The sequence below is a fragment of the Colossoma macropomum genome, unplaced genomic scaffold (genome assembly GCF_904425465.1).
Source record: "Colossoma macropomum unplaced genomic scaffold, Colossoma_macropomum, whole genome shotgun sequence".
Classification (NCBI taxonomy): Eukaryota; Metazoa; Chordata; class Actinopteri; order Characiformes; family Serrasalmidae; genus Colossoma; species Colossoma macropomum.
The window spans coordinates 8,882,721-9,171,078 of NW_023494790.1; the positions used below are offsets into that span (position 1 = coordinate 8,882,721).

At 37.7% G+C, this 288,358-nt stretch overlaps 1 protein-coding gene across 1 annotated transcript; it reads left to right on the forward strand.

Moving 5' to 3' along the window:
- The first annotated feature begins 90,370 nt into the window (after positions 1-90,370).
- On the forward strand, positions 90,371-219,232 carry LOC118809092 (transcription elongation regulator 1-like protein). Its single transcript, XM_036572052.1, has 13 exons — positions 90,371-90,628; positions 95,276-95,422; positions 96,714-96,894; positions 127,987-128,163; positions 196,995-197,120; positions 205,550-205,632; positions 207,931-208,019; positions 211,197-211,348; positions 212,155-212,242; positions 214,846-214,978; positions 215,329-215,418; positions 215,621-215,739; positions 218,775-219,232. Exons 1-13 carry the CDS (start codon positions 90,371-90,373, stop codon positions 218,929-218,931), a joined length of 1,800 nt encoding a protein of 599 aa, XP_036427945.1. The 3' UTR covers positions 218,932-219,232.
- The last annotated feature ends 69,126 nt before the right edge of the window (positions 219,233-288,358 follow it).

Below are 288,358 nucleotides of genomic sequence, written 5' to 3' on the forward strand. Positions count from 1 at the left end.
CAAGACAATGCTAGGCCTCATTCTGCTATAACAGCTTGGCTTCGTAGACACAGAGTGTTTGTGCTTGACTGGCCTGCCTGCAGTCCAGATCCGTTTCCTATTGGAAATGTATGGCGCATAATGAAAAGGAGAATCAGACAATGACGACCACAGACTGTTGAGCAGCTGAAGTCTTTCATGAAGCAAGAATGGGCAAAAATTCCACTTGCTGCAACAATTAGTATTCTCAGTTCCCAAATGATTAAAAGCTGTGATTAAAAAGAAAGGTGATGCAACACAGTGGTAAACATGCCTCTGTCCCAACTTTTTTGAATTTGTTACGAGCATCAAATTAATCAAAAGGTTTGTATATATTCGCAAAATACAACGAAGTTGGTTAGTGAAAACAGGAAATATATTCTTTGTATTTTTGTCAGTAAAATAATGGTTCGAGAGAATTAACAAATCACAGATTCTTGTTTTTATAGCATTTTACAAAATGTCCCAACTTGAATTCACTTAAATGTGAATGAGTTTTCAGTTCTGTTCTAAGTACAGATAATACATTGTTCAGTGTGATATTCATAAGCCAACATTAGTTTCCTGTGAAGATATTTTGGTAGCACTTTACTTGAAGGGTGTCTACATAACACATTCATAACATCTTACATGAATGCTTCATAACATGTTCATGAATGTTTAAATCAACATTCATAAAGCATACAGGTTTTACATTAAATCAACTTGGACTACTATGTCATTTTACCAAGAGACATTTTTCAAAATGAAAGTTCTCTTTTTTTATTGTGAAAAGACTAAATTATTTTCAGTAAAACACCTCATTTCAGAATGGCCAAAATAAAATGACCTCGCTTTAGCACTTTAGTCATTAAGTACTTTGGCACACCACCATACTAAGATTCAGTCAAATGATTGTTCCTAAGCATATTTATGACTAATTTACTGTCCATGTAGCAAAATGAAATACAAAGCAACAAATGCTTAAGAAAAATTAGATAATTAAAAAAAATCGACAGTATAGGTGAAACATGCAATGTCATTTTTATTTCGTCTGTCCAGAAATGAGGCGTTTTACTGAAAGTAACATACTTTTTCAAAATAAAAACAGGATTTTTATTTTGAAAAATGTATCTCAATAAAATGACATAGTAATCCATATTAATATTACATAAAATATTGTTATGAATGTGTTATGTAGACACCCTTCAAGTAAAGTGTTACTGATGTTTTTCTGATAGCTCAGCAAAACTGTCAAAAAATAAGGATACAGTGGTTTGCCTTTCTGTATTCCTAACCCATACAGGCTAGGGCAAGGTTAATAATTATTGTAAGTGGCCTAATAATTGTTACTTTAATAACAATTTAATATATCAGTCAGTATTTCTTCCCTACTGTCATACACTTGAAACTGAAAATGTTTTTATTCATTTTATCTACTAGAAAAAGATGAAACTACCGGATATAATCAGAATGACCATATAAAACAGGTGACCACTGTATGTCACTAGAGAGATGGTTTCATGGATGGATGATTGTTTCACAAAGCTTCATTTTGACCATCAAAAAATGAACCGAAGGGCTTGTTTGAGTTCCAAACTAAAAATGTGTTGACATGAAATAAACAAGTTATGTGGTCTTTAAGTAACTGGTTTAGGTAAAATGGACCAAAAAAATAATAAAAGTATATTCTAATTAATGAAGCTGTTTATTTTGATCCAAAGGTAATTCAATTTCAATGAAACTTGCAATTTTATTCCATCAACAATTGAAATTTATGTGGAGGTATGTATACCGACTATGTATATACCGACTCTATTTGATTTAATGGAAATGTGTGGCATAAATTAATTAAGTTCACTTAAAAATGTATACTTTTTTCATAAATGTGTGCTTGAGCAACTACAGTGACTCTCTAAAAAGCATAATCTGCAGCTTTTATAAATATGCCATCAATCTATTTACATTTCATACATACAGCACATTTGAGTCAAAGCATACATTACTCCGTCTCCAGAGATTCGTAGAACATGTCACACTCTGCGAATCCCATTAGCATAGTCCTTCCTGCTAAAACAATGTGGCCCTAAAAATACCCTTGCACTGGCTGTCTAAAACGCCTGCAGGCAGAGTGACTGATGACACAATCAGGCCTTACATTTACTCTCAGGCAGATTCATCAGCTACCTATGGTGCTGGTCCCAGAAAAGGGCCAATTAGATGAGGGATGGCTCTCTTGCTGTGGGCCTGCTGGTTTTGCCCAGTAGCTAAAGGACTCCAGCACTTCTCCAGCACATGGGAACTAGTAATTGACCACCCAGTAAAGGACAGTATACATTCATTCTGGGGCTGAACAGTTTGCCAAAAGTATGTGGACACCTATTTAATGAGTTCAGGTGTTATAGCCAAATTTACTGGTAATATTGGTAAAATCAAACATATAGCCATGCGATCTCCAAAACACTGGCAGTAGAATGAGTCATACTGAAGAGCCCAGTGATTGTTATAACATGCCACTTTTGCCACAAGTCAGGTTGTGCCCTGCTAGATCTGCCCCAGTCAACTGTAAGTTCTATTATTGTGAAATAGAAGAGGTTAGGAGCAACAACAGCTGACAATGCTCTTGCGCAAAAAGCGTGATCCATAAAGACATGGTTTGAGGAATTTAGTGTGGAGGAACTCCAGTCGCCTGCACAACCCCAGTGAACAGCTTGTAACGTTGAATGCAAGCCAGGATATCATGTCCAACATCACTACCTGACCTCACAAATGCCCTTTTCACTGAATTCACTGAGGCACAAATCCCTGCAGACACACTCCATAATCTTGTGGAAAACCTTGGCAGAAAAGTGGAGGCTGTTACAGCCACAAAGAGCAAAGAGGGACTGCGATTTAAATGGGAATTATTTTCTATAAATTAAGGTCCAGGTTTGTTAAGTTTAGTTTATTTTTGCCAAAAAGACCAGCATTTACACTTTTTTGGCTTAAGACTTAATTCGTGAACATAGTGTGGAAGACTGCAAGATAATTGAGTTTGTGTTGACAGAGCGCGTGGTTGCTTTTGATTGGTCAAACTACATCTACAAGCCGGTCCCATATTAGGTTAAATTTGCCCTCTTAAGACAATGTTGTTGATAATATAAGCTATGATAAAATTGCAGATCTACATCTCATTCAAATGATGATTTTTTAGCCCTACTTTACAGCTTATTAGTTTAAATGATGGTGTTTTTTCATCACGATGTTATAACACATTCTTACATATATGATCCATTGCAAAAAGCTTTTTAAAGTTTCCACATCTTAGTAGATGAAACTACTAATGAACATGTTCTTCTTATTAGTGATGATGTCAATAATTCACTTTTGGTGCTGAACCCTATATAGCTCAATGTTTTTGATTTAACAAAACAGGAATATGACATTAACCTAATTTGCATTCTCTCATCACCCCATGAGCTTTGGAAAGATCTTACATTTGAGCTTAAGATATACTTGAAAGAGCATTTTGAAATGGAAAAAAAAGGCAGCGATGCTTTAAAATGTGTGCAATGCAAATGTCATATTCTCTTTTTCCCATAAGGAGAAGAGGCCCAGTCACCCTTGGGTTACTTTGAATGTAGAATTTATGCAGGATGGTGTACGCTGCTGGTTTTGAAACTTAGATGTGCAGCCTAACTTCATATGCATTTTAAAACCATGCCAGTGGGTCACTGTCATCCTTGAAAGAAATGTATTCAGCCAGACGTATTTTTGTTCTTTAAAGACTCTTGTGAACCAGGGATTGAACTATACAGTAAAAGCATCGCAAATCCAAGCCAGCACTTTTCCATTCAAACATTCCCTTAAGACAAGCTCCAATCCTGTTTTTAATTACACTAATTAAAGCGGGTCAGGAGATTCACTTATGCCATTAGATCCTGAAATGTTATTTGTATAGAGCCTGAAAAAGCCAGTATAAAGCTATACTGCTGATTGTAATACATGCTGTGGGCCCTGCGTGCCTCTGTGGACGGCTATGGGATTTGGCTGTATGTATTTCACTGTAGATCTGACAAATGGAATGAAACTCTATAACATTTTTCACAAGAGGATCAAAATGAACTACATTATTTGAACAGATAGTCTGCTGAAAGCATTCAGAATGGGTCGAAGTGATGTGCTCAGATCAGTCCCACTGCAGATTAGACTGGATATACAGTACAATGCAAAAGTCAGAGACCACCTCTCGTTTTTAAACATTTCTAATCAAACAGCCATTAGGCACAGGTTATCCATTTTTCAGGAGATATTTCTGAGGAGATTAGCTATAAGATAATCCACTTGCATAAAGCAGGGGAAATCAAAGGAAAATGAGTGAAAAAACAGTAATTTTCCCAAAACATGATTAACCCCTTAAAATCCCAGGCCTATTAAATACTGAGGCTTCAGGGACTTCAGTGCAAACGGGTTGAGCTATTCTTAGGTTATAGAATTATGTAATAAAAATTTGGGTCTGCCATGGCCATGTAAGGGGTTAAAAGATACAGAGAAATTGGGACTCCTAGCAAACATGCAAGACCTGGTAGACCATCAAAACTGTCCCCATCAGATAAGCATCACTTAAAGCTTTTATCTTTGAGAGAAAGGAAAAAATCAAGCTCCATTCTTTCTTCAGATCTGAAAGGATGTGTAGTTGTCAAGAAACCCTCACTGAGAAAAAGGAAGAGAAAAAAGCTACTGGTGTTCTCAGAACATGGACTGACAACCCCAGTGTCCAGACCTCAACATCACTGAATGTGTTTGGGATTACTTGGATTTTGAGAAGCAGAGAATATATCTGCAGATTTCTTTGAAAAACTGAAATCAAGCCTTCTAAAAAGATGGAAGCAAAAGAAAGGCATTTGTCTGATTTTCTATTAAATAGATTAAATGGATGCTTTCTTATTAACTGTTACTTAATGGCTGTTGTAACTATTAAAATTAAATAGATGAAAAGGCAGGTTTACATAGTACTTTGATTGAACTTGAACCAACATCTGTGTGAAAGAGACTGAATTAAGCATCCCCTGAAGATAATAAACCAAAATGACTCTGTAAGGCACAATAATGTGTGACACTACTGTAAGGGAGCTCTTTGCGATCATTTTGGGATGGCCAAAAATGTATTTTTTAAATATCCATTTCTGGTGGAAAGGCCCTTGAAAGCAAAATAATGAGAAGTACTTGTAAGCAAAATAGATTTAGCACTATTTTACCATGATAAGAATTACATATAAAAACTTGTGTAGATTCACTGGCTGTTTTGAATAGCACATAAAATATCTATATTTGTTGTTGTAGACATGGTGACCCCTGGTTCCTATCACCACCACTGTAAAGAAATCTCGGTGGTTTATTGTTCACTGCTGTCAAAACAAAACCCTGTACGTTTTTCAGTTTTTGACATAATTTTAAAATGTCTGTTGCCCTTTACATTGGGTATTAATTTCATACTGAATGGACTAACAGAAATGGCCAAAAATGACTTGGTAAAAATTCTGGTAAGTTCCACCGACTTACATTAAAAGTAATGTATGTTTTTTCCTTTCTCCTGTAAAATTACCATTTTGGAGGTAGGAGGTTTTGTTCCAACAGCAGCGTGTTATTTATCAACAATATACCATTTCACATCAGACCACTCCAAATGACTTTGTTTATGTCTCAATGACTAAATTATGTAGAAATTTTGAAAAAAATGTGGAATTCTCCTTTAACACATTTCATTCATATAACCTATTGACATTGTAGTTGTGGGTAACTGTCTATTTATATCTGGCTGTCAAATTCAAAAATATATCAGACAATGTAAAAACACACACACACACACACACACACACACACACACGCACATATATATATATATATATATATATATATATATATATATATACACATATTCACACACACACATAACAAAACAGTCTAAATCATTCCACAAATAAAGAAGAATCTTTGGAACTGTCTCTTTTGAACTGTCTTTAACTGGTAGCTGATGTTTTTAATGACTGAATGCATAAATGGATAAGAAGTCAAAGGTACAGTGGTGGTGGTGAAATTAAGGTTTTTCAGTCTGTGTAAACATCTTTTGCTATCAATAGCATTTTCAGCTGCTACGAAAAATGGTTTAATTTCTGAAATCAAACTCTAAGCTTGTGTGAAATTAGCAGAATGAAATGAGGTCATGAGTGGTGGATTCATGAATTTAGTCATGCTGGTGTGGCCTGCGGCTATGTCAGTATGTGAATGTGGCTCAAATCGCAACTGAAAAGACCTGGATGGTAAAAATTTGTTTGGCTTTCTGTCTAAATAGTATATTCATTTTAAAGGGGCCATGTTTTTTGTACATTTTTCCACTTATCCAATCCACTTATCCACTTATAATCTATGTCATTCATTCTTAGACCTAAAAGGGCTGTGCATTAAAGACTGATATATGTAAATGTAAATGACCTCTGTTCTGATCAGATGTCCTAAATTGTGTCTCATTTGAAAAGCATGCAGGGCTGAAACACTCCTTATAAAAACATTAATGGGTGAGGCTAAACTGCTGAAGGCTGAATATGTAAATAGTAACATGTAATTTGTTTCATATGTAATGTGTTTAATATGTAATGTGTTTCAATATAAGGACTATATGGATAGTTTAAAACTTTGAAATGTTTACATATAACACTAGCCATTTTAAAAAGAAAACAAGGTTTTCATTGATATGGAGCCCATAAATACTGACTCACAAGTCAGCAATGTTTATCAGTTTCATAATAAACCCTCAATACATCCACATGCAAATGTAAAACAGAAGGATTGGTAAAAATAACAGCATACAGTCAGTCAGATAGTCAGTCATGGAGCTGTTGAGATCATAGAATTAAAAAAGGCTCCATAAATAATAATAGGCTTGGACTGCTGCATTGATGATTAGAAGGGGAATAAAAGGTCGGCTGCCTGAAGGGCACTTTCAGATGAGCAGGGTAAACGGGCAAGGGCTTGCTGAAGAGTGTTATCTGTGTGTGAGGCTGATTAGCAGTGTAAAAGCATGATTAATGGCAACAGTTCTTCATTTACAGAATGAAACCCTGTTTGCTTGGAGATTTAATTAACCTTTAAGTCTTTTTATAAAGCCTTAATGTGGAAGCCTTATTTATAGCCTTATTATGGAAGAATAACAGTAGCTGTCCTATAGAAATAAGCTCTCTCGCGCTCTCTCTCTCTCTACTAGCATTTGCAGTACAGTCATGCTGCTCTCCTGCTGCGAACATCATTGGCTTCTCTAATCATTGTTAATTATGCATTTCATGACTAAATATGTGCTAACGAATGATGTATATGTTTACCCTTCAGGGAAAAACCACTTAGATCTTAGGTTTACATTATGTTGATTCAACACTATTTGTTTTTGTGTTTTTTTTCCTTCATATTTAATTCGGTGTTTGTCTCAATGTTAAAATGGATCATTATACAGACTTAAGTAAGTGTGATCTGCAAAAATGTGCTCAATGAGCTTAGGTCTGTGTCAAGGTGTGAATTTAAAGGTAATTAGATGATGACCTGGTTTACAATGTATCATAGTGCTGGAGCAACTATCGACCTTAACATATGGCTGCCTGCTTGATCCATGAACACGAACAGCTGCTGCACGTCCACACGCTGTGAAGTACTTATGCGTTCAGACAGGAGAAACAAATGTTCAGGTGGGTGTGCACACATTTTATCTCCCTTTATGCAAGCCTTGTTATGAGTGGGTTTTGCTTTAGAATGAACGGGAGTTATAAAACTGTGCTGACACTAGACAGAAAGAAAGAAAGAAAGAAAGAAAGAAAGAATGTGAGAAAGAAAGTAAGGATGAAAGAAAGAAAGAAAGAAAAAGAAAGAAACAGAAAAAAGTGAGAGAGAAAGTAAGTGAGAAAGAAAGCGAGAGAGAAAGAAAGAAAGAAAGAAAAAGAAAGAAAGAAAGAAAGAAACCTGGCAAAAAGAAAGTGAGAAAAAAGAAAGCAAAAAAAAAGTGATAAAGAAAGAAAGAAAGAAAGAAAGAAAGAAAGAAAGAAAGAAAGAAAGAAAGAAACCTGGCAAAAAAGAAAGTGAGAAAAAAAAGCAAGAAAAAAGTGATAAAGAAAGAAAGCTAGAAAGAACAAAAGTGAGAAAGAAAGAAAGAAAGAAAGAAAGAAAAGAAAAGAAAAGAAAAGAAAAGAAAGTGAGAATGAAAGAAGGTGAGAAATAAATAAAGAAAGAACGAACCATGAAGATGTTATATGCTGCCATGAGTCATCATGACAGGTTATGCCCAGTGATGTAACACTGAGTGTGTTTACATGCACTTAACAATACAATATCTGCAGAAAATCTGATTTTGTCAATAATCTGATCAACGCGTTTACATGCACTTGAGTAATCAGATAATGTGAACTCCGGGTCTATATGAGTCGGCAGTAATCAGATTTCTGCTTTGCAACCAGCCAATAAACTCACAGAAGAAAGCGTGATGTAAACGTAACATAAACGTTTTCTTTACATGAAAATATGAACTTACATCATCTAGAAGATGCAGAATATTTAAATCCTTTATTTTGTGTTTGGTTTCAGCGCTGCTCCCAAAGTGTTTTGCTGCCATCTCGCAACAATGCTGCTGGTACTGCTGTCTGTTTTCGTACATGTGCAGACTGAGAAATACAAAAGAAATCATAGGAAGAGTTTACATGCACTGAGAAATCTGATTACTGAGCTAAAATCCAGCTCTCTTTATCGAATTTCTTTATCTGATTTCTAAATCACAGTATGGCGTTTACATGACCATTTGAATAATCGGATAACTGCAGAAATCCGACTATGATCAGATTATTGAGTGCATGTAAACGCACTCACTGTTATGTTACCATTACCATTAACTGTCATTACAGATGATATTAAGTCTCAGCAGCGGTTGAATGAAGCTTTTTGTGCCTCGAGAAATCCACATAACAAACTTATAAAGGGTTCTATTTTATGCACTGGTGTGAGTTTGTGATGTCCAGGAGTGAAATTAATCACATTTTGTCAGTTTACACCGCATATATCAACATTCCTGATACCACTACTCCACGTGACATCAGGTCACATGTCACACCCGGGTTTCGAGATTAGAACAATTGATTCATTTTACTAAATGCTTGTGTGGTGTTGATGTGTTTGTTACTCTGTGGTCTGGTGGATCCACCACATTATTGTTTTTTAAATCAGTACAGCCATAACAATTTATGTAAAAATACCAGATGTTTAAAATATCACAAGTGGTCAGCGTAGGGTTCTCCTTTATCAGCTGTAGCCAGTCAGCAGCCTGTCCATGTTGTTCACCCTCAAACACACACACACATACACACACACACACACACACATACAAACACATACACACACAGACACACACACACTAACAACAGGCCATGTAGGAGGAGAACAGAGTGAAGGACACAGCACCTCCACACTTTTACTCCCCACGGGTTCACCCAACACCACGTGTTCTATAAATGTGTAAGGGTGAACAGTGTGAATTGGTTATTTTATATGTCAGATATATGTTATCAGAAAATGAGCAAAGGCCAAGAAATCATTACAGAATTTTTTCTTTTGGTAAACATTGAAAATGGGTCCCACAAATTTGAACACCGCACAAGGGTTAAACATTTTAAATGATTCAGAATGATCGTCACTACTACAAGCAAAAAAACAAACGAACAAACAAACAAACAAAAAAAGCAAAGAAACATTTCAAACAGCCTGTCCTAAAATCCCAAAGTGCCTGTAGGTTTTTAAAAGTTTCTCCCGCACTGCAAAAAAATATATTTAAACAAGTAAAGCATATTAAACCTAGCCAAAATATCTAACACTTCTCATCATGGGATTGATGTAAGAGTATAAGATTATTTTACCTATTTCTATACATGTTACATGTTTTAAGCAATTTTATCAAATGATCATCTCTTATTCCATGGACAGATCGTTTTGCTTGCGTAACGAAACAGAATTGGTCAGACACGTGTGGGCAAAATAAACAAAAGAGGCTTTACTGGTTTGTAAGAGATCCAAAGTCATGGTAAAAACACAGGCAAAGGTCAGATCCAAAATAAGCCACATACAACAATAAACATAAACAACAAATGACAGTTCCAGGCAAACAATATCCAAAAGATAACAGGCAAAAAGGCAGAGTCGAAAAAATACAGCAGGTAAGTCAAATAAACAGAAAGTCAACCAGATCATGGGAAAGAAGGCTCAGTAGTTCTGTGAAAGAAGCAACGCCTCATACAGGTGAGGCACAAGAACGGTCAGGTAAGGCTGATCTCTGATAGGTAGCGTGTTGTGAAGTCAGAGTCATGTGTTCATCCAGACGGCTCTGGGAACTTGAGTCCAGATAGTCAAGGCTGGAGGGATGCATGACAGCTTGTTTCAAGAAATAATATTTGAAAAAGGTCAAATTATCTTCCATTGAAACAAGACACTTTAGAAATAGGTTAAATGATTTTATAATATTCTTACCACAATCTCATTATGAAAAATTAGCCATAGTGACTTGATTTAAGATGAATCCACTTGATCAGATTTCATTTTTTGCAGTGCACCTTTAAGATAAAGTTGCAAAAGTCTGGTTGCCCCATTCAAATTAAGTTGCTTAGTAGATTTTCTAAGTGAGAATAAGTTAACACATCCTGTACAGAGGACATTTCTGCACATTTAAAGGTGCAATTACTGTTTATTTACTAAATTTAACATATTTGGGGAAAACAACAACATTACATTTGCACAGACCACCTTTTATGTTTATCACACATTTTACATTGTATGTTTTTTATTTGTTCCTCTATATGTTAAAGTCAGCAAATAAGTAGAAACTGAAAGTTTGCAGAAAATGACACATTAAATTCCCTGTAGAATATGTGTATTTATTTTTACTTAGAAAATCAACATGTAATTTGACCAGGGATGTTCAATTTTTTGCATATGACTGTACATCATCAGAAGGGAGTTTTCCTCATACTTAAATTGGAAACACTCACTCTGGAGGCTACTGCAGCACCACTGTAGGAGGCGAGTAGGCATGTTTACAAAAGCTGTAGCAATGGTTACATTTTTCATTTTGACTGGAATGTCACATTAAGGCTTTTACCCAGAAGGAGAGAGAGAGAGAGAGAGAGAGAGAGAGAGAGAGAGAGAGAGAGAGAGAGAGAGAGAGAGAGAGAGAGATGTAGAAGAAGGATAAATAATTGCAAACATATATAGTCCATACCAGTTGTAAGAACTCATTGTGTAAGCTGCAGAAACACACTGGTGCCAATGGTACATTACCAAGTATATAAGCCTTTAAATCTGAATGTCTTGAAACTTTCATATCTCATAGCTATATTTATCACATTCACACCAGCATCACTGCAATACATCTTTTACTCAAAGCATAAAATATATAAACCTGCATTATTTATAAGGCTTGTGATGTAACATTATGGATGGCCATAGTGCACAATACAGGTTTTTCTTTATACATATTTATGAAGCTTCTATAAAGTTGAATTATGGTGTGCGAGCTAAGATTTTCCTGATCTTTCTTGTGAGCACCTCATGAAAAGGCCTTTTTGACAGGTTCCATTTTGTATCCTCATTCTGTACCTGGCGAAAATGAGTTTTAAATCGATGCTGATTTTATTTCTCCTTCTGCCTACAGGTTTTGAAGTCTTGATAGCTGTGATCTTCTCCTTGCTCTTAATATTAGATTGGGTTTAGGTAGAAGGCAAGCGGCGATGGCTTTCATTTCATGTTGCACAGAGATATTTCCCTCAGGTCTCCTGGTGGCTGCATTAAGAGTGCCTCTCTATATTGAGCTGCAAAATAACTTTCGTCCTTGTAAATTGTAAATTGCAACACTCCTTTTACGCCATAAATTAAGTTTCTTATAAATCCTATTAAGCCTTTTGTGTCTGGGAGGATTTCCGGAGTGGTCCGTCTCACTTTGAATGAATTCTAAACAGGTTTGCTTAACCTCAGGCTGCGTACCATCGGAGACAATGGCCCTTAATGTTCCTTTCACTCTTTGGCCTTGCTGATGTGGGCTTATGAGCTTTGTGAAAGTGTTGCTATGGCAGTGCAGACTGAAAAAAAGTGAAGCAGAAACAGTGGAAATTGCAGCATAACTGCACATGCCTCCTGAAAAATGAACTGTCTGTAACTATGTCGCGGATCCTGCTGTTGCATTTTGCAAGTCAATGTGTCTGTGAAAGTCTTCAGTGCTGCAAACACCCATTTTTTCTAGCGCTTACTGAGTCCGTTTCATTTCCATATGTGAACAGATTCTGAGGCGTCTCTTCTGACAGCACATTCGCTCGATAGCGCGCCTTTCTCAGCACTAACACTGACTCACTTTAGTGTTATTAGGGGAATCATTAGCCCTTATACAAAAAGGGGTTCTATATAGATAACAATATAGTAACATTTTATTTTAAGGAACAGATTTTGAGGGGGGTTTGTCAAGACTTTGTTCTTTATTCAGTAGTGTTCAAAACAGACACTTCTAAATGGTTTATCCAAAGTACATTAAGCTTTATGTATTATGACCTGTATTAATGCAAAACTGGTGGCCTGTTACATTGCAATGCAAATTATTTAGCATGAATTATGATCTAAATTCCCAAGGTGTAAGTGTGTAAGTGTATAATTGGTAGCACTTGATTTCTTAATGTCAAACAACTTCAGAAGCTCAATACTTTAGAGCTAATAAGAGCTTAATAAATCACTAATACTTCAAGACATGCTCCATATTCTAAAGTGTAGATTTAGTCATCACTAATTAGAAGTTAGAAAGTGTTAAACAGGTTTCCATCAGTTTGCTTCACAAATTCAATACCTATTCATGGTATTTTTGATGGAGAAAGCAATATGGAGTGAATTATTAAACTGTTATTAGCTCTGAAGTAATAAACGTAAAAGAAGCAATACACTTGACACTACAACCTATTAGAATCAAATGCTGGCAAATATATACAAGTAAGAGGTGAATTTAAATGATAATTCATGTTCATGCTTTGCATAACAAATATCTTAACTGTTCCAAGGTAATAATACGTTATGAACATGACTTATAGTGCATTATGTTAATTCACAATGCATAATAAACACAGCCATCCATTTTAGTAAACATTTATAGCTACGTTTATAACATCTTATGGAAGTATTATAATACGGTGCTCCTCAAATGTTTGTGAACACTATCATTTTGTGAATTTCTATATAAATGTGGACTAAATCGTGATAAGATCTTCATTTAACTCATAACAATAAACAGAACCTAATTAAACAATTAGCAAAAAGTATATATTTTTTCATTCATTTATTGAGTAATCTAACATTAAATGTTTTTGCTGGCAAAAGTGTGTGAGCCTCTGCTTTAAGGAACTTGTGTGACCCCTTTGAGCAGCACTGACTTCAGCCAAACGGTTCCTGTAACTGCTGATCAGACCTGCACATAGACTTGGAGGAATCTTGCCCCATTCCTCCTTACATAACTGCTTCAACTGTGTTATGCTGGTGGCCTTTCTTGCGTGAACTCTACACCTTAGATTCTGCCTCAACTTTTCTCTTGGATTAAAGTCTGCATGTTCCATTCCAAAATGCAACATTTCTTCTGCTTTAACCATTCTATGTAGACTAACTGCTGTTTTTGAGGTTATTGTCTTTCTGCAGGACCCACCTTCTGTTGAGGTTCAGTTCATAGACGTATTCCCTAAAATTCTCCTGTAGAATTTCTGGATAAAATCCAGAATTCGTAGCTCCATCAAATGAGGGCAAGCTGTTCTGGTCCTATAGCAGCAAGACAGTGCCAACCCGTGATACTGCCACCACTGTGTTTCAAAGTTGGGATGAGGTTCTTATGCTGGAATGCATTGTTTGGTTTTGCCAAACATAACATCTCTTATTTAAGTCGTAAAGATACATTTTCAGCTTATCTGTCCATATACTATTATTTCAGTAGTATTCTGGCTCATCCAGGTGGTCTTTAGGAAACTTTAAACAGGCAGAAATGTTGTTCCTGGAGAGTAGTGGAGTTCTTCATACTATCATTCCATCCATACTATTCGTTATTCGTGTTTGCTTGATTCTGGACTGAAAACTGACATTAACCAGTGTACAAGAGGCCTGCACATCCTTAGATGTTATCCTTAGATCTCACTGTAATCTCCCAGAACATGCTACCCCTTAGTCTTGGAGTCATTTCTGTTGGATGACCACTCCTGGAAAGTGCAGCAGTGGTGTTGAATTTCTTTCAGCCTAATGAGCATTGGCCAATAATTTTCTGATATCTTCAGAAATCTCATTAGACTGAGAAATAGCATGCACTGACAAATGTGCATGGTAAAGGCAAGGCCTTGTTGGTGAAGACTCCAGTTGATGTTTTTGAATAGGGTTGGGTCAGCCACACTCACAAATGATTGTCATCCAGTTGATTGACCCTCCTGACCCTAATTATCACCTGAACCACACTGATAACTCTAGAGGTTCACAAATACATTTCATTTAATGTTGGATCACTTTGTTCAAAAATGCAATAAATGGATGTAAAACTATATAATTGCTTGTGTTATTTGTTTAATTGGGCTCTCTTTATCTGTTGTTATGACTTAAATGAAGATCTGATCACATGTTAGGCCACATTTATGTAGAAATGCACAAAATGACGAAGGGTTCACAAACTGACGAGCAGCACTGTGTTAGAATTGTGTCCATAGATCATTAAAAACATTATTCATAGAAAATGTTACCCAACCTTTTTGCTAGGAGTGGAGCTTATTGAACTTCTCAGTTATTGAGTTGGCCTTTGTTACTCAATCATGGCCAAGAAATTTAAACTGGGTTCCTGGCATTGAGGATTTCTCAGAATAGTGACAGAATTGCTCGCAGAGAGAGATAGAGACACAAAGAGAGACAGAGGGAACGAGAGAGCGAGAGGTACAACAGTACATACACAAAGACTCCTCATAGTGTCACAGCACCAGAGTCTCTCAGACACACTTGTGCAGGCTCTCGCCTGACTGCATTACAGTTATTCAGAAGTCAACAGCTCCATTCACTCCATTCACTGCATTAACTGTATTAATGTTTTTTGAGTGTGTGAAGATTTCTAAAAGATCTCTTTTTACAAAGGGCCGCTTCAATATTCCAATATTCAACTCTCTCTACCACATCAATATAAGCACCAAAAACCAAACCAGAGAAAACAGATGCTTTACGTAGAGCTGAGCACACACACTGATGTATGCACACATACACATGGTTCGAGAGCACTTGGCCATTGCCATTATGTGCTAATTAAAGGCCAGTTTGTAGAGCGCTGAGGTGTCCTTGAGTGGAGAAGTGTGGAATAATAGGCCAGGAGGTGAGCAGGTGCTGGTGGGCGGAGTTTCAGCAGCTCATTACGGCCCCTCTCCAACTCTCCACAGGCTGATTAACACCCATTAATCCACAGCGCTCTGAGGGAAAACTCCTCTACACCACACACTGCAGAAGAGCTCTATCAACATGGCACTTTATTTTCACAGACTGTGGCTGGAGACGGGAGAGATGGTTGCTCTTTATTTGAGCACGACCCTTCAGTAAAGTGTGTCCATACAGTGAAAAACAGACGTATTCAAAGATAACATGGAAAGTATTTGCATTAAGTCCGTACACCTCAATATTTTATCTCACCTTGTCTTTGTAAGCTTGCTGGATTACTCTTAAGTTAACACTGTAAATTTAACATTATACACCATAAAACTGATTTTCATAACAACTTTTAGCACATTTTCCATTTCTTCCCTTTGAAATTCAACACTCTTATTCAGAATACCACTATTTGATCCCCTTCATTCAACTTCAGAAGTAACTTCCTGTGCTATAAACTTTGCACGGACAGCTGTTTGTGAAAACTTGTTGCTGTATCACTCGTATAGTGCAATATCAAGCAATTTTGTAACCAGGGAAATAATCTCTGACCGAAAAAGCAAAGCCTACTCATAAAAGCTTCAAAAGAGTGGCATGACAAATCACCGTGATATTTAAGCATAATGACTTTAACTGCTTGGGGCCACCAGGGAGGAAGCAGCTTAATTCCAAAAAGCTTTCTAAAGTGCGTATGAATTGGATGCCGATGTATTTTTGTGTCATTTGTTTTTCCTCAAAGTGCAGTAGAGGATAATGGTGGCCATTTTCTCCTCAGACACAACAGTGCTGTCATCCAGCGATAGCCACAATTTTTAGCTCACGTAATGGAGAGTGTACATCAGGCCAGGCAGGTTTTGTATAACTGTTCTGTAGAGAGATTGCAGAGGTCACTATACTGATGGTAAGGAGATGAGGAGAGTGTGGCGGAGGATAAAACTGAGGCATAGAAGACATTCCAGAAAAGTGTGAAGGTTTTAGTGCAAAATAAAATACTTGTTGATGATGCTTTAACTTTTTAATTAAACCTCTGTGCTGTGTGTGAGTTTAGGTCAGCTTGTCAAGGATGACACAGTAAAGTCCAAGACTTATTTTCAATGTGATCTTTGTCTAGTAACCATGTTATTATTTTCTAACTGAAACTAAGAGGGTTAGTTGTACCCCTGGCTTCGACAAGTTGACTCTTCCATTCAACACTCCTGAATCTTGCAAGGACGTCTTACCAATTATCATATTAAACTAACTAAAATAAGATCATTATTGCTGTGTTTTGTATTGTGAATGTGTCTTTCATTGATATGAGAAAAATAATGTTTCAGGACTTATGAGCTCTATTGTTAACTATTCTATGTACCATATTTAGCTTGAAGTCTAGGCAACAGCTAATATAAAAGTGTCAAACACATCAACAAAGTAAAGATGAGTTTCTAACTTATGATTATCAATAGTTTTTAAAAACAATAACTCAATACAATCAAATAAAAGATTGCTATAGACTTCTATATTTGTCATACAGTATGTGTCATATATGTGATGTACAGGACGTCAGGGGCTTCAGCAGGCTGCATATTGGCTCTTCATCTCAAAATCATAAAAATAATAACAGATATATGTGGCATCAGTGATATAATCCTTTAATAAATTAGACCCACATAGCATTCAATCATTTATATTACTCTAAATGATCCTGTTTTGCTGTAATTACAAATAAACAGATACTCTTTTGCTAATGCTGCTAGAGCTCTTATTTTGAAGCATGGCTGAGACAAAGTCGTCTATAACAGTGGTCGAAAAAACCAACGCAAATCTGACAGAAATATTTTGTAAATCTGACAAACTTTAGACAAATAAAAGACAACCATAAATACAAAAATGAGATGCCACCCTAAAAAGATATGCAAATAGCCAGACTGAAGTTTGAGCCTTCCTTATCTTTACTAGCGAGCGATAGCATAGAAATTTTAGGTCTATTTTAGTTATTATTTTACACATATTATTCTTTTTATTTATTTAACAACTTTTACTTTTTAGTTACTGCAGTTATTGTTTAATATTTTGTCCTGTTATTTATTTTATTAACTATGTTTATTATTTTTATCCCTGTTTGATCTGTTATTTAACAGTTTATTTTATTTTTGCAATTTAAATGGTTTATTTTGAACTTATATGATTGATTTTTTACTATTAAATTTACTACTGTGATAAAGATGATTATATATAATATATAAATCTAAGTTTTTCAATCCTGGATTTCTGTATTGGCTTGGCTACATTGTAAATGAGGGTCACTTTCAATATACTCTGAGTTTAAATAAAGATTGATTGATTGATTGATTGATAGATTAAACAACTTCACTTCTGTACTGTGCTTTAGGCTATAGCTAACAGGAGCAAACTTGAGGGATTTCATGACATATTTGCTAACTCAAGAATGAAATTCATGAGCCTAATACTGTTACACATTTAGCTAGCTGTTTGAGCAGGATTAAAGGGTTATTTGGTCTTATATAGATTAAGGTCTTCATAGATTAAACTGAGGTCTTTACAGATTAAACTGAGAATGTATCTGTCTGTCGCATTGAGGCAAAAGTTAGTTCTGAAAATCTTAATGGTACAAAAAGTTTTACAACTGTCTTGCATCAGTTCATCAACCAGCTCTCTCTTCTGATGAAGTTAAAGTAAATACTCACTGATCTCTTCCCACTCAGTGAGATGTTTTTGCCACGAAATTTCATTAAAAATTTACTTACACATCCCTTAACAAACTGAAGCTCTAGGTTGTCAGCTTTTAAAGGCAGCTTTCAGTGATCACTTGGCTGATGTATATAATGTTTAGGTCATAGAAATTACTACCAATTTCTATGGGGTGAGGTTGTTCCACATGGTTCTTGACTTGAGAATATGAGGAATAGGCAAATTTTGAGATACAAATCATAGTAATGTTAGTAGAATTAATAAAAAAAGGGAACAGAGGAGGCTGGCAGGATTTCTGCTTATCTAGACAGCAGTGATGATACAGAAGTATATTTAAGGCATGACTTCTTTGGGTAATGCTATATTTTCATATCATGGTTATTAGCTGTAAGAGTTTTAGGATAAATGTGGAGCCTTTAGCTAGATGAGTGTCACATAGTTTATCATAATCAACACTAGAAAAATATACTGAACATCATTAGTTGTAGTCAGTTTTTTCCCTTTTCTTTGTTTATTGGAATTCTTATTTTTGTTATGTATTTTCAACATTATAATTATTACAATTTGAAAGCTGTTTATAAATTAATCATATGAAGGTTGTATGTTATTAAAATTATTTCTTCGTGCTGACGAGAACAAGATTCAGACTTGGTCTGTCATTGGGACACTTTTGGATAAACAAGATATGTATTAATATCCTTAATTTCATTTGGTCTGGTCTGAACTGAACTCCTCTACAGTTCTCTGTCAATATGTCTGTTTTTTCATATCTGTGGACAACCTTGGGTTGTTTCTTTTCATTTTCTGTAGACTGCATTTATTGAGGCACATTTTCCAGACATCTACATTCATCTCTATGTCCATGAATGTCTCATTCACCCTGAAGAGGTTGGCTGATCCTGATTATAGCATAAAAAATACATATTTTGAAAATATTTTGGTAGGTATGTCTCATATAGTCACATGCATCTAAGCACATGTACAGATACCCTAAGTGCCCTCAGACTGTAGAACTGCCCTCTTGGTCAGTGTATGTTTTGTATTGCCTCTGCTATTATTTAAGGTCTCAGCCTTTACCCAGGAATAGAGCTAATAGGTAGACTTAGGCCCAATCCCATTTCTTCTTTTTACCTCTACCCCTTGTTTTCGAGTGTCACCCTAACCTCTTGGAACTGAGTTACAAGGGGTAGTGGTTGAAATCTTGGCCTACGAAATGGGACAACCCTCAAATTAAAAAAACAAAAAACAAAACATTGCTTCATTAACAACCTACTAGCGGTGCTCTGCAGGCGACCCAGCGCGTCTTCAGTGATAGCAGAGAAGGGAAAAGTTCAGCTCCTCGCTGCTGGGCTTTAGTTACATTTAGCGCATCAAATGCTATCAAAGAGGGGAGATAAGACAATTATTTATTATCACCCACTCCAATTATTTGGTGATACGAAGCTGAAGTCATCTATTCGCTAGCTTTTTGTTCTAATTTTCCAGTTCCACCTTAAATGGTGCAGCAGTTACATTCTGGCGCTTCTGACTGCCGGACTATTTAAGGTGGAACGGAAAAGTTAGCTAGCTTTTTTTGTGCTTGTTATGAAGAAAATGACCATAATACATTGAAACAACATTAAACTAAGATAATACAATAGTTATCGTATCGTATTGTATAAAATTCTCACATTTGTGGGTTTCTTTGGTCGCTTGTGCAGCCATCTTGCCGGTTATTCTTTTTTTTCATAACGCTCCGTTTGGAGTGTGCCTCTGAAAAATCTCTGTTTGGAGGGCCATGTAGCCCTAACACTTCGCCCCACCGCTCTATCTCAACTACAATTGGGACACCCTTACCCTAGATGTGAACATGCAAAAGAGAGGGCTAAGGGCTAAGTGGTAGGGGCAAGGGGTGAAATGGGATTGGGCCTTAGGCTCCACTAGCTTCATCGCTCTCGTGAACTCCCTGTAGACTTTGCCTTAGTGAACTCTGGCCTATCATGCATGCACAGATCACCACAGCATTGGAAATTCTCCTGATAAATCCCTAATAATGTCCCTTTATGAAAGTATTATATCCATATTTTATTTATTTCAAACAGCATCCAGGGGCACTAATAACTTGCTAATCCAACTGAAGTAAATGTTTGACTAAGCCTTTTGAGACAACATGGACCTTTTAAAGATAACCCAGGTAATATCTTAGGTATTTCTCTTTCAGGTATTTCTATAAACTTGGTTAGATAGTATATAACCTTGTTAGATAGTAGCCCTGTATGTTGCAGTCTGGGATTCAGTTTCTTACACTAGAAGTGCCAGTTGTGGGAAAACTCCCAACACTTCATTTACTTTCCAATCAGTTTAAAATTCAATTTCATTCTTGTTCATTTAGGCCTTTTTCCCTTTTCACACTCTGCCCCCAAAGGCCTGCCTGGCACTGTTCATTTACTTTGCATGAGTTTGTCATTCTGTTTTTCCTTTTTCCTCAAGAAACTTCTTCAGCCCCCGGAAGGAGAATTTTCAGTGTTATGAGGCTGCTGGGGGAGAAATGGAGGCTTTCTCTCATCACTGGTTCTGTAGCGAAACAGTGTGACTTTTAATTTTGTCCTTGAATCCTACTTTTTCTTTCCCTCTGTAACTTGATAATTCTTCCTTCTGAGCGTAACATTCAGATTCTATCAAGTTACAAAGTTTCTTATCTGTAATTTGAAACCTTTTGCTCTAAATAGGGAATTTCTTTTCAAAGAACAGATCTAGAATAGATCTAGCATATAGATCTAGCATATAGAGACAGGTTGTAGATAAAAACTGCTTGAAAAGTTTGATTATTTTAGCAAAAGAATCCAAAACGTGGTCCAGGGATGTGGTCATGAAACCCTGCAGACGAGGAGAAATGCCCAGAAGGACTTACATAATGGTGAATGACTGGCGGAGGTGCACTGTGGTATTATAGTCTGAAATAATTATGATGATTGGAATCAGGTGTTGAGTGTGTGGGGAGGTGTGTCGGAGAGAAGGTGAGGGGGGGCGGTTTGTAGATGAGTCAGGTGTGGTTGTGTGACACTATTACCCAATCCAAATCTCTCCGGTCTCACAGACTTTGGATCTACACTATGTATGTTCACTGCTGCTTAATGACAACATGTCGAATCTATGAGTCAGCAATGTGGAAAGCATATGAGAAGCGCTCAGTTTATGAACATTAGGTTGCATTAGGCATCATCAAATTTGAGCAAATAATTAATTTCAATTAACTACACAAAATAATGTGAATAATTTTGATGAATTATTTAGTTTGACAGCTTATTATATATAGCTGAATATATAATATATCAAACCTGCTAAATTGTGTATATATAAATAAATAAACACCACAATTAAACAAATAAACACCACATGCTCAGGCAACAGTTTGTACAGTTAATACTTCATCTTGACTCATTTCCATGATTGATATTGACACTCAAATTACCAAAAAATACCAGAAATCAAATATAGCACATTAGCACATTTTGTACAACTCACACTGGAAGACCTCCTTCATAAGTTTGTCTTAATTTTTTATTTTTTTTTTATTTATTAACTTTTTTGGAACTCTTCCCATTTACATCTTCCCATGTCATTACATGTGTTTTGCTAATTAAGGGTAACTTTCACAAGCACAGTCTGCAGAAGGCTGCATCCCAGGAGGCCTCTCTGGAAGTTAGGAAAAGTCTGCATTATCCCCCCTGCGCACCAGAAAGATGGCAGAATAAGACGGCCCTCTGGCCCTGTGGACTTTCTCGCTAGTGTGTACATGTCTGCAAATTCTTATAATTAAGAGAATGTAATTGCTGCCACGCTGCTCAAAAATGTGAATCCCAGCAGCACTTTTAGCCTGAAAAACATCTTGCTTAACTGAAAGCATCAAATATAAATGACAATCATATTATTTACTTGCTAGGCAACAGAATCCAATATCCAGTTTTACACATGAACAGAAATAATCACTGTGTTTACTGTACTGCCTTTAGCCTGACAGTCAGTGGAGTCATACTGTCCAGCTTAAACTGCCACAGAGAAACAGAAGGCAGAGACTGCAGCGATAGAGAGAGAGAGAGAGAGAGAGAGAGAGAGAGAGAGAGAGAGAGAGAGAGAGAGAGAGAGAGAAAGAAAGAGAGGGAGTAAGTACAGATGTGCAGATGGCAACTGCTGCATTTCTATTTGTTTTACTTTTTTACTTTTACTACTCTGTTTCTCTCTCTCTCTCTTTTTCCTCTATCATTTTCTAAAGTACTCCTGAAGTCTGCAGGCAGGACCTTTCAGTGTTACGAGGCTGTTGTCACTCTGCAGTATTGTAGTAAAACAGTATAACTATTACATTTGTCCTTGAATCTTATTTTTTTTTGTTTTCATCCTGTGTTACTTGAGGACTCGTCCTCCTGGGCACGACGCTATAACTTGCCTAAATGAACAAATTTGAAAATTATAATTTAATCTGCTTTATGATCTGAAGGTTGATATAGCCACTTCAATCTCTGCACACCTATGGAACACAATGAATGGAATCAGGTATGTTCAGTTCCTTCCTTCATCCATTTACAAGTGCATTTGGACCATTTTTGTCAACCTGTAAATCAGGAAATTGTAATAAAGACCACATCATTCACATTGAGATGGCTATCAGGTGGGAAATGTACTTATATCCTCTGGGATGGACGAATAGCATAACTGAAAAAAACACAAAAAACAAAAGCAACATCACCACCATTGCTCGGTCGTGAGCGGCACAGACATTTGAAGGCTAAGCAAAAGCTAGTGAACCTCCCTGAAGATTACTTAACCTTTTTGAAGAGATGTGAATGTGAGGTAAGCTGAAAAACACATTTGTTTGGTCTTAAAATTGACTAATTATATATCATTATATCTTAGTCGACCAATCATTGATTTTAAATATGAAAGCTGCATTGTGAAGCTGACAACCAACAGCTACAGTTTGATATGACTGGATGGTGTGCAGGAGGAATTTATTCAATCTTAATGAAATATCGGAGAAAATGTCTCACTGGCCTCACTGTATTATGAGAAATGGGTGGGAAGATTTTATGTTTATTCACTTTATCCTCATCAAACGTGAAACCTGGTCAATGAACTGAGGTAAGACTGGTTTAAAAGTTTGGTGACACTTTGTTTCATCTAAAAGCACTATTCAAAATAAACACTCAACAGACTCTCAGTAACATGTCAAAAACATACGTGGGATGGGGTTAGTTTCTGAGGCAAGGTTAGGATTAGGATTAGGGCCAGGGTTAGGTTTCAGTTAAGGTTGGGTAAGGTTAGGTTTTGCGTAATGGAAGTAACATATTAACAATACATCTACTTAATGTGAGTAATGTATCAACAGAACATCTGCATAATATTTACTTCAGTGTATTCAGATGCTTCACTACTGCTACTTCACTGATATGTTGTTGATGTGTTACTGATAATCTGTTTTAAGTTTATTAATTATCTACAAAGGACCACTCAAAATAAAGTGTTACCAACATTTTTACTATGAGTAGTTCATATTTATACCTGGATTATCAGTTATGAATGATAAAAGTTGAATGCTAACTTTCTCAAAACTTTCAAATTCCAAAGTTTGTAACAGTGGGCAGAGCAAGACAGCTCTGTTAAGCCTCCCTTCTTTTTTACTAATAATACTTGATAAGTTTGGGAACTGATCCTTTTTTCTATTGATGTGTTTGACACTTTCACGTAAGCTGTTGCTTAGCATCTAAGCACTGAGTTTACAGCCGTCTGTACCCTGAAATCTAAGACAGCATTACTGGCCTTGCTCTCTCTGGGTGGGTAGAGGCCCTCCCTCTCCCTCCATCACTCACCGTGATGCTACCCAACATGGGCATATGTTAGCTGATGTAATTGGTGTGCTCCAGGCAAGTTCAGCTGTCCAATGACATTGCATTACTAGCAGTTTGAAAAGATGTGATGGTGCTTCTCATGTCTTGGGGGAAGCACATGCTAATCCTCATCATTTTAATGGTAGCATTGTGTGATAGGGTGAGACCTAACTAACAACTAAGCTAGCGCCATGACTAAGTTGGGGAGAAAAATGCTACAAAACATTGTAGTCTGTTGTTGATTTCGGAATCATTGATGTATTTACCATTAGCATAGATGACCAATGTAGTCTACTCTGTTCAGGTGGTGTAAGGAAAGGTACGGCCTAGTGATACTTCACAACTCATAAACTCAGGTCAAATGGAACTGTATTCATGAGTTGTTCAAGGCTAAAATCCTTGTTGTAAACTCAGAAATTCATGTTTATAAGTTAATAAAGCCCATCTGAATGCACCATTATCTTACCAACACTTTTCAAACTGAAATAAATGTTGCCTTCAGATTCTTGTCAGATCCTTATGCAAGTGTATAATTATGAAGTCTTTGTGTTCAAGCGCTTGTCAGTCAGAAACAAGGTGAGCTAGTTAGCTAGTTTGATCTAATTTGGTATCTTCATAACACGTTCCCTTACACTTTCCCCCATTGTAAAAATGTACAAAATGTCAGCAACAGTTTAAGGTGTATGGAAATATCAGTAACACTTTAGGGCAGTGTCCATAAGGCTACATGACATCTACATAGGCCCTTCATGACAACTGACATAAACCTAAAACACATAAAAAAGGCCTGTATCCACCTTCAATATGGTGAATTTGTGCTGTCCCATCTCACTGACATTGAACATCTCCATGAAATATATTCATTAAAATCCTCCAGTAGCACCATACTTACACTACTATTTGGTAAATTTAAAAGAATAGATTTTCCCTACTAATTTATTTAGTTTGAGAGTAAAATGAATTTTATACACTACATTTTATACACTACCCTGTTACTCAAATCTGTCCCCCCTTCATGACATTTAATATGATACAGGAATTAATATTATCTTGTTGTTTTCTGCAGGATGACCATGAAACAAGCAAGAATTCTCTTTTTTTTTCTCAATTTACAGACAAAAATCCATTTGGCTTCATGGGAATAGCTTGCTCAACCCTGTTACCACAATTATTGTTAGAAAACAGAAAATAAAGAACACACACACTGTATTCCTATATGTATCATATTATCATATTAAATGTCATGAAGGGGGAACAGATTTGGGTGTATCTATCTATCTATCTATCTATCTATCTATCTATCTATATATATATATATATATATATATATATATATATATATAGATAGATAGATAGATAGATAGATAGATAGATAGACAGACAGACAGATAGATAGATAGATAGATAGATAGATAGATAGATAGATAGATAGATATGAAATGAAAATGACTTAAAGCAAAGATTTCCAACCCTAAGGGCTTTATCTTGGTTTTCACAGATCTTCTTACATTTTTCTTTAAAGGCATTTGCATTTAACATGATACCCATAGATTTCATATCAAAATGCTCAGTTATCCTTGACTCTACTTTCCAAAACCACTGCAGCAACTTCAGCCGCTGTACACTCTTTCCATGCTATTTCACATATGTCTCTGATGTGGGCTGAATAAAGAATGAAGGGTTTCTAACATGATGGCTCAGTCCTTAGTGATTTCCTCAGTGTCCATTGGTCAGTTTCATACAAAATTTAGATGGACACACAAATCCAAAAGAATTTTGGATTTCAACAGTGAGAGGCAGGTGACGTGTATCTCAGCCCCTGTTCATAGCCTCATAATTCTGGATGTGAGACTCTATGATTTTGCAATGAGACGGAATGGAAAGGAAATGTTTAAACCCTATTTCTATGCTGAATTATGACAAAGATAGTGAAACATCAAGTCAGGAACTAGAATTTTGTCTGACAGCACAAAACAAATCTTTTTATACCCTACTGCTATTCTTCCTTTCTCGTTCCACTTTCCCTCCCTGTCGCTCTGTTTTTATTCCCTTCCTCACACGCTTCTCCTGCCAGAATGGAGAACAGGTCATGTTCTTGAAGCAGAGACACAGAACAGCGTTAGGTCATGAGCTTCCTGAGATAAAAGAAGGGTGACATTTTTCGAGCGAGTCGGTGAGATGCCCGGGGAAGGAGGTGAGAGACTTTCCATCAGCGTATGCTGAAGTGTTAACACACATGTCACGACAATATTGCAGCGCTCCTGCTTACACCCCAGGCGCAAATGCTGTGTGAGCTGGAAGTGAGACTATCAGCTTATATACATCACCCCGGTACTGACCACAGAGCTCCACTCTCACTGTTACAGTTACTGAGCGGAAGCTGTTTAATACAGTTGCCTGATCATTAATTGAAAACCAAACATTATTAATTTTATTTCAGTATAATAAATTATACAAGACCTTTGCTTGACACTACAGGTCAAATAAAATGACTTTTCAAGGCATAATGGGCAACAATGTGTTTCACAAAAGGCTTTGGCTCAATGCATGCAGTAGCTGTGTTCTACTAAATTAATCTTAACTAGTTTAGCTCCTGCTGATTCTCCTGCAGAGGTTTATTGCAGCTCTAATCAGATCCACTTGATTCTTCCATTCAGATGCTCCTGAAGGCTTGATGAACTCAACCAGGTGTGTTCAATTAGAAGTTTGTAAAGAAAAACTGCTCAGCATAAGTTGCAGTTTTCAGCATATACTATGAAATTTTTATGACAACAATGAGCAGTAGGAGACCCTCAGGGCCGTCTGGGACTTCAGAGAAGGCCGAATGATTTTAATGAACTAAAAACTGTGTCTGTAATTGTTATGTTTTGGTTGGAAACAAAAGGGCAAAAATCACAAAAACAGCCAAAGCATCAGGTTTCAATTAGGATTTTTCCCTTTTTTTAATAGATTTTTCTAGATAGATTGAGCCAAACGATCTCTTCCCATTGGTTAGGCCTTCAGAAGCTGAAATAAAGGCTTTAAATGGACCAACTGATAAAGCTCCACTATAGACCTTCTGGAAGTCCTAGATTTGTCACTAACCATGAATATGAGTGAAATCTGGTTTCAGTAGTATCTATCAGAAAAGGAAACAGTGGCGGCAGCTCTATGCCAGGGCACTTTACTGAGTCACTGTAAAACTGAGATACAAAGTAAACTGTTACAAGCTTCAAATGAAACATAAATATTTTTCACAAGCTTTGTATTTTATGTTTTTTCATGGAGTTCTTGTATTTTTGTGTTTTATCTAGAACAGCCAAAAAACATCCATGCGTTCTAGCTCTAGCTTAGCGCCAACTTTCTCTTAGAAAACCCATAGGGATTCACTAGCAGAAATTAGCATTGGAAATTGAGTGTTTTTACTGCTAATTGAATATTTTGGAAAAAAATCTGATTAAACTAGATATCAGTAAACATTTGTATTAAGTTGGTTTTGCTAAATTGACTTGACTTGTAATGATGTACTTTATTGCATGTTGGTGGATTTATTTAGAGTTAACCTATATCAGAGGTTCTCTGTTCTCTTCTGATGACCCCATCCAATTCACATGTTGCAGTTTTTTCCCCCTCAGTGAACTCACTTCCAACCCTCTGTGCTGTATTGACCCACATCAGCTCTGCCTTTGCCATAGCACCATAAATTTGTTATCACCCACACCTACTACCCGTTCCTGTTAAGGCTTGCATAAACATTCACCCATTTCCCTCGACACCTGTAAGAATAAGTCTAGCAGCTGAGTAGAAACTTGTTGAAAGAAAGAAAGAAAAAAAAAACAGCACATCTCTTCAAACACAATTACTGTGAAAATGTTAATGCTAATAAATAGGACAAATCAGCGTTATGTCACAACAGCAAAGTAATTACTTCTATGTGGATAATGCCAGAAGCTCTGCATTGGTACAACAGAATTTGGTACTAATTCTAAAGGTTATTTAACTAAGATGCTGTAAAAACAGAGAGATTGTGATTTTGTGATCTTCATCTTCTTAAACTACTTGATCCAGTTAGGGTCGCGGTAGCAGTAGGGAAAACAGAGAATCCCAGACAACCTTGTCCCCTGCAACTTCCTCCAGCTCAGCACCCTGAGCTGCTCTCAGGCCAACTTGAAGATATAATCCCTCCAGCAGGTCCTAGGATAACTTCAGGGGCTGTGCCTGGTAAACCTCCATCGGGAAGCGGCCAGGGGGCAACCTAATAAGATGCCTGAACCACCTCAACTGGCTCCTCTTAGTCATCTTGTGACTAAATAACCATTGCTCAGATATTGTGATCTTCTAAATATTTACAGTTTGACAAAGTCTTAATATTGTTGTTGCTATTGATATAAATAAGCCTGTACTCTGCTAAAGATGTTGTGAACCATTGGTCATTAATTAACTGAACTTACCGGGTTATTTTTTTGTCTTCTGAAAACACATTTGCCGCACATGTCATAGCTCTGTTTAAAGAAGAAACACAGTGCACATCCAAAAACAAGAGGACAGCAGAAATAAGAGTGATTATTGATTTCATTTCATTTGTGGCCATTTTTATGCCACTCTAAAGTGACTAATTTGGCTAATTGGCTACCTTGTGTGCTAGTTAATGTAACTTGTTGGCTGATATGAATAATATAATAAATAATATAATGTACAACCCTGTTTCCAAAAAACTGTGCAAAATGTAAACAAAAACAGAATGCAATGATGTGCAAATCATTTAAACCATATATTTAATTGAAAATAGTACAAAGTTAATATATCTAATTTTGAAACGGAGAAATTAGTTTTTTAAAAACATATGCCCACATTTAATTTGATGCCATCAATGCATTTTTAAAAAGTTGGGACGGGGACAACGAAAGACCGTCAAAGTTGTAAAATTCTGGTGGAACACCTCACAACTAATTAGGTTAATTGGCAACAGGTCAGTTATATGATTGGGTAACATGATTTCAGAAGGGTGGGGTTCAGCACTCTGTGAAAGACTGCGCAGGCAAATAGTATAACAGTTCAAGAATAGTCATTTTCAGCATAAAATAGCAAAATACTTGGGGATTTGATCAGCTAAAGTATATTATATCATTACAAGATTCAGAGAATCTGAAGGAATCTCTGTATGCAAGGGACAAGGCTGAAAACCAATATTTGATGGCTGCAATCTTTGTGCCTTTAGGCAGCACTGCATTAATTATGGACATGATTCTGTAGTGGTAATTACTGCATGAGCTCAGGAACACTTCCGAAAACCATTGTCTGTGAACACAGTTCATCACTGAATTCACAAAAACAACTCTACCATGTACAGTAGAAACCATATACAAACATGATTCAGAAATGCCACTGCCTTCTCTGGGCCTGAGCTCATTTAAGATGGACTTAAATGAAGTAAAAAGTGTCTTGTGGTCTGATGCATCAAAATTTAAAATTCTTTTTGGAAATCATGGATGCTGCATCCTTTGGGCTAAAAACGAGAGGGACCATCTGGGTTGTTACCAGCACACAGTTCAAAAACCAGCATCCATGATGGTATGGAGGTGCATTAGTGCACATGGCATGAGTGATTCGAACATCTGTGAAGGCACCATAAATGCTCAACGATATTCAGGATTTGGAGTGATGTGCTGCCATCCAGATGACGTCTTTTTCAGGGAAGGCATTGCTTATTTTAGCAAGACAATAATAAACCACATTCTGCACGTATTTCAACAGCATGGCTTAGAAGTAAAACAGTCCGGGTGCTAAACTGGCCTGCCTACCATCCAGATCGGTCACCCACTGAAAGCATTTGGCACATTATGTAGCGAAGATTTTGACAAAGGAGACCCCAAAATGTAGAGCAGCTGAAATCCTACATCAAGTAAGAATGGGAAAACAAATCACTCAAAAACTACAGCAGTTGGTCTCCTCAGTTCCCCAGTGCTTACAGAGTGTTGTTAAAAGATGAGGTGATGCAACACAGTGGTAAACAAGCCCCCGTCCCACATTTGTGAAACGTGGTGCTGTCATCAAATTCAAAATGGGCATATATTTTTCAAAAAAACAATAAAAGTACTCAGTTTCAACATTTGATATGTTACCTTTTACCACACTCTTAACATAAAGGTTTTATAATAAAGGTAAATAAAGTGGTTTCAAGCATCAGTCAAATATTGCGTTCATTGCCTTCTGTTCTTATTTACACATTTACATTTTGCACAACATCCTTTTTTGGAAATTGGGTTGTACTGCACTGCTCTGCGCACACACAGACACACACACACACACACACACACACACACACACACACACACACACACACACACACACACACTCAAGCACATTCTACATCTGTAGAATCAAACACAACTTACAAAAAGTCAACTCTTTACAAAGTATTAATTCTATAGATAGCATTAGATACCGTTCTAGTTTATATTCTAGTGCTCCGGTGACTTAGTGTTCACCTGAAAAAGTAAAAGATTCATTGAAGTGAGTGTCCTTGTTTTCAGCTCTGTTTGTATGTAACCATCTGTGACTTCTATTTGTTGCAGCACATATGTGTGTTTTGCCTGCTATAACACATTTTACAGTTCATGAAGAGATAATTTAGTTAGCAAAGAAAACTCAAAAGTCTGCAGATCGCAGGGTCCACAGGACTTGGGCTGAGAATCACTGAACGAGACAGTTAATAAATCAGATTTTAAAATAATTTAATGTTCTAATTCATGAGATGCATCTCTTCCAGACTTCCTCTGAGATACAAATTAAATACTCAGTGAGTGCTTTTCTGAGTCTGACTTGGATTATATAACGGATTTGGTATTAAGTGACTCAGCTCTCTAATGAACGTCCCAGAAGAGGCCTCCTCTCCTGGAGCCCAAGGTAAAGCTCATCTTAAGTGTCTTAAAAAGCTCCAGTTTGGAAGCTTCTCCCTCAGTGTAACACTTAAACATGCTGTTACGACTATAAGAGGTCAGATACAGTATAAATGCATTCTAATCCCTTTGAAGTGACAGAAAGTCCAGCAAGAGGGCACTTGTTTGTGGTACGAAAGTAACTCTGACTACACTCTTAAAAATGAAGGGATCAAAAAGGCTTTTTTGGAGTGATCAAGAACCATTCAATGGATGAGTCAATAAGGGACCGCTTTTGTAAAGGAGATGTGTGAAGAACCTTTTTAAAGCTTAAAGAACCCTCACGTAATGATAAGGTTCTGCATGTATTAAAGTTTTTTTATAGAACCATTTGTTCAAGAACTACTCAAGAACCTTTATTTTTGAGAGTGGAGTTGAAATGTGTGTTTCACTTCAGTAAAACAGATTGCCCAGATATGTTATATAATTTCAAAGGATCACAAAAAAATTTCATTCACAAGAAATAAAGCATCTGTTCTCTTTGCAGGAGTCTAATATATCATGTGAATCTGCTCCTTTAGTGAAACATACAGCCTTTATGGGTGATAATATCTTGTTTAATTGACTGGAACATCCTGCAGATCTCAGGCTGATGACAACACAGGCAACTTTATTTGCAGGCATCTGATGGAGGGCTCAAAGAAGCTAAACTCATGGACCTTGACACAGCATTTTCAAGGGCAGCATTGTGCACTACTGATTAACTCCATTAAGCCTGGCCATTGATAAGTTCTACACAATGTTAATCATACAAGGTTAGGTTTAGCCTGTGTGTGCTTATCGGCAGTTATCGACCAGTATTTTGTCACAATCAGATCAAAACTGCATATCCTTTTCGGTTTGTTTTTAATTTGTATTTTACATGATTGGTAAACACGAGCTCCCCTATACATTTTGTGAGCTTTTAAATGGAAAATTACAAAAATAACTCAGAACTGATTAAATGAATTCTGCCACTTAATGTAGCCACTTTCTGCAGTCCCTCTGTTAGCCATTCCACCAGCAGACTGACAGTTCACTTAGCTACTAAATTAATATAATTAAATAAAATAATTTTCTCCATAACTCTAAGATTAGCCAGCACACTGTTGGCTATCTGTGTGTGAAATGTTGTGGCTGTGTTGAGCTGCTAGTGAGCAATGAGGGGTGAAGTCGGGGTGAGAACCCCATGCTCTGAAAACAGTTCACACCTGTCCACAAAGACGGACCCACCAAGATAAAATGGGCAGCACAGTTGCAGCTTTCTTTATATAAAAATGTGTCCAAATTTCACACAAAAGCTAGTGCAATAATTCATTTAGCTGAAGTAATTTAACTGTCAACCAATCTAGCTGAAATTTTAGCAAGTTACAGATCACATTTCTTTAAAGGTGCTAAAGAATGGAAAACATTTACATTAGAAGAGTTAAATAAGGAGAGTTTGGTTCATGGAACTGACATATCGTGAACCTCAAAACACTGTTGTCGTCTCTTTCACATATAAATCCCGCATTTGTGAAAGATTGTGGTAAAATGAGCCAATTCTACATAACAGTCTTTACACCCATGAAAATTTAGCCCATGTTGTAGCCCAACAGGAAACAATGACAACAGGACAACAGCAATGAAAATGGAAGCTATGTGCAGAAATGTAAGGTTACTGGCTGCAGGCTGAGAAATGGATGTAGGCAAAGAACCAAACTGTCAACAGGCATGGTTAATATTCTAATCTTTAATAATCTTTAAATAGGGCTGAAGTTGGGTTCCTATTCGCCAATTTCTTGACTGAATATTTCATTCCACCTTAAATGCTGCAGCTTGTACAGATGCCAGAATGTAGCTGCTGCACCATTTACAGTGGAAAGGTAAATTCTCCAAACAATTAACTAAAAGTTGTTAGTTTTTTCTGCACATTCCACTTCAGATAGTTTCTCAAACCTTGGAGAATATCGAGCAGGCTTTGCTTAGCATTTGACACTGAAGAGAGGGGCAGTTCCAATTTAATTAGCATCACTACCCCAGCAGCAACCTGTTAGTAGCAGCAATGCTACTATTTTATTCACTTTTTGATGGTTGGAGCCAGATCGTCTTAAACTGAAAGTTTTATAGTTAGCTAACAACTTTCATTACTTTGTGTTGTTGAGATCAAAGGCAAGTATCTAGTATAGGTAACATTAGCTACTAGCAAGCTCCAAGTAACTAGCATAGCTAACTAAATAGTATGATGACCTAGCTTACTTATTTACATGGAGCTTCATTTTATTTTCTTGCCTGTGTCTATTTTGACTTGTTGTTTCTGTGTGAGCCATCGCAGTGCCTCACTGTAAACCAGCAAATCAGAGCAGAGCTCATCAAATTATTTATGAGATCACCGAAAAAGGAAAAATATCTTAATTCTAGGGCCAAATCATAGTTTGGAAATGGGTGTTAAACCACGTCTGAGCATTTTTCACACCAACCAAAGCCAATTTTCCTAAGATTCAGCTGGATTAGCTGTTACACCGGCTAGTAGACTTGCTGTACAAACTACAGACTGACCAATTGTTCCATGTAGCAGTTCTTTCTTTCCTTCAAACACTCACACATATTTACTGTGTACCACTTCAGTTCTGTCCTTCAGACTGAAGGTCTTCTGTAATAAAGGCTTGTTATTTGAAGCTGTGTTGAACAGAATTGTAGTTCTTGTTTATTTTTCTAAAATGCAATGTGCCTGCAGCTAATAATGAGACCACACTGAAATTCTAAAAACTTGACTCAGCCTAACATGAAGATAAGTGTGAATATCTTTAAGAAAAGTTGCAGCAATTCATTCAGACCTAATCTGAAGCAACTTCTGAAATCTTTCAGACCATTTTCTGTTTTTCCCATTGTTTGTGAACCTAGAACATATGCCGTGTACATAAAAATGACTTTTTGTGCCATTTAAGGAACTTTTCTACACTCTACAGTTTTATTGTATAATTTGAATGTTCTGATAGGCCCATGTAGTTTTAAAATAAGCTTTGGAATCAGGCCCACAATGTCATAGAATTCCATAATAACGACATAACTATAAAGATAATAAAGTCAACATGCATTACCTCCCTTTACAATACTAAATTAATTAGGAAAACTACTCATCCGAGTACACAAGAAAATACTATGCACAGCTTTGATATTGTTTTCAAATACGTCAAAACGTTAAAATAGGGGAAATTATTAGGGTTCATCCATTGAATATCCTCAGATGTATATACCTGTGAAAGACATCACTGACAGATTTTTCCATTAAATAATTTGGGCAGGCCATTATTGATATCTATAAGTACAATGTACAATAGAAAGTCCATTACAAGCTGAGTACATGAGAAACAGTACATGAGATGTTTCAATATTGATCTAAAACACATGAATAAGATACAAAGACCAGAACCTGAGTCAAACACAAGAGAGAACAGCAGACATCACGTATACAAACTGTGATCTCTGAACTCCCCGTATCTGATATTACTCTCATTCAACCGTCGTTTAGCGCCTGTTTCTTTTATTTACCTATTTCCTTCACCCATAATGATTTCATTCAGCCCATTCTGAGGTGTCACCCCAGGGAGCCCTGTTTCATATCAGCCTCTTTATACAAATGCTTTAATATCTGTGCGACCTCACAGTTCAATTCTAATAACAAAGATTTACTATTCTCTTATAAAAAGGCATTATGGTTGCTAATGCACAAAGTTTTGGTTCAGCAGCTTTTCAATAATGGCTGAAAAATCTTCCTTCGACTGATGATACACAATGCATTGGAATAATGAGTGTGTCTGTGTGTGTGTGAGTGTGGGAGAGAGACTATAAAAGCATTGGAAAACATTGGGCAGGTTCCGTTGCGGGTGAGAAAGCATTGAGAGAAAACATTCAGGCATGTCGGAGTTTCCATTTGGAACAAACAAGCTCTGGATGGATCTCTGGGCTTCTAAACATCTGACTGTGTAATTAGAATGCAAACACACACACTCTCTCTCTCTCTCTCTCTCACACACACACACTAACTAACTCTTGATTCTTACTTGTGAAAAAAACCTGCAAGAACTAATGGGTTCATTTCCAGTAATGTGATTAGCTGTCCTACATGTAGCACACTGCACCCCAGTTTATATAAAAACAGATGTAAAGAACAGATATAAAAACAGGCCACTTATTTCAAAGAAGCCCTGGCCTTGCAGCACACATAGAACCATGATTACACAGAAATAAGATGAAATCAAACATTACATTTATTTATTTGTTAACACACACTGTAATTAAAACAGAATATAATATCAGAGTCATATTTACTGTTCATGAAAGTCTGTGGTATGTGTTAAAGGGCCTATATCCTAAATTTTTCTTGTATTTAAGACATTTCTGTGGTGTATAGTACCAAAAGCAGTCGGGTAACAATGTACATAAAACCTACAAACCCAATTAAACAAAAACAGACAGCAATGATTTACACTAATCTTGTCACATTTGGTCACTGCAGAGGCCTCATTCAAACGCATGGTGAGTTTCATTGACAACAAAAATAAACTACAACAAACACTGAAAATAATACAAAAGAACATGACTTTTAAGCAAGAATCATGATGAGGAGACCAAACGAAGGGCAAATGCTAGACTAAATAAGGAAAAACTGAAACAAAGGGCTAGATATGCACTAGACACAATGGAGAACACCTGCGAGAAGGAGGAGAGCCGAATTAAACACAGGTGGGAATACTAATGGGAAGGTGGGGAACAGGGCGGAGACAAGGACCAAAAAAAAACAGAAGCACATGGTGGGAAAGCACACGGCTATGACACAGGGGCAGAAACAGACTCAAAGACAGGAACATTGGGGAATCTCAGACAAATCTATTTTCAACTGTTAGTTAATGTTAGTTATGTTAGTTAATGTTTGTTTGCTGAATTTTACTTTCTGGGAAAAATATAAAATAAAATAGGACCTGTGCAAAAGTTATGGCACATTTTATATTTTTAACCTCTTACTCTCCAGGGTGTGTATATATATATATATATATATATATATATATATATATATACACACACATTAAATATATATATATATATAGGGTTTTTCCATCTGAATTTACATGCTCAAATCCTGAGGCAAATCATTCAGTAACTGCATGAAATAAATGTAAAGTGTTGTTATTTTTGTAAAAGCTCACCTGAAATTAACAGAAAATGTGTTTTATGGTCATAAACATAACGCCATGTGCTTACAATTTACAGCTGAAAGGCAGAAATCTTAGACGCTCTTTGTATTTTTTTTACAAAATATTTTTTTACAGAGCAGATCACTGAAGAGACACCATCTGAGATCTAGTTTATAGCTCAGATTTGTGGTAAAATGGGTCGACTTTTTAGTAGAAAAAAAAAAGTGAGTTCAGCTTCTTTTATTATAAAGTTTTAAAGTTACATTACCCATCTATTTGACTGGAAAGAAGACAGTTACAGCTCTCATATGACACCCACCTTTTAAATGTAGCTTACGAAATATGAAGGTTATGAAGTAAAGAATATGAAGTGCGCTTTGGAACCACCAGTGGTTCCACCAAGTTAAAAAGGTTGAAATAGAAACAGTGCAAGAAAATTTGTAGAAAAATGGCATATTTAAGTTTGTTCCTTGTAGAGGATGTGGAACTTATTTTTACTAAGAAAATCAACAAAATGTGTCATTTGACCAGAGGTCTTCAAAATTTTGCATACAAGGTCTATTATTTCAGTAGAAATTCAGTTGTCCATGATATAGGCCCCATTAACAATATCAGCAATTTAAGGCTTAAAGAATTCCCCAAAGCACACATTTTTCAAAATGTCTACATAAGTCAACATATGCGATGTTATAATTCAATCATTTAGATTGGTTTGATGTGAAATGATGCACTGCAGCATTAGAAGGAAACATACCTTTTGTAGAGATTTACAGTACTGATGATACAAATGTCAACACAAATCTAGCCATTTCATTTATTATTGAAAACTGACCAGTGAACCTATACATTGTGTGAGTTTTTACAATGTTAGGAAATAGTATGTATATGTAGAAATATAAATATTTCAGGCAAAAGCCTCATCTCAAATTTATCATAAAATAATGTCACAGGCATCATGCAATGTTTTTGTTACTATTTCATGTAAAAGATTTCTGTGAGGAAGTATTAAATGCTTAGGATGTCTGGTTCCCATCATCACCACTGAGGCCAATTCTGACTCTGTAAGTTTCCCAAGAACAGGACGTTTCACATCAAACCGCACTGAATGACTATGTTTACATATTAATGATTTAATTCTGCAAAGTTTTTGTTTTTATGTCCTCTTTAAAAAAGTCCTCTTTAATATAAAATCTGTGTATAATCTAACTGGACATCAAAACTGTACTAGCGTTGTTTGCTATAAAGTAACATATACTGCAAAATGTTAGATACAATGCATAGTGTTCTGTAATAGAGTGAGTATTGGAGAAGATGTTGAGCAAAAAGTCCAATTTGTTGGAGTTGACTGAAGAGGTCAAAAAGAAAAATAAATAAATAAACAAAACAGTCCACCCATCCTCCCTATGTCTGCTTCTCTCTCAAACTGTTCTTTTTGCCCAACTTCCTCTATCACTCCTGCCCTGCAGCAATGCTCTGAGAAACTTATCTCAGAAAGCCTAACACCATGATTAAACATGAATGAGTTTGGACTGGAAAAGCAGAAGGATGTTTGCGAGAAACATGAAGCGAGCGTCTTACAGATACCCATCTGCCATGAGTAATCAGTCACCCTGGATTTGATCCTCATACATTTATACTAATTAACACAAAATCAAAATGAAGGCAGAAAAAGTATACACACAGACACACATGCATCCTCACTGCCAGGCTGTTGGACCTCGCCTTGCCTTGTGTGCGCGCATATGTTTCCATGCGCTTGTGTGAAAGCGTGATGCCATTTACTTTTCCTGGAAAGATTCCTATCTGTAGCCTATATGCCGTCCAGAGAGTGTCTGTAACTGCACTTGCATTTGAAGCTAATCAAACATCTTCAGGCGAAAGAGGCTGTGTGTGAAAATGAGATGAATGTGCCAAGTGCCTCCTTGAATATGCATACAAATCCACTGTGGTCGGGGTCAATTAACGTCCAGCAGTTCACAGTCGGACCAGACTTTAGCTGAAGAGCAGAAAATCAGCAGCGGATTGAGAGAGAAGATGACTGTGCTTGATAAATGTTGAGAGAGTCACAGAGAGACAGAGATAGAGAGAGAGAGAGAGAGAGAGAGAGAGAGAGAGAGAGAGAGAGAGATGGATGAAGATAGTAAAAAGAAAGAGAGAGAGTGAAAGAGAGATGGAGACAAATGCAGAGGCCTAGATTTAGTGTTTTAATGTTTGGAGGGGGATGAATTGTATCCCTAATAATTCGCTCTTAACACATCCAGGCTTTGCTTTTCACAGTGTGTTGTGATGGATTTTGGTTGTTAATATCATATGATCTAAAAATATGTATCATTGCTGTCAAAAATGAATAAATAACACTCCATTTTTCTTTCTACATCATTTGAACACAACAGCCACCCTTTAAAGGACTGGATAAATATAAAGATTTTGCCTCACCATTTAGATTTTTATATATATTTATTTTTTTTATTCTTTTCATTTCAATCATTTTTCAGCAACTATGGCTTAAACAGAGAGAATATTTGGTTTAACCCTTGTATGGTGTTTTTCAATGTTTACCAATAGACAAAATGATGCGATTTATTATTATTTCAACATCAGATTCTGTGCCCTTTGCTCATTTTCCATCAAGAACATGTAAAGTAGCTTCACACTGTTAAACCCCCAACACATTTACATAACATGTGGTGTTGGGTGAACCTGTGGGGAATAAGTGTGGAGGTGCTGTGTCCTTCACTCTGTTCTCCTCCTACATGGCCTGCTGTTACTGTGTGTGTGTCTGTGTGTGTATGTGTTGGTATATGTGTGTGGGTGTGTGTGTGTGTGTGAGGGTGCTACAGGCGCTAAAGGAGAACCCTACTCTGACCACTTGTTATATTTTAAACATCTGGTATTTTTACATGCATTGTTATGGCTGTATTGATTTAAAAAAGGTAATAATAATGTGGTGGGTCCACCAGACCACTGAGTAACAAAACCATCAACACCACACAAGGCTTAATTTAATCTTTTCTGTCATATCTTTATGTCCCTGTAAACAGATTCATGGGAAATGCCGTCCGTTTGTGTTTTATGTTGCTTTTCTGCAGCAGACTGAGCCAGCACATCTTCTAATGTTCAAGATTGTTGAGAATGTTTAAAGGTGAAGTAAACTAAGCAGCTACCAATAAAAAAGTTAGACTCTGACAGCTTGTTATCTACTGCAGGCTGTGGCTCTCCTAGACGCTGTAGCTTAGCTTGTTAGTGATAGGTAGACAGCTAGTTTAGTATGTCTAGCACATGTATTTTGAAAATAGAAGAAAACAGCTTCTACATCTAAAGGTGTGTTTTTGTGTGACACCCACGTGTGTCTGACTAGGGTCACCAGGTTTTGAACTGTTCACAGGTGTTGAAAGTTCATTTTTGGGTGTCGCTGTCCGGTGCCTGGTTGGTACTGCCATCCAGATGTTAAATGTCTGGTTGAATGTCATCATAAAGGCATACAATTTGTTTAAATAGATAAAGTGCTGTTCTTGGCCCGCTGTTTAACAGCTACACTGATCTGCATTAGAGAACTCAGAGATCTGTACGTGTAAGTGAGAATGAAGAAAACGAAGTGTGATATTCAAACTCCTTTCAGCATCAAAAAGCAAAGTGTGAGTGTAAGTATGATGAGTCAGGTGGTATGAGCAGCACATACCCCAAAAAGCTAAAACCTGTACCACTGGACAGACACAGAAAAAGAAAGGGAAGAGAGAAGAAGAAACACAAGGAGAGAGAGAGAATAATTGAGAGAGAGAGAGAGATCTTGATGTATCTTGATATTTAGAGAGAAAGAATGAGAGAGAGAGAAAAAGAGACAAACAGAAAGGGAGGGGAGGGGAGGGGAGTGAGAGAAGGAGACAGTAGAACAGAACAAGAGCAACAGAGAGAGAGAAAGAGAGAGAGAGAGTCAGAGAGAGAAAGGTAAAAAGAGTGAAAGAAAATTATAAACAGGGTAATTCACATTACGAAAGAGTCGTATAGAAAGAGAAAGAGGGCAAGAGAGAATGACAGAGAGAAAAGAAAGAAGGAGAAGTAGAAGAGAGATAAGTAAAGAGAAAGAAGGAAAAAGAATGACGGAGAAGTAAAAAGGAAAGGGAAAGAAGGATAGACAGAAGGAAAAACCACAGAGTGAGAGACGTAGACATAGAGAAGGAAAGAATAAGAGACAGACAGACAGACAGAGAGAAATAGACATATATAATAATAGTGAGTGAGAGAGAGAGAGACAGAAAGAGAGCAGTCAGATGGACAGATGCCTTATCAAACATATGGACATGGACAGGTTTAGACACTGGATTACATCAAGAGATTTTATTATCTCAGTCGGAGCTCACCTGCTGTACATTAAGGGTCGTTTCCATGCTGGATTCCCTGCAGGTAAAGTGAGTAAGAGTGCGGCTCTGAGAGAGTTTCTCTCAGCCTGAAGCTGACCTCCCGCAGGCTGGGCAGATGAAGGCCGAGCTCGTTTCTCCGGAAAGCTTTCGGAGCAGACGGAAGCTGCGGTGGGCTTGCCTGAGCTTCCCCCTGCCACTGCCTGCCTGTTTCCCTCATTTCACAGCAGGTTAAGTCCATCCCAGTGACAGGCGTGAAAAAGAACAATTTATCCTCTCCTTTCTCTCCAGGCATTCGCACAGATATGATGGACATGGAGTATATGGGAGCAATAATATTGGATTTTAGAGTTATTTACATTGATTGTCACTTTATTTGTTATTTGTATGTTTGTTTCTTTGTTTGTTTGTGCTCTTTTTTTTTAAATATGCCTTAAATAAAAAGTACAACTGCTGCTAAAATGATTATTATATTCCTGTTACATTTATTAGTATCTAACTATATGTTTACTGTACACTCATTATATATCATAATTATGCAATTATTATTGGATTTTTTCCTTTCCCCCCCTCCCCCATCTGCTCAGATAAGCAAGATTTTTAAAAAATAATGGCTTTGTAAGATACATTTTTGTATCCGGACCTTGAAAGTTTGTAGAAGCCAGCTCATCCAACAGTTCTTCTGAAATCAAGGGTGTTAATAGGGAGTTCCCTTTTGCTGCAGGAACAGCCTCTACTCTTCTGGGAAGGCTTTGGATTTGATTGCATTCAACCACAAGAGTGTTAGTTAGGTCAGGTACTGATGATGAATGAGTAGTTCTGGACTGCGAAATCCACTCTAATTCATCCCAACGGTATTGGATGGTACTCTATCACTCCAAAGAACATGGTTCCACTGCTCCTCAGCCCAATGCTGGGGCTTTATACCCATCTAGCTGCCATTTAGCATTAAGACATGGTGACCTTATTCTCATGTGCGGCTGCTCCAGAACATCCAATTCTACTTGTCAAAGCTTTTCTATGGAGATTATACAACTGAACTCACCTTAAAGTGGCAAAATTCACTGGTTAGAAGGAACGTCTGGATACTTTCAGACATATAGTTTACTTCAGTCCTTGTTTTTCTCAAATGGTTCCTGAATATACATCTTTAATTGTGGCTTGAAACAGAATCATGATGAAACAGAGAAGGTACGTTGGACCGGAGACATTTTTGAGAAAAGCTTTTCAATTATGCATAAAATTTCAACTAAAGCAAACTCTTTCTGCAACTTATAAATGTAAACACAAGGGAAAGATGGAGATGGATTTCCATCCAGAAAATCTCAGGTGAACATGAGAAAGGCAAGGTTCGCCATTTTTATATTAATTTCCACCCCCTATAAAAATGCTACGCTAAGCACTGTCTCGCCTGCCAAGAGAAAAAAAAAAAACCTGCCAGTGTCAATTAAATTTCACTATTTGTTATATGAAACCCTTCCTGAAAATTGACCTTGCTGATTTGCCGGTATCACCGCTACAAGGCATCCCGCAAATCCTTTTGATGTGTATCTCATCTCAAGCATCAGTTCTCAAAGTTAATTTAAATCTTCGAAGGTGGCAGGCAACTTCAAAGAAGCAGAAGTGAAGCAGAAAGCACTGGAAAAGCATGTTCTTAGAAGGAAAATGAAGGAAAAAAGTGTCACTTGCGCTCTCTACCATGCTAAATGGCTTTCACAAATAAGGATTAATAAAAGTAAACCTTCATTTGCTTCACAGAATACAGATTTGAGGCAGCTGCTGTTTCCTAGTAATGTTAAGTAGCCTAAAACTAACTAAATATGCTTAACTGACACTGGCCAGGAAAGCTTCTTTTGTGGTCTGTGTCCTGGCTTTGATTGATGGTTTGATGTCCTGCTCTAAGTGCATTGCTTTTAGAAATCTTAAAATCTATAGGCCTCAGCCATTTATCAATGGTTGAATGTAATTTAGAGCAAAAGAACATACATTTGGAGCATTCGGTCTCCACAGGAAAAAAGGAAAACAATTTCATGTAGTCCTATATATACACTATTTACTGAAGAACCCTCGAAGGAACATCTTTTTCAAGAGTGTATATACACTTACCGAGCACTTTTTTACGTACACCTGCTTGTATCTACACTCATCTTCCATTTTATCAGTTCCACTTATGATACAGGAGCACTTTGTGGTTTTGCAGTTACAGACTGTAGTCCATCTGTTTCTCTGCACTCCAGCAGCACTTTGGAGACTGATCCAGTCATACCAGCACAACACATGCCACCACCACATCAGTATCACTGCAGTGGTGAGAATGATCTAACACCCAAATAGTACCTGCTCTGTGGTGGTCCTGTGGGGGTCCTGATCATTGAAGAACAGAGTGAAAAGGGCTAACAAAGTATGCAGATTTGGAAAGAAAAATAAATTATATTTAATAGTTTTGGGAACAACTGAAAGCAATGAAAACCAATCACTGTTGCAGACTACTAACAGTCAGTAGCACATCTAAAAGCTTCTCTTTGTAAACAGGTTCCTAATATACATATTAAATGTTGAAACTGAGAATTTTTTTTGTTTTTTGAAAAATATATGCCCACAACACATTCCAACAACACATTCCAACAACACGTTCCAAAAAAGTTGGGACAGGCCAACAAAAGGCTGATAAAGTTGTGTAATGCTAAAAAAAAATACCTGGTGGTTAATTGGCAACAGCTCAGTAACATGATTGGGTATAAAAAGAGCATCACAGAGAGGCTGAATCTTTCAGAAGTAAAGAGGGAAGGGGTTCACCATTCTGTGAAAAAACTGTGCAAGTAAATAGTAATTCAAGAATAAGGTTTAACAACATAAAATAGCAAAGAACTTTTGCTTTGCATCATCTACAGTACATAATATCATTAAAAGATTCAGAGAATCTGGAGAAATCTCTGTATGCAAGTGACATGGCCAAAAAACAGTATTTGCTGGCCGTGATCTTTGGGCCCTCAGGCTGCACTCCACTAAAAACAGACATGATTCTGTAGTGTAAATCACTGCATGGGCTCAGGAAACACTTCTGAAAACCACTGTCTGTGAAAAAAAGTTCATCGCTGCATCCATAAATGCAAGTTAGAACTCTGAAACACAAAGAAGAAACCATATATCAATATATATGCAATCTCTGGGCCCGAGCACATTAAAAATGGACTGTGGTGAAGTAGAAAAGTATCCTGTGGTCCGACGAATCAACATTTGAAATTATTTTTGGAAATCATGGCCACTGTGTCCTCTGGGCTAAAGACCACTCGACTTGTTATCAGCGTACAGTTCAAAAGCCAGTATTCATGATGGGTGCATTATATAGGGGTGCATTAGTGCACATGGCATGGGTGATGTGCACATCTGTGAAGGCGCCATTAATGCTGAACGATATATACATGTTTTGGCAACATCCAGACGACGTCTTTTTCAGGGAAGGCCTTGCGTATTTCAGCAAGACAATGCCAAACCACATTCTGCATGTATTACAGAAGAATTGTTCCGTATTAAAAGAGTCTGGGTGCTAAACTGGCCTGCCTCCAGTCCAGAGCTGTCACCACTAAAAACATTTGCCGCATTATGAAATGAAAAATATCACAATGGAGACCCTGAACTGTTGAACAGCTGAAATCCTGTATCAAACAAGAATGGGAAAACATTTCACTTTCAAAACTACAGCAGGTGGTCTCCCCAGTTCCCAAACGCTTACAGAGGTTGTTAGAAGAAGAGATGATGAAACGCAGTGGTAAACATGCCCCGGTCCAAACCTTTTGGAATGTGTTGTTGGCATCAAATTCGAAATGGGCATGTATTTTTCAAAAAACAATAACATTTTTCAGTTTCAACATTTGGTATGTTGTCTTTGTAGTACTTTCCTTTAAAAATATGGTTTACATGATTTGCATATTGTTGCATTCTATTTTTATTTACATTCTACACAGTGTCCCACTTTTTTTGGAAATGGTGTTTTGTGTATATATATATATATATATACACACACACAAACATTATAAAATATTTGAAACATGTAAATGTGCACATTTGTAAATGTATGTACAATCAAGTTGGTTTTATATCATTGGAAACTTTTGAGAAGCACTATACATGGACTATATGTTCTTTTCAGGGTTTTCACACTTTAGTCCTGAGGCACTGCGGAACTGCCTGCTCCAGTGTTTTTCCTTTCTCAGCACACATGATTTAACTCAGGATTTGAGTTGGAGAACTCTGTCCTCAAAATGGATTACTCTCTTTGATCGTGTCCTCTGTGGATTACATGGTCTGATCATGTCCTGCATGTAAACCGAGGTTCTGAACCTGATCCAAGCTGTTTTGGGTAAGCTGAAGAAAGGCGAGGTGTAATATGAGAACACTCATATAGAGAGTATACTGGGAGGTTGTGGATGTGGACATTCCTGCAGCTGAGGGTGAGTTTTATTGTTTTGAACTGAAGGAATCTATAGGCTAATCGTATAGCATATATTTATACAAGCGTGTATGTGGTTACATCTGGTTGTCAAGCGTTATATAAATAATCCAAACAAATGCAGGAAAGAGGTCAAGTACAACATAGATAGATAGATAAAGAGAGAGAGAGAGAGAGAGAGAGAGAGAGAGTGAGAGAGAGTGAGAGAGATGCATTTGCAGCTTGTGAGGCATTAGTAACTGAGATTATTGCTGGCTGGGTTTGAAGCTGGTTGGGGTCAAGAGGACTACCACGAGGACTTCCTCATGGAATTTTAAAGAGCTGCCTGCTACACAGTTCAGTTTCAGAAAGATAAGAAGAGAAGATACAGTGCAGTCCATGCGTCGCTGGACAAATTATTATTATTAATTTTATTATTATTATTATTATTATTATTATTATTATTATTATTATTATCATTATTATTATTATTATTAGTAGTAGTAGTAGTAGTAGTATTTAGGCTCTTTGCCCCAGCACATTGCATTCGAAACAATTACTATGAGATTAAAGGAGAACTCCACCAATCTTTCAAAATTTCACATATCATTTAATCATTTAGATGTAAATAAAGTAGAAATTGTAGAAAACAACTTAGTGGTGGTGAAAGGAATCAAGGCACACAATGTCTACAAATATAGCAAAAGTACACACATTTATTTTATTGGTTGTCCATATTGACCGGTAAATGTACATGCCTTCACACAGTTTTTATGTGTAATGTTAATAATGGTAAAATAGTGGCAAATGTGGAAAAAAATGTGTTTTCTTTGGATACTATTTTGCCTTATAACATCCTGTACCTCTCTGCCATGAATGATTTTTTATGCATTTTAGGCTGAAATCTTAGATTAAAGCGATCATAAAACAATGTCTGAGGCATCATACACAACATATTCGTACACATTTCATGTAAGGTCACGTAATAGCTTTCAGTGTCTGGTTCCTATCATCTCCAAGTAAACAATTCTTACTAATTAAGTTTCAATAGAAAATAACATTTCACATCACACCATGTTGACTGTTTACTTCTTAATCATGTAATTGTGCTGAAATATTGAACATTTTGTGAAAGTTTTCCACTCTAAAGTGCAGAACGTCAGCTTTATTTCAGATGCATTCTTTTTGTGCATGAGGTTTTGTTCAAGCACTCTTTAAAATAACAAAGGTTCTGTAATGGTTCCTGGCTTTGATATACAATACAGCTTTAATTAGTATTTAACTTTTCCATAATGTGGAGGTTCTTTAATGTTAAATTAAATAGGTCATACTCTACATCTCATTTGCAACAATGGATTTTTAACAGAACCATCCCCTGAACGGTTCTTTAACATACCAATAGTGGTTCTTCTATTTCATCGTTCTGAAGAAGCCTTGTTAGTTTTATGAATATGGACCATTTCAAGTGATGATGCATAATTTGAAACAGTTTGTCTGCTCTGTTGTGTCTCACCAGCTGTGTGTTGATGCATCATCTGTTCATGCACAAGAGAGCTACTAAAATGTCTAGAGATGATTTTAGGTGTGGCGTTTACATCTGGAGGCTGTTGCAGTTGTTTCTCAACATGGGAACCAAACAAATGTCAATGGCAGTAAAGCAGGCCATCATAACCCTGAGAAATCTGAGTTAGTCAGAGACAAAGTCAAAATAATCAAATCAACTACAAACTGCTGTAAGCAAGACAAACAAGCAAATAATCTTCCTGACAAGAGTAATCAAACTATCCACTATTCAAAATCATGTTTACTTCAAATATATTTCGAAAAAAACAAAAAACAAAACAAAACAAAAAAACAAAACAAAGCTGAGAAGCTGTTCTATTGGTATAAAACCGTGCTTTCCTTCTTTTAAGATACAAACTCAATAACTTGAGTATTAACTTTTTATTTGGAACATAAAATAATATATAATATAATGTTGATAGCTAAAAATTAAATGAGGAAGTAGTGATAGTTCAACTTTGTATTGTGTTACCCACTCATACTAGCAACTGGCATGAGAAAGTTCACTGTTAACTAGTATACAGATGGGGCAGTATCATGTACTGTAATTCAGAAATTACATGCAGGTGAATTTGGTTGTGTATCTGTGAGAACAGAGGAGGAAGAAAGCAAAAGAGACTGAGAGAGAGAGTTAAATGAATCAAATCAAAGTAACTATCAACTAATTTAATATAGTATATAGTACTTTAGTATAGAATATTCTTCAAGGGACCTTTTGCATGATGAAATGTTTCTTCAGATTGATGGAGAATGAGTTGTATATGGTTCTATATAGCACCAAAGAGGGTTCTTCTATTGTTAAAATGTCAAGCATATATGTTCTCCATCAAGAACCATTTCACCACACAAAGAATCCTTTAAGTATACCAATGGTTCTTTGAGTGTTCATGGTTCTACAGAGAACTATTTTCTTTGCTAAAAAACATTAGAGACATGTCTTTTTTAAGAGTGTAGGTTTCAGCTGAAAATAAATAAGTAAACAAATAGTTAACTTAGAAACTTAGAAACAAATAGAAACAAATAGAAACTTGTGTAACAGTAACAGCAGTTCATGCAAGACTGGAGTGATGGGAAAGAAAGACATAAAAGGAAAAGATGCATAACGGTTGTGGAACGGGTAAGAAAGGAACAATGATTTGGTAAAAAAAAACAAAAAACAAAAAAAACTGATTTTCTGATGTGAGTTGCTTTTCTGCATAATGGACCTCAGTAAAATGTTGATCCTAGTTACGACCCTGCCAGTCTCCTAGATGTTTCAATACACAGACTGAGTCATGTTCACCCTGCATTGTGTGTTTTTTTGCCTGGGTCTTTTTTGGACTTCTGCATTGCATGCCATTTTATAAAGCAGTGTTAAAACATTAATTCACCCCTGGTATGCAGGGCAATAAGAACACCTTATTCTTATTGAATTTTACATATTCTTGATGTATTGTTGTGGCATCATTAAGTTCTCTCTAATACTTTCTAGCACTTTGACTGTTATTCATCTTTTAAGACTGCAGCACCTACAACCTTGAGTCTGACCAATTTTTTAGATTTTAATTTTTTAAAGACTATTATAAATGGTGTTTTCTTTCTTTGACAGGAATTCTACTAAAAGAGGATCTGCTGGCGTCTGTGAAGAGTGGCTTTACTCAGGTGGAAATCTATCTATCTATTTTCTAATTTAAACAATTTAATGGTGTCTAGTTACTGCTGATATCTGCCTGTATAGCACCAACTACAGAATGACCACAGTGGAAACTATATGTGTTAATAGATGTGTTGTTATATATCTTTATTAAGTTATCATTAACTTGTGTTTATCCTTTATCCTTTTGTAAAAAAAAAAGGAACCTGGTTGCCTTATTTTCATTGAACTTCTAATAGAAAGTTAACAGAGCAATAATCTGTGTTTTAGATTCTGTAAACCTCCAATAACATTGGCTTTTATTCATTGTTAGCTGTGAAAGCTAACAATGAATAAAAGCCAATGTGGACTGGTTAGTATCCTATTCCATTGATGCTGTTGGCCTCGTCTGGCTTTCATAGGCAAGGTTATCATTATAAGAAGAGTGTTCTTTTAAACTAAACAGGGAACGCTGTGCTTGTTATGGTGGCCGTGGATTTTCTCCATGACTAGGCAGCTGGAGCAGGCCTTGTTTGTTCCTCTGGGAATGCTGGGGGAGGGGGGGGGGTAAGTGGGTTTGTTTTTCACAGGAAACAGGCCGCATATTTTATATTTTTGGCTTGACACTCTGTGGACACAAAGAGCTTTCCTGACATGCCAACCTAACAGCGCACAAGAGGGACACAGCTTTTTTTTTACTGATGTGAGATGTGACAAGAAATGATGGAGTCACACAAGGAGAAAATCTCAAACAGGAAATAAATTGGTCCACACTCCCCCAGTCCTGCGGTGTCCAGTTCCTTCACAGATTTTTTTGCCCATAAGAGAAGATGACACCCAAGAGGCAACCACCCAAATCCACTCAAATCAGCCAATCTGTTCTCAGGTCCACCTGCCAGCCTGTCCATCTGTCCACCCGAAGGCCAGCTATCTGCCGAGCTATCTGTCCATCACCCCCTACAAGTGTGAAGACAAAACATACCACACTTATAGTCACTGTTGGAAGAAAACAACAACTTTGTATCTCTGAAATAGTTTCTTTGTGAGAGTAGGAAGCAGCATTCTGAACCCTAGTGTACATTAATGTAGCAAAATTTTGGACTATTTCTGTTGGTCTGTTCATCATGAAATCACACAATGACAGCCTTGTTATACAGTAGGGAGGATATCGGAATCATATTGGTTTTGACAGATTAAGAATAAGAATATTGTACAGATGTATAGATTTGATCAATATGTCAAAACAATATTTGATGACGTTTATTGTACTCTTGAAGAGCAGAAAGTATAGACAATTGTAACAATGGGTTAACGAACCAGACACTGTCAGATGTAAAATAAACCACAAGGTTTATTAAAAGGAGAACGATATGAAACAGTAGGGTTAACACCAGACCAGGTCAAATACAAGCGAATACAAGAACAGCCAAAGGGGTAAATCCAAGTATCAACAACAGTGGTACGTACTGGCAAACAGAGGCAATATTCACAGTGAAAGAGCCAAACAGACAGGAATATATACAAGAGCAAACAGGTAAAAAACAAACAAACAAAAAAAAACAATTAGAATTCAGGTGACTGGGATCTGCTGGCTGACTGATGATTGGATGGCTGGGTCATGTGACTGGCTGATACATCTTGTGAATTGGAGTCTGTAAGATAGTGATAGTCCATTTGAAAACTAGGAAGCATGGCAACAATGCCAGGTTACTACACTAAAATGTCTGCATTTTATTGATTTTACTGGATTTGTAACCTTATAGAAGTAAATGAAAAGTTTATCAGTAATAATAATCCAGACAGATCCAGTCCCACATTCTGCATTTTAAATGTTGATATTTTATTTCAGAATCAGCAGATATGCACAACAAATATGAGCCCACAATTCCTATATCGGTGCATCCCTATTACGTAACTATATTACTAATTTCCCAGCAGAACTGACATTGTCTGTGTGAGCAGGTCTGTTTTTACCATCAAATAATATGCACTGTAAAAAAAATCCAGTAATTTTATAATACTTCACGTTAACTTTCTTTTATGAAATTATAGTATTATATGTTATTGTATTATGCTATGAGTTTGGAGAGTTGATGTCCATTCTAAACAGTATATGAAATAATTTACAGTATGTTTCTGTAAAACTTATACACTATTAAAGACAATGTTCTGGACCGCATTCAAGGCCTGGTGCGTCTAATGAAGGCCTGGAATGTGAGTCGTGTTTTTAACTTAATAAAGTCATCCTGTTTCTATGGTATAGAGTGAGTTTTACATCATTTTTCTTCACTAGTCCTATTTGATTTTTGCTTGCACCTCACCCGTAGTTGGTAGGAGCACCTTCTTTCATTTGCCTTGAAACTCGAGTATGCAAAGTTTCATTGCATTACAAATGAAACCACTATCAATAAAGTATGGCAGAGTCAGTGAATCAGTAGATTGTTGTTGTTTAGCAACTGCAGTCATACGTTGCTGTTGTTCTTTGAAAGCTTCTGTTGTTGCAGCACCTCAACTTAGCTTTTCTATTTGCGATGATTCCTCATTGAAGCTTTAAACACAGCTGAGTACATTGCTCTCAACTCTACAGTGACCACTGCGATGAACAAAACAAACAGGAGCTTTACATCCCATTACTTTCTGTCACATTTGAGTTACATCCACTCTTAATGGAGACACATTTCACATAATATTCGCTTTGCACACATCTCCCTATTAATCTTCTCTCATACGTAGATTATGTGCTCCATTATGTCCCAGTTACCTGAAAAATAGGGCAGCCTTCATTTGCTTTTGGGATGCTTTCCATCAAAGGGCTTTAAAACGCGGCTGCTGAATTCTTTATCACATCCTCGCAAATCATTGTGACTGATGGAGTTTAGAATTGGAGGTGAGAGGAGCTAATAATGTGTACGCCAGCGGAGGAGCGCTTAAAATCCCCCTGGCTGGCAAGGAAAGGCAAGATGGAGAAAATCTGCCTGAGAATCTGGAGAAAAATTGAGAGCTGTACAATGAGGAGCGCAGTTATAATTGTAGTTCTTTGAGCAGAAATGTTTTTGACAGATAATAATTCAATTAAATTGGAATTTGTTTAAGCATTTTAACAGCATTGTGTATAAATGACATTAAAATAAGCCACAAAATACCGAAAAAAATAATGCAAACAAGAACTGAAAGAAAAAAAAATGACAGGATCTAAAAATGGCACTATAGAAATAATGTGACAGGGTATGAAATGGAACAGCACATCTTAGAGAAGCTACAGCTATGGGGTAAGTAGTAGGATGGTAAATATTAAATGTATATACCCTCTGCTCCTCTATGTCCATCGGTGCCAGCGAGAAGAAAAAATTTTGGGACAATGAGGTGAAATGGAACTTCATACCTGGGCAATGTGTTCCATTCAAAATAATTCCTCTGATTTCAGCTGAGCGTAAGTATTGGGGCAAAATATAAAGCAAACATATAAAACAATATAAACCATCCTTCAAAAAATGACCTACAGTTTTAGAACAAATTAGCATCAGTCTAAGCAATCCTGTCCTTAATTTCACAGAAAAAAGAATATATATCTGTATCTTACTGAAGACGTAATCAGTATGACTATTCCAGGATAGTGTTGCATCTATATGTACATCTAGGTATTTATAAGACATCATCTGCTTAATTTTCTTGATTATGAATTTTTAATGGAGGTGGATATGAATCAGGGGAGAGACCAAAAATAATCTCATCCATCTTTTTTTGTATTGATAGTAAGAACATTCTAGGTGCACCAATCTACCAACCTATTAACACCCTGTTGAAAAAGATTAATGTCATCATTATCTGTCAACAAAAAAACAGAATCATCAGAATATTTAAAAGGCATAAAATGATTCAGTTCCTGAGCTTTACAGTCATTTGTGTACAAAGTAAACAGAAGTGGAGAACTGACACATCCTCATGGTGCTCCAACATTAGTAATAATGCGCAATGATAGTGTTTTATTTATCTTTACTTGCTGTACTCTATGAATAAGGAAATCCTTATACCAGTGAATAATATAAGGATTAATAACATAATCATAAACTATTTTTGACAGTAGAATGTCAGGTGTTAAATGCAGATGAAAAATCCAGAAAAAGTGCTTTAGCATAGGTATGAAATTTGTTCAAATGTTTTGACACAAAGTGGGCCAGTGTGACTAATGTATCTTCAGTGCTACAGACACGTTTATATGCAAACTGATATGAATCTAATTTATTATTTATTGTCTTGTCTGTCAAAGCTGGTTGGTGTAATAGCCCTGAGGATATAAGTACATTTATCATCAATGTGCACCATTTCAAGCCTAGTTATACTAAGCATTCAATGAGTTTGAAAGTTCAAGGTAATTTTCCACTGGAACTGGCTTCTTGGGGTCCTTAGCATAAAAGCATCCACCGTATTTGCTGCTCTCAACTTCCTTCTGATATTTTTTCCACCAGTTTTGCAGCACCCCAGTCCTGATCTCTAAAAGCATTCCTCCTCTGATTGATCATATGTTTAATGCCCTTTAAAGTCAGTATTTCACCCCCAACCCTGCACATGCAATGACTGCCTCAAGTTGGTAACCCATTATCATCATGAGACCTTTAGTTGGACTCCTCTGCCAAGCCTTATGGCAGCCTCTTTTGGTTACTGCTTGTTTGGGTGTTCTGACTTCAGTTTCCTCTTCAGCAGGTGAAATGTATGCTCAGTTGGGTTTAAATCAGGAGACTGACTTGACCTGTCTATAATTTTACACCCTTTCTTTCTGATGAACTGCTTGGTGAAGTGTGCAGTGTCCTTCAGGTCATTGTCTTGTTACTCCCACCCACTGGGTTTGGAGGCATTTGCTTGAACATAGGAAGACAAGATGTTTATGTACACAGAATTTATTCTGCTGCTACCATCACCAGTAACATCACCAATGGAAACAAGTTAGTCAATTCTGGAAATAGTCATGTGTGCCTCATGACACTACCTCCACCATGCTTCACAGATAAAATTGTGTGCTAAGGATCACTTGCACTCCATCTCTTTTTCTGCACTTCTCTCCTCCTGCAGTTTTGACAAAGATTAGTATTTACCTGATCTGCCCATAAAACTTTGCTCCAGAGCTCCTCTGGCTTATCAATACTCTTCTTTGTGAATTCCAGGCTGGCTCTTCTGTTCTTGGTGCTGATGAAAGTTTTGCGTCTCGTAGCATAGCTTCTGTTGTCACTCCCTTGAAGTCTTCTGTGAATGATGACTACTGACACTTTCACTCCTGAACTCTGCAGACTGTCTTTTATTTCTTTGGACGTTATTTTTGGATTCTCCTTCACAGCTTTAACAATATTCCTGCCATCAGCTGTTGAGGTTGTCCTGGGATGGCCTGATTATCATATATGCATTCACCTCCAGTTTCTTCCTTTGTTAAAATATTCCATGCTGTTGATTTTTTGGAATGTCCAATTGTTCTCAGATGGTTCTGATTAGTATTTGCTTTAATCTCATGTTCAGAGCTGCTTGCTTTTCCATCATAGTGAATTCTCTAGCTTCCATCATGTTTTGTACCTTTTACTTCAAATCAAGATGCCTAATTGCACTCTCCAATAGCTACAACCAAGCCTACACATTCAGAGTTCTTTTATGTGATTACAGGATCAGGAGTAAACATGTAACACCTGAGCAATCAGAATCATCCGTCATTCCTTTCTGCTTATGCTCAGCTGAAACTGGAGGAGTAAATACAACAAATTACATTTTCCTCCATCGATGAAACCTCCTCCATTATGAGTACTTTTTTTTTTCTACTCCAACTCTAACTGAGCACTAAACTCTGAAAATACATTATCACCCAGACACTGAGACACGTCTGCACTGAGAAAAACTACCAACACCAGACTTTTTTTCAAAGCTCAATAAAAGTTTTCTCTTTGAAACACAAGAAATAGGAAGCACATCTGCACAGCCCCCAAAAATGTCCTTTCCATGAGCTGTTCAACAAATGTAAATGGATCTGCAGTTCATTCTTAAAGGTTCTCTGCCACTGAAGCTGCACCTTTTTAACGCCAAAGCCAGGCTTTAGATCAAAGTCCAGTTTTATCAGTGGCAGCCAGGAGGCTGAGCTGGGGAGCTGGATATGAGGCCACCTGACAGGACAAACCCTCAGATTTCTCCACTCAGAGATATGGGCAAAAGTTTCCCTACTCTTGTCACTTTGACTGGAGCTGCGCTGTGGAGGGCTATGGATATTAGCTCAATCTACAGCCTGGCTGCCGTAACCTCACCTTTGCTAGCTATTTAAAGCACCTAGCTATGGTCCTGACATAGCTGTTAGGCATGTGCCAATTTCCTGAATGGCATGGCACATCTTTTGTGCACACTTCATCTGCATAGAGAGTGTTTTTTTTTCTTCCAGAAAGGAAAGAAATACCATCCAGACAATTATCCCTCCATGAAGGGTATTTTGATGACATGTAAGAACCGCACCACTAATTAGACAATTATTTTTCCTGGAATTAGCATTTTGATCGAAGTAGCTTTCTGATGAATCTAAAGTGCTCTATCTTTTTCTTGCTAATTATAAGTGATGAGTGTCTGCCATCCTTAAAAGTATTCCACATGCTCAGTACAGTCCTTTATAATCAGACTCCCTATCTGTTCATTCACAGCAAAGGATGCTTTAAATTTCACCAAACAGTTAGAAGATGGAAAAATGCTAATGCTCTATTCGCTAAAGTTTTAAATTCAGCCAAACAATTAGAAGATGAGAAAACGCCAATGGTAAAGTTTTTAATAAAGCTTTTGCTAATCCTGCTAACCTTGGCGGTGGACTGAGCAGCTTGCTGACCTGCTGACCTGGCTAAATACACACTGGCTTTGCCAGCACTAACGCAAGTAGTGTGAAAGCACAGAGGCACACTGTTTTGTATGGCATTCTCAACACATAATCATGAAGCATTGAGCCCTCAATGCTTTTAGAATATTTATTGCTCTAAATTTAACTGTCAAACTGTCAGCGGTGAAAACACGATATGCCTTTTAACATCCAGGATATACCACATACAGAAGTTATCATAAGAGCACATTTAATGCATTCAAAGAGCAAGCTTGGAGCCAGGGAGGAAAATATGAACTCAACCACAATTAACCATGTATTATGTTATGCAATAACAAAATATTCTCACAGCTCAATGTACCATTACTGTGTAGTGAGTATGTGAATGCATAATTTGTGCACCTTATGTCTGAATCTCTCTTTAGAAGCAGGCTGAGTGTGATGGCACTACTAGGAGTGGAGGACTGAATGAGTGAATTATTGAACGCAGCTGTGGAACATCAATTGTAGGAAGAGGAAGCCTGAAAATAAACCGTGGCTGAAAGGTAACAGAGTGAAATATACAGTTTAGGGGGCGAGTTTCCCAAAAGCGTTGCCCTACAACAATGTTAGATGATCCAGTGATCATTGTTTTGAATATTCTTTTTAAAGACATAGTTCAGCCAAAAATCAAGTTTACACAGTTTTCTCCTTACCCCAAATGTGGTTGATCAGCTAAGACATCTTTGGTGTCTGCACTTTGTTAATGTAGGCTAATGAAGCTAAGAAGTAATGGAATCGTCATGCAACCCTAAATTGCCAAACATGCTTCAAACCGTATTGAAATAAATGAGCTCAAATAGTCTTAATTTGAATATATAAGAGCAGTGGGGGAGCCTCAGGGCCTTCTTCAGAGTAGGCCTAATGGTTTCTATAAATTAAAAAAACACGTTCACAGTTATTAGTCCATTTTTATTGGACTTGTATTCACACTCTGCAAGGACTGTAGCAATATGCTCATTTCATTTTTAAGTTTTCAGTGGAAACAAAATGATTAAGATCTTGAAACACACAACAGAAAGTTGTCCAGTCAGGTATGTCTCTGTGGTATCTAGGTAAGCAGGATCTTCCAGTGCTTAGAACTTCACAAGTTGGACTGAAGCCCTAATGCTTCAGATTAACTATTAGCATAATTAGGAATCAATCAATCAAGTTGTGTTAAAAAATGTATGAGTCCAATATTAAAAGTAATAATACTTCACTCTAGGCCTTCTAACATATCACTGACAGTGGTAGTTTAACCAGGTTACAGTCAGCTGTTAGAAATGGAAAACAGCAGCAGCAGCTCTGTGCCAGAACTCTTTACTGCTGCAAGGTAACACATGTGCTAAGGTCTGTTTTAAGCCTAAAATAAAACATGGAATGTCTTTTACAAGCTACATATGCCTGTGTTATATCTAGAACAGCTGCAGATGTTCATGTGCCATTAGCTTAGCACTGACATAGTACTAGCATTTTTGTAGGGTCACAGACAGAAATTAGAATTAATGTTTTTCACCATATTTTGAAATTTACCACTCAAACTGAAGGTCTGGCTCTAATGATCATGGTCTGAAACTGGACAGTAGTGAGTAATATAGTGTTACTATTATTTAAGACAACAACTCAACATTGATTAAGGCTAGAGAGTAATAATTTAGGCATGTAGTTCACATGATGCTAAGCTGCTAGCTATAAGTCATCCATGGCTTTTAGCTGCATTAATCCAATGAAATAATAAATAATCCAATAAATAAATAAATAAACAAACAGACTAAATGAGCAAACTTTGGACACCACACATGCCTACATTTGGGTTAAGGGCAAAACTATTTAATTTTTGGTCAATAAGTGACTTTAAAGAAAATGCTCAAAGTGGTGATGATCATGACACAATATCATGTTCAGGCCATAACAAAGTTGACTTGCTGTATATAAGCAAGTGGCTCTTGTGATCCACTGATGTAAAGACAGAATTTTTCAAATGATATGACAGAAAGCAGTCATGACTCGGCTGAGAAAGGCTGATGATTCATGAGATCCTTTTGCAGTGGGAGGCTGTGGTGCAATGCTCTGAACAGAATTTTAAATTGCATATGCATTTTTTTCTTTCATTTCTTTCCTCCGGAAAACATAAAAAATGGATCATAGAAGTTTTGAGGCTGGTGAAGGTCTGATAAAAAGAGCCAAACTCAGTTTAATTTATGGTCAGTTTAAGGGCTGTTGACAAAAGAAACTGTTATTGCTTGGATGGAATAAAACTAATACAATGTGTGCAGAATAAATGAAAACATAATGGGCTATGTAATTATGCACTTAAAGCTCTTCTGAATCAGGCAATAAATAGTTAATAAATGTTGGTATAATATAAAAATTCTATGCATCACTTTTCGTATACTTCCAATTAGCACTGATTTTTGTACACAACAAAACTGTAAGTGGTTTACAATACTAATGAGGATCAGACTGCAAATCTACCTCTCACTGGATGTTTCAGTGCATAACTCCTCCTTCTGCTAGGTTATTTACTGCTGAAACATTGGAAGCATTTGTTACATTAATCCAGAGTCTGGATATTAATGCTATTGCTACACCATCCTCAAAGCTACCCAGCTTACTTAGTCATTTTGGAAAGTTTGAAAAGACTTTCTATGAATTATTCGAAATCTATGAAGTTGTATAGAGCTAGCATCAGCACTTTTAGACTTTTAAAGTAGTATTTTTAGGCATCAGCAGCACTGCTCTCAGTTAGTTCTCATTTTTCATTGGATCCTGCCAGGTAGCCAGGGAATTGCTCTCTCTCAGCCCCTACAAACAAACCTCTGGAGTCCTTCAGGATTCACTTGTTGGTCCACTTCTGTTCTTCTTGTACACAAAATCACTGGGATCAGGGATAAGCTCACATCTTCTCTTAGCACTGCTGTGCTGATGACACCCAGCTGTACTTCTTGTGTCCTCCGTCCTCCTCCAAAATCCTGGAGAAGATATGTGACTGTTTTTCTGACATACCTTTGTGGAAGGAGACTCATCTCTTGAAACTGAATCTTGAATCTCATCTACATATTTGCAAAGCACTCCCTGGATCCTCACACTGGATCTGTTGTGCCACCATCTACGTCTTCACCATCCATCCATCTTTGATGATCAGCTTAATTTCTCCAGTCACCCTCCAATCAACCTCTACAACTAGATCCTGCAGATTTCTACTTCACAACACCAGATGAACACAAACCTTTCAGACTTGCTTATTCCAATTCCAGTGCCTGTTCTTCTCTACAGTGCATTCAGAATCTCTCCTGGTTTATAACTTCCTAAAATGGCTCCCTGTGGCATCAAGACTCAGAGAGAAAGCTCTGCTTCTCACACTCCTGGCTTAGAAGGGCTCAGCTCCTCACTCTCTCTGCACATTGGTTCAGAAATACACACCATCAACTTGCTGTTTTTGACTTTCAGGCTCTTGACATTCCTTCCCAGAGATCTAACCATGCTCGTAAGGCCAGGTCCTCCTGTTTCAGTGTCCTTGCCTCAGTGTAATGAAGTCCCCCACAAACTTCACACTGCACAGTCACTCTGTTCCTTCCTGTGGTCTGAAGACTCATCTCTTCAAACAATATGGTGACTCCTCTCTCCACTTTCTCACCACTTCTTACTCATTATTTGATATTTCTTTAGCAATCTCCCACACTTTTTATTCATTTACTTATTTCTGTCTTTTTACTTATTTACAAGATGATCTTTGCACTTAACATTTGTCTCTGTTTACTGAATTCTGAAAATAAACAAATACATTTGTGTAGACCTTTATCTGTCCTCAAGAGCCACAACTGTATTTATTTTACTCAAGCTACAGTGGAGTTCTAGTGGTTAATTATTTAGTGCTTTGTATCAGTTGTACCGGCCTTTACTGTTCACTCTGGATAATGAAACTGTAAGTATTAATAATAATATTAAAATCATTTTAAATATAATCATATGCAAAAGTGCCCCAATCAAATTACAATTTGATGATTTGTTCACTTATTTTCACTCAAAAATCAACCGACATGACCAGACTGACCATATGTTTTTACTCTTCTGCATGCAACTGCATGTTTCTGCAACAAAATTAGTTTCATGTTTTTGAAAACAGTGATTTCAAACTTTTAATAATTAGTGAGATGCCTCCTTGCATGTGAGTCTCTCTTTAAATTATATTTGCTATATTGTATTTTTTATATTATATTTTTATATTGTATTATTTTTCTCCCATTCTCTGTAAACAAATGTTTGCTATTCATCATACTCATGTCACATTCATTCATCACCATGGCTAGTAATTGAAGACAGCATTGTGATGAATAGAATGCTATATTGCATTATTAATAAATGTAATTGCTCAAAACACTCACTAAAAGAGCATTAAAATCTTCACCAGAGATGACTGAGAAATATGTTACCTTCAGTATTCATGATTTAATTTATTCCTGAGAACAGGATCAAAGAATATATTGTTTTTCTTTCTTTCCTATCACACTTCATCCATCACCAAAAGCAATTCTGTATCTCTGAATGAACATAAACTCCTTTTTAGATTGTGAAAGATTACCTCCTGTGCGAATCCCCCCCCTCTAGCCTCGAGCAACAGACAGGTTTCATGTTCTATTTTTCTGCTCCCAGTCTTGCTTTGTCTTCCTTTTCCCCACCACCCACCACTTACAAGCACGAGAAGCTTTGAAATATGCTTCAGACAATGGAGGATTTTGTGCAACACAACATGGCTCTAATGAAGCGTGCACTGTTCTGTATGGGCTCATGCATTGCACTCTCGACTTTCTAAGCATGTGCATGAAATCTTCAAAAACTTGCACAGCAGTGGTAAGTCACATTAGTCAGGAAAAGTTCAGGGACACTGCAAGGCATTATTCTAATTATGCTTCATTTTGGTTTCTTTCCCCCCCCCAGCATGCTGTGCTCTTGAGCAAGTTACTGGTAATACCACTAAAACTTTTTTCTCCACTTTTCTTTTCCGTGTACAGATCCTATTCTTACTGAAAGCACAGTATCATAAATTAGAGTTAGGTTTAAATTTATATTACATTATGCCCATACTAATTACATTATAATTATATTACATTATGTCCATACTTATACCTGTACAGTGCACTTATACCTATTCAATGTTCTTTCCATCATATGGTGTAAATAAAATTGCAGTTAGTAATAAAAACAACATTGTAAGATTTATATTATTTTTCACTTGCAGCTCATTAAATCAAGTGGAGAAATAGTTTCAATTCTAAATTCCCCTGATTTGCATTTTTTGGGAGACATTATTAGATTTGAATTTGATAAAAAGCTATTGTTGTACATACAGTCTTTTTGATTTTGGGAAAATGTTAGTCATGTAAGAAAAAATAGAAAAAAGTTGTAAGTGAAGACTAAGTCAATATAGAGAATAAATTTGATGTAAGTATAAATTATAGATTACTACTATGTAATTGTTATGTTTTTTTTACATAATTATGTTTTGAAGTACAGCAAAATGGCAGTCATAAGTCTAGATTTCTGAGATCTAAACTCTTAGGACCCATCAGAGGTTCTATACTTTCATCTCTCCATCTTACAACTACATACCTTAAAAAGTTTCATAGTATTTACCAAGTACTTTATAAAAGTTAGTGAGTAATTTACAGTAATTACTGAAGTTAAGTCTTAAGATTAATAACCAAAGAAAAAGCCTTTGAAAGAGCTTGAACGGTTAAGTGTTCCTGTACATGATGTAAATATAATTAATTGCAATACTTAATATGTAATTATCATGTACACAATGCTAACAACTACAAAAACAACAACAACAACAACAACAACAATAATAATAATAATAATAATAATAATAATAATACACACACACACACACACACACACACACACACACACGCACACACACACACACACACAGCCTTCAAGCCACCCATCCTTCTGGGTCATGGATAATAATAATAATAATAATAATAATAATAATAATAAGTGGTGGGTAACACCTCTGCCTTCTATGATGTAGACAGGGGCTCAATCCCCTGCCCTAGAAAGCACCCTATGCTATAACAATAAGAGTCGTTGGGCAAGACTCCTAACATGCCTGTGCCTACCTATGCAAAATGATCAATTGTAAGTCCCTCTTGATGAGAGCATCTGCCATAAATGTATATGTAATCATCGTTAAATAGTAAAATACAGTAAAATTACAGTAATAAATCTGGATTTCTGAGAGTTAAACTCTAAGGACACATCAGTGAGTATAGGATTCAATTCCACCCTCTTATAACTATAGACCTTGTACCGTGGTTTCATAGAATTTACCAAATAATTTATAAACATTACTGAGTAATTTATAGTAGTTGCTGAATATTAACTCTCACAATTAATAACTATTTAATACCTTAAATAGTAGTTTCATTGTATTTACTAAATATACTATAGAAATTACTGAGTAATATATTGTATTTACTGAATATTATGCCTTAAAATTAATAACTGAAGAAAAAGTGTAAGGGTTCAAGTAATCCCAAGTGTTCTAGTCTGAATTTCTGGTGCAACATATGTTCACTATTTCAGACTGGTCTGCACATTTGGGTCGTTGCCTGGAGGTCCAGCTGTAATGTTCCACCCGCTGGTGTCAGGCTTGACCTATGAGCCTTGTCCTGCTGCTCTGCTGATGGGCACTACATGAGCCTGGCCTCTCTGGGTCCCCAACCAGCCAGTCTGTGTCTCTCTTTCTTTCTCCCTCTCTGTCTCTGACTCAACAGGAGAGAGACCCAGGGCTAAAGGGGACACACACATTCACACTTTCCATTGACTGTACGCTGCTGGCTGATGTTGTGTGGGGTCTGCTACGCGTTCGGAATCAAAGATGCAATCAGAGCAGTGATGAAGGTTACAGAATCAGAAGAGGACTGATCAGAGCAGCAATTTACATTATGATGAACATCTACCACCCATTATGCTGCCTAATGCACTGGGGAGGTTTGCTGTGGGAATCTATGATTGCATATAGTGCAGTTACTATTATTACAGTATAATAGCTCATCTGATGTATAACCTGAGTTGGTCACATTACTGAACTTTGCAAAGTTCTGCAACCTGCTGCTCCAGTTTACCATCTGGCTTTCCTTAAGAGACAAAACAGTCACAGGAACAAAGGTGTTTCCTAGAAACCCAAAAGAAACCAAAAATATACTTTTCTGACACAGAAATGTTAATGTGAAATTTCTGTTACAGGTACTTAATTTACAAGAATTTTGTCACTATCCAAAAACATGTATCTCCAAAATCCTTATGTTTAATGTAAGTAAATTTAGAGATTTTATTTTATTGGCCCATCCATCTTAAAATGTATACATAATGCAACGGTCAGGAGAAATAAAAAGCATTGAAGATACATGGACTACAGTGATTTGCTTATTATTTACCCAAACATTGTCGGATTAACAGGATGTCTAGTGCGCTTTGATTCAGTGTATCATTTTACAAGATGTGCATCTCCTAAGCTGGCTATCAATGAGTGTGTTTACATGCACTTAATAATCCAATAACTGCAGAAAATCTATTTTTGTCAGTAATCCGATCAATGCCTTTACATGCACTTGGGTAATCAGATAATGTTAAACTCCAGGTCTTCAAGAGTTGGGCAGTAATCAAATTTCTGCTTTACAAACGGCCAATAAACTCACAGAATAAGACATGATGTAAACGTAACATAAGACTCAAACTTCATGCCACAGCTTTTTTTTTTAACATCACACCTCTTTAGCTGAAAATATGAACATACACCATCTAGAAGATGAAGAATATTTTTAAATCCTACATTTCGTCAAACATGTAGTTGGTTACAGAATCACTCTAGTAGTTGTTTTGCCATCTCAATGCTGCTTTTCTGGTACCACGGTCTGTTTTCACACATGCATAGACTGAGAAATCAGAGTATACATGCGCAAAGAATCTTATTACTGAGCTAAAATCTCTGAATTGTCTATCAGATTTCTTAATGAGATTTCTAGACCTTACTCCGATCTAAGAAATCAGAGTATGCTGTTTACATGATCATTTAAGTAATCAGACAACTGCAGAAATCCGATCATGATTGGATTGTTGAGTGTGTAAATGCAATCAATGACTGAAGGAGGTAGCTATAGCTATGTTAACATCTCCAGCTTTGGCCACTACACAATTCATGGATGAACCAAAGTAAAGAGTTTACTGTGAATGTTTTCCAAACATAACACTCATTATGGTAAAGTCTGCATTAGATGCATAGATAATAATGACAGTTTGTCACCGTTTGTCACCTGTTATTTTTGTGTACTCTAGTTAGCCATCATAATATCAAACATCTGTCATGACAATTACCATTATTGGTAACGACTGTTATATTATTGAACAAAATCTGTCATGACAAATTATAACAGCTTATTACCTAATGTCTTATACCTTTACTCATGAAAATAAAGAGTTTTGTTCCAAAATGCTATATATCCATTTGTTACAGTTGGATATAACAAGTTTTTGAAAATAGCTGTGCATAATGGAGAGCACAAATTTGTTTCTCTATAGCACTGATATTTCATATATCATGAAAAGAAATATTGAAAGTGGACTATAATGCATTTAGAAATAAAACTTTTTAAAGACATTTACTTTTGATAATTAACCACATTTAAAAGCAAGAACTTTATGCTTTACCTTTTTAACCTTCCCACAGTCTGAAGTCAATTTTCGTTGGTGCGGGTAGGTCCAGTTCTGAAATCTGATTGGCTGAGACATGCTTGAAGTTACCGTAAAATAATACAATGATTTTGCTTACACTGAGAGTCACATACAGTCAAATTATGTCATTACATGCCAATGTTTAATGCAGAAAAAGTTTTAATATGCTTCACAAAAAGCATGTATTTATCCAATTTACACTACTGCACTAATGCTAATTTTCAAAAGGCACCTTATGGGTTTGGCAGTATTATGTTAGTGCTATGCTAATTATAACACAAATATATCGCTGAAGCTTATAACACAAATATTTTAAGGTTACTGCTGTTTGTAACAGATATTCAGGTAATATATGCATTATAATTTGTCTATTGCTGTTTTAAAGAGTCCTTCAGTAATAATTTGAACTTAAACATCACCATTTTCTTATGTTTTAGTTGATAAAAAAGTGTAACGTTGAAATACATTATGATTGTTTTTGTTTTTTTTTGCTTCTTATAACAGCAAGTAAGAGTGTACATCAACAGCTAAACATTCAAGTGTGATCTGTAGTGAGCTAGCTTATTCAGTAATTCAATGTTGTAGCTGGGAGGGGGCTCTCCAATTTAATACCTTAGTGTGTGAACTATTGATAGGTGATTTTTCAGCCTTCCCATCCAATTTTATGGTCAACCATCACTGCATACAACCTATAAATTTGCCCTTTTTTAAAATTGTGTTCTAAGCTGTTAAGGAACATTATTTTGGGGTTGGAACCCAACAACTAAAATATTTAAAATACTGGTTCTGCTCTTTTTTCTATTTCTGAACCCTAATGAGAAAATGAGAACACAGTTGCGTGCTTGGCTGTATAAGAACAGATGAGTCTCTTCTCCTCCACTGTAAATCATTAATGTTTGTCCTTTAAAAGATAAAACTGGGAATAGGTGGCTTTGAGTTCAAGCTAACTTGACTTGACTGAAATGAATATTATACCATCTCATGTAAACCCACTTCAACAAGAGCTGAGTACGTTTTAGACACACTTTCTCACCGCTATATATTTTTCCTGACCGCGTTTAACATACTGGCTTCAGAAATCATGTACAATACAGTAGTCATGCCCCTGCAACACAGCAGTATCATATCATATTAATATCATATTCCCATAGTCCACAAGCTGCATGCTATCAGCTTGCATGGCTTAGGCAGGCCGTTAACCAGGTCCATGAATTTATCATCTGTAAGGTCACCTCTGTATTTAGCCCTTTGCTTGCATTTGTCAAAATGCAGTATTCTTATACTTTTTCTGTTGAGAAACTTGGATTGAGTCCCATTGGAACAGACTGATTTACAGATTGGGGCAACAAATGCCCCAGAAGCCTCCAGTATTCAAGGGACATCAGGAACATTAAGTTCTACAAGGCAATGGCTCTGCACACTGTACATTTTCCCTATTTAATCATGCTGGCAGTGGGATCACACACACATCCCACCTATGCTATGTTTCATCCTTTGCCCTGCTCTATTTCCTGCTCCATTTCTGAAAGTCAGAAGTAGGAGTAGAGGTTACATAAGTATTATTAATGCAACACAAAGGTAGAAAGGATTTAAACTATTTGCTACCTGGATTAATGTACACTGCATATGAAATGCAAAATACTAAAAAAGAAAGAATCAAAAATGACAGTGCAGGGAGACTGGGAGAATTAGTCACTTTATATAGGAGCAGAAAGGTCATAAAGAGTAGAACTGTGGGTAACACTTTACTTGAACCCTGCCAGATAGCACTGAAATAACCATGCCATAAACATGTCATAGCACATAACTATTATAACAGGAAACATTGTGACATATGTCATGAAAGTTATATTACACATGTCATACTGTTATAGTATTGGATGTAATCTCTTACAACAACTCATGACAGCATTTGGCATAACATGTTCATGGTTATGTCAATGTTACATAGCAGGTTCAAATAAAAATCTTACATTTTACATAGAAAAGAGCATTCCTTTCAAATATGCATCTTAACTATTAAGTATTAATTTCTTCCATGTTTATGCAAGGACAACAATACTAAGCCTTTTCTTTTAATAAGAATATATTATTAAACTTGAGAGACTCGTTTATTTTGTCTACTTCATTTTCAGCTTTTGAAAGCATATTGAAAGATTCTTCCAGAAACTGAAAAATTAATAACATCTGAATTGTTTGACACCTAGGCTCATTTACACAGTGAAACTTTCATGTAACCTTTGTTGCTTGAAACCTACATCAAACTTGAAACTCAGATGCAACAGTTACAGACATGTCAACTTCATAAAACTTTCATGAAAGGAAGTTTTATTAAACAGCTCAGCAAAACACCAATGGAGAAGAAAATCTAACACAAAATGGTTTATTGGACAGTTAAAAAAGGAGATCACCACCCAACAGGCTTAAGGTTGGTAGTTGTTCATTTTGTCAGTTTCCTTAGCAATGGCAACAAACGTGAGTTTCTCCAAACTGACGTTTTTGTAACCGGCTGTTTACTAGTCAGCTAAGGCTAACCAGTGTATAAACAGCTGCTTGTACGTCCATTTATTCTTCATTACCTTGTATTTAATATAATGTGAGTAGCTATATTTTTAACTTTCTCCTCTCTACACTTCCTAATTTTACTTTTAGCTTAGATTCATTTGATGCTGTTCCCTATGAACATCTTGTAGTTCTAGGATAGGATGAGCGAGACATCACATAGCCTATAACCATAATGGCTTCTTAAACATTACTTTTAAAATGGTTTACTTTTCAAATCTGTGTGTAGCAGATAAAAAAAAAAACTCAAATATGTAATACAGAACCTTAAACAGATAGATAAAAGACAGACACATACATACAGAAAGAACAGAAATGAAAACTGGAAAGAATGCACAAAAAAGATAAAAATGTTGCAATATGTCATTTTCACCTCAAGGATGAACTTATAGAGAGAACAATACGGTGTATCAAAAATATGAGAGGCTAATTTGGTTATCCAGTGTAGTAATCACTTATATTGCATGCAACTTTGTTTTTGAATTGCTTTGTGTATCTGTCAAGTTGCACAGAAATTATGCTGAGGGCAGCATACAACATGCAATTAGTTTCATAAAAGTTCAATTATGTAACCAAACCCTTGACTTATTCTTGTATTAACCCCCTCACAAACCATGGGCTTGCTGGTGGTCCCAAAGTTTTATTACACACGTCTTTAACCTAAGAATAGTTCCATTAATTTGCATTGAAATCCCTGTAGTTACTGAATAATAAGCCTTTATATTAAATAAACCTGGAATGTTAAGGAGTTAAGCATTAGATGTGTTGTACAGTAATTACTATGCTACTTACTACCTTGCATATAATATAATAATGAGAATTGAGAATTAAAATTTGGACCCACATGGAGATCCTTAGGGGTTAAGGGGTTAATGAAGTAATAAGGCCATTATCTAAATGAGTAAATCTTAATCCTGATCCTGGAGTATCTCTGCTCTGCATATCTTGGGATTATTCCTGCACCTGCAACAAGCTAATCAACTAATTAATAAGACCTCCCTGAATTGAAATGGCTGATCCACTGATCTAATGCATTAAGAAGAAGAAAAAGAAGAAGAAGCAGAAGAAAACAAACAAACAAAAACTCTAAAAGATAACAAACCAAAGCATCAACAGCTAGATTATGAGCTGCCACACTGAGCAATAGGCGTTGCTAAAAAAAAACTACACACTTGTGTGAAGCCCGTTGGTCTCTTGGTAAGAAAATGCGAGTGCATTTTGCAGAGGAAAGTCAACTGCTCTGGGTTTTTGTGGGAAGACTGAGCTGGAGGCTGAGGCGAAAGTGGGCCATGGGTGCTGAGAATCATCGTTATCGATCACTGGCACACCGCTTCTCCGGCAGCCCCTGTTCAACTGATGGAAATCACCTTGGGCGAATGCTAACTGGGTCTGCTGGCTCCCTGAACCTGGAGCCTAACACTGAGAAAAGAAAAGAAAAAACCCTGCAGCTTGGCTTCAGCTTCAGTGTGTTTGCCTTAAAGAGATGAGCTGGAATTGGATTGGATTATTGTAGAAGCTTTTATGTGGCACAGAAATTGAATTTGCCTTGCGTAAGTGCTCAGGAGACACAAGACGCAGGCAGCCATCAGATGAATATATTGCAGTTATTACTTGCTGGAAACGAGGTGGTATAATGGAAAACATACAGGCTCCAGCCTTGGTAAAGGAGAGGCGGTAAAGCATACATAGCCAGTTATCTCATTACGCTAGCCCGCTACTGCCTGCTTTATTGCAGAAACACTGTGGATGGTTTATGTGTTAGTGCTGCCACTGCTGAAGGGGATCATCAGGGTACTGTCCTAATCTTTGGCTCTTTCCCAAGCTTCTATTTCTTCCCGCCACTAAACACAGAAGGTAATTCAGTAAAGGTTGAATGTCCCACATACACTTTAAGCAAAAAGGGTTCTATATAATACTAAAATAAAAAGGGTTTATGGCTGGTAACAATAGCTGAATCCTTTGTGGTGCTATATATGTGGCACAAGGGTGTTGCTGATGTCGTACAACCACTTTTGCTTCCCTGTAAGACCATGTATAAGTGTAAAGAACCAATTTAAGGTTTAAAGAACCTTGGCATAATATAAAGATTCTGCACTAGTTTAAGATAATTTCTAAGAAACTTTACAGGTTCTTTAAACTTTACAAACGTCTTTCACTCTATATACATAAATATGTAGGTACACAGTACTTCGTAAGTCATTTACAGTAAATACGGCCAAATTTTGAGGAGATGTTTCTGAGGAGATTGGACAGAAGATAATCCACTTGCAAATAAGTAGAAAGTCAATGGGAAAAAATATCATTAAATTAGACAGAAGTGAAAACAAGAGTTTCTAAAACTGGAGTTTAAAAAGTTATTTAATGACAATGAGACCACCAAAACTTTCATCATCAGATAAACAGCACTTAAAGATTTCATCTTTAAGAGAGAGGAGAAAAGTAAGCTCCACACTAGCATCAGATTAGAAAAATAGGTGTTTCTGACCATCCTTCCACTGTGAGAAGACAACTCTGTGCTATGGGTCTGAAAGGACGAGTAGCTCTCAAGAAGCCATTGCGTAAAAAAAGGAAATAATTAAAAAAGAAGAAAATTTGCAAGTCAATCAAAGAAGCTGCTGGTGTTCTCAGAATAACGCACTGTCCAGACCTCAACATCACTGTGTTTGGGATTAGTTGGATTGTGAGAAGCTGAAAATGCAACCAACTTGTAAGAATGACCTTTGGAAGTATGGAAAAACGTCCCTGCAGATTTCTTCCATTACACAAAACCTAACCTTACCCAACATTACCCAAAACCTAACCCTAACCCTGACCCTAACCTCAACCCCAACCCAAAAACTAATCCTAACTCTCATATGTTTTTGACATATTGCAGAGAGTCTGTTTCATCTAAAAGGACCACTCAAAATAAAGTGTCACCCTGAAATCAAATCTCCTGTAACAAAAGCAAAGCTTGGACACACTAATTACAGAATACATTTGAAATGATATTCAGTTGTTGAAGCTTCTGTGTAACGTTCTGTTAAATATATGTTTTCCTTTGAGAATGTGTAATTTGTAATTAATTGCTGTTTTGACACGGTAATGGATTTAAACGATGGGTGGTCTCTGACTTTACCACAATGCTGTATAATCACTGCCTTTACTAAACAACCCTTAATGAACAACTGTTCTGATTAATACAAACACCATCTCATTAAAATACATGGACTAATGCACTGACAAATACACACAATCCCACACATACAGCACACTCACCTCAAGAGCACCTTGTTAACACCTTGCTTATATAATTCTACTCAGTCACAATTTCATAAATACATCTGAGAAAGTGTGACACAGGTGAGGCTGATAGAAGCTCTATTGTTAGACAATTCAGTTTAAAAAAAGAAAAAAAAAAGAAAAGAATGAAAGAGAAAGTTGTTCAAGTGTCCTCAAAAGCCTAAGCTCTCGCCAAGTATGACACGCACACAAAGGCTTTGGGTGAACTTTAAAACTTATACCTGCCTGCGGGGAAGTGCTTTGGCTCTTGGCGTGCGGGATATTAAGCAGATGCCTGTTTGGCGAGATGGAGTTTGACGGAGCCGGAGGAGTGGATAAAGACTGATTGGATCTGAGGCTTTGCGACATTCATGGGAGCTGAACCCTCTCTGCCAATCCAATCACAGCTCTCTCATGATCACCGTCTCTAATGTGACAGGGCCCACAGGGCAGCGTGGGTAATCGGAGGTGAAATGGACCGTGTTAGCTTCATGCTAGAGCACTCTAAGAGCTCACCCAGTGAAAAGAGAAAGACAGAACAACGGTTAAGACGTAAACAAGCGATCTTGTTTATTTCCTGACAGCAGATCAGGTTGTTCACAGCTGGGTAAGTAACATATGGCCATTCTTGTATCCTGTAAAAATCATGCCTGTGACATTGCACGGTATTAATAAGAACGTTTGTACATGTGATTATCAAACTGTGGTGAATTTCCATGTATAAAATTACATAGAAATACAAGTAACTTCCTCAAAATTGTATTTGCATACCCTGTTAAAAATAAGTGCTGTGCAGGTACATTTTTCGTTCATCAAGGTACGAACAATGTTAATGTGCTCTCAAAAGTACAACAGTGGTTTTAAGGTCTACTTGTGTTTCTTAAATAAGTGAAAAAGGTGAAAAATACATACGTGTACCTTTTCATAAACCTATGTTTTAAAACAGAACAATAAAATAAAAAGCCTGGAGACGAGACGGGGTGTGTGGAGTCAGTACAACTTAGAAAATAGAATTTCAATGGATTATGGTACAATTATGTTCCCTGACTAAAGGTACTGAGATGTACCCTTGAGGGTACCCATCCCCAGTGACAAGAGGGGAACTGCCCCAGTAACAGTTTCAAACCTTTTTCTGAGAGTGTAACATATGTAAACAGAGTTGCATTTGAAAGTTTGGGCACTCCTGACCAAGTGAATTATTTTGTTGATTGCTGTTTGTTTTGTTGAAGTAAAATGAATTAAACACAACCTCTGCAGCAAACTATTTAAAATGTTCAAATGTCAATGCACAGTTATGTTTATATTTGATTAACTTAAAAAAATAAATAAATAAAACTAAATGTTGCATGTGCAAAAGTTTAACCATCCTTCTAGTTGTAAAGTCTCAGAACTTTTTACCTTGTTGTTATTAGAAACTGCCAGCTGATGTAATTCCAGAGTGTAATAAACTCTCTTTTCCTTTGAACCTTGCGCCAACACTCAACAACTATGGGATCCTCTAAGCAGCTGGATAAGGATCTGAAAAGGAAGCTAACAGATGCCTAGAAAGCAAGGGAAGGCTATGAAAAAGATATCAAAGCACTTCCAGCTTGCAGTTTGCACTGTCTGAAATGTCATTAAAAATAGCAGTGCAAGGAAATGGTGGACGTCAAGACATGATCTGGAAAACCAAGAGGACTCTCTGCTAGAGCTGCTCATATGCTTGCCAGAGAGGCAAAGCCATGTAACAAATGTCCATGTGACAGCAAAGAACCTGCAGAAGGTATAGTTGACACAAGAGTGGTGGTGCTCCATTTTACTGTGCAAAGTTACTTAAACAAACATGATCCTCATGGATATGTCATCAGAAGGAAATCTTATATGGATCATCATTACAAAAGTCAATGTATAAACTATGCAAAACAACATGTAGATAAGCAAGAGGCATCTTGTTAGCATGTATTCTGGACTGATTTTAGTTATGGAGCTCTTTGGCCACAATCACCACAGGTATGCTTGTAGAAACAAAGGAGCAACGGTTTGTTGAAAAGAACGCATTGCCAACTGTTAGGTGGATCTATTATGCTTAGGGGTTGGATAGCAGCCAGTGGCACAGAGAACACTGATAGATGGAAGAATTTCATTAAATTTCAGCATATTCTAGAAGCAAGTTTGACACAGTCAATCAGGAGGCTGAATCTGGAAAGAGGCTGGCTTCTACAATAGGACAATGACCCCAAACATATATCAAAATCCACCATGGCCTACTTCAAGGAACTCAAGCTAAAGCTTTTGGAATGGCCCTCACAGTCCCCTGACTTGTACATCATTGGAAGTCTGTGGGATCTCAACATGCTGTGACCTAAGAAAATTACAGAACTGAAAGCATTGTGCAAGGAACAGCAGATAAAGTCATCAGAGATGAATAGAAAGGCTCCTAACTGGCTGTTAAAAGCATTTGCAAGCTATGATGTCTGCCATATAAGTATTGACTTACGTAGAATATCCAAACTTTTGTTCATGCCACAATTACTTTTGTTTTTTTTTCTTCAATTTTTAAGGTTAATGAAATGTAACGCAACTGCATTAACATTTGCAGAAAATTGTCACTTTTAAAGAAGTTTACTGTAGAGGTTTCATTCCATTCACTTGAAAAAACAATAAAATTAAAAATGTTATTTGGCCAGGGCTGCCCAAACTTTGGCATACAACTTTCTTTTGTGCTTTTAAATTGAATGTCACCTTATTAGGTCCCCTTTGAATCCCAACTTATCATTCTATAAACCTAATCTACTCTTTTAAACATGCAGCTACAAAGTAATAAAAATAATCAGCCTCACAGAAACCTAATAAGCCTAATTCTCGCAAATACATATGCAGGCTATTCAGTCAACCAAGCTATTAATGTGCTGTGGGCCCACATGAACTGAAAGCACAACAGCTGCCAATTATCTCTCTAAATAAGTGAAAATAACAGTCCTCTTGCAGGCCTGACACATTGCTCAGGAACAGTGTGGCCTGAAAGAGTTTTCGCTTCACTTGGATGCCTTTCAAGCCATGGTGTACTGGTGGGAATATGACCTCAAACCACTTTTATTTAGGTAAGTTAATGAGCAGTCAATGCTGTTCTAACAAAACCATCTGCATCTGTCTTTTTTTAGTTGTTTTATGTAGTTTGAACACACCCACCATTTATATTGTGTCAAAATGTCATGATGAATGGACCAATTGAGATCGGCCAAAATCACTTGGAATAAAATCGTCAGAGACTACCTTTCGGTTTTTTAAATTTCCAATCAAAATGGCTACTATATACAAGTTACTAATTTTTCAGTGTCAGAAAAAGCAGCAAACACATATTTAAGACAATTACACAAAAGCATCCAACACTCAATACAACATGAAATCTGGCTGTATCCTCCCAACAAAAGCTTCCCCAAGGCCAAAGCTGTTACTGATGTTGTATTACCCTTTAAAAACACACTAGGGCCTTTTTAAACATGTAACCACTTAGACGTTTGTCACACCAACATTACACAAGTGGTCACTCACAGCACAAAGGGAGGAGATCCTCAATAAGCTGAGGATTTTTCACTTGGCCTTCAGCTAGGTTAGCCTCAGTTAGCTAATTAGCTAACTACGTGAATTTTGTAATGCAGAATGTTTTCTAAAAAAAGTCTTAACATAACATACATAGATTTTGTGAATAATTGCTTTGTCTGCCTTTGCGCTTTGCTTTAGAACGGTGGAGCATTATTTTCTTTTTGTTTTCTGCTATTTGTGTAGCCTTTAGCTTGCTAACTAGCAAGCCTTCAGAGTAAAATATTGAAGTTGTATCAGCATGTATGTTTAACAGATGGAGTTTTTGGCTACATAAAGCTCAGTTTGAACTGTTATAGTTTTAAAATAGTCACCTTTCAAAAACTTTTTATTGCTTTGGCTTATGAATGATGAATGATGTATTATTGAGGTTTGAAAGGGGAAATGTGTCAGGTTGCAATGATGTCTTGGCAAGAGTTCACTCGTTCCCTCACCCTTCTGAGGATTCATCTAATAAACTTCACAGGCACTCATAAAGTAATGGAACAGCCCTTTATATGGTGATGGGAATTCCCCTGAGGGGAAACAGTGATGCCAAGATGATGAAAGCATGTTAAAAATGGGTAACACATTATAATAACTTTGTTTAATAAAGCATTAACTGCCCATTAATAGCTGTGAACAAATAAGTAGATAATCAGAATTTGAAAATATACAAATATTTATAAATGACAAGTCATGTAGATGTTGATGTGTATTTTCATATTTGTAAAGGCTGTATGTGGTGTACCCCATTTTCCAATAAAAACCTATATATTAACCATCCCACCCTTTTTTCTGTTGCACACCTTTTTACATTAAAAAGACAAATTATGCTTCATTTATATTTTAGTGACCCCTTTATTTTAAATACAGTGCATGAAATAATTTCATACCATGTTTACATGATTTTTTTCCAAAAATGTCACACATACTATGTATACGTGTACTCTTTTTCATTGCAAGGGCTCAATTAATGAGTTGTAAGACATTAGTACATACATACATATCATTGCAACAAATAATTAAAAATCCTAGAATGCTGAAATATGAGGAGTTGCTGACTTAACATACGTACACTGCCAAAGCAAAGAAAGACTCTTTGCATCATGTCTTGGATGATCAGTAAAGCATGGTGGAGGGTGCATAACAGCATCTGGAGTTTTGTGGTTTTGTGATGATTTGTTTTTTCATTGAAGGCATCATGAATAGACAAACAAATTTTAGTGCATCATGCAATACCCTCTGGAAAATGTTCAAATTGGGAAGAATTTTATAGCAAGATAATGAGCCCATTGACTCAATGGACCCCTTGGAAAGATCAATATGTACTAATCAAACAAAAAATAGCTGGGTTTTAGAACAATGGACTGGCTACTCCAGAGCCCAGACCTTCAACATTACTGAAAGCATTTGAGATTACTTGGATCATAAACTAAGGAAGTCTCCCAAAAAGAAGAGAGGCTATAAGAAGGGGCTTTGGACTATTGGAGTACTTGGAGTATTGCAATATATTCTATTAATATTTTGGAATTTATTATTTATTATTATTACAAAAAAATCTCTTTCATAATGGGTTATTTTTATCAGCATTATCATACACGTCTTGCATCTTTTCAACAGCAGGTTCTTGGTTAAATCCAATAAAATTGAAGACTAAATGGCAATGCAACATTGATAAATAAAGTTTAGTTCATTTGTTTAATTGACTTAACCGCTTAATTGTTAATCGCTTGAGAGCTAACTCAAGAATACCTAAAACATAAACCATAAAGAAAAATGCTGGATTTGTTCAACAGACTTTTTTCATAGAACCTAATGTGATTAAATGTTGTGTTGTGACCACAGCAGGAAGTGTTGTGTGTCTTCAGATGTTTCACGCCTGTCAGTTACTTACACACACACACACACACACACACACACACACACAAACAAACACAGACATGCATGCCAGAATGCACCAGCTGAACCTTTTACCCCCTGGCTTGTGCAATCATAATTATTTCCCCCCTTTTATCTCTGGATGATCCCAACAGCTGTTTTCTGCACCGCCTTAATGGCTGCATTTAACAAACGCAGCTTACCGCATGGTAAGGGCCTCTGTGTAGTCAAGGACCAATTTGAGATGGCTGGAGGACTAAAAAAGTGGATAATTCCACTCTGGCAAAAGCACACAGGCAGTGGTAGTCTACCCCCAGTGTGCTCCGCAAACAAAATTGTGCTGCGGTTTTTGCTCCAGACACCAGGGGGTCTGAGACACTACTGAAGCAGCTATCAGTCACAAACACACCTTAGCAGAACTATGCTCCATTTCTCTGTAATCGACTGTTTACGGCAGACGATACACAGGCGGGGGCGAATTTAACATAAGACACCTGCCAGGCTTGAAATCGCTTGAGTGTTAGAAGGGATACGGCCGGAAATAATGACCATAGAGAGCTGGGAATACATGACAATGCCTTCAAAGGCAGAGTTTAATGTTGTATGCAAGAGAACAAAGGCGTCCAATGGGACAGTAACAATGTAAGGTTATAGATTTGTATTCAGTGTTTAAAAAAAAAAAAGGAAAAAGTCATTGTGATTTAATAACAGTTCTGTATTTAGGTATGCTTTTTTTTCCCTCAGGTGCCAGACAGGTTGTCAGGAGCAGACAGAGTGAGAGAGAGGCAGGCGGCACCTTCCCGGAGGAAAAGCAACAGCATCACTCCTGTCTATGTGGCATGCTAAACTGCTGTTCTACCATCTGCACCATGCTCTGCAAAAAGCGCAGCAAAAAAGTCTGTTTCGCAAAAGATCCTTATATAGTTTCTGACGGATAGGAGTTGCCTAAAAATGACAGCTCAGTCTGAGGTGAAGGAGATGGCACAAAGGTTTGTGTAGGGACACGACTTTTGCTATGAATGAAATCGTGGAGTGGACAGAAATGATCTGTTATTGAGCCATTGAGGCTGATTCAGGCAGTGCTCAAATTACACTCTGGCTTTTGGGCATGTCTCGTCAAGACGTGTCCAGATTTAGTCTGTTATAGTGTACACATAGTGTAGGCATGTTATAATGTGATATTTTGTATTGTCGAGTGTATTTGATTGTTTATGGAAGTTATGGGTTATGAAGTGGCCCTTCTTTCACATTTTATCTTATATGACATTTGTAACAATGACGTACACAGGTCCAGAAATTTCTGCTACTGACAGTGATGGCTGGGCATAATATTTAATATGAGGGCTAAAAAAAAATCACCTGTCAATAACTCACACACTGTAGGTGGGAAGGGGCTCTTAGATGTGATGCGACAGTGTGTGAGCTATTGACAGGTGATTTTTTAGACCTCTTTTCACATTTTATCTCTGCATTTTGTAATGATGACATGGATATATACATACTATGGCTGGGCATAGTATTTGATGTGAAGGCTAAAAAAATTACCTATCAATAGCTCACATCTAAGAACCCTTTCCCAGCTATGGCAATAAATCACTGAAATAAGCTACATAGCTAACTATAGGTTGCACTTTATCTTTAGAGATGTTGCCTAATGTTGTAACAAGGTAAAAGAGCATAACATATTTCACAGTAGCATTGCAGTCTTTATAAACTATGACATGAGCAGAACATGACAAGGATTAACCCCTTACCAAGCCATGGGTCTACCAGCAGGCCCAAAGTTTTATTACACACTTCTGTAACCTAAGGAAAGCTTCACTAGTTTGCATTGAAGTGCCTGTAGTTACTGAATAATAAGTATGTAATAAGCCTGGAATGTTAAAGGGTTAAGTTCAAATCAATTTACACATAAAATGTATCTTACCTGAATGTCTGTTTCAAAGACTAAGAAAAGCCAGAATTGTATAACTGCTGAAAAGGCCAAAGAGGTGATTTTAATTAGATGATGAAGGCTATAAACAATTCAGATGATGTCTTTCTCTGAGAAAACATAATTTCAGGTGAATTAAGTTGACATGAGAACAAACAGAACAGTACAACATGAGAGCAAAGTAATGTTTACATCTTTCAGTATAGTTGAATATCATTTAGCATAATCAAAATGAAGTTCACAACAGATTGTTCTGCTGCAAACTGCGTGTTGTGTGGGCTGATGCACTGCTAGAGGCTAAAAACCCAAACACAGGGTACATTAAAAGCAGCTGCTGATCCAATAAAAATGTGATGTTTCTCATCTTCCTCAGCTGGGGCTCACACATCTTCAGCACCTCACTCTCTCCAAGTCGCTGCTTGAGTGTTTGTGTCTCATCGTTGTCCAGATACAGTGCCCAGATCACCATGTAATTGCAGCTAGTTGAAGCTTTACAGTGAATTTGATGGATCTGTATGCCATATATTCCATCATATTGCCACTGATTTATTATATTCTTGATCATACTTTACCAATTCTGTACAGATATTTAATGAGATAAATCAGACGAGGTGAGTAGGCTACCAAATAAGTGCTGCTAAAATAAAGCCTGACTTGCTGGAGCAAAAAGAAAAAGCTATTTCGAGGAGACGAAATGCATTCTAATGAATATGGTCAAAATGACCACCAGTGGCCTTATGAAGTAGAAGTATTGCTTTCATAGCAATGTCAGACTAAAATATGTACTACCTTAGTAAAAGTCAGATAACAATAGATATGGGAGTTATTTTGTCAAGATTATCATCTCAAAATTTCAAAACGATTAAAATGGCCGTCTTGGCTTTTCTAGTGTTAAATACTACCACATCACTATTAAAATGGCACTATCATAATACAGCAAATCCAATGAAGTGCCTTTTGAAATTAAGTGTTACTGCAGTAGTGTAAATTGGATAAATACAGGTTTCTTATGAAGGAAATGAAAATTTTTGTTTCATCTTGGACAGTTTTTCTGATAGAGAGGAGTTTAAATATGACAAGCTGAAGGAAGCTGAAGAAACTTTTAAGTAGAGACACAACCCTTGTAAGGAATATGTGAAATCCTGAGGTGGAAAGAAGTGCTGTGATAAAAAGCCCTATTTAAAAGCCATTGAGGTTGACCCACCACATAAGATGTTTCTGGTGTATATGAAGGACATGTCGTAGTTGTACTGTTGCAGTATATTTTGATTAGGTGTTATTGGTGTCCAGGCTTGTTACATCAATTTTACAAAGCAAAATGCCATAGAAGAACCACTTTTGGTTCACAAAAGAACCTTTCAACAGATGCTTCTTTGAAGAACTAAAGCTATTTTAAAGTCATCACATGAGATTGTCCAGGTCATAGAAACGGCTGTGTACAGCTCAAATGAAGTGTTATTTGCTATTGTGGTATTTTGTGTGAAGAAAGCCTCAGTTATTCAGTTTTTTTCTCATTTTTTAAAATGGTCTTTTTCTAGTCTTTTTATTTTAGTTTGCTTATGTCAGAAGCAGTAGGCACATCTTACTCCTGTACTTACTCCAATGCTGTATAGCTGAAACAGCCCATTTCAGTGGTATCATGCCACTTGTTTTCAAGCACCATCAGAATGTAACTTACACTTAATCATTTCCTGATAAAAAGGAAATGGAATTAAGGAACTCAGATGCACTGTGTGGTTAGCTAAAGGTACGTCTCATTAGCTATTGAGCTAAAAACTAATGAACACAATCTGTCTGAAAGTAGCCAACTACACAGTATCAACCATTACAATTTACCTGTATAAAATATGCTTTTGATGTAATTTTGGAGGTGTGTGATTGCATATGGCTGTGATTGGGGAACTAGTTGAAACGGGTTCCCTGTAACCTCTTATCATTAATTCTGTCATGCTGTCATTTGTTTTTCACCTTCAATTATTTTAAGACTCACTAGCCTAAAAAGTGATCAGACTGTGGGTAGTGAGGTTGGAGTGCATGCGTACTCATTAATATGAAATTCTTTTGTTATGCACTCTGACATTGCCTCACGTGATAAATGAGACAAAACCTCAGAGCGTCACTTGCAAGAATTCAAAAAGTGTTGAGCTGTGATTATCAGATCGTGGTTCAGTCTTACTGTAAAAAAAAAAAAATACTTTGAAGTTGCCGCGTCTGAAGTGGAACTTAAAAATGTAATAGCAAAGATAGATTTGCTCCTCAGTCTCACATTACTACTACATCATCATCTGACACTCCATCATCAGAGACTTTATTCTGTCAGATCATCCTAGAACACAACCTGACTCTGCTTTATCTCTCTGTCTCTGACTGCTTTTGATTGAGTTTGTATGTGTATTTAACTGTAAGAGACTGCTTAGCTGTTTAACTGTTAAATGAAGTAAAACTAAATTTCTTACTCTGTATGAAGTACTTAGGATGACTATCAGATGAATAGATCACAGTGAAGAAATGGGTTAAATTGCTGTTGTTGCTGATGTTTTTATAGGTGTAAAAAGTACTATAAGGGGATCTGTGAATTTTTTCAGTTTGGAGGCTGTGAAAAGGGTTTACTGGCTCTAGATGTTGACACTCAGTGCCTGTCTACAAAAGCATTCCTCTGAGAAAATAGAGAAAAATATTCTTTTTCCACAGAAATACTTATTAATGCAGATTAGCTCAGATATTCACTGTTATATATCACTGTGCACTCTCAGAATAAAAGGTACTAAAATGTCAGTGGGGTGGTAGCCGTCTTGTCATGGGGGTGGGGATTCAACCTCGAGGGTACGTCTTCAGTACCTTTAATTAGGGAACATAATTGTAGCATAATCCATTGTTGTACTGACTCTATGCAACAACTTGACACAATAAAATCATGAAGCATTTTTTCACTGTAGGTGGTCTGCAGAAAGAGAATAAAGAACTGTTTCTGTAAATGAGACATGCAAACATGGGTAAACATTAGAACATTTCCATGTTTGTTCTATATCTAAATAAATAGATCACTTTATTTATCCCAGAGGGAAGGTCGTCTATTACAGCAACACAAAGTACAGTAAAGAGCAAAACAAGAGCAAAAGTATTGTTGTGCGCTATTTACAGATGCATAAATAAAAGAAGTAAATATATATGTATATATAATAAAATATGCTAAAACAACCATGAAAATATAATGTGCAGGACAAAAATAACTAAATAAAATCACATAAATACTATGCAGGTGACAATGCAGTGGTGCATGTCCTCTCCAGTGAATGAACCAAGTGACTATGCACTGCAAACAATGACATATGTTTACATTTGTGCAATATGCATGGGTGTATAAACAAGTGGCAGTTCGAAATGCAATATTTATGGATATATAAACAAAGTTGCAGTGCGTAGTAATATGAGTAGAGAGATATAATGTAATGTCCAACTGGTGCCCAGGGAGCCTGTCCTGTCAGTGGCTTAGTATACAATAATGTCCCGGCACAGTGACGAGGTGTTGTACAGTGCGATCGCTGTTTGTACAAACGATCTCCTGTACTGTAGTAAAACCCTTCCCTAAAGCTCTATGTCCAAACCAAAAACCATTTCACAACCTTTATTTTTGTAAGAGTAATGTTAAGGCCAACTTAAAGATGTTCAAAGTGATGCATCTACTGTGACAAATCTTTTGAAACTATGCTACTATTTTCAAAAAGCATTGAAAAGCGCTGTAATTTGTATTGTTCTGTATATTTATTGTCTGATGTATTCGTTGTATATTCAGTACTTGTTTCACACTGTTGTGTATCTGTGATCTATGTAACTCTGTGTAATGGCTGCTGTTGTGTGTTGCACCACGGGGTCTGAAGAATGACATTTCGTTCCGGTGTACACAAATTATATTGAGGAATGACAATGAAGACCACTTGACTTGAATCACAAGCTAAAAGCTAAAGGGTTGTGCACCTGTTGAGCTTCCTTTTCTTCTGTGTAACACTAATTTATCATGACATCTTCAGCACGAACAGTTTTTGTGTTCAATTTGGAAAGCATTATCACGTTCTGTTGTTTTGATTCATATCTACTCACAATTAATTAATCTGCAAGTACCAAAATTGGATTGAGCCAAGTGACTGCTCGCATTCAGAATATTCTCTTTCTTTTCCCCTGCTTCATCCGACTCCTGTTTTTGGTGAAGTGGTCAGAAAGTTCCTCATGCTCATCCTGACCCCTGAGAGATGCTGATCTAAAACTCCAGACAAATGCAGAAAAACGGATTCAGTGTGTGGTTATGGAGTTGCAGGTGCTGACACCTTATGAATGCTAATCAGATATGATTTCCAACAAATAAATAAATAAATAAAAGCAAGCCCAAGTCTATTATTCCAGCATCTAAACCTGTTGTTTGGGAGACATTGCAGGGGGTTTGTTCCAAAAACACTCCCATGGTGGATTCAGTTCTGACTGAACACTTCCAATTACCACAGCTTGGACGGAGCAAATCATGGCGTGCTGGACAGCCTCAGGTGCTCCGTATCTCTCTCCGAACCATCCAGGCGGCTGATTGAGCAGCTCCGCGCTCCCTAATTACAACTGCAGATCCATTTTTAAAAGGACACGGAAGAGAACAGGGAGCCCACGTAAGGCGGCCAAACGCCGCTTGGAATTTGCTCTCACTTCAGCGGAGGAAATGAGGGAAGATTTGTGACTCGAGGGTGTTCTCAATTTTCAGCCACATCAGTTGTCGACTTGTCTCTAACTTTAGTAGGGCAGGGAAGAACTCCGGTGAACATAGCCTACTTAGATATTGATTTGGGATGCCGCCCAAAATCATAACTGATGAATTATTCACACAATTCCAATATCTGCAAGAGAGGCCTGTCAATCAGCTTAGAAGAGGCATGAAGGGAGAAACCACTCATAAACTGATTGTGATGAGATAGAAACAGGAATATCTGAATAAAAATTTCTTGGAAAGAAACAGCCAATCTGGAAAACCGATGAAACTAAAAAAAACATACAGCAAATGACAACAGTGAACAATGCTGAATTATCCTTAAGTGCTCACTTGACTCCACTGAAGCTCTGCATGGTGTAAATTGGACTTTATATGAATTTAATTCAGCACCAGTGATTTCTCCACAGTAATCTGCCACAATGTAATTTACATCAGACAAGCGTATTTGCTTAGTAGAATGAATCATCAAAGAAAACAATAGCGTGAGAAAGTGAAACCAAATACATTAATCTTCTCAATCCAACCTTTGTGTACATGTACATACGTCATATATATCTTTTTAATAGGGTTTTTTGTCGAAGTCTAGGCTGATTCTCTGTCTGAACAACCCTATACAGTATATAATGCATTGTTCAACAGTTAATGATCACAGCATAATCTATTTGGTTGAGAAGCATTCTACTTGTGCTGTTATTATTGATAACATGCCATTTTATCACAACAACTGTATAATTCCACTGAGCACCAGTCACAACCACCAGTAACAACTTGCTTTACACTGCAGCTAACAAGTACTAGTTACTAATAACCAGTTTCCATTGGACACACGAGATAATTTATGTGAGGTAATGTTTGTCCTGCAGCCTGTTTGTTTGGATTCTGTAGAAGAGTGTGACAGCAGGCCTACATCACATTCAAAACCTGTAGCTTTTCAGTCAGCAACTAAATAGAAAAAAGTGAGCCAGAAATGTACAGAATACAATGTAGCTAACAATATGATCTGTGAGATGTTTTACAGACTGACTGGAACAAAACAACATTCTGGTTAATCTGGCAAGTATAAAAGCTGAGCTGAACCTGATATTGTGATAGTATTCTGGCTTTATCCATAACACAAAAGGGTACCACTTTTTCAGTGTTAGGAATTGCCAATATTAAAGCACATTCAATGCAGTGTTTGATGCTTCTTTGCTTTACCCCTTTATTTTAATGAACTATTGTATAAAAGCAACAGAACACTCAAGGTTGTGTGTTGTAATGAATAACATCATGGCTGTCATGATCTACTGTCCTGATCTTCAGCTTGTGCCTGCTACAGAATGACAACCATGATGTTATTTGCAATAGCACATAATCTATTGCCTAATTAAATGTTGCATACTCAGCATTTTACATTGACTTTTGAAAATTAAGGTAACATGAGCAAATCAAATGCTCATGATTACATGATAAAACTTAGAAAACTCTTCTAAACTCTTCTTATGCTTGTTCCAAACTGTTCTACACTGCATTTATATATATATATATATATATATATATATATATATATATATATATATATATATATATATATATGCATGTTGCAAGTTGCAGTTATTTATTTGTTCAAAGACTACATTTTTAAGAATGTTTGCACTGTTGCTGAGTGTTAACATTGCTTGTGAGACCATGTTGAAGAAAAAGTCTGCAGGGAAAAATCTGTCACTTTGAATCAACAGCTTCACATGTCACTCGTCAAACTCATCAAGGTAGAGTGAGAAGTGTGTAATTGTACTTATTTAAAACTTTGTAGAAGTGACATTTGGAGGCTGAAAAGTTAGATCCTTAACAGAGACTGCTGAAAGAATGAAAGGATGAAAGAATCTCCCAGCCATCTTGAGTTCTAAGGAGGTGTTGGGATCAGATGTGGTTTTACCATAAGATCATATTAAGTAGTGGAGTCTGGATGTTTGCAACCACCCAAAAAGATGTGAACAATGTGAAGGAAGTAAAAACCTCCTATAACCAATTAGGTTTATTAATCAGGTACTAACTTTTTAATCAGCAGCTAATGAATTATTCAGTGACTACTGTAAAAAACAGTATTACAGACAAGCGAGGTAAATTGAAGTTTGGACGCAACAGCAAGGTTATCTTTGATTAGGGTTAAGCCCTGAATTAAATTAGTTAATCAGGAAGAAATTTTGTTCTGACAAAACTGAAACTTTACACTGTAAAGAATTTCTGCAATTTCTACAATGATGTGCTACTGTCACACCAGTATGATCTTTTAAATGTGTTTTTGTTTTTAAAGCATCATCGGTTGAATTTTAGGAAAATATTTTCAGTACAGTCAGATTTTACTGTATATGATATACCACTGTAACAGTATTGGGTCTCACTTTATTTGAATAGTCCACTATAGTCCCCTATAGATTGTCTACAGACGTTCAAATTGTTAACAAACTATCTGTTGAAACTAAAAAAGTTGATTCTAAACAGTGGTGGGGTTAGGGTTAGGATTTGGACCAGGGTTAGGGCTAGGACCAGGGTGAGGTTTGGTTTAAGGGTTTAGGTTGAGGTTAAGGTTAGGATTAGGATTAGTGCCAGGTCTAGTTATGGTGACTTTAGTAGATATTTAGTTGAATGTTGCTTGAAAGTAATTTGAGTATCTACAAAGCATCTCAAGTGGACTAAATTGTAATAATACTTGGAAACACACAGTTTAATCAGCTTTACTGTAAAACTAGCCACAAAAAGTTCTTTTTGAAGCAGAACCATTATATTCACCACAACTTAATTTTGTTTTACAGGTTTCTGTTATTTAAATATTAAAGAGCTGCTGGGCTGCATTAACATGTGTGAACAAGAGTTCAAAGATTTATACTGAACTAGTGATAAAGTTAGTTAATATTTGCTTAGTTAGGTAAAACTAGCCAGCTAGAGTCCCCACCACAATTATTGGCACCCCTGCTAAAGATGAGTAAACAGAGTTAAGAGTTCATTTTTTGGTGAATTAGTTTAATCTCACACTAAGAAAATGAGAAAAATTCATTCTGAGATAAAAAAAAAAATCCCTCATCAAGAATTAAAAAAAATTCATTTTTTGTCATATTTGTCATATTTGATATTTTGTTGCAGAATTTAGACTTTGTAAGTCTCCACTGTCTTTAAAAGTATCAGAATTTTACTGTTACAATAATGTTAATTTCAGGCAGCTATGAGATTTCGTCTCTTTGAGATTTATGGAGTCACATTAGCTCCAAGCTTATGGTGGTGTACATTCACTTCCACACAGAGGTCAATGCTATACAGTTCTAGCTTAAACATGAGCTTATAAGACATGCATGTACCTTTTTTTGTTTACAGTTAAAGCTTTACTGGGTGTTATCTTGTAGCAATGATTTAAACTGTTCCAGTACAAAACAACAACAACAACGACAACAACAACAACAACAACAACAACAACAAAACAAACTAAAAAACAAAACAAAAAATACTGCAGTGACCTCAAAATTCCAGTATGTCTGTATGTCTTTGTTTTTGTTTTGTTTTGTTTTTTTGTCCATACTGACATTCACACATTTAGATTTGCATAGTTGGCAAACATAGAAAGGATTTTAAAAAAGATTTTCTACATAAGTCCACAGGGTGGTCCAAAGTTTCCATAATTTATCCCTTTAAGATGTGGGGTAAATTTTTCCAGGAATAGCTGCTGCAGCTTGAGAAAGCCTCTGCTCAACAGATGGTACAGAGCGGCTGGCCCATTATGGTACACTTTTTGCAAGAAATGAAAGCATTAGAAACAAAAAATTAACCATCAGTAAAGAAAATACATTCTGGCCCCATTTCAAGCAGATAAAGGGCAGGGGACTTCTCAAATCATGTCTGAAAGATAATTTCTACTGTGATGTGTATTCTGTCCCAGAAAATGCCATTTTTTAACACGGCATGAGAAAAAATCCTTTTCTAGTTCTGCATTTTAAGCATAAATTGAATATGTCAGGAATCATCTTCTGCAAGCCAACAGATGTGGAGTATATCCTATTCATGAATTTAAAGTTAAGCTGGTGTACAACTTTTAGTAAACTGTCATTAATCAGAGAGATCAACCATCTTCAAGACACTTCAAGGTTGGTAACTTCCTTCTGAATCTCTCATCCTTAATGGTTGAGGTTGTAGATGTTGAACCTGAAGATAATTGAAGAAATATGTACTGGGTAACTCCTATTCTTCTTGCAATTGCACGAATGATTTAAACAAACTATCAGAAAACATACAAGAAATTATTGGTCCAAGCCAAGAGTCCAGTGTTGCTCAACTGAGAAGGTAAGTCCGAATTGTGGGCTGGGGTCAGAACATAGAAAAGCAATGGAGGAACTTAAGACATTTCTAAACATCAAGCCATAATAGTATTCTGTAAAACAAAACTCCCAGAAACACACCTTATCTTTGCAATATTGTTAATAAACAGCGGGCAATCAAGAGGAATAGGGAGACATTTTTCAGCTTCCATAGAGACCCAGCAAGAGTCCAACCTATTTGTATACTAGCTGATCATGTGCTTAATAATACAGCTGCACACAGACACTGCCCTCTCATTAATCTGGAAAATGTAAATCTTGGCCTTCTGTTATTCTATACAGGTTTTGACAGAATTCTGTCTAAATCCTTGAAGAAAATAGTGAGTAAATGGAAAGAGGCTGAGTGAAATGAGCAGAGTAAATTATGGGAGGATATTCATTCTTGTTACTTTTACCCAACCAAAAAGGGAAATATGGAGAAAATCCCATAATTTAAGAAAATACTATTAATTAAGGAAAGATTATTGTTGTCAAGACATTTATTAAGGTTGGAAATGATATGAATACCTAAGTGTCTAAAACTCTCTACAGCTAGTTAAACAAGCTAATGATTTGTAGCCAGAAAATGTACTGTATTGTAAAATACAGTTCACTGCAGTCGGAATAGATTTTTCTGGACAGGCCATGTACAGCAAGACATTGTCCATGCAGAATGAGATTCGATGATCCACCCCTCCTGCTCTAATGCCTGAGATGTCCTGGCAGCATCTAATTGTTTCTGTCAGCGATTCAATCACTATGGAAAAAAGCAATGGCAAGAGAGGGCAGCCTTGTCTTGTTCCCTGACCTATCTGGAACATTTTTACCATTTGTATTGGTAGTAGTATATGGATCTGCATGTAGAGGTTTAACTAAATGACTAAATGTTCAATTAAAAATTTAACTTTTTAAGAATGTGTTGAGAGAAAGAATAAAGGCAGGGTCCTTACCTTCTCTAAAGAAGTCAATAATATTTAACAGTCTACTTATATTATCAGAACCAAGTTGTGTCTTAATGAATCTGGGTTAATGAGATTAGGCAAAATAACCTCTGATAGTCATGCTGGAGTTTTGGCAAAGAGTTTACAATCTGTCAATCTGCGATAATAACCAACATCACTATAAATGAAAGTTCAGGACAAAGTGCTCTAAATTCAGCAGGGTAGTCATCGAGTCTGGATGCTTCCTGTAAGGGCTCTGACTGGATAGCATCAGTGTCTTAGTTTCAAAACTCTTACATCTAAATGGATGAACCTTACTCTGTTGACTGCTTTTGAACGTTTAAGCCTGTCCACTCACTTTGGCAGGCAGCATTTTAAGGCAACTGATTTGCTCCTTTGTTGAACTTCATGCCATATACAGAAGACATTTGTAAAACTGTAGTGCAGCGTGTTCAAAAGTACCCTCTGGTGGCAGCTATGACAGGAATGTGAATGTAGATGATGGTTTTGTCTTAAGACACATTTTTGTGCTTTAGCAAAGTCTTACTCACAGCAAAATTGGCAGTAGCATTTACAGTGTTCAGATCTATATTGATTCAGCATTGTAGGGAATTTGACATACAAGTTAATTAAATACGGTGCTGATTTCTCAGACATGGATTAAGCCTAGTCCTGGACTAAAGTGCAGTGCTAGTAGTGAATCACTACATAAAATTCAGTTTTTGAAGGCTTTGATTCAACTTATGTCAGAAAACTGACCCTAAAAGTTATTTCATACAGGTGTTAATTTAGCTCTGTAAGAGTTACAGAGGAATTTGTCAAAAGGTCTGTGTTATTTCAATACTGAGATGTACACAAAGTCACTGAGAGTGATTTGATGTGAAATGGATAACTGTAGAGAAACTTACTGGCTTGGATTTCTCTGTGGTGATGGTGATAGAAATGAGGGGTCATAATGTCTACAACACAAACACAGTCATTTTTGTTTACTATCCAAAACCACCACTGAAGTGAAACTACAAGCGTCTTTAGGTTTTTAGGTGTAATGTTGATGATGGTAAAATATGAATGAATGGATTTAAAAATATGTTTTAGACCAAAACTTTTTCTTAAAACTATCGTAAAACAATGTCTCAGGCATTAGAAAACATATTTATTACCATTTCACGTAATAATTGTCTCACAATAACTCTTCACACATCTGCAAACAATTCTGACTCAGTAGAAAGGAGTATAACAAATCAATACACCCTAATGACTTTGTCTATATTGTAATAGCTACATCATGCTGAAAACAAGAAACAGAGAAATAATCAATTTAATACAACAACAAACAGCTACAGCAGGATTCTTCATTTGTGTCCAGTGTCCAGCACAGGTTTGAGAATTTCAGCTCATCTGTTTATTGCCAGGGCTAGAGGGCATGTTTGAGCCAGGAAATCACCAAACTGTGCTGGACACCAGCCCTCCCAGAATTTCAGAACACTACTATAGGTGTTCATTCAATACTCTATATGTAAATTTCACATATGAGTTAATTAAATAATATGAGCTGGTAATCCTGGACAGGGATTAAGCCTAGTCCTGGACTCCACAGCATTCAGAATGAAGATTCTCAACTGGAAGGAAAATGTATACCATGAAAATGTAATTGAACACAGTAGGTGCTGTAGGTATACTGTGTGGTGACTGAACATGTAAACAGCTGAAAAAAATCCTACTGAACTAGATTCAGTATTGCCTGAGAAACCAACAGATTCCTTCCAATTGAGTATCTTCATTCTGAATGCTGCGAAGTCCAGGACTAGGCTTAATCCCTGTCCAGGATTATTTATTAAGTCATATATATGTGTGTGTGTGTGTGTGTGTGTGTATACATGCTTGTCTACATCAGAATCTCAGTCCTATCAGCTGCCTCCTCATGAAAGTGACCTGCAGTTTTGTAAACGCCTGTCCAAATCACGCGCGTCACGCAGTAACGCACCCACTCCGCCTCTCCCCGCGCAGAACACCAGCGAGCTCGCGTGCAACGCTCACGCACAAGCACAGACGCGCGAGCGTTATCATTCCTGCTCTATCTCTGTGGAGTCCGTGGTCGCTCGCAGGACGTCACACAGCCGCAGGCAGAGCGTGCAGCTGCAAACGGCAGGGAGCGTTTATGGGCTGTTAAAGGGAGGGGACTGCCCCCCCGGACCGGCGCGGTGACGGGGGCACTTCTACAGCCGAGGCTCGCGCCGAGCTCTTTTTCTCGCACACTGACCAGAGACGGACGCTCTTAATCGTGGAGAGAGTGCGCGCTTGCCGTGCGCGCGTGGACACAGACTTTCGCCGTCCCGGACACGGACACTTCAGCTGGACGCGTGAACTGGATAGCATCGAGAAAAACCTCTCTCTCTCTCTTTGGTTTCTGCACCAAATCTCTCTCGTGTTTTCCAGCCTCAGCTGCGCGAAAGCGGTGAGTGATGGAGTGATGGAGTGAAGGACTGAAGGACTGTCAAAGAGGGTTTAACCAACTCTACGGATCTTCTCACAGGTGAGTATGACAATCAAATACATCTCACATTTGTGCATGACCGTGACTTCCACTTGCAGCTCGTGGCGACCGACTTGAATGCACAATATGTTGCACTGTCCATGAAGCAGTGGAGCCGAAGCAACGCGCCGCTCACGACAGCGCAAAAACATGCGGTGCACAACACATGAATCAGTGCACTGCATATGAAATAGTGCACTGTATACGAAAGACTCCATCTGAACAGCCCCGCGAGCTCCACTCGCTCTCAGCTTGGCTCTCTCCCGCGTGCGCGTGCTGCAGAATCGGGGAGGGCAGTTTATTTATTAATATTTCAGCACATGTGGGCTGCATGATTACCCCACGGTTCCAAAAGCAACGCTCCTCTGAGCGGGGTTTATGGACTGTAATGGTAGCGCGGGCTGAAGGGGCACGCGCTCCACTCTGACGTTGGAGTTCTAGTACAGTTGATGTGCTCGAGCCAAAAACCTGCTCTTAGCGTGCAGCGTGGGGTGCATGAAACACATGGAAACAGTGCGCAACAGCGCGTGAGGAGTTCAACCCCTCACTTTCCAGCTCAGTTATTCACCTCATTATACAGTAACCACCACGCATTATCCAATAACAGCTGTGGGACTGACATGAAAATGATGTAATGTTGATAATAAAGAGGGCGGAATGGATTAACCATGCATGGAAACGTGAGCTCTCGTATTAAGACACATGGCTGTGCGTAATGTTGATTAACCTACTTTCCACGCTTATTATTCAAATCTTCACTTTATTATTCCGTAACTACTACAAACTAGCCATGTTACCCTAATTAACTGATATGGAAATGAAGCAGTGTTGTTGGTGAAGGGAGCTGAAGGGGTTAAACGCTCTCGCACCCATGCGTAAAAACGCATTAGCTCCGTTTGCTCTGTTTGCTGTTTGTCACATTGTTTTTCTGCTTTCTGCCTCTTTGCCAGCGCCCTCCACCGCCCCCCCCCCACCCCCCCTCCGGGAGCGCCCCCAGGTGTAGGATGTAGCGATGATCCCCGTGCAGCGCGTGCAGGCTCAGGCGCAGGTGTGGCCCGGTGAGCCCCCGCCGCTACTGTGGATGCTTCCGGGTCTCTGCCCTCTCGCCTCCGCCGCCCCGCCTCCTCCGATCCTCGTGGCCTCTCGCGCGCCCCCGCTGCTGCGCGCCGTCTCGCGCTGGCAGCTGTCCTCCAACTCCTGCGAGCCCTTCCTGCCGCTGGTGCGCGCGGCCGAGCCAGTGGTCACACCATTCCCGCTGGCCAGCGTTCAGGTAACTGTGCACGCTCTTGCAAAGCATGGCACTCGCATACACTCAGACTCTAGCACCACATTTGCATATGTTCAGTTTGTGTAACCGCAAAAAGTATCTGCATAATTGCAACAAAAGTATTTGCATATGTTCAGTTTGTATGATTGCAAAAGTATTTGCATAATTGCAAAAAGAAATTTGCATATGTTCAGTTGGTATAAATGCGAGAGGCATTTGCATAAGTGCAAAAATGCATTTACATATGTTCTGTTTACATATGTTTGTTGCTGTAAATAGCATTTGCATATGCTGAGCTTGTATAGTTGCAAAAAATGTATTTGCACATGTTCAGCTTATATAATTGCGAAAAGAGTTTGTATAATTGCAAAATTTCTGTTTCTGCACTTGCAAAACAGAAAAATGGCACTTTTACGTGTTTAGTTGGTGTAAATCTTCCATGTTGCTTTTGATTTGCAGAGTCAGTTAATGGGAAGCTCCCTGTTAGAGCACTTTCTCAAATTCACAGAAATCACAGCTGACATGAACATTTCTTCTGATCTTCACCATTCAAGGGCTGTGCGTTATGGGGGTGGGGGGAGGAGAGGGGAGTGCGTTTGACAAACCTCAGATTAGGCCTCATTAAACCTCATTAAACCTCACATTTTGCCTTGTCATGTTTCACAGTCTCGGCAACTCTTTGCGAGTCAGTCCGTAGCAGACTCATTCCGTTAGAGCATGCCATGGAGGGTAATGGGCTGACCTTGGGTCAGCATTAGCATATTGGCCATTACGCTGAAGGGTATGAATGAGGTTAGCTGAGCTGAGTGTGATGAGTGAAGAAAGTAGAGACATTATTCCTCTGTGCATTTCTTCTTTCTGACCACTAGAGGTGCTGTTTTGTGATGGGTCAGTGCAGGGCACCTCTGGCACGCTAACACAGCATGACATTTACTCTGTGTGGAAGAATGAGGGTGGCTGATAGGTGGCTCTTTATAACAGTTGCATTCAGAGGAGTGTGTCTCACACATTCTGCCAAAGTGGGATGAGATAGTGAAGTGTGTGTGTGTGTGGGAAAGAGAGAGAGAGAGAGAGAGAGAGAGAGAGAGAAAGAGTGAGTCAAAAAATATACAGTGGATTTCTGAATTTATGGAAGATTTTTAAAATCTTTTAATGTGTTATAGAAGTAGGATTTCTTAAAATAGTGAGTATATCTAATTTTTTCCCTGCTTAACTTTAATCTTTATGTTGTATTTTTATAATTTGTCATTAAATTTGAATTGCTATGCTGTATTATCATCTAATTTTTTACATTACTGTGCAAAAGCCAGAGACCACCGTCCATTTATATAATATACCCTCAAAATGGATATTAAGTATAAAAAACATATATTTAACAGACATTACACAGCTAAATGTTCAACAACTAACTTCAACAACTAAATATATCAGGATTCTCAGTATGTATGTCCAACCTTCACTTTCATTACAATTCCATTCTTAACGGAACACTTGCTTTCAGTTTTACAAAGAAATCTGAAGGGATTTTTTTCATGCCTCCAAAGTTCGATCTTAGATGTTGGTTGAATTTTGTTTCTCACAATCCAAGTGATCCTAAACACATTCAGTGATGTTGAGGTCTGGACTTCTTAACAGCTACACATCCCTTCAGAGCCATAACATTGGGGGTCTGCCGGGTCTTGCATACTTGTTAAAGAGTCCTATTTTCTCTAAAGTGTTTAGTCATTTTTGAACTGCAGTTTTGGAAACTCCAGGTTTTTAACTTATTTTCCATTTACTTTCTCTTTCCTCATGCAAGTAGACTCATTTATAGTTAATCTCCTCAGAAATATCTCCTGAAAAAATAATAACCTCTAATTCTACGTAATAGCCATTTTGACTGGAAATTAAATAAGGGTTGAAGGGTGGTCTTGGCTTGAACGTGAGATTTTAGGAAAAAAACCCTTTGGTAACACTTTATTTGGATAGTTCACTTTAGATGCTTTGTAGATACTTAATTTACTTTCAAGTTACATTCAACGTAATATCTACTAAACTGACCATAATGTTCCTAACCCAAACCTTAACCTCAACCCAAAATCTAAACCCAACCCTCACCCTAGTCCTAGCCCTGACCCTAGTACAAATCCTAACCCCAACCCCACCACTGTTTAAAATCAACTGAGTTTCAACAGATAGTTTGTTAACAATTTGAACATCTGTAGATAATCTATAGGGGACTATAGTGGACTATCCAAATAAAGTTAGACCCAAAGTTTAACCGGCACAGAACCTTTACATTATGTGTCAGGATGTCTAAAGGTTCTTTACACTTGCATCTTATTTATAAAAATTATTCTTTAAAAAATCTATTGAAAAGCTATTTTGGGGCTGTGGCTCTCAAACCAGTCCACAATCTCCACATGGTCCACATTTTCGCTCTATCACAACTCCCAACACACCTGAAGCCAACAAGAGGACAGAATAACTGAGAAAACCAAAAGTGCTTCTTCTCTGGCCAGACGACCCTTCTGGCACCTTTATTCTTATTTCTTTTGCATTGTTTATTTACTGTAAAGCTGCCTTGTGATACCTCTAAAGTACAAAAGGTGCTGTATAAATAACGTTGAGTTGGGCTGAGAAAGAGGGAGGGAGTCAGAGGGAAAGGAATACAGTGTACGTAGCTTTTTAACACTGACTCTCTAGTGCACTGCAGAGAGCTCTGGGCTTTGACTGACTTGCGCTGTAGCGAGCAGATGACTCAGCTGGGGAGAGTGTGTCACAAAGTGGTGCTTCCAGCAGCTGAGTGTGGTTAATATTGAACATTGTGGAAATAGATCAGTGATAGTGCAGAGAAGTGACTCCACTCTACAGCACTAAGGATTCTCTTTACGCCTTCGCCGCGCTCCAGGCACATTACGGGAATATAACTGACGGCATGGTGGAAAGTTCATACAGTATGACAACACTGGGCTCGTCTATTAGCGCAGGCAAAAAAGGGGGCTACTAAGCGTGAGCCGAGAGACTTCAGCTAAGAGTCTGTTCTATTTTTATTATGTGCGCATGAATGGTTGTCAGAGGGGTCATATTGGATTAAATGGGCCTTGGCAATCCTGTGGTATTGACCTCTTTGCTGTTTGTAAAATTGATCAGGTCCCTTTGAAACCATAGAGTCTGTCAAAGTGTTATTTATGGAATGTTTATCATGTACAGAATGTTAACCTTTAGCCTTTAATGCTGTTTGATGTTTTATTCCTAGAGTGTTTGTTGAAGCAGTGAATGGAAAGGAAAGGAGCTTCTTAGGGAAGCCCTGAATTGGATACTTGACACAATACAGGATAAGCATGCACATGCACATGCTCATACTCATCCCTAACCCTTAGCTTCAGGCAGTACCAAGAGAATGGAAAGATTTACCTCCGTTTCCCTGCAGTGTTTTCCTAAACGTATTGGTATTCATGACTTGTGATTTTATCCCTGATTTTGTCAATTTGATTTGTTCTGTTTTGGCAGTTTTTCCCTTTCTTTCCGTGTTACAATAGGTATTGTCACAAAGCAGATTTGCAGAATCATAGGAGCAGGCCCCTAGTGAGAATGCCCCTGGCCCTTAGCTGTTGAAATAAGGAAGTGTTGCCTTTGGCTAAATAAAGATATTCCATCTTCACACATTTGCCTTGCACTCAGTCTAAAAATCCCTTAGGGTCTGGATTTTTTATTCACTCTCAGTCTGCCTATAGGTGCAAAGATAAGATTTTTCAGGGGAAAAAAAACATGAAGATTCTAATATATCACTTACATATCACTTAAATCATTTAGTGAGTGTCACTGACCATTATGTTTTTAACCATACACTTAAAATAAGGGTGCCTCAGAGTTCTTTGAGCGATGCCATAGAGGAACAACATTTTGTTCCCTAAGGCAGTGGTTCTCAAACCAATCCTCAGGGACTCCACAGTTTTGCTTGTTCTCAACACACAGGGATAGAGCAAAAATGTGGAGGTCCCTGAGGACCATTTAAACAACCACTGCCCTAAAGAATCACGATCATCCATTGAAAGTGTTTAGGGAAGAGAATCATGCAAAGAACCTCTTGTGGAACCTTTATTTTGAAGTGTGTACTCTGTGTTTCTGATGTGACTGTCTTTTCTAATGTTAAAGAAACAGACTGTGCTGTACACTGACATTGTACTGTCATTCATAAGCCAATTTTCCTTCCTACTACAACACCTTCATTTTGTGGTCTCAGTCATTGCATTTTTATTGTGCAAATGTTCACATTTTTATTGCATATTGATTGAACTCTCTGTCTTTGTGAGAGCAATCATGATGAAAAATGTGCAGAGCTCACTCTAATTCATATCAAAAGTACTTTATTTGGTTAAATCATATGCATATCTGATATATATATATATATATATATATATATATATATATATATATAATCAGGACAGCCTTGCATGTAAGCTGAAATGTTAATAAAGTACTCAACTTAAACTTTGTTCAACCAAATAAGCTTTCTATACTTGATTGAAGTGCGTTCTCATTCTTTTTGTCTTTGTCTGAGCACTTGCCAGAACTAATTCTCTGCATGTAAATTTGGCTACATTATGTATTTCTGTATTTTGGATCTCTATCCTGTAACTCATGAATGCTCTCTCTCCTCCCTCTCAGTGGGAGCTTCCTTCCAGGCCTCCGATGCTGAGTTTTCAGCCCTCTGCAGGAGTGGATCTGGTCCCAGTGTTTCCGCCCTTGTACCGCACCCTGCTGCCCCCACACTACGGCAAAGCCTGGGTGGAGAAACGTGTGCCGGACTACAAGGTGAAAGACTGTAGTGCATTTTACTGTGATTTTTCTATCATTAGTCCACTTATAACATTTGTATTATGTGCTAAAAAGAGTAGGTAAACAGGAATGAAACTGTCACTGGGGCAGTACCCCTCTTGTTGCTGGGGTGGGACCCTCAAGGGTACATCTCAGTACCTTTAGTCAGGGAACAGAATTGTATCATAATCCATTGAAATGATATTGTCTAAGTTGTATTGACTCCACACACCCCGTCTCGTCTCCAGGCTTTTTATTTTATTGTTCTGTTTTAAAACATTAGGTTATGAAAAGGTACATATATGTACTTTGCACCTGGGAAAAAATATATATATATATATTTAAGGTGCTCAATCGGACCTTGGAACCTTAGACTGTTGTACCTGTGAGGGAACACTTACATTGTTTGTACCTTGATGAATAAAAAAATGTACCTGCACAGAACCTTTATTTCTAACAGTGTATTTACTTTTACATGAGCTTTTTCCAACCTCTTATCCCTTAGAATTAAACAGGCTGTTTTTGTTACCTTTTCAACCAAATCATGCAAAAGACCTCTGTTCTGAATGGCTGCTCGGTATTGTGCCTAGTTAAAAAAGTAGTTCAGGGTTAGGAAACATGCATAATAAATTGTTAAGTGTGAGCTGAAATTTAAAAAATTACTCAGGCAGCCAGGAACTTCATAACGAACCACAGTTTTGTCTCCACTCCAGTAACTGTGCTAAAGAATGTCCACAGGAACAACACTCTGCATCACTTCAATGTGAACGGGCAACCTAACCTGCTGTAGACTGATAGGGCAGTCATCTATAGATTTGTTGATGATTAATTCAAACCAGCCTGTGTCCTTAGATAGACTGTATGGACCGATATGTTTCAAAACTTTAATAACATTCACACGGTACATTAAACTCTTCTTTAAAAAAAAAAGAAAAAATTATTTTCCTCCTGGTATAAACCTTTCGAAGTGCTTTCTGTAAGAGCACAGGAGCTCTCCATTAAACTCTAAGGGGTTATGACACTTTTCTAATGGCACTTTATTATAGTATTTTGGCTTAATTGTAGCTTTGTGCAAAACAATGAATGTTTAGGTAATGGACTATTTTCCAGTGCTGAAGGTTAATTAAAACAGTATTGCAGCAAATTAACACTTTTCCTTGCAGCACAACTCTAGTGAGAATTTAATGCTATTTTGGATGCCCATTACACCCACTATGCAGAAGCAAACAGCACAACGTTGCAAAGTGTTTTAAAAGTGAGCTTTAGCGTTTCATTCTCTTGATTATAGGTTTATCTTAATAACAGTCTGGCTCTGGAGACCACCTGGATCAGCCCGGAGGAAGTGGGCATTTTCCAGCGGCAGGAAAAGCCAATGCTGATGACGAATCAAGTGGCAATGAGCATATCCAGGCCGACTGCCGCCTCCAGGAATTTCCACACTCTTCTTTTGACGCCCAGGCGTGTTTCAGGTAGGAGGGAGAATTTTCTAATCCTCTATTCTCTTGGCCTGGCCACTGATGGCCTGCTGTCAACCCAGCCTTTTTTATCGAGGGGTTTTATCGCTCCCTGCTTCTATTCCAGGCCGTTTTAACAAGTTTCTGTTCTCCTGGGTTTAATCCCCTCTCTTTTTAACTGCATGTAAAGCTATCGGGAGGCTGTCAACTTTCGTTTTACGGTGCCCCTAAAAAACATTAGGGCTGCCATGCTGTCTGCATGTTAATGTGTGGGAGGGGAGGCTGTGTGATTGGTGCTTGTGAAATCGAACTGAAATTGGCCACATTTCTGCATCTCTCCAGGCATAAATTCATCTCTGCAGCTACAGTATGTGACAGTGTAATGCACCCACATACTGTATACTGATTTTACACAAGACATGAGAGGAAGACAAATGAGTAAGAAATCATTAACCCCTTAAACTACAAGGGCAAACACTTGAATTCCTCTCATAACTACATAACTTATGTAGTAGTTTCATAATAGGTACTTGTGTGCATGGGTAAATTGACAATTTGATCATTGTGATTGCAGTAATGTCAAGCACGTGGAAGCAGTAATTGGCAACTTTGCTGCTTAAGTCTTTAAGACCAATGCAAGAATGTGGTTATTTCTGCCATTTAATCTGCTGTTCTCCGCAGATATTGCAATACTGCAGTGCTGCTGTTGCATTTCTTAGATATGTAAAGAACAGGAACATTCATACATTTGTATTTAGTTCATCTCAAAAACTACACTTTTAAATGAGCAAACACATTAATAATATGCCACATATCAATTACATTTTGTTGTTACTCTGGTTAAACACAACAATAGTAATATTCACCAATCCTAAATGTGCTCTGAATAAGCTTGTACACTCTCAGAAATATATTTCAGCAATAAAGAAAGCCTTGTGCATCTTTTAGACAGTGATAGAAAAGTACCCAGAAAGTGCTGATTGCACATGCTGATATGTTTCCTTATGGCCACGTTTATGTGCACATGCTGTATCTCCTCCAGCGGCAGATTGAAATGAGTTAAAGGGGCCAAACACAATTTCTCTGAATGGATTGCTGGCAAGATCCTTGGCTCTATATGGTTAATTGCGCACGTTTAATGGTATGAACAATCCTCCACAACCAACCATCACTGGAGCATTAGCCAAAAGTACCAAGTACAAGTGAGAGTTTGAGATGGAAGTCATTAATTGAAAAGGAAATTGCCAGTTTTCACACAGTGGAAAAGGTTCTTTCAAAGATCCATGTTTGATTTTCAGTGGCCATGGTAGGAAACTTAAAGTGATGATGTGTGGCTACAGTATAAAATGAGTACTTTAATTAGGCCTCATTGAGCCTACAGCTAATGTGAATATCCTTTTTGCCCCTGTGAATGATAATATAGTCTAACAGGATATTTAATAAAGACCTATCTGACAGAAACCTCACTAAGGCCCTGTCTACACCTGTTTGGATTTTTGAAGACTTACTTTTTTTCTACATTTTCGCCTTTCATCCAAACCATTTTTGTGAAAAAAATCATTAAAGTTGAAAGAGGTTATTGAGAGAGCTCTCAAGGATGGATGTTACTGTTTTCATGTATTGAACATGCAGAGCTCTGTCTGGAACACAGCTGATGACTGAGTTGTTTCTATGTGCTTGGCAATTTGTGGGAGATTTAGGCATGATAACATGTTTATAACTGACCTTAGCTTTACCTTTCATCCAGACTATTGGGGCGCTTGTGGTAATGTACTCAACTGTATCAACTAGATTGCAATTCTTAAAAATTCTTCAGTGATTCTAAAGATAAGTGACTTGATGATCGTAAAGCAAAGTCCTTCAGGTTTTATTAGGATTGTGAGGACATTTCATAGACAATGGTGTAGCCAAGGCAAAAAACAAAGCCCAAAATAAATAAATAAATAAATAAATTACAGTAGGCTTTCATTTGTTGTTTAAACTTTTATTTTCTGTCAGAAATCAAGCTTTGATAACACAAAATGCTGTTGGTGTGGACAAAAAATTATTTTCGAAACTGGAAATCTTAGGCCTCATCAACACATACTGGCATATTTTTAAAAATATCCCAGTATGTGTTGATGAGGCCTAAGAATTTCATTCAACCCAATAGTAGTGTTGGAGTTGCGAGTAAATTATTACCATCAATTAGGGTTAGAAATTATCATTATTAATCATAATTCTCACAAGTGGGACACCAGTCCAACAGGACAAAATAGTCTCCGAATTAGGTATGTTTGACAGTTAACCCAGTGGAGATAACGCAGTTGATAACTATATGAAAAGTATTAATGTTCTCAATTTCTGAAGGAAACATGGTTACTCAAACATGGTGTAATTATTTCTTAGCTGTTAGAACATCTGTGATATGAGACACACACACACACACACATAAGTAAAACAATCACAAAGTTTAATCATAAAGCACTTGGTAAAACGAGTAATTTCGAATATATGTAGAAAAAGAAACAGATAATAGAATACAAAGTAAGATGAACTTACTGAAACTAAGACCTAGGGCTGACCAACAGCATGTGTCTTTGATCTGTTTCGTTTGGGTATTGTGGAAAAATAAACAGTGCACCATTTAAGATCCATACGTTTGCATGCATTGTCTCATCATGTGACAAGAGGAATTCAGAGTGGGATCTGTCAAAGGGGTGGGAGCCAGAAGCACCAGCTCAGAGCTTGATTACTGAAAATTTGAGGTTAAAGTAAAGGTTGGGATTAAGGTTTGAGAAAATTTAAGTGAATTCACTACATATTTATTTGCATGTAAATTAAAGACAGTGTAAGCATCTACAAAGCATCTGTTGTGGGCCAGCTGAATAATAAACCAGCACTTTAAGGGGTTAACTTGCACAAGGGACAGAAGACCTGCTGTGTTGCAATAGTCTGTGAAAAGTGTCTCTTCATAGCACTTGGAGAACTTCCAAAAATTGAGTTTCTATACTCTGACAAAGACACAGAAAATAGACTTGGGTTAGAGGCACACACCTGCGTAGTTTAGATGCCTATAATAGAGCACAGTCCTGCAGCAGGCACCTGTGTGTACTGCTCTCTGTCCCCCTGTAGACTTGCATTCTCAGCTGGACTGAGATGGATTAGTTTGCAGGTCCACTTGTGTGATGCTGAAGGATTAGTCCTTGAGAGATGAAAAGTTCACCCCGTGGAGGATTTTGTCTTCCTGTGAAAAAGACTGGGAAATACGGAAGGCTTAAAACACAAGCAGGGACGTGACTATGGTTTTGATGTGTTTTGTATGTACATACGGCTGCTTATTTCAGCTGGATCGCACACCAAGGTGCTTTGCAAAAGGTTAAAAGAGATTTTACTTAGTATAATGTAAACAGATGATGGTCCAGTCCATGCATAACTGGCCAGTGGTATGTTTTTTGTTGTTCTGGCTCTGCACTCCAGGACATTGAATCTGAAATGAAACCATAAACAGTTGGACAGTTGGTTTGCTTACTTGTTTCTTTGCCAGTTGTATGGCATAGCATGATCATGTGGTGCACCAGAATTCTAACAAACACTCTAAAGCTGTGGCATTTGCATCTTGAAGCTGTCACATTTTGATCTGTTGTAGGACCAAATAATTGTTAATATCAGTAAAGCAGGTCATTGTCAAAATCAGTTGTTCAGTCGTCACCCGAGTGATGCAGCTGTCTAACCATTGAGCCTATCAAAAGGTTGCGAGTTCAATCCCAGGTGATGCCACAGCCCATTATTGCCAGGAGTCCAAGAGACCATTTTTGGCCTCACTCTGTCTGAGTGAGTAGGGTGGCTCTTCCTCTCTCCCCATCACTCAGCACAATGCTACCCAACACAGGGATCTGTTAGCACTGTCCTCCAAGCATGTTGATCCTGATGTTGACGTTGCAGTTTCAAGTTTCGGTGGTTGGTTAAAGGTATTTTTAAGCACATTCTTGCTTTCACCCTGCCAGCTCAGTAGCATTGTGTGATAGAGGGAGATCTAGATAGCAGGTGGGAGTTGATGATGACTAAATCAGAGAGAAAAACAGGGTACAAATCAATGAATAATAGGTTTGATATGAATTAAAATATAGCAAAAACCTTCACGAATTAATGATTACCGATGCAGAAAACTGATGAACAAATCAAAAATACTCTGCAGCATGGAAACATAAATGTGTCAAATACATAAAAGTACAACACGACCTCATGGGATTCACCACAAGAGGCAGATCACAGACTAAAGTGCATAAAACGCCTGAAAAAGTCTGGCACAAACTGTTGTAGACAGATGCAATGAAGATGAACCTGTAGCAGAGTGATAAAATGAGGAAAGTGCGGAGATAACACAAAAAGAACTGCTTATAATCCAAAGCACATCACCTCATCTGTGAAAGATGTTGGCATGGGCATGTATGGGTGCCAGTGGAAATGGCATTTATGATGATTTATTGATGATGTGGCTGCTGTTGGCAGCAGCGGCCTGAATTCTGCAGTAAACAGAAGCTTCTTAGCTCTAGCCTGCTCAGATTCAACCAAATGCATCAAAAATCAATATTTGGTGTCTCACCTTGCAGCAATGAACAACATCATGCTACTTTTCAGGAGTGTGGAATATTCTTGCCTGGTCAAGTCGTCCTGACCCTTATTTCACTTTTTGAAGACAAGACTAAAGGCAAAAAGGCCCTAGAACAAGCAGGAATTGAAAATGACTGCATTAGAGGCCTGATGCAGCACCACCAGGTTAGATACTAAGCATCTGCTCTTGTCTTTAGGCTGTCATTGATTACAGAGGATTAGAGCCAAACCCTAAACATACTAAATGTTTTATTGTTTAGGGGCTGAACAGTTTTCTTAGTCTAGGTTTAATCTGGGTCTAAAAACTGTCACTATGTTAAATTGTGTAATGGACTGGGTGGATGTATAAAGGACTGTAATTCCTTTATACATCCTATGACATAGTATACTACGTATACTAAATGTACACTGTAGGGGAGAATGGAGCACAACTATATTTTGGTTCTTGCGAAATAATAATAAAAAAAAAGACTTAAGTTGGAATAATCATGTTTTTATACAAGCAACAAATAAACACCTGAACTTTTCTAGCTGTAACGAGACAGAACCAGCCAGACGCTTGTGGTAAAAAACAAGAAAGGGTTTGACAATACTCATAGTCGGAGAATGACAAACATAACACAAGACAAAAAGGCAAAATCAGTAAGTCCAAAAATATGGTTAGAAAAACATCAAGACAGTATCACAGACAAAAACACTCTACAGGGAGAAGCAACATGTCACAAAAAACCCTAAAGGCTTAAATACTAAGCTAGATCTAGTCATATGATACACATAACAGGTGAGACTGGTTAGTACTCAGGTGAACGGGAACTGTGATTGGTGGATTGTGAAGTTTCGTTGGTCATGTGATCTCCCAAAGGGTTTCTGGGAAATGGAGTCTTTGAGAATGTCAGAGCTGGAGGAATGCGTGACATATTCCATGAGTGGGGTTAACTGTAACAGACAGAGGGTTAGTTGTAACGCTTGCTAGAAGAAATCTGATGATACATTATATATATATATATATATATATATATATATATATATATATATATATATATATATATATATAGACACACACACACACACACACACACACACACACACACACATACATACATACATGTATCAAATTATATATGAAAACTGACATGAGACTGTGTGTCAAACAATGACAAAATTATTTTTGTCCAGTGTAAGGCAGCAAATACAAAACATCAGTAGAATATGGAACATTGGTTCTGAATAACTACAGCTTTACCAACCATTAATGTTAATTTCATTAATATACTTATTCAAAACCAAAATACTAAAATCTGAAAGATTTATAAAGTAGAAGACAATCCCTGTTTTCAGATGTTTTCTTTTTCTTTTTAAAATCTGTAAACATATGGAACAAAAAGACAAAATTTACTTATTTGTCTTTGTTTACTAAAGCTGGCTTAGTTGTAACACCATGTAACTACACGGAGAACTGACCCTGCAATACGGATGCTGTACTTAAGCCCAGCTAACACTTGCTGTGAGCTTGTCACATGATTCAACATAGTGCTACGTTGTCAGGAACAAGATGGTGATTACAGTAATAAGGTTGGATTTTGTGATTTACATAAACAGCTCAGAAATCAAGGAAACTTGTATTGAAAAAAGTTACTTACATGCCCTGAAAACACAAGTCCATGTTAAATTGCTGCATTAGGTTGTTCCCTGACATCCCATATTATATATTAAATAATATGATGTAATTGTTTTTACAACTAGGTGACAAGACACACACATTCTTTTTCAGTCGTGTCAAGACATATGATCTCATCACTGACCAAGTTCTCAGAGCTGTCTCTCTCTCTCTCTTTCTGTCTATCTATCTCTCTCTCCCTACCTTTCTGGGTGCTAGCCTTTGATTGCTTCACGGAGACTGTGGCATGTCCTGCCGTTTGTGTCGTAATTAACCAATCAATTACTCCTGTGGGTGAGTGAATAGCTGTCAGAGAGGTGCACTCCAGCAGAGGCTGGTGGGAGCCACTAGCTTAACGACCGCATGTGTCTTTCACTGCGCTGCTGACAAGGCTGACCTGTCCACACCTTTATCAAATCACTGTCGGGGTGAGAGAGAACGAGCTAACAGGGCTGCTCAGCTGGAGCTGGACTGGAAAGTGAAGCCCTGTGAGATGTTATCCAACAGCGTGGATCACTCCAGGTGTCTCAACCTGTCAGGACTTTGTGCTGTAAGGGTCATGAGGTTGAAAGTGAGTGATGGCATTCAATGACTCCTTGTATATTAGACCGGTCTCATGGTTGGTCTGTGGCATTTTCTTTTGACAGAGTGCAAAAATCATTAATGATAGAAATGACATCTGTATATGTACCTGTATACCTTCTGATCTACACTCTTAAATGGTTCTGTACAGAATCATTGTGTTTACTAAAGAACACTTGAAGAACCACAATGGCTGTATGTAGATCCATGAACACTAAAAAACCATGGTGTAATAGTTCTTCAGATTGATGGAGAATGGTTCTATATAGCAACAACAAAGGGTCTATCTATTGTCACAATGAAAAACTTTTAACAAACAACAAGAACCCTTTTTGGAGCTATTTAGAACCATTTTAAAAAAGGTTCTATATATGCTTTAATGGATATTTGTATGGTGAGGAACCATCTTTATACAATACATTCTCAATCAATCTGAAGAACTATTTCACCATGCAGAGATCCAAGTATGCAAATGGTTCTTTGAGTGTTTATGGTTCTATACAGAACCGCTATCTTTACTAAAGAACCCTTGAGGTTCAATCTTTTTTAAGATTTCCTTCTGTTTTTGTATCTCATAAGCATTTCAGACTGGGGGCCAGATGTACTGAGCCTTTTGTGCCAGGTTTCATGTGCAAATTAGAGGTTGGAAAAATAATCAATTCTTAGATGCATCGTAGTTCTCTCTTGACAGATTTTGAATTGATTCGCAAATTGTCATAATCAGATTTATAAAAAATGCTTTGCTTCTCCTGTACAGTAAAATCAACTCAGAGACTTTATCAAGTAGGATACTTTGGCACAGCCTGGCTTGGAGGAGGAAAACAAATGCTTTGTAGTCACAACAAAGAAGAACACAAGGAAGAACATTTATTATCAGGGATGCCAGACAAAACTTGTCAATTAACAAAGTAAAAGTGTGTTTCTTAATGATGGTAAAAATCTGCTAAATTACAGTCAATACATTCCTTAGAAATACTGCCGTTTACTATGATTCAAGAATATTTTACCATTATAACAACAACAGTACAACCATAAAGTGTGAAATACATACAGTGCTGAAAAATACGAAATAACATTAGAGTATGTCAAGATATACAAATATATAATATAATATATATAATATATATATATAACACACACTATAGATAACACCGATCAGGCATAACATTATGACCACCTCCTTGTTTCTACACTCATTGTCCATTTTATCAGCTCCACTTACTATATAGGTGCACTTTGTAGTTCTACAATTACAGACTGTAGTCCATCTGTTCCTCTGCATACTTTGTTAGCTCTCTTTTTTTTATCCTGTTATTTAGTGGTCAGGACCCCTAAGGACCCTCACAGAGCAGGTACTATTTGGGAGGTGGATCTTTCTCAGCACTGCAGTAACACTGATGTGGTGGTGGTGTGTTAGTGTGTGTTGTGCTGGTACGAGTGGATCAGACACAGCAGTGCTGCTGGAGTTTTTAAACACTATGTCCACTCACTGTCCACTCTATTAGACACTCCTACCTTGTCAGTCCACCTTGTAGATGTAAAGTCAGCTCATCTGCTACTGCACAGTTTGTGTTGGTCATCCTCTAGTCCTTCAGCAGTGGTCACAGGATGCTGCCCACAGGACACTGTTGGCTGGATATTTTTGGTTGGTGGACTATTCTCAGTCCAGCAGTGACACTGAGGTGTTTAAAAACTCCAGTAGCACTGCTGTGTCTGATCCACTCGTACCAGCACAACACACACTAACACACCATCAGTGATTTAACAAGAAAATATGGTGCTAATTATTTTTAGATCTCACTCTGTTCTGAGATCTCGCTTAGATCTAACATTTCTGATGAAAATGAAACACTATGAGCTATATACAACGTGTGATACAACAAATTAAAAGATGTAGCTAGATCAAGAGGTGAAAAAAGTGTTGAGAAATTCCTACCCCCAGTGCAAGTAGGATACATTCTGCTTGAAAACGCATACATTCCATGGAAATGGAAAAACACAAAATGCACAGATGTAGATGGAGGATCATGCAAAACATGAGAGGATTGTGCAAAAAAATAGGTGTCACTAATTCTATTCAAGGTCTAAAAAGTTTCTGAGACAGTTTGCCTTTTGTTTTTGCGAAAAGCAAAAAGAAGTTTTGTCGGAAGATTTCCTTGAACAATTTCAGTTGTTGTCGTGAATAGACAGAGGCACAGGCCTTGAAGACATAGCGAGAGAATATTTACAGAATGATGCTATTTCAACAGACTAATGCTATTTTGACTCTCAGAACTTCTCCAGAGTTTGCTTCGTGACTCTTGTAGCACTGAATCACAGCCATGTAGAATACTTTGTTGGGACAGAACTTAAATTATTAATGCTTAACACTGCTGAACATTTTCTCTTTCGTTCTGAACTTGATGTTGTGCCTCTTAAACCCTGCGCCTCACAATCATAGCACAGTTTGTTGGCACAGTTTGTGTGATTAGCTATAACCTAAGCTGAATATTTGAGAATTCAGACTGAGTGAGCCTTTATTGCAGATCCATCAAGTCATGTTTTGTTCTGTGCCTTCATATGCATACATCTGGCTCTGTCATAAGAAGTGCTGACACAGGAACAATCTTTAGCTTGCTATCCTTATGACTATGCACATATGGACATGGAAAGTGGGGGTGGTGAGGGGGGCTGCAGTCTCTCCAGATTTGAGGATTGTTGCAACTGTTTAAAATTATTTAATATAACACCTTGAGTGTAGTAAAGTCCTATGTGGGCTTGTTTTTGGATGGTGTATGTAGTTTTAATTTCTGTATTATTTCTATGTTTTCAAAATCTGTAGCAGCTGTGCACTGTTTAAGTTACATATGAGTTACATACAATAATTCCCTACTTTTTGAATATATTATGTTTCTAACAATTAAACTGGTCTACGTTGTGGTGTTTAACCTTCGAGACCCCTCAGCTGGCCGCTGTGTATTTCACTGTAATGGCCATGGATTGACGTGATTTAATTAGGTGAATTCTGACATAAAACAGTAATCTTCAATACAAATTCAATACAATACAAAAATAAATGCTGGATAGTTAGTTTTATAATTAAGATATCCCAGTGTTCAATTTGTAACAAAACATTTTACACATTTACAAATCGATTATTATGATGGACAAGACTAAAAGACTTACAGCATTTAATGTTCTGTTTATCAGATTTGGAAGTTTAAGTTTTAGAAGCAAATCTTTAAAAGCTTCGTTTAGCGATGTGTTTTCATAATGATAGGTATTTTAGCTGCTTTACTGAACACAAAGCCAAGTTCATGCTGCAGTGCAAGCAAGAAAACTCTGGGAAACAAACCTAAATCTTGTTTAGTATCAATGACAGCAGGTTATTTCAGTGTTTGATGCTTGTATCTATTTCAAGAGACATTTCATAGACTATATGAATCAGCTAAACTGGTCAGTGAGTCAGATAGCTCTCTGGTTTCCTCTTTACTTTCTGAACAAATGAATGTATATTCGGTTCCTTTTGTGTAGACACTGATTATCTTTTACTTACTACTTAGTATCTTGTACTTCAGTCTTCAGTTCAGTTTAAAGAAAATAAGGAGGCTTGCCAAATCGTAGCTAGAGAGAATTCTTAGGCTAAGTATGAAGCCTTTAGCTATGTGAGTGTGACATGATGATTTTATCATATTAAATCATGATGAAAAACGGTTTCCATGCCACATATCAACAATCTGATTGGTTGCCACTCGGCTCATTTGCATAAAGCTTATCCCGATGGAATAGAGAATAGAGTAAGCAGGGTGTTCACCAGTGGTTTGTGGTGTCAGTTATATGCGTATGTTATCGTTTCTCACCACATTATAACATTATGATGTAAATTATCCAAAAAAAATCATTTTGTCTGACATCAGTGCGCATGTTCTTTAAATTTCAGCACTCAAAACACTCCTGACTCAGACCTGTATGGGTCAACAAACTGTGTTTGGTGAAGAAAAGAGCACCTTCTGCAGAAAACCTCACTACTTATATGATCATCTTAATAACTGTACACAGTCTGCTTTACTATGTGGGAATGTGTATTAAAGAAAAAGAGAGATAAATAAAGGACTTCATACATTTTTAAAACATTGATATTACGCTAGTAGGGCACCACTGGCCTTTTATTGAAAACACAGTTTGACAAATAACGCATCTTAAATCAATGACTTTGAAGATGATGGAACACAAAAAAAGTGATTCATGGATCTGATTTTACAGTTGCTTATACTACTCGCCTGTCAAGCGAGTCAAATATTAATATTTCATCCCTGATATAATCCAGCCATATACTTAGCATGTTACTCAGCATAGAGGAAAGCATCATGCCTGTGTCTATATGGTCAGCATTGAACTGTAGCGTATTAAATATTTGATAGAATGGAAATTTTTCAGTGAGCGTGTAAGCTTATGGTGCACTCTCCCTCTGTAGATAAAATAAAACATAACCAGCTACATGATGGTGAAAATACAACAAATATAAATGCGCTCAACATGCTTGTCTATCTTGTTGGTATATCTTTCTCTCAATTTGTTTGCAAATCTCAAAACATTCTCCCAGAGAATAGAAAATACTCTGCTATTGAATTGATGCCAAGTGTTGAAGGAAGCCACTGATATATCCACTCCAGTTGTTCTTATTCAAATGAAGTTCATTGCATTTGAAACTTACAGATTATCATCACTGATGCAACTAAACTTTATGAATCCTATATTCATTATGCTTTATAACTCAATTTATAAGGTGTTATATACTTCATAATATCTGGCTTGGTTGAGTTCTTATAAGTAGTTATAGTTACATGCATCAAACAAGAGCATATAGCTTTGCAATGTCAGATTTCAGAACACACTAAAATCTGCATTCATAAGAACATTGTCAACATAAACACTTGTTTTATGACACACTTTAAAAAGGTATGTATTCTGCATTACAACAGACTGATATCTAGGCAAAAATTTGTTGGGTATAGTTACCTCCACCATCAACAGAGGTGAGGTTGGCCTGGACACATGAATGAAAGGGTACTAATAATTGTGGCACACAGATTTGAGAAAAATATAAATTTCCTGATAAGATTTTTTTTTTATCTCAATCATTGTATTTCAAACAAAAGTCAGAGTTTTGTTAATACTATAAATGAAAAAGGATCAAAAGAATGAAAAGGAACAGTAATAAAGGATGATTTTACAGCTTTTTTGCTCATGTTTACCAGGGGTGCCAATATTTGTAGAGGGCTCTGTATATGTGTATAGTAAGCACAGTTATACGTACGCCAAGCTGAGTTTCTCCTCTGGCTGTGGTGGCTGATCCATACAATCCTCTAGACATAACCACTGCCCTTATAATCGCAAGCCACAAAGGTCAGCAGCAGACCAACTGCTCTTTCTCCAGGCACCGTCTCTTCATCCGGTCTGTGTACACAAGCACACATTTCTCCGAATTTGGATGTGTGCTAGCTTATGTGGGCTGGCTCTTTTTGTCTAACTCTCTGGAGCCAGGCTGTTTGAGGGATTGTGACACATAACTTTGAATGCTAACGCCCGCTATCTCTGGTTAGCTGGAACAGTTTCTGTGCATTGTTCCTTTGTCAGTCGTGATAGCACAGCTTGGCTGGCCATAGATGTTGGTAAAATACAGACAAAGACTTTGGAATTGCTTAAATGAATCTAAAATTAGCCCACAGCTCTGTGCTGAAAGGAGTTGCGCTGCACAGTTTGTACTTTAAGATCAGGCATTAGCATACCAAAGTGTTTAACTAAGTTTATAATCAGATTGAGGGTGATAAATTGATGTATGTTTGAGTGATGGTAGAGAGTAATACATGCTTTCGATATGTGTTAGCCAAGCAACCGGTCAACCAGAGCTGTAGACCAAGGAAGCTAGGTCTAAGTCAAGTAAGTTAAACAAATCAAGATTCAGTATTGTACAGTAACAGAGCAAGAATACAAATTGATGTTTTGTAGACTTGGTCAGGCATAATGAACTGAGGGCTGAAGGAGAGTTTGCTTATTTTTGTATAATACACTAACTAGGCCTGGCTATTGACTGAGCCATGTTCCACTCACAAATGTAGCTACTGCTGGTATTGTTGGTAGGCAACAATAGGCAAAAATCCCATTCAGCCTAATAAGTACTTTTAGTACACAACTATATACTATATATTCTATGGACAAAAGTACTGGGGCACCTACAAGAGCTTTTAATGACATCCTTTTGAAGTTAATCTGCATTAACTTCTCTTGCTGATGCTGCTCCAGAGGCAATCTGGAGCTCTTTAGTGAGTGATTCAACAAAGGATAGGCACTGTGTGCTTCAGCACCCAGCACTGGCCTCACTCTGAGTTTGCAGGGTCTACCACTTTGTGGTTGAGCTGTTGTTGCTCAAAGATACTTCCATTTTACGATAATAGCACTTACAGTTGACCGGGGCAGATATAGCAGGACAGAAATTTCACAAACTGACTTCTGAAAGAGGTGGCATCTGTTACGGGACGGCAGAGAGGCAGACCCAAGTGCAGAGAGGAAAAACCTGTGAGAAAGGGTCTTAAATGAATTAATGAGGTGATGGAGTATGAATGACGTGATTCTGCACGTTGGGGTGGCTCAGAGCCAGGCTTGAACTGCCGACGTACTGAATGGTGGTCCAAGGAGTTACTCCTGCACCACGGAGAAGCACAGGCAAAAAATGGCGGGAAAGGGCAAACAAAGGGGATGCTGAAAACAGCATGCTCAAACAAAGGCAGAGATAGAAAAGTAAAATAAAAGATAATCAGAAAACAAAAGACATTTCATCTGTAATTATGAGAGGAAGATCAGCTTTATGTTTCACCTGTTTGTTCTTTGTGGAACAAACATTTTTTGGTGCCGTTTCTTGCTTAAGTCTTTTGTCTTTTAAGTAGTTTTGGGGCAAATTATTCTTTTTTATCCCTCTTTTTCTTATTTCTGTTGTTTTGGGGCAATTTCTCTTTTTCAGCCCTTTTCTTTTCTTTTCTTTTCCTTTATTTTTTGTCTAAATACCTACCTGGACTAAGTACCGTACTGGTCACCCCTTTACATAAGTTTGACAAAGCATGGCTGTTTGCCACGGCCTTAAGTAGAGGAGTCCACATGTGTGCCAGGTTGGGCCTAATCAGCCCAAGGGCTTATGGGAATTGGAGTTTCATGAACTGGTGGCACCTCCCCGCCATTGCCCTCTGCTGACGGCTGGCAGCACAGGCTGGACCCTTACAGCATCCTATGATAGTGCCATGTTTAAGGTCGCTGAGCTCATCAGTATGACCCATTCTACTGCCAGTGTTTGTCTATCGAGACTGCAAGGCTATGTGCTTAATTTTATCCACCTGTTAGCAATGGGTGTGGCTGAAACTCCTGAACTCAATTAGGAGGGTTGTCTCAATACTTTTGTCCATATAGCGTATGTCAGTTATTCACTTTCCGCTGTGCTTCATAATGTTGAGTTTAGCATGCTATGTTATGCTGGACTAATTGTAGCGAATTTAAATCAGCAAGTTGTAAATGACAACAATCTCTGCAGAATTTGCTATCACAATAAAAAGGGATGTAAGTAGAGATGCAAATAATAGGTAAAAATGTCATCAGACAGATGCATACCTGTCAACTTATTCCTTATAGACAATTGGTATGGGAAATAGTTTTAAACCAGCATTCTGTAAAACATATTCAACTTTGAAACAGTAGCTATGGAAGAATGTATTTGTGGCTAGAATATGGATAAATCAATTAACTAATGGAAACTATAAAATCGTGTACCTACCACTAAACTAAAATCAGACCATGAGTTAAATTAGGCTGAGAAAAGCCCTATGTACTTCATTAGGGGTATTGTTGTCATACATTATTACTGACTGGTTAATGTTAAATGCAAGGCCTAATATGTGTCCTGCCTTTGCTGCAGTGTAACAGTTCTTTTGGGTTTAATGAAAATAATCATTGGTGTGATTCATGTCAGCATAAAATCATTAAAAGCAGTCATTGGCATTATGAGGCTAGTCATGTTGAAAATGATTGGCTTTGTTATGTGAAATATACTCACTGGGGCAGTTCGGTAGTGAAGGCTGTCTAGGCAATGATATTACAGGACTCGAACATGTAGACTACACAACTCAACGCTGTGGCAGTCCAAACTACTGAAACAGGATTATAACTTCATACTCTTTTACCAGGGCTGATGCATCAAAATATTTCATCAATGATTTTTACCCAATTAAGGAACCATCATTAACAATTCATCCTCCAATGAGTTTCAGGTAGATTTATAGTATTAGCTATAGCTATAGTATTAATGAAGACCACTCAAAAGCATTAACTTCAATAGGAATGTTCATTCTACCTCTTTTAAAAGTAAACTTTAATTAGAGAAATAATAAATGAATGGATACATATATAGAATGTTGGATAGATGGATGCACTTTAACAGTAGCAGAAGAACACAGCGCATTATCTACACAGAATACATGCATCTAATTACACATACTATACAGATTTACTTTTTTTGGGCACAGTTCTCATAGTTTCTACTGTCACAGATAACTATTTTAGTGTATGTATCTGTGCAGGTTTCCAAACAAAGCTAAATGCAAGCATCGTTGCAGTCTTACTTTGAAGAGAAAATGATCTTAATACTTGATATGAATGTTTCTAAAAATAGTGGTACAACTCAGTGAAGTAGGCATCACCAAAAAGTGTGCTTTTTTCCTGTGCGTGTTCTTTTTCTTCTTGCCTCATCACATTCTTGGACTCCAAGGCTGGCAAGCAGGCTCCATGGGTTTTGCAACACAGCATGAATATCAAGATAGAATACACTCTCTCAAATGAAGTATGTGCAAAGAAAGTACAAGCAGGGACAACTTCAGTTTTGTACTGTAGCTCAGTATCATATTTAGTATAAGCTTAGGTTAAGTCCTGTTCAGAGTGTGACCAGAGGTGTATAGTGTAACCAGAACCTATACTTAGGTAAAACTGTATACTTTGGTGAAATAATGACTGAATTGTGTTCCAAAAGTACAAAGTACTTCCAGCATCTATCAACATAGGAACTGAATGTCATCAGGTTCTATTCTTATCTTTTTTGATGCACTTTTGGTCTAACATACAATAATAGTTCTCTAAAGACAAGGTAAGATAGATAATATACTTTGTCATTGCACAGAGGACAAGGAAATTGGGCAGCAATCCTAAAGATGCATTAACAAAAAACATCAAACAAGTAATAAAAGAAATATATAAGCTAATATAAAATGCACATAAATAAACATAGAAGTGCCAATCAATGTAAACATCTTTTAATATTTCCTTTTGCATAGGTGCGGATAGACCCTCAATTCCTGTGTTGTTAGTGCCTGAATGGCAGTGTACAATGTCAGTGTTGTGCAGTGTTCAGTTCTGTTATTGCTCTGGGAGAGAAGCTGTTCTTATGTCTGTTTGTCTGTGATGTGATGGATCTGTAGCGTCTGCCTGAGCCTAACAGGTTGAACAGATGATGTTCAGGATTGGATGGGTGTTTCAGTATGTTATCCATGCTGAGGCAGCAGGACCTGAAAACATCCTCCGAGGAGGGCAGCCAGCAGCCGATGATCTTCTGGGCTGTGGTAATGACTCTCTGAAGTGAGAACTATAACCAGTCACAAAGCAGAACAGACGCTGTCACCAGTGTAACACAATGCAATTAAATGAAGGTTTCAAGATTTTAAAAGATCTGAGATATAAACAAAGTCATTCAGAGAGGTTTGATGTGAAATGGTGCATTGTAGAGGAAGTTAGTGGTGAAAAGTTCTTATTTTATCTTATAAGAGCTTGTATGTTGCTCTCAGTCATGGAAGGATTTAAATATGCTTTAGGCCAAACCTTAGCTTAAAATTAATGTAAAACAATGTCTCAGACATCTGAACCATTTTCGTCAATAGCTTTCTGTGATGTCGCTTATAAATGCATCTTAAGTTTTGGATGTCTGGCTCCTATCATCACCAGATGGATAATTATGACTCTACAAGTTTCTCTAAAATTAAACATTCCACACCAAACCCATCTGAATTACTTTGTTTCCATTGTAATGATTGAATTGTGCAGAAATTAAAAAAGGACAACTAAACTAACTATTATTGTCTAAAACGTAGACGTGAAAAATATATTTCTCTCCTGAGATGAGCATAGTGTGAGTGTGAGTAAGGTGTAAGGTGTAGGTGTGTTATTTGAAAATACTTGTTAAAATACAAATCCATCTCAATCTTAACTGATTAACAGTCCCCACCTCTGAGTGTGACTTTATCATTTATAAATAACTTCCAGACATTTCAGAGAGTCTGTGTGTGAATTATCCTTAAATGAGAATTCAGGTTATGTTTGTGGTTTTTCATGGCTTTTGGCTATTTTAAAGCATTTTAAAGCAAAGGAGAATTTGCTTTAACTCTCCAGTTCCACTGCTTGATGGACCTGCCCACAAAAATCTCATTTTTCATCACTATGAATTTGAGCCCGCTCTTATTGACGGGACCTAATGAAATGTGAAAAGTCACTGTGGTCGCCTTGTCAAGATATTTCGGCTCCTGGAAAATGGAGTTTAGAAGAAAGCAATGAAGCGTTTGGTGGGGCCGTGGGCTGGTTATTGCTGATCAGTCATGTAGCCGTCTCCCAGGATGTTTAATGAGACCCCCTCTGGCCTAAAGGGTTTCACATGGAACCATTCATGCTTTCATTTTCTGAATGAGAAAAGTTCATAATTAAGGCTGGACATATGGAACTACATTATATTACATATCGCTGTCTTTGTAACAAAACCTTCTCCATAACAGTAACTTCATAGGAAAAGTATTCTTAAGTCTAAAATATGTTATTTTTGCAAGATTTTGATCATTTCTATTGCGTCATCCATCATGAAATGTCCATAAAATGTAAAGGTTAACTGGCAAACAAAAATTGGGAAAAAAATAAAATAAAAAAATAATAATAATAGTTAAAGCATTCTGGGTAACATTGCATATAAATCTCGTATTCATAATAAGGTGTTATATGACATACATAACACTTTATAATGTGGCCATAAACTTTTTGTAGCTGCTTTTAAGTAGTTTTAATTACATGCATAACACTTCATAAGCGTCTGTTGGTGTATTATAATGTGTTCTGAAACCTGACATCATAAAACTATATATTGTTATTTAACAAAGTGTTATTCATCTGTCTATAACTGCAGGCAATTATACAAGCTTTTGCCAAGCATTCTAAGTTATTACGTTTGCCAAATAACACCTTATAAATGCATTTATAAAGGCTTATGAGCACAGGATTCATAGCATTGCTGTCAAAAAAACAAAAACAAACAAACAAACAAAAAATGATCTCTGTTTTTGTTGTTTTTCCACATCTTTTGAACACAGCTGTTGTCCTTTACATTGTGTAAAATTCACATGATGAATAGACCAATAGAAATGCTCCAAAATAAAACAACTATTAATATAACATTTACTTACATTAATAGTTGTGTATGAATGTTTTTGCCTTCTCCTGTAAGTTTATGATTTTGGAGATACATGTCATGGTCCAACTAAGATCTTAGTCAAACTAGTTTGAATTTAGTCGAAACTGAGATAAGTTTGGACATGTAAATGTTTGGATTCCCAGTGACTCGAACACAGCTCCAGAGCTCCACAGGAGTTTTACAACTTTTTTCTGTAGTACCACACGTGGGATGACCGTTTTTTGATGCCAAAACACTTAACAAAATCAGCACTTTTGAAAGGTTACATTCATGCCAAATATTTTGTCAGAAATAGAGATCTTTATATGTTTTAATGGAAGGAGAAAAGAGAAGTGCAGCAGGAAGCTCATACACAGATAAACTACATTTGTGGCTTTCATGCTAGTGAAAGTCAAACTACACTGGCTGGCCTTTCCTACAGCTCTTGTAAACATCTTGGTTTGGTCCAGCTTCTAAGGCTTTCTAAGAGCTTAGTCAGGCTATTGTGTGCATGTAAACATAGTTAATGTAATAAAAAAGATAAAGAGAGAGGGCTAGAGAGTCAGAAGTAGAGAGAGGAATATTATTGCAGCAGAGATGTAGATAGGCTGTTGTTGATGTAATTAATCTCATGCAGTCTGACTGAGAATGAGAAGACCTCCTAATGAGGCTGGAGTCTGAGAGGAAGAGTATGGAGGAAGTGGCACTGAAGGTGTTTTATCTGGCACATTTAACAGTGTGATCAGACGTTCAATTAAGGTGGGTGTCTTTTTTCCCCACAGCACAATGTTGCATCGTCCTCGACAGTTCATAAATATTTCTGTTTATAAATTGCCTCATGTACAAGAAGCAAGTCTGCTGCAGTCTCTCTTAAGTTGCGCTCTATATCCAAGGGAGAACACATGCACATGCTCGTCAAGGTAGTCCTAACAGAATTCTCCTTTTTCTTGGAAAAAAAAAGAACATTGATTTGGCTAATGGTTTCGGGCATAGTTTATGTGAATAATATATATATATATACATATTTTTTTTCCTTTTTAGAAACCACAAATTTCCTTGTGCAGTTTGTTTTTCAGGGCTGGATGTGGGACATAGTCTTACAAGTCATGAACAGCTGGAGTAATCTTGTCCCAGGCTGCCAGAGAAAATGTTCCCTACAGGGCAAGCTTTAGCTTTCTAACAGATTACTGTGGGAAAGCTTCACCTTGAGTAGCTTCAGCTGATCCATTTAGAGAGAAAACAAGACTTTTATTCTATCTCAAACCTTCTATCACTGAGACCTATTTTGAGTAGCTAAAAATTTAGTAACAATGATTGATACAGTTTGTAGGGCTGTTACACTACAATCCTGTTTCCAAACAGAATGCAATGATATGCAAAATAATGTAAACCCTGTATTAAACCCTACATTAAACCCTATGTAAACCCTATAATTAAATTTCTTATCTTCTTATGCTGTCTTTCTACTATTATCAATTAAAAATTGGGTTTAAATGTTTTGCACATCATTACATTCTGTTTTTTGTTTACATTTTGCATGGCAGCCCAACTTTTTTTGGAAACGGGTTGTATAAAAATGTCATTGTGATTGGCAAGCCAAATAGGGAATATATATATTAATGAACACTGAACAATACATGTTATGTATTTATAGCCTGAATTGTACAGTGGTCTGTAAAGATGCTGTGCTCCCAAGACAGTCCACATTTTTCCTTCGCCCCTATGTGTTGTGATTAAAGATGTGAACCGTCTGGGTGTCCCGGAGGACTGAGTTGGGAAAGAATGCTTTATAATTTGAAACAATCAACTTTATATCAATTTTGGCTTTATTGGCTGGATTTTCACTGATATCTGTGAATATGTGGAGCCTTATTTATTGTTCAGGCCTTAATAAAGAAAACAATATGAGGACAGCAGTAGGACAGAGAGCATGTTTATCTGCACTTTAGATAGTTTATTCAGATAAAGCATATCTGTATATTACTGTAAGGTGTAGATAGGACTGAGGTTAATGAAAGCACTGGCCTGCTGCTTCAGCACCACAGCATGATGGACAGCTCCAAAGTCCTGCGAGCTTGCCCAGCCTCTGCTGCATTTACAGTTTCTTTGGCCTTACAGTCCTTTTTGTTCAATTTGTTTGAAACAAGGCCCCCTGGAGAGTGAGTGCAGCACTAGTACACCCCACGTATATAGCAGCTGGCTTCATGGACACAACTCAGCCATCTCTATTAAAAACAAACAAGAGCAACAAATATTGATTGTAGCTCAAATGGAACTAATGAAGACATATATTCGTTGGGAATCACTTGGACAGGTCTGGGGACATGTTGAAAAGGACGAGCTGTAATTGCTGCTCCAGAGAGACATAGAAAAGCCTTCCGATTCATCTGAAAGCCAATGGCTCTGGGATTTACTGCGTTCTTTGTGCTTTTTGCAAACCAAGAGAGCCCGCATCGAGAGTGAAAAGAAAGATGGCTTTTGATGTTGCAAAGTCTTTGTCTTTTTTCAGACCAGTTTATATTGTTTTAAGATTTACCTCTGTAAGAATTTCCTAAAATATCACAACTCATATACCAAGTTTTTTTTGTTTTTTTTTTACTTTTTCCCCCGGAGAGCCCCCTGCAGGATGCATAAAACAAAGTTTTTATTTCATGTTGTGTCCGTGGAGAATGTCCATAAGAAAAAGCGTGGCACGCTGTTTCATCGCCTCAGCTAATGCCTCATCTCCACTGCATAAGTATTTAAGGGAAGTTGCTAGATTTAAATTTTTCATCACTACCCAGTTGAAGTGTTAGAAAAGTTTAATCCAAGTCCTTTTTTGCCTCTCTTGACAATTATTTTTATCTCCTTACTGTCTTTTTTTAAAACACTCTTGAAAGGAAAGGTGCCATAAGAAACTAAACACAGTTCTTTCAAGCGGTACTGGAGGTGTCACCACAGATTCATAGATAGGAGGGCTAAGCCTTTTTGGGGGGTCTGGGGCATCCTTCATTTAAAATGTCTGAGCAGCAATAGACATAAAATTGATTAAAAATGCCTTCCCAAACCTCTCTTATAGGCAGTCCAGTATTAATTGTAGTTATCATCCAGTACCTATTTTGGCTTATCAATACCATGTTAAATCAAGTGTTCTGGTAATGGAATTTAATGCATTCAAGAAACAGACCAAGCTCAAAATATAGCAAATAGAATATGGTTTGTACTGAAGATTTTCTCACATTAAAAAGAAACTAACTTGGCCAAACCAACTTATATATAATGATGTCTTGGCAAAGAAGGAGATGCTGGAAACATTGGGCCTCATTCACCAACGACCAAAGTTTTTTCTTAAATTTGTTCTCGAGTCCTAACAAAAAGTCCATGTCAGATTCATGATGTTTTTAAACTGCAGAATTGTTCACAATGCTCTTGAGTGTGCACAGATTCTGTTCTTACCTAACACCAAATCCCAAATAAGAAAACACTGGTGAATTTCAGAATCTTTGTGAAAACTGCATAAGTGGGTTTTAAGGAGAAGTTTCTTCTTAAGAATGGTTGGTGAATGAGGCCCATGGAGCTTTAGACAAATGCTCTTTATTGAACGCAACAGCATGGCCATACCCTCTGCGCATCCACAGCTGAATGAGCCAGTAGCAGGATGCTACATAGCCCTCCCCTTTCAAAGGTCAGCCATCCCAATGTCCTACAAAGTTCAAGCAGAGTCCCTGGGGCACACGGGGGCATGCCACCAACCCCCACTGTGATCTCTCTGCAGCAGGGGTTCAGAATGTTCACAGCTCTGGTAACACACATGTTGCGGTGCAGGTACTCCTTTGCCATGCATGCCGCAGCAGAGAGATTAAGCATTTCATCCTCCTTGCCTCGGCGGTGATGACTTGAAGGCCAGCTGACATGGTGAGTTGCATAAGCTGACACACCTTCTCTGGCAGCAGTGGGCCCAGGAGGTGCCCATGTGCCAAATCCTCCATGCTGCCTTCTCGAATGCCAGACATGCCAGACATGCCTGAACCATTGCACTCAGCATTCAGGTGGCCAGGGAAGCAAGGCAGGTCATTGCTAGGCATACAGTTGTACTTCACGGTAGGCACACATATAAGTTGGCACACAGAAGATCTGTCTCTTCATAGTTTTGTAGTTAGCATGAATAATATGACTATCCACCCACATACAATATCAAATCAAGCAACAGTACTGAGGTTAAACAGTTCTATCTCCTGTCCTTTAGCTAAGCTGCAGCTCTTACATGTTATCCATATACAGAGACTATAGATTAGTACCTGATCAGACATGCTGTTTCAGCCCTGTCAGCCTCTTTCAGCTTCTTTCTCTCTCTCCTCTTTGCCTGTGTTTAATAAGATGTTATTTTCTATTAAACTCAGACTTACAAGCACTCAAGGTGTAATGAGAGATCAATCTGTTCAATTTCTTTTTACTTGAACTGGCAAAAAAACTTTTCACTTGACTGGCCTTCAGCAGAGCTGCTGCCACTCCTATATCCATCTGCAGATTGAGGGACTGAGGGATATGAACTTGCACTATGATCAACATAGTGACTGTTGTGATTCTTTCAAATACTGAAGAAAAATAATTAAACGCAGGATGTAAAGAGCTGTAAATAATGGGCCTCATTAACTAACCATTCTTAAGAAGAAATATCTTCTTAAAACATACAGTTTTTTACAAAGACTCTGACATCTGCCAGTGTTTTCTTATTTGGGATTTGTTCTTAGGTAAGATAGGATCTATACACACACAAGAGTGCAAAGGTGTGAACAATGCTGTGATTTAAGAACACGTCATGAATCTGACGTAGACTTTTTCTTAGGACTTTTCTCAAGAACAGATTTAAAAAAAAAAACTTTGGAAGATATTGGAGAATGAAGCCCATTGTTATTTCCATCTGTTACACTTGTTCACACACTGTAGTTTCTTATGTTTCATACTTACACTAAAGTAGTTGGCTTGTCAAATGTTAGTGTTATACTGCCTATCCACTTTCTTTTACCTTGTGTAAACAAAGTTAGCAAGCTAACGAGCAAAGACCTGATTAAAAAAAAACAAAAAAAAAAAAACAGCTCTTTTACGTTTACATTTACAGCATTTAGCAGACATTCTTATCCAGAGTGACTTAGAAAAAGTGCTTTGTTGTCTACTCAGAGAAAGTATCTTTGCTAGTTACAAATAGATTAAAGAGAAAGCTAATCCTATGCTCAGATATTGCTAGAAACAAAAGTCCATGTTGATATCTAGAGCAAAAGAAACAGAGTTAAACACAGCGCAATACAATACATTGTAATAAGTGCAGTACAATACATTTCAGTAAGTACTTAACTTAGTGCTCACTTAAGTGCTGTATAAACAGATGTGTCTTCAGTCTGCGTTTGAAGACCACGAGAGAGACTGCTTTTCGGACAGCCAGTGGGAGTTCGTTCCACCACCCCGGTGCCAGGACAGAGCAAAGTCATGATGCTTGTCTTCCATGCATGTTGAAGGATGGTGGGTCAAGCCGAGCTGTACTTGAAGCTCAAAAGGCTCGAGGTACAGTTCGAGTTTTGACCATTGCCATTAGGTAGGGAGGGGCTGGTCCAGTTTTTGGCTTTGTAGGCAAGCATCAGGGTTTTAAATCTGATGCATGCAGCTACAGGAAACCAGTGAAGTGAGCGCAGCAGTGGACCATAATTCTGATCATAATTTATCACGAATTTGTATTGTAGGTAGGTATTTTCATCTGTAACTGTTTCACCCTGTATATATTTTGAATAAGACCTGATGTTTATTTTAGGAAGCTTTAAACTAAAATGTTGTCTCAACTTCAGCAGTTGCCGACTGACATTACTTTGCACAATTGAGTAGCACCAGAGACCCTCTCCCAGGTTTGGCTTACAATTTACGAGGTCTGACAGCTCACAACTTCCACTCTTCTCAGAGGCAGTGCTGGATAAGAGCAGCAGCAGCAGCACCTCCTCCAGTTTTTTCCCTACTATCACAGTATATTGTGAATTTGGATTTGCGGTGGCACAGTTGAATGATGAAGAATTTATGGGCAGACTAAATAATATTTAGGGGGTGGCTTAAGCTCCCGTTAAACTGGCCTAGTGACACCGCTAAGCAATGCCACAAAAGAACCTCTTTGGTTCCACCTTTTGAGTATGGTTATCCAAAGAATATAAGTATGAAAAAACCTTTTTAAAGTTTAAAGAACCTCCACATAATGTAAAGGTCTTATACCAAGAACCATTTAGGAACCCTTATTTGTAAGAGAGTATTGTCAGAAAAGAGCTGTACTGGAGTGATTCCATACAATACTTCCCTGGTGACCTGATTTTCAGAGTGGTGCTCATGCATGCTAACCACTCTGTCTCTGATCCTCCCACTCAGCGCCATTAGATAAAGTGCCGTGTGTTTCCGTGGCTTCGAGTAGGATGCGCTCGGTGCCACGTTTCTGCAGCACGGAGAGCGTTTAGCTGCAGGTTTCGGTGATCTGTGTTGCAATAGCATGGAGGGTTTTCTCACTGCAGTATTGAAATATGTTTTCAGTGTGGAGTAATGTGCTCTCAGTGCTGTCTGTTCCAGTATCATAGAGCAGAGTTCTCACAATAAAACTCCAGCACTATTGCTACAGAGGCTTTTTTAGCATTTTATACTTCTTCAACTCAGAGATGGCACTGTTGACTGTAATCGGAGCAGAAAAGGAGGTTTAGTTCAGTCTCCTTTAGGGTTTAACACTACAGAATAAAAGGACTGTTACTCTTGATTAAGATGAATTCAATCCAGTATAATTCAATTAAACTTTCAGTCTATATATAAACACACATATATGCAAAAAGGGCCGAACCCAAAATGGCAAAACTTACCAAATCATTAAACAACTACATAAAATAATTAAAATAATTATGGGGTGGCTTTGCACTTTGATTTCTTTAAATGTTGAAGTCTTGTGAGTAAACTTGCAGAAAGCCTTTTATAGACAGAACAGCCAATATTGTTCCACTGAGCATTACTGGTGTCAAACCTTAGAAAAACATTACCGAGTTAGTTTGTGTTTAATGTAAGACCAAATATTCTCTCTGAGCCGGCCAAAACCATCAGTAAAATTCATTATGTTTTGTCTCCATAATTCATTGAGATATAAACAAAGTCATTTAGAGTGGTTTGACATGAAGTGGTTCATTGTAGAGAAACTTACAGACTCAGATTTCGTTACAGTGGTGGAGACAGGATCCGGGGGTCATGATGTCTAATACAAATGTAGCCATTTTATTTATTATCCTAAACCACCCATGAACCTACATGTGCCTTCTGACCACCACAGAGCAGCTATTGTTTGGATGGCGGATCATTCTCAGAACTGCAGGGACACTGATGTGGTGGTGACATGTTAGTGTGTGTTGTGCTGGTCTGAGTGGATCAGACACAGCAGTGCTGCTGGAGTCTTTAAACACCTCAGTGTCACTGCTGGACTGAGAATAGTCATGAGCTACTGTCTCTGACTTTATATCTACAAGGTGAAACAATAAGGTAGGAGAGTCTAATGGAGTGGACAGTGAGTGGACACCGTGTTCATATGTGGATATATACACTACCGCATCGGTAGGAGAACTTGTGCATTGTTATCATGCAAATTGCCATTAGTACTCGTTCATCTAGAAAGTAAATTTAAACAGAGAATCTTTTTAATTGAGTAATTGTGTTTAATTGAGTAATCATGACAGCCTTGCAGAATACGTTGTCAAGGCAACAGCTATGGCAGAATATACTTCACAAGAGGTTCAGAATATAGCAAGCATTGGTCATTGTGTAGGATGGTTCAGACAGTCTGAATTCCACATTTCTACAGGAAGTAATGTTTCTCAAGATTAAGCCGTCTATATAGGTTTGCATGTTGTGAAGCAGCACACAGCAGGTTTCTTTAGTAAAAAGCTGATATGACATGCTTTACCATAAAACATACATGATATAAATACAGCATTTGTGCATCTCAAGATGACGTTGTTGACTGTGATTTCAATGCTTAAGAACGTTCAGTTACTCTTTTTGTAGAGTTTTTCCATCAGTGTAATAAGAAAATGCCATGACTCAGATTTTCTCTTTATACCATTTAAAATACCAGCCCTTTATATTGTGTGGATGTTTCACAATGAGACGACTAACAGAGCTGATAAAAAATGACATTTATTATATAAATAGATAAGAACATTTGGAATGTGAATGGAATGGAGGTGAATGCAAGATTACAAAGGAGAATTTGCTAAGTTTTGTTTGAAAAGTAGACAAGGACAAAATAAGAAGCAGGTAAAAACTATGTAGACTGCCCTGAGAACATGAGCCAAAAATAGAAAATCAGACAACCAAACAAAATTTACAACACATGCAAGGGAGAGGAGAGTTAAAAAAAAACAGCAGTTTCCAAAGACTATAAGGGTTATATACTGAAGCTGAGGGCAGAGTGACAGGTGTGACCAGTCAGTAATCAGGTGAGTTGGAGAAGGTTGTCTTGGAAACGGGGGCTGGAGGTATGATTTTTGGCTTGGGATTGTGGGAAATGTAGTGTTCTGAGGACTGAGCGGACAAGCGACAGTATTGGCCTGTTTACATCTCCAGTCCTCTCCAGACTTGTAGACATGTGGACTGGAATATGAGCAGTACCAAGAAATTCCACATGCAGATTTTTTGGGAACTTCCTCAGAGGCTGCTTGGGCTGTAGGTTTCATCAGACTTTATATGAACATGTTACAATAAAACCTACGTAAAAATACAAAATTTTAGATAAACAGTGAAGGTCTTCCACTGTAAAAATACACAGATATGCAGGGTTAGGTCTAAGCGTTGGCCCTATCATCAGGAGATTGTGAGGTCGATCCCTGGGGATGCTACAACTATCCGTGGCCAGGAGTCCAAGAGAGCACAATTAGCCTTGCTCCCTGGATGGGTGGGATGTCCCCCATCCCCTGATTACCAGCACAGAAGTCTGTTAGCTGACGTAACAGAATTGGTGGTGGGTGCGTTCAGCTGTCCAGTGAGGTTGCGTCCAATTATCAGTGGCAGATCGAAAAGATGTGGTGGCTCACTTCACAGGTCTCAGAGGAAGCCTTTTCTAGCTTTTGCCTTGCTATCCAATATATTAACCAAAGTAAGTAATGTGGTAGCACACATTAAAAGAAGTGTGGTGATGTAAAGTCTAGTCTAACCAAGTTTATTTGGTAAATGTTAGCTATGTTAGCTGTGTAAGGTAGTTGGTAGGCTAACTACAATACAATTATTACACAGATAATGTTAATGTCTGCTCAAAAATGATCAAATATTCACCTATAAACAAATATTCACCTATTGACAAATGTCATATATTGGGCTACAGCTACCAGTAGCCCTCCAGTAAAACAGTGGAAACAACCCTTGAGTTTGTTTACATGTACTTAATAATTAATTAACTATAGAAAACCAGATTTTGTCAGAAATCCGATCAATGCGTTTACATGCACTTAATTAATCATAAAATGGAAAACACCAGGTCAACATGAGTCGGGCAGTAATCAGATTTCTGCTTTGCAATCCACCAATACAGAAGACGACATAACATAAACGTAACATAAAACGTCATTTTATTTAAATATTGTGTCAGTGTAGTGAAAAATATAAACATACATCATCGAGAAAGGACAAATATTAAAATTCTACATTTCACCTAGCATGTAGTTTGTTTTAGCATCACTCCAAAAGTGTTTTGTTGCCATCTTGCGGGTGCTGTGTTAGATGCTGCTTACCATTTCTGGTACAGCGATCTGTTTTCATACATGCTCAGACGGAAAAATGAAAGAAATCAGAGTAAGGGTATACATGCACTGAAAATCCTGATTACTGAGCGACACTTCACCTCTCTTTATCAGATTTCTTAATTTGATTTCTAGGCCTTAATCCATTCTAAGAAATTAGAGTATGCTGTTTACATGTTCACTTGAATAATCAGATAACTGCCAAAATCTGATAATGATCAGATTATTAAGGGCACGTTAACTCGCTCATTATAGCAAGCTAATGTTGACTAGGTTAATCAGTCTCACATGACAAACACAAAAAAACAGTTTATAAAATAGATTTTTCTTGAAATAAAGCACTTATCTTTTTGGTTTCGCTATATAGTAAGTAGTATTTTATGGAAGTTTACTTTCCGATTCCTGTCATCTCTGTGGTTCCGCTGTGGTTCCATGCTGCTGCCTGAGGAGAAGCTGTTTAACTCTGTTCTAATTGGCGCTATAATAACTCAGTGGCTAGGTCACCAAAAAACATCTAAAACTACCCAGCACTGTGGAAATAACCTATCATAACGACCCAAAAGGCTCAACTAAATATTTGGGTAGAAGAAAAAAACAACCTCACAGTTTTCTAGAGTGCAATTAGCTATTCATGTGCAAATGTACAGATTTTGGTATTAGTATTAACCATGGAAGTGGGCTAAGCGTAGCAGCTGCTATCACTTTTTATATGCTGTCAGCCTGTGTGATGTGATGTGATGATGCTGAACGTCACAGAGCAGAGCATCAGTATAAAGTATATCAGTATCAGTATATCAGTAACAGTATCGGAGTCTAAAGGTCTGGAATCTTGAAATTTAGATTGAGCATGCCGTATGTTCTGTTTCTCCTCACACCATGAATAATGCCAAAATGACTACTGTGGAAAAATGTCCTCAAAAGATGTAAAAACTTGGAACTTGCCAGCCTTTTGATGGTCATTGTATGGCTCAGATTCAAACAGCTTCACTTCCTACAGTAAATACTGCTGCTTTTCTATAGGGGACTTTTCTACGTCTACATACAGAACTTGGGAAATATTAGGAAAGAGCCCCATGGCTGTTTTTGAGTTACATTATGATCAGCCTAAATTTGGACAAATGACGAGATGTTTGTCACCAGAAAACAGGGTAGCTGTTGGATGTGATCCCGATGAGCACATGAATATGCATCTGAGCGGCATACGGGTCAGCGGGCATGTGCACTGCAGTAGCTGTTCACCGTCTCCTACATCAGTCTGTTGGTGTGTGTGTGTGTGCGTGTGTGTTTAGGTCTGATTAAGTCTCCCCAGGCTCCGGGTTGTGTGCTGGCTCCAGATTGACTAGGCTCTGATAGAACCGCTCCATCACTGGATCTCCCAGATGAAAGAAGCTGCAAAACCCTATGAAAGCGTGTTTGGAAGCCAGCTAGAGTAGAGAACAAAGACAGGCCTACACACACCATCCAGGAGCGAGCGGAATAAAATAAATTACACACAGCTATCTGCTGATCGTTTCATAAGGGCAAGCTGGCTCTATAGGCATCCAGTTCATTATTATCCACCCTTGTTTCTGCTGTCTCTGCTCAAAAACAGGAAAGTTTTATTGTGTGCTGGATAGTCCAACACATCAAGAAGCCTTATAACACTTTAGACTCTTAACCCCTGGAAGTCTAAAGCTATTATTGCTGTTTTGTTATACAGTTTAATTGTAATTACAGGCAGTACTGTGCAAAAGTCAGAGACCACTTCTTATTTATTTAATTTTCAGTCAAAACAAAAGTTGTTCATTTTTCAGCGTATTTTTTTATACACCTCCAAATCTCAGTTTTAGAAGTTAGTTGCATTTTTCAGTCAATCACTCTGAGAACACTAGCAGCTCATTTGTTTGATTTGCAAATGTTCAGTTTTCTCATTAACAGCTTCTTGACAGCTACAGATCCTTTTCAAACCCATAATGCTCAGCTGTCTTCTCATAGTGGAGGGATGGACAAAAACATGTGTAGATTTCTTTCAGATCTGAGTGCTTGATTTTCTCCTCTCTCTCAAAGATTAAAGCTTCAAGTGCTGTTTATCTGATAGGGACAGATTGGTAGACTACTAGGACTTGCATGGTTGTTAAAAGTCCATGTTTTTCCATGTCTTTTAATCAGTTTTTGAATTCCAGTTTTGGAAACTCTTGTTTGTTCACTTATTTTACTTTGAATTTTCTCTACTTTATGCAGGTAGGTTATCTTATATTGAATGTCTTAAGGAATATTTTTCGAGCAATTAATAACTTGAAATAGTCAATGGCTATTTTGACTGGAAGTTAAATAAATGAAAGGGGTGTCTGACTGCCGTGGCACAGTAATTATATAATAGTCATTTACATAATAAGTCAAATTACCTTTACATTTGATTTAAATATGAAGCAGTTTGGGTCTGCATTTCTGACCCAGTTTTCTTCTGCAAAACAAGCTTCTTGTTTCATCAAATTCAAATCATAATATGTCCACTTCTACTTGCAAACACAAGTGTGGCATTAGTTGAAAGTGTAGAATACATACCTTTGATAGAAGTTCTAAAAAGAGAAAGCTAAGACACTGAGTTTTTTCATCTTATTGCAATCATTCTCACCCATTAAATGAACCCAAAAATGACAAAGTAAAAATGACCTAAAGTAAATGTGTCCTATTTTCATACATTGTTTCAATGAGCTTCAAGTGAGACAGAGTTAATATCAAATTGCTGTATTTGTTTTCAGTGGTAATCATGGTGATATTTCAGAGTGAGACTAACGATAATGTAAAATCTAATCCCCTTAGTTTGGGCTCTTTACCCATAATTCCTCTGCCTGAAGGTCAGTCTTAAAGTCCTGCTGGTTCATGTTTCTGGCCCATGCTGAGCACAGTCCTTGAGAGTGCTCTAATGGCGAGTTGATCATGTGGCGTCCAGAGATGAAGAAAAATAGGCCTTCAAGCTGGAGATGTAAAATTGTGGTTCTGATCACACTTGTTTCTGTTCTCTCTAGGTTGTCCTGTGGCTATAAAACGAGTGCGGAGCAACAAACGGATGGCCCTGGCAGCAGCGGCCTTGATGGCCATGGAGTCAGATGTGACGCAGGGGCCGTCTGCGTCTTCAGCTCATCCACTGCATCTGCTCTCTCTCTCGCCCATCAAAATCCCCATTCTCACATCACCTAGCCGAGGTAAAAATGACCTGCTTTATTAACCTAAACTGGGTAAAAATGACCTTCTTTATTCTACCTGCCTAACCCAGGAAAACATGGCTTCCTTTATTAACCTAACCTGGGTAAAAAAGATGACTTTCTTTATTCACCTGCCTAACCCAGGTAAAAATGACCTTCTTTATCATCTAACCCATGTAAAATGTCCTTATATGTTATTTACCTAATCCAGGTAAAAATGACTTTTATACACCTGCCTAACCAGGTAAAAATGGCCTTCTTCATCTCCAAACTTAGGTAAAAATGTCTCCTATATTTGCCTAATTCAGGTAAAAATGCCTCTTTTATTCAGCTTACCCAGGTAAAAATAGCCTTCTACTCCAGGAAACTACATCCTTTTTTATTTATCCAGCTTCCCTTAATTTACTTAGTCTAGCAAACTGTATCCTGTTTTATTCACCTCACTCAGGTCAAAATGACTTGCTTTTTTCATGTTGTCCAAAAAAATATATCTTGCTTTATTGACGTAACCCAAGTCTAAAATGACTGTCTTTATACTCTCCTAGCTCAGGATACTACATCCTTCTTTTTCACATAGCCCAGGTTAAAGGGTTGTTTTTTTTGCCCATCCACATTCCACAAAAAATAACTTCATCAAGGTGTAAACCACCCAAGTTAACTCAACTAATTCATATTACTCACATAACCAAGGTAAATACACCACTTTATCTCTGATTAATGCCCTCAGGTAGGAGTGAATGAAAACTCCGGTATAGATTTTCTCTAACCCCAATAAAACCTGTTCTCTCACCTGGCATGATTGAAGAACACACCTCATCCATACTGTATTTCTCAGATTTGCATGAACTTTTTATGAACACATTCTACCACCTGACTTAGATAAAGTCATACTCTCTGGAATCTTGCTCTACATGTTGTTATGTTGTTGTTTCTACTGACCTGCTTGATGACACATTTGACTCCACAGCTGGTACTGATTTTCACACGAAGCTTGTGGTGTCCTATTTGGTGAACTGTTATTGCAAATGCATTAGTTAATGCAAGTGTAAACATATTCTGTTTGTTTTCTGGGTTGTTAAGAAGTAAGTAGGCTATGCTTTTATCTTCAAATGCAAATGTTGGGAAAGCTGGCTTTACTGGAACTGGTTATGCTCAGGAAAGTATGTCTGGTGGGACTTCTTTCACTGGGAACTGCCAGTTTTTTTAGGCACACTTACATTTTGGTACACCGTTACACAGTTAGAGACTTGTTCCTGTTTTCTGTGACAAATAAACTGTGGCTGTCACTTCTCCTTCATCAGAGGTCAGTTTCTGACCATAGAGCAGGTCCTGGCGAACTACTCTTGGTTGGCAGTGAGGTGTTTAAAAATCCCAGCAGAGAGGTGCAAACGTTCGAACAACCGTGATCAAATTACACGCTTTCTTGATTTTGTAAGTGAAAATAAATGCATATCCTCTACAGAGAACACTTCTCATATTTTAATGCACAATTAACATGAAACATGGCCTGCACAAAAGTTGTGCCACATTTTAAATGTTATGTTTTATTGTTTTATCCACTAAGTTAACTATGTGCACTAACAGTTGCATAAAAATGCAAGTTAAGTTCCCTAAAGAGAATGTATTATTTTCATTTAGAAACTCACCAAGACATGTCATTTGACATAGACAACACTATAGTGTTATAGTGTTATATATATACATGGTTTTGACATAACAGCAACAAAATTCCAATGTTGAAGTAGAAGAAATACAGCAGTGTCCTAATTTGTGTTGCTTTGCATTTCTTGAGGCAATTAAATATTGCTGGTGGGGCAGCTGTCCACTTTCTAAGCTTATTTCAGAGATTGTGGGTTGTCCAGGTGGGCTCTGATGCTTTCTCCCTGAGTGATAGGGAATTTCACTTTACTGAAGAGGACTGGTTTAAATCAAGGGTCAGAGTGTAATGATTGAATTGAAAATAGATGGAGAGAGGAGGTTCATTTGCAACAACAGACAGAGCGTGTCTTTTTCCACTCACTCTCTCTCACACACACACTTCCCTCTTGCATATTGATCGTCTGATCTTTTTCCTCCTCTTGGTGTTCAAGAAATACGTTCGATTCCTTTTGCAGGTAGATAGCCTGAGGTAAGAAACAGAGGGAATCTGTGTGTGTGTGTGTGTGTGTGTGTGTGTGTGGAGTCACTCTCAGCGAAGTAAAAGAAGCTTTTTGAAGAGTTTCACATGGTCGTCCAAGTGTGTGTGAGTGTATCTTTTTTGAGCAGAGGTGAGGACTTTGATGAGTGTGTTCATGCAAGTGTGTGTGTGTTTCTAAGACGCAGCTTGTGTGTAGGCCTGAACTTTTGCATTCGACTCCCACTGTGTGGCTCTACAGGAACGTAACTGGTGTTAGTGTGAGACAGTGAGGCGTGTTCTCATCTCAAGTTGCCTCTGCCAGTTTCTTAAAGACAGCGTTTAGGCAAGAGAGGCAATCACGCACAGAGATGAGGCTTGGCTTAACCCTTAAAGGCCAATGCAAATATGTGGCTACTTCTGCCATCTGTTCTGCTCTTCTCTGTTAATGATGTGATTTCTCAGTTCTGTTCTACTCATTTGATATGTAAAGAATGTACTCTAAGCCAAAAAATCATCATTTATTTCATTTGTCCCTCACACTACCATTTTAAATAAGCAAACATAAGTCAATATAAGTCACACATTAGTCATTAATCTGCTTAAATAAACTAATAAGCTCCCACTGCTTCTTCGCGCTTGTATAGTTCAACTCTGCCCAAAGTGGACAGGAAAAAGAAATAAAGAGCAGGAGCATTAAACAAACTGACAACAGCTAATTTTTTCATCATTATTGCCTAGTAATGAAAAGTGATAAAAACCCACACAGCCATGTAAAAATAAATAAAGAAATACAGTTATCAAAGTTATCCTTTACTTTGGAACTTCTGTAACAAATTGGAAGGATCTGTATTATGACTTTTGCACAATTTGTGAACCAGACAACCAGAGGGGGTCAAAAACAGCCAGACAGGTTCATCGTACAGCAGTTCATACTTCAAAACATCGGAACTAGATAAATCCAATCAAAAATAGACACAATGGCTCAGAATAACAAAGCCAGCACAGATCAGACATGTGCAAATAAAAAGACAAGGTTTACATTTACTTGACTGTTTGGGATTGTTATAAAGATCATAGTCGGACAGGCTATGGTCAGTACCAGAGAGCAGGATAACCAAAACAAGAGGGACATCGAGAGCAAAACCAAAAATCAGTCCAGTATCGAAAACCAGGAGAGCAAACAGTACACAGCAATCCAACCGAAAAGGGCGAAACACAAAAGGGCAAAAAAAAGACATCATACACAGAAAAGGCTTTGTCAGACAAATGGCTGCTCAGTATGCAACAAAAGAAGTTGGCAATATTCACAACGAAGTAAACTAAAGGCTTTTATACGTCTAACTAATAAAATGAAATGACGAACAGGTGTGACAATTAGAATTCTGGTGAGGAGGAGCGCTGGAATGAGTGTTCATTGGTAGCTGGTGATGGGTGGAGAGTCATGTGATCTCCCACTGACTCATGGGAGTTGGAGTCTTCTAGACAGTCCATGGACACAATTGACTCTGCAGGACAAAGAGAACAGACAGAGGAGGTGTCTTCAGCAGGAGGCCTGACAATGTATCCCATACAGTTGCCCCCAAAAAGTATTTGGACCCTCAAGCCATTGGTTAAAATAAATGAAGTTCTTTACTTTATGTTTTACTTTTTTATGTTGCTTCATTTAAGTTGCTTCATAAAATTATATTTGTTTCAGAGAAAAACACTTTTAGCACAACATCAAACTGATGGTGGACTCTTTATGTGGAGAAGGCCTGGAGAAGAATTCCAACCAGACTGTTCTAAAACTACTGTAAATAACAGAAGTGCAAAGTCTAAGGCTGGTTTTCTTTCAGTGATGTCGGTGAGCTTGTGTTTATTGATGGAATCACAAAGTCAGAAGTGTTCAAAGATATTTTAGATCTAAACCCGCAGAGGTCTGCAAAGAAACTGCTCAAATTGCAGAAGTGGATCTTCCAGCTGCCTTTTGAGTGGTCTTGGATAAAATGTTGTGGTGCTATTTCAGCCACACTGTGCATAAAAAAGATGGGTGGTACAGTTTCTTTTTCCATGTTATGTAGAGTTTCCATGTTTTTCCTTTGAAATGACCTAATTTAACCCTATAAATGTAACCCACTCTTTGTATATCTACTAATAATCATGCTGACTGCTGACTATCATAGCAGCCCTGATGCAGTGGAAGGTCTGGGCACTCCCTCTAAAGCTGTATGCACTAAACACAGATAATGAATATGCTATGATTCTCTAGTTAGACGGCATCAGTTTGAAACTAACTGCACCTAGCGTGTATCATCTGTTAGTGTCCCATGATGCTAATTGGATAATTCTCTCTGTAGTTAAGCATGCCATGGCTGCGTCTGAGAACAGATAGACCAAGGCCTCCTGCAAACAAGCTAATTGTGAAAACTGATTAGGAAAGCCACTGAAACTGGGAGAGCATTTTTCAGTTGGTGGCAGGGTCCGGTACTGGAGAGAAATAACACAGCCCACCCAGGTTTATGCTCTCTGGTGTATCATGATAGTAATGCTGCTTTTATTCCAAATTTACATATGTACAAGTCACATCAGCATCATTTTACATCAGCCTCGTATTCTACATCAAAACACAAAGGTGTGACATACAATAATTCTGGAGGAAATGACCACCAGTGAACTAGCTACTGTATGGATGCTACTATGAGTTAAAAAATAGGTTGGTGCATCTTCTAGCATTGTATAAGGGCCTGTCTTAGCAGTATACCACTATGAGAACCTCACTGCAAATCAAGAAACATGACCACTAATATTATAATTAAGCTTATCTTGGGACACACAAAGTCTTTTAATCCTGTTTGATGCTAAGTCTGTGTTTAAACTGACTTTTGTTCAGGTGTACTTTAGTAGGTGAATTTAATCTTCCTTGAACACCTACAGAGGAAGATTAGTTCTTGCAGAGTTAATTTGACCTATCAGTTTCCCAAGACCTGCTTAGTATGAAGCATTGAGATCCTCAGACAGGTGTTTATTATGATAGTGTACAAAAATGGCACATTCTGTTGTTTTGTTTTACACACAAACATGTGAAAGTACTAGTTTTTACAGGTAATTTGACACTGAATGAGTGGTTATATTAAGGATATAGATCAGATAGTTGGCGTGACACATAGATTTAGTAAAATGAAACAGAACAAAACAAACAAACAAAAAGTTTCTGTTATCATATAACAACCCAGCCCAAGTTCCAGGCAGGAAGCCTATAAACCCAGACTGGACATAGTTAGGCAGTAAAGTACCAATTTCATCAATAAAGTACATTCAATTCAATTCATTAATGACTTATGATCTACCTCCTTTTGAAGTTAGATCTGTCACCTGCATGTAGTATTTAGCAGTGGTCACTAACTGTCCTCCATAAGAAGGTAGATCGACCAGGCTTGGTGACCATTGTCCTAAAGACCTTGGTTAACTAGATCAGGTCTAAGGTTGGAATGAAATTTACCAGGGTGGTAGATTACCATTATCAGAACTGGGCACCCATGATATTTACAGTCTTACACAACAATTAAATATATGATATATGAAATATGATATATTTCAGCAAATTGAAGTGCACAATTTCAGTTTATTTCCAAACACATTGGGAAAAATGCAATTTAAAATGTGTGATAAGTTATGCACAAACCACAATTTATAATTCATTTCTTCCATCAATATTTTAAATTCAGCAAATAAATAGTAAAATGTGCAGACGTTTGTTCTCTGTAGAGGATATGTTAGTGTATTTTAACGTAGAAAATCCACAAAACATAATGTGACCAGGGCACCCAAACCTTTGCACACCACTGAAGGTGAATGAATTTGTACAGCTTGAGTTCAACCAATCAAGCAATCAAGACACCCATGTAAAATAACCATAATGTATTCTGATTGTAGGAAAGATACTAATGAAGCACTGTTCCACTTACATCTCATAACTCACCCTGGCTAATGACACAGGCAGTGCAGTTAGTCCTCCCTGCTTTACTGCAACATTTAACTAAATAATGAGCCAACTGACAGAAGATGAGAGAAAACTCTTTTTTTGCTATTTTAATCATACAGCAGACTTATCATCTCCATGCCCTGAGAACTGCAGCTCTATGGAATACAGTAATATAGACCTGTCACAATATCCTTCGACTTTGCCTTGTCCTGGCTCCATTTCAGTTTGGCTCCACCTCCTTATCATGTCTGTCACCTGTGTCTGGTTATCTGTTTTGGCTTTGTATACTTTTTGTTTGATGCATAGAATAACATGTGCTTCCCAGTCATGCCTTTTGTAATTCTTGCCCACAGTTTGTTTGCTTTATGGATACCCTGTGCTTTCTGTTTCTGCTTGCTCTCTGACTCTTGCTGTGAATCTAAACTTCAGATAAATAGCTAGATATGCATCCAGCCCACACAAGTCCGCATAAGGGTCCACACACAGCATGAATGTTGTATTATGGAAGTGTGTCTTTGATGTGTTGAGTTGGAATTGTGCATTTACTTAACAGTGAGGCAGAGCCGGCTCTATCTAATAAGTGACATAAGCAGCTGCTTAATGGCTTATGGTTGCCAGGGGACCCCCCTACTGTACCTTCCTGTTTTCTAAGATGCTCAAGCAAGGGGAAAAAAGCAACTGGTTAATCATGCCCCAATAAATGATGAGAAAAGGAGAAAATGAGGAGAAAAAGCATAAAGATAAAGATTTGTTATTATTATTATTATTATTATTATTGTTGTTGTTGTTGTTGTTGTTATTATTATTATTATTATTATTATTATTATTATTAATGGTGTTAATGTTATGCCACTTGTTTTTGGCTTGTAGTTGGACAACAGGAAGTAGTCAATATTGGGTCTGTCTAGTGATAGTTTTAAAGTGTCTTAATTTACATCATGCTACCTAAATATGTAGAAAGTAAAGCATTTATAACAGTAAAAATGCACTGTTGTCATCACCGCCAAATGTTTGGGATCAAACTGTGCTTAAAGTTAGCTGCATATGCAAGAAATACTGTGTCATGAGAAAGACCCCTGGATCGGAAAGTGCTAAGAAGGTCATTGTAATTTAAATAGTAATTGATTAGAACCCCAAACAAGCACCCAATCATCAGAAATGCACATTAGAACATTATAAATGTATATGATTTAGATAGCTTTGTTTAAATAGCCATTGTTATTAGATCCTGTAATTTTACACTACATCAACCAGAAAGATGAGGGCCCCCCAAAGAAATCGAAATCTTAGGGCCCCTAAGTGGCTAGAGCCAGAACTGTAGTGAGGTCTAAACACATCTTTATTTGAATATTTTTAATGTTTAAGTCTTTAAGTTTCAAATGCCAATACTGTAGCAAATATGCTAATAAACCTTTTGTACTTTGTACTTTTTGTAACGTCTAACCTTCAAAAGGTCTTTGAAAATCTAAGTCTTTGTATAACTTATATGCCCTTCAGATATGCCAACTGCCAGTGTGAGTAGAGGTCGTCTAGCCTTTGCCGCATGTTTTACAGAGCATCTAAGTTATCAAATAGCTCTCTGTTAATCAAACATTGATTTTTAGCACCGTGCTATATTTGACTTCAACAACTGTAGCATCCCTGTAGTGAGATCTTTGATAGGTCTCCCGCAAAGCCATGCTCTAGCCTGACTCCAGATTGATGAGAATAATTCTGCAATCCTTGTGTGTGTATATGTGCTTCTGTGGTGTAGAGATTCAAATAGTTTACAAAACACTGACAGATCAGGCATGGTAAAATATTCACGCTATCCATAAAGATATTCTGTTGAAGCCCACAAGAGCAGTTTCCTTCAGTTTGTTTCCCTTCTAGAGAGCATTGTATTGTCTGAAGAAAAAAAAAAAACGAGAGTAGTACAACAGTGTGTAGGTGTATGCAATGCAACTATGGAAAAGTACATATGTATGAGAAATTGCTACCAGTTCATATATCCTCTTCTGCACATATTTAAAAAAAAACATTGGCTTTTTAAATAGTTGAGTCACTTATTTTAAAGGCAATATACATTGGGACTTCATAGCACTTGCATGAGCATTGAATAACATATTGTGATGTCTGGCAAAAGAAGGAGACACGGGAAACATAGAGCTTTTAGGAAAGGCTTTTATTCAACCGGCAGCAGTGGAGCACCGCCGCCCAGCGCAGGTCACCAGCCGCCACACATCTCCAGATGACAGCAGACACATAAACCCTCTAATCGACCCCACAGTCCAGTACAAAATGACACATATAACATGTATATGTACTAAAAATGTCCATAACAGCAACTATTTGCAAATTAAAGTCTCTCTTACCACTCTCACTGCACTTTCCCAAGAGGCTCTGCACATCCATGGCCAAACGAACCAATAGTGGAATTCTACAGAGCCCCCTCCAAACTGTCCAAATCATCTTGGGGACTTACAAAGAGTTCAAAGAGGCCAAAATCCGGGCAGAGTCCATGGAGCGGCAGTCCATGCTGCATCTCCGCAACAGGGGTTATAGAATGTCTACTGTCCCAGCACGCTCTCAACTGCACATGCCAAGAGTCTTCACTCGGGGAAGCGTCCTCTCTCCCTGAAGTGCTGACTCAGAGAGACTGAGTGCTGCATCCTCCACCCCTGCGCGGCAGCACTCCCTGCCTTGGCTGTGACAGCTTGAAGATCAGCTTGTACGGTGAGCTGTATGTGCGGGTCCAGGTCCTCTGGCAGCAGCACACCCTGCGCTGCCTTCCTGAAGGCCAGAAACGCCCAGCGAACCATTGCACTCAACTTCACCGTCAGCTCAAAGCATCACCAGAAAGTAATGGCCAACTCTGCCAGTCCGCCGCACTGCTCTGCTGGCAGGTCCGCCCAGGTATCCGCTTGGCCACGTCCAGGACTCCTCGATGGTTCTCCTTTCACTGGGCTCTGATGCCAGTCTTTATGCTGTTGTCATTTTAGTTGACCATCCTTGCCGTGCAGCCCCTTCCTCTGCAATCTTTGACTGGGCTTGTCCTTCTTTGCTAAATGCCTTTGAATTCATAGTATCGTAATTTCCTTCCAATCGGCTAGGGAGCGATCCCACTTCTGATACCAAATGATCAATGACGTCTGGCAAAGAAGAAGCCACAAGAAACACAGTGCTTTCAAAAATAGATCTTGTATTGAATTTTATTGAATTATCATTCTATTAAATGGCCATGAAGCAGGGCAGGTCACCAACCACCATACAGCACCAGATGACGGCAGACACACAAGCCTCCCAATCAAACCCCCCGTCCAGCACAGAATGACACATTTAACATGTATACGCACTAGTAACATTCATAATAGCAACATTTTACACATTAAAGTCTCACTTCCAGCGTTTGGAGCACTTTCCCAGGAGGCTCTGCGCATGCACAGCCAAACCAACCAATAGCGGAATGTTACAATATTTATGAGGCTATAAAACATAAAACATCTGATGTTGTGAACATAAGTCTAAGCTGTTCATGAAATCTCATGTATGGCTTTATACATGTGTCATTCAATGCTTTTTCATGTTTTATAAAGTACCTATCTAGGCAGTTCAAAGTATATTAACTGTGTTATAATTTAGCCTCATAATGCAGCCTTCTATCTTCATATTGGTTTTTGGTGTCGATAGCATTAATTGCTATATGAACAACATTTGGCCTATCAAAAGGCAAAGGTCAAGATTTGAACAAAATGACCAGTGAGAATTAGGGCGCAATTATTCAAACTATCCTGTGTTAGATAACAGCAGTCATGGTAGGTCACCATTTGCATAAAAGTTGCCTGTATTGGTAGGCTGTTCAGATAAGAGTTTAGGATTAATTTATATGTAAAAAATAAAAAATGAAGTAGCAGTACTGATAAAATGACTCTGCAGATGAAGAGGGTAAATCCTCCTGCCGTGCGAGATAGAAGACTGGGTACTGGGGGAGAATGTAGGAATTTCTCCTGTGAGAATCAGCCTGTCCGGATGAGCTGGGGCCACTTAATTCTCTCAATCAGAGTGTTATCAGAGAGAGAGGGAGGTGAACGCACCTCATTTTGAGTTAATCCCACATGCCTGCTCTTCATTTGCTCATAAGGGGATGAGGGGCACTCAGTGAGAATTCAGACCGTAGACTCCCATTTGCCATTTACCACACTCAACACTGACCTGAGGCCAGTCTTAAAGATAAACACACTGCTGTTTGAAAAGGTCAGTGTGTGTGAGAAAGTGTGTGTGAGAGACGGACAGAGGGAGGTAGAGAGAAAGAGAGAGAGAGAGAGATTATTTTATTCTATAATATAATATAATATAATATAATATAATATAATACACACACACACACACACACACACACACACACACATTTTCTAAACCACTTATCCTTCTGGGTCGTGGGGGGGTGTTGGGGTGATGGAACCTATCCGAGCAGTCATTGGATGGAAGGCAGGATACACCCTGGACAGGTCAATATAATACAATATAATATAATATAATGCACACACACACACACGCTTTCTAAACCGCTTATCTTTCTGGGTCATGGGGGTTGCTGGAGCCTATCACAGCGGTCACTGGGCGGAAGACAGGATACACCCTGGACAGGTCAATTTAATACCATATAATATAATATTATGCAATGTGATATAATATAATGTTTGAATTTTGAAATCATTCTGTGAAATTTCATATCTTCCTTATATCATGTTCTTTCTTTAATCACAGGCCTCTATACATACATATTAATATATAGTAGGGCTGTGAATATTAGTATGTTAAGGCTTTATTAACACAACTTTAACTTTGACAGCTTTACTATATATTAAAATACATACACAGTGGCCAGGTAGTAGTGCAGACCGAAGCCCAGCTGCAGCACACTGGATGTTGATATGATAGAATCTGCAAATGTAGCTCTCTCATTCAGTTACAATTTTTAAACTGTTTTTAAAATAATATATTCTGCACCTTCTGCAGGCACTGTGACAAGAAACCATGAGCTATATGAATGACAGTGAGAGGCTACAATCACCATTTACATGTGTTTAGTATTTACTGTATATTTTGTTAGGAACATGCAGCTACTGATGGTCTCTCTGAACAGTGATGAAAACTGAAAACTGTTCATTTTGCTCTGCACTCATGTGCTGCTAGTTCTTGAACTGTATAATGACATTCCTGTCTATAAAACATTACATGAGAGAGAGAGAGAGAGAGAGAGAGAGAGAGAGAGAGAGAGAGAGAGAGAGAGAGAGAGAAGATAGGAAGAGAGAGAGAGTCAGAAGTAGAGAGAGGAATATTATTGCAGTGGAGATGTAGATAGGCTGTTGTTGATGCCATTAATCTCATGCAGTCTGACTGAGAACGAGAAGACCTCCTAATGAGGCTGAAGTCTGGTGATGCAGCTGCTGTCAAAACTGTGCAAATCTGTTCCTTCCTCAAGCAGCCACTAGAATTGGAACCCTGAGGCTCAGGGGGACATTGCATATATGTGTGTGTCTGTGAGAGAGAGAGAGAGAGAGAGAGAGAGAGAGAGAGAGAGAGAGAGAGAGAGAGAGAGAGAGAGAGAGAGAGAGAGAGAGAGAGAGAGAGAGAGAGAGAGAGAGAGAGAGAGAGAGAGCACATTATAAATTGGTGGTGCTGAATTTTTTTATGGTATACCTTATGTATACACTGGCATCATACTAAGTGTTAATATTAAGGCTATGAGTAAATTCAGTAAGAGCGTTTATCCAATTGTAATATGCATTCTTAGCAATGCAGCTGCAAGTCAGTGCACTTGCGTTTTATTGATTGATGGGACTTGGTTGTGTAATATGTTGGGCTACATGTAATATACCATTACATTGCTGGAGTAATACGACTTGACTGAGAAGTTTTTTACCCTATTTATCCCCTTCCTTCTTTATTGCCTATGTTGGTACTTCTTTGACTTCAGTTCATTTTAGTCTGTTGAATGTTGAGCTCAGCACATATTCAAATCCACTGTAGGTATTCCTATACTTACAAATAGCTAACAACAAACTGAACTGAACAATCACTCTACCTAATATTGTTGTTTTTTTCCAATTTAAATAACAGTTTTGATAATTTACATCAAATAGAACATCTTGGAAAACAATGAGTAGTGGAGAGATGATAGAGATTGATAATACACCTGCTGTAATGTAGATATAGACACTGATACAGCTCTACTTCAGTCACTTCCACAGTGCATGACTGCATGAATCACGAATGGAATGCAAATAATGCAGATTTTGAAAATATATCAGTAAAACATTAAGCAAACATACAAACTGGCACATAGACACATACTATGCTCAAATACTGTGCTGTTTATTATCATATCATGCAGCATTCTAAGCACAACCAACTGCTGCATCCCTGTTTCCTTGTGTATGTCTCTGCTATCTTATGTGTACCCAGGCCGCTGTACTCCTGGGTAGATAGACAGTGAAGATTTGGATGTTTGCTTTCTGAGGTAAAACATGAGTCAGATTAGCACATCTTAATACCTGAAATTAAGGAGCTATTAATGACAGCTGCTCTATTCCAAACGAGATGTTCAAAGCGCACTGAAGTAGCTTCTTGGAAGTTTATTGCTAATTGAGATAATGAGATTGTTTGTTTTCATTACTCAAGCATTGTCAGGCACACTCAGACAGTTCTGAAATAGGAAATAAAAGCTGGATGACGGCCCAGCAGCCCAGCTAGATTTTACAAATAATTAATATGTTAAAAACGACCCCTCAGGGAGTGGCCTGTTCAAAACAGTGGCGATTCAGTAAATGCTGGAAACACAGTCTGACATTGGCTAGAAACTAGCACTGGTTTCCAGGTGATCTTATCATGTGGAGTTAGCCCTCCATTTTTAGGAAAATCAAAGTCAATAATGTTTATTTATTTATTTATTCCACCACCAATCTGTCAACCACATTGATGTGGTGGGATGTTTTTCATCATGCATGGTGCCACAATTTCACTAGTGGAACTAGCTAACAATTAACAGCACACTGTATTTTCAAATGGACTGTATACTTCTTATTAAATAACACAATAAGCCACGAGAGGTCTGGCGTTCTGATGATTTTAGCACAGTTAGGCATGACGCAAAGTAGCAGCAAAATACACGCCCAGTAAATTAAAGCAATAAGTCACAAGAGGCCACGAGAGGGGACTGGGGCGGGGGGTACAGAACAAATCATGTTCCAAGTGCACTGCATTGTAAAGGTGTTATGCCCCATATAAAAAATAAAAAAAACAATGAATTAAAATAAGACAGAAAATAATCTCTCAGCCCCTCAGTTTAAATAAACCAGGTTCTTACTTCATTTATGATTATACTCTGTGGCCCAAGCGAGCTGCATAACAGTTCATTAACAGAACTAGTTCTTTTTTTGGGAAGTAGCACATTATCCTTACAGAACAGTCACTTGTATTTCACGTGTGAAGTGTGTAAACCTGCGCATTTACTTGTAATGTGTGATCACATGTGACATGAAACAGCACTTACGATCACACATTTTTTCACATGTATTTGAAAAAGAACAAGAAGTGTGTAAAACCACATTTGTTTATTATTATTGTGAGGTGATCATAGGTGCATGGAAAGTGGGGTCAAAAAGTCTGAGACCACATTGGAAATCTGGGATTTTTTAAATTTAATATACAATAAACAAATGAAAGTGTCCTTTTCCAGGTCACAATTCAAATGTAAGCAAATTAGTGATATTGACTATGTTGAGGCTTTTTGTGCGAAAAGGCCAGATTATTATTATTATTATTATTATTATTATTATTATTATTATTATTAATCAATACAGCCATAACAATTTATGAAAAAATACCAGATGTTTGAATATCACAAGTGGCCAGTGTAGGGTTCTCCTTTAGCAGCTGTAGCCAGTCAGCAGCCTGTCCATGTTGTCCACTCTCTCTCTCTCTCACACACACACACACACACACACACACACACACACACATACAAACACATACACACACAGACACACACACAGTAACAGCAGGCCATGTAGGAGGAGAACAGAGTGAAGGACACAGCACCTCCACACTTTTACTCCCTGTGGGTTCACCCAACACCACATGTGTAATATAAATGTGTAGGGGGTGTAACAGTGTGAAGACATTGAGAATGTGTTATTCTCAGGTATTTTATGTTCTTCACAGAAAATGAGCAAAGGCCAAGAATCTGAGATTGAAATAATAAAAATAATCGCATCATTTTTTTCTTTTGGTCCCACAGACCCCAAAACCACACAAGGGTTAATACACTAAACATATGTTTACATTTCAAAAACTGAACTTTTCGCTCAAATTATTATGCCAGTATTATAATTTGTAATAAAAAAGCATTATTATTAAATTAGTATTTTGCAACACTTTTGAATGTGGCTCAGTCAGTCAGATTTTAGGATCAGAATTAAACCATTGTTTTTGATGGAGGTACAAACACCGGTGCTGACGCTCTGTGCACTGTTCAGTTTCTTAGGGTGTTACAGCATGCCAGTCAGCACTTTACCATTAGTAAAGATTAAATCAAAGCCATATTGAGACCACAGAAAGCCACAGTAGATCACATTTGGCTTGATATTTACACAGGTAAATTTATACAAGTGAAGACGACAAGTGTAACGCAGGCAGCATTACAAGTAGTGCTTTCTTGATTTCCAGTGTGCTGGATTTCAGATTAGAAATGCTAATAGTGTGGCTGCCAGTGGATTTGCTTACAGAAACGAAGCAATGTTTTTTGACAGTAGGCCCCCTTAGACAGAAACAACGTGAGGCGTGACCCCTCAATTTATGTGTCTGCCAAGTAATATTTCATCTTCAGTAACAGCTTCTTCTTAATCTCCCTGTTTTGGCACAAGGGACAGCTTGCTCTGACTGATCCAAGATGGTTTTAAATAGACACGCCACGCCACGCACACTCAGACTCACGTACACATATACATACTCACAAAAAGGCATCATTTGTTCATGAATATACTCAACATGAAATCCATATATTTTCATCCAAACAATTGTACAGTCATGGTTTTGTCTCAGAAGGGACTCATGTGTATTATTCATGGAAGAGTGATTTAGATTTTGGATTAAATTTATTAAAAGAGTACCTCATGCAGAGAGAGGGAGAGAGAAAGATGTGCAATCATGAAAATGGACTGACCACAATAACAGATAGTGTTTGTATCTGCAATCAGTAGCTTTATAGGAGAAGCATGCTAATTATGAGAGCAGCACTTTGTTGTCCTGGATGTTTCATTAAAAGACTGTGTTTGATGTTTGTGTTATAGTCTGATTTCTGGAAAAATGGCTGAATTATGCCACTGAGCCTTTGATATTATAAAAGAGCATCATTAGCTCACCATTAGATATCTTCTGTGGTCGGGAGTGTCTGTACAAAACAAGGAAAAGGAAGAAAAAAAGACTCCAGTATTAAAACAGTGCATGATTGAGCTCCTACTGCTTGCACCCCATAACCCCTCCAAAATAAGTGACTCAGTGATAACCAAATATACTTGTTGCTGCACGTTATACAACTCTGACCTACTGCACATGTAGTCCCACATATTTTGAAGATGTTCTACTATAGGGCTAGTTTTTAGTCCATTATGTAACATGTCCATTATTCTCTGAGCACTTCAACTTTTAACAGACCCCTAAAGAGCATGTCCTGAGTGACAATGTCAAGGAAAAAACAGTCACTAATACTGCCATTAATTCTAAGCATAATGATTTTGCACAATTTTAACTGATAACTACTTGACCATCACCACATCCTTTGAGGTGTCCAGTAAAACCTTCTGACTAGAGTGTGGTCAGATCTAGAAGCATACATTACATTTGTATATTGTTTTTGCTCTGTCAATAAACAGAAAGGTAAGACTTCAGCTTGGGGAGACATTATGATGTCTTTGTAATGCTCTCATTAAGCCTTATCACTGGTTAATGTTTAATAAAGCAGTAATGGGCAGACAGTTGATTGCTTATCATTGCTTCACAAGGACATTATAATGTCCCTCTATACTGAAGTGTTACCTTTTTGTTTATTGATAGAGCATCAGACATATCAGATTGGATTGATAAGTTATTTACCAGCTTTTGGCTTTGTAAGACTTAATAAGAGCATAATAATGGACACTCAAAATGTTGTGCAAAAGATTACGATGTGTTATATAGTAAAGTGCTCTGAAAATGTTTAATTCACCCAACTTACTGCTAAATAAAGTAGCCAGTTAATTAGCAGCTGCTGGCTTGATAAGGAGATTAAGAGCATAGCAAAGACATTGTAATGTCCACCTAAACTAAGGTTTATTCCCAAAAATATGATCACAAAAGTGAAATAAATACATTTTTAAAACAAAGGAGCTCAAGTTTTTTTTTTCAAAATAATTTGACCCCTCCCTTCTTCCTACCCCACAACAAACAAACACAACAACAACAACAACAACAACAACAACAACAACAACAACAACAAAATTACACTCAGTGAGTTTAGATTCACTACATAATGTTCCAGTTTCACTCTATGCTACCAGGCTGGACTGTGTGGTAGCTAAATGAAACTAGTCTGCCAGACCAATGTTAGCTTAGGGTAGCTTAAGCATTATTTTTTCATAGGCTTAAAACACACACAACAGATAAAAAAGCTCAAATATATAGTGAAGGACCACAGATAGATTGATAAAAGACATTGTGTTGAGTGCAACATATTTGAATTGCTTCTGCCAAGTTGCGTGGAAAAAATACTTCAGGCAGCTCACAACATTCAAATAGTTACCTGAGTTTACAAGTTTCACCGTGTAAAGCCAGCCTTACGAGCTGGAACTAGTAGCATGTATAGAAATCAGTAGCAGTTATGAAGGTCACTAGCTTCCTGTATCTCTCTCATTCTCTTTCTTTGTAGCATTCTGCATTAATATTCCCTTTTAAATTTCAATTAAATTGGGGGGAAAATGTCTCAAATCTTCAAGCTGTACCTCCAACTCACTGTCACAATAGACTAGCGTTTTAATCTTTGTGAGTAATATGCTAATCTTTCCCTCCACTTTAGCTGTGCCGTCTGATGTTGCTCACTGAAGTCTGTGCTCGTGGCAAGCTTGTGGAGGAATCTCTGACTGCTCGTACTTGCAAATTATTCTTTAGAAAAATGCCTCCGCAGCTTAAATTCATGTGTTGTGGTGGAAGTGAATGTACGGTGGTATCCCCTGCTATTATGCATTCTGAAAGTGTTGCGGTGAAAGGTAGGCTTGATATATACAAATGAGAGTTATTGCTGTTTTAATATGTGAAAGGAGACCTTTACCATTGCATAATGTACAGGACTTGTCATGGTCTGCTAGCATGAAATGCTACATCATTAAATACTAATAAGCTTTGATGCGTGGAAGCTAATACATGGAGGTACATGCCACAAAAGCACTGGGCTGTGGATTGAGCCAATAACAGTGATATTTCTGTTGGGATCTCATATCAGTCATTATTTCAGATCTGCTGTGGCCTATAATTGGCTGTTTCAGTTCCCACCCCATGTATTTCCACTTTACGTTATGATGCTAAAGTGTACATGCGGCTTATCCAGCCCTGTAATTACTCAAATCTAACAAGCAGTTATTATTAAATTTCATTAGCCCCTGACCTCATTCTCAATTACAGTCTGTGGTTATCATAAAGACGTTTCAATACAGGAGCAATTGCAAGTCCTTTGGAATTGAATTGTATGTTTTTTTAACTTGTGCGAACCTCACAGTGTCTCTGCAAACTCATTTTTATTTGCCCTTTTTTCCCCCGGTTTTCTTTAAGCAGTTGTGCTCTGAATAGAAACACTTTTCCTTCCGGTACGGATATCCCTAGAGCCAGTTTGCCATTTTTGTACACCTGCAGTCAGAATCTTAGACCATTTTAACTTGAACTTCTTTTGACTGAGAGGCTAGCGGTAGTAATGCCGATTCCGGCTGATGTATAATTCATAGAGTAGTCAAATATAAAGTGTCTGCCTCAGATGGGGCCTTCACTGAAATCTGTACACTTTGGCAAGTGTATTTTGCAGGGCCTTGTATTTCTGCCAATGCTTTTGTAAGTTTCTGAAGCTCTGGGTGAGGCCTTATAGGTCTAATAAATGGATATTCTGCATCGTTTGTGGAAGGCTGTGGCGGTACTTTCCCGCGCAAGTTATTTATTGGATTCGTTTTTCCAGATAAGCGTCCGTTCGGCAGCGGCTCAGAGGGATTCGGATCCTCAAGAGTGGGCTGTCAGCAAGGAAATTGAGCTAGCATTGTAGCCAGTCACAAACAGCACAATGCGTTTCTACAGGTGAACTCACCCTAACCCCTATGTTTAGATTTTAGACAGGCTGTCCTGATGTGTATCTGTGTTATTTTCCCTTTGAAAGGTGACTGACAGGTGCACCCTTCACAGTTTTTTTTTCTTTTAGGGACCATAGGGAGGGTTGGCTTGATTTCTCTCTCTCTCTCTCTCTCTCTCTCTCTCTCTCTCTCTCTCTCTCTGTGTGTGTGTGGGTGTGCATGTGTGTCTTGCTTCCTTGCTGTGACTGAAAACAAAAAAGGAAGAAATTCTCTTTGGGTCAGTACAAATGTGACTTCCCTGGTGTAATATGAAAAGGTTATCTGCAAATATGCTTTTTGACAATCTAGGGAACAACTGCAGGGAATGTTGCTTTGAAAATCTTTGAAAGCAGATATATATCCTACTTTGAATTATTTTAGATTCCCTCTGGTATTACAAGTGTACTTTCTTCTGGTAAAAAAAAAAGATACTTTGTATCCCAGTGAAAGCCTAGTTTGGGATGATGTAAAGAAATCCAATAGTTATCTTTACCCAAAATTACTGATAACATGATTGCCCTCCACATGCTTTGTGATGCACTCTGTGAGGACACGAATCTTACATTTTCTGGTAGCTCCTCAAAAGTTCACCTTACTTGAAACTACATAATTCTATGATGATGAAATATCATCTCATTTGTGTTTATTGAAGTTCAGAAGTGTAATGTAGCAGTGCAATATGTGCCTTGAAATGCACTCACAAAGCTCCTGAATTCAACATTTGATTACTAATACTGCAGCTTACTATGCAAACCGCACTTACTGTGTGCTTATGAGCACAGGGTTTAAAGGCTGCAGTGAAACAATGGAGCCATCAACAAGCTTGAGACAATAGAGAAACCGAAAGTCCAATGGTAAAGAGATAGCAGTGTAAATAAATGAAGCTCTTTCCCACCAAATCAATTCACAGGGGTGTTTTTTTTTTACTCCAGCTCAAAAAATGAAGCATATTTTGTCCTGCATCTACTCACACACGTAGGTCTGGTCCCTAGAGTTCAGACAGTGTTATTCTAATGTTAAACATTCTTTTGGCGCACATCCTCTGAATAAATCACTATGGCTGCAGCCATTGTTAAAGGAAGTCTCTCAGCAACATGTCTTTTGAGACCTTGATGCAAATAGAGGTCTCAAAAGACAAATATGCTATGTTTTAATAGGTGGAGGAAAACTGTCACAGGTGGATCAGCCACCAAGAGTTGCTCAAACTTTAGCACATTGAGCAAAATATGTAATTAGTAACACGTGTAATATCTCCACCTGCATTATATGCAATCCTCTCAAATTTTGGGTGGCACTCCCTCAAGTGCATATGTGTGAATGAGAGAAGTGCATTTCACATTTCAGAATCCAGGTAAACCCCTTAAAATCCCAGGCTTATTACATACTAAGGCTTATTATTTACTAACTACAGAGACTTCAGTGCAAATTGGTTGAGTTAGTCTTAGGTTATAGAAGTGTGTAATAAAACTTTTGGCTCACTGCTGAGAATAAAAACAGTTAGAGAAGCAGACTCAGAACTGACACTGGCTGTGTTTACTTGCAAAGATTTTTGCCAATCCAGTTGAACACATTCCAATTATAGGTTGAGACTCATGTGTTTATCTGCCCACTCTATTCAACAATCTGATAGAAAAGTTCACATGCACACCAAAAGTGATCCAATCCAAAATTACGTGCATGCATAGAGCACCACTTGTTGTAGATGTTACCATGACAACGAGTGTCACGTGAGTCTAGTCAGAGTGAGACGAGCAGCAGTAAGCAGTGCTTGTTTTTTAATTACTTTAAAACTATGGCAGACTCAGAAAAACATACTTCACATGTACTTATTAAAGAAGGGACGATAGGAAGACGTCATGTGCTGAGACACATAAGCTGGACGCCAGTCCCACCACCACCATCTTTTAAAGCTCAAAGCATAAACTCTGTCTCCTCTGCAGACCAGTTTCTGCTCCCGCCATGTTGAATGTTATAAACTTTTGCTATGCCGCGACGCACATGTGCAGAATGTACTTAAACTTTCCGATTGGGAATGTATTCAGATTCAGGCATTTACATGGCCATTTTAACGTATCGTTTACAGGATTACCCACCTTGTTCAATCAGATATAACTTGTATTCCAAATGGCCTCAATTGGACTAGTTTATTCAGATTAAGGTGTATACATGGATGTATTCTATTCTCATTGAGCTATTAGTCAGATTATTAACAGATTATTAGGATGCATGTAAACGTGGCTACTAAGTGGCAATATTCTGCACAGAAGGGCTTCATAAACATGAGTTTAAATAAAGGGCTAAAGAGGGAGATAATAAACAGGTGAGCAGGCCAGGAGAAGCCGATGATCAGCAGGCTGTGGAAGGTGGGTGCTGATAGGTGGCACTGAGGGAGAGTCTGAGTAGAATCTGTATTGGTGATGGAATATCTCTATAATTAAAACATCCTTTTGCTATTTGTCAGAAATAGCAGTGACTTAAAAGGGTTAACAAGTGATCCTACTTTATTTCTGAAGATATAACATGCGTCACTGAAAGAATGTACTGGGGCTTTCTAAGGAGTAAAAATGCAACTATGGTACTAGGTGTTGTAATAAATGTTGGACATTGGGGGATTGTGTGGGAGAGAAGTAAATCTCTCTCTCTCTCTCTCTCTCTCTCTCTCGCTTTCTTTCACTGGGTATCTGCTCTGAGATGCCACTACTGCATGCACAGATTACTGCACTTATTAACGGTATCAGCAGCAGTTCATTTCTGCGTGGAGAGGAGAGGGATGAATTAATGAGAGTGGGAAGGAGGGGACCCACACTTTAGCATAATGATGCAACGTTAGGCTAATGAGCACCACAGAATTTTTAATTTATATTAAACTATTTCATTGGCCTGCCTGTTCTCCTTGTTGTGAGCAGCTAAAATTACATGGGTAACTAACACTCCCTGGGCAGGTCTTAGCTGCACTGTAACAGAATGTTTTAGGGGTGACAAGAAAAAACGCAACTCTAACAAGCTTGTTCTTGTACCCAATGTCTCCCACAAAGAAGCAGACACACTCATTATACATTAAGAGTCAGTTTGTTTTTCTAAAATCTTCAAACTATTTTCCACAAGATAATCATTGTAGTCATGTTTACAATCTAGCATTTATTTTAGTGGGAAAATTGTCCATAGATGTGACAGATAGTCAAAATCTATAAACATTTTTTATAGTGTTTGTCCCATTTCATGCCTAGACTGCACAGTGATGTAATCCGCCCATGCATTTCAGGGGAGCAGTATGTCAGAGTCAAGTCAAAGTCAATCAAAGCTCTTTTTTTCATGCATGCAGGGTACTATGAAATTCTTAGCATGTTTCTGAAACTCTTACACTCCATCAATAAATACAACAACAAGCACCGTCACCACAGCAGCAGCATTCAAACACTAGACAAATAGACAGCCTTCAGTCATCAAATGCAACTGGGACATACCGCCTACGACGTGTTTGCAAAATAAAATGACAAGTAACTGCTGCAGTTTGATAAAGTGGCTAATTATTCTAAATTAAATCTACACTGGCTGGCTTCTATATTAGAAACCCCAACACCCTTTGAAAATTGGCTCTTCAAGGGTTCTTAAGTAAAGGCAGTGGTTATATATAGAACCATGACAACTCACAAAATGCATTAATGATTCTTTGCATGGTTAAATAATTTTTCTTTATGATAGAAGACTTCATGTACATGGATCTTTAAATAACTTTTTAAAAAGTGTTTCTGCGTAGCACCAAAATGTCTGAACCTTTTTTGGTACAATATAGAATCCTTTTTGCTAAGAACAGCTCCACCTTGCTAATGTAGAGTTATGACCACTTATTTATATCTCAGTGGGGCTGTGTGCAGATCATCAGCTCCTGACCATCTCCTCTCAGAAGTTGTCTTTCCTCTGATGTAAACTGGGTAATAGCTCTTGCTTCCATAACCAGCTCCTTATAGTTTTTTCTGGTATCAAGAGACAGATCGTTCCCCTGACATGACATTATTATCTGATGTCCTCTCATCAGGCTTGTGATAGCAGCAATGTTGACAGTTTTATGATGGAATTGGAGCTGTGTCTGGGCACAACATGTTTTGTAGTGCCAAGCTGATACTCAGTTTGGAAGTGGATCTGTTGCCAAACTGCCCACACTAGGATTCACCAGTGATGAAGTTCAGTATCCAGATGCAGAAAGTGTTACTATGTCCCAGATCCAGGATGTTGGTGAGGAGTTTTAATAAGATGAATAATAGACAACTGTTCTGTTGTCCAGATGTACCAGAATGGTGCAAAGCTTATGGGATAGGGAACTTGAGGCCTGGAGAGATTCCCGCACAATTTGATGATTTTCCTGCTCAGTCACACCTAATTTAACTCATTAGTTAATTGCAAGGTTTAGCAAATGTGCCAAACCAGTGAAATCACCAAAAAGTGCTGGGCTTTCACCCTCAGATCCCCAATCCTGATATAGGATATGGCAGAGGTTTTCAATCAAGTCATTAAGACTCGCCAGACGGTCCAAATTTATAGCTTTACACCAACTCCCAACGCACCTAAACTAAGCCATTCAGCATACTAAATGCATGGTATAAATGTAATTGGAGCTTAATGTGGACCGTCTGGTGTGTCTCTGGAACTGGGTTGAGAAATTGCAGGGTATGGCATCCTCAGGAAATCAGTATTGATAGTAGGCACACTGCAAAGAGTCCAGACAATCTAAGACAGTGGTCAACAACCCTGGTCCTGGAGATTAACGTTTCTGCAGAATCTGATTCCCAATCTGCCACACCTGCTCTAGCTAATTATCTTCTTCAGAAGTGCACGATTGGCTGGATCAGTGTAGTCACATTGACTTGTGTTCTTCCTGAGAAGCTTTTGGTGTTCCTTTTCATTAAATATGAAATTCCCTCCTGCCTTCCTTACCAGACTAAAAAATGCTTCATTCCCAATTTCCCTGCTGCAGGCCATACAGTGCCCTAGGGGCACGGGCCATGCAGTGGAGCCCTCTATACCCTGGAGCTCTGGTATCAAGCAAAGGAATGCAGGCTCCTCAGCCTGGCCAAGTGTGTACAGATATAGCTAGATGTCAGTGATGCTTCAGCCAGCCATTGGGTTGTAATTGAGCATGAATTATTTAAATGTTGGTGTAAAGCTGGATTGAGATGGGTCACCTAGGCCCATAGTCATGTCTTGCATCAACAGCTGTGCACTGCAGAATCTTTCTGAATTGCTGCCAGGCATTGTTGAGCCCATCCACAGTAGAAGCTATGGCTGCACTCCAGTCAATCTGATCAAGGTTCTGGCTGATGCTAGGCTACTGGACTTCTAGCATTAGCATTGATGGTGCATTGCATGGTGAAAGCACAGGGTGCAAAAGCGCAGATTAGTTTGCTGTTGAGTGTTTACCTTTGAGAGCCAGACGAAAGGGCATAGGTAGAAAGGCCATGGGCAGGTGAGAGCTATCGCGGGATAAAATCAGCTTAAGATCAGTAGCTTCTTGGCTAAGCGTCAAATGCACTACTCCAAGGATATACTCCCCAGCAGCCTATCTATTTTTCTCTCTTTAGGGAAGATGATTCCACATTTCCAGCTGACACGAATTGCTTTTGCCTTTTTAAATGTGTCACATTTTCAAAGAGGTTTTTTTCCAGTCCAGCTAACTATGCAACAGTCGACTAGAACATCTCGTCTTGCTCATGTTAGTAAGAGGAGACGATTAGATTTTGATTAAAGTCACATGTAGAAAGATGGAATTTCACACAAACCTTAAAATTAATTTTACCAAGTCTTTAACAGTGAGAACCCACTCAGATCAGAGGAAAGAGATAGTGAGGCCTGTCCAAAGATTATTATGCATGCATATGTATGTCCATGTGCATGTATTCAACATCCACCATTCACCATTCCACCAGCCATTAGCTGCTGAATCTTCTCCATGTCCCCACGTTGGCTGAGCCCTTTCCTTGTGCTTAATGCATTTCTCTTGGCGTGAACCTCAGAAATGGCCACAATCTCTCAAACTTTATTGCATGCATCTGGACAGGCTTCTAAATTATTAAGCATAATGTAAAACAATTTTCAACACAGTCAACTGCAGTGTCGGCCTTTAATGCCAAATCCATTGCCGCATGTGAGAATGAATCAATTCTTCACCAGAACAACTCATGTTGTGATGGTATTTGATATGTGATGAAATTTTAATCACACTCAACCAAATCGCTCGACTGCGAGCCAAGGACTGGGGATTCTGAGACTGAGAGGTTTTATTTAGATGGTAAACAAATCTCTGGGTACAGTCAAGGTGTGAAAGAAAACACAGGAGGAAAGCACCTCATGAGAGACACAGAAGAGATACTGAAAAGAAAACCCCACTTGTGTTGTCTGAACTGCTTATATGGACCACCGTATGGTTGCTCCATGCAGGGATTGAGGTTAATAGAAGTGGAATGTAATTTTTCATGCTGGGCCACTTTAATATAACAGAGTGCCACTGAATACAGATTGGATAGATATCTCACCGATGTTGCTTTATCCACAGAGGATCAAGTAAATAGTACTTAAAATGCGGGAGGATAAGACCAGAGAGAGACGACAATAGCCGTATTTACTTTATAATACATATTTTCTGTTTAGAGAGCTGCGTTCGACCGTAGAGAGGCCAGACTGAGCGTGAAGAGCACTAAGACAAATCCTCTCCTCTTTGGTATCCCTCTACTCCTTCTCCTCCTCTACCCTTTCACTCACAGCTTCGATGAGTCCATGATCCCACCTGCTGATTACTGAGAATATTTTCTCTCTCTCTCTCTCCCTCTTCCTTTGTTCCTCATATCTTTCTTTCACTCCTTCTGTCTGTCCCTTTTCTCTGTCTGCTTTTGTCTCTCTCTTCTCTCTCTATGCTTCTCTTGCTCACTCACTCCCTTTTCACTCTCACTTTCAGTCTCTCTTCCATTTTTCCCCCCTCTATGTCTCTCTCTCCCCTTTTTTCTATCTTGCTCTCTCACTCCATCTTCTCTTTCTTTCTCTTTCCCACTTTCTTTCCCTCTCAGTCCCTTCTCTCTCTCTCCCTTTCCCTTCCCCTTTTTTGCTCACTCTCTCTCTCTGTTTGTGATCCTCTGTCCCTCTCTCCTCTATCTCTATCTCTCACCCTTCTTCTTTTACTCACCCCTCTCTTTCTCCTTTCTCCTGCTTTTCTTTCCCTCTTGCAACTGCTGTCTCCCTTTGTCACTCTCTCTGCTTTGTCTCTCTTTCACTCTCTCTCTCTGTATTTCTCTCTCTCTTCCTTTCTCTCTCATTCTCTCAAACACGTATTTCCTCTGTCTCCCCTTATCTCTGTCTCTCTCTCTCCTCTCTCCTGCTGCCTTTTCATTCTTCTCCTTTTCTCTGTCTCCCTTTCTCTCATTCTTGTTTGCCATCTCCCTTTGTCCCTCTATTTCTTTCGCTCTCTCTGTATCTCTCTCCCTTTTCTTTCTCCTCCTTTCTCTCTTATTTTCTCTTACACTCTTGTTTTCTGTATCCCTTTGTCCTTTTCTCCTCTCTCTCTCTCATTTGCTTTCTCCGCTCTCACTCTTTCACTCTCTCTCTCTGTTTCTCTTGCCTCCTCTCATTCTCTCATACACTCTCGTTTTCTATCTCCCCTTGTCCCTCCCTCCCACTCCCCTTTCTCTTTTCCCCTTCTCCAATATATCTCTGCTTTTTTTCTTTCTTTCCCCCTCTGTATCTGTCCCTTTCCTCTCTTCCCCCTTCTCCTGTTTTCTCTCCCATTCTCTCTCTCTCTCTCTCCTTTTTTCTTTTTTCCTTTTTCACTCTCTCCCTTTTCTCTCTTCCTTTCTCTTCTCCTCTCTCTCTCACACTTACTATTCTGTTTCTCTTTGTCCCTCTCTTCTCTTTCTCTCTCCTTCTCTTTTTCATTTTCTCTCTTTCTCTTCTCCTCTCCCTCACACTCACTCTTCTGTTTCTCTTTGTCCCTCTCTCTTCTCTTTCTCTGTCCTTCTCTTTTTCATTTTCTCTCTCTCTCCTCTCCTCTCTCTCTCTCACTCCCTCTTCTGTTGCTCTTTGTCCCTTTCTCTCTTCTCTTTCTCTCTCCTTCTCTCTCTTTCTCATTTTCTCTCTCTGCTGCTTTTCTCTCACTATCTCTTCTCTTTCTCTCTCATCCTCTCGCTCTCTCACTCAATCTTCCGTCTCCGTTTGTCCCTTTCTCTACTCTTTCTCTCTCCTTCTCTCTCTCGCTTTTATCTCACTTGCTCTTCTCTCTCCCTTTGTCTCTTTCTCTCTTCTTTTCTCTTTCTCTGTCTCCTTATTCTCTCTCTCTCTCTCTCTCTCTCTCTCTCTCTCTCTCTCTCTCTCTCTCTCTCTCTCTATCTGTGATCTGTAATGATCACACCCCCTGTGTGTGATTGCTGTTAAAAAGCTATAAACTCTTCACCTTGAAGCAGTGTGAGAACCCTGTGCTCACTTGTCACCATGTGTTCTGCCTGTAAGCAACAGCCTCTCTGATGGTTAATTAGACTGAGGAAATCATACGTCTCTATCTGGATCCCTTCAGTTCAGCGCCAGCGTGTAGATTAGAGGCTGATGGGCGCTCCCACACTCACACAGGGCCTGATACACCCTGCACACACACAGCAGCTTAGACTGATGCGAGATAAAGTGTCTTTTTGTGACGAATAAGAGCTCTCTAACTGGCTGAGTGAAGGCTTACGACCGCCGCGCTTTGAGCCGAACTGCTGCGCTGCTCGGGACAGCAGCCAAGAACACGAAAACATGAGAAAGGAGCAGGAAAAGAGAGAGATAGAGTGGCCGAAGCACAAAAACCTGTCATTGTGGGCTTGTTCTGTAATTTGCACTTGAGCGAAGACACCATGACATTGAATTCTAAACCTTCCCAGCATATGTTTTGTTTACGCATCAGTCCTGAGGCGTTTTTGATCTGGTTGCATGTTGTCCAGGAGAGACAAAGGCAAGAATTCAGCTGAACTTATATATTCTGAATGTAACCCTTTTTTATGTAAAGCAGAAAGATGAGAGCTGCTTCCTGCCTATTGTGGTGGCGCAATGCCCCTTCAGCGATGCAACTATTTCACATTCTAATGTTGCTTCCATTAAGCTTTTCTCAAAGCTCCTTTCAAATGAAAATAGACTCTGATCTGCTTTGCCACCTCTCCATCACTCTCAACAATGGCACCTACTAAATGATGCCAGTGGAGCAATCAAGTCTCTGCAGACTTATATCTACCTCTTCTGAACTGTGAAACATCCAAGAAGGGTGGTTATTATTAAATGTCAGTTAAAATTATCATTTTAAAAACCAGAATTGGAATCAAGTTCTCTTTATTCACTACAGTATATGCTCAAACATTTGTAGTCACCTGCTCATCCTGTGCTTCTTCTAAATGGTATCAATAGGGAAGGCTTTATAGTAGGTGTTGGAATGTTGCTGTGAAGATTTGATTGCATTCAGCAACAAGAGCATTAGTGTGCTCAGCTACTGATGCTGGATGACTAGTTCTAGACCACAAAGCCACTCAAAACTCATCTCAAAGGTAACGGATGGAGCTTCATCAGATTGTATTTCCACTGGTCCACAGCCCAATGCTGGGGTGCTTTATACCCCTGTAGCCAACCATTGGCATTAGACATGGTGACCTTAGGCTCTTGTGCAACTGTGCTACAAATCTCTACACACAATGCTTTTCTGTAGAGATTTGTGCAGCTTGAAGTAGCTGAATTCTGTACTGTGACATCTGGCTTACCCCAAGTGGGGATTGAACTGGTGGGTTCCCTTGTTTCGATACTAGAACGCTATGGGAAAAGCCACTGACCAAGGGAAAGAGGTGGATTCAAGTGCAGAGCAGTACAGACTCGAGAGCGAAGAAAACAAGAGAAGCTTGCACCGAGCGAGACTCAAGCTCACAACCTTGCAGTTACCACTGAGCTATCATGGCAGTGCTGTTGAGAGTTCCATAGAAGGATTGATAAACAAAAGAAGGGGAGGTTAAGGCCAAACTAAGGAGCCAGAACAGCATCTTTAAACTAAAGAGAGTTTCAAAAAACTAAAGGGGAATGCAGTCAACAAAAGGGCACTCAATGTTTTTGTTTTTTTTTCTTTTAATACTTAATACACTGAGAGATACTCAAAAACCAGAACTCGAGAGAGAAACTAATACCAAACTTATTGACTAGTCTGAGATATGCACATGGCGGCATGAACTCAAGACTGAGCAGAAAGCAGCGTGTGAGCACCCCTTAAGTAGGGTGCCCATAGCTGTTACCGCTCAGCCCTAATTACCCCTTATTGGTGCCTTGTCTCCCCCCTAGCGGCTGGAGGTGGCCTAGCATAGACCGGGACATTACAGAATTCAGTACTTACAAGGGGTGTCTGGATACTTTTGGATATAGAAGAAATTTGCATAGAAATTTACTATGAAGAAATCTGACTTGAATGTACACACATATAACATACTAAAAAGATCATACAAGTATACAATACTATTTTGATGTAGTAATAAAATAAGAAATTGTATAGAAAATAGTTTATAAAAAGATCCAAGCTATAAAAAAAGCAAAAAAGTGAGATATATAATCCAATGTTATTTGCAATATATTATAGAGTGATATAAACATTTGTACATAGACTCTTCTTTTTCTGCTATTTTTTTCTGTGTACTTGGTGGCTGTTTTGACTGGTAATTAAACAAATAAAGCATAGTCTCTGACTTTTGCACAGTACTGTGTATTACAATTTAGATGATTTATGTAGTGTCCTTCATGGTGGTGCATTTTGTTTATTAATGTGTTAGCAGGTAGTATTTTAACATCATAGATCACACATCACTGGTTTGCTAAAAAGCAATCAGTCCATCAGCAAAGGAAGTGACTAAAAGTTTTTGCTGTGACTGCTCTGGGGATGAAAATGAATCTTCCAAACTCGTTGACTGACAAGTGAATTGATGAACACTTCCTTGATTTCATATTGACTTTTACTTGGACATGTTGGACAGGTTGTTCCATGCAATTATTTGTTATGGCTATTATTTCCTAAAGCTCGTTCCAAAGGAAAAACTCCTCACAGTCATTTTCCATTGGTTCCTCGTGTTAGTCCCTTAGCTGACTCTCCGCTGGAGTCCCTCTTCCAGCACCCTCCCAAGGCAGTCACAGCAGAACACCCCACTGGCTTCATTTTTAATGAGTCTCAGACTACTGAACACACACCATGCAGACTGCACCAGACTGCTCATAACTCTCTACAGTAAAGTCCGCCTGTCTCAGCTCTCTCTCTCTCTCTCTCTCTCTCTCTCTCTCTCTCTCTCTTTTTTGCATCCAGTTTCATGTACAGTAGCTGTCAAAATGTTGGACATACCTACTCATACACAGGTTTTGCTTATTTTATTTTGTTTTCCACTTTTTAGAAAAATCATGAAGATATCATACTATATAACTATATAACTGTAACTATCGTATATATTTTATACACTGTTAGCACCACAAAGGCAGTATCTACACTCATTTTTCATTTTGTCAGCTCCGCTTACCATATAGGTGCATTTTGTAGCTCCACAATTACAGACTGTAGTTCATCTGTTTCTCTGCATACTTTGTTAGCCCCCTTTTACCCTGTTTTTCAATGGTCAGGACCCCCAGAGGACCAACACAAAGCAGGTATTATTTGGGTGGTGGATCATTCTCAGCACTGCAATAACACTGGCATGGTGGTGGTGTGTTGGTGGAGTGTTGTGCTTGTATGAGTGGATCAGACACAGCAGTGCTGGAGTTTTTAAACACCTCAGCAATACTGCTGGACTGAGAATAGTCCAAACAAAAATATCCAGCCAAATTTGTACTGTGGGCAGTGCCCTGTGACCACTGATAAAAAACTAGAAGATGACCAACGCAAACTGTGCAGTGACAAATGAGCTACGGATGCTTCCGTTTCACAATAATAGCACTTACAGTTGACCAGGGAAGATCTCGCAGTGCAGAATTTCCATGAACTGAATGGGCAAAGGTGGCAGTCTATGACAGCACTGCTGTTGTACTGCCAGTGTTTATCTATGGAGATTGCAAGGCTATGTGCTTGATTTTATTCACATGTCAGCATTGGGCCACGTAGTGTATGCACTACAGGGTTTCGCTATAACTTTATTATTTTGTTTAATAATACTTTGAAACAGAAGACTGAAAGAAAGTCTGTTAGGTCTTCAGCTGGGATATTGACTATATTCCACAGCCATTTCATGTTCAACGGACTAATAAAAATGATTCGAAATTATCCTTTTACTGCACATTAACCCTTTCACAATCACGGTCTCACCAGCAGGATTTGCTGTGTCCAGTCCCTGTGGACCCTTCAGATACAGCATAAGAAAGTTCAGTTTCGAAAACTCATGTGACAGCCAGCCTCAGTTCAACTTGAAAAAAGGAAAGAAAGAAAATTCCTCTATATCAGTTGTGGTGGGCACTTCTGATTCAAAACAAATTGTAACACAAATGTATGCTGTTGATATTTTTGGCTCTGTGGTATGCGTCAGTTAGAATAATGCAAATGGTAACAAACGCCACCAACTCAAACTTAGCCTTGCAATGAGGAAATTGTGTTAATGCTGCTTCAGCGAGTATTAACATAGCATATGTTAATGATCTCACCACGCAATCTCAGTATAAAATTTTTCCATCATATCCAAAATGCGGTCATTCAATGTAAACAGATACAGCTGCACACACTGTTGGCTTATTGTGCTTCTATTTTTAAAAAGCCATTTTAAAACACTTTGTATTTGTCCAGATCCAGTGAAAAATTTTGAAGTCATGAAATGTAACTACTTAGTTGAAACATGGTAAAACAACTGCTAATTATATGTATATATATTGTTGCTGTCCAAAGAAATTACCTCCAAAATAATCTAACTTTACAGGAGAAGACAAAAAGGCTCTTACCTTTCAATGTAAGTCAATTTAAAGTGATTTTATTCCACGTGATTTTAGAGCATTTCTATTGGTCCATTCATCGTGACATTTTCACACAACGTAAAAAATCAACATATATACTGAGCATGATCTGATCTGGTTTGCATGTAGCCTGATTCCATACACCTCTGCTAAAGATGTAGATAGCATAATAATCACATTCTGGAACTGCAGCTATTACATGCTAAAAGAACTCACTCTGGGCAGATTGTTGTAGAAAGCTAGAACCTGTGAATGGGTTCACCTCACCAATTTCAGCATCACACCAGTGATCTATTCTGAGGAACTGACAAATGAACCTTTTTAAAACTGCTGCCAGTGAAGTTGTGGATGTGTCCACATTTAGAATCAGTGCTTTCTGTGTTTTCTATTACTGTATAAAGATGCACAAGGCTGTCTTTATTGTTGGATGCATGTCATTTTAATAAAAAATCAGACCAAAGTGTAACATTTCTTTTCATGTATTTGCTTGTTAAAAAAGCATAGTTTTGAAGACAAACAAAAACATCAGTACTGATGGAGGATGGCAGATAATTCATCAGAGATATCCACTTTTTTGCCTTAAAGGGTTAATGCAACACTTATGGATGTGTAAGGGTTTATCATGATTAGTGAATTAAAGAGGTTGGTAGGTGTCACTCCCCTTCTCTCTCTCTCTCTCTCTCTCTCTCTCTCTCTCTCTCTCTCTCTCTCTCTCTCTCTCTCTCTCTCTCGCTCACTCTCTCTATCTGTATCTTTCCTCTTCGTCTCTCCATATTGCTGGTCTGATCATAGAGAATCATTACTCAGCTTTCATTCTTTCTACACAGAAAACATCACAGTGTTTCCATGCCTCTCTTTTTCTTTCATCTCTCAGCCCACCCCTTCTATTTTCTCTCAGGTCGTTTTGACCACTCATGCAGTTTCTCCTTGGTGGAAGCACATGAGGAAATGTAGTATTTACAGTCATTTGAACAGATGAGAAACAGATTTAAATAATAGTTAAATAATGATAAAAGCAAAGGAATAAAGTAGCAGCTTTTCTCCTACATGAGCCTCTATGTCAAGGATAGAACGACAAACATACTTATGTTCCCTCTGCGCTAGCTGTTGAGTGCATGAAAGAGAGCGATGACTGACGGATGAGAGCTTCAGGTGCAAGAACTCAAATAAAGAACAGACGATTTGCCACTTTCACTTTCAGTCCAACGTTTCGAAACCCTGTCTGTATTGTGATAAGCAGTTGAAGTGTGGTGTTTTGTTCCCTCTGCAGTTTAATAGACAATAGCAATAAAGGACTTTTGTTAAAGTCAGTTCACTTTCTGAAATTCTGTTTTAAAACAGTCATGGCTTGAATCCAACACTTTCTCTGTAAAATGTCATCCTACCTCAGCTATTGTGTCATCATGGTCCTCTGAGAGTGAATCTAACCCAGCATACCTACACAAAGCAAAACAACATTAACAAAAAGACAAAAAATACAATCAAATAGTCAAACCTACTAACAGATGCTTACAGATCATCTTTCTCTCATTGCTATATTGTAATTTAAAAGGTGAATAGATCTAATGACTCATTATTATAGAATTAGAATTGTGCTAATGCAATGTTGGCTTTAAAAGCCATGCTATTTTTGTTTCTTCCTCAATTGTCTTTTGCAGTGGATTGCATCAGATGCTCAAATGCAGCCTACTAGTACTGTAGGTGTTCTATTTTTAAGCTGAAAGCCTGTTTACTAGCGTCAGCTGGCCACTTCCTGGGGAGGCTGCACCATCACCCCCATGTGATCTCACCCTTGTGATAAATAAAGGAGGACGGAAGTTAATTGCAGTGACTTTGGCATATGCACGACTCTCGAGATGGGAAAAAGCAGCACTATTCATAAGAAGCAGTACACTTGCAGGGGAAATCTGTGATTTTGTTTCATCTGGCTGTTATAGTTGAGTGTGGCAGGCAGGCACACTGCAGCTCACACTGCTTGTTAGCTATTGTTTCTTGAGATGGATGAAAAACACTTTTGTTGTCAGTCTCCAAGCCTAGTGTCCCCTCGTGCCTTCAAAAGTTGAGGGAGATTCTACTGCCTGCCGTGCACTCAAACTCATACGTCCTCTCTTTCTTTCTCTCTCTCTCTCTCTCTCTCTCTCCTCCTTTGCCTTGTTTTCCCTGTTTACTTGTGCGTGCTGAATGCCCATGCCACTGGAAGGATTCGAACTGGCGGTGATTTAAAATAATTAGGCCTATAGAGATGGAAATGTGTGTTCTGAGTGGAGCTTTGACCAGGTCATTGGTGGAAACACTTTGGCTCTGAATGGCTTGTAAAAAATTTAACTGCGTATTGTAATTAGTCTGACAGAGACAGTAAATTGTCTACTGTTGTTTACTGAGGAGGTGGAGACAGATGACCCTGAAGTCCTCATAAAACACAAGAGGTAGTTGATGAACAGGCTCTAGAAAGGAAATAAGTCCTGCCTTTATTAAAACCTGCACTGAAAAACAAAAAGGGTGCTTTAAGTCAGTTTTCTAGAGTCATGGTTTGCACTACAAAGCATTTTTTAACCCATGGCTCAAAACTTTTTCATGGGGACTTTGTTAAAGAGGGTTCACATGGTTTGCATGCTCTGTGACCCCAGTTAGGGTCATATGTGAATTGCTGAGGCGGTCATCATGTTCCAAAACTTTTCTTTGCATTTAGTTCAGAGATTATGAGCAAACGAAAATGGCTGAGAAAATGAGAACTAATAAGCTGTAAAAACAACTATCAGGACATCCTGCTCCATTTTATATGATTTAATTTTTTCTCCTTTTAAGCCAAACAGAAATATCCTTCTGAATAGAGATTTATAAGCTAATACATCCCACATAACACATACTATTCCAAGGATTACAAATCAACACTCTCGTAGCAACACTTTGTAGCTAGAGATGGCCTAATACCTTTTTCTTCTCTGATCCCAATACCAACATTGAAACCTTGAATATGGGCTGTTACCACTACAAAACTTTACCTTTAAAAATGACTAAGCTTCACAATTAATTGTTTTCAATTGACATACTTCAGATAAAAGATCCATATCATGGAAAACAGAATTGTCATTACTTTCTTAAAGGTAAAAGACTTTGATGTAGTATGTTAAAGTTTCTAAATGTACCATTTACTCTCCTGTTAATATAGTCCATATATGGAAACTTAGCAGCCTGTTTTAAATTCACTGTTTTTGTAATATCACCAAAACCAGCACATTTATATATATATATGCCCATTCAGGCCTTATCAGTTTAGATCCGCCCCCTCAGAACAAAGTTATAAGGAGTGATTCGGCCTGGGATGCTTTTTAAACAAGCTGCAATGGAAGGCAGCCAATCAGAGCACAGGTCATTTACATATATCAGTCTTAAAGGCGCAGTCACAAAATCTGTCTATTTAATTGTAAGGGTTAAAAAAAGGCTGGGCAATGGTCATGTAAAAATTAATTATGACAGCTTTTGTTACACAAAACCACACAAATGTTATAAGTGGGAAAATACAGGAGAAATGTAGGATACTGACACTTCTAAAAGTAGGATCATGCTCAAACTACTACTGCATAGTGTGAGTGTTTGCTGCTCAGGATACATTTGTTAGATGATTGGATCAGATTCATTCTGTTTCCTTTCAATATCCAATCCAGCACTGTACTGATATGCTGCCTTTATTTTCTAATTTTATATTTTCAGATCATTTGAAAACACCAGCTTCCCTTTGCATTATGTGAATATTTTGTGATGAATGGATCAATCAAAACAGTTCAAAGTTACTTGGAATAAACTCTTACTATTACTAATATTATTGTTTTATTTTATATTGACTTATTTTTATTGTATATAACTTTTTACTTGAACCCTCCTAAAGTCATTATGGCGAATGTCATATGCCATTATAGGTTTCCTGTCCAGTAAGATAATAATATCACGTCATGGTATTTGTCATGGAAGCTGATGGCTGACTCATAACAGCATACAATACCTGTTGTGACGTGTTTATAGCATGGTTATGGCAGTGTTATGTAGCAGAGTTCAAGAAAGTGTTACTTTCCTTCTCCATTTTGGAGATGTGATGTTTTTCCAAAAGCAATGACATGCATTTAGAACTGTAATTGTGTAGATTTGTAATGCAGTGTTGCCATATAGACACATTCTTTATACAGAGGTTTTCACATGCATCCACCATGTATCACCCAAAGTTTCACCCAAAGAATAGAAGTATCTTTCATTGAATATATTTATATTCATCCTCTTGACAATAGAAACGACAGGCAGCCGACCATATAGTTTCAGATTACTAGAATGTAAAGATATAAGAATATAAGTGGACCTTTTGAGTCGCTACAGTTTTCTTATCCTAAAATCAGGACATTACATGCCCACTAAGTCCAGGTAGTGTGTTTGATGTTGCTAAATCCCTCCAAAATGACTTTACAGCAAAGACTCGTTAAATGATGGATTTTATCCAGATTTTTGTCTTTGATCTGTATCTAAAACAGCCCTCAAAATCTTCAAAAATGCATAAATGATGAATGCATAGATACACACAAACACACACACACACACACACACTTCACCACCGTTCCAGATTCTGTAGATGCACCTTCTTAAATCTTGTGTCATGGTACTGGATTAAGTGATACTTTCGAGGCTGCATTGCTTTGGCCGTGAAATGATGGGTTGACAGTCGGTAAACACTCGACAGTGCTAAAATAGATATTTATGAGCTTATGTAATAGACATTTTTTCCCCAGATATATCAGCTCTAACATTCTATTGACTCATTGTTTGTTTGTCTCTGGAGGCCACAGTTGCAGCATAATTAGTAAAAATGTTCAACACTATTTGAATGCTAATTAGCATCCTTAAAGCTATATTAGTGAATCCATTATTTTTCTTCAAATGACGCTAAAGGTGAGAGGCCTTTAACACTGTTCCTCCAAACACAAGCCGGAGGAGAAAATTAATTACCGCTGTACAAACGCCACAGCATTTATCTGGCTCCCCAGAACAGGAGTGATGTGAAGGCTAAAGCTAATATTTGACAGATTACGCTTATCCTTTCAGCAAGCACTGTGGCATTAAGGTTTGGGAAAATGGAAGTTGAATCTGTACAGTGGAAGTGGAAATGTTGTTATGGATCAAAGCATAAGCGGTGAAATGTGTTGAAATGTACAGACACATGAAACAGAAGACCAGAAAACATGAGAACAAGCTTCAGCAGCATTATGATTCATCCAACCGAATGACGTACAATCCAGAAAGCATGGACAATGATAAAGTGATAGATGTAATGATCGGTAGTGAAAGAAGATAAGCAAGATAGGTGCTCTTAAAGCAGTTTCCTCAATCATCTTGTTCTCTCTCATGACCTTTTTCAGTCTCTCTTTGTACCACCCTTCCCTCCCTCTGTCTCATCCCTCCTTCTCTCTCTCTCTTCCTCCTCCGTATTGATTTGAATTTACTGCGGAAATATTTATTACATTAACCTTGCTCCAGGCTCTAGTGAAAGATATGTGGAATTTTATTCAATACAAAAATAAATAAATAAATAAACAAACCTAATCTTTACCTGTAAGTGGAGCTATAAGATCCCTTAAAAACTTCCCTTCCTCAGTTGAATTGGGTTGTTTGAAGTTGTCTACTTTCAACTACTGTAGTTAGTTCCAGTGAGAGAGAACTAGTGCCAGATGTTATAAACTGGATGCTTGGACTTATTCTAAAAATAAAAGTATAGTGTTGTTTCAAACTCAGAGACCACCCTTCATTTATTTAATTTCCAGTCAAAAAGTACACATCATTCATTTTCAGCATCAAGTAAAAAAAACATTTAAAAAACATACACATGAGCCTCTAAGACCAAATATAATATCATTTCTGTTGTGATTTAGTGGCCTCATCCTTTATTACCTTAATAACAGCGTGCATTCTTTTCAGGTGATTTGCTTTCAGTTTTTCAAAGAAATCTATGCTTTCTTTCTTGTAATGACCTCCAAAGTTCAGTCTTAGAAGTCTGTTGCAGTTCTGCTTCTCCCAAACACAGTAAATGATGTTGATGTCTGGACCTTGGGTTGGGCAGTCCATTGTTCTGAGAACACCAGCAGCTTCTTTGTTTTGACTTTTTTTGGTCTATTTTCCTTTCTCAGTGTATTGGACTGTTTCCCGGAGTGCAGACCAGTCCACCCCAAAACTCTAATTGTATAGCCCCCCCACACAAAGCACTGCCTTTTACACAGATAACAACAGTGGCTCATTAGTGATAAAGTGAAAACTGGCAAAAGCTTTTATCTTAAATATGACAATCATGAAGTCAATCTGCTACAAAGTAGCCATTACTAAGTAACACTAAGTAAATTAAGGTCAGCATTTTTCACAGTCTGCCTGCTTGGATATGTCCTCATCCCCCTTATGTGCCACCTTGTTCTTGTAGCTCTTGATGCTGTTGTCCATCGTCATATGATTTGTGCTTGTTGTCTCAGCCAGTACCAGATTCACATCATCATGCTGAATTTGATACGCTAATCTCCCAAGGCTGATACTAGCTTCTTATTTCGGATTTCCTTTCCACCTTAAATAGTGCGCTAGTTACATTCTAGCATCCGACCCATTTAAGGTGGAACAGGAAATGAGAATAAGAAGCTACGTTCAGCTTCATCTAATCTCTGACCATTTACAATCAGTAAACTGGGGCTAAACAACATGAGGTGGCGGCTGCTCGTTTGCTCAGATGTACAGTTGCATGTTACATAGTTTGTCTGACTGTTCTTGTGCTTATATGCATGAGTTTGAACATTAGCACAAAGTAACCATCCCAAAATGCTGCCAGCCCGCCAGTCATTCTCTGGACTCTCTCCTGATTCCCACTCCTGCATTGGTGGTCTCAGATTTTTGCACTGTACTGTACATAGAAGCATTTCAAGCTTGAGGCTGAAGTAGAAGATCAGGTGGTTGTGGACTAGGTGCTTAGGATGCAGTTTGTGTCTTGGTAAGAACTTTGATGTCTTTCTCAGCTGCACAATTTGATTCTCACAGCTTCTGTATTACAGTTAAGCCTTTTCGTTTCTCTTACTTGCTGAATGTGAAATAATGTCAGTGGACTCTATTTGTAGATAGATAATGTTAGAATAATTCAAAAAAGTTTTGTTATCTCAGGAGCTATTAATAAAGTATTGATCTGACATGCAGATATAGTATAGTCTTACTGTAGAATGCTGACCTGCTGCGTTTGATGATACCACTTTTCCTCTTATCAAAGTTACATGAGGAGACTGAAATTTACAGAGAAGAAGAATGTTAGACAGAGGACATTATGAAGGGGATCTGCATGAGGAGGATGCAGATGATTATGCCAATGTTTACAATGTTAGTAGTATTTGGATTCGCTACAGATCTGTGTGTAAATCCACAGTAAACAATAGACAATAAACAATAGACAATAAGATAAACAGTAAAGCTCTGAACTCTATAGGATTTCCCATGAAGGTCATCTGTCAGCCCTTAATATCAGAAATAGATTAAAATCATAAGATATTTTAATTACTAAAATACTATTTTCTACTAAATAAAGTAAGGAAAATAATAGCAGGCCCAGGTGATGAAACACTGATGTGACATTGCCAGTCTAGATTTGCTATATAGACATGCAGAGGATGCTTTTCAACTTGTAAATCTTACAAAGTGTTACATCATAAAAGTGCCCTGATCGTGGTCTCTCCAGTGTGATTTATTTATCTATTCATCTTGATGAAGTGTATTCCACATACCCCACTCTGCCCAGCTTTGTTCTCCCTATCTCAGTTCTCAGAGGTAGAGGTGAATTGGATCTTAGCCAGAGGTCTAAAGTGGGATGTCAGCACACACTGCATACTCAACAGTCTCACTGGATACTCAGCTAATTGGCCAAAACTTCTGAAATGTTGGAAAGTACCTCAGAGTGTATTGAACTTTCTTAAAACTATCCCCAAAAGGAGATACTAGAACTGCAGTGAACCTCCTCCAAGAACAATCCGAATCAAGTGCAGGGACGTTATAACACTTGTTTCCATATTACAGTTCATTTAAAGCACATACTCTTAAAAATTGAAGGCTCCTAAATTCTAGGGTGTACAGGTCAAAAAATCTTTACATAATGCAGTATAAAATAATTCTGAATGAAATGGTTCTTTTATGGCATTGCTCCTAAGAATGTTTTAAAAGTGAGCACTAGGCAGTCTACAAGCTCTTCAACTCATCTTTCTGATCTTTCCACAATGTCCTAGAATAACATTTGTGCATTGGTGTATTTCCAGATTTCATCAGAACCCTACTGCTGGTCCACCAACATATCAAACAGCTCTAATTCACCAGAACCACTAGAACTAATACAAATGATGAAGTCACTGTGACAGTGAGGGTCTCTGAAGCAGATCAATGTCATTGCAAAGTTCTTTTATTAGGATCAATCCAACAGTTGCAGTCCTGGTTCATAACAGAGCTCAAAGGCAGTCATGGATAGCACAGGGACACCTCAGTCCAAAAACAAGAAATGGGGCAAGAGAGGACAAAAGAAGGGACTTCTTGAAAAAACACGAAGAACTAGTGATACAAAAACAAGAAACTTTCTTAACTGTTACAATGCACTTTCACTACATCTGGTGAAATGGGATGTATATGCTGTTATCGTCCAAATTAAATAATATTGAAAAACCGCCAACAATTAACTATAGAGTTGTGCACATTGTTTGCACTCAGCAGCCACAGACTAATAGTAGTATAGCCAGTAGACCTCAGCAGTGTAAAATGTGAGTTGGATGTTTTTGTCTTTTAGTAACTGTAATTTTATGCAGTGTCTTTTGTGTCAGGCTATTAGTAATACGCAATAAAAGTTTTCAAAATGTCATAATAATAGCTTGCCATGCTATGTAATAGCAAACCTTACTAACTACTAACTAACTTACTAACAAGATTTAATTATTTTGTTTAGTGAAGAATGCTAGCATTTCATTTAAGACAATACTACACTTGTTTAAAAAGTTAGTGTCAAGCCTGCCTTAAAATTTTGAATTGGATTTCAAATAGTAAGTTCATGGAGAACCTGTGTTTTATGTCCTGTCAACTTATACTTATTATTATACTTTTATATTTGACCATACTTATTATTTGAAGTCCAAATTTTAAGGCAGCCCAGACACTAACTTTTTAAGTAAAATTCACACCCTATGAACATCCAGGCTCTAGATAGTGAAGTATGTAGTATATTATCACTATTGTGTAAAAACTTTCTATTTACAAAATGATAACTTGGGGAAGAGAAAAACATTCTTAACTTTCAATGAAAGTAAATGCAACAATTTTTTTCCCCTAGAAATCTTTGAGCATTACTGTTGCTCCATTCATCATGAAATTTTAACAGAGCAGCTGATATTTTCATATTCTTAAATGAATAAATAAATAAATAAATAAATAAATTGGAAATACCAAAAAGTGGAGATACAAGGATTTGTTTTGACAATGATGTAGTGAATAATGCTTGAATTGAGCGGTATAGTGAAAATACACAACCCAGAAGACTAGAAATAGTAAATCCAGGAAGCCAAGAACATAAGCTCAGAATTGCAGGAAGCAATAAGCATGCAAGACTTCACAGGTATAAACAAAACAATGTCTATTTATACACATATAGAGCTAATGAAATAAGACATATGTAAATGCGGTAATGAGAAGGAGGAGATGGGGTGAAGAAAGTTTGGAGGAAAGTTCCAAAACAGAATCCTCAGGATGGGGAATCTGTGACAGTGATGATAGAAACTGTGCCCAGTGTAAGACGCACAGTATTAAAAGCATTTTGTGAGCTCATACCATGTCTTCAACATCATGATAGTATGAGGGAAGACTGATTGAGGGAAGAGGGAGAACTCTGAGAACTTGGGCTGGAGTTCTGGGCAGCTTTTGCCCGTAGCTAGAAGGCCACGTCCCCCTCAAAGCTGTAGTAGGACTGATGTAGGACTGAGGAGCAGGGAGGAGATGGGGCGGCAGTGGGATTGCGAATGCTTCATCACAGGAACGGAAGGGGCGGATGTGAATTTATAAGGCATTAGATTGCATGAAGGAGAGGTTTCAGGCATGTTAACTACATTTGTTTAACCCTTTAATGCCATTTTAAAAATAGCTGTATATGATGCTGTAATGGCATTTATTTTGATGTGTAAAGACCAATCAAACAAGCACATGAACAGGAATATACTTCATAAAGAGGCCTTTTATCACTGCTATCTAAACCAGTCAATATCAAGCACTTACAAATCCGACTTTTATTCCAAATGTGCTTGCATTGGAAATATCACAGTGCATCCAACAATGAAAGGCACTTTTATAAAGACAGAAAACACAGCAGCACACAGAAAGCTCAAGTTTCACATGCCAACCCACTTTATAATGACCAACATAGACATGCATGTTTCAGAGCAAAGGGGATAAAGACTCGCTGGTGGGACGTTAGATTTGATAATTGTTCAAGATGTTATACTTTTATTTTTGTATTGTTGCTTACAAACATGTGTATAGCCACACTACGCAACAGTTTATGTGAAGTTTTATTAATTAAATACAGATTATTTGTTAAATTACATCCCATATTAGGCTTGAAATTTCCAACTGTAATGAGTTCAGGAGTGACGTGGCTTGGGGGCCATTTCCCTGGTGAATTAGTTAGAGTCCACTCATGTGCTTCGGTGCATGAAGGAATAAGCCAGTAAATCCTGCCTCATCATGTCTGTGTGCTTATTTGCTTCGCCAGAATTAGGTGAATGACTTTTAAAAACTTTTTTTCCGACTTGCCTAAAACATGAGGGTTGATTTAATTGCTGATAGTGCTAGTTGTCCAGGTGATATCACGTGGAAATCTGGGCTAATTCCGAGAGCGTGGATAGGTGGTCATATCCTACATCTTAAGTGACCTTTAAAAAACATAGCTGTTCGTCACGGATGGAAAACACATTGACATTTAATGTAATTGACTTCCCCTACCTCTTTTAATCTCTATTGGCCTAGAGGGTTATATGAGATAAGTATACTGTGTAGTAACTGCCCTGTTATCTAGATCTCTAATGAAGTTCATATTCATTGCAAAAACAAACAAGATACTGCGAGTTATGATGCGAAAGCAAACAGTGATATTAGCAAACTGTTCCTCGCAAGCCATGAGCTGTAAAATAACAGCCTCCATAAAAGTCAATGACATCGGGATGGCTCGTCCATCATCTGTACACGAGGTTAAAAGGACATTAAACTGTCACATCCCCCACTCACAATATGGAAAAGATGAGTGGTCTGCATTAATCTGATGGCTGAAATGTTACCTTCAGGCATTCTGGGCTTTATAGCTGCAAAACACAGACTGAGAGTGAGAACACTGAGAATACTTGTCTGCCTACAGGGTTCTAAGAAGTGTTGGCATCTTTATAAAATAAATGGAAGCACAGTAATATAAGGGATGATGCTATACGGCAGAAGTGTTCAATCCAGACCTCAGGGACCCCAGCTAATCCACGTTTTTGTTGGGTTCAATTTGTGAGCACACATGATCAGCATTCTACAGATTTGATAAAATGGTTGAAGTTTTAAAGCTGAACAGAATAAAAAAGAATGGATGTCTCCATCCATTAACTACAGCTGTTAAAATATAAAGGTGCCATTAAAGGTTCTTTAGAACTACTTCTAGCTCCTTAAACAACCTTTCAATAGATAATTTCTCAAAGTGGTTATGACGGTTCCGTTTGTTTGTCAAACAGGTGGACAATTAACTAGAACAAGAACTATATATTCCATTGTTCCAGATTCCAGATCCAATACCAGACAGTGAGACTGCTGCTCAGGTTGCTGTCTACTGTCCCCCTGTACAATGTAAGGAGGATGGAAGGGAGGCAATTTGCTCTTTATCCTTCACAGGCTAGGGTGTTGAGGGTCCAGGTGAGGTCATTGGTGATGTACACACCAGGGAACTTGGAGATTTTGATTCTCTCCACAGTTGAACCACTGATGTGCAGTGGAGAGTGATCACCACAAGTCCTCCTGAAGTCAACAACCATATCTCTCATCAACATTAACATATGGATAGTACAGACAGATAATAGATTGTTGTCTCTGCACCAGTCTGCAAGCTGCTTCACCTCCTCCCTGTGTGCTGACTTCTTTGTCATTGTTGCTAATAAGATCCACCACTGTAGTATCATAAGTGAACATGGGGATGTGATTTGAGCTGTGCTTTGCTGCACAGTCATTAGTGAGCAGTGTGAATATCAGGGGACTGAGCACACAGCCCCAGGGAGTGCCTGTGGTCAGTATGGTGACAGAAGAAGGTCTCCCAGTCAGGAGGTCCAGGATCCAGTTGCAGAGGGAGGTGTTCAGGCCCATCATGCTCAGCTTTCCAAAACATGCTAAAGTTTATAAACAACATTCTTTGATAATTATCTTTCCTGTCCAGGTGGGTCAGTGAGAGGTGAATGCCAGAGGATATGGCATCTTCTGTAGACTGGTTAGGGTGATATGTGAGCTGACATTCTTGTTTCAGTTCTTGTTTCTGTTTGTGTAGTGGAAAGACACCCTATGATTCCTCCAAACTGTCTTCAAAGGGGGATTCAGAGTGGTTTGATGTGAAATGGTTCATAGAGAAACTCAGCATCTTAGGTTTCTTTACAGTGGTGGTGAAAGGAGCCAGGAGTAGCAATGCCTTCAAAACATAATAGCCATTTTATTTACTATCCAAGATGGCCAGTGAATCCACATGTATCTCTTGAGCTTTTAGAAGTAATGTTGTGATGATAAAATAGTAGTAAATCTGAAAAAATAAAAGATTCTTTTAGGACTATTTCATTTTATAACACCTGGCATGCACCTCTCCGCCATCAATAAATAGGCGAAAATTGTTTTAGGCCAAAATCTTACCTCGAAACGATCATAAAATGTCTCAGGCAGTGCATTCATAACCATTTCAAGTAATAACTTTCTGTGAGGGAGCTTTTAGAGGCATTAAATGCTTTGGATGTATGGTTCCCATCACCACCACTATGAACAATTCTGATTCAGTAAAACTCTGAGAACAGAGCATTTCACATCAAACCACTCTGAATTACTTTGTTTATATCTCATTGACTGAATCATGAAGAAATGTTGATAAAATCAATGGAATTCCTCTATAATTGACTTTAAAACAAATAAAGAGTATAAAATGTAAGCAGTACTGGATATTGTGCATTTGTATGTGCCATTGTATTGCAGATAGAGAGGTCATTCTCAGCAAAAACAGCTCTGCTAACGCCTTCCCTAATGCTGCTTCTCTCTGTAGCAGTTTATAGCCCTTCTGTTCAGCTTAGCTCTTAATTAATGTCACACATCCCTGATCCTAAGAGGGATTGGAAAAGGGGAATTAGCAGGGACAATGGTGGCAACCCTGGTGCGACAAGTCTGATTGGCTCACCATAATGCATTGTTCAGGCGTAACTCTAGATTCGGAGAGCATAACTGTGTAACATCTGTTTTTCCTGTGTGTGAGTTTGTGTATGTGAGTTGGTTATTATGTTTCCAAAATATTTCCAATTTTTTGCAGATATACAACCAAGAACGGTTGAAATTGAACTGGCAGAAAAAGCAAAGAAAAGTATCGATCTGGACAAGTGTCCTACAATTTCTCTAAGTGCCACAGTGCTGATGATGAACACACATGAAATTGTCCTGTCATCTTCATATGACAGGGCAATATTACCCACAACAATTTATCCTCTGGACTTTGGAGAGGACAATCATCATCTGACAGTCTAAAGACAGCAGAAGGGTTTTCATGTTCTGGAGACATGACATTTTTCAAACCATTTCACTGTTCACCTCTTATGTGATACAACTTTAAAATGCCAGGTAGTGTCAATGCGGTCATTTTGGGGTCGTCCAGACCACCTTTAGTTGAGTATAAATGAAACGGAGAGCTAACAGTTTAGGTTAGGCTAAACTAACAGTTACTGAATCCCTCAGTAACTTTATAATGTTATGTTACTCACCAACACTTTAGTCTATGAGAAAAAAACTTAATTATTTTAAGATTTCAACAAAAGATGATTGGTTCATCACCCTGCTTTCATACGAAAGACTTGCTTGACATCAGAACAGCAGAATCGTGTGATTAAGACCATGTCTAAACAGTCAGACAGTAGTTTCACACATCATGTTCAGTTCATTAGGTAATTATCAATAAACATTTTATAGGCAGTGGCAGTTAAAAAGAATTGCTTGGATGCACATATGTCATCGTGATATTTAGCAAATGTTTCAGATGTGTTTGAAGGCATCTGTTCACTTGGAATTGAGTGGATTGGGGAAATTAAGGTGATGAAACAGCCAACAAAATCATTTAAATCTCATTGAGAACTTGTGGGAGTATGTTGGGAAACATATGGGAAATAAATTGACTACAGATTATCTGTGGAGAGCAGTTAGATGTTCCTTTGAATTACTAAAAAATAAAAATAAATAAATAACCTTAATAAAAGTATGACAAAGCATTATGACACAGTCATCAAGGCTAGAGGAGGGTCAACAAATTAGTTTGTCCATTGTCTGTTTTCTGTGTTTGCATTGTAGGGGAATCACCAAGCTGTTTAAAAGGTGTTACATAATAAAGATTTAAGGTCATTCAAATTGCCATTCTGTACAAGCTTACCAAGTCAGAATTGTTCACAGTGGTGGTGAACCAGAGGTCAATGTGCCAAGTGTTCAGTGCCTTCAAAAGCTACCTTACAGGAAATCATTACAGGCAATGGATATGAATATACTGCCTGATGTCAGAGCATTGTTTTATGGTAGTTTTGAGATAAGGTTTTGGCCTAAAAACGTTTTTTATAAGGCACTGAGACAAAACAGTCCAAAAAAAGTATTTTTTAAATTATAACTATTTCACCATTACCAGAATTGCACATAAAAGCTCAGAAGACAGTGTAGGTTCACTAGTGATTTTAAACAGCAAATATCCCCTGGTTTTCTGTCACCTTCACAGTTTCTGTCACCTTCATAGAACCTTTTAGCTTCCCTAAATAACCATGTTTGATAAAGAGATTTGTGCACCTTTTTAAATGTCACATAATGGAAAGGCTCTTCACCAATTTAATGGTTTGCTCTAGAACCTTTACATTATGTGGAGGTTCTTTAAACTTTAAAAAGGAACTATTCATTAAAAGATTATTTAGGGAACCAAAAATGGTTCTTCAATGGCATCATGCAAAAACCATTTCTGGCACTTTTATTTTTAGGAGTGCAATCTGTGCTCATTCAGATTGCTTGGGAGTACTGAATTACTGTGATTATGAAGAAGCCATGTAAGAGCCCTCAATTATTATAATATGATTAACCATAGAAATGCAGATACCTTTAGTTAAATGAATTACTCTGAATGTGGCTGTTATTTTTGGAGTACTGGAAGCTCTACAGCCATCATCCTAATCACACTTCTTTACTAGCATTGGATATATCTGGAAGTGAGTCAGAGCCAGCTTCTCGGAATAGATGAATAAAATAATCATGCGTTAGGAGTTCTTGTAGTCTTATATGTTACATTTTAACTGGAGAAACTGGAGAAACTGACACCCTACTTATCCTGCCAAAGTCTCTGAACACATGGGCGAGACATTCAGCTCAATCGAGAAAATCATGATCATTGTAACACGACCTTAATTTAGGGATGTAAAAGGTGAATAATGAAAACAGTGAAACTTGTTCAGTGTGTGAAAACCTGAACGCATTTTATGGATTCATACGTCGAACACTGACATTTTAGCAACAAAGTTAAAACCCTTGCAGGTGAAGCGCTCTCCTTCACACTGTGTAAAACTAACAGGATTAGTAAAAGGAACTTGAAGAGCAAAATAAAGCTCCCCTACTGAGAAATGTGTTGCCCAGTCAGAAGATAATGATATTATAGGATTAAAAAAAATGAATTTTGCTTTTTAAATATGGGCATAGACCCAGACAGCTGCACACTTTCAAGTATTATCCCACACAGGGCTCTTTGATAATTACTCCCAGAATTAATTAAGGAAAGAGTTTAAGTACAGCTCTTAACATTCCATTCATCTCTTCGACAACGCCTCTTGCCTGTGGGGCCCTCCGTTTAGATTTCGCAGGGGAGTTCAGGACACTTCCGCAGAGGAAGTGTCTTTTCTCCTGTAGCAGTGTGAAGCAGCGGGGTTCTAAGGGGGGGAGGCGCCAAACTGGAAAGCCGAAGTGCTCGCATCTCTCAACAGATGCACCGCACGTCTTCTCTCATTGATTTTGATATGGAGCTCATCGTTTGATGTGCCGTGGGACTCAACTGGGTCACATTTTTCCTCCCTTTGTTTCTCAAAGTTTTGGCAGCGTGTCGTCTGAAACGGAAGGTGGGGGGCTAGTAACATCACAAGTTCTTATGAAATGAAACAGACGCTCGCATCACTGCCATTTTAAGGCTTTAGTTTAGTATTTGTTACAAACACGATATGAGATTACACAACTCCCCGACAGACAGAAGAAGATTTATCCTTCTCATGGGTGATGCTCTGCAGTGAGGAGCTGAGAGATGAGGCTGTACTGATGGATTAGTGTCTGCATTACATTAGCTAAAAGATACTCTTTAATTTGCACAGGCATATGTTGACCTATGCATACAGATGCATTCAGATTAGGAAAACAGCTGTCATTAAGATGTTATGCTAAAGAAACTCCTACTACACCTCCTGTTGCAGGCTGCAGGCTTAATAACCTTTACAGAACCCATAGTATCAGGTTCTTTGTCCTTTATTTACTGTAAAATCATTCAGAGACTTCCTCCACTCGTACTGTTAAAAGGAGCGGAAATGAGCCCGATTGTGTAAGGCGGTGAAACAGCACCTGCTCGTACTGCGTGGGGCTCTGTGGAAAATAATGAGGGAGACGACAGCTTGTCCTACTGAGGCTTAATTGATTTAGATTGAATTCTCACCAGAGAACACATCTCCTGATGGATTGTCTTTTAATAGCTAACTTTGCCACAGGCTGTTCCTTTATCACTCTCTGCTTCTTATTCTTCTCCTTCTTGGCTAAAAAAATTGAAACGTCCATTTTTATTACAGATTGCAAATTTATCCGGTGCCAGCCATAATGTGAAAGAGACGTAGAGAAAGATGAGAGCGGCGCAGTAAACCTGTCCCATCCTTGTCTCTTCTAAGTACCAGTTGCTGATTGTGTTTGTTTTAACCATGTTTTCTTTCAGATATGAGGCAAAATGACCACACAATTCATGCATTTTTATTTTGTGTCACTAAGCTAGCATTATGAGCAATACAACTTCTGATGGAACAAATCAAAAAGCCCTTAGTGATGTGAATTATGTACTGAGTGCATGCACATGGTCACTCAGAAACTACTGCATTGTATGCAACAATCAAGGCGGCACATGTTGCTTTATATAGTGATAGAAAACACATGTTGATCCATGGCCAACATGGACATGCACATGGCTTACCTGGCAGATTTTAAAATGGACAAAGTCAATGATTTGAAGAGGAACTCTCTTTTCTGCTTATTTAAATTCCTAAGATGCAAGCAAAGTCATTCAGACTGGTTTGATGTGTAAAATAAGCTGTTCTAGAGAAATTTGACAAACCAGACTTCTTTACAATGGCGGTGACAGGAACCAGACATCTGAAGCATTTAATACCTCTAAAAGCTGCATTAAAGAATAACTGTTACACAAAATTGGCAGGTCTAAAGCCCTTACTGACTTTGACAAGGGCCAAATCACCAAGGCCAGGCAACTGGGCCAGATCATCTCCCAAAGAACAAGGGCTACTGTGGCACAAGTCATATAAACTTTTAATGATGGCTACAGGAAGAATTTGTCACAACATACAGTGCATCTCACCCTACTGCATATGGGGCTGCACAGCCATGGATCGAGTGCCCATGTTCCCCTTCATGACAATGGTATTCGATGACAGTGGCCTTTTTCAGCAAGATAACCCTGCCACACTGGACACATTGTTCGGGAATGCTTTGAGGAACATGATGAAGAGTTCATAAAGAGTTCATTCGTCAAATCTCAATCTGATTGAGCATCTGTGTGATGTGCTAACCCTAACTGTGGTGGCTCTGCCTCACAACTTACAGGACTTAAAGGATCTGCTGCTAACATCTTGGTGTCAGATTTAATAGGGCACCTTCTGAGATCTTGTAGAGTCCATGCCTCAGCAGGTCGGGGCTATTTTGGTGGCACACCGATGATCAACAGCATATTAGTCATGTTTTGGCATATTGGTGTATGTGTTGTAAACATTTGGACCCCTGGTTTCTCCCACCATCATAGTAAAGAAACCTGAATCAGTAAGTTTCCCCATAATGCACCATTTCAAATCAGAACTCTCTAAATGACTTTTTGAATATGCAGACTTTTTGAAAAATCAGTAGAATTCCCTTTAAAGTCTCATTTAAGGAATGTATTTCCGGTTATGTGTTAGATAAAATAGAGCTGAACTGCATTACTATAAGATTTTGTACTAGGTGTCGACAAGAATGTGTTCCCATCTTACACACTCTCCTCCTACAAACCCCCCTCCTGTTTCTCTCTTTGCCCCTTTTTTCCCAGTGAGTTGTAGCCGACCCCCACTGCTGCAGCTTTCTCCCATCACATGGAGCTCCACAAAGCTGTCAGAGTGAAGGCTAGCACATGCTTTCTTCTGAAGCGCATGAAGGCTACCATCTTTCCAAACCGCTGCCCACACAATATCATGGAGTAGTTCTAGTAGCTCAGCAGGCTAGTAGGAGTGTGCTGACTGCCCAACTCACAGCTCACTGCCAAAAGTAGTGGTTGCTAAAGGGTTGAACCATTCACCTTAAAGAATGCAGTCTAATTAGTGAAAGCATGCATTTTTGTCATCTTCTAAGCAAAGAAAAACATTAACACTGAATGCAAATGAAATTGCTTTCAAATGACCACAAGAGCAATCAAAATGCCAGAATGTAAAGAAGCAATGGCATTTGTTATGTTGCTTTGATGATGGAAGGCTCCTCTGAGTCAGATACCTTGCAGGTAAATGAATATTTTAACAAAGTGTTCTCCAGTGATTCTAAACTAAAGGTCAGCTTTGTCATGCTGTTGAAATCCAAAATGACCTACATACTGTCTGCAGGTCATAGAGGCAGCTGTGACTGACTTTTGTTTTATTAAAAAATAGAGAAAAAAAAACTAAAAGGAGAAAAAAAGACATCACATTTCCCAAAATGTTCACTTCACAAAAGGGAGGTTTTGTATTGTGAATTATAAATTATAGTGGAGGATATTTATTGAATATGCAGTACAACATCTAAGCACTCTAGACTGATATTCATTCTGAATAGTGTCTAATGAGAATGTTTCTGAATAACAAAGTAGATCTTCCAAACATGCATAGTTCTAGGAAAAAATGGGCAATGCATGGAAGAGATACTGATAATGAAAACTGATAATTAGAAGCCTGCTGGGTCAAAATGTCCCCACTGCACCTGTGGCTGTAAGGGTTGAAAACGATGGTCATGGCTGTGGTATGAGAGGAATATAAAACCAGTGTGAACTGCTCATTAATGTGAATCTGAAAAAGAAAAAAGGACCTTGATGAACCTAGTCGCAGAACTCGAATGGAAGAAGCCAATGTCTTTGAAAATCCTTTCATTGTAGTGATCATGTAGGCCTTTGTGCCATCTCAATAACTTATGAATTCATGAAATAAAAATAACATCTCAAAGACCCTTTAACTCACTAAAATCTGACGAGTGCCATGTAACAACATTCGCATGACCACGTTTGCTATGGTAAAATGTATTAGTGTGTATAATTCAAGCTTCCTGTATGTTACTGTGTTTTCTATCACTATGCTATAGAAGCACCATACAGCCTTTTTTGTTAGATGCACTGTGAAATTTTCGAAGTGAACGCACAAGCCGATTCTGAAAGCAATTTGAATTGGATTAATGAGAGCAACAACAACATTTATATTTATATTTTTGCTCTGTGGAAATGAAAATCAGCTATTTTCAGCTTTGGTAGATTCTTTATATTCTTTATATTTCAATTGCCATAACATCATTATTTGGCTAATTACTAGTTTAGATAGCAGAAACAGTCTGGGTTTTGTCTCAGCCTTAGAGGATTAAATGCAGCATGACTGCCTTTTGCTGCCAATTACCAAGACATGTTGTAGCATCTGTGGAGCAACATGCTGTTAAACTTACTGTAGGGTATAGTAGACCACTGAAGTTGTGAATCATTCAGTAGTTCACGTTATGCCCATATTCGGAACTCCTGGTCTAAGCTCGAATTGTCTATGGACAGAATGAATGGAGTTTTCTATAAATCACCTGTCACACCCTGTAGTGAATAAAAATGCTCAGAACCCAATATGTTTTGTCCTTTGTACATTTTTCCTGTGCATATCACTGGATCCTCTGAATTATGAGGTTGTCAGTCACAATACTAATATTGCTGCATGAAAGTTAATGCTGTTGCACATCAATTTGACATCAATAAGCAACAAGAAATTAAGGCTTGTCAAAATGTTGTGCTGTAGCTCATATTTGTAGGTAGCTCTATACATAAAACCTGTACATAGAATACTTTATATCACTCAAAAAAAAAAATATAATAATAATACATCCATCAGCTTCTTATTTGCCAGCTTCTTATTTGAATTTTCCCATTTCACCATAAATGATGCAGCAATTATACAATGTCTAAGGTGCCAGAATATAACCGCTGCACCATTTTAAAAAATTCAATTAATAAATTGGCAAATGTCCTTATCAGAAAATGTTACCAGCATTATAAAAAAATACTACTTTGTTTGCCTAAATCAGCTTATCAGGGGTATGTAGTGATATTATCATTAAAAACACAATGAAAGGTTTAAAGCTGTGCTAATCATATGCGCATGTTTGGTAAGACTGCGCGATGCATAGGATAAATTGTTAGAACGTGGGCTATGGTGGTCGTATGTCTTTGTGGTTTGTCAGCCTTATTCAAGGAAGACCGGAATATTAAGCGTATTAAAAGAGGTGAAAACCATTTTCAGTCTAGTCATGTTGAGCAGTGTAGCCTTAATGCAGGTCAGCTTGTAGGGCGACCACACTGGTACTTTTTTTTTTAGGAAGCTGACAATCTAATGACATCAATTTAGTGTGCAGTAGCATTAGCTTACATGTAGCAATGTTCATATTTTTACTCTTTAACAACCTCATAATTCAGAGGACCCAGTAATATTTGAGAGACAAATGTTCATAGGACAAAATGTTGATGCTGACTACAGAATGATGACATGACATCAGTGGTCTATGGTCACTGGCCACAAGTATACCATCTTGTACCTAGACTCTGTGTCTGTTTATCAAGTCCACTTACCATATAGTTGTACCTTGCAGTTATATGATTACGGAATGTAGCTTTTCTGCGTACTTTGTTAACCCTCTTTCACCATGTTCTTCAATGATCAGGGCCCTTACAGGGCCACCACAGTGCACATATTGTTTGCATGATTGATCATGCTCAGCACTGCAGTAGCACTGATGTGGTGGTTTTGTGTTAGTGTGTGTTGCGCTGGCATGAGTGGATCAGATACAGCAGTGCTGCTGGAGTTTTTAAACACTGTGTCCACTCACTGTCCACTCTATTAGGCACTTTTACCTTGTCGGTCCACCTTGTAGATGTAAAGTCGGATAGGATAGCTTATCTGCAGCTGCACAGTTTGTGTTGGTCATCCTCTAGTCTTTCATCAGCGGACACAGGACTCTGCCCACAGGTTGCTGTTGGCTGGTGGAACATTTTCAGTCCATAGTAGGTAAATAAACTATTTTATGTACAGGGAGCAGAAAAAGTATGTGAACACTAACCATTTGTAAACTTTGGTGAAATTCTTTAAGTTACTTCATAAAATGTTTAAATGATTTTATTTCAAAGAAAAAACACTTTCATCACAACATCAAACTGATGGTAGACTCTTTGTTTGGAAAAAGCCTGGAGAAGAACTCTGACCAGACTGTGCTAAGAGGGCTGTAAAGAGCAGAGGCTCTTAGCTTGTATTTAGTGATGGGTTCATGAACTTAGAATTGTACAAAGACATTTGGAAGCAAACCTGCAGACGTCTGTAAAGAAAACAATCTGAAATTGAACTCCCCAGCTGCCTTTTGAAAGAATACTTTGGAAAAAAAGAAAATTAGTCTTGGGATAGTCTGTTTAAAATAAATACCACTTAGTTTAACTTTTTGTTTCCTAACAAAATGAACTTAATGCTTTTTTAAGTATGTCAAAAAAGACCAAATATTTTCTGTGGGCACTGTAGTTAAACTCTTAAACGACCAGTTATATTACACACTTCTATAACCTTAGAATAGCTCAACCAGTTTGGACTGAAGTCCCTGTAGTTACTGAATAATAAGCATTAGTGTGTAATAAGCCTGGGATGTTAAGGGGTTAAAGGAATACAATAAGAAAGTATTGGAAATGTAAGCAATGCATAATAGCCACATTATGAGTTTATAGTGTTCCAGTTGAACAATATCAGAATCATGTTAGCTCACAGATTATGCAAATGACTGAAATATATGCAGCTCTGTGTGCTGATTACTGAGGAGCACATATCCACCTCGCACAGAAATAAAATGCCATTTAGGGTATACACAGCAGTTCAGGCATTTTTAATAGTTCACTTGTCAGTCATTCACTGCCAGCTGCGCCTGAACTGAACAACTGCATTACTGACATGGCCAGAAGAATGTGATTAACTCTTGAGTGTGCTTTTCTTGCCTTTTTGTGAAAGAAAAAAAAATGTCAAAATGAACCAAATACTTCATATAACTTTTTTTTGTCTTTGCTGTGCAATCAAGTTTGGAAACTATTCTCTTGAGCAATATGCAGCTGTTGTTCTGTGAAAGAGACAAATATGTGTGCATCTTTTAATGAGGCAGAACATAAACAAAAGTGTTCTTTTTTTCTGGATATTTATTAAAGTCACACATGCAGTACTACCTACATATTTATTGTTCAGATCTATAACTAAAACAAAAAAAAAGTTTTAGGATGTTTGATAAGTCAATCCAATTGGAAGCATTAAAACAGTTCCATGTAAAGTTTGCCAAATCATGCTAACAATAAATTAAAGTGAATAGTTGGCATTATAATTGCATTATGCAAATCACATCGTACTAATTGATTTCTACCAGGCTTTTATTCATCATTAGCCATTTTAGTGTGTTTGGTCAAGTTATTCCTTTAAAACTCTAAACATCAAAATCAGCTACTCAAACATTTGGCTACTGCTGCCAGAGCAATGTAACTACCACAGTTAACAAAGCTTGCTGGTTTGTGTGGCTTATTATAGTGAGGTTGCGAGTCTTCTGGTGTCAGTTCAATGTGCAGCAGTGTATATATATATATATATATATATATATATATATATATATATATATATATATATATATATATATATATATATATATATATATATATATTTACCAGAGGATGTGATAGCAGCAATTTTCAAAAATGCCATTTATTACCCTTGTAGAGTAATATTTTTAGACCCAGAGTTCCTAAAATGGGCATGATGATGACCACAGAATGACTTCAGAGTTCATGGTCAAAATTTCTTGGAAGAAAATGTTTTTACTTTACCTTACATTTAATTTAAAATGTTTTGTACAGTTACCAGTTTGGAAATGCAAGGTTTATATTTATTCATCTTAAAAGGAAGCATAAAATCCTGAAACAATTCGTAAACAATTCCTCACTCAAAGTCAGAATCAAAATCAGGCTTTACTGGCCAAATATGTTTGTACATACAAGAAATTTGTCTGCCTGAAGGGTTTGAGTGATAGTAGTTTTGACCTCACCGCCCCAGCACTCACTGAGGGCACACAGTCCACATTCGGTCACCATCCCTCAAACAGCCTTTTATAAGTCTCTCTCTCTCAGCTTCGGTCTCCCATTCAGAACTTTGAGCCTCTTTCAGAGGGGTTTCTGAAGTCTTTATAACAATAGATTACAGATAATGTCTTCATCACTCTCCATCAAATCACCTCTCACATCAAAAGGTCCTCCAGCTCTCTTAACTTTTGCGGTGAGTTAGATTTGCCAATCGACCCCTTCAGAAGGTTCTCCAGCTGAGGGTGGAGAAAGGCAGGCAAGGCTAAGCCTTTAAGAGCAAATTTGTCCTTTTTTATCCTCAAAATGTGTCAGAGCCAGGGGAAAATGTCAGGTGCTTAAGTGAACCGCAGGCATGTGTGTGTCTGTGTGACCTTTCAGCTCTGGTGATGTCCTTCTGTCTCTCCACATCCATTCACCCACTTATGTAATCATCTCATCTGTTACCTGCCGGATGAAGCTTAAGCAGTAGCTGTCACTCCGCTTTTCTCATGAAGAGGTTCATGTTAAATCAAAGCCATTCACCTTGACAAGAAACCCAGCTCACTACATCCTGCTTAGGCTACATATTTTTAGTTTCACTGTAAAAATGTCATATACGAATGTTTGGGCACCTCTAGTCAAATTAGGTTTTGTTGATTTTCTAAGTGAAAATATATTAACACATCCTCCACTGAGAACACACTTCTTCATTTTAATGCATAATTACTATTTATTTACTGAATTTAATGTGTTGGTACAAAAGGTTGTGCCATATATTTCATTTTTTTTCCAGTATGTTAAACTCAGCAAATGAATAGAAATCCTGTGCTAAAATGTAATAAATAAATAAGTTTGTTCACTGTAGAGGATGTATTCACTTATTTTCACATCAATCAATAGCAGGGATTTTTAAACTTTTGCATATGACTGTATCTTGACAAGTAAAATTATCTTGTTAGTGCATCTTATATTGCTCATTATGACATTGTTTTGGGAATATTAAGATTATTCAGCCTATTTCTATGTGAAATAAGGTTAAGTAAAAGATAAAGTCTTGATTGCTAACACAAAATTAACAAAACTGAGGTCAACTTAATCTTTGTCACTTTTTTGTGTTATATGTCAGCAATTTTTCTTTGCTTTGATTCATTCATAACACTTTTTCAAAACATTTAACACAAATCTCAGTCAAATATACAACAGTTAATTGTATTATTTTGTAAAACATAAAATCATTTATGCACAAATAAAAATACTCCCATGGTTATAATATACATTCAGCACCATTGTGAACCACATAGTGCACAACTGTCAACTCAGCAATCAGTCATCATCAGTTGCTGATTGTAAGTATGTATAATTGAGGTGATAGAAGTATTTATCAGATGATGAATATGTAAAACTGTCATTATATAAAGCTGATTTACATAATGAAAGGCTTTTGAAATTCAAACAATTCGAAAAATTCAGAAAATAAATAAATAAATAAATAAATAAATAAATAAATAAATAAATAAATAAATAAATAAATATCAGACAATCGAATCTTCCAGGAACACCGTAACCATGCAAGTCAAAGCAATTTACTGCAAAAAAGAAAAAAAAAAAAAGATTTTCAGAAACAATTATGCTTTTCTGTTTTTTTAGTAACAAAGTTGAAACAGTGGGAAAAAAAATGTCAGACTTACCTACAGAGATTTTAAAAAAAATCTGTACAATGGATGCTGCAATGTATTTACACAGGGTTGGATCCTTTTTTCCATTTTCCATCATTAACATGCCACAAGTGATGACATGGAATAATTATTGCATGAATTTAACAGGAAATTTAAGTTCCATATAACATGTATGCCAAGGCCTTCACTTTGGGACCCTCCAGCACAGTCTATCCCACTACTGACAAATACTCAGGCCTCTGGTTCATGTTACAACACCCAGTGTTGCCCTCCAGCACTCCTGCCTTTGTTTCAGGTGTGTGGAAATAAAGAAAAAAACAGTATGCATAATTCATTTATTTTATTTTTATCATTTATTTATTATTATTTTTTTTTAGTTCAATGCAGTGTATACAGTACATTGCACTGAAAAGGATTTCTGGTAAAGCTACCAGAGAAAAGAAGAAAAAAAAAGCAAAAGAAAAAAAAACATGATTCTGCTTTGTGATATTGTAATACTTTGGCACATTCTAGAATTACCACAGACATACAGCACTAACAAAGGCTAAATATGTTCTACTTAAAACCTGCATTAGTGTTATTTGTGTATGAGTGTTATTTAGTGACTGACTGAAGAAATTTACTCAACTGAAGATACAATGTTTGACAGAAAAGTTTGCTTTTGTGTCTTGTGTTTAGTGCTTTGTGAGATTTTGCAAAGAACCATTTTGCAAAGAACATGTGTTATTTTGGCAGGCAGGGCTCTGTTTAGTATCATGTGTTAATTAATTTGTGAATATGACTTCATAATGGACAAATGTGTAAAATAAAAAAAAATAAATAAATAAATAATGAAAATGACAAACAAGAGAGAAACACTAGAGGAACTAAACAGTATTATACACTGCAGTCCTTAAATGTTTGGATTTACAGTGTAGCTCATGGCCGAGAGAGAGAGAGAGACATGTTACATGCATGTGTTAATGGTTCGTTCTTGTTAGATGACTCAGCTAATCTGTCTCTTTGATCCTGACTTTTGCATTATTTAGCAAACTGGTAATCACATCCCCTTATGCTAGCATGCATCCTATCTCTGGAGCTTGTTAATGGGCTGATCTTATCATGCCAAGGACAAGCTGATCATTTAGGATTTATGAGAGAAATGCCTGCAAGGCTGACCCCACCCATCCCTTCTGCTCTGCTCTGCTCTGCCTGCGACCCTAATGCAGAAAAGATGCAGATACAGTATGGCAGATACAAACAATAACACTGTGTCTCTCCATAATGAGTGAAACAACCATTAATGAGATTCGTTTGTAGATACGGAAACAAGCTGTCTGCTCAGACCTCTGAGAAATTAGGGAGGAAGGGTGTGTGTGTGTGTGTGTGTGTGTGTGTGTGTGTGTGTGTGTGTGTGTGCTCGTGCTTGAATGTGTTTTTAAAAACACTTCTGAACAGATGTGTACCGTCAATTCATGCATCATTAAGCATTTTAATGAAAGCATGCCTACTTCTCTTTACTGCAGTGTTAATCACTGTGAGATACCTGTGCTCAGCTGCCTGCAGGTAACAGGCAGAACACACAGTGTGTATATGTGCGCAGGTTTTAGTGAATTAAAAAAAAAGCCATTAACTAGTCAACTAGTCATCATTACCATAGTATAAAAAGCAAGTGGAACGTTTTTTTTGTTAGCATCTTGCTAATGGGGTTGCTTGAGCAGCAGATGCTGCGGTTTGAAGTGTGATATGTACTTGCAGAAGAGTTTTTTTGTTTTCTTTCAGTAAGTTTTGCACAGACTGTCTAATTTTAACTGCATGCTAAAATCAGCACATCTCTCACAAACTCATGACTTACAGCTCTGGCTCTCTGTGCCCTGGGTTTGTATGTAATGGAATACAAGAATTCAAAATACAGAAATGAAATAACTGCATACAGTCTATGCTACATTTTGCAAAGCCAGTATTCAGAGTACATTTTCCTTCTAAATTTTAGGGAAATATTTTTTAGAACACTTAAATAAATGTAAAAGATATAATACCATCAATGCTTATTTATTCACTATTATTATTGTAATATTGCAAATTGTTTGCTTAGTTCACAGACAGTAGTGGGAATGTGGGAACAGCAGTAGACTGAAGCAAGTGAATTTTTCATGAACCATATTACAGTTTTTCTTAATTGCTAAAACACATTTAATGAAACTGAGGTGAACTTAATCTTCCTTTTCACTTTCTGGGCAAAGCAAAAGTGTCCTTTTGCATGTGAGTTAACACATTCTCATTGCTTTCATTGATTGTTCATGTACCTTTTCAAAGCAGATAACATGGATCTTACAGAAAACCACAGAAGTCCAATAGATACCTGTTCAAAACAAAAGAAAAACATATAGTGATAGCTGACAGAAAATGCATAGTTACGTCTACATTAAGCAACTGTGTGAACTATATAGAGCATGATAGTTAATCAACAGTAGAAAGCAGCATTGTCTTTACTGATGTACAGGCTGGAGACAGTGTTTATTAGCAGAGGGATGTGTAACAGGTAACTCTGGTTTACTACACAGAATTTATACAAAATCTATTAAAGCCAATTTATATAACTGTAACTTATCTATTCAGTTTTTTTTACAGTTTACAGTCTCACACACTTTCACAATTTTAGAAAATTCTCCCATGTTGAGAGCAAAATAAACCTCTGGCTTGAAAACCATGAATATACTCTTAAAAGGGAAAAATTCCTGACCCACTTACTATGTGAATTACTACAAATCAGGTTTCTCACACTGCAAAGAGAAATTGAGAACACAGTTGTCACAGTGAGTTTGCTGCTGTCTTTGGAGTAAAGAAGATGCAGAAGATGCATTAATTGATAACTTTATTATCTGTGGATTTTAATGTTTACATAAGAAAAAAAAGTGATACACCAAGAATGTAAAAAACAAAATGAACTCCAAACAACAGACAACAAAAGACTTATTTAAAATATTTGTGTTTGATAAATAAATAAATAAATAAATAAATAAATAAATAAATGTGCAGTATACTGTCTCTCATCTCCATTCAGGCACAAAAATAAAAAAGAAAAAAAGAAACTGCGATCTGCTGATGCAGACTGAGCTCATGGACCCTTCAAAATCATATTCAAAAATGTATTACTTCTGGAATGAAGCTTGAATGACTTCACCATGATAATAAAGGGCCAACACAGACCAGAGACATCTACTGTTCCTCTACGTACACTCCTCTTCTTTCAGCTTGCTTTATCATAAAACACGTGGCCTATAATCACTGGTTTGAAGCTCATTGGCTGAACGCTGGCAGCTGTAGCCAGTTCATACAAACCATTACTGTGTGGCTTTACTGCATGAAGTAAAACATGAATACACGATTTATATATTATCAGACATGCATGTCTGTCTCTACATATTTATATTATATTTATGATATGAAATGCATGGGGAATGACATTTTGATTATTTTTTTCTTCATCATTCACTAATGTAGGAGTGTAGAGACAGGCTCTGTAATGCCTATTGTGTTGCAGTCAGAGATCTGTAACTCATTTCTAAGTGTATGCAATTTCTACTTTCATCTTGGAAAACGATTTCATGAGAGATTATCATGATATTTGTGATTAAAGAGGGAGAAATGCATTGTGTTCTGCAAAAGGTATATAGACAGTTTGTAATGAGAGAGATGCGGTGAAATCTGAACTTTGCTACAATGTCACAAGTAAAAAACACTTGGGCTTCAGATATTCTAATTTGTGTTCAAGCACATGATAAAAACTGTAACAGAAGAATTAGAAGAGTTTTTCCGATGTTTTTCCCTTCTCGATATGTATTCCAAAATGTATTCTAAATCTGAATATATGTTACTTTTTATGTATTGTAATGGAAAAAATGTGTTGCTGACTACATTTAGGACAGTTATTCAGTATTCAGCCAGATGAACACTCATACTTTAATCAGTAACATATATAAGACTTCTGGAAGGAACGAAAGTGGCATTTTTGTCTCAAAAAATTGATCAGCGTTGGATGTCAAAACGTGACGGATTCCACTGTCAGTTCCTAATTATGTTAATGGTTAATCAGACAAGTTAGGACTTCAGTGCAGCTCCTGCAGGTCTAACCAGTGGGAGAGCTCACTTGGCTTAGAAGTGAACAAACAAAAAAAAATGGATGGATAATCTTCCCTTGGTCATTTCAAGATTTTAACTCTTGTTTCCAATCAAAACTTAACAATAAGACCCTGAGGCCTTTTGGGTTCCCCAAATGGTGTCTATATATGTCCTACCCTATATATGTGCATGTTCATGAAAAGATATTCAGTTCAGTTGGTGCTAAAACACAGAGAGGGACATCTAGTTTAACTTCAGTCCACCACTTGGGTGCCAGGACAGAGAAGTGTCTTGATGCTTTTCTTTTATGCATCTTTAAGGATAGCAAGTCAAGCTGTGCAGTACTTGAACCTCAAAGGGCTTGAGGCACATGTCAAAGCTTCGTAGGCATGTCAAAGCTTCATAGGCAAACATCAAGGCTTTAAATCTGATGCAGAGTGCTACAGGGAGCCAGTGCAGAGAACACAGTGTAACGTAGGGTCTGAGGAAGGTTGCAAGCACAAAGTAACTTTATTAGGGGCATTCTCATACTCATTGTTGCTAGCAGGCAGGGGTCAACATACCTCACAAACACATGGTGGAAACAAAGGGTTATATAAAGCAATCTTAATGACATCAACATAAGTTGCAGGCGTGTGGGAGAGGAGGAGAAAGTGCGAAGAATAGGAAGAGTCCAAGTCAGTCTCCCCAGAGGGGGGAGACGTGACACGCAGCAGCAGAGTGACCCTCATCAAAGTGTCTATGTCTGTGTGTTTGTGTACCTACATATTCATCTCTCCATATCTGAGTCTGTTTGTGTGTTCACATCCTTCACTGTATATTTGCATGTGTGCGTTCGTCCAAGTGTGCATGTGTGTGTGATTCCGGCCTCACTCGCTTAGTGTTGATGTTCCAGTGGAGGATGGTGGTATAATTGTGTTTCGAGTAGTGTCTCTTTTTTCTCCTGAGTGGAGGGTTTGCTTCATCACTGTAAATAATGAAACTCTAGCAAGCCTTTATTTCACACAGAGGAGCAGAACAGTCAGTCACAAATCACACTCTCCATCAGACTCTCTAACTGCTTTACTGATGCAGTTCTGCCACAGCTGGTAATACTGCTGAATTCTTAGTGCTTTCTATGGCATTTGGGCCAGATTCATAAACCGCACTGCCAGATTTACCCTGACAATAAGAGCAAATAGCGTGATGGTGGTTATAAACGAGGATCACTGTCATGTTTTACCCCTTGCGTGATGTGCAGTGTGGCCATGGTTTTCCCTCATTTACAAATGATGGTAGTGATCCATAACACAACACAATCCCACAAAAAATGACGCCTGATCAACTTTGGTGGTAATTTTCCCCAGTTACTTGTTAACTGCTGTTGCCGACGAGGAGGAAGAAGACTCGCTTAAGCAGGATTTTAGATTTAACTGGTGCTGTCATTGAAACAACCTCTTCTTCCTGCGTCAGATTTGGTGTCTAGTGAATCCTTATCTTTGTGTGGAAAGTAGATTTAGCTTGTAATCCAAATAAGCAAAGAATAGTTTGTTAAGATTCTAATTACAAGTTCAAATTGATTTTATCGCAAGCAGTGTTGGCTTTTAATCTTTTTTAATTTATAATGGATTTTACAAAAGAATGAAATTTATGCATGTGAAAATTCTATTTTTACTAGTGAAACCTTATCTTACTAGTCAAAAGTGTTTTTACTGCTCAAAATTTTGAAATTATTGGATGAATTTTGAATTTCACATGTGCAAACTGAATTCTTGAAAACCTAACGTCAAGAAAAATAGCAAATAAAATCTAAAAAGGCTTGCCATAGAAACTAGAATTTCAGCATTTTAGCAATTTCAGCAATATTATTTTTAATTGTGTGAAAAGAATGACCAAATGTTAAACTTTGTTAGTAAAAATGGCTACTGTAATTATAATGAGTTGGTAAAAGACTTGAATTCTTACCAATGAGAAATGAAGTCTTACTTGCTAAAATGTCATTTCTACAATTACAGTTGAATTCTAAGATGTTATAATTAGATTTTTATTTATCACTGTTTACTAATAAAGAAATTTTGTTGATTCAATTGGTGATTCAATTTTAATAGCATGTTTACTAAAAAATTTACCATTATTTGTCTACATTTCTTCCCTTAAAATTTGTAGTGCTGTTTCTGAGAATTTTAGTTTTCTTTTTGTTTTTGTCATGTCCATTTTGGTGGGTCTTGAATATTTAGGAGCTCATTTACATGTTGAAACTAAGCAATAGCTTTTAGCTTTTGAGAAAACTGATGAATCCTGTTTAAACCTATCTATCTTGTATGCAAGTGTGTTTGTGTGCATAAAAACACCAAATATCATTCGATAAATATAAATAAACACAAAATTATTTTTTAAGTAGTTGATATATTGTGAGCTAATTTAAAGAACAAAATTTGGTTCCAGATTGCTCCTTAATGTCCCCAGCCATTGCAGAGATTTAATTCCATCACTAGCACACTTGATTTAACATAATAAATTGTTGATTAGCAACAAGGTATTGGATGATAACTACAAATAATATAGGGTGCCATGCAGTGGGGTTGGGAAAATTTTAAAAGAGCAATTAGATGCTTACTGTCCAGATAAATAGCTTTTTAAATATAATTTTCTCTGATGTCTAAAACCTTTGCAGTACTATATGAGACAATTCTAATAAAGTGTCTAAGGTGTTGCATCACCAGAGCCAACAGAACAGTTTCAGTGCACTTGGGTATGGATGCTATAAGTTTCTGGAACTGTACTGGAAGGTAGAACATCCTCCTTCCAAAAGAAACACCATTGTAACTGCTATTTTGATGATTGTGGTGGAGCGTGCTGTCTAATACATTGGTCTAAAATCTCCATTAGGTGTTCAATTGGGTTGAGAGCTGGTGACTGCAAAGGTCATGGCATATGATTTACATTATTTTGCTACTCATCAAACCATTCAGTGATCCCTCATGCCCTGTGTATGGGGCATTGCCATCTCTGGAAGAGGCCATTTCCATCAGAATAGCAATGTTTCCTTAATGGATGAAAGTGGTTGGTCAAAATAACTTCATATTGATTTGCAGTGACCCTTCCCTCTAAGTGGACAAGTGGACCCAATCCATTTCAGCAAAATGCCCCCGATAGAGAACAAAGCCAACAGACCCAGCCTCAAGCATTCCAGCCTGTACTGTTCTTTTGGTGTGCGTTGCACATGCACTCCCCCACTTGTGGAGAATATGGTGAAGGATGACTCATCTGACCATTTCACAATTTTTTCACTGAACTCTCAAATGTGCACTAATCTTTGTAATGAGGGTTTATGCACTCCAGCCTTGCTGTAATATCTTTCTCCATGTAGTTGTGGATGGTCCTCCTGACACAGTCAATTGCTTTTCTGTTTTCCCTTACGTATCACAACAATGAATAAGCATGATGATCATTGATTGCACATTTCCCAACATTTTCCGGACTTATTAACTGTTATCTTCCTAGAGGTCCAAATGTAGATGTCACTTAACCCCATAAATGGCGAAGTTTTACAACCCCATTTCCAAAAAAGTTGGGATGCTTTGCAAGCTATGCAAGTCCCAACTTTTTTGAAACGTGTTGTTGGCATCAAAATCAAAATGGGCATATATTTTTCAAAAAGCAATAAAATTTCGTAGTTTCAACATTTGATTTGTTGTCTTTGTACTATTTTCAATTAAATATAGGGTTTAAATGATTTGCACATCATTTCATTTTGTTTTTATTTACATTTTGCACAGTGTCCCACCTTTTTTAGAAATGGGGTTGTGCAGTTTACAAAAGTCATTGTGATCAAATTGATCACTTTTGAGGCAGAAGAAGGGAAACAAAGCCGGTTAACATTGTTTCTTTAAGTGGAAGTTACAATAGAAATACATGGCAAGAGCACTGTGTTAGGCTACAAATGTATTGAATCTTTGTCACTAGTCACTCAGACAACACAATGAAGACAAAGGAAAATAGGCAGTCTACCCCACTACATGACTGTAAGATCTATCTATCTATCTATCTAAATTGATTTTTGTCATTGTTTATGATATTGTCATGTGTGACAGAGCCTTAGGGAATTCAGCAGCTTATGAAACTCATATTGGATGACGTGCTATGTTACTTTGATGGTGATGCTTCCACTGAAGGCCACCATGCACCTATTTAATTAACATGTTTATAATAATAATAATAATAATAATAATAATAATAATAATAATAATTATTATTATTATTATTATTAGTAGTAGTAGTAGTAGTAGTAGTAGTAGTAGTCGTCGTCATTTACAAGCAATATATTTTTCATTATTAATAGCAAACACTCCTCCCACTCTTTCATACACACACACACACACACACACACACACACACACACACACACACACAGGTCTGGGACTGATTTTTCACTCATTGAACAGTCTGTATATTCTTCATAATTAATCATACAACAGTCCTTAATAGGAAACAATGACAAAGAATCACGATAGCCACCTTAGTTAAGTCTGAAGTGAAATGCACAGTTATTTCTTTAATCAGTGTTTTAGATGGTGTAGTAATCACAACTTTCTCACGGTGCGAATGAATTTCACGATCTGCTGATGATTCACAACTCAGTGCGGAAAGCTCTACACCTCCCCCACATGCCTGATTTCCATCTGCTGGATCCTACACCTCCCTCTTCACATCACTCATTCACTCTGTGTGAATGAGCTCTGACTTCTCACCTCTGCTTATCTCTTCCTCTCTCTCTCTCTCTCTTACTTTTTCTTCTCTTGCTTTCTCTCTTTCTATCTTTTGATCTTCTCTTTCTTCTGTTCTTTCATGCTCTCCCCCTCCCTGCTTTCACTCTCTCTCATACACACTCTCCCTCTCGAAGGGATATCCTATAAATCAGGGTCAGTCAGACCCACACCAGTCCTGCTGCTCCTTTACGCTTAAAGGAGTCGTCAGTGGTTGTTATCTGGGCTGAAATGGACAATTATTTTGATGGGTCTCATCAGAGCAGTTTGGGGTTGTTTTCAGTTTTTTAATGGTCCATAAAAGCTTCCAGCTTTTGAAAAAAAACAAATGTCTCTCTAAATCGGAAACTGCCACTGAAGTAATGCACAAATATAGCACATTATGTTTTTATGTGTCCGGAGCTGTTTTATACCTTGACTTTTCCTCCATTTGGAGCTCGTATTGCTTAAAAGATTACACTGAATTACACAGAAAGGAATCGGTCTGATGGAATGCAGACCAGATGGCTAACTTAAAAATATGACAAATGCATTGCAAATTTGAATTTTGTTTCCAAATTGAAGCTTGTTTCCTCCACCGGTGAAAATGGCGGATTCATATTCAGCTTGACACTCAGACAATACCCTGCCTACGGCTAAAGTCAAACGTAATTAACCTTTCCAAACAAGGCTCGGTTATCCGCCCGAATTCAGACAGGCAGGGAGAAATAAAAGGTTGAATCTTGCCCAGTTGAAGAGACTGGACTGTAAACAACATCCATTCCATTCAAATGTTAATCTAGTGAAGAAGGCTTTTATTCATCGTTAGTTAAAATTGTTGTATGTGGAGGCTTTAAAGAAGTGATCTTGCTCTAAATTCCCTGAGTTTTAATATATCACTGAACCTTATACTTACAAATACTTACAAAATAAGTTGTAGTTGGAAAACATTCTTGAAAACTCTTCAAAGCATGATGGAGTTTAAGGCTTTAACTTGATCATATCTTCTTTTTTTCCAAGACAAATGCTCTTTTCGGGACCTAAAATAAGGGTCCTGCCAAGATTTCTAAATTGCCTAAAACATCTGGGACTTGACTCTGTTATTTTTGTTATATTTATATTCATGTAATATGTGCTTTCTACAGTCTGCCGTGTGCCTCCTTTCTGCCCCCAATTTAAAATGCATTGTTAATAAACAATACAAAGATTTTAAGACACCATTTTTTGCATCAAAACTGTACACAATTTTTATTTATTTATTTTTTGTTAGGAATTTTGCCATGTGCTATGAAAAAAAAAGAACACACTAGCCACAAAATCACCAGTTTTACTGACTCATCCAGCAGCTGAAACTTTGAGTGCTTTCCACACAGCTTGGCTGTCTGTAACTCAAGTTTGAGTTGCTTTTGGAGATGCAGCTCCACATATTTGTCAAAAAGTCATAGTTGCTGGGACTCATCTTAGTTGTTGCCATGACAACAGGAGAGACATCTGTGATTTGGTTGAGTGGGTCCATGTCATGTGGAAAAGTTTTCAAAAATTGGATTAAGATTAAAAATTGCATTTTCCCTGTCTGAAAAAAATACACTTGGTGTATAAATCATGTTCTCATAAACCATGCACAGTGTGTAAAGACCATAAGTGAGCTCCTAATGGTAACAGTAATATATTTAAGCAACACTACATGAGAGGGAGTGTGTTGTTGTGAACAACATCATGGCTTTGATGATGTAAGTGATGTTATTCATGAGAAGTGTTGCTTTTATGCACAAGTTCTGCAAAATAAAGAAAAAAAGGAAAACTGAGATGCTCTTAACATTGTATCAAGTATGCCTTAATATTGGCAATTTTTTCAGAAAAAAAGTAGCTTTTTGATTTAAGGATAGAGCTGTAAAACTGTCACAATATCAGGTTCATTTCATATTTTTTCAATAGTTCTCAGATTAACTTTTTTTTTAAACTTTTAACTTTTTTTTGTGCCAGTCAGCTTGTAAAGTTTGTAAATTTCACAGCCCATCCTGTTTTATCAATTGTATTCTTATTACATTTTAACTGATTTCAGTTTGTTCAGTTGTTCCGTCACAGCTGCCAACCGAAAGCTTACTGAGGGGCAACAACTGGTTAAGAATTTGATGTAGACCTGCCGTCACACTCTTCTTTAGAATCTGGCCAAACAGGCTTCAGCTAAAATATTATCTGAGAGAAGTAATCTAAATGTGTCCATTTTATGTGCTAAAGTAGAAAATCGGTAGTGGTTAGCTGAAACATAACTAGAATGTCTACTTAGCAACTGGTGCTCAGTGGAATGAGATGGTTATTGTGAAAAAAACATGGTAAAACACTTCTCAACCAAACAGACTGTGTCTTCAGAACTATCTGTTGTTGGAAAAACCAACTGTTGTATAAATCAAGCATGATATGTAACCAGATGCACCATTCTCCACCCATTTTCTCCTCCCACGTTGTGTGTGAAGTCCATGTTTCCGCATATATAACACAATCTGTGCATTTAATCCCTTAAATGATCTGGACCCACCAGTGGGACCAAAGTTTGATTACACACTCCTATAACCTAAAAACAGCTCAGCCAGTTTGAATTAAAGTGCATCTAGTTACTGAATAATGAGCTTTAGTACATAATAAGCCTGGGAATTTCAGGGGTTAAAGTAACCTTCATAATGTATCATGCATGAATGAATTTACTTGGAATATTGCTTACCTGCAGCATCTTATTTGGCCCCTGTGTGCAGCAAATTCCAGCCTGGTATTTTTCCCTGGTTCAGCACAAGTGAGCAGATCAAATGCTTTGAGGAAAGCAATCGCTGTACCAGTTGCTGTACTAAGGCAAATCCTTCTTATCTTCACTTATCTTTAGTGTACTCCAAGATTATCCATCCTCTCTCTCTCTCTCTCTCTCTTTCTTTGTGTTGTTTGATGCTGTGAGGGCTCTTTTATGCAGATGGATTGCGTGATCACGTTCTCTTTCTTTGTGTGACTCACAGGGTCTCGGCGCGCCTGGGAGAGCCTGTTGAGTCCCGTCCTGCCAGCACAGATCGCCACAGTAACGTCCCTGTCTGCCCCAGGTGTGACCGTCGTTACCGGAGACTGGAAAGATCAAACAGCACCAGGTGAGCTCAGTCAAGAAAGAGTCAAGCTTTTTGCTGACTTTCCTTGGGTGCACATTCAAATTTTCTCAATATTAGCACCAGTTTTTTTTTTTTTGGTAAGCTTTTATATTTATTTTCACACTGACATATGACATGTTTATTGCTAATATATTCATTAGCAAATGCAATGAGAAAAGTGTAATGTGTCAAAGTGCCAAAAATGGTGAGAATTTCAGTCAACACTTTTAATATAATCTAGGAGCTGAAGCATCCCCTGAAAATGTTTAGCAACATCACTAGCACATGAAAAATGTTAATAGGGCTATTCATGTTTAACATCCCATGCATGTAATTAATCTAGCAGTTCATAAATCATTTAATTTCCTCCTAGGTCTTGTACATTCACAGAGAACACACGGCAGACTTACTGATGTAAGATCATTCCTTGTTTTAAGTGCCTCTTAATCAAAACACCTGACAACCTAAAACACTGATCTTCAGTCAGTCACTAAAAATGTACACTTGCAATATTATTAGAGTGTATTATTTCTGGTTAGACACTTGAACGTGGACTGCTTTTTTATTACTTTCAAACCATGAAACAGCTCAGAATTAGGGAGAGTAACACCAAGTGCTGCCACTAGGTCAATAGGTTTCTCCATGACTTCATAGTACTGGATCCATGGGCACCAGCTTCGGTTAAACAGGCGTTGCATTTACTATTGTATTTACTACATTTACTAAAGTTACAGAGTATGCATCTCTGCCACACCCCATTATGTTGCATATGATTAAGGGACCGCCATTGTATTCAGTTCAGGTTCAGCTTTGGTGTGTCGTCTGATTTCTCCTGTCTGCGCACTGAGCACCTTTAATCTTAAAAAGAGCATAATTTTAGTTCAGCTGTGGCTTCGTCTCCCTCATTATTCTCCATCTTGGCTATTAAGGTGGCTTTAGGCTTTGCATTAGCAATGGCTTCAGCTTCCAGAAAATCACCATAGCAGTGGCAATCAAACGTCCAACAGCAAACAGAGTGACTCAAAATACACTACATGGATAAATGTATTGGGACACTTCTCCTTATTACTGAATTCAGGTGTTTCACCACACCCATTGCTATCATGTGGATAAAATTAAGCACATCAGTCTCAATAGACAAACACCGACAGTAGAAGTAGTGTGGGTCATACTGATGAGCTCAGTGACTTTAAACATGGCACTGTCATAGGATGTCACCTCTGCCACAAGTCAGTTTGTGAAATTTCTGTCCTGCAAAACACAATAGGGAACACCTGGGAGAGGGAGAAGACAGGAACTAAAACCAGGTGGGAACCTTAAAAGGGAAGGTGGGAAAAGGGCAGAGCAAAGGAACCAAAACGAAAACAAAAGATCATGACTAAAAAGCATGTGCCTACAACACAGGGGCATAGGGGAAACTGTGACAACTCATACTGTTTTCCTGCTATTAAATACAAATGCCTTATAATTACTTTTTTCAGACTGTTCTATGCAGTTTCACTACCATAGCTTTTCTCAAGTTTTGTACTAGGCATTGCAGATCCAGCTTTAATTTTGGTGGGGCTAGTGACCCAGAACCCCCACCCCTATATCACAGCATATTGTGGTATGGCCTAGCAACTGTAACAATGACCGGGATACCTCTGAGAAACTATCCTGGTCATCGTTACAGTTGCTAGGCCATGAAGAACCAACTGGATGAACCAATTTGCTACAGTACCACCCTGAGACAGACCAGGACTGAGTTGCACCGGATATGCATATGTTTGTACTGAAATTTGAAGCCAAAGTCTTTACTAACTTCTCAGTTTATACTAGTTAGTTTCAAACTATCCTCTTACGAAATTTGGTTACACCACAAATCCAACAGCTACATAATGCATACATCACTTTAACATGACAATAACATGTTCAGAATCAATCAGTAAACCTGCTGCCATTGAAACAGAAGGGCAGCTTGCTCTAACCTTTTCCATGGTAAAAATATCCAGCATAGAGGAGAAGAATGGGCATTATTCACCAACATCTTTGTGCTCTTTAGTGTGTGTAGATTGTGTTTTACCTAAGAACAAATCTCCAATAAGGAAACATTAGTGAATTTCAGAATCTTCGTGAAAACTGCGTGAGTGAGTTATAAGAAGAAATTTCTTCTTAAGAGCTGCCGGTGAATGAGACCCAAAGTGTACACTTTTAAATAAAAACGAATTATCTATAGCCATGGTCTGTTTATTCTTTAATATTTCCCTGGGAAAAAAAACAAATATGCAGCTCAACATTAAAACTAGTTTGTGTGGTGCAACTCGTTTTGACTTAGTAATGCATGAACCTGAACTTATTGAACCCTTATCTTACTACTAGCCTACATTTGCATTGACGCACAGCTGGTGTAACCAACCACTGGACTGCATCTTTAGTTAGTTAAGAATACCAAACACAGAAGCTTGTCGATTGTGGGTGAAGCGGCTAAACAATAATGTCACAAGTTTGTTTTCAAGGACAACCCAGAGTTTTTTGGGGTTTTTTTTTGTAATGGGATGGGATTTGGGACTTGTGTCACCTTACTTTGTGTCGCATGACAGCACGACTGTGTAAAGTGTGGATTAATGTCTCATTTTTCTTACTGTGAAGGAAACATTTTCCTTTATAAAGTGTGACAGTGGACATGACAAAGCAGCCACATACATAGCACCACTTCAAATGCTTCAGCAAGCCGGTAAAAAGTTTGCTGTCACCTCTCGAAAAGCAGTAAAATAGCTTCATGCTGTTGCTTCACTACCATCTGTTTCTTTTTTGTTCAGCTGATGTAGGACGACCCAGTGAAACACATTGGCATAAAGGAAGCACAGAGGTTGCATTTGAACAGCAGTCATATATAGATTATGGAATTAAGTGGGAATTGAACATTTAAGTGGCTCTCTGACTGGTCAACCGCCAGTGCGGTTCCGCCCCTGTCTTGCAGTTTGTAGACAGACCCTTCTCTCCTGAGCAGCTGTAAACACTGCTATGGCTATTTTTCCAGTGACGTTGGTTTTGCCATATCAGTTTGAACCAGAGTCCAATCCTGAAAGTCAGGTCAGCGTCTTCTTGACGCGGCTACAAAACTAAACATACTCTTTCTGGCCTCCAGTAATTGCTGTGTGTTGTGTGAGGCTGTGCCAAACTTGCCGGTTTGCGGGTAATAAAGATTGTGTTACGAGATTACATCATCTTGTAACAAAGGAAAAGGACTGGAATTCCAACAAAGCATTTCAGGCAGCAGAGAAAAGTGTTTTCTGAGTTACTCTTTTTTCTACTTTGAGCTTTGTAACTTTGCAGTTCATTTACATGCACGAGAAGCTATATAACATCAAAGGAAAGGGAAAAATGGAAAAGCATAATAGGTCCACTTTAAGCTCTATTTTCTTTCTCTCTCTCTGTATGTGTATCATCCCCTATATATTTAACTGTATATTTTTATGTTCTCTGCGAGGAATCAAGCCTGATTTAGTTGCTAGTGTTGTGCTTAAGAAGAGATTAAACAACAAGTGATTGGATTTCATCCAGGCAATCGTCAGACAAATATATATTGCTGTTGTGTCCTAGAGACATGAGTCTTTTTGTGTTGTCTGTCATGCTTTCCATCAGAGCTGAGCAGATGACTGCATGCTGTAGGCGTTGAACTCACATGTGAGGGATTTGGATGGATAAAAATTCAAAAACTGTGCCTTCACAGTGCTTATGAAGCTTTGGATGAAGTGCCTGGATGGCATTGTCTATGTTCAAAGAAATAAATAATTAAGCAAACATGTAAACAAGCAAGTGAGAGTAGCATAGCATCGCTGTCGTAACAAAACCGCACAACTTTCGTAATAGAAGCTTTAATATATGTTCTGTTACTTAGGATGTGTGAAATGACAACAGTAAGAATTGTACTAAGCTGTTTCTGATCTCTAGCCTGAATAAAAGCTTCAGCTGATTAAGGGCATATTTTCACTTGGCAGGTTTGGTTTCATTAAAATGTGCCCTTGTGCGAGAGCTTTTTTGGTTCGATAGAATAAGTGAGAACGCTGCCATGTGAACCCTGGACAGAATAAGCAGACCCCCTGAGGAGTTTGGTTTTAATCTGCTTACACAGAAGTCTGGTGCAGTTTGAAATACGAACACAATACAGACTAAAGATGTCTAAATGGAACAAAGATACAATGAAGCATCATCTCATCTACATGCCTTCTTTGGTACATGCAACAGACAAAGCTCTGTGTAGAATGAATCATTTTGGTTTAAAAATGAAGCCAAGGCATTATAAAGTGCTTAATATTGTTACAGGATGGCAGGGAGGCGGACCCAAGTGCAGAGAGGAAAACCAATGAGAAAGGGTCTTAAATGAATTTATTGAGGTGAAGGAGTGTGAATATGTGATTGTGCACATTGGAGTTGTGGTGGCAGCTCAGAGCCAGGCTTGAACCACCAATGTACTGATTGTCAGTTTGAGGAGTTACCGCTGCGCCACCAGGAAGCACAGGCAAAAATGGGAAAAACACCTCAACGAATGGGAAATAAAAAGGTGGGGAAAAAGCAGCATGCTCACACAAAGGCTGAAATAGAAAAGTGAAATAAAAGATAATCAGAAAACAAAAGATACTTCCTCTGTGATTATGAGAGGGAGGTAGACTTTATGTTTCACCTGTTTGCTCTTTGAGGAACAAACACCTTTTGTATGGCTTGTAGCCATTTCTTGTTCAAGCCTTCTTTTGGTTTTAAAGTAGTTTTGGGGCAATTTCTCTCTTTTGTTTTTTTTGTTTTCAGCTCTCTTTCCTTTTCTTTTCCTTTTTTTCCCCACCTGGGCTAAGTACTGGTCACCCCTCTACAAAGGTGTGACAAAGGGCTGCTATTTGCCACAGCCTTAAGTAGAGTAGTCCACAGGTGTGCCATGTTGGGCCTAATCAGCCTGAGGGCTTCTGGGAATTGGAGTTCCCTGAATTTATGGCACCTCGCCGCCGTCGCCCTCTGCTGGCGGCCGGTGCTGCAGGCTGGACACTTACAAATATATGAACATGTTCACACAGATCAGCTATATTATGTATTAATGCACCAAATTTTTGCCATTTTATAAAAGGAGTAGCCCACTCAAGGTTGTGTGCTACAACAATTTCATACCATTTCACATCACAGGAAAACCCGAGTAAAGCATGACTTCTCATGGTTTATTGCTCTAAAATACAACAAGGCAAACAAAACAAGACATCCATAAAACCCACAAGCTCGGTTAGGCTGGAGTATGCCATTGTTCAGAGAGTTTGATGGATATTATTGATGTTATTGTCACCAAATGTACATCCTAAAATCTGTCCAATCAGGTGAGACTTTTTCATTCTTTTGTTTACATCTTCAGACAGCATCTTCATAACCATTTTATATCATACCTTTCTGTGAGGAAGCTGTTATAGACATTAAACTCTTCAAACGTTTCTGTCAGTACCGCGGTGAACAATTCTGGTGTGGCAAGTTTTTCTGGAAAAGCGCATTTTATTTCAAACCACTCTGAATAACTTTCTTTATGTCTGATACATTTAATGACGCAGTGAAATTCCTGATTAATGTTGCACCAAACAAGCAGTATATTCTCAGTACTCTGCACTGTACTGGAGCTTCAGAGCATTGTACTAACCCAGTATCGTGAACGAACAAAAGTTTGCAGACTTCTCTGCTGCTGCCACAGCTGTTATAAATCACCTCCTGTTGTTTGGTTGTTTTTGTGGCTCTCAGACTTTTTCAAAGAGCACCGTGCTGAATTTCCATTCACACTTCAACAGCAATGGTTGAATGCCTCCCTCTCTGTCATCTCTGGGCAGTCTTGTTGCTTTAGAGAAGGCCCACAGTCATCAGTGCCATACCCTGTGTTCTGCACATCAATTGAAGCACTCGCTTTTTTTCTTCTTTTTTCCCTTCTTTCTCTTTGCCAGTGAAATTCGAGCACGTTTGGGGGCATGAGCTTTTTCTCTGTTCAGTTTGAAAAAAGGCAAAAAGATCAAGCACAGAATGCAACATCCTAGAATCCCCTCTAGTTTCATGTGTGCTGTTGAAGAAATGCAAAATGTCCAGGCAAATCCAGACTGATTATGAAACAAAGATGAATGACAGTGGTATTACATTGTTGCAGATAGTCCTTGCCATCAATTTGTACACTTATCAGTCCAGTGCTAATACCTGCTTTGATGTCTTGATTCTTTTATTTTTCTTTTCTTTTTTTCTTATTGGTTTTCTGGTAGAATTCTGTCATACTGAATCAGAAACAAACAGTATTTGATTTGTAGCTCTACAAGTGAACTTCAAGACCTTTCGCAATGATGTATAATTCCTTAACGCTAATGTTAGCTATGCAAGCCCATATCATTGTTTTTCGATCCTCAGCAAAATCCTTAGAGCAGTCTGCAGGAACAATGCCAAAGAGCAATCGTAATAGTAACAATAAATAAAGTCCAGAAGCCATGGAATGAGCTTGAACAGTGACACAGTGGTACACTGCTTAAACCCTAACCACAAGTTATACAGGTACAAATGTCTTCACACCCCAAGGAGGAGGATTAAATGCCAGAGATTCAAGTGCTTCCACTTCATTCTGGCATTGAACCCATGTATTAAAAGCATGTCACCAAATTGATAGCAAACCTCATTGTTGTGTGAAATGCTAAAAAAACAAGGAACATCAACTCAGTAATTAGTTAATTCACCTTGACCTGTATTAAACTGAGAACATTACAAAAAATATATCTTACCTTTTGTTTTGCTTTGCTTTGTTTTGTTTTTTTGTCTGTAAATAATGGTCAATCAAAATTGATGCCTGCAATATGTTCCAAAAAGGTTGGGAGAGAGCATGTTTACCATTCTTTTGGGGACTTAAGACACCAATTGGTCCAGTTTTTTAAGTAGATTTTTTGTTCTTCTATTACTGACAATGATACAGGGCCATTGTCGTCATATTTTACGTTTCATAATGTGCCATATGTTTTCAATGAGAGACAGGTCTGGACTGCAAGCAGGCCAGTCTAACACCCATGCTCTCTGATTATGTAGCCATGTTGTTGTAACAAATGCAAACTTTATGCTGATAACAGTCTTTAGCCCAGAGATCATGATGTTCACACATTATTTCTGTAAATCATCCACAATATATATTTCCACTGTATATCATTCCATTTCAGATGAGCCTGAGCCCAGAGAAGTGGTGTTTCTGGACATTGTTGATATATGGCTTATGCTGTGCACAGTACATACTTAACTTTACAGATTAGCAATGATTATTTACAACAGTTTGTCAAAGTATACTCAAGCCCATGTGGTGATATCCATCACAGAAGCATGCCAGTTTTAAAGCAGTGGTGTTTAAGAGATTGAAGGTCATAAGCATCCAGTTGTGTTTTTTGGCCATGCTTGCTATGCACAGAGATTTCTGCGGATTCTCAGAATCTTTTGACAGTGTCATACATCACAGAGGGTGAAATTGTTAAAATCCTTGCAATTGCTTATTGAGGAACGTTGCTTTTAATGTTAGATTAATAATCGGATTATTCACTGATGCAATTTTTGGCAAAATGGTGAGGATTGCTCCTTTTTGTACCCAGACATGATCAACTTCTTAAGATATTGTACAACATTCCTAGTCTTAAATTTCCCCATCCCAACTTTTTTGGAATAGGTTGCCTGCAGCAATTTCAGAATGAGCAAAAAACAACCAAAAGACAATTAAGTTGATAAGGAAAAACATTATGTATTGTGTCTTTATACTATTTATTTATTTTAACTACAAAGTGGATTTACGGATCACTATTTTGGGTTTTATTTGTATTTCACAAAAGTTCCAACCTTTTGGAATTTAGGTTCATAAGTACAACCTTCCCTCTTTGAGAAATTGGTAATAGAAATGAAGTAAGGTCCCAGAATGCTACACACTGTTTGGAATCTTTGTGTTTTTGAGCATAAAAACATGGATTAAATTTGGCAAAAGTTCATTGCACATCATTGTGTTACACAGAAGAGTTTACCTTCATCCAAGAATGATTTCCACTGTTTCAATATCAAGTTTTCTCTGCCTACATTGCTTATAATTGAATATTTGATTGGTGAGCCAAGTGAATGCTTAACTAGTTTAATTTCATTTAAAATTGCTCAGCTGCCCATTGAAAACTTCCCCTTACAAATCTGAAAATGATTTGCACCATTTCCGTTCTGTTTGCATTGCCTACATTACTTATAAATGAAGATTTGATTGGTAGACCAATTGAATCCCTAAGTCCTTTAATTAGCCTACTTGACTCCACTTCAGAACGATTTTGTCAGTCACACAGACTGAAGCAGTGTTCAGAGTGTGAGCTGTCTGTTGATTGCTGATTGACTGTGTGGGACTGATGAGAATTCAGACTGCCAAAATTAAGCCAAGGCGTTCTACCCCTCAGAAAAGAAGCTGGAAGTGAAGAAGCCGTCCTGCGCGGGAGCTTTGGTGTTACACTCTGATTCCACCCCGGAGGACAAAGTGGAGGTTTGTGATCATCAGTCACTTTCTCCATCATTAGTTCTGTCTGATCATTATGTTCGTGTAACAGGCAACATCAACTTAATTGCCATAACTGTGCAGTTCATTCAATTTCCAGTTCTGTGGTCTGCTATAAATTGATCCTAACTGTCTTTTTTCCACCAAAGAAAATCAAACTGATTTGCTACAAAGAGACTGAAAACAGAAAGAGGCTAAGATTTAGGGTCCAATTAAGACGGCTCTGTTATCGTTTGGTTAGAGTGCAGCATACCACAATGTTCCCTATAGGCTGATGGTTTGGAAAGCCCTTCCAGCCACATTAATTAGCTGAATTCCCCCAGAACACTAATTCATTTGGCCAGACACAGTGAGTGCGGCTGCTGCCCAACAGCCTGAGTGTGGAGAATTGGTAATCTGTGTCATTTGGTCAGGCAGGGGTTGAGTAATTGACTGCTATCTGCATGTCGTCGAGAGCCGAACACATCTAAACCGTTTATCACACAATAATATCCACTCCGCATTTTGTTATTAGCCTCCTAACCCTTGGATGAGGCAAGTTAATTGAACTTCATATTCACATGATAGATCAGCAGGGAAAGATAGCGTGGTGAACGTCAATTACGAAACACATTTGTAAAACACATTCGGGGATCAAGAGTCCTGTAGATGAGGAGAAACCATGCAGGTGACTGTCAACTCATTTACTTTTGGTTTACTGCCTCATTGTGCTAATTTAGAGGTAAGTTTGGAAGATAATTTGCGTTGGATTTCTTTGAGAGTGGAGGAGCGATTAGATTGTGGAGGCAATTTCGCACTGCAAAAGTGCTTCACAAAATGAATTTGAAAACATGTTAAATCCTCCTCTTCCTAACAGGGCTGTGACTGTGTTCAGTATAAAGGGAGAGACAGTGTGACTGTTCTAGACATCATTAAAAACATTTCACACTCAGCAGAACAAGTCATTGTATGAATCTAATTTAATTTTTTCCATTCAATCAAGCAGAGTCATCTGCAATTGCAATTAATGTTGACATATTATCAGCCCTTGGCTCACGTTTTCATAAACTTATCCTGTGCATACAGTACTGTGCAAAAGTCAGAGACCATTAACTAATTCAATTTCCAGTCAAAATGGCCAATATGTACAAGTCATTCATTTTTCAGCTTAAACTTTTAACATAAAATTATCCAAAAGCCTCAGCAACAAAATATACTATTACATTTTTCAGTATTTAGTGTGTCCACGTTTTGCTTATCAGCTTCCACTGTTTTTAGTATGTTCAGTTTTTCCAAGAAATCTGTAGGAATATTCCACATCTCCAAAATTCAGTTTTGGACATTGGTTGCATTCTTTGCTTCTCACAATCCAAGTAACCCCAAACATATTCAGTGATGTAGAGGTCTGGGCTCTTTGGTGGTCAGTCCATTGTTCTGAGAACACCAGCTGCTTCTTTTTTAAGTAAGTATTGCTGGATCTTCTCTGCAGTGAGTATGAGGTCGATATCTTGTTATAGAATGAATTTTTTCCCAATCAAACGCTTTTCCAGAGGGTATCGCATTATTTATTCATTTGTTGTTATCAATTAAAATGTTGTTATACATCTTCAAACTCCAGAGTTCAAAGAGTCTTGACAGAGTACATATTGGCTTCTGTTATGTCCAGAATTCATAGAACTTAGCGGACCATAGAATCTTACCCCACATCTCAGATTTTGTCCAGTTTTGGAGTTCTAGGGCACATTTTCTTATTTTTGTCTATTTCTTTTTTTTTCAGTAACAGTTTCTTGACAGATCCACATCTTTATTAGACCCAAAGTGCTGACTTGTCCTCTCACAGTGGAAGGACTGACAGAAACTATTGTGGATTTATTTTAGATCTGAAGTAAGAGTGGAGCTTGATTTTCTCCTCTTTCTCAAAAACGAAAGCTTTAAGTGCTGTTCATCTGATGGTGACCGTTTTGGTGGTCTACCAGGCCTTGCACAGTAGATAAAAGTCCCATTGTCTCTGTGTTTTTTAAAGAATTTTTGAACTCCAGTTTTGGAAACTCCTGCTTTTCACTTATTTTTGACTTTCCCCTCCCTCATGCAAGAGGATTATCTTATACCTAATCTCCTCAGAAATCAGCTAAAAATGGAAAAGTTGTATTCAAAGGCTATTTTGACTGGAAATTAAGTCAATGGAAAGTGGCCTCTAACTTTTGCACAGTATTGTTTGGAAACTATAAAAAGCCTAGACATGACAGACACAGTACTGTAAATGCAGAATATTTCAGCTGTCTATGTATGTGTGTGTTCAACATCTAGGATGAGCAGTTTAAGGTCAGCATGGATATTGACAGCTCATCTAAAGACAACCGGCCAGTCGCATCGACGCCTGTACCCGGATCACCATGGTAACCGACCCCTTAATAGTCCATTCTATTGCGTTCTCATTTGATTGACACCACATAGTACTTCTGCATATGTGTATAGAGAATCCACACCAGCATCTATCCACTCGTTGTTATGCATACCGGTCGTTAATGCATAAATGCAAAGTTATCACAAGCCGTGCTTTTCTTTGTAGCATATTTATGTTGGCAATACAGGCCTAACCAGATAGCAGCAGTGCAAGAGGCAAAGCCTCAGGCCGTAGCTCATTGAATGCTTCCCCATCTCAGCCCTGCAACAGAACAATGCTACTGTTATGCAAGCCCACCATCTTAGCCTGGCAGAGCAGCACGAGCACCGTTTCTTTCTCCCTCCGCACTGTGATTTTTGTACCACAGCGGGCGTAATGGTTTATCTCTGTCAGCTTTTGTTGACTCATGGAGCTGAATTCACTCGAAAAGGCTTTACAATAAACATGTTGTGGATGACAGTGGCTCAGAGAGACTCTCACTAGAGCCTCCGTGTGTTTATCTAGTTCCTGCATTGCTCATATAGCACAAAGCCTCAAGGCAATTTAGGGCGTAGAGCATGTCTGGGTCGCAAGCCAGCTCCTTAAGCTGTTGTTTTGCAGGAATGTTTTAGGTGGCAAGATGATTGAGAGGAAAAAGCAGAATTCTCTTAACAAAGTTACAGGAAGGACAAACAGGCTATTGGAGTGGCATCTGCCATCTGTTTGCAATATGAATAACAGCACATAAGGAATATGAGGGCTTCATTGAAAGATGGTTTAATATCTTAAAGCTGGTGTGCCTCCCGTCCAGAAGGCAGCTCAGATTCCGTAATGTGAGTCAAAATGAAATGTCAGAATTTGTTTGTCATGCTTGGCTTGAAGTCACATCAAATTACTTTGTGGACTCCTGAGGAATATATGATTCCTCCATTGGCCAAGCAAGGTCTGAATCACAATAGAGACATTTTGGGTTGAGAAGAGTATAAGAGTGCATTATGTTGAGGACTTTTCAAAGGAAAGGTTCTAGATAAAAAGCCATCAACCTACCTCATGGAGATCATTGTTACAAAGTTTGCATCTAATCCTAATCAGCCATACCTGCTCCAACTAAACCATGTTTCTTTGGAGGACCTTTGACCCTTAGTAGTACAGTGTTATTATGGTTGTTTGATTGTGGTAGATAATTGTAATTAGAGAGTTAGTTACATAAATTATATGTTCATATGATTTGCATTCTGTATCAACAAGTCTGCATTTCTGACTTTTGTCATTAAATGGTAAAAAAACATGTAAAACATGGCAATACTATAAAATATCTTACATAAAAAATAGACTGTACAAAATAACTTCAAATTCAAATTGTAATTAAATACCGAAGAACACAAATATGAGACTGATTGATATTTTCAATTGCGCATTCAACAGAGTTTCTCAGCTTGTTTAAAAGAGTACAAATGTATAACAATATACAGTGACACTTTATTCTGAGTGGTCCTTTTTAGATGAAACAAACACTCAACAGAGTCTCAGTAACATATCATTACATATCAGTGAAGTAGCAGCAGTGCATACATTCAGTAGATTATCAAGATACTTTTAATTAACTGCATTAATAAAATTTGCTTATAATCTGCTGAATTCAGTTGTTTTTCACTTTATTTGGAGGGTCCAAGTTCATATCTGTAGATGTTTCACCTGAGAAGTCACTGAACATGTAACAGGTCTAATACAGACCATCTCAACATCCTCAACAAGCTGTTATAGACACACTGCTGTCACCATTCTGTAAGTGGATCTTAACTAAATTAGATTTTGGTCAAGGTTCGGGTTAGGATTAGGGCCAGGCTGAGGGTCAGGATTAGGTTTTGGGTTGAGGTTAAGGTTAGGGTTAAGATTAGGGCCGGGGTTAGGGTTAGGTTTTGAGTAAGGTTGGGTAAAGTTAGGTTTTTCGTAATGGAAGCAACACATTAAATTTACTTTATGTAACATATCCACAATACATCTACTTATCATCAACTTTGTGGCTTGGTAAAGGGTTAATCTACAAAGGACCATTCAAAGTGTTACTCAATGTACAATATATTAAGAAATAAGATATAATTGATATAGAACAGATTTTGTGCAGCTAGTTTAAGGAAAATGAACAATAATGTGGCAGTTTAAGTTAATATATATATAGACCCAACCCCCCCAAAAAAGAGCTTAACTGTTGATATGATATATTCGTCTAAAATCTTGTTTGTGAGCGTCACAACTGTAATTTCCATTTTTCTAGGTCAAGTTCTGTAAAAATAACATTTTTGTATCACTACCCCAAGTCTTTGTAAGGAGGGTCAAAATGAATGATCTCTATGCATTTCCTAGGAAATTTTGACTTGGGAATTTAATTGTGAAATTCATGACAGTGTAAGTTTTTTTTTTCTACAAATATTGTGATTTTAACTTTGAAAATACATGATAAATAGATTTCGAAACATAGATATTCAGATTTTCTTAATCAGCTGGCTAGCAAACTATTAGAGCCAACACTTATCTAGCACTAGATAGTGAGCAAATTTTGAGTGTTGCTTTTACTGTATTAATGTTAGACCTTATTATTTTTACTAATTGGTAACTGATTAATTGGTTAATAAATAAAGAAGTTGATTGATTGATTGGTTGGTTGGTTGGTTGGTTGATTGATTAATTGATTGATTGATTGATTGATTGACCATTCACCAGTCATTCTTTTCTGAGTCAGTTGAGGAAAGATTAAATGTTAAAGGTTTACATAGTATTGAATTTCATCTTTCTTTATTGTATATGTAGATGAGAAGTGATCAAAGAAACATAATTCATACATTCAAATGTTTGTGCATCATCACATTCCTAAATCACTTCATTAAGTTAAGATAAGTATAAAAACAGGATACCTTTTCTTTGAAAATCTTTGATTTCAATGTGTTTGTGGACTTCCAGGGTTAAAGCCCCAGCTGCTGTCACAGTGCACTTCAGAACAATGTGTGAGATATATTGCCAAAGTTCTACTTAGTTTCATAACTCTGCTGTGAGTGAGTGTTGAAGTGTAACGCCCTTCTTCCAGTTTGTTCTCAGCAGCGTGTGCCTGTGTGAGTTTATGCATGCACGTCAGCCTCCCTCCTCTCCCCGGCTGCAGATATCTCTCTATGCCTCTCTTTCTTTGTGTTTGCAGGTGTGTGGTTTGGACGGGAGATGACAGAGTGTTCTTCTTCAACCCCACCATGCAGCTGTCTGTGTGGGAGAAACCAGTGGACCTCAAAGATCGGGGAGACCTCAACAAAATCATAGAGGATCCTCCACATAAACGCAAGAAAGACTCACTGGGTAAGGTTGCATGTTTTGACACATAATTCAGAATTCAGGATACTGTACTTTCACTAGGATGCCAGTCCAAATACTGGGAACATGGATGATACTGTACATATAATAAAATGCTCAATGAAAGTGTCATATTTGTCCAATGGAGGACAAATTTGCTTGCTTCCCTGAAGAAAGAGGTAAGTAGACAAGTAGAAACATCAATTCAGAAAATTGTTAAACACAATAGGTGCCGTGTTTTAAAATCACATTGTGTTTCGGTTATTGATTTGATGTACTACAACTGTCAATGCAATCCCTGTATAATCATAACGATTCTTACACAAAAAGATAATACCCAAAACTATTGACCTGGTGTTCTGGTGGATTAGATAATAAGGACTAATCTGTCGTGACTGCTTCTGCAAATATTGAATTAGTTCAGATCCCATCTGAAAGTTATTACCCGGCTGGGTAGATTTCCCTAAAGCTTGATCATCTTTTATTGATTTAACCTTATTGCAGTCGTCAGACAAATAGCTATTGATGTTTGAGCTTTGTAGTTTAAACAAAACAGGTATACTGAATTAGGCCATGCTTTATAATATAAAGTCATTCACTGGCGAATGAATGAATGATGTCTTTTTTATTCATTCTCCAAGATATGAATCTTTATAATAAACAGAAAAGGGTGAGCTTCCTCAAAGCATTGGAGCAGAAAATATTGTTCTGAGTCCTGCTGCGATTGATTAAGATGACGGTAGCAAATTTTACATATTAAATCTCCAAAACAACAGAACACCATGTCAATATGACGCTTGCTTTTTCTGCAGAGGATGGCTCAAACTCTGTATCAGCTGATGATGAGGATGATGAAGACGATGATGAGGAAGACCATATTTCAAAATCCAAACGCAACAAGTATGTCCCCTACTATACCACACTGACAGAAAAATCTGAACAGCTCTGTATTGGACATTTGAGAGGCCATTGTCCAGTGAACTGGTGTATTGGTTGCTTTTTACAAATGAAGGAGGCAGCATACAGTATCACTAATCTGAATAACCACAACACTGCAGTAAGTATGTGCTACCACCTGTATCTTAAACCTGGTGTAAAATTCCTCCTGCAAGCTCCCTGAGATTCCATTCTAAACAGTTGGTTTTTTGAAGTATGTTCCCAATGTGTGTTTACGCGCCGGGACGTGCAACAGGTCCCCAAAATTTGCATTCCAAGGAGATTGGGGAGGTCTTATTTGCATTTGGTGTACGCTTTTATTTATTTATTTTTAGAAAAGCTTATGTTCAATCTGTTATTTTTCCCAAAGTAAAGTCAAAGCTGGAGCCAAGGGAGAGAGTAATTTCAATAAGCATTTCAACTAAGTTCTTATTGAAGCGTAAATTTGGACTAACCATCTGTTAAACTGCAAACAGTACACAACACATCCTCAGTGCTGAATTAACACCTACAGGGTTGAATTAACCCATTTAATCCCACCGGTCACATCATCATGTGTTTTCTACTGAACAGCAAACTATATATGAAATTATAGATTGTCCTGATTTCATAAGATTTTTTGTATGTGGGTCACATGATTAGTCACATGACCAGAGCCATGACCATTTACTTCAAGCACCTGAGAAAAATGATGCCTGCATCGAAAAACTGCAAAAAAAGTTTGTAAAATGTGTTGTCATAAAGATACAACTACCATATTTGGTACATATTATCTTTAATTATTATTGATATTTTAATAGGGTTGCACTTACACATTTATTTCATTTATATATGTTCACAGGAGATGAAAATATGTGAATGGTCACAATTGTTTGGTTTACGTTATGGTTTACATCACAACTTATTTTATTCACAGCAGCATCTTTGTCAGGTTGGAACAGAACATAAAGTACTTAAAGTGAAAGTGTAGTACCTTTTATGAGGTTAAAATTGGAAGTATGGAGCCAAAAATGTACATCTGTGAAAGAAAAAAATAAATCAAATTTACAGTTACCTGTGATGTAGATGATCAGCCAAAACATGTTTGGTGAACAAAGTTTGCTTCTTTAGTTTTAAATTGGAGCTACAAGTCTAATGTTATTAACAACCACTAGAACTCAATAGTCACAGAAACCCTTTCCATAAATACATTCTTAAAACTTATTGCTTGTTTCTCAAACTAGCTGCCTGCTGTGTTCAGCTACACAATGAAGTTTTGTTGATTTTTGGATACATTTATGGAAACAATTTGGACGTCTGTTGACTTCTGCTGTTTGTTGGCTTTGAAGCTCCAGTGCTAAAACATACAATCAAAATTTGGACACCAAAAATGTCTTGGCTGATTGACTACATCTGGGGTTAGTGGAAAAATGTGATAGATTTTTCACCAAACCATTTCTATACAGCTGCATTACAGCAAAGCAGGGCAGGAGCTGATCGTTCTCTATGCAAGCTGGACTAGTGAATATACCTTGTTGTAACTCTTTTCAGGAAACTCTGTGGTACGTCTTTGCACAAAGATGCATTAGCATAACTATGGGGAGTTTCATTTTACAACTATTTTAGTGTAAATAAATAAGTAAATAAAACATGCAGGAACCTGACTAGCAGGAGAGATTTGAAAGAAAAATCTCATGGCCTTTGGGATTCTGTAGGTGTTAATGAAAATTTAAGCAGTAAAAAAGGGTGGTTTTATTTTTTATGGTTTTTATTTATTGAATTTTATTTATTTATTTGAATTTTAATGTAGTTCAGTGAGAACATGAGTATTCAATTTCAGTAATATTTATAAAATAATGCCATACTGTAGTTTTGAAGTACAATCACTCCAGTATTTTTCAACCAAGATGTTCGTTTAGGAATGCTGGGAACAGGAATGTGTTTGGAATCAATATGAGGAACACTCATAGTATTGTTTTTAGGACATTCAGGCAGGTTCACAATACCAGTCAAAGTGGCACAAAACTGATTTTGTGCCTTAATGTCACTCAGATCTGATGTTTTCAGAGTTGTGCGAATACAAAAATCAGATCTTTCCAAATCAGATCTGAGCCACTTTCGCATGTGATCTTACATGGGATTCAAATGGATCCATGGCCATATTAGCTTAATGAGAACAGCCGGATCAGAATTTATTTGTTTTTTATAAAGCAAACGCATGTAGTAGCATCATCATCCTGTGTTCACAGCACGGAAGTTTACTGCAGAAGTACTAAAGCATCTGGCCTAATTTCACCTTCTCCCCAAATCATGAACAGATGAGAGCTGTTCAGAGTTAATGATCTTTGCAATGAAGTCTTGTGCTGCTAGCTTGTTTATTTTTTTGTGGCTATTGATCAGGATGTGCAAAAGTCAGTTATTTGAGAGTGCAGGTTCATTCCCAATAATAACAGATACTGGTCACTTCCGCAAAAAATGTGAACCATCAAGACAGAAAGATACAACCAGACAAAAAATCGGAGTTGAAGCTTGTAAAGTGAACAGATTGAACAGAATTCTTTTTTTTTTTCCTTTCATTTCTCATTAAGACTGGAGGAGCCAACAGATTGTGTTGCCACAAGTGAAGAGAACTGTGGAGAAAGGTGCAGAACATCTAATCAGATGGTTCTACCATTGGAGCTACGGATCACACACTTCAGAGAAATGCTCCTGGAGAGAGGGGTGAGTAGTCTACTAACTTTATACAGTAGGACCACTAAATTACATGAACTCCAACAGAGTTCAATTTGATTCAGCATAGCTGAGGGAGCATATTCAGCTGTAGTGAGTAGTCAGTTTTAGTTTCACTGTCGAAATGAGGGTCACAGGTACTGTTGTTTAGAGACTTAAACACGTTTTGAGAGTGAGCACTCAATTCAAATGATCTCCCTAACGTGAAGAGGATCCTCTTATTTAATCTCACTGCTCACTTTACTGTGACCCAAACTGTAGTAAACAGATTTTAGCTGACACTTGGGTGTACAATATTATTGCCTTTTGTTATTGCTTGGGTTTTTTCTCGTCATTGTCAGGTGTCCGCATTCTCTACGTGGGAGAAGGAATTACACAAAATCGTGTTTGATCCGCGTTACCTTCTCCTGGGTCCAGAGGAGCGTAAACAGGTAGAACCCTCTCTGAGCTCTTTCCCTGACCTTGGCCTTTCTAAACCAAACCTCTGTGTCCCTGCACGCAGCTCGACCTCAATTTGACACCCGCAGGCTTGCAGAGATGTTATTCAGAGTGACCTTGCTACTGAGCCTTGCAACTCCTCCATGTCTTAGTGCCTCTGAGTGATCCAGCTTCTGTCTCCCTGCTTCTCTGCAGATTTTTGATCAGTTTGTCAAAGCCAGGATAAAAGAAGAGTACAAGGAGAGAAAAAGCAAATTGCAGCATGCCAAGGAGGAGTTCAGAAAACTGCTGGAAGAGTCGAAAATCACATCCAGGTACATTGCAATTCAAGATGCTTTGCATAGAAGCGTCCTACAATGTCCTTATTATCATGCCTCACTTGCTGTATTAATGAAATGGCTTCCGCAAAGAAGGCATACTGGCCCCACACGCATGACCCGAGATTTATTTATTCAGATATTGTGTTAATAATTGATGTGATCTGTGGTGCAGGTCTAAGTTTCTTTGAGTTTGTATGTTTGATGATAACCTTGTTTCCTTTGCGAGTTCCCCGAAGGAGTCAATTCAAACAGTGATGAAAGTGGTGCAGCCACTGCTGGGATTAGGTCTCCTTTTGAAGTTTACCTTTTTGCACGCTGAACAAAGTTCCTGCTCCTGCCTTCATAATTCACTTTCTGGTATTTCGTTCATAGTCATGACACATTTGCATTTATAGGCTACAGCTTGTTTGAGAATTGACCAAATGAAACATATATGAGGATGAATATGCTCTGATCCTCTAATGAGAAGGAATATGTCTTTACCTATGATCACCTACTAAATGTGCTGTGCTTGTGAGGTGCAGGGTTTGAAAGGGGCATTGAAATATTTGAACCATCAATAAGATCAGTGATGCTAAGTTACATTTGCATAGCACCTTTCTGAAACTCAAGGGCACTTTAGGATTCCAAACAATGGCTAGTCAGTCTTCTCTGTCATGGTACAAAGTCCCTGTCTCATGGCCCAGTCTAATGCCTTTGTCACAGAACAAAGTCCCAGCTTGTGGGTAAATCAAGCTGTGGTGTGAAGTCCTCGGCTCATGGCCTAATCGAACTTCTGTCATGGTGTGAAGTCCCTGTTTCGCGGCCTAGTAAAACAGTGTGAAGTCCCCATCTAGTATCCCAGTCAGACTTTTCTTTTGCAGTACAAAGTCACAGCTTACGGCCAAATCGAACCGCAGCGTGAAGTCCCCGGTTCGCGGCCTAGTCAAACTCCTCTGTCATAGTGCAGAGTCCCCATCTCATGTCCCAGTGTAACTCCTCTGTCTTAGAACAAAGTTCTAACTTGCAGCCAAATCAAACTGCGGTGTGTCCCCAGCTTGTGGCCTAATAACACTTCTCTGTAGCAGTGCAAAGTCTCCGGCTCACAGCCTTGTTAAACTTTTCTGTCACAGTGTGAAGTCCCTGGTTTGCAGCCTAGTCAAACTCCCCTGTCATGTTACAAAGTCCCTAGCTTGTAGCCTAGTTAAACTCCACTGTCATGGTGTAAAGTCCCTGGTTTGCAGCCTTGTCAAATACCTCTATCATGATGCTAAGTTTGCGGCTTGAGGCCTAATTAAACTCCTTTGTCGGGATACGTAGTCCACGACTCTTGGCCTAGTCAAACTCTTCTGTCACGGCACGAAGTCCCCAACTTGCAGCCTAGTCAAACACCTTTGTCACGGTACAAAGCCCCTGACTCTTAGCCTAGTCAAACTCCTTTGTCAACGTGCAAAGCCTCTGACTCTTAGCCTAGTCAAACTCCTCAGTCATGGTGCAAAGTTGCTGGCTTGCAGCACAGTCAAACTGCTCTGTCACTGTGTGAACTCCCTGCCTTGCAGTCTAGTCACACTCCTCTGATGTGGTCTGAAGTCCCTGGGTCATGGCCTACTCAAACTCCTCTATTGTGGTGAAGAGTCCCCAGCTTGTGGCTTAGTCAAACTCGACTACCAGGATGCAAAGTATCTAAGTTGTTTTTTTTTAATTGGTGGTAAAAAAACTCTCAGGAAGGAAGTCTCCTAATAATAATGCACCTTTAAGACACTACAGTTAATTTATCCTCCTAAGTTAAGAGGCAGAGTAATGCAATGCAAAACTGCCCACCAAAGCTCCAGTACACTAAAGGTCCTGTGTACTATTCTAATTAGCTATGTCCAGTGTAGTCTTCTTGTCAGTTAAGTAATCTCCTTTAAGGTGCACACATTGCTGATACACATGTTCAGTTGCATACACATCTTCTGTATTGCCAAAAATGGGATGCTCTGGAGCAGCTGTACATGAGCTTAGGGTCACTAGGTCCAATGTTAAGCAGTGTATAAAAACCCTAGAATTGGGCTGTGCAGCAGTGGAACTGTGTTCTCCTGAGTGGTGGGTCTCCATCTAATACCCTAGGAGACCTGGGATACCTTGACTTGGGGTGGCATTTGTGACCCAAACCTAATCGCCCCACATCAGTATCTGACCTCGCTTAAACTCTTGTGCCTGAATACAATCAAACCCTAACATCAGTGTTCTAATATCAAGTAGAGGCTCTCACTACAGCAAAAAGGAAACCTACTTTCTATTAATACTGTTGATTTCAGAAGAAATATTGGATGAGCAGTTGTCTACATACTTTTAGGCATATAGGGCTAGTTTCCAAGACAGGAATTAAGCCTAGTCCTGGACTGCATGGCACTTGAAAGCTGATTTTTCATTAAAGGAAAACATAATCCGTGACTAGGCTTAGTCCCTGTCTGGGAAACCAGCCCATAGAGTAAATTGAATGAAATATGTAATCAGCCACACTTCTATTATCTTCACCAATTTTTGTAAGTGCCAGTTTTGTACATACATGCTTTTCAGGCAGGCTCCATGCTATATGTGCCTAAAGCCTGGTGCAAAAGGCTTAGTAAATCTGATCCTCAGTCTTCAAACACACAAACAAGACAAAGCATGACTTTTGAGTCAGCTCTGCACACAGTCAGTTAAGCTTCCAATTGGACACAGAGACACGAGATGGGCAGAGAAAGTGCAGATGGAATTGCTGAAGTGTCAGGCTGCTGATAGTTGCACTGTAGTCATTTTCTTCAGTCCTAAGAGCAAAAACAGAGCTGAACTCATTTCAGTTCAAGGCTTTGTCCTGTCCATAAACCCACTCTCACTGAAGCTGTTCAGATTGAGCCACACAGTTAACAATTACCAAACTTGTATTAAAGCACAACAGCCGCACAGAGTGGCATGCAGTGCATGTGTAGATGAACAACAGAGTATCACACCTGTGAAATGGAAAATCGGACGGCTTCAGCAGTCTGTAATAACTTATGTGATTCATTCCCCTCTTTCATTTGTAGGTCAAATTTTAAGGAGTTCTCGGAGAAGTACGGCAGAGACCCACGCTTCAAACAGGTTCTGAAGCAGAAGGACCAGGAGCTCCTTTTCTCACAGTTTGTCAGCGGGCTGAAAAAGCGTGATAAAGAAAATCGCATGAGGCTGAGGAAGATGAGATGAAGACTTGCCAGGCTATGAATAAACTTTTTTTTTTTTTGATGGAATACTGTGACAGGATCACCTTACAGTATGTCCTCTACTCAAACTGCACAATGACACAATCTGCTCATTGCATCTGATTGAGCAACCCATTGCACCACCCGCAGATTATGGTTCTCTGGATTTTCAGAAAAAGAAATAAACTAACAAATGAATCAGAGCCCATCTGGTTTGACTTTGGAGGTTCAACTCTTGAGACGGAACCTGTTTCATATTGAAGCTCTTACAATTCAGTGTTGCAAGATGTCACAATAATGAAAATAAAAATAAAGTGTATTTCAGTTAGTATGTAAACTGTACTGTTTGAAGCCATTGACCTGAGCACACAGGAATAAACTGATTTTTAAAGGTTGTAAATATATGTTGGTAATCTGGCGCTGTAATGAAAACGATTTTGTGGAGGTGCAATCAGTGTGGAATGTCACAGCAAGACATACGGTTCTCCACAGCATCTGTGAGAATCACTAAGTTGTGTTTTTTGGTGGATTTTTCAAAATGTTGTCCAAAACGTTCACTGTGGTTAAAATTGTTATGGTACTGTAAGGTTATGGTGATAAGCTTGACATCTTTTTGGCACAATTGTTCATGAATTTATTTTGAAAAGCAAAATCAGAGCCAGAGCATCCCAGCACACGCTTCAACAAGTATTACTTTAAAAGAAGACTGTTTAATTACTTGGAACATCATAATGTAATTTAATTGTCAGTGACATTTATTTATTTATTTATTTGCTTATTTATTAATAGATTGAGATAGTTTTGAGGATTTTTTTAGTGGGCAGTGCAATATGGCTTGGTACACAGTTATTAGTCCAAACCCGGAACTATCTACACTTTGGTTGAGTACCCATGTCCTTTCAGTACTTTTAAAATTGGTGGGTTCTTTCGAGGTGGTCATATAATAAACAGTGCTACTGTTAACTGTAAATACAAACAGCAGTTGCTATAATAGAGGAGTTTCAAGCTGTGATTGCTTTTTTTAACCATTTGGTGTTATGCAAAGAATCACAGACAGTGATGTGCTACCCCGGTAAAGGCCTTGGCATACTTCTTGCAGACACAACGTTTCGGACCCTGGCTTCAAACAGTATGATGTAATTGCAGATAAAATAAACCACTGCAGATATTACACAGAGGCTTTCCATGCTGTGTCACACACTCAGCATCAGGACAGCATCTGCAGATAAACACATTAAAGACCTTTGATAGGTTGGTTTAAATGTGATAACCAAAACAAAAACACAGTAATGTGATTTTGGCTTTGTGCAAACTTTGCGAGTTTTATTTTGTTCAAAGTATACCAAGGTCTAAAGAGGGTAACCAAGATCGGCACAGGTACTTAGATACAGTGCAGGTCACTTGACAATTGAAAAGATGATGAAATGTGTACCATACTGCACTGCACAGTGAAAAAAAATAAAAAAAAACATTATCAGGCCTTATCCACACATATCATTATATTTTTAAAACAAGTATTTTTTTTCGCCATTTTCAAAAATTTCTTTGTCCACACCAACAGCATTTCTGAAAATCTCTATGTCCACTAGAGAATGCAAATATGCTCACATGAGCAGGTGTACCCAGTACAGGGCAGTAAAAGAAAAGTAGCTTTTTTAAGCACGTTGCACCGTGACGCTAAAGCAGAGGGGATGATCTTTAGCAGAAATCTTCTAACAAAGTGAAGGCAGTGTTACAAATACAATAGGCTTTCACCTTTAGGCCATCGGACCTCCATAATTTGATATTTCACACAGATTCAAAATCAGATTTTTTGTCAGAAAATAAAAACCTAAAAAAAGAAAGAAAGCCACCATTTGTTGATGTGTAGATGTTTAAGTTGCCACATCTATAGTACCGTCTCTGAAATGTACACACTCCAGAGAAGCTGAGGTTTTTTCTTCGATTTTTGTTTCATTTGAAATACGGACTTAAGATTTTTTTTTTCTTTTTTTAGCTTTTTTTGTTCCATTTGAAATGGACCATTGAGTCTCAGATCTTTAGAAACCTTGTGGTATTTTAATACTTTTAGGGGAACAGAGCACAGCACACATAAATTCAGTTACATGTTATCCCACTCAGAATTACCAAGCACACAGGAACCCAGCTGTTACCTTTATCTCAGTCTCCTGTTCTGCATGCTTAGTAAATGAAAACTACTACAGACATGTGCAAACTGTCAGCATTTTCAGAAAGCTTCCTTTTGCACATTTGCACAAAAACATTGAACCACCCTGGAGAGTGTTTTCAAAAACAAAACCTTCATTTTCAGCAACCAAAAATGCAGAGAAAAAAATGTTTTTAAAAATACCCTGATATGTGTGGACAGGGCCTTAGTTGTCCAATCTGTACCATGATGTACCATCCACAATGTCATATTGTTACCATGTAACAACTGAGTGTGTTCATGCTAAACTGACTTTATTTTGATGTTGATTATCTTTATCCAGAGTGCTAAAAGCATTTCACATTTATTTTGGTTGAGTAAAGTTTTGCCTCATATGAAATAATAAAGTTACATTGTTTAAAAAAGCAGATTTCTTTAATTAGAAAATTTGTTACTAAACCTAAAATTATTAATGAAACCATGTGAAAATGATAACATCACCTTCCGCTGTAAGATGTTTAATTTAGTGTGATCCTAATGTGAAGTCTCGTTCAGGCTTATTTAATCAATTTTTCCACTCCACACTTCAAATGAAACAGTCATCTCCGCAGCTTTTGTAGTTCACACATTCATACACATGCAAAGAGAAACAGATAGGGATTTCATCAGCTGAGGAAGAAAGACTTCCTTCTTTTTGCCATCAATTGTATGTTTATTTGTGATTTTACCACATATTTGTATACTTTGATACAAACATTTTCAGTTTCACTGCTCATATCATGGAAAACTGAATTTTCCTTGTTGCTTTGAATAAAAGAGTTTGATGTACTATGTAAACATTGTTTCAAAGATTTCAAAATATACTGTCCCCAGTCCATACAGTCTATACACGCTAGAAAAGCAGCTCTTTTTGAACTCATCATGACTATGATGTCACAACCATGAGCAGATTTACGTATGAGCACCCATTCACACTGAAGTGACTTGGAGTGTTGTTACTGCAGTCTCAGGCTGTTATCTGAATGGAAGATGCAGGAGGAAATAGTTAAACTTTCCTATTGCTGTTCCTGGCTGTCAAGAAGAAAATGCATCATTGCAGCCTTCCAATAGATCCAGACAGTCCTTGAGGACTTAAGTTAGAACTGAACAGTTTGTTCTGTACTTCTCAACCCAGACATGCTTTTTGATCTCAGTGTGTCTCATTTCACTCGTGAAGGGGTCAGAATATGAGCCCAGTAAGAGAGAGGCTGAAGATTCCATCTGAGCTCAGAACATATACGAATGATGTTTTCCAAATCAAAGCTGTTACATAATTCAGTGCATTTTACTTTGTGAAGTGGCCACGCCCTCCAGCCCTGGGAGATTACAGCCACAACTAACACATTAAGAAATCAACTTCCCCAAATAATTATAAAAAACGTAGCTGTAAAAGTATATTCATAAAGATGCTGCCAATGCCAACCTTGGGATACAGAAATAACAAGGCTAATTACAAACATTGCAATCTCTTGTTTTGTTTTCTCTGTGTGTATATAATTCACTGATTATATGAAATCAAGCATTTATATTTATTGATGTTTGCAACACTGGTGAGCACAGACAGTAGGTTGAAAGTGCTGAGTAGTTTGGGTTTTTCTTGGAGTCAAAGGGCAAAAATGGGATGAACAGTCAAAAACACAGTCAGACAAGAATAATGAAGGCAAATCAATAGTCGTAGCCCAGGGACAGGCTGAACAAGGCAGCAACTAGACCATGCACACTAGAAGCAAGAAGACCAGAAACAAGGCTGAGTAATGAAAGTTCAACTGATAAGACTTCACAAAACACAATATGAAAGAGTGAAATTAAACAAAGTTAACAAAACACAGGTGATAACGATGCAGAGACTCATATGTAAAGATAAAGCAAAGAAAGTCTTAATTTAGCATAGTCTGCCATATTATGCCATACATTATGGTGGATGCATGCAACTTGAAATTGCAGAAGTAAGAATAGGCAAAAAAAGAGTGTCTGAATTTAACAAAATGATGGATGAGAAAGAAAGGATAAAAGAAGAGCAGCAGAATAAAAACAGTATTTGTGATGGTCCGGTGACATAATATGCCAGATGCACCTCCGTAGTTTTAGTTGACTGAATAAAAACAGTGTGGACCTGGAATGGATAAAAGATACGTTGAAGGAAAGCATAGCACTGGGCTGTCCAAAGGTCTGTAGAAATCATTATGAACCTACATTGTTACAAGTACATTTTTAATTCATCAAGGTATAAACAATGTAAATGTGCCCTCAAACATACAACAGTGGTTTTAAGGTCCAGTTGTGAACCTTAAATAAGTGTTTCCAGGTGAAAAGTACATATTTGTACCTTTTCGTAACCTAATGTTTTAAAAAAGAACAATAAAATAAAAATGCTGGAGCCGAGACGGGGTGTGTGGAGTCAATACAACTTAGAAAATAGAATTTCATGGATTATGGTACAGTTATGTTCTCTGACTAAAGGTACTGAGATGCACACTTGAGGGCACCATCCCAGTGACAAGAGGGGTACTGCCACAGTGAGAGTTTAGCACCTTTTTTCTAAGGGTGTAGAGCTCAAAGCTTTGAGAACATTGAAGTAGGTAGAGTTTAAAACACATCAAGTGGTAAAATGCCTTGAATTTTTATTTTTTTTTTGCAGTATGGACTAAAAAAAAGAAAAAGGGAAAGGCAACCCATCAATAACCATCAATAACATAAAATAAAAAACAGAAGTGTCATTGATTTATAAGAGTTTATCTCTCCTGTCAGGTAGATAAACCTGACAAGAGAATTCTTACAACCAGAAGTCATTTTGGCTGTAGTCAAAAAGTCTCTATTTATTTTGCACAACACACATTTTGCCCATTCATCTTTTCAGGTTCTGCCAGGTTAGTTGAGGAGTGATGGCAGATTGCAGCTTTGAGGTCTAGCCACAGATGTTCGATGGGGTTAAGGGCAGAACTGGGCCACTCAAAGTCATCAGTAGTCTTCATTTAAAGGCACTCTAGAGTTGTCTTGGCAATGTACTTTTAGTCATTGTCCTGCTGAAAAATGAACCCCATCCCCAGTTTAAGCATTCTGGCAGAAAGGAGCAGGTGTACCATTTATCTTTTTCATCAGTCCTGACTAGTTTGCCAGTCCCTGTGGCTAAAAAGGATCCTTATACCATATTGCTGCCACTACTAGATTTTACAGTGGGGAAGGTGTTACTGGGTTGATATGTACACATAGTTTAAGCTAATTTCCACTTTTTCCATAAAACAAATTTTTTTTGGTTCAATATCTTGGAGATTGTTGAGGTATGAGCATCATCTTTAATGGCACACACTGACCTCTGGAATTACTACTCGAGAATTACTATCTCTAGAGAGATAGATGGCATCACAGTGACTAAAGGGGTGGTCTATATGGCTGTGGCTTCATATTTGATCTATTTCTTTATGATGGATAAAACTGAGCTTTATGGTTGCGAGTTCTTTGCGAGGCTGGGAAGAGTGAGGACACTGGGAACAGGTGTGGAGACAGAGAGCTTTTGTTTATTCACACACAACACAAAAATCACTTGGCTTTTCAGCCCACATACAAAATAAAAGCGCACGCTCGCTGGGACTTCCCAGTCTTTTCTTTGCTTTGCTTTGTTTTGCTGATGGCTATAAGTAGGCTGGCAGAAACGAGGCACAGGTGCACATTATCAGCTGCTTAGCCCGCTGGTTCGACATGACTGGCTCTCTGCCCTGCATGTGTCGCTCGGCCACGCCCCTTCCTCCACAACAGTATATTCAGTTCCCTTCAGATGGTTATGTATCTTTCTCCAGACTGGTGCTTCACTATGTTAGGATCTTTGATTTGTTTTGAATGCTCTTTTGTCTACATTGTGGTTTGTTCTGCTGGACCTCACAAAGACGGTGTATTTGTCCTCATGAAGTAATTGAAACAGGTGGTTTACCATTGTCCTACACAGATGCTGGCCATCAATGCACTTGAGTAATTGAGAGGTAACATATTACATTTGGTCAGTAAGCCTTTTAAATGCAAATTTAGCTTTAGAATTACAATGAGTATGAATACTTCTAAAAGTCCTCAGTTTTACTTTTAATGTAAGGATGTACATTATTTTCTAGAAAATATCCTTTTCAGTTCAGTTTAAAAAAACATACGATCTGTGACAACAAAATACAAAAATTGTTTTGAGGGCTGAATATTTTTCAAGCCACTGTATGTCATTACATTTATATGATGGAAATAAAGAATAGCATGAGGCTAGAAAAACAAAATGTAGTTTGTCAGCAGAGTTGACATCTTGCTGTAGGTTCCCCTTGGAGCACACAGTTGCTGAACTAAATCAGACAGTTATGAAAGACGTGGAATGCCTGCATTGATACATGAATGCACTGCGATTGAAAAGATCTGCTTCAATGTGGCTGCGGTTTATACACTTGAATAAAAAGAGACATGTTACATGTTAGATATGGGAAAAATATCTTACCAGGTGACTGAACCTAATAAGACTGCAGTAAAACAGCCTTAACATTGTATATTCAAGCTTTGAAATGATAAAGACAGAACCAGAAGTTGATTTAGAATAACAAAAACCTTTCTTTCTTTTTTGTAGATCATCTTAACAAACATTCGACCATTTAATTGTCATGTCAGCAAAGACAACTAGAAAATCTTTCAAACTGAGATAATTTTCCTATTACCCAAGCTATTATTTCCCAACAATTGTGGATTTCAGAGGGGAAAACAGTTTTCAGGTGTGTCAGAAATGAAAAAGGTACACAGTGAAAAAAAAAAAAAAGAATGATCTGATTTAAAAGCCTGGTTTAATAGTCTCCCAGAGTACAGAGACTGGCTTATCATAATGGAAGACCAAATTAAAAACACCATTAAAGTTATTACAACCAGGAAAATAATTACAGTATATTTCCATCCCTGCATTAAGCAGCATATGCCCTATTTACCACACCCCCCCACTCCCCCAAAAAGCCGTATTTAAAAGCATGTTACTTTCTAACATTATTACCATTAGCTGAATGAGACTGCTGTGGAGAGTAGAACACCTTAATTGTGCTGCTATTTATTTTCCACCTGATCTGCTGACATAGAAAATAGAGCATGACCTGGAAGGCAGAGAGGATGACTGGTGCAGGAGGTTCAAATTTGCATTAGCACACTGCAATCTCCACCAGTTCATCGTCTTGGTTTTTCAAAGAAATGCTAAAATGTCACACCCTGTATGATTTTGGCTGGATTAGTTTCACATCTGTAGAGCGTACACATTCCTTGTAGTCCCAGCAGTCTCTATTTCAAGGCAAAGCAGAACACTAGAGATCTCCAAAATCCCAAGTCTTCATCGTCAGATTGATAGTAAGAAGCCCTTAATTTAAGTATCATTGGCCAGACTGTGACTCTGAAGGAAGGTTGTGAAAATGAAGACCAAAAAGCATTCTAAAAAGTATAGATAAAGTTAATACACATATATGCACAAGATAGAAAAGGGCAACTGGATAATATTCAAGTTTTGGGATATCCCAGTGAGCACTCTTGGATCAATTGTGAGGAAATTGTGGCTGTCTTGTACCACTCAGACACTATCTAGACAAGGCTGGCTCTCAAAACTCAGCATTAGAGCAACAAAGGGACTTGTGAGGGAAGCTGCAGAGAGGCCAAGAATCACTTTGAAGGAGCTACAGCATTAAGTGGCTGAGACTGGAGTGAAGGTGGACCTGTTAACAATTTCAAGAACTCTGCATACAACTGGCCGGCATGTGAGGGTTATTGCAGCAAAAGGTTCTAACAATACTAGTGTGAAAGGGCTGAATACTTATGCAAGCAGCATTTTTCCAGTTTTATTCAGTTTTAAGGTCTGCTGAAGATTTATTTTGACTTTCAAAAGAAAAAAGTTTTAAAAGCATATCCTCCTGAGATCCGGAAAAGTTAAAGTTTGAGAATTTCAGTAATTTTAAGATAAAATGATTCTATGAAAAAAATATGCTGCACTGATCAAAAACATTTATTTATTTATTTATTTATTTATTTTTTATATCCTTCATAGTGCACAAGAGGACATTGCATAGATGATGTCTATGTTGATTTATTGTTTCCTATTCTGCATCAAGCCAAAACCCTGCAACATCAGCAACAACTAAAACAATCATAGAAACTAATTTAAATGAAAGATCAGTTAACCTGAATATTGTTTATCTTTCCAGCAGTATTCTGAAAACTTCACACTTTGGCAGCATCAGAACTGCTCCAGATACACTGCATATCAACATATACAGCAACATATTCTTTTCCTTTTCAAGAAAAAGAATAACCCAATCAAAAAGCAACATTTAATGTGATTTAAAAACACCTTATTTCTTATACAAATGTGCTCTAATCCAGGTTTTTCAACAGTCAGCCACACTTGCTAGACTTAGTTGTTAATGTTAATCTAAGAATTTTGAAGCCAAAGTTTAAAAATTTCCACGGGTGGTACCTAACATTATACCACTTAAACTGAACTCCCACCAGCCTTAGCTTTGCTTTTCAATGCTTTCCAAAGCTTTTTCCAGATTCATGGTCCTGAGTGGTAGTCCCAAAAAACAAATTTTCTTTGTCACACAGAAAAATGTTACATTTCTCACAATTGTTAATATTTTCCCCACTACACCCTGCATTTTGGCATTGTGATGCATTGGTTGCCTCCACCATCTTTGGAAAGTGGACTGAACCATACTTTTTCACACTACTGTGAGAGTGTGGCTGCACATATCTGCATTTGCTTGGAGAGCCATTCATTTAACCAGAGCTTGCCACATCACTGTGCTCATTTGCGCCAGATTGTGCTTGACCGATGATCTCCTCAGCCAACAGTAGCTTAAAGTCAATGTATTGGCAGGTATCCTTGTTTACTCTCCCAGAGGCCCTCACATAATACTTGTCTTTGCTTGACCACTTCATGCAGCTGTTCTGAGTTTCTATCCAAAGGACTGTAGAAGCCATGATACTTGATTTGGTGTCCATTTTGTCACAGCAAGCAACTCAGGTTTTCGTCTGACAATTTCAGAGGCTCTTCATCCTGTCTTCTGAAGCTTACAATCAGTGGATGTCTTTTCCATGCGTTCTGCAGGCATCCTGTTTTTCATGATTGTTGGCAGATCTTTCATATGTAAGTCATTAGGGAATTTGACTGAAGTGAAGTACCTGTCAAAGAACAGGTGGGTTCTGTTTTGGGACAGACTCTGTCATTCAAGACACTGTATTTCCTCCAATTCCTAACTTTGCATCTCTAAATGTGTTTTTGCCTCTGTAAATTTCAAAGTCCCACATCAAACCATTTGGACTGCCAATAACAAAGACTTTCAAACCTGTTGGGTTTGGCTTCCGTGAAACAAGCTGGCATACAGGACAATGGGCAGTAAAGTGTCCATTTGTAGACACCTTCCCTGGTCTTGGCAGATTAAGACAGCCTTGTTGAACTGAAACAGTCAAAAGTGGTATCAAGGCTGACTCCTGTGACTAGTACCTCACATTGGTTTGTAAGTGTAGAAAACCTTGTCATCAATCTACTGCACACAGTAATTCTAGAGCATCCAGTCAGTACGGCTTTGGGTGTTGTCATTTAGCTGCACGCTCTGTTTTAATGGTAGGAATGAATCTTAGGTGTAAAAGAAGATGGAAGAGAATTAATGGAATTTTGACATTAATTTTTAAATGAACATTTGTCTAACAGGAGATTTTCTAACAGATTAGGAAATTACATAAGGCTCAGATTCTTAGCTCATATGTCTGTGAACATTCATTCCAGTTGCCCATTTAGTACTAAAAGAATAACTTAAAATGCTAGAGGTACAAAACAATTCAGGGCAAAAAAAAAAAAAATAGATGTAGAATAGACAGTAATATCACAGGAATGTATTTCACTGTTAAGCTTACGTGTTGCTTCTAACTCAAACTGGATCATGAGGGGTGTGATAATCCTTTTTTTTGCTCATCCTGCAATGCTTCCTCCTCTGTCTCCTCCCCATCCTCTCCTGCACTTTTGACCTCCTCTACTACAACATTTCCTCATCATTTAAAAGCTCAAAGTCTGACTCTTCTTGCACAATCCTTAGCAAAATTCCTCTGCCTCAGATTCCTCTCAACTGTGATACAATAAATGTCATATAAAACAGATTTAGTAAGTTTCAATGGCCACCACAGAGGACATCAAATAAATATGCTGTTAAGTGGTAAAATTTTATACATATCTATTGAAACATTGCTTTGAAATTTAGCTCGAATGATTAGGAGAATGTGTGCTCAATCCAGGGGAATATTTTTATATGATATAACTTGAGGCAGTATTAAATGAAATTGTAAAATGTGCATATCACTGTTGTCAGAACAAAACCTCATATCTCCAAAATGATAACTTTACAGGAGAAGGAAAAAAATCTTCTTTACAAGACCAAGTCATTTTGCGCTGTTTCTTTTGGTCCATTCATCATGAAATTTACACACAGTGTAAATTACAAAAAAGCTATTCAGTACAATGAGTATATTGATCTTTTAACACTTTATTGAAAGTTACCTATATTGGGGCATCTTGACATGTGCATGAGTATTGAGTAATGTTTTTAAAAGAAATACTCACGAATTGATGAACTGAAAACAGAAAAGAATGAATGTCACTTTAGCTGAAGGAAATATCTGTCTTTTTACCAATGCTGACATGAGCCGTTCATAAGCTCGAGTATTTCTTTTATTCAATGTTAAAGAAGTGCATTATGTTATGTTGATGTTGAATATGTTATACAACATCATTCACTTCATTAAATATTTCAATACAAGTTCATATTGCTTAATATTGCTTTATAAGTATGTTATTCAGTGCTTCTATATGTGTTAGGAAGCCTCCCATTAAATCAGTACCCTTTCTTTTCTCATTTGAGCATTTGACCCCATATAAACCATCATCAACTATGTTTTATAACATATTCTACTCCTTTAATGTAAATAAAAGAAATATTCAAGAATTTATGAACGGCTCATGCCAGCACTGGTAAAATGACAGATAGTTTATGAAGTAAATGAAAGTGTATTATCATAAGAGGCTTTCAAAAAAGTGAAATTAATTCCTTTTATGACACAGTTATGATGTGTCATTCCCACGTTACTGAACTTATAAAGCAGACGTCTAGCTAACACCATTTCTCAGCTCTATGAACTATTCTCAAGTACTCACACTTTACTGATACATGTCATACATGTCTTGCCATGTATAAATACAACTGTTTGAAAAATGACAAAAATCTTGTACTTCAGTGAAAGTAGAAATACCTTCAGTAAAATATTACTTGAAAAGTAAAAGTCTCCCATCTGTAGTTCTACTTGAGTAGAAAAGTACAGAATGAATTGCTTTTAAATGTACTTAAGTGAATATACACTATTACAGTTATGTTACATTACTTTGATGAACGATTTCTATTAAGGAGGCCCCTGTGGCTGCAGAGAGGACAAAACACAATTACCTGTTCATATCTGCAGCCACACAGGTCTCCTTAATAGAACTTGTAATTTTGTAGGCTACTTTAACTGGTGCAGAGATATATAGAATTAATAAATGTTGTTCTTAACTAAGCCTCTTTCTAATAAGGGCAATACTTGTGGATGACGCTTCATAACAGTGTTACCAATGAAACAACTGTCCATTGCTTTTGTATAAGACCTCTTATGTAAATACAACATCATTCACTTCATAAAACATCTCATTTTATCTTGGGATTACTGGCATAAACTGTTCATGTTGCTTAATATTGCTTAATAAAAGTATGTTATGCAGTGCTTATGTACGTAGGAAGCCTCCCAGTAAATTCCCAGTCATTTCAGCATTTGACCCCATATAAACCATCATCAATCATTTAACTAGCTAATATTGACTAGCTTAGCTGGCTGGTTTACATCCATTTCCTTTCATGCCAAAACAGGTTTTCTGATAAACCTCTGGTAAGATGCATAGTAGTCCAAAGACAATAAGTGGCACAGTGTCTCACACCTTTGAAGCAGAATGAAGAACAGACAGTGGTTTTGTACACCTCTGGCAGTCAACTGGAGCTGACTGAACCCATCTGCAAGTGTGGAAAAGTCAACAAGGCTTATCCATCACTGCCACCTCTCTTAAACACAGCTATAAATAAATGCACGAGCTTCAGGCTGTGTGCGTGTACTGAAACTCTGCTTTCTGTGGGAGTGAACTCCATTATGGCTCTGCAGGACACCCAGACCCTTTGGTTTCACTCCACACATTCATCTATACTGATCCATTATTGAAACCGCAGGTGATTCATGTCATAATGTATACTGTAGAAACAGTAGCGGATGGAAGAACGATCACGTACGTCCTCAGCTGGCTCTGGTATGAACCTAAAAGGCATGTAAATGTGCATTGGAGAGGAAAAGACATGCCTATGGGATCTGACAGTGGCAAATCTCATCATGCCAACACTCGTGCGGATTGCGTGGGGTGCATCAGTGTATAACTTACATTCTTAATGCATGCAGTCATGAGAAGATCTATATTTCATTATATATTCCATATTGCTGCTGTCGAAACAAAACCTCATATTTCCATTTTTGCAGTTTTTCAGTTTTTGGCATAATTTGAAAATGCCTGTTGCCCGTTGCATCGTTTGTGAATTTTATGATGAATAAACCAAAAGAAATGGCCCAGAATTACTTGGAAAAAAGTCCAGTTCCACTGGCTTACATTAAGAGTAAAGTTTGTTTTTTCCTTCTCCTGTAAAGTTATGATTTTGGAGATACAAGCAGTGATATGCATTTCCTGATAGACATTTACTGTTAATCACTCTTTAAGCATTTGGTGGCATGTGTTATGGTGTAAGTACACTGATGCAACATGGCTGCTGTATCACATCAGTTTTTCATTTGTTTTATATTGTTTGTGTACATCTTTTGATGTTTCCCCACTGTCCGAAGACTTTGCCATCATACCCATGAAATAGCTACCGAGAGGGACTTTCCCCCATGGCTGGGCTGGCTGCTCAAGTAACAGTACACTGCAGCTATGAGGCTCCTTGAACCGGACGCTTGAGCGATGCTACACAGCTACTAGGGTGCCTGGATTGGCCATTTGTTCAACACTCCATCACAGCTATGAGGCTGCTGGGTATTCAGCTGCATGAGCATCGCTACATCACTGGCTTCAGAGCTGCCTGGACAGGCTGCTAGATGTATGCTACATTGTAGCTACATGGCTTTCTCAGTTGGCCACTTGTGAGACACTATATTGTAGCTACATGGCTGCATTGGGCTGGCTGCTTGAGTGATGCTACATTGCAGCTATGAGGCTGCCTGTACCAGTGGTGTTCGGCTGCATGAGCTACACTGCAGCTACGAAAGCTCCTTGGGCCAGCTGCTTGACCAATACTAACCCCTCCACAGCAACAAGAATTTTTTCTGGGCTATGAGGCTTCTCAGGCTGGCCACCTGTGCAACACTACACCATAGTTATTGGTCAAAAAAGTAAATTTGCATTAAAAAGTGCAGAAGTGTGTTCTCTGTAGATGCTATGTTAACCTAGTTTTACTCAGAAACTGAAAGTGTCATATGATTGGGGAGCCCAAACTTTTGCATTAAAATCTGACTGAAAATAATGTCAAAGTTGCCATAGTGTTGTACAATGTTTGGATGCGGAACGCGTGGAAAGCACTGAGCAGACCAGCCGTGCGTACAGAACAAGGAATGAATCACACTTCACCTGGGGTTGTGGAGGGAGAGGAGTCAGGAGGGAAATTAAATGAGGTTTCATCTGAAAGAGCAGCACAGAGGTGTTTTCACCCCTCAAAGCATGAAGCACACCACCGTTTGGGTCTGGTGGGGGAGAGAGAGGGAGAGAATGGGGCGAGATAATCATCAGGTGTGCTAATGTTAGGGCATGATGAATAGTAATCAGAAGGCACAAGGCAAATAACAGCACCAACAAGAGACAGAAAAAGCTGAACTTTATTCAAATGTCATTTTAGTAAATAGCATAAATTTAATGTCACTTCAGAAAGTATTTCTATAAAATATACATCCCCTGATGAACAGTAATGCTTGTGTTTTTACTCCTTCCCTTGTGATTATATCTCCCTACATTTTTTATTACTCAAAGTAAGAAGAATGATTGGTAACAATTCAGAACAATCAGTAACAATTAATTTGAAGGCTTCGTACATAGGAACACCACAATATGTGTCATAAGCACTGAATACTGTGTTTATTAAGCAATTTGTGAGAATGTATGAACAGTAAGTTGACATAAATGTTTTGTGAAGTAAAGGACTTTGTATTGACGCAAGGGGCCTTAAACTAAAGCGATGCATATTTGGCAATTGCAATAGTTTATAACAGTGTTAAAAATGGAACAAATATCCATCTCTTTAGTTTAAGGCCCCTTATGCCAGTTAAATGTAATTTACTTCCTGAAACAAAGTATCTCATGTGCTTTTTCAAATACTGGCATGAGCTATTCATAAATGTTCAGGTAATGCTTTACAAGTATGCTATTCAGTGTCTATGCATATGTTACAAGGTCCTTATGAATGTAGCCTTCATATAGGGTGCTACTAAATAATTACTTCAAATGTACAGAGGTGAAAAGGAAAAGTGACCACATTTCAGCACATTCTTCAATACAATACGGTGACTTCTTTTAACCAATAAATTAGCTCAATTTCTAATGATTTAAAGTAATTTTAGGTCATAACACATAACTAATAGATCACATGTGAACAGATAAGAGTAATAGACTGAGAAAACTGTTCTTTTTTTTAAGAGAAAGGGGTGAAACAAAAAAAGCCGTCATTCACCAACTTTAAACATGATGCCAGCTACAATATATAAAACAGAGATGTTGATTATATAATTGAGAGAGAATCTAACTCTGTTTTCTTTTTTCATTAGTTTAATCTGGTTCTTGCAGGCAAACAGTAAACATGTAGTAAGTATATCCTTTGAAAAATATTCCAATGACCAATAAATAACTGATATATTTCACCATATTTCTCTCCTCTTGATGTAAACTGGGTGGTTCAATTCTTGGGTAATGCTTCTGTTAGCATTTCCTCACCAATCACAAGGCTGATGTCTCTTGCCCCACCCACACAAAACAAAGTTTCAGAGTTAGAGAAACTTAGCACGCTAAAGCTAACCCATCATAACCAAAAGCTAGCAAGCTAGACCACCTGTCTGTAGCTGCCTGTCACCAATTAATTCATTAATCCATACACAAGCATTGTTCTTTTGTTACTTCGTCCGTCCAATTGTTTGTCCATCCATCCATCTGAACATTTGCATGTCAGTTCATCCATTCCTTCAATGCCTTGCTTCATGCGTCCATTTGTTCATTCATCTGCATGCTTGTTTGTCCATGACTTTTTTGTCCAGTTAGCATCACATAAAAGCTGGATAATGATTTTAGTTCGTATGAGTGGCAGAGCAGGCTAGGAGTGTTAGACAGAGAGCTGTCAATCAAGCTGCTCATTAGCCACACCCACACAGTTTTAAGATTGGTCCAATCAGCAGCTTTTGTGTTTTTTTTTCATCATATTTTCTATTTCCTATTTATATTTTCATTCAAGTCTTGCTGGACGTTTAACATAACACTCAAGTTTAGTATCACACCAATAATTTAAATATTTTACTGTGTTACTCCTGGGACTTTAATACATTACCATAGACATTCATCCTAAAGCCCAAGTATGAGCAATTGTGCTTTCTAGACTGATTGTCCTTATGATTTTCAAATGGCAAGTTGACTTTGATAGCAGAATCAGTTATAACCATTTAAATCCCTTGTACACAGTCCTCAGCCATCAAACTATATCCCTCCAATCACCAGTTTATCATCTAAAGCAATCACAAACTTTTAACCTACTATAACTGCTTCCATCATCTTTAATGCTAAACTTACTAAACATAATTTTTACTTTCAGACAACTAATCAACAATTACGTTTTATATCTTCCAAATATCCCTCAACCTTATATCCAGTCCCCCTACCCAACCAAAATAACTCCTTAAATTCAAATAACCTGCACACTTCTAAAAACCATAAAATCCTTACACAGTCAAACCCACTACACTCAACTAACCTCCAGCTCTAATACATTCACGCATATTTTAACAGCTCCCACTTTCAGATACCCCTCTTAACATTCTATTACCGCTTTTGCTTTAGGCCTATATGCAATTACAACTATTACAGCTTTAAAGTGAAAAGCAGCAAATATGTTCTGTATATTTTCAAATTATTAACCAAAACACTGCGTCTACTTTTGAGACCTATTAAATGCCTTCCACTGTAAAACTCCAATAATAACCCCTATTTACAATACCTATTAAGTCCTTGCAATCCTGCATGCAGTTAACCATGCTTACAGATACTTAAACACCCTCAACAAATTACACTCAGTGGATATTGTGCTTTGACAGGCCCAATGAATGATCAGCCTATACTAAAATAATCCAGGCTAAAAGGATTTCACCACTCAAATACATTGTTTTTTTACTCTAATTGTGAGATTATCATGTAACACACTACTCTCCATGCAGCAGGGCAGGGCTTGATTTCCCTTCCAAGCAAGCAAGCTGCGATATATCAATAAGAGACTTTGGGCAAGACTCCTGGAGCTAAGTTCTCCTGCCTCAGTAAGATGACAAATATTTTCATTTTAGACTGCACTGGGTAAGAGCATCAGCCAAATGCTGTAAATGTAAGAATATTGAAAGATTGTTCAAGTACTTCTAGTATTTTTATCAAATAAACATATTCCATTAATGCTGATTGTGCTTACTTCACAAAATATAACATTCGTCAGCTGATGGAATAAAACAATTTGAATAGATAAGAACTGACAATGTCTACACTGTTAAAAATGGGCGGTCAGCTCAACTCAAAATGATGTAGTAACTGATTACATGGCTTTTCTTGAGTTGACTCAACTTGAGGACACAAGAGTTCACACAACTCAACCTTCTTAGTCGAGTCAAAAGTTCTCTTAAATTTTTAGTTCTGCATCTCAGTTAAATAAAATGAAATTTTTTTTTTTTTATAGTCAACTTCCCCACTAGCCAGTACTCGTTCCATTACACAATCCTGCAAGATGTTTTTCCTCTTGGGTACACACTTATGGACTGCTACAGCATTACTGGGGCTCAAACTCACAACCTCCTGTTGGGTGACAGCTTAGTCCACTGCACCAATCAGGAACACATGAAACAACTCAGATTTAGTGTCTACAAATGTTTAATATGCTGGAGAAAATATTTGTTGTTTTAACTTTAAACATGGCATCGTCTCATGTGGTGCAACTGTCTAATAATTCATCCCAACATCAGGAGATTGTGAGTTTGAATCCCAGCGATACCATAGCCATCCATATCTGGAAGCCCAAGAGGAAAATCTGCCAGATGGGACTGTGTGATAGAAGGAGTACCAGCTAGTGGGGAAATTGATGAATTTGACTCAACTAAGAAGTTTAAGTTGGGTGCACTCTGGTGTCCTCAAATAGAGTCAACTCAAGAAAAGCCATGTAATAAATTACTATATCATTTTAAGTTATGCAGACTTCTCATTTTTTACAGTGTAGAAATACACCATGTGTTCAAAAGTGTCCAGACACCTTTAATTAGTGAATTTAGTTGCTTTAAGGTACATTCATTGCAGTGTACCTCGATGCTCAATAAGCTCAAAACATCTCCATTCTTTATTAAATCAAGGCCTTTAGAAACAGCTTATAATTCTAATTGCTTTTACTTTTCAATCTTCTTTAGCTGGCTTTGCCAAGCCAACAAAAAGTTTGTTCACGAACTTTAAATTGCAGTTTATCTTGCATTCTTGTGTCTGCCACTGGTTCTCTCAGTAAACTTTCTTAGATCTGTTGAAGGAACAGGAAAAAGAGCACAATGAGTAATTATATGATATGGAAGAAACCCTCAAACACTAATTAACACTATCTTCAAGCCCTTGGTGACTTGAAAGTAGTTGAACACAAATTCAGTAAAATCATTTGCCTCCCTTAGGAAACTATATTAATTATTCTTATCAACAGAATTTCTAGAACCAGCTCTAACATTCTAGACACTGCATTAGGAAGAGAGAAGATACACCTTGTTGTTATATCGACTTTGTTTTTACATTCATTCTGTATCATGAATCCTGTCCAGTCTGCAAAGACTCATGAGAAAATTAACATTGGTGGCCTTGATCTTCTTTGAACTGATATGTGCCATATTTGTGGCACATTCTGGTCCCACTCTGAACAACAGCCTTAGATTACAATGCTATTTACATGAAGCTATAAAATCTAAAAACCATCAGCCATGAAATATGCAGAAGCCATGCAGTAAAGTCCTATTCATTAGTGGCTTGTGTTCTTGTGTTATTCCAGCATTGCCAGGAGGTATACTGGGGCTGTGGACCCAGTGCTGCTGAAACAGGCTTTTTTCCACTGAGTGGGTCCTCCACATTTTTCAGCAATCATTTCCTCTGAGTACAGGGCTTTTTGACGTTTATGGCTTACTACTGCTTCTCCTGTATAAAAAGATGCAGGACACACATCTATTGCGATTTAATTGTTGAAAGTGTTGGAGTTCCAGTAAATCAGATGTAATATCAAGGCAATTACCTTCTTCAAGATGGTTGCATGTTTAGACACAGCAGTTCTGTTCTACCTCTAAAAACATTGTTTTGTGCCTTTTCAGTGCCAATAAACAGCATTCTATTGGATTGCATTTGACTCCATTGCACTCCACTGCATTCCGTTGGAAAAAAAGACTACTGTCAAAATACATATTTAAATTGGATTGCTCAGTATTTGTTTAGAGTGAATGCACGAGGTTTAGTTTCCAACGAAATGCTATACAGTGTCATGATTAAATTTGCATGTTTGTTGAATTTAGTGGAAAAAACTGAAGGATTTATGTGACACACCCTGGTTATCAAACACACAGAACAACATGGCATTACTGACCATTAATGAACAAAACAAAAATATTCTATTTTGGCTGTAGTCAATGTGTGAAATACCCCCACAGTATTTGGGGGTCCCATGTTTGCTGGCTACTCCAGCGTTGACTAGCTGCTAACTTACCATAGGGGCACTGATGCTAGCTTTAATGGCAACAAGATGTTTGGTACAACAATTCTTATTTTGGAAATTTCTCACATTAATTGGGATCTTATACATCTCCTCGTTTGTCTTTGTTCTGGGAAATGAGTAACAGTTCACTCTTTCTACCAATCTCTTAGGAAACTGGGCAAGTTTTCAGATTTACAAATGTACTATGGCACATTATACACTTTTCAGAGGTATACTCTATGCTGGAGTATGAAGGCCCAACTGAGTAAACCAATCTGCCTGAGGCAGATCAGGGCTGCATCTCTAGTTTGTTAAGAATAGTCAACACAGAGATCCCCATTCATGGTTGTAGCAGGCTAATGGTCTTTCCCTGAGTTTGCATGTGAGTGTCAATTTTTGGCTAACAGACAGCATAACATAATGATACATTAATTTTCCAAACTTAAAAAAAATCTATATATATATTAAGAAAAAAGTTTAATTTCTTATCCCAGTTGACAGCCTTATAACATTAGCTCAATTACATGATGACTGCATGAAGCCACACAAACTGGCAAAAAATAGATGGTTATTAGACGAGATCATTAGCAATGTACATTGTTTATTTAAGGCTTAAAAGTCATGAGGATACTCTGTACACTTCGACACCCCCCAAAAAAATCAACATAGGGTTACACCTCAATGGTTAACCTATATTTAAATGAACTAATTATAAAACCAAGGGTTTCAGTATTTATTGTTTCTACAGACATTTCAGTTGTTCAAAGAAATCTGCAGGGATTTTTTCCACAGCTGGGTTCACCAGGAGATGTTAAGACATTTGGCATCCATGGCTCCCAAAATAATCTACACCCAGTTTCTTCCACCACAGCAGCTTGAGGCAAAAGTTGAGAGAAATGAACTCTTGATGGAACGTTCCACTGAAAGCTGGTTTTCCATTGATATTCTACTAACGACAATAGAACATCTGGTTGACCACCTACCACCAACATGTAAGCACAGATTAACAGTCTGACTTGCCACACCCACACAAAATAACTACAACTTGAAATGAATAACACACTGTATGTTTAGGTATTTTGACAAGTTGTGCACATTCCCAGTAGTTTGAGATTTTTGTCAGTGTTGTTAAACTTCACAAAGACCATAGTTATAGGTGGGGTGTGGATGGCTCAGTCATGTCACTAGTGTAGGTAGTGAGTGGAAGGAAGGCAGTATTTCACATCAGTATAGATCTTTACAAAAGAGGGATGAGGTGGGATTTAATGTCTTTTCCTTTCATGGTTGAGGTACACAGTTAAACACGTTCAGTATAGTTAGCTTCATGGTAAAATTGTAGAACTTGCAGAGCTGTTCGCAGGTACATCTGGACTGATGTGCTAATGCAGTCCCCATGCATCTCTCCGAAACAACCACTGAGTGCCTCTGCCACATGAACAATTGCATTCTGGCGGTAGTGTGCTTTCTTGTAAAGTATTAGACTGGGTTATGCTCTGCATGTGGGAACCTGAAGACCATCCTGCAGTGTTCGACTTATTTCAGCATTGCTAAAGAAGCATGGAAACTGTTAAAGTGCAAGTTCCCTGCTTTGCTATATAATCCTAGCCATGATTCCCTCAAAGGTTATCACACACATGGTGCTCAAACATAACGCGGATTGAAGATTTAACAGAAGGGTAGTTAAGCAAGTCAAACCAAATAGAGGATTATGTTTGTGCATTACAGCGATGTTCAATCAAGATGGCATGGGGGAGCTTTCCTCAATGACATTTCCATAGCTTATCTGGGCTCCCCAGATACTCACTGTGAAATTGTGTGAATAAACTACTAAAGTAACAAAGGGTCTTTGATTAAAAGATCTCTCATGTGAGTAACTAATGAATTCAAACAAATAACATCTGAATTAAGATACAGTAAGAATACAAAATGTTTTGTTCGTCTTTTGGACTCAAGATGAGAGGCTGACTCAAAAGACTTGTATTGTCCAAAAAATCCCAAAATGGTAACTTTATAGGAGAAGACAAAAATGATCTTATCTTTTTATGTGAGTTAAGAAATTCTATTGGTCTATTTGTCATGAAATTTTCACACAATGTAAAATACAGCTGCAATGTTCAAATAGTGTAGAAAACATATATAATGTGGCCAATGGAAGGTCTGTTCGGGGTTCCGACCAGACCCATTTTCCCGAGGGCAGCTCTCCAAGGTGCAGACAGGAGCTGTCAAAGTTCGGCACCTCGTGTTGTGGGCAGCTGCGTGGCCGCAGGGGCGGAGCCACAAATCCCGCTCATCTGGCCACCGCTAATAACAACAGCTGTGTTTACTCACCTTGAGGGATCAGTTGAGTGAGTGGCTCCCATCCTGATGGTTGGGGCTGAAACTACTGCCTATTTTGTTTCTTTTCCCTTTTTTTCTCTCTCCCTCTCTAACCTTGTACAGGGGACTGAACCAGACCCTGTACCCTGGATTGACTTGCCTCGGACAGAGTCTCCCTCACTTCACACTTGAACAGCCTCCCCATGGTAGTAAAGAGAGAGAAGTGACCAATCTTAACCGCCTTTACTTTATTTTTGTTTTTTTAGTTTATGAAATAATTGAAAAATTCATGTGGGCCTTTACATTGTATGTAAATTGGTTCCATTGACTTACATTAAAAGTAAAACAGGTTTTTCCCTTTTCCTGTAAAGTTAGCATTTTGGAGATACAATGTTTTCTTCTCACAACAGTGATACACACACACACACACACACACATATCTATCTATCTATATGTATATCTATATCTATCTATCGATATATCTATCTATCTATATATATATATATATATATATATATATATATATATATATATATATATATGTATGTGTGTGCGTGTATATAGAGAAAGAGCGAGAGAGCGAGAGATATAAGGAGATTTTATTTATTTATTGGACAGCAATGGTACGGTGTTAATCAGAAGTGAGTTAATGACTACGGTCTTGGTGTTATAAACTCCAGCATACGTTCTGGCTCTTGGCTCTTGGCGAGTGAATCTAAAACTCATTTCCTGCTATTGGATTTTTAATGGTTTCCCTTTTATCAGGAGTTTAGACCTGAAGGAGCTGAAAAGGTCACTTATCTGTCAGAGTTTAGCGGCAAAAAAAGCTTTCGCTCCCTTTGCTCAGTTCAGGAATGAAAAAAGACAAAACACATATACGCACGAACAAAATCCCACACCTGTCCCATCAGCAGTGATGTAATCTTGACAAGGCATCGCTATCCGCTAATAGTGTTTAACTCAAACAAACACCCTAAAAGTTAATCCAAAGCAGGTGTTTATACTTCACATGGTTCAGCATCCGATGAGTCATCAGATACACCTTTTTGTTTGTTTTCTCATATAGGATCTGCGCAAAAGTGAGGGCTTTGATAGCCTCAATTTTCATGCAATAGTTCTGCCTGAACTCAGTGTCCTCCCATAATGACGGTGCTTCCATTTAGAAGAGGAGAGGCATTATTTTGAATACATGTCTGCTATTTTCTAGGGACGGCTGGTGGAGTGTAGTGCTGGCTCAACCACTTCTTTTCTACCATAACAGTTTACAAATACATCAGATTCCACTCTATTCCAAAGAGAAACCGCTGTGTCTCGGGTCATGTTCAGGAGTAAAAGAGAATGCCAGAAACACATTTAGTATTAATAAAGCAGAAGTGATCTGATGCATTTAACGGGCAAGCCTGTTATGTGAACTTAGTACAGGGTGAAATCCAGAAAGAGAGTCTGGGATCGATACTAATGTTTGGGTCGGCAAAACAGGACACAGAGGTCAACTCCTTCTTTGAGCTTGACTGAGTAAAATACAGACATGCTCATTCTTCTGATCTGCCTTCAGGTGCCTTACGGCAACCACTGATCTTCAAGCAGCGATGTTTGATTTGAAGGGGATTGTATGAATGCGGCTTCCACCAGACGTGGCTCGAAGGCCAGCGGTCGCCCCAAGGTGCCTCAAAGCTAATTGGATGTACTGTACAAACATAAGCTATGAGATGAGAAGCTTTCAGGTGGCAGATGCATTCCCCAGGAAGAGAGTGACAGTAAGAGGTAAGCGGGAGATTTTTGATCCCCTCGTTAATTCATCGTACATTAACAGCTTCAGATCAATGATCTGCTCATGCTGCGATTTCATCTATTCATGTAAAGAGGTTTGTTTGGTGAAGCTGTCACTGAGATGAGTAACCGCTGAAGGGAACCAGCTCTACAAAAGACAGCACTCGATGCTAATTAGTAGACGATGAGCACACCGATCAATATTACATTAAAGAGTGAGGTGTTTGAGCCACATTGTAATGGCAGGAGTGTCAAAGTAGTTTCATTGAAATTAGTAGTGCAGATGACATGCTTTTTGGCCCATGAGGGCTATAGCTCACTTTTAGAGTGAGAAGAGCCTGACGGTAGAAGTCAATTTGGAAATAACCAGGTTTTGTTCACTACTAACTTTTATAAGCCATTATTATTCCAATCATGAAAGGAATACTGATAAATCTTACTGCATTACTTAGATCTTGATAAAAAATACAACCCATTTTTAAGACTGAATTTTGGAGGTGTAGAAAAGCTCACTTTTTTCTTTGAAAAACTCAAAGCAAGTCTCCCAAAAAAGGAAGCTGTTAAAAAGGACTTACAGTGCTAAATTAAAAAAACAAACAAACAAACAAACAAACAAAAAAAAGTTAAAGTGTAGAAAATATTCAAAGCAACAGAAGAAACAAAATAATGTTTTTGGGAAATCATTAAGTAGAATTAGGTAGATGAAATAAAGAATGACCAGTTGACATTGTGCAGAGCTCTGCGGTATAGCATCAATTAAAAATACATTTTTTGGAAATATTTTGAATTTCCTCCCTAAGGACCTTGTTAGGTAATGTAACTTTGCTTTATACCATAATGTAAATTTATAATTCTTGAAATTTTAATTTTGACTGTAATTTGGGTGACCAGGATTGTTTCTGTGTGGAGTTTACATGTAGTCCTGATTTCTGCGTGGGTTTCCTTCCACAGACAAAAGACAATTGGAGATGCTAGTGTATATGTCATTGTGTCTGCCCTGTGATGGACTGGCAGGCTGTCCAGGGTGTTTTCTGCTTTCCGCCCAAAGACCAGTGAGATATGTGTGAAATTTTTAATTTATATATATAAAATATATATATATACTTGATGAATTTAAAATATGAAGACTGCCAGATGACTTTAAGGTGAAACTTTTTTTTTTACAGTGTACACACTGCTGCTAACAGCACTTGTCAGTGTTAGACTGCTGAACAACATTAGCTTGCTGCATGCGGATAGCACCTTTTTTTACTGATAGTACACTCTGCAATAGCAACTCCTCCTTTTTCACTTGTTGCCCCAGTTATTTACCTTCCATTTCTAGGTAGTTAGCAAGGACATAGTTTGACTCCACTTTGCAATCAACTTAAACTTGTCAACTGTTATATTTTACCAGTCTTATCACTTCAACTATCAAACAAGAGTTCATTTGGCCTGGTCTCCCAGCCACGTATCCATAAAAACCCATGGGATGATCTGTATACGGTGATGGAAAGTCCACAGTGCTCCTGGTGTCTCAGTGCATTCTCACTAGGAGCTGCTTAGTTTAGTTAAAGGAAACCCTTTTCAGCCAGTCATAATCTCTGAGACTGACTGCAGTTGGGCTTGTTAGAAAGCTTTGCCTAAGCCTTTGTGTCAAAGTCACGGTGGTATTATAATATTCTTCCTGCATATTCTTTCTCAGTTGGTTCATTTTTAATTGGATTAACCTTCTGCTTATCTCTGGCCATGAAAAGTATTATTAAATATGAAGCAGAGGCTAGAACATTTGCTCCAGAACATCAAATGGCTTCAGAAGCCGTGTACACACATCAAAAATGAAGACAGCTGAGGAAGTACCTCGCAAGCCATTTTACTGCCACTGGGACATTTTTTTCTGATTTGTTTGTTCTAGTGTAAAATTGCCTGTATTAATCTGGGTTTTCGCCTGGCCTCAATGAGGCTGCCAACATATTCTAGCAGATGTGATTAATAGCACATAAAAGCTCCACATACACCGCCATGTGATGTTTCCTTTGGAGTTTTTTTTTTTCTACTCTCGATAAATATGTCAACTGGTTAGAAATAATTCAAGGCGGCGCTGTTTATCCGATGCAGTTTGTTCATGATCCTCAGCCTTTAATGCCTTCGTCCTCATAAAACACAATGGGCCGTGAAGTCAGATTATAGAGTCACGTTACAAAAAACACTGAATTTCAAGACTAAATAAATAAAAAGAAGACAGACAGCCAGGTGGAGTGTCACCTCATCGCCTTGTGACTAATGTCACTCTGAATATGAGTAGCATGCCACCTTGACGTCAGCTGAATTCCCTATTTCCACACCGCTGTTAGTGTTTTGAGGGGAGGCGAATAATGTGTGTTTGCTGACTTCCGTTGCAGAGAGATAAATTAAGGTCTCTGGATTTAATGTTCCTTAAAATGAAGACGCTTCATCTGGCTGACTGGCAGTATTATTCTAGCTGACAGTGCATTGGTCATTTGGCAGATGGGAGGTGTACTTCTCTGCGCTTTCTGGAGTTCTTTCCTATTAATCAGGGCTCTATTTACGCATGCAGAGTAAGCAGGCCAGGCACAGTGTGACACCAGCTCAGTTACCGCTTTAATGAGCAAATGCAAGAGCTAATGAAACATCATTCAGACCCATCCCGATTATGATGATGATTTTCACAAGAAAACAAACGAATGGAAAGCTCAGTGCGCTTTCCCAGCTGTATTTTGTCACTTTTGTTCTTATGCAATGACTTGTGCAGCATCGTGGAAATCTCTCTGATGACTTCACTGAATGCAAGACCTTATCTCCAGTGGCATCTGTGTGGTACAATTCAAATGCACAAAACAAAACAAACAGAAACAATTTGACGATTCGGTTTGCTCTCGCTTGGTTTCTTTAATTTGTTTGTATGTGCCAGGTTGGCAGTTTGCCGTGTGATACAACATAGCGCTTTAAATATTTTAACACAAGCACTCCAGATATGATCTGAACTCATCTAATCTTCTTTAATTGAAGTGGAAGTCCCCTGGGTTCTCATGCTGTTAGATGGAACAAATACTACTAAAGCTGCATTTAAAGAGGCAGTCAAACATGATTAATTTTAACTCATACAAATATGACATTTTTTCACTGAATTCAAATTAACAATTATGCATTGCCAAATACTTTGTGATTTAAACCATATTTAATAAATATCAGCACAGTCATTTCAGCCAATGATCACATGCTTGTGGTTTGTCTCAGTCCCAGGAAAAAAAAGCAAGTCCTATCTGAACTGTCATCCAAAACTGTGAAAAGGTCATCTGATTATATGTTCCATCTAGAGTCATCCACTTGAGTGTCAGAGAAACCTCTACACTGTTCAGTTTGGGGCTTCATCTGCTCTGACTAAGCTGAGTCAACTAAAATACTAATTAAACCACTAATTAACTGAGTGCAATAAGGCTTTTATTACAGTGAAAGCTGGGAACAATGTGTGGATCTAAAAGAACAGTCTTACAGATGGTGGGTTCTTAGGGCCTTCTCTGGGAAAGGCTATGGTTATATATTGAACCATGTCATTTAAAATCATTATTTGAATAGTTAAATGATTCTTTGCAGTGCAATTATTGTGTGTCATTCTAAGTATGATACCGTGCCTCAGCAAGATTATGATAGCCAGTACTCTGAACATTGACTTTGAAGCAGTTTGGTAGAATGATCCATATAGAACCCTTTTTGCAAAGAGAGCTGAGAACGAGCTGAATGTTTGGATTATCTGTCATGCTCATCCAGGGGAGCATGCAGGGCAGGAGTGGACAGAGGTGAAATAAATGACAGTAACTGTTCCAGCCATTTCCTCTGAGGCTCTGCACACTACACAGGGCGCTTACTCTGATGTATAACAGCTTGGGCTGCACAGTGCTAAAGACCCTTAGAGGGAAGTTCCAGTGCACTGTCACTGTCATCTTAACAATAACCGCAGCACTCTCAGCGCTGCCCACAGGGACTGCACACACACACACACACACACACACACACACACACACACACACTAACTCACACTCGCACCAAAGCTGCAAACCCAATACACACAGAAAGGATTACAAATGTTGGGCCAGTTAAGGTCAGAGTAGAAATAAAGTAATCTTAATAATATTTGTGTTCCTTTTTTTTAAATTTTACAAATGTGATAATCATTGTCCCAACTTTTCATCATTACATATTTTGTCCTGAAAAGCTACACACTATGTGTCAAGTCAAGTCAAGTCAAAGTTTATTTATACAGTGCTTTTTACAGCAGGTGTTGTCACAAAGCAGCTTTACAGAAAAAAATGGGTGCAAGCCCCCATGAGCCAGCCAAAGGCGACAGTGGGAAGGAAAAACTATGTGTTTAACCCTTTCACATACGTTCTGGCTATCTCCAATGGTCCACTCAGAGTGAGTCCGAAACCAGGTTAGGCTATATAATGCCATATTATTAAAGGCTATGCTATATTATTTTATATTATACATACTATACTATTGATTGCACCACTAAGGGTGGAGTACTATTTTCACCTACCATTGAATATGGTTGCATGCAATTTGGGACCTATGTTCTTGTAGCACAAGGACAATTGGAGTTCCAGAACGTGATTATTACACAGAGAACACTAACTGACAACTCTCTTACATCAGCTAACAGACACCCACATTGGCTAACATTGCACTGAGTGATGGTGAGGAGAGGGAGGACCATCCTACCCAACCAGTTATACTCTCTTGGACTCTCTGCCATGGATGGCTGAGGCATCGCCAGGGAGCGAACTCTTAGACGAATGCACCATTTGGAAAAACTTTTTAACTTTTTATAGCTAGAAATAAAACCAACAAGCTAATCATGGCTGTTTATGTACATTACTGGGAATAATTGCATCCTGGATATGATGACTAAAGTGTCATATCATGTGGTGAGGTAGTTTTCCCATATTGATAACGTCTACTGAGGCAGCAGTATGTGAGGAGAAGCTTGAGTTAGGCTGTTTACAAGATGGTAGCCCAGCCTACAGCATAATGCAGTAGCACAACAGAACATTTCAAATGGTACTTTACTCATTGGGTATAATCTTTCATAGAGTAGCACATATGGAAAAATTTTCATTTAATACCTCAATATTAAAGAAAAAAAGCCTATCATCACTTTTCTTTAGGCCAATTTAGTTCAACTTTGGCTCACCTGCTGTGTGCTGTGTATCTAATGCATACCAGCAAGCATAAAATATCAACAGTACAAGCTTGTTTTATAGCAGAAGAGCCCAGCATGGCCGGCAGTGCAAAGCAAAGCAAAGCAAAGTTTATTTATATAGCACTTTTTACAACAGGTGTTGTCACGAAGCAGCTTTACAGAAAAATCAGCATTAACAGAAAGAAATCCGGGTCCAAACCCCCATGAGCAAGCCAGTGGGGACAGTGGCAAGGAAAAACTCCCTAAGAGCAGGAGGAAGAAACCTTGAGAGGAACCAAGACTCAGAAGGGGAACCCATCCTCCTCTGGTTGACACAGGATAGCAAAACATTGTTAGTATAAGGTATTGTAGTACACAATGGGGAAAACAGGTGGAGCAGTGGTTAAATTGATTAGTTTAGTTTAAGCAGCAGCAGCATCATTGGGAGGGTCAGTTCATGAGGGTGAGGTTTGCACAGCGCTGTTCAGCATGAAGCTCAGTGGTGGTCAAGCCGGTCCAGAGAGGCACCCAATCAAGGCAGGCGAGGTAACAGCATCAGACGCACAAAATGGGCAGCTGTTCAACTCAGAAAAGAAAGGAAAAACACACAAAGAGTCAGTTCTGTAATGAGTGACTGATTACAGATTACAGTATTAACAGAGCAGCAGAGACTCCGTCAGGTCTGGATCTGGCAGGGAAAACTAATTACCAAAGGCTTGACTATACAAGTAAGTTTTTAGCCTAGACTTAAAGACTGAGGCTGTGTCTGAGTGCGGAACACTTCCAAGATATTTTTGCCAGTGGAGTCAAGAATGTAGTTTGTCTATTTTCTAAAACACACTCAGGGCACTGCTGTCAACACTGCCGGTATAAAGGCCAAACTTGGCTTGATTAAGTACACTGTCAGTGTCACTGTATTTTAGGGATACTCTGTATGTTGTGGGGAGACAAATATAGCAGAAGGATTTTGAACAGGTTGAACTAAAGGTGACTGTTGTGTCAACCTTCGAAGTGAAATTCCAACACTGTTCAAATTCCACTTGTGGAACCGTACAGAGCAGGGTGTTCAACTAAAACTTACCAAGGTTCAGTTACATCAAATTTCTTGATAATAAAGGTCTGGATAAGTGAACTATCAAAAGTGAATGATGACAATGCTTACCTTTAAATGCTTAACTATTGATGATTAGTCTAGGCACTTTAAAGTACCTTTCCGAATATTTGTTGAAAGGAAAAAAAATGTCTTTTTAATTAATTAATTCATTCATTCATTAATTAATGCTATTCTTAATGAGCATTTCACACTCTTGTGCTGTCAGGCAATGGACAGCCATGCTTGTGGATCTTTTATGTTGAGCTCTGGGTTTATTTGATTTGTCGGCAGAGCTGAGTTTTGTTGGTAGGGTAATTCAAAGTGATTACCGTTTTTACTTTTGAGCAGCAAAACAGATGCTGAACAGATGAGACAGATAGCTTTTAAACTTGAAACGAGGAGAAAAACGCAGAGTTCTTTGTTCATTCATTTTTAAACAGACTGCTTTCTTTATCGACTTTCCTTTTCTAACAAGCCATGTGCTTCATGACTCAGAACAGAAGTAGTAAATAACATAAAAAGCTACAACAATATGTGAATTAATTCACTTTCTGATCTGATATATTGTTGTCTCTGTTCCGATGAGCTGCCTTCAGCTACAGTTGCTTACATAAAAGCATCGGATTGGACAAACTGGAACACAGGACTGCTACAGACGTCGCACTGGTTTATGTTCATGTATGTCTGACCTTTGATATGACCTTTGATTTATTTACATTCGTTAATTGGCTTTGCTACAAAATTTTTGATGACCACTGATCTAGGGACCAGCTACAACACATTTGTAAAAGATTTAATTTTTTTTTTTATTTCAGTACAATACTACTACTGCTACTACTACTACTGATAATAATAATAATAATAATATAATAATAATAATAATAATAATAATAATAAACAAGTAATTAAGTAATGTGAGGGTCACTAAACAAGAATAGCTGTTCAGTGTTCTGAAGCATCGCTGAGGTAATTGTCTGCACAGAGTTTAAAAAAAACTTATTTGCTCTGTGGTAGTATCTATGTTTATGTCACGCTACTTGACCTGCATCTCCCTACAGTATAGAGAGAGTGTCACTAGTGCAGGGCCTCATGCGCTGAAACGCTGCTCGACTGCTGCCTCTGCTGTTTGCATTGTCACGCTGCCGCAGCCCTGTCCAGATGGCAAATTTACCACTCGCAGAGAACATCTGTGGTCATGAGCTGTGCTTTATAATGAGTCCAACAAAGAACAGTAGGAGAACAAACCTAAATATCAACAGTCATAAACACTGGGGTTCACTGTTTGTGTGTGTGTGTGTGTGTGTGTGTACGTGTGTACGTGTGTGTGTGTATGTGTGTTGGTGAGGAAAAACTACTTTAAACAAGGAGATTCCAATTCAGTCAATTGCACAAGTTTGGGCACCCATGGTCAAATGATATGTTCCTCTACAGAGAACACATCTGCCTAATTTAATGTAATATTAACAATTACTGTTTAAGCCCTGAATGCAGCATATTACTGAAAAAAAAAGCATGAAACGTGGCCTGTGCAAACGTTATGCCATATTTTATACTGTACTGTTTTTTTTATCAGTATGTTAAATTCAGCACTAAAATTTGCAGAAAAATGCCATGTCTAATCTTATTCCCTGAAGAAGATGTGTTTACTTATTTTCATTTAGAAAATCAACAAAACCTGTAATTTAACTAGAGATATTCAAACATCTGCATATTACTGTAATGCAACATTCAATGTTTAGGATCAGCTTTAGACTAACCTTTCTTACTTTAAACTGATAATTCTGCAGACCAAATTTTCAGAATTTTTTTTTATATCAGCTAAGACAAGCTTGCATTTTTAGTTTTGCACTGGAGCTATGAGGCTAACACAGCTAACAAGCAATGGAAGCTTATACCCCATCACTTAGCATCCTGCAAACTACTTGATGCCTAAATCATCACTCTCTTGTCTCAAACTCTATTGAATCATTAATAGACTTGGTTTCTGACACTGTATGGTATACTATAAAAATGAAAAAGCACTTGTAGCAGTCTTACAGTCTTAGCAGCACTTTTCTTCATTTAATTTGATGCAAAAATGTAATGATTCAGGCATATTTGCATGTGTTGTTTGGTGGCTTTACACTTGATAGCTTACATTTAGCTCCAGTGTAAATATATGGACATATACACTGGCCCCAAAAAGTATTTAGACACTTTACTCATTGGTAAACATATATTTATTTTGGAGACTCTTAGCACATCAAACTGATGGTAGACTGTGTGTGGAGAAAGCCTGGAGAAGAACCCCAATCAGAAGTATGCTGTAAAGTACAGAGGTGGAAATGTCGAAGTCTTTGGCTCATTTTCTTACAGTGGTGTCAGTGAGGTTGTGTTCAAGGATGAACTCATGAGCTCAGAAGTGTACAAAGGCATTTTGTATGCAAACCTGCAGAAGTCCTCAAAATAACTGCTCAGAAGAGAGAAGTGGATCTTTCAGCTGCCTTTTAAAAAGTCTTTGAATGTCCTATTTAAAATAATTGTGATGGCTTGACCTTTTGTTTACCAACACAGTGGACTTAATACATTTTTAATGGGGGGGATATGCATCGTATATTAAGGAATCAATCAAAGAAATCTGCTGTGAGCATTAAAGCTAAGTCTGTTCAATGCTCTGTGTGCTTTAAGTCAACCTGGAATTAAAATAGACTTTTTAAAATTGTAAGTTTGTATGTATTGACAAATCAAGCAATATACATCATATTGTTTAAAAGACAAAATTCTTGTTTTCACATAATCTTCTATAAACATCTAATGACTTTTAGGTACAAAGTTTTGGTTACATCTATTGACTTTTGCAAAAAGTCCTCACCATGCATCAGCAGGCGAAGAAAAAATAATATTAACTAATAATAATCTTTCACCTTTCCCTTCCACCCCACCCACACACACACACACACACACACACATCGAGTGAAAATGCTTTGCCATCTCAGAGGTCCTCCTTGTTTCACTCAGAAATACAGCACTGTATGGAAAGAAAATGCATTAGGATTTTTGATACACTTTGACTTTAAGGCTTCACTGATCACTCATGTGTGCACCAATGAAGGTGCCCCAGCATAGGAGAGCCAAGGATAAAGTGTTCAGTACATACGGTACATGAACAGAGCACTTAATGTCATCTTGATACTCCTGTGTAGCCCAGTCAATACTAAGACTTGAAAAAGAGTAGTGGCTGCTCAGTCATACATAAATAAAGGGTAAAGAAGTAATACAGCTAGGAGACCGAATCTTGTTCCTGCTTTAAAATGATAATTTCACTTTTAAATGGGTGTGTGGAGATGTATTGTCTCGGTCAAGGTTCCTAAATGGCCAATCTGGCTGTGTGTGGCAAATGACCTCTTGAAATATTCACCAGATCTCCAATTAGAGCTCACATTCACCTTTCTCATTTGTCTGTGACCCATTTCAGCTTTGGTTTCTTTTGCCTTGTTGGGGATGCACCACTTCCAATGGCTAATTAATCAAATCTTGGCTCTTTTACAGCCAGAAAGGACAAGTAATCAGCTACCTTTGGGGAATACGTGTGTGTGAGAGAAGTGCTGCTCGCAGTCTGGGGCCTAATCGATCATTTCCAGGTGATTCACGCAAGAACAAAGCTGACCATGCATGGAGACCTCAAGGGATCCATTAGAAACCAAAACAAAGGCTCTTATCATTTATTCATGCTGGTACAGTATAAAATGTGGGTGTCTGTGTTACAATCATACACAGCTTTTTTAAAGCCATTGCTTAGTTTCTATTGTACTGTCCAGGTTTGATATTCAGAGTATGTTCGACTCAGAACTCTACAGAAATGACTGTGGGCTTATTCCAGTGTCACCAAGGAAATACCGGAGAAGGATTGCTTAAGTGAAGCAAAGTGATTCCACTTAAAGAGGTTGTGCTCATGAAATATTCATATTACCAAAGATGAAACCATGTCATGACATTATTCGACTTGTATAAATATAGATGGGAATCAATTGGCTAAACTTTCCTCTCATCGCTCCCATTCACGGTTGTCTTTGATCATATTCAGGAAGGATCCAGTGAGGAGACATGACAAGATAATCCATCGTCTCTATACAACATGCTAAAAAAAGTTCTTGACAGCAATCTATTCAAAATGCAGCAGCCTTGATACATGACAAACCCCAATAATTTGCATGATTTCTTGATGTAAACTGTGTCTTGTTTACTGTCACGGTACAGCTGTGTATGCTTCTGATACACACAGCAGCGGAAAATAGATTAGCTGAGCTGGTTTAATAAATGCAGAAAAGTATTAGCTTTCTGGAACGTGCTGTCCAGCATGCAGCTTGAGTTCAGGTAAGACATGAATGTGAATTTCTTCTAAATCAAAGGAACATTGCAGTGAACTAAGCCCTGTAATTCAGTCTAAAGATGCTGCTGCCAGGATTGTCACCTGCACATGCGCAGAACATACTTACACATTCTGATTAGGAACGTAATCAAATACAGGCATTTACATGGCTATTGTTCTTCTATTTAACAGATCATTTGCAGAAAAACGCACCTCGATCAATCAGATAGAAATTGTATTCCGAATGGCCTCCATCGGACTAGTCTATGTAAACATGGCTTATATGTCCCATCCTGTACTTTACGATCGCAAACTGTATGCCTTCTTCATTTTCCAAGTTTTAATTGACTTCTATGGGTGGTCGATCATTTAATGTAGTAGCTCCCAAATTTTGGAATACTCTCCCCCAGTCTATTTAGGATGCCACAGCTCTATCTTCATTTAAATCTCTGAAAAAGACTTGTTTTCATTATGTTATCACTGTGCCGTTTATACTGGAATGTTCATCTGTATTGTCCATTTGTTGTTAATTGTTCAGTGGGTTCATGTTCTTTGATTGTAAAGTGTGCTTGAGCACGGGAAAGGTGCTATATAAAGAAAAGTGATGATGATAATGATGCTGATATTCAATGAGTTTGCTTTGCAATCAATCATACATCAGAAGGTCATATTATTAGTACAGGACTTGGTAGGTGATAAAGTGCAACATTGCTGGTAAAACTTTCAACAAGTAACTGTACACTAATGTAATACCAACCATAGATTCACTCTTTTTTGCTGCAAGTAATGTAATTCAAAGATGGAAAATTGCTAAATATTACATTTCTGTTGAGACTGAGAGTTACATTCATCTCTATTATTAAGGCAAGTGCAAGTCTCATACTTTGAAATGTAGAAAATGACAAGACACTTAATTAAGAATTTTATTAAACTCATTTTTTAATGATGCTCTGATGCCATCATTATCAACTGAATAGAGTTCAGGCATAAGCAGTATTTCAAATTACTGAATGCTGAGCCACGCATGAGGCTAAAATCAAGATACTTCTCCATGAAATATTCTCTCATTTGATGGCTACAGCAAATGATCAAATGTTTCACCTAGTGTATCTATGGTTGCTTAGTGTATCTAATCTTGGGTTATGTTATTTTGCAATGTAAGTGTGTAATCACATGATGATTGCATAGCTCTGTAATGAATAACATCTGATTTACATTCTGAACTGACGAGTCTATACTTCAGAGTTTCCTCCACTTGTTTGGAGAAACAAAATGAAAACATGGCAAAATGGTAAAGGATGAGTTTCTTTCTGCAAAACAAGATGCTAACCTTTCATTCAAATCATAGTAAGATATCTTCCACTTACAAATACAAATCTCTTGACAGCAATCTATTCAGTGTGACAGCCTTGATACATGACAAGCCCCAATATTATTTTGCATGATTTCATTATGTACACTGTGTATTTGGCATTGATTGAAAGTTCAGAATCTGCAGTTTTAACAAAATTTCTCCAAATCTCTAAAATTACAACATGCTTTTGTTATAGCAATGATAACTGTAACTTCTAAGCTTTTTAAAAGGTAGGTTATTGTCATAGGAAAGGTAAATGCATGATTCTGTCTGCAATTCACTGTAGACCATTTATTGCTCTTACATCGAGTAGGAAGAGGAGGGTGCCACGGTTGCATTGGTCTGTTTGGTCAAAACCTGATGTTTTAAGATTGACGGTGTCACAAATGAGGGGGATATTTTTCACTTCTGCAAAAATTGCTGTGCTCATGTCTGAAGTGAGAAGCAAAGTGCATGTCATCTGTATTGGACAGGCTGCTCAGTAATAAATCCCTACATACAGTAAGAAAGAAGGAGAAAATATTCAGTATGCAGTTCACAAATATAGTAAACATTGAATACACAAGTGCCAAATGATATTCAGCAAATTAATGAACATGACACAAAAGGTGTAATATGTAAAAAACAAATAATGTGCAATTACAGAGGAATTATTCAGCTGTTTATAATTGCACCATGCCGTCCATGTGAGCAGCATAACAAGTAATTTGTGAATAACATGTGGAATTTTATTAAACGTTAAGAGAGAAAACAACAAGAAACAATACGGGAACATCACAAGATTAATTCCATTCATTACATCTAGGTCTGTACCTTTTATAAGAACTATTCAACAATTATGTTTATTACCACAGCTGCCAAATTAGTTTTCCATTTCCGCAGCCAGGTCCTTTTCATTAGTGTAGATTTTTTCCCAGCTCCTTTCTTACCACAATTCATTGAATCTTAGCATAGCTGTTTTTCAATCAGAGCCACTTTAGGCCATTTGGTGGTTCTCTGTAATGACTAGCAATAACAAACAACATTCTAGCTCTGCCCTGGGTCACTCCCTGTGGTCTTATTCATTGTGATTTCAGCACATTTCTTTTTATAGTTTGGCAGAAACCTTCTTAGAATGTCCTCATGTAAAGCTTCAAATGGGAATTCTGCTGATGTTTCAAAAATTTCTGCATAATTAAACTGTTAAGATATAAAAAAAAATCATTCAGAGTGGTTTGATACAAAATTCTCCACTCTAGAATAGTTCACAGCAGTGGTGATAGGAACCAGGCATCTAAAGTGTTTAATGCCTCTAAAACTACATCAAAGTTATTACAGGAAATAGCTTCAAATATGTTGCTTGGTGCCTGAGACATTGCTTTACAATAGAGTTGACATTTTAATCCATTCATGGTGGTGCATGTAGGGTGTTATATGGCAAAATAGCACCTAAAGGTACTATTTTTTTTTTTTAATTTACAACTTTTTACATATAAAAACTCAGAAGACACTTGTAGGTTCACTGGTCTTTTGGGATGGTACATAAAATGGTAACGTCACATCTTTGTGCTGGATTAGTGCTTAAAAAAAGGTTGAGAGTTAAAACAATGGTTAGTTCAATTCTCTTCCCAGTTTTCCCATGATGTGTTTGATTGACAGGAGTTGGTCTAGGGGTTGTGGCCTCTGCTGACCTTGCATGATCTAGCTCTTTCTATAAGAAAAGAGCTCCATAAAACGTTGTGTAACCCATGAGAAATACCATATACGTTACTCTTCAGATACACCAAAAAACAGGTCTATTTTCACTGGCAGTGGCACAACTGCTTTAGAAATTGGAACATGGATAAAAATACGAGAGCTGGTTGCATAACACAAGGCCTGGACAGAACTGTACAGAAAATAATTAAGTTCTTTTCAGCTAGGCTGCTCCTGAGAATGCTTGGCAGATTTCAATAAGGTACCCTGCAGGAGAAATATGGAAATGGATCCAAAGAGAAGCCATATTTGAACGAGGAAGGGAATTCAAATCAGGTAGCAAAAAGGATCCATGCACCACTCTGCTGGAAGAACTCACTGCTATGAAAAATGTTATTTAAAAGCATAACTATCACAGAACGAAACACCACTAACCCATAAAACACCCACTACAATACAAACATGTTATATGGAATTAAACGTTTCCCAAGCAGGATAGCGATGACACAATTATAAAATATCTCTTTGTTAGATTGGAAAATGCTTTGTGTTGCTTCTGCACGGTTTCTTTTTGCCCTTGATGTTCCCATCGCCCTACGTTGTCTCTGTCCTCTCCTGTGGATGGGAAATGTACAACATCAAACGAGCTTGACACTTGACAGATCTCCTCATTTCATTCTTCAATGAGTTTGTGTCATTTCGCTACGCTGAGGCACATCTGACAGACAGACTCGCCTTCCAGCCATCAAATCTACGCACACACATAGCTTTGCTTCAAGCTGCTCTGCAAAGAGGCGGGGTGGACTCAGGGATTATCTTGACTTTAGCAAGGTAACTTCGCTTATTAAGAGATATGTAGGCTTTCAGATGCAAAACAGCAGCAGTTCATGTAAGTAGGAGGTAATCTATTTGCTGAATTGCCTGATTTCTTTTGATTTAGTTGACTAAGAATTCGTTTAAAAGGAAAGAATTGCCCAGGGAGGTGCATTGGATTTCAGAACTGGCACAGGCTCAAATCTTTTAGCTCCTTGGAATTTCATAATTATTGTTTTTTTCTTTCTTCCTAAAGACAGTACCAGTGGCCATTTACACATGTGCCAAATTAAACAGAAGGGTTTCACTCCAAAATGCATGACAGACCTCTTTTAAGATTATTTTTTTCATGTTATGCATTGTTAGGGGTGGGCTTTACACATACAAGAGCAAGGCTGGGAGGGTTGCTTTAAAACCTATTCTGTTACAGATTACAGACAAAAAACAGCATATTTATAAGTAACTACAGGGACTTCAATGCAAACTAGCTGAGCTATACTTAGGTTATTGAAGTATGTAATAAAGTTTGGGCCCACCGATGGGCCCTGGCCATTTAAGGGGTTAAGTCATGGGTCCACTGGCATGCCAAAAGTTTTAGTACACTCTTCTATAACCTAAGAATAGCTCCATTAGTTTGCATTGAAGTTATTGTAGTTACTGAATAATAAGCCTTTGTTTGAAAAAAAAACTGGATTGTTCAGGGGCCAAACATAAAGATAGCAAATTTGTACAGCATAATTTGTTTGAGTTCAGACAAGTACACTGATGAGCAGTGAAAATGGTGGCAAGTTCAGAAATCAAGGCACAGCTGCCCAGGAGCAAATCTGGATAATTTTAATAGGAAAATGGAAAGTGTTGGTACACTGAAATTAAAAGCTCTGAGACTAAAACACAATGTGAAAGTAATGACTATGGAATGATCCAGTTCAACATGCAAATCAAAGTTTGAAAACTAAACTACTACCTAAGTTGTTGAAAAGCTGTTGCTTACCACATCAAAGACAATTGGTGTGTCAAGCTTGAACTTTGATGATTGTAATTTCTGGATGCTCCTTCACCTCTTACCAGTTTTAGCACAAAACTAAGTGGGGTTTTCACCAAAAAAATAAAGTTGATGATCTTAGTTACATGTTATGTTAATTTGCACGTATTAACATTTTGTATGCGTCATTCAAGAACTTTTGTAAGAAGAAACCATACATGTGAAAATAAAACTAACTATACTGTGAAAATAACTATACTGCTCATGAGAAACTGTTCTTTTTCAGAACTGTTAGTTAATGTTAGCTCATTTCAGCGTTAAAATCTAAAACATTCTCAAAAGTTTAATTCATAGCAGGTCAAACTGTAGACAAACAAAAGTAAAAGAGCTAACCTCCAGATCAGATCAGCTTGCCTCTGTGAATACAGTTATGTTTATTTTTTTTTTTTATCCTGGTTAAATAACACTATTACATGTGTTCCAGTACTACCCAACCCTGTAAAAGAAATATCAATGCTATAGTATAATTTATACAACCTTACAGATGTCTTTTCATGATATGACAGCATCTTGATATATAGCATTTTGGTATGAAACTCTTTAAAGAAGAGGGTCCCACTTTATATTAAGTGTCTCTAATAACCGTGTAGTTACATGTGAACAACATATGCAACAACACTGTGACTACTAATCATTCAGTCACTGTTACAGATGGATTGCAGACATAAACCTTATGTAATTACACATTTGTGTCAACTTCAGTTTTGCCTCATGTAATTACACAAATGTATCTTAATAGCTGTAACAGCCTATTCTCTCTCATGTAATTACACAAGGGTAATAACAAAAATGTGATTACATTTGTAATCACACTGGAACAGCTGTTGTTTTCAGATGTTTTTCTTTCCAGCAGTAAAAGGATGTATGTAATAACTTATATTAAGACATTACTTACACTGTATCTGCCAGCTTTCCTAACATTTATCTAGTGTTTATGCTGCTAGTGCTGTGACACTGAAACCAGTCTCAGCTTTAAATCATTCTGTAATGTGACAGAACAGCAGACGACCCCTTATCTAACTTTTATGATATTAATTAAATGTGTTGCATTTCCCCCAAAGCATTGTCTATATTATCACTACATTATTACACAGTAGCTACATAACAACTACACAGGAACTGTCCACTTATTTTACAGTGTAACTTTAACACTACACTACAGGAAAGTTCCTGTATAAAAGATACACTTGTGTAATTACATGAGGCAAAACTGAAGTTGATACACATGTATAAGTACATAGACTGTACTTCTGTAACCCATCTGTAACAGTGACTAAATCATCAGTAGTTACAGTGTTGTTGCATATGTTATTCATGTGTAACTACACAGTTATTAGAGACACTTAATATAAAGTGGGACCAAGAAGAGTTTTAGTTTGAGGAATGTTCAACTGAATGCACATCACAATGGTGCTGTGCTAGTGGTGTTTCACATATGTCAGAGGAAATATGTGCTAGCTCTTACACTCCAAGCTTAGTTACATTGTGTGATGGAGAGAGACCTAATTAAACATGATTATAGGAGCAATTTGTAAGATTTTTAGTTTGAAACATCCCACAATTAACTAAAATTATCAACAGAATGTGAAGCAATAACAGTTTTGATGTTCTATCAAAGACATCTATACCAGCGTATCTATGTTTCAGAGATATCTACTGAATTTAGCATGCTAACAGCTAGCCCCGACCTGTCCTGTCTAGTAATACCACTTTGAACCTCAAAGGCAATAGTGAGTCACTGTAGCATCAAGTCTGCCTTCTGTCTAAGATGAGAGGATGAAGAAAAAAACACACCCGCTCCCAGCAATAAACTACAAAGAAAAGAAGTGACAGAAATAGAAGCAAAACAAGAGTTGGAGACGGCTCTTGGCGAGTAAAGGGATGAAGTTAGATGCTGAATTTGCAACATTTCTTCTAGACTGGTAAGTAAACAGGGAGGACTAAAGAGGGAGAAGGAAAAGGGACTGTGTGGTGTTTGAATTCGACAGACTGTGTCATTTTACATATTGCTCTATTTAAACTAGGGGAGAATAAAAAAACAAGGATTTGAGGCTCTGAGAAGATTCTGACATTAAATGATGATGCAGCAGTTTTTTGAAGTGATAAAAACAGAAACTCAAGCAAGATCAATACTGTTTTCAAATACTGAGCACAGTGCAATATTCTATGATAGTATAACTCAGTATAACTCTCTTTTTTGAGAGAAGGTAAAAGTTATCAAGGTTTATTTGAAGAATCGTGCTCATTATGCTAAACCAAGCAATAAGCAGTGTGCAGACCCATTAAAAGAAGCAGGAAACAGTGTTTAGGAACCACAGCAACTCAGCCATGAAGTGTCAGACCCCGTGAAGTTACAGACCAGGGTCACTGAGTACTGAGGCACATAGTGTATTAAAGTCACCAACACTCCGCTGACTCCATAACTGCAGAGTTCCAAACCTCCTCTGGCATTAACTTCAGCATAAAAACTGTGTGCTAGGAGCTTCATGCATGAGTTTCCATGGCCGAGAAGCTGCATGCAAGCCTTACATCACCAAGTACAATACCAAGCATCGGATGGAGTGGTGTAAAGCTTGCTGCCACTGGACTCTGGAGCAATGGAAATGTATTATGTGGAGTGACAAATCATGCTTCTCTACCTGTCAGTCTAATGAATGAGTCTGGGTTTGGTAAATGCCAGGAGAACATTAGCTGCCTGACTGCATTGTGTCAGCTGTACAGTTTGGTGGAGGAGGGATAATGCTATGGGGTTGTTTTTCAGGGGTTGGCCTAGACCCCTTAGTTCCAGTGATTCTTAATGCTTCAGCATACCAAGACATTTTGGATATTTGTATGCTTCTAACCATGTGGAAACAGCTTGGGGAAGACCCTTTTCTGTTCTAGCATGACTGAGCCCCGGTGCATTCCCATAGGCCAACTCCAAAATCTTGTAGAAAGCTTCCCAGAAGAGTTGAAACTGTTATAGCTGCAAAGGTGGGACCAACTACATATTAATGCCTATGGATTTAGATGAGATGTCATAAATGCTCCTGTAGGTGTAATGTTTAGGTACTTTTGTCTATATAATATATATCAAAGCATACACTTTCATCAGGTTTACTGTAAAAGTAGTTGTCAAAATTACTTTTCTGAAGCAGGAAAGGACCATTTTCTTCCCTGTGATTTCATTTTGTTTTTCAGTTTTCCCTCATTTAAACATTAAAGAGCTGCTGAGCTACATTAACAGCTGTGAACCAGAATAAATATAAGTTATACTTAACTAGTGATAAATATATTTAGCGTGAACCTGGTTAGCTAATGCTAGTTAGCCATTTAACAGTGTGCTAGCTTACTTAGCACAACCTTTAACAGCAGAAAATGAAGCATGGGCTTTTCAAGTTAGTGGACTTTTTTGTCATATGTCATCATATAGCAGAATGTAATGTCACATAACTTTACACATATCAGTTTTCTTTGTAAGTATCTGATTACCATTGCTAGAATACTTCCAGCTAACTATTCAGCTAGGATTCAGTCTTTACAGGATTTGGAGTGTCATGTTAACAGCAAGCTAACGGTGGTGTACGTTCACTGTTCCACATTGAATGTAGTACAGCTCTACCTCAGACACTGACTTTTGGAGCTTGCATGTAGTATGTAACTTTTTTACTCTGCACATAGCAGTTTTTCAGTGAAACCTTTAGTAAGTACGTCAGCATAAAGCATAACTGTAAGTACCATTAAAGGATGTGTAGCCTGTTAGCTTCTGAAAGAATAGCTAATTGAATTTTCAAAAAAACTGAAATAAAATAATTCTCTTGTTAGAATTTATCACTATTTCAAATGCACTCAAGGTTCAATTTAACTGCGGTTTGAAACTGCTGTTCGACACTTTTATTCAATAGGGATGTGCATATATATGATATTCAGAAAGAGGATATTGAAAATGTAGTCTTGTAAAAATAGTTTTATACTTTTTTGCATTTCATATATTACTGTGTATTACTGTAAAGTCATTACTGTAAACAAACATTACAGTATGAGTGCTATAAACATCTACCATTTTAAAATTATTTATGTTGACAATGGGTTACTGTAAATGTACAGAGTACAGTTTTACAGTAATGTACTATTATTATTATCATCATCATTTTCATTATTACGATTACTATTATAATTTGTAATCTTTATTAAAGGACTTCTATCTTGTAGTTCAGTTCTTTAAAAAACAATGGTCCTAAATTTCCCTGAAAAGGGGTTGTTAGAAGTCATAGAACTTTTTTTGGCACTGTATAGTACCTTTTCCTATGAGTGTAGAAGGCAGAACTGCTGAAAAAATGAGAGAGGAGAGTAGCAGCTGAGGGAACAGGGAGAAAACAGGGACATTGTGAGTTGTTAAAATGTCATCACGGAGGGCAGAAAGGAAAGCAAAGGGAATATGAGCTAGAAGTGAGGAGATTCAGTATGATCTTCTCCCAGACTACATTATTCTGTCTTAAATGCACAATGTGTATTTTTCTCTGGCTCCAAACTATATTCAGTTCTTTCCTTTTGCAAAATGCCTATTACATTTGTAATAACAGATTGAAATATCAGCTAGAGCTTTGGGAGGAGTTCAACTTCAATACTCCCTCATCTGCCATTTACAGAGATGACAAAAAACTCTCCCCTCTCTCTCCCCCTCTCTCTTCTGCAGAGAGAAAAGAGCTCTTCATCTCACGCTGGTCTTTCAGATGGCTGTGCTGCGGATTATTGTGTGTGGTAACATCAGCAGCTGGTTCTCCAGGCTCACTATAAAACTATAAGCTAAAGGAACCACATTGGACTATTTCAAGAAAGGAATAAATATTCATGATCTTAAATAAACCCTGAGGCAAATGCAAAGGACGTTCCAAATATGGTGGCAGTTTTTGATGTTGGTAGGTGATACGTGTGATGGTACATTACACAGCGTTTTGATTTCTGAAGACAGACTGGACAACATCTACAAGACTACAAGAACATTTAGCTTTTCTGCCCTCCTATTTATTCACTAAATAGACAATTGAAGCAAAGCAATTCATGCAAAATTGAAATTACTCATCAACATGATAATGCCAGGACATTCTTTCCAGCACATTCGGAATGTTCTCACATCTGACAGTGTTAAAAATAAATCCTAAAATAAGTACTTCTGAGGTTGTATTATGGAAACTTCTTTTTGTCCTAATTTAGGATCTGACATGGTCAAGATAAGATTTTTGAACACAAGTTCATGCTACAGAAACAAATCCTATCTGTGGAATTTTCTGTCGATTTCTATTTGATTTGGTTTATTTTCTTGATTTTTATTCTATTCCTCATTTGCAGTGTTGTATTATTTGGTGGGTCTTTATTTCCTTTAAATATGAATGTTGCTGTATCTTTTGTATGTTTCAAGAGTTACATACTGAATGGCCTGTATATTTTTAGGTTTACAGCCATCTAATAGATGTGTGGGGTCCTACACTACTCAACTTTGAAGTAGACTGCTAGTCCTCAAGGTCTTATGGGCCACAGCCCTTGTTATTTTCAGCTCTTCGGCCCTCAAAAGCGGTATATAAACAGGCACTGTGAAAACCGAGGCCAGACTGGGATACAGTTGGTTGATGTTCTAGTGTGCTCCTCAATAAAAACCTTTTCATCATCTGCCTCTCTAGTCTCCTGACTCTGTCTTCCTGGGTCCAGAAAGATTCTCTAAAGATTTTAATTTGGTAAACATATCTTAGAGCATCTTAAATCTTCTAAAGTAAGGATATCCTAAACTACTCGATTGAGGTTGGTAACCAACTCTTAGGTCTGTTACCAAGCAACTGGTGATATGCACACTGCTGAATCAAGCACAATAAAAAATAGCATAAAGAATGTAAGTAAGCTAGCCAGACAGACAATGTAAAAAATGTCAAAACAGAACAAAAGTGTGATTAACTGGACGTGGGAAAAAGATATTAAAAGTTAATAAACAGTTATTATTGTGACAGCATCCTTTGCTGTTTAACGTCGCTCCCCAGTTTCACTTTCCATATTCCAAAACTTCAGCCGCTGCGTGAGCCGCACTAATGTTATTTATTCCTAATAAACCTGCGTCCAACTCTGTCTCCTCATTATTCACCACCATCACTGCAGTGTTTTAATAGACAAGTTTCCATCGACATTAAAACACACAGGTAGTAAATAGGAATGATGGAGAACGTCTACAGTGTCTGGAATTTTTGGACTGCAGATTTAGGGGAAAAAACATCACTCTCACAAGTGAGACCACCATTTTGTAATTTGTATAAATGTAATGCCATTAAACTATTTACAGTGATCTTGTTATGCTACCTGTCACATCTGCCTTAAAACAATATCTTTGAATTTTCAGTAGAATGACAAACATTAGCAATATATAATAAATAAAAATTAAAACAGAAGTTAGGGCACCGCTGGAGTAATCTTAAAGTTAGGACAGTATTTAGAGAATTTTGTCTAGTTAGGATGTCCCATAATCCTGTTTTGTTATCTGGAGTTAGGACAAGACCAAGAAGTTAACTGTTATTCTGTAATAGTCACTGTCCTAAATTCAGTCCCAACTGAAGTTGTCATGGTGACTAAAAACATATGATTTCAGAGTTAGGATGCTTCTGTAATATGGCCTCAAGCTCTACAATTCGAGCCACAATCGTAAAATTGTTTACCTGAAACAATATAAGTGTATGGTAACACTTTATTTTAAATAAAATAAAGCTAAAAAATGCTTTACAAATTTTCAAAAAGTTTGCATATTTTTGGCTACCAAAAAAGAATGAAATGATCTTTACTTAGGAAAATGGGATGTAAGACTTTTTAGCCTCTAGTTATTGATGGCTAATACTTAACTTTACAATTTAGAGCACATCTTGAACTATAAAGTATGTATAAAACTCTTGTTATCTATTAAACAATAAACTCCACGTGTCATTCGACGCTTTGAGAGCAAATAAAATGATGTGAATTTACAGGATTAATTCACGCTCAATAATTTGCAAAATGATTTCTTAACAAAGTGTTTATAGTGCGTAAATATAACATATAATGCAATTATTGGTGATTTTCATGCTAGAGATCACTACTTATGTAAATAAAGCTTTAGAACTGTCTAAATTGGGCTTTAATGAACAAAGAATGTGACCTTAATTAACCTCAATATGTGTTCCTTAAAATAAAGCGTTACTCATATGGTGGACAAATTGCTAATGCAATTGTTAAATTGTAAATAGTAAATTATTCAACATACATTGGTGTACTGTATCATATCTAGTTTGGTCATTGTTTTATAAATATTTAAAAATCATGCCTACCAACAGCCCTTAACCACGGAAAAATCACTAGAATGCAAGGCTCCTCACAGCCTCACTAACTTGACAAAATTTTACATCCTTTATACTCACAAGTTATATAACTCCTGAGCACAAATTCTGCTGTGGCTAAGACAGTGATGGACAGGGATAATTTTTCAGCTGCACATTCTTCTTGGCCATGGCCATATGTTCCTTGGAGAACTGATGATGCTTCTGCTCAGTTGATTAATGCTTCTGTTTCCTTGTCCCTCTCACAACTGCACTGCTCAGGTCTGGACTAATGGCAGACAGCCAGGGCCAGCTGATTACATAAAGAAGAGAAGCACAGAATGACTGGTAATTATTTGCTGTGGGAGAGGCAGGATATTGGCCCATGTAGCCGACTTACCCAGATTACTCTTTTCCTTTGGAACAGGGAAAGCTGACAGATAACAGAAATGGGGTGACCTCCTTGGGCAGCTATCTCAGAGAAGGAATTTGCAGGGGTCCTTTTATTAAACTGTACAACAGTGTACAGTACTGTGTTTTATGCCAGCATAGAGCTGACAAGTAGTAGGGTCACTGTGGCTGAGCTGACCACCCCAGTGTGGCGACCCTGTCGGAGCCACCTCAAGGTGTTCACACTTGCTTACAGAAAGGGCTATTTGTTTTCTGAAAAGCTGCAGCTATACTAGATGTGATTGAACTGAAGAGATTGCTTTGTGCTCAAAGGGCTCAATCAAAAAGGTTGAATAGGCCATTGCACAATGTAGCGGTGTATCGACTCATCAGAAATGAAGCAGCAGAACCTTTGAGAACTTTGTGAGACTCACCATTAGAGTTTGCAGCTTTTAAAATGGAGCTGTCTGAAATGTAATTGTATGCAAATGCAATCACACACTCAAATGATCTTCACCATGTTCATAAAAAAACCTGCTTATTTGCTGTCTTCCACAGGAAGATCTCCCATTTGCAAAATGGGAAAACATTTTATTTGAAGACTACTTTCATAGGGACATCATAACACACTGCATTTCAAGACACTGAATAGGTTATACATAAAGGAATACTTGAGTATTAGTAAACCAGCTTTAACTGTTTTATGAAGTAAATGACATGTTAAACTAAAGTACCAGACTTTTATTTTCCATTTACAGCACTCTTATGAAACATCATTCCCAAGTAGTGAAACTTATGAGGCCTGGTTAGGAACACCATACATCAGTTCAATGTATTTCTACTTGAGTTAAAGCACTAGGCATAACTGAAAAAAACAAACCAAAAAAAATATCTTTGAAATGGCAACTTCACAGGAGAAAGCAAAAATCTTTACTTTTAATGTAAGTAAAAAATGTCCTTCAAGTGAGGTTGGAGCATTTCTATTTGTCTATTCATCAGGACATTCTTTCACAATATAAAGGGCAGTTTAGATCCTCTGTTTTTTTCATGTCTGGAGCTACACAAGTCTTCTTAATAGAACTGTAGGAACTTAGAGTATATTGACTTTTGATGCATAAGTACCTTTAAAAACAAGTCCATATCCCAGTAGAAATACAGACAGGGAACTTTTAATTTTACTCAAGTAGTACTTTACCAAATGTAGTCTAAGTACAGGATATTTGTACATATAAGCGTAGTTGGATCTAACTGTGGTGACTGCGCTGACTTGCTTTTATAAAAATTTTACTCACTACATGTTTTGTTACTAACTTTTTCCTTCTATGGTGTCTCCAAGAATAGCGTGATGTAAGGTCATGCAGAGACCATTAAAGGAACAGGTGCTTAAAGTTAAAATGAGGCACATGTACCAAAATCAGCAGCTCCAGGTGTGAGTCTGTGATTCTTGTCCGGAAAAAGATAGCATGCCCCCTCCAGGTAAGGGAAGAGGACCTGGCGCAGGGGGAGGAGTTTAAGTCTCCCGGGTTCTTGTTCACAAGTGATGGTAGGAGAGATCATGAGATTGGCTGCAGGCCTGGAAGTTGGCGGCAGTAATGCAGTCACTGTACCGGACTGTAGTGGTGAAGAGGGAGCTGAGCCATAAGGCAAAGCTCTCTGTTTACCAGTCGGTCTACATCCCCACCCTCACCTGTGGTCAGGAGCTGTGGGTAATGACCGAAAGAATGAGATTGTGGATACAAGCGGCGGGAAATGAGCTTTCCTCACAGGGTGGTGGGTTACACTCTACATCATAGAGTGAGGAGCTCAGTCATCCAGGAGGAGCTCAAAGTAGAATTGCTACTCCTCCACATTGAGAGGAGCCAGTTAAGGTGGTACAGGCATCTGTTAGGATGCTCCCTGGCCGCCTCCCGTTGGAGGTTTACCAGGCACAGCCGACTGGGATGAGACTCAGAGGTCATCCTAGGACCCACTGGAGGGATTATATCTCCAAGTTGGAACAGCTTGGGATCCCCCAGAATGAGCTGGAGGAAGTTGCGGGGGACAGGGATTCTCTGCTTCCCTGTTGCTACCGTGACCCTAACTAGATCAAGAGGTTTAAGAAGATGAATGAATGAATGAATGAATAAAAGAATGAATGGACCAAAATGACAAACACCAACTACAGCATAACTGTTTCACTCTAGGAACAACCAGTTTTAAAAAAATAACCACAGTTAACCACAAATTGTTTCAGAGATGTTTTTATTTCCATTTTGTCTTTGGAAATGGGTCAAAAATAACATCCTTCAGTTTGTGAGGTACATTTGGTATAGGCACATTTTATCACCATGTCTGGACAAATTTGGCATGCTGACTGAACTGAAGACTTGACTGAGCGAATGGCAGATAGAAACCGTTCTAAAGTAGTGACTGAAGGGCCAGGAAAATCAGATGGGCCTTGAGTGCAGTTTGTAAAAGACAGGGACAGTTAAACACACACAAATCTCTAATGATGCATTTGTTAAAATTCTGTCCACATCATTTTAGTGCTGTTCTTGCATTAAACTATTAGTCAGGGCCAAAGGGGCACATGCTCCACCACCTGCAAGACAAGATAATCATACAGTAACAATCCAGAAGTTGATTGGGGGCCCTCTGATGGCTCCGGGGACCTAAGCAGCCACTTATGTTGTTTAACAGGCAGAGCTGTCACTACTTCTGTAATACTGATTTACAGTGTTCTTAACTAGACCTCAAGCCTAATGAGTTCCATTACTTGGGATGCTTCATAACAGTTATAAATGGACCAACTGTCCATCACTAAAACCTCTTTTGTCAATACATTGGCATTTACTTTTTTTTTTGTGTCAACTTGTAATTATTAGCACAAGCTGTTCATAAATATTCGAGCATCATAAATACATTATTCAGTGCTTATGCATGTGTTATGAAGTCCCGTTGTGGGTGACCTTTAAATAAAGTATTGCCTACATCTTTAGGAAACCATCAAACTAACCCTTAAGGAAAGTTTTCACTTTTTAGATGAGATGGCTTTAGTATTCTCAGCTTTTCTTGGCACTTCATTTGAACAAAAGCCAATCAAATTATCCATGCTGATCATAATTGCTGTATATTTTTTTGTGATATCAAGTGATGGTGTGAAGATTTTTTGTTTGACCTGTCACTTTCTAGGCACAGCATGTCTGACAATGACAAAAATGTAAAGAATTACAGGCTGTTTGGTGTACTGTGAAAACATTCCTCCTGCTTCAGAGCCCCAAAGCATCTAGGAGCTCATAATAACCATGACAATCACTGGCAGTCAAACAACCTCTCTTTAATGATTTCCCTGAGAATGGAAAATTACAGAATGCTAATAAGACAGCAGAACCATCATCTTTTCCACCATTGGCAGTATCAGTCTAATCCTCGCCTTAGGAAGATTCACCCTCGGCTATCTGCTTTAATTACCAGGAGCCGAAGGGGAGCTGCATTGCTTACAACTCAATGAACAACAGGACATGTAATTACCACTAGCATGTCAGTCTGCAACGACAATATAGAGCCAGTAAAGACTGTAAGAAGATGCTGATACAGTCTGTTGTCATTTTGACATGGTGTGGGACCAAACAAGCACTGTGTTCCAACTGTAATACAACATAACCTTGGGAGAAAGAGAGAGAGAGAGAGAGAGAGAGAGAGATGGTTGCTGACTATTGCTGAAGCAGGCAAAGGGGAAATCTGTGTCTCAGCAATATGTGACCTGAGTGAGGTAAATAAATCATTAAATTTTAACGAGTAGGCTACTTTTTGCAACTTTTTGCTACTATACTGCTCTACTGCCAGACAGACCTGATGTTTTGGGGAAAGACTCATTGGACTCGTTTTGCTGTTGGCAAAAAAACAGGTCAACTGTAAGCCTTGGGGGGGTCACCTAAAATTTCTGCTCACAACTGACATTTGCTAAGTTAGTTTACTCATTACCTCTAGGGCAGTGGTTCCCAAACTGTGGTATGTGGACCCCCAGGAGTACACCAAACGATGTGAGGGTACATAAAATATGTTGATGTTTGGCGTTTACACTTCATTTAATCTTCATTTCCTTCTATTGGCTGACTGCGCAATCACACAGATACTTCCCCGATACAGACATCACCAACTGAGAGAGTCTCGCTGACACTGAACGGATCCCTTAATACTGAGTTTAATCTCAAAAGAAATCCAGATTTCTGGCTGGTTCTGACGTACATGCATGAGTGATGAGTGGGATATTTATAACATCCAGCACATGACGCATGCTGTGAAAGGTATTTTGCTCTTCATTAATTATTATTTGTGTAAAAGGCTGTGCTGAAGAGGAAGATGTTTCACTCTGGTCCCTTTTGCCTGTTTTGGAGAAACTAGCAAACTAACTGACAGTTCAATTATATGTTTATCTTCTGCTGTTGGTGTGAATGTGTGAGTGTCGTTTACTACCTGTTGTTAAGGCCTGCAGGCCTTGTTAGTTATGTTAGCAAGTTAATTTCACTTTCACAGATACAGGTCAGTCTGTGGTTGTAGTGAAATATTAGTTCTTAGCTGCTGTGACTAGCACTTAGCCATTAGCATTTTGGTTGTGTTAGAGCTGGTCAAGCACTAGGGCTGTTAAAACTAAACATCATTTTACAGTTGCAGAATATCTCATACATGCATCTGTGCCTTCATGCAGACCACTGTGCACTGACTACATTATTTATTCAGTATTATTCAATATATCTGGTGTGCAGTGTCATTGCATAAATAAACATGTTTTATATTTTATTGGGGACTGATTTTATAAGGCTAAATGTGTCAGGAATATCAAGACTATGTGGGTTTGCACTGCAAACAATGATCATTTGGTAAGTGAAAGCATTTTAAATATAGTCAGCATTTAATAATGCTCAATAATAATGCTCATCATGAGATTGTTGTAAGTATATTAGAGGGTTATTTAACCCAGAGATGGTGTCTAGCAGTTTGGTAGTTTCCCTACTCAAACACACCCACTGAACCTGGCAGTTATCAGGAGTTTAATCAGGTGTGTTTGAGCAGGAAAATCACCAAATTATTCTGGACACTGGCCCTCCTGGGCCAGAGCCGCACAACCCTTATTTAACCTGTTACTATATATTCTACATGTTTAATTTTATCTAATACATATTGTTGGGCAGTTTTGACTGTTTTCACCACAGTTTCCTGAAACAAGCATAAGTATCCGCTGATGACGTAAGATTATTTCACTAGTGAAAATATCTGATCTCATCATTTTCTTGCAATAAACTTGAGAAATATTAGGTAAGCTGAATATGTTAGATATACTGATAAGGTTTAAAGGGCCAAAATGAAACATTTCACTTTCGTTACATCTGTAACAAACCTGTATACTCACCATCTACAGTGGTGCTACAACAGTGTACAGAGCTAGATTTTCCAGTTTGAAGACTAGGGAAAGCCACTTCTGATAATGTATCTTAAAGGTGCCCAGAATTACAAGTGTCTTCTGGTGGATATCGGAGGGCAGGGTACCTAGCAGTCAGGATTTCTTTATGGCTTTGGTGACATAAATACTAGATATGACATTTCTCATTATGAGATTACTGATATTAAAAGATTATTTACAAGCCTATTTCTAGGTGTTTTATAATTATATTAGATCAGTTTGTCTGGTGAAAATATCTTATGTGGTTTGCCTGTTTCAAGTATTATTTCTTTACATTTGCAAAATCATTTGCATTATTTTTGAAACAAGTACAATTATCTGACAATAGGATAGACATTTATACTAGATAAAATTACTTAAAACCGGTATAAATGTCTAGAAATTGAATGCATAATATTGTAATATTCTTAGAACAATGAGGACAATGTGATGAAAAGTGTTTGATAAATTGGCTAGATTCAAAAGGTCCAGATCATTTTGTATTTTATCTTTTCCCTTGATCTGTTATCTTTTCATGTATGTAATGAATGGACCTCCCCTAAGGTCCATTTATTACATTTGTGTGTTTCTTTGTACAACCACTCTTTATCTTTTAGAATTAAACAGGCTATTTTTGTAACCTACACTGTAAAAGTGATTCAGAGCTTTAACTTAAAAAAGTAATTCAGTGTTTTAACTTAAAAAAGCGACCTGGTTGCCTTCAAATTTTGAGTTCATTGAACTTCAAATAATAGAATGTAAAACACAGAATATTGTTCTGTTTACTTACTAATAGAAGTTCAATGAACTCAAAATTTTAAGGCAACTAGTTGCTTACTTTTTTCAAATTAAAACATTGAACCATTTTGGTGCTTGGTTCAGAAAACAATCTGGGCTGAAATACTCCTTATAACTTCTCTATGGGAGGTGCTAAGCTGCTATAGTCTGAGGTAGTGGATATGTGTAAATGAACTGTGAGCTTTATTTCCATACATGGACTGTATGGACTAGGAAGTAAATGGTACATTTTTAAACTTTAGCAATGATTATTTACCACATCAAACTCTTTCATTTCCTTTATTTTTACTTCAAAAAATGGAGGAAGATTTGATTTTCCATAATATTGTCCCTGTAAGATGTTTTCACTTGCAAAGACTTTTTTGCAATGTAAACAGATAGATGGAAAAGATAAACAGATAAAATAGTTATACAAGATAAGCAGATAGAATCTATAACATAACAAATGTTTAAAAGCACAAGAGGCAAAGAAATACCGAAGACATGCTTCACTTTCATGCAAATTGGCCTATTGTTAGAATCAGTTCAGCTGTGAAGAGTTGTTTTGTACCTGTGTGAACAGCGATCTAAGAGCTCAATATTTACACCTTGCTCAGTATGCAGATGAGCTTGTTACCGTTCAAGGACAGGGGAGTTCAAAGCTGTGTGATATTTTTACTCTCTTTCTCTGGATTAACAGGTTTACATGGCTAAGCTCACGGCTGACTGGCAGGACTTCTGCAGAGTCTACACATTGACCTCTTCATTATAGGCCTCTGCATGTGGAAATATCTCTGGCTGTCCTTGTACACAATCTAAACCATTTTGTTCTCATTTCTGTAGACCGCACTCAAGCCTTTCAACTCCGTTTTTAACTCATCACTGCACTGAGAAAGAAAGGAAGAAAGAAAGAAAGATTAAAAGATTCTCTCAGCCGCTGGGAACTGCAATACTTCAGTAATGAACGAGTCACGGCTGTTATTGAGCTCACCATCTAAACCTATCATCATTAAGCACTAATCCAATCACTCATATGTGCATATATGAGACGTGTTCATATCCATCTGCTTGCAAATTGGAAAGCACAGTAAACAATTTGTATTCTGCGTGCGGCGGTCACACAGCGGCCGTGGGAGATAGCTTTGTATTAAAGATTTAATTGAAATATCAGTTTACATTATGACACTGAGCTTCTAAAGGTTGAATTACACTTGAATTGTGCTGCTGCGTGAACGAACACTCCACTCCAATCCATCAGGTCAGATTTCAGCTTTGCTTCTTCTACAGGCGGATGCGTCACTCCTGAAAGTGGGCTGGTGTATCTGCATGCTCTAAGCAACCTGAAACAAATGTTATTCAGCCTAATCTGATTTGTGCTGATGCCTAGATGCGTAAACCAACAGCTATACAGCCTGCAGCAAAATCTCTGTATTCAGGTTATAATAAACTCGTCTCTCTCTAATGGATCTCCCACATCTTGCTGGTCTTCACAGTGAGGCGTGGGTTCTAAAAATGCTGGATGTCAAATGCAATGGAAATGGAAGGGGCCCAGAATGGCTGAATGTTTCAGTGCTCTGCCAGTTGAGATAACGTTTACATTGCTCATTAATAACTATTCCCTAACATGCAGATAGCACATCATAGCGAGGTACACTGTGCTGAACTTGATGAATTATACATCGTCATATTTGATTCAAAGCCTTCAAAAAAGCATAGCCAGTATTTTGGCTCAGTGCAACAGGCACAGATAGAAGGTTAAACAAGGTGAAGCCTTCAGGGGAATTAATGTAGTCCCGTAAGTCTAATTTGGAGCTCCCTAGCACGAAAGACTGTTAATGGTGACGTAAATCACATTTGTGATGCCATTAAAATGTCTCTTGGGTTGAACTTATGTCCTGCTCTGATGTGCTTTCATGCAATGGCACTTCAGACCCTGTTCTCAACTCTCACTTTGCATTTACCACAAACTGTTTACTTGCATTTTTTACAAATGTCATGCAATGCATTTCGCATGCTATTCCTATCCAGCAGTGCCCTGCTTTTGCCTGCTGGGGCTCCTGGCAATTTGTTTCTCTCTCTGTGTTGATGCGCTTCCATTTTTCCACACAATTCCATTGATGTTGATTCATTGTGTTGACTCATTGTGCGTGCAAGATGTGATTATTGATCTTTATCCCCTCCAGGAGCCCTTTAGCTACTGGCAGGAATTAGGCTTGTACCTGCACGCTGGACCAAAGTCAGATTTGATTGAGAGTTAAGAGGAGAAAGAATATACTGACATCTGCGCCAAAGTCAGTGCTTAGAATTAATAAATGTCCAAGCAATAACTCTCTATTATATGCAGGTGTGGAAACAGTACCGAAAATCCATGCTTAAGTAAGAGCACTCACTTACAAGTTTTACAAGTAAAAATATTAAAAAAGAAAGTTACTTAGTAAAAGTATTGAAAAACTACTCATGTAATTTCTTTTACTTCAAATGATGAAAGAACTAAACAAACTCAAGCTACTGCCAAACATGTTGTTGTAGGTATACTGTAGCGTCAGTGCAGAAGAATAGCAGAAGAGGCATTTTTTGCTCAAGGAAAATGCTCTTTTAATAAGAATAAAAGCAGAAAAGGCCACTGCAAAAATTGCAAAAATAACGGGGAAGGTCACCAATAGCCATACAACACCCACTGATGGTGAACATTTAAACCACACTAATTAAACCCTAGCAGGACACCATAAAACACAACCAACACAAACACGTTTAAACTAATAAAATAACAACATCAAGAACAGCAACAAATGTCCTTTTTAATGGGAGGAGACAGCGCTTACTGGTGCAACTTTAAATGCCACACCTTTTAAGTTCCCACTGAAATGCAAAGCATACGGGGGATGCTACAATACTTAAAAGAGCCTGGTGTACGTCTCTGCCTCGCTAGAAGCTTGCTCCATGTAGTTGACCAATTGCAGTCAAGAGGTGGCCTGAGAATAAATTGCATGGTGATTAGAACCAATCACAGCCAAGGGGAGGTCTCTGAACACCTGCCATATAAATTCAGTCCACATGTCAATTTGGCCAAAAAAGAAGTTGTTGTGAAACATCATGTTCTTTGAAGTATATTATCTGCATGAATTACTTTAAGTCCAAGACCAAGAGCATAAAGGGTCTTGTTCTTCTTGGGTGGGTAGGATAGCCTCACATCACTCAGCAGTGCAGGCATCTGTTAGCTCATGTAACAAAAATGAGTAGTTAGCATTCTCTTCCAAGTGTGCTGAACTGGGCAATCATGTCATGTTAGTTGTAGCTTGAAAAGATGTGGTGGTGCTTTATGTGCCTCAAAGGAAGCCTTCCAGCCAGGTAGCACAGCCATGACTAAATTAAAAAGGTAAGAATGGGTACTGTGGTGCTTGTTGTTCTAAAATGACAAAAGAAAAATAAAATAGTAAAAGAACACAGTTTTTTTTCTCTAAAGTACAATAATTTAATTGCACTTAAAAATGTACAGTTACAAGTAATACAAGTAATCATGTATGACGAGTTCATATCCTATATTAAGCAAACGTTATATCTCAAAGATAACAGTGTTGACTATAAAACGCGTGAGAAATGTTTCACTGTCAGTGTTCAAAGTGATGACAGAGAGAAATCAAGACATCCAGACAGTAAATCTCAGAGGAACCCTCTGTCTAACTTTGTCTTCACCAGAGAGCTGTTGATAAGTAATGCTTGAGAGACAATATGACAAACAAAGCCTAAAGGGGAATAAATGTTTCAAAATATTGAGTGCTATTCTTCTGCAGCTACATGAATGACATTCATGAATTACTTTGATGAAAATGAACATTTTTCCTAATGTAGGAACTGAAATATTTATATTAAATTGTTTAACCTTACATTGTAAAGAGAATATTAAAACTGGCATATTTAGTAATTAATTAGTTTATTTTCTGATGTATTTAATAAAACACATGCTATCATATCATGTCCATCCCGTCCTGTCACGTCTCGTCATGTCACATCAATCAGGGCAACATGATCTGATATCTGCAAATTTATGGAACTTTCCTCAAACCCAATCAAGAAAAAATACAGATGTTTAAGATTAGCTTTAAAGTTAGGTTTGAAAAATTACCAAATCCAACATGTTCTCCAAATTCTAGCATTTTAATTTCTCAAAAATCTGGATTAAATTAGATTGGAGACACACACCTTTTTCTTCTTTCACATGAATGTCAGCCTGAAGAGCTGTGTTGATTTCCATCAAACTCAATGGTTGTACAGTGCGTTGAAAATGACTAGGAGCATTCATGTTATTGTATTAAATTATAGCTCACATCCACATCTTTGTAGTGGGGCAGGACATCAAAGTGCAGTGTACATTTCACTTTAAAGGGCTCTCCAATGATGTAACAATCATGAAAACCTTTACGTATGATGGCCCATTTAGCCTGTAGTAGTTTATATTGCTCATTCACAGTGAAGTGATAAAGAGCGTTGTTGCTGTGGACAAAAAATTCCAAAAATTCAGTGATTTTAAATAAGTAACTGAACTTGGTTAATTTATTTCAATATTTATTTGACACTCTCAGAAAAAAGGTACGAAACTGTCACAGTACCCCTCTTGTCACTGGGGTGGTACCCTTGAGGGTACATCTCAGTAACTTTAGTCAGGGAACAATTGTATCATAATCCATTGAAATTATCTTCTGTTGTATTGACTCCACACACCCTGTTTCGTCTCCAGGCTTTTTATTTTACTGTTCTGTTTTAAAACTTATTTAAGGTGCACAATTGGACCTTAAAACCACTGTTGTACCTTTGTGAGAACATTTATGTTGTTTGTACCTTGATGAACAAAAATTGTACCTGCACAGAACCTTTATTTATAACAGTGTACATTTCAATTTGGACTGCTCTTTGAACATTCCCCTAGCGGTCACCCAATCATACTATGATGTATATATGTTTTACATGAATAAAAGGCAAAGTAAAAAAAAAAGAAAGGCTGAATTATGTGTAAAAAGATTCCTTTGATATGCATATATCAAACCATGCCAACATTATAAATGGACTGCAGGGAAAAGAAAAAAAAATACTGAAAAAATGTAGAACATGAGCCTTTTAACTTTCATTAACTCAGTGTTTAACATGAATTTCTTCTCTATTTAGTCTTCTCAAGAATAAGACATCAAACAAAAGTTTATATTAATCTATTCTGGTTCCTGAAATAAATGCAAGAGGGCACTGTCCTTATTACATTTTACAAAGACATTATTATGGAGCTTAGGCATCAACATCCACAATTCTAAAGGCTTTTAATAAACACTTGCGAAACGTACATATGCTTCACAGCTCCATTGTAAAGTCTCTCCTTAATCTCTAAGATTCAGTATCGAGCAGCCCAGTCAGAACTGTTTTCATCACTGTTTACATCCCTGAAATCACTGGTGTGTTACCAAATGTTTAGGAAATCTCTGACAGAGGACAGATGTGCACAGCTGGTAGTGCGTGGCCTACTATTTCCCATCATAGTGATAGTTAATATAATGCATTTCTATGTCATGTTTGTGTATGTTTTGCAGCATTTTTATTGGTGAATGTGTTGATGGTTTAAATGAAGACATTATGAAACAAGACACACAAATACATGTGCAGTTTAAAATACATGTGCACATAACCACTGTACCCACAGACATCTATGATCAAAACATTTATTTGCATAAGTATGCAAGTATGAATGCAAACATCACTGTATATTTGCTAAATACTACCAAATCACTCTTCACTCTACCGAATCATAGTTACTGATGTCATGAATCTAGATTTCTAAGTAGAATCCAAAACACTTGCGAGAGAGATAGAGAGAGAGAGAGAGAGAGAGAGAGAGAGAGAGAGAGAGAGAGATCCTGAAACCATTATTCCATTAATCATACCAGGATCAAAAATTCTTTATAGTGACTGGTAGGTAAAGTGGCAGGTTTTTATGTTTAATGAGTAACAGGCTTGCCTCTTCAGATGAGCTAGCATTAGACCTAACACTGGAGTTGACCCCTTAAATGGCCAGGGCCACCAGCAGGCCTAAAGTTTTATTACACATTTCTATAACCTGAGAATAGCTCAGCCAGTTTGCACTGAAGTCCCTGTAGTTACTGAATAATAAGCCATAATATGTAATAAGCCTGGGATTTTAAGGGATTGAAAAGCAATATTAGATGAAGAGTCAGTGCTGAGAAAGTTATCTTTTACACAAACTTTCCAAAACAATAAAAGTTATAAGTATGAACTCACTAATATTTGTCTTCAAATGTGAGAATGCACAGTCCAACCAATCTCAACAATTTTCTAACATTAACATTATTTGTCAATAGACATCATATTAAAATCTGTACTAATAAGCACAATAAACCAGATAAATTTTAGCTTGTTATGAGTAAAGTCTTCCTCAAAGATTATTCCAAAACCTTCAGGAATGAAGTAAAACAGCACTATCCTCAAGACAATCATGATAGCATATCTCTGAAAGATTCTTTTCTCTGTAACACTGTTTGCACAACTCTTAGCCTAATAATTCAGACTAATTTACCACCATTTTTCACTGCAGGTTTGTTCAGAGGAGTTTTGTCTTCCATTTCTTTGTTTTCCATTTGCTTCACAGAAGTCTTAGTGTTGTGATTGGGTGAGAGGGCCATCATTATTTTACAGTTGGTCAGTTGATGGCACTTTTGTATGTAAGTATATTGAGTATTTCACAAAAGCCTTGAATTTGGCTCGATCAAGATTTTAGACCACCTCACAACAATTTCATTCTGAATTACTGTGTCATCAAAAACCTGTGTGCTGTTTACTGAATAAACTTGAACTGTAATGAGCTGGCATGGACCTCTGAGTGCATTGACAGTAGTGACTAAAGTGCATGGTTTTGTTCAAACTCAGGTGGTTACAACTTATTGTCTTAACTAGAACTAAGCTGGTTAGCTAGTTAACGGGCTAAAATATAGCTAAAAGCTAACAACTTTGCTTTGCATTGTGCCATATATCACCCTTACTTGTGATAAAATCACTGTAACATATGGCCTCTCATTGCTTATTGCTGTAATCACCACTGCCATGACCTATATCATCATCACAAACACATCAGTGGTCACTTACATAAAACAGTGAGATGCACAAAATCTCTTCAGAAAAATGTGGAAGTACATTTTAAGTTCTAGCACCTAAGCTTTTTTAAAGTTTCACAATTTACATTTAAGCTTACAGCTATACCATAAGCATTTAACATAAATGAAAGATTTACAATGTTTTATGTAAATAGCCATCGGTCCATATCATCTCAGTCAATATATACCACTTTTCAGCAGTCTGATTGCTGATTTATTTAGGTTGCATGTTGGTTATGTTTGCCTGGCTGCACTTACATCCACCTTCCCTGTCAGTTTAAAAGCATGAGAACAGTCTCATAGGTACAGGTGTGTACATGGACAAAATGTACTGCAGCTATTTGCCCTTGACGGGCAGGCAGGCAGAAATGTGTTCAAATGGTGCAGATATGATAAACCACTACTTTCACTGAACAGGACAGCACATTATCAGAAAGCATTATAGATGCTTCAAACATACAGGAGTACATTACCTTAGGCTTTCACATCTCAACACAGTCCTGTACATGCCCATAGAACAAAAGCACTTTATTCAAATTTATAGAGTACAGAAACAGAAATATGAAGCGCTGATATTTATTTATTGAAATTAAACATGGATGAGCTGTTTGAAATGAGTGCAACTGTAAGAGAAGATGGGGAGTGGTGAGGCAGGACACAGCTGAATATTATATGTGATTATATGTGAATATATGAACATATATTGCTGTCCCATCTAGGCAAATTTTTGGACCTGTGTGTCAAACATTGGCAAATTTACTACAAACTGTAACATTACATTTACATTTATGGCATCTGGCAGACGCTCTTATCCAGAGCATTGATCATTTTTACACAGATAGGTGAAGGTAGTGTTAGGAGTCTTGCCCAAGGACTCTTATTGGTATAGTGTAGGGTGTTTACCCTGGCAGGGATTGAACCCCAGTCTACAACGTGGGAGACAGAGGTGTTACCCATTACATTACACATACCACAGTATGATAAAATTGAAACATATTAAATTTGACATCTAAATTGTTATTTTTTAACTTTACAAACAGCAATATATCAAAACTGTCTCTGCAGTGTGGAACTGGACATGATTATCTGAGTCATTCTCACAATTCAGTAACTTTTGCATCATGAAGTGCCAATCATGATATTCATTATATATGAAGAGAGGTCCTGTTCATGTGAAATTTCTATAAATCTAAAATTTTAGGTTAGATGTATTCTTAACTCACTGTCCACTCTTATGTCTGACTATTAATATCTGGTCAACCATTATATGTAAACGAATATTAACTTACATTAAGAGATAAAAACACTGGCTATTTTGGAGATACATTCATTTTTATTATTTTACTTATTTTTTGACAGGGATGATATGCTACATTACATGACTTCTGTAATTCTGTGGTTTATGTACACAACTCTGTCATTGATAAATATTTTTAATTAAAGAAAATGCTTTTATGACACAAAAACTGTCCCTAATTATCTTGTGAAATGTATGTCAGGTAGCTGTTACAATTTGCAGAGAATACAAAAAAGTGACTGGAAGCAATTCTACCTGAACCTGTTTAGCTAAACTGAAAATAAGCATTCAATTTTACCTCATGTACTCCACGCTTCCCTACCCCACTATCTCACAAACACCACAAACCAAACATTAGGACCGTAGTATTATAATGTTTATTCCCCACCTCCTCGTGTTGGAGCACTCAGGCTGGGAAACATAAAATATTTATGTCCTGGTGGTAAACACTCTTCTGAGTTATTGATCCACACCTCTGGACTGAAGGCTCTTTTAATAAATGTCTCCTTCAGATCTCCTCACATTCACTTTTTAAGCGTATTTATTCAGCAGATTGTTAGATGCGGATCGATCTTTAACCCATTTTGGGAAAAACATGGATGTAGACTGTTTACTAGAAGCTTTTAAGGTTCGACGGCACACTGCAGTTAACAAGCTCAGTTGCATGGCATGGGGCAGAGAAGAATGCTGGGTTTCTGGACTGGATAGAGCACTTTCCAGTTTGGAGCTGCCCAGAGCTGTTTTAAAACCATGGGAGATATTCCAGCTGTGTGCACCTGTTACACTGTTGGTTTAGTATGCATGTATTTGTTTCTTTGATTTATTTATTGTTTTATTTAATGATTTGTTTATTCAATAATGCAAACAAGAAAATGGATAAAGTAAGTAGGTCATTTTATCATTCATTTGTAGAAATAAAGGTTAAAGAAAAAGAGATTTGGAGATTTTGGCTATAATAGAGCTACAGTGACCCCAAAAAGTGTTTGTGTGTTAGGAAACAGAAATGTCAAACTAAGTGGCATTTATTTTAAATAGACTTTAGATAGACTTTAGATTTAAGGCTGCAGTTTTGAGAGATTCAGATCATTACGGTTTCTGCAGTTTCTTTACAGGTTCTGCAGGTTTGCACTCAAAATGCCACTGCAGACTTCAGAGTTTATGATACTATCAATGAACCCAAGCTTACTGACACTTGTGTAAGAAAAACAGCCTCGGACTTTGAGGTCTCAGCTTCAAAGTACCCTTACACTGCCATGTAGCTCAAAACTGCTGTTAGCTTTTTTAGACAACAGGGTCTGTATTCACAAACCATCTCAGGAGTAGGAATGTTGATCTAGAGTCAGTCTGTTACCATCATAACTATGGAGGCCTGCAATCCAAGATCAGTTCTCTAATTCACAACTGCTTCTGTAATAATACTAGCTCTGATGTTGTTTAAAATGGCATGGCTGCCCATAGATGTGAGGCTTTATTAATTTTTAAAGCTCACAGCCACATTGTGTCCTAAAATATATTGACTAGTTCTTGCAATCTTAACCAAGATCTAGATGCAGTTTTAAAGGGCTGAGATAAATTTGGTGATGTATTGTTATGGAAAAAATTGAGGCTACTTGGGTGACTATTGAGGTCTAGTGTTTGTTGGAATCTCACATCTCCAGTTTTAAAATAAATTAGCGATATTTGGACTCCAAACACGTCTTGACTGGTCAACTACAAGTCAAAAATTGTGCAAATTAAGGTTTTTCTTGCCAAACTATTGCTTTAAAGAATCATTTTTGATTCTAAATGATATAAATGAGATGTGATTGATTGTGAAATAACTTTTAAAGGTTTAAAATACTTCTATATAATGTAAAGTTTCTAGACATTTTAAACATTTTTCCTAGAATATCCATGCCAAGAATCTTTTGGGAATCTTTTTTTTTATGAGTATGTAGACAAATGGAGGAGTGTTGCTTTACGTTTGCATTCAGTTGTCACACACAGATATAAGACTGTGCAGTTGTGTATAGCAGAGCCTATGACCAGGTCTCTGAACATGCATTATGTATTATAGCACACACCTGGGTTTGATATAGCTACTGCTGACATCACACCAATGTTTCTAGAATAACAAATGGGAAGAATAGCAGAAAAGAAAGAGGAAAAAAATCTTTACCCCTCTTTTCTTTCTTTCTTAAACCCCATACACCCCTCCACACTGACTGCACTGCTCTTACACTCCCCAAAGCCTCAAAGCACATAGATCACTGTAAGATGGCAGAGTAAGTATGACTCCAAACTCTCTCTCCGATCGTTAACACGCTGATGCTTTTGGAAACAAAAGCCCTGTTGGTTTGATAAACATGTCCAAAAGCATGCATACAGTGCTAAATAGATGATCGCCTACAGAGACAAACAACCAGACAAGAAGCTGACTCCATTGTTTGGCTTTTACCACATCAGGCAGGTACTTTTTCACTGCCTTGAGCAGAGAAGCTCTTAAAATTGAAAGAGTCAACAACCATTTAGTTCCCTTTGTTTTATTCATTTGCGCTTTTATCCGTATGAACTATTCCCGAGCAGCATTTGATTTATTCATTATTTTAAATCACAATCTTGCCGTCTGTTCTGGGATACTGGGCTAGAAATATATTTGATGAGTTTTCATTTTACTGCACAGTGTACGCTTGGAAAGTGAAGAGTTTTGTATTTGGCAGCTTGTCTACAGTGTCTGCATTCTTTTCATATCAAACAGTGCTATGACCACACGTCCCTGCAATGATTACATGATTACTCATACTAACATAACTCATATTAACATAAAACATTCTCTTGTTATGTATATCCCTGTTTATAAATGGAGTATATTGTTGTATGATGTTATTATTTTCTAATATGTAGATAGAACTTTAAAACCTGTTCACTGTCAGCTTTATTAAAACACTTACCATCTACTTCCACTCAGTGGCAACTTGACGCCCACCTACTTAATTGGTCATCAATGTAGGTATAGAATTTCAGACCTGTTGTCATGGACAGTTTATCAGCCATCCTTTAGTCCATTCATCATTGGTCAGTTTCTAGAAGGATTGCTGATCAAATTTGGGTGGTGGATCATTCTCAGCACAGCAGTGGCGCTGGCTCAATAGTGTATATGGTGCTGGTAAGAGTGTATTTCTTCTAGTAATCATCCAAGAGCCACTCTATGGTTAGGAATTGACCATAGATGAAGGCCTAGAAGATGGCTATCATCTCTAAATGTACACCACCAACTACAAAGTAGGAGTTTTTAATAAAGTAGCAAGTGGTGGGACAACAAAAGTGGTAGAGCTTAGGACTATTAACAAGCAGGAACACATTTTACATAGTCAGAACAGAGACAATTCTTAATGAGGTAATGTTTTGGTCATGTGGTTTATAAATGACAGCAAGATGATTCAGATGGCTAAACGGTGCTATTTCACACTACAATGTAAGTTGCTAATGTGACAAACTGGGAAAATATGACTGCAACATATATCAAATAAACACCAGTATCAAAGAACAAAACAATTATGTTTTAGCAATTATTTTTTAAAAATGATCGCATGGTGTTTACATAATTAGATTTACAAATATGAAAAAATCAGTAGTCAAGTGTTTTCATAACTTTGTAAATTCAAAATGTTATGAAGTTTGCAGTGTACTTTAAATGATGAAAGAACTAACAAAATTGAGCTACTGCCAAACACACTTCCAAAGGAACACTTAAAAAGAACTCAGTGTTTGTCGTTCTGGCACAGCAGCTCTAGAGTAACCAGGCAACCATGCGAAATGTGGACCAATTGCATTCAGGAGGAGGTCTCAGAATAAACAATGCAGATATCAGGAGTTCTGTTTAGCAGCTGATGCACACTAGAGGTCTACTACCCATCAACAAAACATCAGGTTTCAGGTTGGGTTCAGGTTGATTTTTCGTGTGCAATGTCGGGCTAGGATTGGGCTCGGGTTTGTTTTCTAATGAGCGATGATTATTGCAGTACATTCTGTGCACACTCACACATTTCCTCTCGCACTGTCTATTCCTTTCTCAAAACATTAGCTGAGTTCAGAATAGCTCCAGAATTTGAGGAGTGGGTGAATGTGCCCCTGCACTTAGTAAACAGAACAAAGCACTCTGAAACTGCATCTGCGATAATCCTTCTTTGTCAACATTTGTGTATTCAAGCATGTTCTGGTTGGGTTCAGGCTTCAAATTTAGCAGTAGAAGTCAGGCTTCCTTGGGTTGAGCTTCAATTTCATACCAGACTTCTAAACCACACTGCACTGCATGACCTCAAACACTTTGCCCAAAAAAACACCATTTCGCTTCTAAAGATTGATTTGAGGTGTACTGAAAGCTTACACAAAAGGTGTAGTCACTAGTGAATTAAATTAAAGTGTTCCACAAAATGCAACACTGGGTTGTGCAAGATCCATTTGGACCAGTGATCACTCTCCTCCTCTAGATTTACTTTCCTGTAGAGTTTAATTCCAACCTACATCTAGAATGCTGCCCTCTATACCTAAACTAATCCAACCAATCAAAGACTTCAACGAGAGAAGTTATGTAGCTGGAGCAGGTGTTGCAGATTGTTGACCAGAACCTCTAATGGACATTCTGAAGCAGATTTTTTTCTACTGATGAATATTACATGAGCTGCTTTAACATGTGTTAACATAAAATGTGTCAAAACAGATAGAAAGGTAATGTTTTAAAGTATATAATACAAAAGGTGTGTTGTCAATTAACATTACTGTAATTGTACACACTATCTATCTATCTATCTATCTATCTATCTATCTATCTATCTAGATCCTTCTTCATCCATGCTCTCTTCAGTATTCCTTCAGCATGTGCTGGACTCTGTGTTCAGTCTGATTTAAATTCAGAGCACATTGTGTGTTCAGTCTTTGGGTCAGTGACAGACTGACATGCTGGTTTGGGCAGGGATGTGGGTGAGGGGTAAAGGTCAGAGAAGAAAATACAAATATCCACAGAGCAAATAAATGCATTTTTTTTTCCAGGACCAAATCCAAAAAAAAATAAATAAATAAAAAAAAATGTGAGATTCTTCACTTTATTATTCTTTTTCAGTCCATCATCAATTGGAGTGATCTCACTTAGTGCATTACATCACTGCAAAGTTTAAATGTATTTTGTAACACAGAGCATAATTTGATTCAATAAAGCAGATATTTAGTCAACTCAAGTGTGACAGATGAATGTAAATCGAAGGGAAGTAAAGCTCCTGAAATGAGTAAGACCACTGAATGCATACCGCACTGAACAGAAACAATTAAAGGGTAATTTGTCACTGTACTACTCATGGACTCTTTATTGATGATGCTGTGCTATTATAGAAACACAAATCAGATCTTTTTCCTTACTGCACACTCCATTTGCCATGAGTCTCTGTATGTTCTTATGTGTAGTCCTTGTTCAAGGGCAGACATTTGTCCACTCAGGTCAGACATTGAAATGGTTTTTCTGGTTTTATGAAAAGAAAACAGTAAATGCCATTAAATATATCGCTTTCTTAAAGAGCATGCCAGCTTATGTGGAGTCCTGTAGACTTCCTGTCATACATTTTTTTCCTTCTTTTTCCTTATACAACCTTCAAACTTCACACATGTCTGTCTCTGAGTTAAAGGGCTCTATTGCCAAAATTTTAAGCTGTCCCTCTCCACCTCCCTTTTGTCTTGAAAGGTTTCTGCAGGACACAGGAGCTGCAAGGGCACCTATGATGCTGTGAATAATTTTCTCTTTACCACTTTAACAATGAAGACAACAATGTGGAAATATCAGCAGATTCCAGCAAACACAGCATCTAACAACATTATACAACCATTTATAAAAAATAAAAAAAGAAAAAGTAGAGGTAAACTTAAGGAGCACAAGTGTCTGTCTGATTAACTGTACTAACAAAAATATGACAGGAATCAATAAAACTTCTCAAAGCCGTCCAGAAAAATTTGTGTCTGCATGCCAGACGTTGGTTTGGGCGGCTTAAGTAATTGATTTAATTCAAAGCATAGAAAAGCTCAGGCAGATGGGTCAAAACCAAACATGAAGACACATTCTTTCAGCTGTTCACCTTGATCTGAAGCAAAATGAGATGATGTTCATAAAAAAGAAAGAAAGAAAGAAAAAAAGAAAGTACTGCATCAGAAGTACAGAAGTAGTGATGTAAATGTGGTTTAATGACTTCTGCTGTTGTGTAGGTTACAGTTAAGAAGCTGGAACATGCTTGGATGCCCTGGGTAGTTTCACTACATTCCAGTCATCATTTACTAATGTATAGCAATGACTGTTAAAGAAATTGTTAAGAATTTTTTTTTTTTTTCTGTCATGGTTATAAGCATTGAAATGAACAGAATATTATAAAATATTATAAACTTATAACAGTTTAATTTCCTTGATGGCTATGAATGCATACAATCAACATCAAAATTAGCTAAAAAAGCTAAATTAGTTATTTGTCAGTATGGGGACATTTTAATGCCATTATGATACACTTATTTAACACTTATTAAGGTAGTAGTTTGTAATTAACATGCTGCTTACTATTTGCAGTTTTAATCAGAAACTAGCGTGAAAAGCACTTTCCAGATCACTTGTATTGCTCTAAAGTCTTATCAAGCCAGTAATTGGTAACTGATTGTTCATCAAAATATCATTAAGTAAAAACTAGAATTAATGAACACAGAGAGAAGTCTGACAGCAGTAATTTGTGATGTTGGAAATATGTAATTCATTCTAGTGGCTGCTTAATAATTTAGTAATAAGCAGTTATTATCAATAATTAGCTTGATATGGCTTAATAAGAGGTAATGGTTAATTTAGCGTAGTCAGCTTGTTAATTAGTACATAGTATTAGTCATTAATAGTAGATAATTAGTAAATAGTTATTGGCTTGATATGACTGTTCAAAAGATTGATGAATATACAACTAAACATGCTCTTGGTGCTGGTCTCACTCTAGATACTGCTTTATAGTATAGTAATAAGCAACATAATTACCAACTAGGCCTTTTTAAGGCTTAATAAGCACAATATGAGACCATTATAATGTGCCCCTATATGGAAGTGTTGCCATTATTTCATATCATTTTTTGTTTCTGAATTAGAGTTAGCTTGACGTTCTTTCAAGTCAACTGCCTCTTTCAAGTAAACTGATTTTTTGCCTGAGTTCTTCATTCTATAATCATTCTAACTAATCAAATCTTCTAAATCCAGTGAAATTACTCATGAATCCATAACACAGAAAGTTTAACACAACCCTTAATGGGGTGGGTGAAGTAAAAATAAATACTTAGCGCCATCTGCTAAATTTCCACAGTCAGTCATTCTTTTATGCTGATGGAAGTGTGCCAGCAACAAACATACGCCTGCTGAAAATGTTGAAATTAGATTGTCTTTCCCCTCTGTGAAAGGAAATGTGAGCTTTCAGCTCCAGAAGTAATTACCTTATGTCAATATTCGCCTTTATTTGTGACTTTCATAACTCGTTTTATTACGAAGATAACTCACAAAACTTGCCACAAATTACATCCACTTTTAATGTCCTCCGTGCTGTGGTGTTCAGCATATTAATTTCCATCACAACAAAACGCATCTGAAATGGCACAATATTGTGGCTCATTGGACTTAATGGGAAACCCTGACCGTTTAGGAGGAACAAATCAAATCTTAGTAAAGTCATTACAGCGGGTGCATACAGTGGCTCTGAGCAAATGGCCCTGGTAGGCTGTACAGACAGGTGGAGCTGTGCTATTATTCAGTCTGTGGGAAAATTTGGCTCTTTTCCCACAGAGCAACAGTTTGGGGAGATGTTTTGCATTTCTAGAATGTATAAGCAGCTATTTGTGTGCTTGTTTAAAAGAGTTGGGGAGAGAGAGGATGTATGCAGTGGATCACAACTGCAGTACTGGTAATGAAGAACAATAACCAATGGATCATGGGTTTTAAACCATAAGACCTTGCTATGGAAGTGTTCTGATTAATGAAGCATTCAAGCAGCAATTCTATTCTACAGCCTTACATTTAAATGTAGGCTGGATTTTAACACTTAGAAACTGCAGTTATTGCCAACAATTACAATAAGGTGTAATTTTATAAACATGGAGAAAGTCTGCTAAAAATATGGAAGACTTTGATAAACGTGTATGTTCTTAATGAAAGATGACATTTTTACATATTTTAAATCTCATTTACTTTTACCCATGTTT

Coding starts and splice junctions, on each gene's coding strand:
- LOC118809092 (XM_036572052.1), top strand. CDS start 90,371: ATGATCCCCGTGCAGCGCGTGCAGGCTCAGGCGCAGGTGTGGCCCGGT. Junction 90,629..95,275: donor TCCCGCTGGCCAGCGTTCAG/GTAACTGTGCAC, acceptor CCTCCCTCTCAG/TGGGAGCTTCCTTCCAGGCC. Junction 215,740..218,774: donor GAGTCGAAAATCACATCCAG/GTACATTGCAAT, acceptor TTTCATTTGTAG/GTCAAATTTTAAGGAGTTCT.